Genomic DNA, 288,358 nt, shown 5'->3' with positions numbered 1-288,358 from the left:
GCCCTCTCTAGGACAGCACTGCTCACCCTAATCAAGGGAGGGGACTAGAAAAGGTGTCCCAAACATTGCCTGCCCAACAAACATCCGGTCAGCACACCGCAGCTGGCAGGTCATCCCTTTAGGAGGTCGAAATCAAAAGAAACAAAATACAACGAAACTCCTACTAGGAGCATGGAACATCAGAACACTACTTGATAGAGAGAATACCCCAAGCCCTGAGAGAAGAACAGCTCTAATCGGTAAAGAACTGGCACCATATAACATCAACATCGCAGCCTTAAGCGAAACATGCTTAACAGAAGGGGGAATCACTCAGCGAACCCACCACTGGATACACCTTCTTCTGGAAAGGTAGAGCCTCAAATGAAGACAGAATCCACGGTGTTGGCCTGGCTATCAAGACCAGTTTGCTCAAACAGCTGCCAGACTTGCCTGTGGGCATCAGCGAGAGGCTCATGAAGATCCATTTACCTCTCAGCAAAGACCCATATGCCACAATCATCAGAGCATATGCCCCAACACTGACCAGCACAGAGGAGACCATCAAGCAGTTCTACTCTGACCTGAGTGCCGTCCTGCACTCAGTGCCCACAAATGACAAGCTGATACTACTGGGAGACTTCAACGCCCGAGTTGGCCAGGACCATGAAAGATGGAAAGGAGTGCTCAGCAAACACGGCATGGGCAAAATGAATGACAACGGCCTACTGCTACTCAGCAAATGTTCAGAGTTCAAACTCACCATCACAAACACTGTGTTCAGAATAGCGAACAAATATAAAACAACGTGGATGAACCCAAGATCAAAACAGTGACATCTCATTGACATACACATTGACATACACATCATTGTACGTCGGCGAGACATCCAGGATGTACAGATCACCAGAGCCATGAGAGGAGATGAATGCTGGACAGACCACCGATTGGTTAGAGTGACTCTTCAAATGCGCATTGAGCCTCGCCATCCAAAATGTGCCCAGACAGTTCACACATTTTACAATGTGAGTCATCTTATTTGCAAACATTCCAGTCCTGCCTGGACGACAAGCTGTCTGCCAAGGGACCACTCACTGGAAGCTCTACCGAGAAGTGGAACCAGTTCAGAGACACAGTGAAGGAAACATCAAAGGCAGTCCTAGGTCCCAAACAACGCAACCAGCAGGACTGATTCGACGAGAACAACACTGCTATTGAAGACCTATTGAGCAAAACGAACAAAGCCTTTATGGAGTGGCAAAATAACCCAAACTCTGCTCCTAAAAAGGATAGATTCAAGTCTCTCCAAGCCACGGTGCAGTGTGAGATCAGGAAGATGCAAGACCAATGGTGGGGAAAAAAAGGCAAAAGAAATCCAGCGCTTTGCTGATACAAAAAACTACAAACAATTTTTCAGTGCCCTCAAGACTGTCTATGGGTCATTAAAACCCACCACCACTCCCTTGCTATCCTCTGATGGTGACACTCTCATAAAAGATAAAAAAGGCATCAGCAACAGGTGGAAAGAACACTTCAGTCAGCTTCTCAACCAACCCTCTTCAGTCGACCAAAGCGCCCTTGACCAAATCCCCCAAAACCACACCATTGAACAACTTGACGTCCCTCCTTCAATAGAGGAAGTCCAAAAAGCCATTAAACAAATGAGTGCAGGCAAGGCACCTGGTAAAGACAGGATCCCAACCAAGGTGTACAAGACCTTAAATGGAAAGGCGCTCCAGACATTCCACATAGTGCTGACCAGCATATGGGAAGAGGAAGACATGCCCCCAGAACTCAGAGATGCCTCCATAGTAGCCCTATACAAGAACAAAGGCACACAAGCAGCCTGTGACAACTACAGAGGCATCTCACTACTCTCCACTGCTGGAAAGATCCTCGCCCGTGTTATACTCAACAGACTCCTGTCATCTGTTTCAGAGCAGAACCTGCCTGAATCACAGTGTGGCTTCTGACCAGATCGCAGCACCATCGACATGGTCTTCACGGTGAGGCAAATGCAGGAAAAATGCCTTGAGCAGAACCTGAGTCTTTACATTGTCTTCATAGTCCTTACAAAGGCATTGACAAAGACACAGTGAACAGGGACTCATTATGGGTGATCCTTAGCAAGCTCGGTTGCCCAGCAAAATTCGTCAAACTGATCCAGCTCTTTCATGTCGACATGACAGGGGAAGTCCTATCTGGTGGAGAGACTTCCGATCGCTTCAACATCTCCAATGGCGTGAAATAAGACTGTCCTTGCTCCAGTACTATTCAATCTATGCTTCACCCAAGTATTACGACATGCTGTGATGGATCTAGACCTGGGCGTCTACATCAAATACCGACTGGATGGCTCACTATTCAACCTTCACCGCCTGACCGCAAAAACAAAGACAACAGAGAGACTCATCCTGGAAGCTCTCTTTGCAGATGACTGTGCTCTCATGGCCCACCAAGAAAATCATCTTCAAACCATTGTGGACAGGTTCTCCATCGCAACAAAACTGTTTGGCCTGACTATCAGCCTCAGCAAAACAGAGGTGCTGTTCCAACCTGCACCAGGGAGGCCAACGAACCAGCCGTGCATTACAATCGACAGTACGCAGCTTTCTAACGTCAACACTTTCAAGTACCTGGGCAGCACCATCGCCAACCACAGGTCCCCAGACCACGAGATTAATGCCAGGATCCAAAAGGCCAGCCAGGCACTCGGGCGGCTGCGCTGCAAAGTCCTCCAACACAGAGGTGTAAGCACTGCAATGAAGCTCAAAGTGTACAACGCAGTGGTCCTCAGCTCGCTCCTGTATGGTTGCGAGACATGGACACTGTACCGGAAGCACATGAAGCATTTGGAGCAATTCCACCAACGCTCTCTCCGGTCAATCATGAGGATCAGATGGCAGGACCGAATCACCAACCAGGAAGTCCTCGACAGAGCCAACTCCAACAGCATCGAAGTCATGGTCCTCAAAACCCAGCTACGATGGTCTGGACACGTCATCCGCATGGACCCACAGTGAATACCAAGACAGGTATTCTATGGTGAACTGTCAGCTGGACTCAGGAAACAAGGCCGGCCAAAGAAAAGATACAAGGATCAGCTAAAGTCCAACTTGAAGTGGGCTGGCATTACACCAAAGCAACTAGAACTTGCTGCCTCTGTCAGAAGCCACTGGCGAACCCACATTAACCGTGCCGTCACCACCTTTGAAGATGAACAACGTCGACGTCTTGCCGCTGTGCGTGAACGCCGACACCAGGTCAAAGCCCATAACAACTGGTGTCCTATGCCCCATGTGCCACAAACTCTGTGCCTCAGTCTTTGGACTTCAAAGCCACATGAGGGTACACTGTAGATGAAACTGCACAAAGACAATAGTCATTCTCGGTCACCGAGAGACTACTACTACTACTACTACCTTCAGTCCATTGCCTCTCTGGCCAAATGTGGGTAAATTCTTCACCATGGAAAAACAGTTGGTGATTGTACTGATTTGAGTTCTAAAGCCTTTTCCAATGCTGTTGTGATTGTAGAAATTTTTCTCTTGATTCTGTTCTCTCTTTACTCTAGATCAGTTCATACTAACCAGGATTATCTGAAATTATTTTATATTATTTCTTACCAGGCAATAATATTTTGTTATATTTACATATTATAATTTGTTCGGCCATTCCTGTATTTATAGTCATTCTCTTAGATTCTAGTTCTTATTGTTACTTTCCCCTTTTAATCCCCCTTCTAGGATCATGAAATTTATTTTTCTTCTGTTTCCTTCCCAGAATCATCTTCTCTTTTAACCCCACCCCACACTAGCCATTTCCTCTTTGATTAGATATATTTCCATACCAAATCATTTGTTCTATGTTAACCCCTCCTTTATTTCAGATAAGAGTAAGGTTCATATGATGCCAAATTCCTTTACCCTTTCTCCATGGTTCTTCTCATCCTTTTAGAAATTATTATTCTCATCATTATTAGAAATAAATTGTACCCCTTTTCTCCTTTCTAAACTAGAATGTTCTAGTGGAGCCAAGATGGTAGATAAAAGGCCTCCTAAATTCAGCTCCAAACAATGTTAAAATAATACCTCAGATCAATTTCTGGAGTGACAAAATGAACAAAAGGTTGAGATAAAACAATTTTCATTTCCAGGAAAACTTAGGAAGTTGGCAGGAAAGGTCTGTCTCAGTGGGATGGTGGTTGGACCTGGAGCTTAGTGCTGGGGCACCAGAAACAGGTCTTAGAAGCAGCTGTAGCAGGACCTTCAAGAGCTCTCAACCCACAAACAGTAAAGAAGTCAGACAACTGGTCAGAAGGAGATTACAAAGGAGGGGCCCTTTGTTGGCACTGGGTGCAAGGCCCTGTTACATTGCCCATACACAGTTCTGGATCACACTCTCAGGGCAAAGAAGAGCACTAGCACAATAGTGCTTGACCACAGGGGTAGATGGGCCCTAATCACAGTTCCAGGGTGAAGAAGAGTGATCATGATCACTCCCAGACAAGAGTACAGGCCAGGAGATCATCAACTACATCTCTCCTTAGATCATCCCTCCTTAAAAGAACTGAAAAATTGTAGATCTCCAGAACTCTCAAAATAGTAACACACACACACACACATACAAAACTTAAAACATGGGGCTGTGTCCCCTCCAACCGAGGAACAGAGACAAACTTTATCATAAAGTTATAAGTCAAGAAATAAGCTAGAAAAATAAGGAAACAATGAAGAATTTGCCCATAGGCAGTTACTATGGTAACAGAAAAGATCAAAATACAAACTCCAAAGACAATGAAGTCAAAACAGCTATATTAAAAAAAAAAAAACTTTAAATAAAAATGTGAATTGGTTACAGGCCCAAAAAATTTCCTGGAAGAGTTCAAAGAGGATTTTAAAAATTAAATAAAAGAGGTAGAGGTAAATTGGGGAAATAAATGGGAATGATGCAAGAAAGTTATGAAGTTATGAAAAGAGAGCTAATAGCTTGGTAAAGGAGGCACAAAAATACTGAAGAAAATGACACCTTAAAAAAAAGAATTGGTCAAATGGTAAAAGAGGCCAAAAAATCCACTGAAGTGAAGAACTTTTTAAAAATTTGCCAAATAATAAAAGAGATCCAAAATTCATCAAAGACCAGAAATCTTAAAAAAACAATAGAATTGGCCAAATGGAAGAACAAAAATTCACTGAAGAAAATAATTTCTTAAAAACTAACCTAGTGTATTCCTTGTACCTGCCCTTCTCCTCCCCTACTTAAAACTCTCAGAAAAGAACCAATACAAATAAGTTCTTTGTTGTTGTTGTTTTTTACTATTTAAATCCCTCAATACCTTTTGGAAAAAAATTATTTTTTCTCCTATTATTGGAATGTTAGTCTTACATCATCATATGGTTCCTTATAATTGGTGAAATAAATTTACCTCTCTAGATTTCTCTGAACTCTTGTGTTTGTATTTCAAAGTTCTTACTCTTGACCTTTTATCAAAAATGCTTGAAAGTTCTCTATTCCAATAAAAATACGTTTTATTTCTTTGTGGGGTTATATATAGCTTTTTATGGTAAACTATTCTTGGTTCTAATACTTTATTTTTTTTTCCTTTTTGAATATGGTATTCCAAAATCTCCTCTTGATTATAGTGAAAACTTCAGGTTTTGTATGAGCTTGACTATGGTCCATTAGTACTTGAACTTATTTCTGGACACTTGCAATATTTTTTTTCTTTGATGTGAGAGCTCTGGATTTGGAATGTCATTCTAGTATTTTTTCCCTTTGGAGTTTCTTTCAGAAGGTGATATATGGATTCTTTATTTGACACTGATTCTGAGCAATTATTGTTTATGATTTCTTCAAATGTAATGTGTAAGTTTTTAATATTTTTTTAAAGAAAATCCATTGATTTTTAAATTCTTTCTCGTTGACTTGTTTCCAGATCAGTTGCTTTTGTTATAACATCATATGTTTTCTTCCATTTTTAAAAAAATCTTTAGATTTTGTTGTTCTAGCTGTCTTGTGAAGTCATTAATTTCTGTTTGGTTAATTTTAGTTTTCAATTGGTCATTACGTGCATAAAGTTCGCTTGCTTTTCTAAACTACTTAGTATTTTTCCAATTCTTTCCCCTAAACCTTTTATTTTGGTAATCTCTTACTTTAAATACTTTAGGCATTATGTAGTCCTTGTGGAAAATCCATTTTTTCCCCTTTGAATCTCTACTTGCAGTTGTTAAGGAATTACATTCCCCTTTTGGGAGATGTTTAGATCTACAAATATTTTTAATACTACCTGGTGTTTTTCTGTTTTGTTTTACTCCTTTCTCCAACATTATTTTCTGAAATGGAGTATTGTGCCAAGGCCAAGCTATACCTTCTACTTCATCATTGGCTGGGATGGTCAACCCTGCTTGGTCTTTCCCTGGCTTACCTGGGTTCCCCTTCCAACTATCTCCTCTCAAAGTTAGGCCTTACTAGATCTTTGAGGTTCAGGGAATTAGATTTTTCAGGGTCCTTTCTGGCATCTCAGGACATATACCACAATCTGTTCAGCCACTCTCCAACTGAGGGACATCCCTTTAGTTTCCACAAAAGAAGAGCTATAAATATTTTTTTACAAGATAGTCCTTTCCCATTTTTTAAAATCTCTTGGGGATACAGACCCGGTAGTGGTATTATTGGATCAAAGGGTATGCATTGTTTTATAACCCTTTGAACATAATTCCAAATTACCCACAGAATGATTGAATTAGTTCACAACTCCACCAACAATGTATTAGTGTCCCAATTTGAATAATTTAGAACTTTTTTCATATATTATTGATATAATTTTCTTCATCTGAAAACTTCCTCTTCATATCATTTTGCCATTTGTCAATTGGGGAATGACTTGTATGCTTATAAATTTGACTTTGTTCTTTATATATTGAGAAATGAGACCTTTATCAGAGAAATTTGTTATAAAAAGTTTTTTTCCCAGTTTGTTGTTCGCCTTCTAATCTTGGTTGTATTGGTTTCATTTGTACAAAACCTTTTTAATTTAATATAATCAAAATCATTCATTTTACATCTTGTATTGTTCTCTATCTTTTGTTTGCTTCCTTTCTCCAAAGATCTGACAGAAAACTATTCTATGTTCCCCTAATTTACTTATAATAGCATCCTTTATATTTAAACCATATACCTATTTTGACCTTATCTTGGTATAGTGTGTGGGATGTTGATCTAAACCTAACTTTTGCCATTACTATTTTCCAATTTTCCCTGTAGTTTTTGTCAAATAGTGAGTTCTTATCCCCAAAGCTGGGATCTTTGGGTTTATCAAACACTAGATTGCTGAGGTAATTTACCCTACTCTATTCCATTGAATTCCATTCTTCTGTCTCTTAGTCAGTACTATATTGTTTTGATGATCCCTGCTTTATAGTACAATTTAAGATCTGGTACTGCTAGGCCACCATCCTTCACATTTTTTTCTTTAGTTCTCTTGATATTCTTGAACTTTTGTACTTCCAGATGAATTTTTCTATTATTTTTTCTAGTTCTATAAAATAGTTTTTTGGTAGTTTGGTAGGTATGGCACTGAATAAGTAAATTAATATGAGTAAGATTGTAATTTTTATTAATTAGCTTGTTACGAATTAGCTTATTGATTTTTGAAACAGGACTTGCAGTCTACACATGTTTCTGGCCTTCTCTGGTCATACTAGAAGGCTGGATATGCATTTGCCTAGATCTGCACTAACTTCTCTGATGGCTTTTATTTTGCCTGCGGACTTCAATGTGTGTGTGTTTGCATGTGTGTACAGTTCTGTAATTAAAGAACACACTCACTATAGCTTCTCATTGGATTTCTTGATCACTATTAGATCTGGTGTAATATTCAGGTTTTTTATGAGATGTATGGAAGCTGACGAGTCTACCTCTGTGTAGGCAGCCATCTTGGCCAGAAGTACTGAGGATCACCTTTGAAACAACTCCAGGTAGGGTTAAAAGAAGTAGGGATGGGGGATGCAGCTGGGTAGCTCAGTGGATTGAGAGCCAACCCCAGAGATGGGAGGTCCTGGGTTCAAATGTGACCTCAAACACTTCCTACCTGTGTGACCCTGGACAAGTCACTTAACTCCCATTGCCCCACCCTTACCACTCTTCTGCCTTGGAACTCATACACAGTATTGATTCCAAGATAGAAGGTAAGGGTTTTTAAAAATAATAATCAATCAATAAAAGAAGTAAGGGGGGGGGCAGCTGGGTGGCTCAGTGAATTGAAAGCCAGGCCGTCCTGGGTTCAAATGTGGCCTCAGATACTTCCCAGCTGGGTGACCCTGGGCAAGTCATGTAACTCTCATTGTCTAGCCCTTACCACTCTTCTACCTTGGAACCAATACACCCTGGTGATTCCAAGACTGACCATAAGGGTTAAAAAAAAAGAAGAAACAGAGGTTTTTTTGTTCATTTAAAAAAAATTTTTTTTTCTGAATTAGTGAACCATTACTCAGGAGAAATGAGTGAGAAGAGATAAAGTCTACTCCTTGGACATAAAGTACCTGAAAAGAGGCCATTTTTCTTTTGGCGCAGGTTACTTCATTTGCAGAAAGAGAGCCAGGAGGAGCTAGCCCACCTGTAGTGCACACACCTTGCAGAACCAACCCCTTTTCAGGTGAGCCCGTCATAGGTACGTTGGGATTCAGACTCATTCTCTGCCCTTTTCTAGCCCAGGTGAGCAGCAAGTTCCAGAGACTCTAGTCCAAAGAGCATCTCCAGACCTGCGTACGCACAGCCGAGCCACCTCCACATCTCCTGCCTCTTCTCATTCCAGGGTTTGATTTTTAATTCCGTTTCGCTTGTCTGACTTTGCCTTCATTATCCCCTGGTTGCAGTGGAGGGGTTAGTTAAAGTGTCTGGAGCGATATCATTTACAGCCTATGGTTGCTAAGCAACGGGCCCAGGTGAGCTCTTGAACTTTATAGTCAGTGCTGAAATTTACCAAGGTAGAGAGATCAGGGCCGGAACCAAAATATTCGGGCACCCAGGGCAGGAAGCCAAAACGGCACTCCCTACTATTTAGCAGTGACCCCAATAATTTGGTTCAGCTAAATATTTGGGTAATCTCACAGCCAAATTGTGAGGTAGGCAATCTTCCCCTTCATGATATCCTCCAGTGCCCACCAATGCCCAAGGCTTTTTCCCTCCTTCTTATCAAAACCTCGTTCTCAGGAAAGGATGTGATAAATGTATTCAGACTAGGGACTAGCCATCAATGACTAATAACAGTTTAAAGTCCTACCCCTCCCAGGGGAATATGCATTTTAGCAGTGGACAAGACCTTAAGCCAAAGTAATAAAAGATGAAATTTCAGCTAACTAGGGGAGGCATATTTGGGGGCAGAGGACCTTCCCTGTGCCCTTGAAATGATACCTACAAATCAGGCTGCCTCAGGCATTGCTCACACTGCCATATATTTAGCCCCATAATTCTCAAAGTCCCCTAGAAAGGAATGTTACATGGAGTCAACAGTGTGACATCATAGCTAGAAGAGCCAACATGATCTAAGCCTATGTTAAGAGAGGAATAGAATCCAGAAAGGAGGAGATGGTAGTCCTGTTGGATTCTATCCCTATTCAGAGCACATTTGGAGAAATGGGTTCAGTTCTGGGTACTGTTGTTTTTTGTTTTTGTTTTTTTTCAAACCCTTACCATCTTTGTTTTTCAATACTGTGTATTGGTTCTAAGGCAGAAGAGCAGTAAGGGCCAGACAATGAAGGTTAAGTGACTTGTCCAGGGTGGCACCACTAAGAAGTGTCTGAGGTTAGATTTGAAGCCAGGCCCTCCTGTCTCTAGGCCTGACTCTCAATCCACTGAGCCACCTAGCTACCATCCTGGACACTGTATTTTATTTTATTTTTTATTAAAAAAAACAACAACAACCCTTACCTTCCATCTTAGAATCAATACTGTGTATTGACTCCAATACAGAAGAGTTGTAAGAGTGAGGCAATGGGGGTTAAGTGACTTGTCCAGGGTCACACACACAGCTAGGCAGTATCTGAGGCTAGCTTTGAACCCAGGGTCTCCTGTCTCTGATCCTGGTTCTCAATCCACTGAACTACCTAACTGCCCCCTGGATAATGTATTTTAAAAATAAGGTCATAATGGTGAGTGGATTACAAACTACACCTTGAGATAATCAGTTAAAGGAATTAATGATGTTCAGATGGACAAAAGAAGACTTCCTGGAACTAACTGTCTTCAAATATTTAAAGAGCACTTCATATGGAAAAGGAATAAAACTGCTTCTCTGGGGCCCAAGAGAGAAGAACTAGGAGCAATGCATGAAAGATAGTAAGGCAGAGTTTAACTTGATGCAAGGAAAAGAAGGAACAGTTGAACTATCTCAAAATGGGCTGCCTGGGTAGCTCCTAGGTTCCCCGATCCTGGAGCTCTCCAAGCAGTGGTTAGCTACCCCTGGTCAAGAATGTGGGAGAGAAGATTCCTGTTCAGGTGTGGGTTACACTAGATGTAACTCAGGTGTCCTTTGCCAACTTAGATTCTGTAGTTCTCCCATTTTCTCCTCAATGGCATAGTGTGATTTAGTTCAGAAATCAACCTTCCAAGCTCTCCCAACCAGAAGAATCTATCTTTTCAATCTGTCCCTCCACAAACCTGGAGGGAACCTAACTCCTTCAGCACAGGAGTTGTGGAACCCCCAGCGAGCACTGTCAAATACCTGAGTTCAAAAGAACCTTAAAGAGTCATTCATTCCATCCCCGACACCCCCAATTAAAACCAAATTAGAGAGCTACTTTGTCTTTTTCTGGGAATTCCTCAAGGACAGAGATGCCACCCTCTTCTAGTTTTTCTTCTTTGTTGGAGGAGACAAAGAGGAAACAAAATGTTTAAATTAAAAATAAGAGATTTTCACTGGGCATGAGGGGGAACAGTCAGAGTTCAGGGTCAAGGCTTCTGAGAAAATGGAGAATTTGGACATTTGTAAGGATGATTGTTACTAGGCCCACATCACAGATGGGGAAACCAAAGTAGAGTAATCCAGTAACTTGCTCAAGGCAACACAATTAAGATCAAGGAATGAGCAGCAATGACCATAATAACGCATTTATAGATGGGGCTTAATAGCTTAACATGCTTTGTCTTCAAAACTTCACCAATTATCACAGAAATGGATTAGTCAGTAAACATTTTTTTAAAACTCTTACTTTCTATCTTAGAAATTATTCTAAGCATCAGTTCCAAGGCATAAGAGCAGTAAGAACTAGGCAATTGGGGTTTAGTAGTTACTCAGGGTCACATAGATATCAAAAAGCATTTATTAAGCACCCACTGTGTACCCAGAGCTGTACTAAATAGTAGAGATATTTAGAAGGACAAAAGTCCATTACAGAATCTCCAATTTGAATGAGTTCTCAAAGGACATATAATGAAAACTACTCTTGAATGGGAATCTCCCCTAAAATATCTCCAATAAGCAATCATGAGGCCTCTACTTGAAGAGCTGAAAAGATGGGGAAGTCTCTTCTTGTGGAGTTAGCCCATATTACTTTTGGAGAATTCAGATGATTAGGAAATTTTCATTACAAAGAGCTAAAATCTGGTCTTCTGCAATTTCTACTCAATAATCCTAATTTCTCCCCTCTTTTCTTAGGGCTATAATTATTCCCCCCGTTTTCCAGGAGAATAAACTGAAGTTCAAGACAATTATGTCTTGCCCATAGTCACACAGCTAGTAGGCATTGGGATTGTGACTCAAAATGAGGACTCAATTCTCTTTCCACTATCCCATGGAACCTCAACAAATGGAAAGAGAAGACTAAAAGAAAATGAGTCTGGATCAGAGCTCAATTCTTCAACCTTCTTCAGAGGGAGATGAGAATAGATAACCTCTCCATATTTGTAGCCTCCTTAGTGTTCAGCATGGGGTTCATAATAATAATAAAAGCAGATTTAATAAATATTGAACAAGTACATGACTATCTGAGTGTCAGCTCAATGATGAGGCAAAGGCTACAGGTTGGATGGATCCTCATGAGAAGCAATTAATTTCATTCTAGAAACCACAGCTGATCCCCTGGTTCCTAACCTACTGGGTCACAAATACACATGCAAGAAGGTAGGAATGGCTCAGTGCAACCTGTCCCCACTGCCAGAAACACAGCTCCAAGTTCATGCCTCATGTCAGTAATATCCTCCTCCTAGACAAAGAATAGCCTATTGCTAATGACTAGAGATCTGTCACGACGCAAAACTGAGTCTGAGTTATTAGCGGGTGGAGCTTTCATTTGAACTGATCTCTTTTCAAGGGACTAATTATAGATTTATTAATATTTATGGGCCTCATGTTACTGCAGATAGCTCCTGTTTGAGGGCATTAAAGAGGGCATTAAACCTTATCTCCCAACGTCCAGGATTTGGATATTTGAAGGCAACTCTAATTGGGTGACCTGTAATCAAGATAGAGCTGAAAAATGACAATGGCCCGGGTGTTGCCATACATTTAAATACTATTCACTGACTTAATGAGTATCTTTAGAATTAATAATCTTGCTAGGCCAGATTTCCTGCTTTAATAGAAGGAAATCGTATTAAATACTTTAGTAAGAGCAATTGGCTTTCTGATAAGGCAAATGGGTTTTCCTGGACTGGGCTATTTGCTTCTGTAAAAGGTTTCAAACAAACATTTTGAGTTTCCAGCATTGACACCATTGTCATCAGAGTTAGACATCACCCTGACATAGACCCTCTAGGATCCATGGCTGTTGTGGTTAAGAAGTTTGAGTTCCACACACAGTTTTGCCTTTTACCATCTTTATGATCATGGGCAAGTCATTTTAATCATTCAGTTATTAATCAGTAAACATTTCCAAAGTACCTACTTTATTCCAGGCACTGTGCTAAGTGCTGTGATACAAAAAAGGACCAAAAAAAAAAAAAAGTCCATGCATTCAAGGAGCTAACAATATCTCTGATTCTCCTTTGACAAAACTGGGTTAATAGAGCTATCAAAAGGACCAGTGTCTCAAGGTTTTGTAATCTCAGATAAGTCCTTGATTATTTCCTCTCCCTTATCATTTTCCCATATCCATTTACAAAGTCATCATTTCTACCACCACAATATCTCTCACATCTGTGTCCTCTTCACTCATGCTGCCACTTCCCTAGATAAGGCCCTCATCACCTCTTACCTGGACTATTGAAATAACCTCCTAATTGGAGGTTCTGCTTCCATTCTTTTCCTTTTCAAACCATCCTTTACTCCCATGGTATCAAACACGTAGAAATGGGATCACTAAACCACACAGGTAAGAATCTCTGCTGGTTGTATATTGACCTAGAAAACTACTTATTAACATTATCTAGGCTCTATTATGTTACTATTTACTTTGCTAAATATTTCCTAATTACATTTTAATCTATTTTCCTCTCTGTGTTAAAGTGTTATCAGTTATGTGCTGGTCTCATATGCTTCTGCTCCGGACAACTGCCAAAACAGTCTTTCTATGTCAATGATGGTGAACCTATGGCACAAGGTGTGGGCATGTAGCCACCCTCCCTCCCCACCCCATCCCCAGAATTCATTACAGAGGGGCTTGGGCAGAGCTGCGCCCCTCCCCCTCTCTACCTTGCCTGATGACATTTTTTCATATCCCCAACCCTCTGCACAGCAGCCAATGAGAGCTCACAGGGGGTAAGGTTGGAGGGAAGTAGAGCACCCTGGCCACTCCCTCCCCCTCTCTACACTCCCTGAGGACATTCCTCACTTCACCTGCCCTTCTGCCCAGCAGCCCAATAGGAGCACTTTCTCCCTCTCCTGTAAGGGGGCAGGGTGTACCCAATAATCCGTGTGGGTGATGGGCACAGCATATGGTCGAGGGGGGAGGAGAACAGCACTTGGTCTGGGCGGGTGGGAAGGGGGTGGGACCCAGCACTCCATCTCTGACCTGTGGTATAAACTTGACTTTTTCACTCTCCAACTCAAAACCCTTCAGAGGCTCCCCATTGCTACTCTGATAAACTTTACTTCATGCCTAGAAAGTACTCCATCACCATCTCTTCATCTCAGAATCATTTTCTTCTTTCATGGCTCAGCTTTTTGGTGCTGCTTCACTCACAAAGCAGCCCCCTTCAATTATAGGTCTTTTCTCCTTCCTCAATTTACTTTTATTCTGTATTCATTTGTGTACATTGTGATATAGTTCTTTTTTAAAAAATTAAATCCTTACCTTCTGTCTTGGAATTGATACTAAGTATCAGTTCCAAGGCAGAAAAACAGGAAGGGCTAGGTATTGGGTGTTAAACGACTTGCCCAAGATCATACAGCTAAGAAGAGTCTGAAACCAGATTCAAACCTAGAACCTTCCTATCTTTAGACCTGGCTCTCTATCCACTGCACCACCTACCTGCCCCATGATGTAGTTTTATACACATGTATCACTCCAAGTAATATATAAAGTTCTTGAATTCAGGAATAATTTGGGGGGCTTCATATCCCTTGTAACTTTCACCATGTCCTATACACAATAGGTGCTTAATTTTGGGGGGCGGCTCTTGAGATTTCCAATGTAGGAAGCTCCTGGTGAAAAACGTCCTTTACCAATCTAGATTCCCTCCTCTGCACCTTCTAGCCTTAAACAGTTGCTGTAGGGTACAACATCTGTCAGAGTTAAGACCTGAACGTACACCACCTTGCCTACAAGGCAGACTCTCTATCTATTTCCTTCCAGTCCCAGTAAACACCCTGTCTTCTACAGGATACCTTTGCCAATTTCTTAATTCTATAGTTTTCCCTCTGTTGATTATTTCCCATTTATCCTATATACAACTTGTTTGTACATAGTATTTATGTTGTCCCCCATTAGATTGTGAGCTCCTTAAGAATAGGACCTACCTATAACCTTTCTTTGTATCCCCAGAATTTAGCATAGTGCTTTGCACTTAGTAGGCATTTAATACATTTCTTGTTGTTTAGTCATTTTCAGTCATGTCCAATTCTTTGTGAATACATTTGGAGTTTTCTTTCCTTTTTCCTTATAACTTATTTAAAATTACTTGTAATAACAATTTTTAACATTTGTTTTCTAAATGTTGAGTTCCCAATTTTCTCCCTCCTACCTCTCCTCTTCCCTGAGATGGTAAGCAATTTGATCTAGGTTGTACATGTTTGACCATGCAAAACATATTTCCATATTGGTCATATTGTGGGAAAAGACTCATGTAAAACAAATTAAAAATGAAGAAAATATGGTGAAAAAATATATTTCAATCTACATTCAGACTCCATTAGTTCTTTCTCTGGAGCTGGATAGTATTTTTCATCATGAGTCCTTGGGAATGTCTTGGATCATATGCTGAGCAAGCCATTCATAGTTGACCATTGTACTAATTTCATTTGGGGTTTTGTTGGCAGATACTAGAGTGGTTTGCCACTTCCTTCTCCAGCTCATTTTACAGATGAGTAAACTGAGATGAACAAGGTTAAGTGACTTGCTCAGGGTCACACAGCTAGTAAGTGTCTGAGGACAGATATGCATTCAAGAAGATGATTCCAAGCCCAGCTCTCAATCCACTGTACCACCTAGCTGTCCCTACTTAATCAATGCTTATTGACCAATTGGCCTCACTAATAAATGGCCGCTGAGCTGATCTTTAAAGGAACTAATGGATATAAAGTGCTATGTAAAGTGTATAATAGTACAACTATTTTGAAATGGTAATGGCAACACTAAAATTCTACAATGTGATCCTGTGAAACCTGGTCTCTGTCCCCTAGGAGTGCATACTCTAAAAAAAATATCATTCATTTGTTCGGAGCTTTTAACTTCCCCAAAGTGCTTTCATGGGTTCTCTCAACTTATTCTCCCAACATCCTGCTGTTTACCTGAAAGGGAAACTGGCTAGAGTCTTCTGGCACAGGGAGGAACTTTTAGAAGGGAAGCTGTGACTTTATGGCTTGTCTCAACCACTCAACTAAAATGGATGTCTCCAACATTTTATTGACCTTATGCTAGGCCCAATTTTTTCCCACCCTCATTTCTTTGACTTTTCTATAGCATTTGACATTGTCTACCACCTCCATCAACTTGATAACTCTGACACCTTGGCTTCCATGATGATTACTCTCTTGGCTCTCTTCCTATCCCTCTGACTATTATTCCTCTACCTCTTCTGCTGACTCCTCATTCTGTTACCCACAACTTAAACCTGGGTACTCTCCAAAATTTGTTCTTAGCCTTCTTCTCTTTTTTTGCTATACTTTCTCCCTTTTCTCATTCACTTCCAAGATTTCAAGTGTCACCAATATAAAGATGACTCCCAAATGTATATTTTTGCTTCCAACTATGCCCAGAACTGCAGACCAGTATTTAACTGCTTCTCTTTAAGTGTCTCTTAGCTGGATGTCCAAACAGGACTTCTAACTCAATGTGTTCAAAACTGAATTCTTTATTCCCACCCTCTCCCTAGTCTGCCTGCTTTCAAACTTTTAGGTTCCTATTAATGGTACCAACATTCTCCATACTATGCAGACCCATCGTCTTAGAGACAAGAATTTGCATTTTCTGTATCTCTCATCCCTCACATGGGATTATTTCCAAATTCTGTCATTATCTATCTCAGAATCTATCTGTCATTTCTCCTTCATTCCCAACTGCCACTTTTCAGACCCTCAATGACTTCTTCCTGGACCATTCAATTAGCCTACCAACTAGTCTTGTTGCTTTGAGTCTATGTTCTCTCTTTTTTTTAAATTATGTATTTATTCAGCCCCTTACTCCCCTCCCCACATTACACAAGGCAACATCCAGCAAAATGTCTTTTGTGTTTTCATTTCTCAGTTCTTTCTCTGGAGGTTAACATTCATGTGTTATTCTTCAAATATTAAATCTGTAGCTATATATAATGTTCTCTTTGTTCTAAATGTTTTACTCTTCATTATCTCGTGTAGTTCTTCCCAAGTTTAAAAAATAATAATCTGCTCACTATTTCTTACAATGCAGTAGTATTCCAGCACAATTATATGCCACTATTTTTTTAGCCATTCCCCAATTGATGGTCATCCCTTCAAATTCCAGTTCTTTGCTACCACGAAGACAGCTGCTATAAATATTTTGGAACATGTAGGTTCTTTTCCTTTTTCCTTGATCTCCTCGCGAAATAGACCTAGAAATGGTATTGTCAGGTCTAAGTATATACACAGTTTTATAGCTCTCTGGGATTAATTCCTAATTGCACTCCAGAATGGTTAGATCAGTTCACAGTTCTATCAACTATGTATTAATGTCCCCACTTTTCTACATCTCCTCCAACATTTGTCATTTGAGACTTCATTCTCTTTAAACTCTTCAATATAGTCCCCTGATGTGTGATTATGTACTTAGGATGCTCCTTTACTCAAAAACTTTCAGTAGCTCCCAGATGCTTCCAAAATCAAGTGCCAATTCCTGGTCTTAGTATTCCTTCCATATTCTGGCTTCAGCTCACCTCTTCAGCCTTGTTTTATTATTTCCTATTACATATTCTATAATCCTATCAAATCCACAGCTACATCCTCTAACCCCCACCTAATATATTACAAAATTGAGATCCAAAGAAGGGAAATGACTTAGCCAGAATCATTAGTTAGTGACAGAGCTGGGTCTCCAGCCAGATATTCTAACTCCCAGTCCAGGTTGCTGCTTCACAATGAGCTAGCTGCATATAGAAAGTATTCAATGAATGTTTGCTGATTCAAATTAAATGTTCTTTCTATCTTTTAACTTCTATGACCTGGAACCATCTCCCTGGGAACCTCATCAGAAAGAGCTGTTGTCTGTCTGCCTGGGGCTGGGGAGTTCCTGGGTCCCTTATAATCCCAGCAAATGGTGGCATCAGTCGATTGAGTCAGACCTCCCCACCGGCAGGCCATCAGTTGGACAGTTGATTACGTTCTGTCGACAGGCGAAGCAGCATCTCTCACTATCTCCGATGAGAGCATTTGGCAGCCCAAGCTCCGGCTGTCTCCCCGTCAGACTGTACACACCATCTGAAATTAGACTGATGATGTTGTCTCCAGACAGGCAGGTGGGCAGCAGAGACAGGCAGGCTATTAAAATGAACACCTAGTGCCTGTGTGCACACCAGATATGAGACTCTGAATCACACTGGCACCACTAATGGGCATCCTGAGTTTCCTTGAGACATATATATACACATGTAGGCATGAATATATTTATATATATATATATATACATATATATATATATATGAATGCACATGCACTGTTTCAGCAACACAAACTTGATGTATATATTTCAAGAGGCAATTTGGTGCAATGGGAGGAATACATCATTAAGAGACAGGCCACCTGGGTTCAAGTTACAGATGTGCCACAAATTGCTTGCACGAAAGAGAAGAGGAATGGAAAGAGCATTTATTCAACACCTCCTATATGCCACACAATGTACTAAGCAGTGTTTATTATCTCATTTAATTCATACAGCAATATGGCAGATGGGTATGCTTGTTATCTCCATTTTACATTTGAAGAAACTGAGGCAGGAAGCAGTTAGGTAATATGCCCAGCGGATCATATAGCTAATAAGTGTCCAGGGATGCATTTGAATCAAGGTCTTCCTGACATCAGGTGCCCTCTACTGACTTCACCAGCAAGCTGCTTTGAGATGTGTGAACTAAATGATTCACCAAGTAGTTATTAAATGCCTACTATGTGAAAAGTCCATTCCTGGATGCTAGAGAAAGAAAGATAGATGTGATGTCAACCCTGTCATTGAAATTTCTTGTCTAATGGAGGGAAAGACAGAGATACAAATAACTGTGCTGAGAGGGAGTGTGAGAGAAGTACTGTACAAGAAAAATGTATAGACTGAGGGCTATAAGAAATTTTAGGAAGGATAAATTTGACCCTGAGGGGACAAGAAAGATTTAAGTCATGACTTCAACCCTCTCAGCTCTGAGATTGTAGAAGATATGAGGCTGCCACAAACTCATTGTGTAACCTTGAGTCACACTGTCTCCTCACCTGTAAGTTCAAGGGTTAGAAGAAAAGAAATTTCTGAATTTCTGAAAAAAAAATTATGAATTTGAAATTCCATGAAAATCATGAAGTGAAGTTTGCCCTCAGTACCCTTTCCCCTTGCTGGCTTTAAACACTCACCTCTATGTTTCCCACAGCTCCAAGCCTCACTCTCCCTAGCCCAATTTAGATATGGTGGCAGAATGGAGAAAGGACTAAGTCTGGACACCCCAGCTCTTTCTGCAGAAAAGCCAGGTAAAGCTGCTCTTTCCAGGGAAAGGCATCCCTCTCTAACTTTGCCTCACCACTCCTCACAGGGAAACTTCAACTCTGTTCAGGAGTAGCATGATCTTCTAGTACAGCGGTTCTCAACCTGTGGGTCATGACCCTGGTGGGGGTCGAATGACCAAAACACAGGGTTGCCTAAAGCCATTGGAAAATACATATTTCCAATGGTTTTAGCCGCTGAGAAATCGAGCTTCTTTACAGCAAGATCTCGGAAAGAACGGGGACCCTGCTGCCCGCATATTGTACTAATATTAGTTACCTATCAGCAGCCCTCCCCCTATGAGGGGCAATGGATTTACCCTGTTGCCTGGAGACCGGACTCAAACAGAGACCCAGAGAGAGCACCAGGGTGCTGGCTCCGGAGGGGTTAAGAATGAGTGTTGTAAAGCACATGAAGAAGTGTTCTACATCTCTTATAATCAGAGAGATGCAAATCAAAACAACTCTGAGGTATCACCTCACACCTAGCAGATTGGCTAACATAACAGCAAAGGAAAGTAATGAATGCTGGAGGGGATGTGGCAAAGTAGGGACATTAATTCATTGCTGGTGGAGCTGTGAACTGATCCAACCATTCTGGAGGGCAATTTGGAACTATGCCCAAAGGGCGACAAAAGAATATCTACCCTTTGACCCAGCCATAGCACTGCTGGGTCTGTACCCCAAAGAGATAATGGACACAAAGACTTGTACAAAAATATTCATAGCTGCGCTCTTTGTGGTGGCCCAAAACTGGAAAATGAGGGGATGCCCATCAATTGGGGAATGGCTGAACAAACTGTGGTATATGTTGGTGATGGAGTACTATTGCGCTAAAAGGAATAATAAAGTGGAGAAGTTCCATGGAGACTGGAACAACCTCCAGGAAGTGATGCAGAGCGAGAGGAGCAGAACCAGGAGAACATTGTACACAGAGACAAACACACTGTGGTATCATCGAACGTAATGGACTTCTCCATTAGTGGTGGTGTAATGTCCCTGAACAACTTGCAGGGACCCAGGAGAAAAAAACACCATTCATAAGCAAAGGATAAACTATGGGAGTGGAAACACCGAGAAAAAGCAACTGCCTGAATACAAAGATTGAGGGGACATGACAGAGGATAGACTCTAAATGAACACTCTAATGCAAATACTATCAACAAAGCAATGGGTTCAAATCAAGAAAACATCTAATGCCCAGTGGACTTACGCGTCGGCTATGGGGGGTTGGGGGGGGGAGGAAAAGAAAATGATCTATGTCTTTAACGAATAATGCTTGGAAATGACCAAATAAAATATATTTAAAAAAAAAAAAAAAAGAATGAGTGTTGTAGCGGATACTCCTAGAGCACATAACGAAGTCGAGTAACCCCAGCAAAGTGAAGCCTCAGCTCGAGCTGGAATGAGATGACAGGAAGAAGAAGGCAGCGTCTGCACACCCCCTCCCCAGGCAGGACTTAACCTCCCACCCCAGCACTCAGGCTGCCTCCTACTGGATTAATATTTCTCAACATATAATTAAATATTGTTTTTGTGATTAATCACTATGTTTAAATTATGTTTGATTTGCAATGAGAATACATAATGCATATCAGGTATTTACATTCCGAATCATGACTGTAGCAAAATTACAGTTTTGAAGTAGCCACCAAAATAATTTTTTGGTTTGGGGTCACCACAACATGAGGAACTGTATTGCGGGGTCATGGCATTAGAAAGGTTGAGAACCACTGTTCTAGTGGAAAGAGTGCTAAGCCTTGTGTTAGAAGAACTAGGTTCAAACCCCAGCTCTATTGCTTATTATCGGCACTATTTGTAAGCCACTGTGCCACTCTGAACTTCAGCTTCTTCATCAGAAAAATAAGGATAATAATACTTCTACTATATGTCTCACAGGATTGTGGTAAGGAAAGTATTCATAAATCTTAAAATACTAAAGAAATAAGGATTGTTGTTGTGGGGAGAGATATGAAGGTTGTCGTTGTTTGTTGCTGACAAGAAAATGGTAGTGGTACTTGTGATGACTTGTGATGTTGGTATATCCAGACCTATTCTCAGTAGATGGTTTACTGGCAAGACATCACCATCAAGCAGCCCAAACCACCTCATATTTGGATGGAATAGAAAAGGATTGAATCTAGGAGAGGGCTTAAAACCACTGAGTCAAATCTTCTCATTTTACAGATGAAGAAACTTGGGTCAGGGAAACTGACTTTGTTGTTGTTCAGTTATGTCTGATTCTTTGTGACACCATTTGGGGTTTTCCTGGCAAAGATACTGGAGTGGTTTGCCATCTCCTTTCATTTTACAGATGAGAAAATTGGGGCAACAAGGCTAAGTGACTTGTTCAAGGTCATACAGCTAGTAAATGTCTGTGTGCAGATTTGAACTCTGGATTCCAAGTCCACTGCTCTATTCAGAGCAACTGCTAGCTGCCGGGAAAGTGGCTTGCCTAAGATCATATAAGTGGTCAGTAACAGAACCTGGATTTTAATACAGATTTTCTGACTCTAAATCCAATGGTTTTTCTTCTATACTCAGAAATCAATAAGATTTAATGTAAATATCAGGTCTGCAATAGCCCTTGGTGATCATCCAAGACTCTCATTTTACAGATAAAGAAATTGAGCTTCAGTCAGGTTAAATGCCTTGCCAAGGTCACATCTTTGTCATAGAACAGGCAAGGTACTGCTGGGACTATTTTAAAGCTCTTTCTATTATAATATACTACCTCAAAGGACAAGGATTAGAGTGTTCAAAATAGATAGCTCTGACTGAGGAAGAGGAAGAAAGGTCATTGATGGCCTGTTTCGTGCCTTCTAGGCAGCTAGATGGTTCAGTGAATAGGGTGCCAGGCCTGGCGTCAGGAAGACTTTCCTTCATGAGTTCAAATCTAGCCTCAGATACTTACTAGTTGTGTCCTGGGCATGTCACTTAACTCTGTTTGCCTCAGTTTCCTAATTTATAAAATGAGCTGGAGAAGGAAATGGCAAACCACTCCAGGATCTTTGCCAAGAAAATCCCTATTGGGGTCATGGAGAGTCAGACCCAATGGAACATTCATGCCTTCTATCCCTAACTCACTAGTTCCCTGGAAACCTGCTCCCTCCTTGTAAGAGGATTCACATTCTTTTCCCCTCCCTCCATTTGTCTATAAATCATAAAGAAAAACCATCCCTGTCTCATTGAGCATACTTGCTACTATGATATGTGTCCAAATCAAAGCTGTGGGCCTGCCAGCCTGGTATGGGAGCCACTCCAGGCCATTTTGCACAATACAGTATTCTCAAAGTAATTTTCTTTAAGCACAGATCTGACTGTGTGAATCCCCTACACAACCAGCTCCAGGGCTTTCCTATGTCTCTAGGAGAAAATATAACATGCCCCAGTTTAGCTTTTTTTTTTTACAAATTTTCTTTTAATTTTTAAAAATTTTCAATGTAGAAACAATTTTTGACATTTATTTTCCGACATTTTGCAATTCAGATTCTTTCCCTCTCTACCTTCCTCCTCTCTGAGACAGAAAGTAGTCTGATATGGGTCATACCAGTGCTTTCATACAATACATATTTCGATATCCCCCATGCTATAACAGAAGACACATAGGACACATACAATAAAAGATTCATAAGGGAAATAAAGTGGACAATGGCATGCTTTGATCTGCAGTCAGCTTCCAACAGTTCTTTCTTTGGCTGTGGAAAGCATTTTTTAGCATGAGTCCCTTGGGATTATCTTGGATTCTTGCTTTGCTGATAATAGTTTAGTCCTTCCTAGTCAATCATGGTTCATACCCATCCTTTAACGTTCAACTCAGATGCCACTTCTGATGAATAATGAATTGGCGTGTTGTTTTGCACCTCTTACACACTTTTCCTGCTCTATCCTGCACTGTTGTCTCTCTGCACTGTCTTAATTCCCCTAACTGTAAGCCCTGTGAGGCCAGGGGCCAGTGCCTATCTGGGGATAGGGAACATGCATTTTAGGTCCCAGGTACCATGATAGGCACTTTACAAATATTATCTCATATGATCCTTAAGAACCTACTACATCCTGGGAGCTAGTGGCTATTATTAACCCCACTGAGGACCCCGAGGCAAAGAGAAGTTAGGTGATTCACCCAAGGTCACATACAAGGACCTAGTGTCTGAGGCTGGATTTGAACTTATCTTCCTGTCTGCAGACTTGGTGCTATATTTACTAAGGTTCTTAGTTGCTTTATCTGAATTTTGAATCTCCCTTAGAACCTGGATTAGGACTCCAATTCTTTTTTTTAAACAATATTTTATTTGATCATTTCCAAACATTATTCATTAGAGACAAAGATCATTTTCTTTTCCTCCCCCCCACCTATCCCATAGCCGACGAGCGCGATTCCACTGGGTATCACATGTGTTCTTGATTCGAACCCATTTCCATGTTGTTGGTATTTGCATTAGAGTGTTCATTTAGAGTCTCTCCTCAGTCATATCCCCTCAACCCCTGTAGTCAAACAGTTGCTTTTCCTCGGTGTTTTTACTCCCACAGTTTGTCCTCTGCTTGTGGATAGTGTTTTTTCTCCTAGATCCCTGCAGATTGTTCCGGGACATTGCATTGCCTCTAATGGAGAAATCCATTATGTTCGATTGTACTAAATACTAGTTGGTTAATATGGTTTTTGTTTCCTAGGTTGCCATGACAGGTAGAGGATTGCCCATTACTTGAGAACTTCTACCATGAGACTGGATGATTACTTGTGAGGAATGCTATGTAGAGTAGATTACTGCTGGAGCATAGTATGATACGTGTATGTGTACTACAGTTATCCATGTCTGGGTCTTTTCCTTCTCCTAGATTGAGTATGAAAAAGGCAGTGATGGTCTTCACACAGGATAGTATGTGGAAAGATGGAAGATGCCTGGAATTGGAGTTAAAGAACAAAGTTCCAGTTGCCTCAGCTTGAATTCTAGTTTTGTTACTTACTTGCTGTGTAACTTTAAACAAGACAGCTAACCTCAGTTTCCTTTTGTATAAAATAGGGGCCCTCTGGGACAATTCTGAAGGACTTATGACAAAGAATGCTCTCCGCCTCCACAAAAGAACCATTGGAGTTAGACACAAATCAAAGCATACCATCTTCTACATTGGTTTATTTATGGTTTTATGTTGGGGTTCTGGTTTTCTATTAGTGCACTCTTACAATAGTGACCAATATGGAAGTATGTTTTACATGATATTACATGTATAATCCAGTTCAAATTGCTTGCCATCTCCTAGATGAGGGAGGTAAAAAGGGAAGGGAGAGAGACAATTTGGATCTCATAATTTTGGAAAACATATGTTGAAAATTATTATTACATGTAATTGGGAAAATAAAAGATCTTTGAATTTAGAAATAAATAAATAAATGGGGTCACTGAAAGAGAAAACTTACCTTCCTCTCCCTACTGACAGAGTATGCAGAACACTGTAATTACTGTCAGACATGGTAGATATGTTTGCTGCTTTTGCTGAGATGCTTTTTTCCCAACTTTCTTTTTTATTTTTTGTTATAAGGAATGACTCCCCGACTTGGAAAAGAAAGAGATATATTTAGAAAAGAAGGTGATATAAAAATTTTGTTTTTAAGTAAGAATGTCAACACTTATATTATTGGTAGAGCCATGAATCAGTGCAATCACTTTGGGACACATTTTGGAATTATGTAAATAAAGTAACTAAAACTTTGATATTTTGACCCAGAGTTTCTATTACTGGACTTATACCCAAAAGAGGTTGTTGATGCAAACAAAATATTTATAGAAGTACCTTTTATAATAGCACAGAACTGGAAACAAAGTAGATGTCCATTGACTGGGGAATGGCTGAATATGTGGTGGCATATAAGTGTAAAGGAAAATTACTGTGCTATAAGAAATGATTAATGTGATGAATACAGAGAAGCAAGATCTACATGAACTGATGAAGAGTAAAATAAATGGGTTCAAGAAAACAGTATTATGCTCATTTCTCCTCTTTTTCTTTTTTGTCTTAGAAAAATACAATTTATTATATCCAATGGCTTTCTGGAGAGGTAGGGAAGGTATACTTGGAGAAACTGATGATAAAAAAGGTATCAACAAAAAAATTATTAATTTTTTTATTCTAAAATTGAAATGAGTCTTGAACTTCAACTCATAAGGTCTGGCTCTACCACTTATTCTACCTGTTTGATCCTGGAAAAGTCAGTTAATCTCTCTGGTCACAATTTCCTCAGCTGTCAAAATGTAGGTATTGAACTAAATAACCTTTAAAGTCCCTTCCATCTCTAGCTCTCTGACCCAAATAAGGTAGGGTTGGACTAGATGGTTCCTACAACAACTTTCTAAGCTGTATTTCTCTCTCCCTCCCCATACAATTCTTCCTCCAGTGGATATTTAATAAATATTTGACAAATGAATGGCCTTTAATGCCAAAAAATCCTGTTGAGTTAGGCAATAGGATTCACTGAGGGGGTTTTGAGCACAAGTGAAAATTGTGCTATAACTCTGCCAGCGTAGGAGTCACATCTGATAGTTTTCTTCACCACATATGGTTTAACAGCGATAGACTTCATAGCGGGCGCTCAGAAAACTTATTATTATATTAGCTCATATTTACATAACCCTTTATAGAGCACTTTCTTTAGTACAACTCTGTGGGGTAGGTAGTCCAAGTGTGATCATCCCTATTTTATAGAAGAACCCCGAGCTGAGAGGAAGTAACTTGCTCCATGTCCTATAGCTAATTGTGGCAGTACTAGGACTCAAACCAAGACTCTTCCTATTGCACTATCCTATTTTATTAATGGAGATATACCTGCTATAGAAAAAAGCCTGGCCTGAGAGTCAGGAGACCTTTCCGGTTCTGCCACTAACTTGCTAAATGACTTGGAACAAGTGACTTCTCCTTCCTAGGCTTCAAATTCCTTGCTATAAGTGACAATGGCAGACTAGATGGTTGGTCTCTCAGGCCCATTCTTGCCTTAATAGTCTAGGAATATATGACTTGTATATTGAGTGTGCCCAGATGCGAAATCCCCTATGTAAAGTCCATTATTTACCCGTTGGATGAGGGTTCAGGGTATTAATGATATCTCCTTGATGAGATAAAGATTCCTTGCTTTTTATTCCAGTTACCCCACTGGCACCACATTTAGGGTAAGTAATCCTGCCACTTCATGAATGCGGGCTCCACTTTTGCTTTTGTCCTTTAGAATAGAAACTGGAAAATAGACAAAGCACAACAGATAAAAAGGTTAGACAGAGATAATCTGATTGGGCACATATACACTCAGTTCCCCCAGGTTCTTGGGACTATGAGGTATCAAGAAACCATGGCATTAGTCATCTCAGGGATGGCAGCAGGTAGAGACAGTAACTGGGAGATAGAAGACACTCTGGACCTAACTCCCTGATTTCATCACAGGAGTTCCTGGACCAAGTGGAAGAGCTCCTAAACCAATCAAGAGCCTGAAGTAAGAGGCAGTAAAAGAACCACATTGGGGAGGAGTCAACCTTGCCCTTCAGCAGCACTGTAAACTATGTGAATTGTGTAGATTCTGAGAAGTCAGTCTAACCTCTTTTGTTCAGTTGTTCTCAGTTGTATCTAACTCTTCCTGATCCCATTTGGAGTTTTTCTTGGTAAAGATACTAGAGTAGTTTGTCATTTCCTTTCCCAGTTTATTTTATAGATGAGGAAACTGAGGCAAAAAAAGTAAGTGATTTTTCCAGGGTTATACAGCTAGCATTTGAGGTCAGATTTGAACTCAGGAAGATTAGTCTTCCTGATTCCAGGACCAAAGCTTTATCTATTGTGTGACCTAGTTGCCCAGTCTAATCTTTAAGGACCTTAACTTTCTGTGTTGATGATCCCAACCTTGGATAGTTCTATAAATCTAGGCAAATATACATACCTAAGATGTAGGGGATAGGTACTTGATTCTCAGGTTACACAGAGTTCTGTTCCTCTTAAATCCAATCCAACAGAAATTTAAGTATCTCTTATACACAATGTACTGGGGATGCAAATACAAAATGAAAAGGTCTCTTGCTCTCAAGGAGTTTACACTCTATTGGAATACAGGGGAAAGGACCTTAACATCAAAGTAGTACTGGTTTGGAAGATTGTATAGATTCCTGTGCTAAATGGGGTTCACTAGAGAAGAAAGTTGCTTGACCCTTTAAAAACTCTGAAACTGCCCTGGAGTGGGGAGAACAGAAGAAAGGGAGAGGAGAAGAGGAAGAGAGGAAGAAAAAAAGAGGGGGGGGAGGGAAGGAGGGAGAAGGGAGGGACAGGCAGGGGGAGGGAGAGAGAGAGAGAAAGAGAGAAGGAGGGGGGGAGAGAGGGAGGAAGGGAGGGATGGAGGGAGGAGAGATACCTAGAGGGGGGAGAGATGAAGAAAGGAAGGAAGGAAGGAAGGAAGGAAGGAAGGAAGGAAGGAAGGAAGGAAGGAAGGAAGGAAGGAAGGAAGGAAGGAAGGAAGGAAGGAAGGGAAAAAGAGAGAAAGGAAGGAAGGGAGAAAGGGAGAAAGGGAAAGAAAGAAAGAAAGAAAGAAAGAAAGAAAGAAAGAAAGAAAGAAAGAAAGAAAGAAAGAAAGAAAGAAAGAAAGAAAGAAAGAAAGAAAGAAAGAAAGAAAGAAAGAAAGAAAGAAAGAAAGAAAGAAAGAAAGAAAGAAAGAAAGAAAGAAAGAAAGAAAGAAAGAAAGAAAGAAAGAAAGAAAGAAAGAAAGAAAGAGAGAAAGGGAGAGAGAGAGGGAGGGAGGGAGAGAGAGAGAGAGAAACAGATAGATGGAGAGACAGGAAGAGAGAGAAAGGGAGGGGGAGGGGAGAAAAGAGAGAGGGAGGGGAAAGAATGGCAAGATTCAAAGGAGGAGAGAAAGGAGAAAGAACAGAAAAAGAAGGATAAGAAGGAGAATGAGAAAATACTTTTAAAAGGAGGAAGAAAAAGGTGACAGGAAAAAGAAGGAAGAGAAAAGAAGAAAGGAAAGACAGAGAGAAAAAAAGAAGGGGAAATAGATATGAGATGAAGGGAGAAAGCAGGAGAGAAGAATAAGAGAGGAGACAAAAGAAAGAGAAAGAAGAAAAGAAAGGAAGAGAAGACAAAAGAGGGGAAAGGAAAGAGAGAAAAGATACAAAATGAGAGAGGATGGGGGAGGGAGGAAGAGAGGGAGGGAGGTGTGCTGAGTGAAGACGGGAGAGAGAACTACAATCCCTCCTCAGCTCCCCAGTCTGCTCTTGCAGAGACTTTCATCTCTGATACAAAAGAGTAACTTCAGCTCCCACTTGAGGGGAGGTGGGGGGGGGGGGGGCGGGAGAGTGACGGGAGTGCGATGCAGTGTGGGGAGTTTAGAAGCTCAACTGAATAATGCATTTCACTTTGCAGCAGGTGTTTCATCTTTCTCTTTTTAAGTCAGGGCTGGAGGCCCTCATGGAGTCAGGGGTAGGGGCAGCAGCCGCTAATGCAGTGGGAAGGGAGGAGCTAGGAAGCGAGCAGGCACCTCCTGCTGGCAATGCCTCAGGGAGAGTCCAAGAAGATGAATTCTTGCCTTTCCCCAAGCCCCACCAGCCCCCTCTCTGTGTCCCTAGTCTGGAAACTTGAGGGAAGGGGCAAGGAGGGCAGACTGGCAATATTATGAAGTACGTGTTGCCTCACATTCCCTGCTCTGACCCATCCCCTCCCAAACGTCCAGTCTTTGTTTTCTTTCTGGCTCTCAGTTGGCCTTTAACTAAATTGCCTCCATTCCGGAGGCAGGAGCTATGGGCTCAGCTTCTGTTTTCTGACGTTTATTTCCTCTGTAACCTTAGTCAAGTCACAGCTTCCCTGGGCCTCGGTTGTCTCCTCTTTAAAATGAAGGATTGGGGTAGATGGCTCCCCAGGTCCCTTGCAACCGACTTCTAGGAGCCTATTTTCTTAATCCCAGCTGAAGTGTGAGTAGCTCCCCAAGGCCAATGACTACGATATTAATAGGCATGTAAGGCATTAGCAGGTGACAAAGTACTGATAACATTCATTCAATATACATTAATATTCAAGAGCTGAGGTGGGCCCTGGGCATAAAATGCTGGCAATCCCTGCCTTCAAGGAGCCAAAGAACTCTAGTATGGATATGACTCCCCTTTTGTACTGTTTAAAATGAGAGCGATGCATAAATGGCATTGGGGGGAGGAGGGACTTTAACAGCCTTTCTCTCTTTCTTGAAACCTTCAGGGATTCTCCTTCACCTTCTCCTACATTCTGCTAAAAGTCATCTTTCCCTCCTTCAATTTCCCTACAACATCCTCTGATCTTTCTTTTGCTCCTATCAAATTCTCCCTTGAATCATATGCAGGGTTAGGAAATCAACAGACCCATCTCTTTCTTCAGCTTCACCTCTACCCTCCCAGCAGGCACTGGTGGGCAAACCATCTCTCCTACCACTATTTAAAGGGCAGCTTCCACCCTCTCTGCACCATTGCTATCAATGCAAATAACTCAGGCTTGATGGCTATCAATTTTTTAAAATAACAACCAGCTAAATAGTATCAACACAAAATTAAACAGCAAAATCAAAACTCCAAGTCACCCAACTGGAGCACTCTACTGTGCATCCGTTCTGTGTCCTTCCTCGGGCTGCAGAATGCTCTAGTCCGACCCTCCATCAGCTCTGCATGATAACTCCCCTGTACATGCCCCGTGGCTTCTTCATAGAATAGTCACCTCATCTAGCCTCACTTCTTTACTGAAGTCTGCTCAAATTCAAAATCAAACCCATGAACCCTCAGGGGACCCTGAGCAACTTCTGCAGGGCTACAGCCACTTTCTACCTCCAAAGTTTCCAAGGCAATGACTGTTGGCATGGCAAAGATGAGTTACATTTATTTCAGTATGTCTTATTCGAAATGCCTTTTAGGAGTATTTGCATTTTTTAAATGGAAAATCTAAACAGTTTGCAAAGAAAAGTATTTATAGATCCAAAGGAATGAATTATAATAATGGAATGACAGGTTGTACTGAGGTATTTTGAGTCCCCTAAGCCTAAGAAAAAGGAAAAAAAGGAAAGAAAAATATAAAAAAAAAGAGTCTCCTAGGTCCCATCTACTAGGCAACCAACCAGTAATATGGGTTACTTCAGTATAATGTACTTTTTTAAGTGTGTACATTAGGTGGTACAGTAGATAGAGCAGTAGGCCTGGAGTCAGGAGGATTTGAGTTCAAATCTGCCCTCAGCCAGTAAGCTGTATGATGCTGGACAAACCCTTTTGCCTCAGTTTTTTCATCTATAAAATGAGCTGGAAAAGAAAATGGAGAAGAAAAAAGTCTTTGCTAAGAAAACTTCAAATGGAGTCACAAAGAATATCATGAGACTAATTGACTGAACAAAATATTAAGATGACTACCCTGGCCCCCACTATCTGAAGGTCAGGTAGGTTTCCTTTCTCCCCTTCCCAGGATCCTCTGCTACTCCTAGTGGGGTTAGGGTGTCTAGGCACTCTGCCAGTGGCTCTAGCTCCCATCAATAGTGTTCCCTCAATTGATGGAAATGGTCCCCTGCACCCTGATTCCACTTAACCATGAACAGCTGGATTAGCTTTTATAAAGAAACATTTACTTCCAATAGGGAAATCAGAGTCAGCTAGGTGGATTAGTGGATAGAACTCCAGGCCTGAAAATAGGATGTCCTGGGTTCAAATTTGACCCCAGACACTTCCTAGCTGTGTGACTCTGGGCAAGTCACTTAACCTCCGTTGCCTAGACCTTACTAGCCTTCTGCCTTGGAAGCAGTACTCAGTGTCAATTCCAAGACAAAAGGTAAGGGTTTTTAAAAAAAGGTATAATCACAAATTTACAAACTTACTCCCCTCACACATCTCCTCAGTCTCTGGGAAGGAAAAGAGGATTAGGTTCACAGCCTGACTCAGTTCCTATAGCACATATCCTAAATGTCAAGTGCAAAACCCACCTTGAGTCCCTGGTTTCTCATGGCACCAATCTGGCCTCAGACACCTCCCAGCTGTGTGACCCTGGGCAAGTCACTTAACCCCCATTGCCTAGCCCTTACCACTCTTCTGCCTTGGAGCCAATACACAGTATTGATTCTGAGATGGAAGATAAGGGTTTAAAAAAACAAAACCCAAGCCTATATTTTAGAGCAAGGGTAAAATATCACTCTGTCCCCCTCAGCTCAGTGTGATAAAAGATACAGAAGGCCTCCATGTTAGGTGATCTAGTCACATTCCAAACAAACCCCACAAGAAACAGGGTAGAACCCAGAACCTGGACCCCTGATCAGGGGCACATTTGGGGCACTGGGAGAGGAATTACAGAATTTCAGCCTAGGAAGAGCCTTTGGAAGCAAGCTGGTCCAACTCATACCTGCTTAAGATTCTCGTTAAGCAACAGCACCAACCTTCTAGGGTTGTTGTGAGGATAAAATGAGATTGTATTGGTAAACCGATTAGCACAGTGCCTGGCACATAGTAGGTACTTAATTAATAAGCATATCCTCTCCCCACCAACGTAGCTGACAAGTGGTCCTCCAGCCTTCTTTTGAAGGATAAAATAAGTTGTCCAAGACAGACTGCAGGGCTGAGGTTAGAACCCAGAGCTCTGTCCAGGGTACATTTCCTCTTACAAACTGATAGGCAGGATTTCAGAGCCTACCCAACATTCTCCTGTGAAGCAGAGAGGCAGCCAGAGCCCCAGAAAGGGCTCCCCCATGCATCTCGCTTCCTCTTATCTACATCCCACCCAAACTGCCCGTCTGGGCTGGAAATTCTTAATAATTCATCTTAGCCTCAGAGTTCTACCCCCTTCCTCCTCCCACCCCCACCCTCATAGCTTCCCCCTGATACCTAATTTGTCTGGAAAGGAGCTACTGTGGGGCCAGAGGCTAGGAGCTCAATGCCAGCCTTGGATACCAGAGCTGCAAATCATTGAGATTATTCCCATGTACTCATCACTTTCCATCAGTCTTTTAAAGCCTCCCACTACCCATTTGCACATCAGACCCCCAGAGGGGCAAACATTGCACATACATGCACACACAGGAACACACAAGCCCATCCACTGATATCCACACATGCTCTGGGATGATGGCAATATCTCTTAGTTCAATGATAGTGAACCTTTTAGAGAACAAGTGCCCAAACTACACCCTCACACAGCATGTGAACTGCCCCCTTACCCCAGACAGGGGAGGGAGGAAGTGCTCCCATTGGGCTTCTGGGCAGAGGGGCGGGTGACATGAGAAAGGTCCTCAGGTGCAGTAGAGAGGGTGCAGGGAGCAGCCCCCTCTGGCACGTGTGCCATAGGTTTGACCATACAGACTTAGCTGGTACCTACTCTGGATGAGGAGTCAGAGGAAGACAAGGCACTCACTTTGAGGACAGCTTCACTAGGGGCCCTTCCCTCTTGCATCCCCTCCCCACCATAACAATAATAGTTATCATTTATATAGGACTTTGTGGTTTACCAATCAGTATGGACAAGTTAACTCATTTGATCCTTACAACACCCTAGTGAGATGATAATACCCATTTTATAGATGAGGAAACATACTTAGAGAGGGTCAGTTGATTTATCCAAGATCACATATCTAATCAGTGGCAGAGTTAGGATTTGAACCCAGCCCTTCTGATTCCAAATGCAATGCTTTTTGAATAATAGAAACCTATTCCATTCTTGTCTTCTCTGCTTTTTCATCACATTCAACCTGCCAGAGACCCTATGAACAGCCTCCTCTCTCCCCATCTGTCTTAACAACCTTTCTCTACTGCCTCCTTGCTCTTCAGTTTCCTTCATGCCTACTTCAGGGAATCATAATTGTTAGTCCATGACTCAGCCACCATAGACCTCAGTCTTCCAACCTGTATAAAAGGAATCATGGGCTGGTCTTATAATTTAGTTTGCCTTTCTTCTCACAGGAACACCTCCCTATTCTTCCCAAGATAAGGAAATGCTGTCTGAGAAGCAGCTCGGGAGACAGTGGGGTGACCCAGTGAGAGCCAAGCCCAGAAACAAGAGGCCCTATGTGCCAATCTGGCCTCAGATGATTCCTAGCTGGGTGACCCTGGGTAAATCACTTAACCCCCATTGCCTAGCCCTTACCACTCTTCTGCCTTAAACCAATATACAATATTGATTCCAAGATGGAAGGTGAGGGTTTTAAAAAAAGAAGAAGCTTAATTGTGTTGCTGTCTCTTCTTTGTCACCTCCAGGTCATTCTCAGCAGACTCCAGTAAAGTGAATTCAAATTTAATCCAACAAGAGGGAAGAGGAGATAGTGAGAAGACAGAATTGGTTTCTATGATCCCTTTTGCCAAATGCTATCATATGGGTTCTCTTCCTCCTCTCTCTGATAAGCCCATATTCATCCAGGGATGGATGGAGATAGAGCCAAATTTGCTCTTAAGCTAACTTTATTTCTTAAGCATTGCCAAATTATTTCAGTATTTTAAACATGTAAATAAAAGAACACACAAGCTGCAAACGACTCTAGATCATAAAAAAAATTCACATTTATATAGAACTTCAAGGTACCTTCTCCCCAATAACCCTCTGAGGTACTAAGTACTAATACTGTCATACCCATTTTACAGATAGGAAAACTATAGCTTAGTGTGACTTGCCTAAGAACATGCAACCAAGTACTGAAGTCAAGATATGAAATCCATTTTTTGGTCTCCAGGGAATTTAAGGCCAGCTCTTCTGACACCAAGCTTAGAACACAGAACATGGAGTGTTAGAATTGAAAGGGACCTTAGAGGCCATCTAATCCAATGTTTCCTAACCCAAACTATGGGGAAAATCTCTATATTATGTATGGAAACCACCTTTCCTTCTCAGGCTCAGAAAATAGAATCCAGGAGGCAGGGGGAAAGAAGGAGCTAAGGATGGGGTGAGTGGGACACAGGAAGAGGAATAGGAAGACTTAAGTGTTTTAAGTTTATTGTTTGTTTGTTTTTTGTTGTTGTTGTTGAAGGACTAAACTACTCTCAGCAAAACAAGATCCCAAGAAAACCCCCAAGGGACTCATGATGAAAAATGCTATCTGCAGTCAAAGGAGGAACTGTTAGAAATTGATTGCAGATCAAACATGTCATCCTTCACTTTATTTCCTTCAGGAGTCTTTTTTATTGAATACGTGATATGTGTCTTCAGTCACGACATGGGGAATATGGAAATAGGCACTACATGACAGCACTGGTATAACCTGTAGCAGGCTATTTACTGCCTCTGCAAGGGGGCGGGGGAAAGGGGAAAGAATCTGAATTGTAGAATATCTGAAAACAATTGTCAAAAATTAGTTTTTAAGATATAAGGAACTTTAGTAGTAACGATTTTAAAGACTTGGCAAAAATTTTCCAGGAAGTAGTAGGGGAGCAGGGATCTTATTTGACAGAGAGGGAAACTGAGGCTCAGATAGGCAAGCAAAAAAAAAAAAAGAAATTTTTTTCTAAAATCCTATGAACCCCCCTGGTACATCCATGGGGATACTAAGTTTCATAAGTCAAAATCCCTGCCATCAAAGAGCTTATATATGGTTTGGGGAAGCGTAAGATACAATCAATTCTAGCTAGAATACATAATATTATAAGAGCATCAGAGAGATAACTGAAGGATAAACAAAGAAATCATCATAGATGAGAGGGTTCAAGAAAGACTTCCTAAAGGAAGTGGTGTTTGAGTTGGGTTGGAGTCCATCAGAGACATGGGACAGAGATTGTTCTAGGCAGAGGAAGAGACTGAGCAAATGCACGGAAGTGTGAGAGCAAAGTTGTTGTTTTTGTTGAATCATTTCAATTTCAGTTGCATCTGACTCTCCATGACCCCATTTGGAGTTTTCTTGGCAGATATACTGGAATGGTTTGTCATTTCCTTTTCTAGCTCATTTTACAGAGGAGGAACTAGGGTAAACAGATTACGTGACTTACCCAGGGTCACACAACTAGGAAGTATCTGAGGCCAGATTTGAACTTGGGAAGTTGAATCTTTCGGACTCCAGGTCTGGCACTCTATACACTGCTCTTGACAGAGGAGAAAGAGTTTTGCTGGAGCATAAAATGCATAGAGTTTGTAAAGGATTGCAATATTGGATAAAGCTATATAGTAGGGCCAGCTGTAAAGGGCCTGCCCAAGGTTGATATAGTGAGTTCAATGATAGGGCCAGGGCTAGACCCCAAGTTTCTTGACCTACTTCTGCCTCACCATATCCCCCACTCTTTCTGCCACAACGAAGTTACCTGCCTCTCCCTGGAAGGACTAATAATAAATAAATAAATAAAAAAAAAAAAAATCCCGAATGTTGCAGTGGGAAATCATTCTTTGGTTCCCCTCAGAACAGATGAAGCAAAGGCTCCTTTTGGGACAACACTGGGTACCTGGTGAGAAAGGAAACAGCAAAAATTGGAGAAAGGAAGAGACAACATGGTCACCCAAGACAAATAATTACAACATCACAAATTTGCCAAGCACCAGGCCTAGAAAGGGGTTGGGGATCATATTCCTCTTTTTCCTCAATCACCAACATCATGACAATTGCCCCCAATCTAGCCCTTTCCCCCTCACTTCAAATCAAAGGATTTAAAACTAGAAAGGACTATAACGATGGTCTAATTATTGTAGTTCATTGGGAAGAATGCTCCATTTGAAGTTATAGAAGCTGGGTTTAAATGATGGTTTTGCTACTTACTACCTGTGGGACCTTCAGTCAGTCACTTAACCTTTCTGTGACTCAGCTTCCTAATCTGTAAAATGAGAAAGGTGGCCTGGATGATTTCTAAAATTATAAGACTTTTAGAGCTATGACCCATGGTTAGTGGTACCCATTTTATGGTGGAGGAAGCCAAGTCCAAAACAAATTCTTGGCCAAGATCAAACAGGCAGGCCATAGAGAACTCATATTTGAACTTGTGTCTTCCAACACCTATTCAAGAGCTCTTTAATCATATGTGATAATTGATGATGATGATGATGATGATGATGATGATGATGATGATAGCTGGCAGATATTGGTTTAAGGTTTACAAAGTATTCTGATGGCATAATCTTAGGTAAGTCTTGCATCAATTCTATGTACTAGATATTAGAGGTATTATTATCCCCATTTTATGGGTGAAGAAACAGTTTCAGAGAGATCAATTGATGCGCTCCAGGTTCCCAAAGCTAGCAAGCACTCTGAGCTGATCTTGAATCCATGCTTTACTCCATCCCAAATTCAGTTCTCTTCCCATTATTGGTCCCCAAAAAGCACCTCTATATTATTTGAGATTGACTCCCTTCTCCCAGAGGTCAAGGAAGAGGTAGGGCTATGGATTTCCTATCTTGTGTTTCATAAATTCAAAACCTTCCCCACAAGGCCTAAGCTGTCATGTCAATATTTGTGTACTACCCCCCCCACCCCTTTCTATCCTAGCCTGGTTGAGTAATCGACTGCCCAAGGCTAAAGCTGCCCTATCAGCATCTCCAGTTCTCATTTCAATGACAGGAGGCTGGGCTGGCAGCTACAGTGATGTGGAGACTGTAAGAACATCAAAGGACACAGGATCTCCCAATCCAGGACATTGTGTTAGGGGAAGCAGTTTGGCACTATTTCCCAAATAGTTGGAAGAAGAGGATTTAGACCCAGGTCAAATGTTGCTTCCTCTGGGAAGGCTTCCCTGACCAGCCCAAGCCACAGTGACCTTTCTCTCCTCCAACTCTTCTAGCCCTTTTCTCTTTGTGCCTAAGCCCCAATTGGCATGACATCCACAGGGGTCATAGATCTAGAGTTGAAGAAGACTGCAAAGGTTATCTGATCCAGCTGCTTCATTTTACAGTGGAGGGAACTGAGTCTTATATTGGTAAGGTTACTTGACTAAGCTCACATAAGTAGTAAGTGGCAGAGTCAATATTGGAACCCAGGCTCTCTGACTAAAAATCCAGTACTCTCCATTGTACTCCATTGCTCCCTTATTTGGTCATTTTCCCAGTGAGTTCCCCCATAATAATATTATAGGGAAACAACATTTTTATTATTATCCTTCAAAATTCCAAAGGTTCATGATTTCATGAATAGCAGACCTCCCTCCCTAATGCAAATAGCATTATATACAACCCCTCTATATTGTAGGCAAGAGTTACTATGGTCAAAAAATCAGTTGATCATGAGAATTTTCAAGGTTTTTTTCAAGTTTTTGAGTTGTTCTTGTAGCTGACTTGTTCCTCATTCACATTTTTAAAAAACCCTTTCTTTTTGTCTTAGAACGGATACTAAGTATCTAAGATACTAAGAGTTTAAGTGTTGGTTCCAAGGCAAAAAAAAAAAACATTAAGGGCTAAGCAATTGGGATTAAATGACTTGCCCAGGGTCATACAACTAGGAAGTATCTGAGGTCAAATTTGAACTCAGGACCTCTACCCACTGAGCCACTGCACCTGCTCCTCTTCATTCAGTTTTGTCTCTAGCTCTTCCCATTTTATTAAGACATGCTAGAATTTGTACTACACTGATACAGCCTCTTAGAGTCACCTCATACCCCATGAAGCAGAAAAGTAGGACTTTAATGGAGAATTGTCATCATCATCATCATCATCATCATCATCATCATCATCATCATCATCATCATCCATTACAAACATTCTTTTCAGATGGCACATGGTTGATTGCGGCAAGCCAATGGCCACTGCAGTATTAATCAATGGAAGCCATAGTCAGTCTAAGGAATTCTGATCTCAATTCTTATACAGGTACAAAGCCCATGCATTACACTATTTTATCCTCCCAACCCTGTGAAGCAGGTAAAGTATAACCCCCATTTAACAAATGAAGCAACAAAAACCCAAGCAATACAGGCTCCTATTCCCTCTTCTCTCTCCCTTTCACTTGAAAAAAGAAGAAAGCAACCATGACACTTGTGAAAAATTGTCAACCCTTGTCTTTAAGACCACCTAGAGCTGTCCTTAATCCTTCTGGAAGTGCAAGTCAGAAAAGGTGAACAGCTTTTAAAGTGAAATGTCTGATACAAGTCACAGAACTAGTAAGTTTTAGAGCCAGAATCAGAAATTCCCAACTATATCAGGGCAGCTAGGTGGTTCAATGGATAGAAATCCAGGCTTAGATACAGGAGGGCCTGGGTTCAAATATGACCTCAGACACATCCTAGCTGTGTGACCCTGGGCAAGTCATTTAAATCCCATTGCCTAGCCCTTGTTGCTCTTTTGCCCCAAAACCAATACACAGTATTGATTCTAAAATGGAAGGCAAACTCATTGTTGATAATAAACAATCTGGGGTGTCTAAGAAGCAAAGTCCAGTTTCTAAGAATATTTCAAAAGCCTCTATTGTTGAATGTCCAATTTCTCTCATTTTGATTAATCTCAGATTTGCAGAGCAGACCATCCTGGGGTACATCCTGAGGTCCATTTTATTTTGAAATACAATATTCTATCCCCTCCTGCTCTTAAAGGTGGGTACAGAATAATCTTGTGTTTTTCAAATTTCTTTTCCATTATTTTGAAAGTCTTTCTCCTAGTCACCTGCAGAACCTATTTCTGATTGCAATAATTAAATTTAACTACTATGGAGTTTGTAGCTTTGAGGGTTTTTTGGATGAATTCTTTCAATTGGAGTTTCTTTTTCTGTTTAGAGGTTCTGAGTAGTTCTCTTGTATTATTTCTTACATGAGATGCTCAGGTATTTTGTTGTCTTGTGTTCTTCTGGGAGTTCTGTGGTCCTTAAATTGTCTATACACATCATTTCTTCATAATTAATAATTTTGTTTTCATGGTGGACATATTTTCTTTAGATATTTTTTGCCTTTCTTCTTCTAGATTGTTCTTTACTTCTGTGTACTTGTATTTCCAATCTATTATTCTCTCTTTTGTTTCTTTGGTGAGATTTGCCATGGTAGATTAGAATTTCTCTATTTTGTCTGTTATATTTTTATGTGCCGGTTATAAATTCTGTTCTCATTATTCCCATTTCTCTTTTTATTTTTTAAAGCCTTACCTTCTGTCTTAGAATCAATACTGTGTAATGGTTCCAAAGTTGAAGAGTGGTAAGGGCTAGACAATTGGGGTTAAGTGACTTGCTCAAGATCACACAGTGTCTGAGGCCAGATTTGAACCTAGTACTTCCCATAGCTAGGCCTAGTTCTCAATCCACTGAGACACCCAGCTGCCCCCATATTTCTCTTTTTAAACCACTCATGAACAGTGTGTTGGAGAGACAGAGACAGAGAGAGAGAGAGAGAAAAAGAGAGAGAGAGAGAGAGAGAGTGTGTGTGGCCTGGCCTGGCCTCTTATCCTACTCCCTCTGTTTCACAGTTCTCTGTCCTGGCACCAACAATTCAGAGAGCCACCACACTGGTATGAATTGGTTTCTGTAGTTTGGGTCTCCTAGACTCTTGGAGGAATGGGAATTAGGGTGTGGGGTTGAGCTCTATTTCAAGCCCAAATTTTCCCTTGCCCTCTGTTCCTTTACTCTCTTACAGAGATTTTTTGCAGCCCAGAATACTGCCTGCTGCAGTGGTGGCCTGCTGTTGCAGCCCCAACAATCTTCTGCAGCCTAGAGTGCTGCTATAGACATCACTGGCTGTCTGTCCAAGCCTGGCTGCTGATAGCATGGTGGGCAGTGGAGGAGGGTGTGCTAAATGAACTCAGGATACATATCAATTCATGAGATTTTTTTAAAGCTTCTTTTGGATTCTGTGTATTGTAGACCACAGAAGCAGCTAAAGTTGCTTCATCTTTAGAATTCAATTTATATTTTGGAGAGGTTTAAGAGGTTATGAGGTTAAGAGAAAATGTCTAATCCTCCATCTTGTTGGTCATGTGACCCAGAAATGGCTCTGAATTTCATGAAAAACCAGAATGTCACAGAAGTAGAAATTATTCCCTCTCCAGGGATGGGCCCACAGTAGGCTTGTCCCTTGGTAATGGCAAATATAAAGATTCCTCTGACTGGTTAATTGAGGTAGGTGCAGAAAAGGGGGCCCTGGAGGCTGAGTAAAGGTGAGAAGTATATATTTCATTTCGACAAGTCTTTATTGAATATCTCCTCTGCTGTGCTGTGGGGGATACGGAAGTGGAGAAAGCTCGGTCCTGTCTATTTGGAGAGAGAGGGTTTTTGCATCTACTAATAACTGCTATAGCTTTAGTCCTTGAAGCCTTCCATAGTCTCACAACAAGCTGTGAGGCAGGTACTATGATTTGTATTATTTCCCATTTTACAGATGAAGAAACTGAGACTAAGAGACAACATGGACAAGCTCATGGGCCCTTGGCTATTAAATATTAGAGGCTGAATTTGAACCCAAGTTTTCTCCTCTCAAAATCTTCCATATCATCTAATTACTTCATGGTGCCTCTCTATGACCATCATTGTCAAGAGAACAAACTGAAAAGAATCAGCCCCAAATGTCTGGCCCAGAACTGTCAGAGAGGACGTCAATGCAGGATGCAGTAATTAAGAGGCAGCTTCCTAGAGAAGGCAGACCTTGAAGGATGGATAGAATTCACATTAGGGGAGCAGCAGTCAAAGCCAATCTTGGAGTCAGAAGAATAGAGTTCAAGTCCCAAACCGAGTCTGCTACGAGGTGTGTGATGTTAGATGAGATAGAAAACCTCTCTGAGCCCTCACTTCTTTGTCTATAGCTCTAGAATAATGGTCTCTCTACTAACTACCTCGTGGGGTTTTTGCAGAGAAAGTGATTTATCACTGAAAAATGCTAAAGAGGTGAGTCAGTATGAGGTAATGTATATTGTGGTCCTAGGCAAGCCACTTCACCTATATTATTTCCAGCTGCTCCAGGAAAAGTAGGAGAGACGGTGGGGACTGATATCTGTACAGAGGCAATACGAAAGGCTGGGAGTGAGCACGACCTCCCCAACATAGTCTGGGAACATTCCCACGATGCCAGGAGCAGTCTTAATAAGTAGATCAGATACTTATGGGAGCAGCTACGTGGTACAGGGAATAGAATGCCAGTCTAGAGTCAGGAAGACTCACCTGAATGAATCCAAATCTGGTCTCAGACACTTACTGTGTCATCCTGGGCAAGTCACTTAACGCTGTTTGCCTCAGTTTCCTCATCTATAAAATGAGCTGAAGAAGGAAAAGGAAACAAGCTCCTGTATCCTTGCCAAGAAAACCCCAAATAGGGGCAGGAAGAGTCAGACCCAACTGAACAAGAACATACTGATGGTGATTTCGGAGGCAGATGGAGAACCCCTTCCCCCCAAAGCTAACCCCACTACCACCAGCTAAAAATCTACCATTGCAGATTCACTCCCTTAATTTTAAGTCCCCTTTGCCCCTTTCTTAAAGGTAAAGCCCCTGGAGAAGGGAGGCCTTCATCTCCATTAGCTATTTCCCTCCTTACCAGAGCTATTCTAGGGAGAAGGTTTTGACAGCAACACCAAAGAAGAGAGCTTGAGGACACACTGTACCTGAAGGGAGACATCTGATTCTCTGGGGTTGCTAAACAGTTTAACTCAGGAACCTTCCAGACCAGCCACTACACACCTGCCTAATTGTCAATGATCCCCCATTTTCGACTGAGAAAAGTTGAGGTTCCTTTGTGGGACATGCACCTTGTCTGATATTGCCTTAGCTTTCATGTCTTAGCTTTTGTTGTTCTTCTTCATGTACTTGTTGCTCCAACCATAATGGAAAAACTGTCCCTCCAACATGCCTTGTACTCTGCCACCTTTGCTGGAGCTGTTCTCTTAGCCTACAATGTCCTTCTGCTTCTTTGCCTACTAAATTCCTCCCTTACCTTTAAAGCACAATTCAAATGTTCATGAAGCTATCCTTGAACCCCTGGAAAGTAATAACCTTCTTCCTCAGCCCTCACATAGCATTTTGATTTCCATCTCTCTAATGCACTTACCATTTAATATTGTGTGTTATAGTTGTCTGTTCTTGGATCTTCTCCCTCTATGACTGTGAGCTCCAGGAACACAGGAACTGTGCTGACTCTAAATTTATATTTCTCAGGATTCCAAGCCGTGTGTGCCTTACACACAGCAAATGCTTAATGTTTAATGACTGACTGATTAAAAGTGAAGGAAGGAAGAAATAGCCCAGGCTTTCTCAACCCAACCTAGGTCAATTCAGTTCAACATTCATTACAGACACACTATTAAGTGCAATGTCTTATGATTACAAATTTGAAATTTGGGGGGTCAGACCTGGAGTAGGGAGGACTTGGATTCAAATCCAGCCTCAGACACATCCTAGTTGTGTGACCCTGGACAAGTCACTTAACCCCAATTACTTAGCCCTTGCTGCTCTTTTGTCTTAGAATTGATTCTGCCAGAAGTAAGAGGTTTTAGGAAAAGAAAAGAAAAACACCAGTCCTCAGCACCGATGGGGAAATATAACTGCCATGTCTGCCAGGAAGGTGGTGGGCCAGGGGTCAGAATGAGCAAAGCATTGTCAGATATGGCCAAAATCTGGCTCTAGTTTGCTTAGCTATACTTCTTTCTTGCAAGGTGTGTTGGGGTTCTTTGGGGAAGGGTAGAACATTTCAGAGTGATAACAATGCCAAAAACTTAAAGCATTAACAAATTCGTTTAAATACACAGTCCATTTTCTCAAGGAGCATACGACGATCCAGGGGGATAAATATGTCTTGTACCAGAGAAGTAGGATACACAATAGAATGTGACAGGTGCAAGAAGAGATTGGAGAAGGACAGAGCACTTTCAGCTGGGGAGATTAAGGAAAGCTTCATGGAAGTGGTGGCATTTGGGCTTTGAAGAAAGGATTGGAGCCAGCAGAGATGAGAGAGCCCCCTCTCCTCCATCTTCCCTGACCCTCCTTCCAATTTTGCGCCTCCTCCTAAAACACACCCATTTAGTCTCTCCCTAAAGGGCTATGTGATGGGGATTAGCAACCAAAGCTGGCATGCTGGGCAGACACGCAATCCAGGCTGGTTTTTAGCTGAAGGCAGGCTTGCTGCTGCCCACCTCAAGGCAGGGATGTCTGTGGGTAAGGTGCCAACCTCTTCTTCTAGAGAACCAGTCACCTCTCTCACCTCTATGAGAATCAGCATGTGCCCCATCCCCAAGTTCTCAGCCCTTCTTCCCTGCCCCCTCTTGTGAGTCTCAGTCCCTCGAATTCATGGAAATTGGCGAAAGGATGCTGGGAACACTGCAGGCAGCCTCCTGGTCCCCGGGAGAGCAGGTGGGGGAGGGGGGGAGAGAATCGGCTTGATTAGGTGATGAGTGGGTTTAATATATAAACACAGATTGCCGCAGGGCCACAGGAGGCAAAGGAAGCCGCCTCCTTTTTCCTCCCTTTCTTTCTTTCTCTCTCTCTCTTTTTTAAATCTTTAATGTCTCCAGCTAGCCAACAGTGGGGGAGGCGTTGTGAGTGTGCCATATTTCAAAGGGCTGTCACAGCTGGAAGGATTTTCAGAGCATTTCCCAGCCAATCTATTGTGTATAAATATATAGATGTATATATAGGTTTCATTATCCCCTTCAGGGCTCCTAGAGAATATATTCTTTTAATATGTATAATATATTTGAGCTGCTATATGCCTGGAGATGGCTGGGGGTGGGGGTGAAAGTAGATAGGGAGTTGGGGGGTTGCCAGTTCACAGTGGATATTTCAGAGTCATTTCCAGGGACAAGGATCTGGGTTTGTGGAGGGTGTTGAGGAGTAGGAAGGAGAGGTTGAATTGACTGGGCAGCCCTGGCTAGACCCATCTGGAAGGCTAGCTCCAGTTCTGGGTACCACCTTTGAGGAAAGTGGTCCCCAGAAGAAAAACTAGAGCACAAGAAACCATGCTATGTGAGGATCCAGTTGAAGGAATGAAGAATGTTTAGCCTGGAGAAGAGAAGACTAAAGAGGGACATGATAACTGCCTTCAAGTATTTGAAGGGTTGTCATGCAGAAGAAGGATTATATTTGTTTTGCTTGCCCCCACAGGGCAGAAATAGGAACAATGGGTGGAAGTTGCAGAGACTGATTTCAGCTCAGCATAAACTGCTTTCAGCTCAGGAAAAACATGCAACCAGAATTGTCCCCCAAAAGTAGAATAGGAAGCCTTAGAAGCTAGTGAACTCCCCTTCATTGAAAGCATTCAAGTGGGGGCTAAATGCTTTCATTTTTTGTTTGTTCTCTGTGTCTCTGAGGACTTTTTAAACTAAGATATTCTGGGATTCATGATCCAGTCTTGTGGTCCTCAATCCTACAACTAAGAAGGCTTCTTCATGGTTCATTATCAGGGTCAGGCCACATTGGCACAGTGGCTAGAATATTTTGCTAAGGAGGCCAATCCTATTGATTTGTCTCCCCATGGGATCAGCTTGCCATCCATCCAGGTAGCACTTGTAATTCCATGGCAATTTGGAAAATGAAGTCTGAAGGGAGGTGAAAAAATATGAATGTTTCAGTGCTAACTATTCCCCCTCCCCTCACCAAAGACCTCAACTATCAGAGGATTATTGTCATCTTATAATGTTAGAGATTTCAAGGTTACCTAATCCAGCCCCCTCACGTTACAAAGGATGAAACTGAGTTCTAGAGAAGGGAAGTGACTGGTCTGAGGTTGAACAGTGAATATGGGAACAGACTCAGGATTCACACTTAGGTCTTTTGCCTCTAGGTCCAGATCCTGTCCTGTGATACCACACTGCCATCTTTCTGTTTTAAGAGCAGCTTTATATACTATTCAGACTGGTGTAAAAAGTGAAGGAGTGAATCAGCCAAGATGAAAGAAAGATGAGAGGAATGAGTAGAGATCAAGTGGGCCACTGTGATTGGGAAGGAGAATGTGTGAGAAACTAATGGTGGGCAAGGGAAGTAATGAGGAGAGAAAAAAAAAGAGCAGGACACAGATTTCACCCTGACAATGGCTCCCTAGCTCCCTTTCTCCTGGTGATACTAGTATGGTTTGAAAGCATCAGGGTGCCATATCACCCTTCAATCGCCTTTGCCAATCTGTGACCCCCTAAATAATGTGGTATAGTGGTAATAGTACTGACAGGAGGATCATCTGTCATAGCTAAAGCTGTAAAGCACCTTAAAGAAAATATAGGAAGTAGCATGTGCCCCCACCACTGCCACCTGGGCCACCATGCCTTGGAACCTGATGGAGGCAGCTCTGGACCTTGAACCCAAGAGCCTTGGCACTAGCAATGCTTCCAGTTCTATGTCTGCAGTCGTCATCCTAGAAGGCAACCCCTGTGGAAATAGTCATAGCCTGGCAATTGCTCCTGCAAATATTATAGTTGCAGTCACTAAAGACCCAGAAAGGAAAAATTTTGGCCCTGTCCAAAGACTCAATAGCTGAAACTGATGGGATTCTATCAGTGGAAGTGAAATTTTTTTAAACCCTTGCCTTTTGTTTTAATATCAATTCTAAGACAGAAGAGCAGCAAGGGCTAAGCAGTCCAGGTTAAATGACTTTCCTGGATTCATATAGATAAAAAGTGTCTGAGGCCAGATTTGAACCGAATTCCTTTCATTTCTAAGCCTGGAACCCTGTGAACACTGTGCTACTTCACTGCCCCTTGAAAGTAAAATTCTTAAAAAAAATTTTTTTAAACTTATCTTCTCTCTTAGAATTGATACTAGGTATTAGTTCAAAGGCAGAAAGCAGTAAGGGCTAGACAATTAGGGTTAAATGACTTGCCCAGGGTCACAAAGCTAAAAAGTGTCTGAGGTCATATTTGAACCCAGGACCCCTCATCACTAGGCCTGACTCTCAAACCACTAAGCCACCTCAATGAATAGAATTTTGATAGGAAAGAAAGACTTTCTTGACAAATAAAGCAATTCAGAAGTTCAGGGTCAGGGAAGCCAGATCAGTGAATAGAGCACCAGGGCTGGAGGTGAAAGGATCTTTTTTCAAATCCAGCCTCAGACATTTCCTAGCTTGATGACCCTTTGCAAGTCACTTAACTCTGCCTAGCCCTTGTCTTTCTGTCTTAGTTACAACTCTAAGGATTAGGACAAAAAGTAAGGAGAAAGGAGGAGGAGGAGGAGATGGAGGAGGTGTAGGGTTCTAGTCCAGCTCTGTTATTAGTTGTGCCACCTTTTCAGCTATAAATCTATGTTTCTTTGATCCTTTGCCTATAGCCTTGAACTCTATCTCTACAGATTTGTTGATATTAATCCTCTGTCAGTGATGGCAAACCCATGGCATAGGTGCCAAAGATGGCACACAGAGTGCTCTCTGTGGGCACTCAGCTACCCTCCTCCTCCTTCCCACCCCCAGAGTTCATTACTAGAAAGGCAGAGGGATTCTGGCAGAGCTATTCCCCTCCTCCTCTCCACCATGCCTGAAGACATTTTTTCACATCCCCCCCTCTTCCCAGCAGCTAATGGGAGTGCACAAGGGATGAGGTGGGCAACTCCAAGGCAGCAGAACTGGAGGGGAGCAAAACATTCTGGTCACTCCTCTCCCTATCTCTATATTCACTGAGGACATTCTTCACTTCACTCACCCCTTGGCCTAGCAGGCCAATGGGAGTGCTTCCTCCCTCCCCTGTGTGGTGTAAGGAGGGGGCTGGGGATACCCAGCATGTGGAGGGGGGGAGACATGGCACTAGGTCTAAGGAGTGGGGTTGGGGCAGGGCCCAGCATTCCATCTCTAAAAAATGTGTCATCACTGCTCTATGGGACATACTCTTATTCTTCCTTCCTTCCTTTCTGTAGCAGTCCACCCCTATCTATGGGCAAGGGAAATGGTTAGTATGTACAGAGTGGCTTAGAAGAGAGCATTCTCATTCTTGAGCATGGCTGGGAAAGCCTCTGACCCTTGACCCCAGCTTCCCCCAGGTTAGGCGGGAAAACAGGTTTCTTTGTGCTCACCTGGCTAAGAGAAACCATACCTATACCTTGTTATTAACCAATGATAATCATCCCTATGTATTGTGTATATTTGCATATCAAAGAGATTAAATACAGGGCCGCAGCAAGCTCCCCCCGTCTCTTCCTCTTGGATCTCAGCTCTCACTGATGCCTGTCCTTGCTGGAGCTTGGCCTCTGGCCAAGCTCTATCTTTGATTCCTTTCCTGATCTACCTCTACCACCTGGGACCTGGCCTTCGGCCAGGCACTTTCTTTTCTCTATCATGTCTCCAACCTGTGTGGTATTAAATTTGGATCTTTGGATGGGTATAAGCCTTCTGAGTAGTCCACTGATCTGAGTTTTTGCTGTGGCTCCTTTGTAATCAATAAGGCCTGGATTTCTGACTCATTCCTGCCACCTCATATCTCTAAGTTGGCTCCGCCATCCCCCTCACGGCATCCAGAACTTCTATCCTTCCTCTATCTTCCTATGTAAACCTCAAATTTCCTTAGACTTATAAATGTTGGAAATTTCACCATTGGGATACACCTCCCTTGAGGCTTCTCACTGGCTTGGGAAGCTTCACTTTGGGAGATAGTGTGATTGGACCTGGTGTCAAGGTACCTGAGTTCAAATCTCACCTCACTTGGTAGCAATGGGATCATAAGTAAGTCACTTCATCTCAGTTGAGTATATCAGCTTCTTCCTCATAAAGTGGAGATAATTACATTTGTACTGCTAACTCACAATTTCATCGTAAGGAAAGCAATTTGCAAACTTTTAAAGCTTAATCGCTTAAGCAGATATAGAAGATGGCAGCTTAGAGACAGCAGCAGTTCAGACCTCCACAAACCCTTCCTCACCAATCAAAAACACAATGCTTTGATGGAAAACGAGGGGATGTCCATCAATTAGGGAATGGCTGAGCAAATTGTGGTATATGTTGGTGATGGAATACTATTGTGCAAAAAGTAATAATAAAGTGGAGGAATTCCATGGAGACTGGAACAACCTCCAGGAAGTGATGCAGAGCGAGAGGAGCAGAACGAGGAGAACATTGTACACAGAGACTAATACACTGTGGTGTAATCGAACATAATGGACTTCTCCATTAGTGGCGGTGTAATGTCCCTGAACAATCTGCAGGGATCTAGGAGAAAAAACACCATTCATAAGCAGAGGATAAACTGTGGGAGTAGAAACACCGAGGAAAAGCAACTGCCTGACTACAGTGGCTGAGGGGACATGACAGAGGAGAGACTCTAAACGAAACTCTAATGCAAATATTAACAACATGGCAATGGGTTCGAATCAAGAACACATGTGACACCCAGTGGAATTACGTGTTGGCTATGGGGGGTGGGGGGGAGGGAAAAGAAAATGATCTTTGTCTTTAATGAATAATGCTTGGAAATGATCAAATAAAATATTATTTTAAAAAAACACACAATGCTTTGAGGGGACTGAAAACCAAATCTAACAACAGGACATATCTAGGGAACCCTCCTCCTAGACCCAACTTAAAAGGTATTCCCCCAAAAACCTGAATTCTAGAACACATGGATTTAAGGGGAAGGATGAAGGAAGGTCCTGGGACCCCTCTCCCACTGACAGTGCTGAGCCTCCAGTGGTGTCTGGAATCTCTAGGTGGGCAAGGGCACTAGTCCAGAGGGAGTACCTTGCCAGCAAAACTGTGTCAGGCTCAGGGCATAGAACACAGGTGGTGTAGAGGCCACTTGAGGAGAAGCACAGAGCAGGCAGCTTCCCCCTTCTGGAGGTTTTGGCCTCAGGGTGCATCCAGCTTTGTGGATCAACTCTTCTGCCCTGGCTCAATCTCATCAATAGGGCAGATAAGAAGCCTTCAGAGGGCAGGGAAGTTCAAGCTCCAACAACCCTCCCCCACATATTGGTCTAAGAGCCTTGCTGACTAAGCTCCAAAGGCAAAAGCTGCAACAAATTACAGGCAACAACGTTGACAACAGGGAGGGAAGCCCAGCTCCTTTTCAGCTTCTGCTGTCAGCTGGGGAAGATCTGACTACCTCAATCAATCAGCAGAACAGAGAAGAAGCCCCTTCAGGGCAGAACAACCCTAACACACAGATACAGCACATAATGAGAGAAGCAAGAGTGCAGGCAACTACAGGGGGGAAAGAAGGGGCAAATATGAGCAAACAACAGAAAAAGAAAGAAGAAATTACAATCGACAGCTTCTATCCAGGCAATGAACAAAGAGCAAATGGAAGAGAGGAGGATCAAGAAACACCAAGCAAAAACACAGAAACTCCAGTGAATTGGACACAGACTTTGGAAGAACTCAGAATACAACTCAAAAAACAATTAAGAGAGGCTGAAAATAACTGGGAAAAGAACTTAAAAAGCAAAATAAATTATCTGGAAACAGAAAATAGTGTCTTGAAAGCCAAAATTAATCAGCTTGAAAATGAGGCAAAGGAAATGAAAGATCAGAAGGAGAAGGATGACCAAGAATCCAGGAATGAAATTCAGTCTTTAAAAACCAGAATCCAACAACTAGAAGCAAATGACTTCACAAGGCAACAGGGAACTATAAAACAAAATCAAAAGAATGAAAAAATTGAGGAAAAATTTGAAAAACCTCATTCACAAAACAGAAGATCTAGAAAACAGGTCCAGGAGAGACAACTTAAGAACCATTGGACTACTGGAAGATCATGACAAAAGAAAAGGCCTGGACATCATTATACAGGAAATTATCCAAGAAAACTGCCCCAACATTCTAGAGCAAGAGAGAAAAGTGGAGATTGAAAGAATCCACAGATCACCTCCTGTACTTAATCACCAACCGACAACATCCAGGAATGTTATAGCCAAAGTCAAGAACAACCAGACCAAGGAAAAAATATTACAAGCTGCTAAGAAGAAGTCATTCAGATACCATGGAACCACAGTTAGAATAACACAGGATCTAGCTGCATTTACACTGAAGAACCAAAAGGCATGGAATATGATATTCCAGAAAGCAAGGGAACTAAGTCTACAACCAAGAATTAACTACCCAGCAAAACTGATTATATTCTTGCAGGGGAAAATATGGTCATTTAGTAAAATGGAAGGCTTCCAAGTATTCATAAAGAAAAGAACAAACTTGAACAGAAAATTTGATGCCCAAACACAGAACTCAAGAGAATCACCAAAATTAAGAAAGGAGAAAAAACAAAAAAAAACTTTTTTAAGGGGCCCAATAAGTTAAAATAATTTGTATCCCTACAAGAAAAGAGGATATTGGCAACTCTTAAAAATTGTTATTATCACCTAGGTATCTAGAAGTATTATAGGGAACTTATAGGGAACAGTGACAAACTGTATAGGATGAAATGCCAAGATATATGTGTGTGTGATTATATATATGTATGTATAAATATATGTGTACATATATGTATATATATTTGTATGCATAAATATATATGTACATATGTATGTGTATGTATATAAAATTAGAGGTAAAAAAAGAGGTTAATACTAAGAGAAATGGGAAAAGAAACAAAATGGGATAAATTTATATGTCATAAAGCACCGCATGGCAAGAGTGGAGGAAGAACACCAATACACTGGAAGGGTAAAGAGGTTGGAGATAGGAAATACTTAATTCTTACATGCATTGAGATTGACTCAAAGAAAGAAGAACAATCAGATCCATTGGGGCAGAGAATTGATTTGCACCCTACAGAGAAGTAGAAGGGTGGGGGAAAGGGGGGGGAGGGAGCATAGTTTAAAAAGATCGCGAAGAAAATAAGAGGGGAATAAGAAGGGGGGTAGAAAGGGAAGTAAAATAAGGGTGGGAAATTAGGGGGACTGATTAAAAAGAAAACACTTGTGTAGAAGGAAATAGTGAAAAAAGAAAGGACAAGACTAGGAGTGAAAATAAAAATGTTGGGAAATATACAGCTGGTAATCATAATGTGAATGTGAATGTGAATGGAATGAACTCACACATAAAATGTAAGCAAATAGCAGAGTGGATTAGAAACCAAAATCCTACCATATGCTGTCTACAAGAAACACACATGAGGAAGGTAGACACACATAGGTAGAATAAAGGTAAGCGGATGGAGTTAAATCTATTGGGCATCAACTGAGAAAAAGAAGGCAGGAGTCTCAATCATGATATCTGAGAAAGCCAAAGTAAAAATAGATCTAGTTAAAAGAAATAGGGCAGGTAAATTACTTCCTGAAAAAAGGCAGTATATACAATGAGGAAATATCAGTACTCGACATATATGCACCAAATGACATAGCATCCACATTTTTAAAGGAGAAACTAGTGGAGCTCAAGGATGAAATAGACAGAAAAACTATACTAGTGGGAGACCTGAACCTTCCTCTATCAGAACTAGATAAATCAAACCAAAAAATAATTTAAAAAGAGGTAATAGAAGTAAATGAAATCTTAGAAAAATTAGAGTTAGTAGCTATGTGGAGAAAAAGAAATAGTGAGAAAAAGGAATACACCTTCTTTTCAGCAGTACATGGTACATTCACAAAGATTGATCATGTACTAGGGTATAAAAACATTGCAAACAAATGCAAAAGAGCAGAAATAATAAACTAAAACTTTTCAGATCACAATGCAATAAAATAATAATTAGTAAGGGTACATAGAGAGGCAAATAAAAAAGTAATTGGAAATTAAATAATACGATTCTCCAAAATTGGTAAAAGAACAACTCATAGAAAAAATTAATAATTTCATTGAATAAAATGACAATGATGAGGCATCCTTTCAAAATCAATGGGATGCAGCCAAAGCAGTACTCAGAAGTAAATTTATATCCTTGAGTTCATATATTAACAAATTAGGGAGGGCAGAGGTCAATGAATTGGGCATGCAAATTTAAAAACTAGAAAGTGAACAAATTTAAAATCCCCAGAAGAAAACTAAATTAGAGATCCTAAAAATTAAAGAAGAAATTAATAAAATTGAAAGTCAAAGAACTATTGATTTAATAAATAAGACTAGAAGCTAGTACTTTGAACAAACAAATAAAATAGACAAAGTACTGGTCAATTTAATTTAAAAAAAGGAAAGAAGAAACCAAAATTAACAGTATCAAAGATGAAAAAGGAGGCCTCACCTCTAATGAAGCGGAAATTAAGGCAATCATTAAAAACTATTATGCCCAATTATATGGCAATAAATATGGTAATCTAGGTGATACGAATGAATATTTACAAAAATATAAATTGCCTAGATTAACAGAAGAAATAGAATACCTAAATAACCCCATATCAGAAAAAGAAATTGAATAAGCCATCAAATAATTCCCTAAGAAAAAATCCCTAGGACCAGATGGCTTCACAAATGAATTCTATCAAACATTCAAAGGACAACTAATCCCAATATTATACAAACTATTTGACAGAATAAGCAAAGAAAGAATTCTACAAAATTCCATTTAGGACACAAATATGGTACTGATTCCAAAGCCAGGCAGATCAAAAACAGAGAAAGAAAACTATAGACCAATTTCCTTAATGAGCATAGATGCAAAAATCTTAAATAGAATACTAGCAAAAAGACTCCAGCAAGTGATCACGAGAGTTATTCATTATGATCAGGTGGGATTTATACCAGGAATGCAAGGATGGTTCAATATTAGAAAAACCATCCACATATGTGGAAAACCACATATGATTGACCATATCAACAAGCAAACCAATAAAAATCACATGATTATCTCAATAGATACAGAAAAATCCTTTGACAAAATACAACACCCATTCCTATTGAAAACACTAGAAAGCATAGGAATAGAAGGGCCTTTCCTAAAAATAATAAACTGTATATATCTAAAACCACCAGCAAACATCTTCTGAAATGGGGATAATCTGGAAGCCTTCCCAATAAGATCAGGAATGAAACAACGATGCCCATTATCACCTCTATTATTTAACATTGTACTACAAACACTAGCTGTAGTGATTAGAGAAGAAAAAGAAATTGGAGGTATTAAAATTGGCAATGAGAAGACCAAGCTATCACTCTTTGCAGATGATATGATGGTCTACTTAAAGAGTCCTAGAGAATCAACCAAAAAGCTAGTCGAAATAATCAACAACTTTAGCAAAGTTGCAAGATACAAAATAAACTCGCATAAATCATCAGCATTTCTATATGTCTCCATCACATCTCAGCAGCAAGAATTAGAATGAGAAATTCCATTTAAAATCACCCTAGACAAGATAAAATACTTAGGAATCTATCTGCCGAGACAAACACAGGAACTATATGAACACAACTACAAAACAGTCTCCACACAACTAAAACTACATCTAAACAATTGGAAAAACATTGATTGCTTATGGATAGGATGAGCTAACATAATAAAAATGACCATCCTACCCAAATTAATTTACTTATTTGGTGACATACCCATTGAACTACCAAAAACTTTTTTTACTGAATTAGAAAAAAACATGACAAAGTTCATTTGGAAGAACAAAATATCAAGGATATCCAGGGAAATCATGAAAAATAATGCGAAGAAAGGAGGACTTGCAGTCCCAGATCTCAAACTATATTACAAAGCAGTGGTCATCAAAACAATTTGGTACTGGCTAAGAGACAGAAAGGGGGACCAGTGGAATAGACTTGGGGTAAGAGACCTCAGCAAGACAGTCTACGATAAGCCCAAAGATCCCAGCTTTTTGGACCAAATCCACTATTTGATAAAAACTGCTGGGAAAATTGGAAGACAGTGTGGGAGAGATTAGGTTTGGATCAACATCTCACACCCTACACCAAGATAAACTCAGAATGGGTGAATGACCTGAATATAAAGAAGGAAACTATAAGCAAATTAGGTGAACACAGAATAGTATACATGTCAGATCTTTGGGAAAGGAAAGACTTTAAAACCAAGCAAGAGCTAGAAAAAAATCACAAAATGTAAAATAAATAATTTTGATTACATCAAATTAAAAAGTTTTTGTACAAACAAAACCAGTGCAACCAAAATTAGAAGGGAAGCAACCAGTTGGGAAACAATCTTCATAACAAAAAATTCTGACAAAGGTCTAATTACTCAAATTTATAAAGAGCTAAACCAATTATACAAAAATCAAGTCATTCCCCAATTGACAAATGGGCAAGGGACATTAATGGGTAATTTTCAGTTAAAGAAATCAAAACTATTAATAAGCACATGAAAAGGTGTTCTAAATCTCTTATAATCAGAGAAATGCAAATCAAAACAAATCTGAGGTATCACCTCACACCTAGCAGATTGGCTAACAAGACAGCAGAGGAAAGTAATGAATGCTGGAGGGGATGTGGCAAAGTTGGGACATTAATGCATTGCTGGTGGAGTTGTGAATTAATCCAACCATTCTGGAGGGCAATTTGGAACTTTGCCCAAAGGGTGCTAAAAGACTGTCTGCCCTTTGATCCAGCCATAGCACTGCAGGGTTTGTACCCCCAAAGAGATAATAAGGAAAAAGACATGTACAAGAATGTTCATAGGTGCACTCTTTGTGGTGGCAAAAAAATTGGAATATGAGGGGATGCCCTTCAATTGGGGAATGGATGAACAAATTGTGGTATATGTTGGTGATGGAATACTATTGTGCTCAAAGGAATAATAAAGTGGTGGAATTCCATGGGAACTGGAATGACCTCCAGGAAATGATGCAGAGCGAAAGGAGCAGAACCAAGAGAACATCAAATATAATGGACTTCTCCATTAGTGACAATGCAGTGATCCAAACAACTTGGAGTGATCTATGAGAAAAAACACTAGTCACATTCAGAGGAAAAACTGTGGGAGTAGAAACATAGAAGAAAAAACAATTGCTTCAATACATGGGTCAATGGGGATATAGTTGGGGATGTAGACTCTAAATGATCACCCCAGTGCAAACATCAACAACATGAAAATGGGTTTTGATCAAGGACACGTGTAATACCCAATGAAATTGCCCATCAGCTACAGGAAGGGGTGGGGGTAGGTGGGAGAAAGAATATGATTCTTATAACCAAGGGAAAATGTTTTAATTGACTTATTAAATCAAATTTAAAAAAATAAAGCCAGATATACCACAGGGAAAAAAATAAAGCTTAATAGCTTAAAACTAAACTTAACCTTTTGGAACACCCTGTATAAGCAGGGCTAATATTTTCATGCATAGATAAATGTTACTAAACATCATTAAATGTGATTATGAATAAATGGTATTTTAAAAGTGTATTAATTCTCATAATAGTATTTCATAATAATAAAACCACGATGACTATTACAACAACTACTACTATCTGGCTAGAATTTATATGGTGCCTTGAGGTTTACAAAGTGCTTTACAAGTGTTATTTCATCTGATCCTCACAACAACTCCAGGATGTAGATATTATTATGTGCCCATTTTGTTCATGAGAAAACTGAAGCAGATAGTTGTTGAATGATTTGCCCAGTATCACAGTGCTAATAAGTGTCTCGGCTGCACGAGCTTAACAAATCCTTATTGATTGAGGTATGTGTAGAAAGCAGTGTGGTTCAGTTGAAAGATTACTGGCTCTGGAGTGAGAGGACAACGTTTGAGTCCCACTATCTGAGGCTTACTATCCTTTGTGGCCTTGGGCAAGTCATTTAACCTTCCTGGGCCTCAGTTTCCTCATTTGTAAAATGGAGAGGATTGAACTGGAGTCAATTCTAAGGTCCCTTCCAACTGTGTTTGTAATTTTTTTCATTCTATGCCTTTCCCCCATCATAAACTTTTCATGAGAGAAATAGCTGTGAGGGCATCTCTCTTTGCATCCCCAGGGTTCGAGGCACAGTCAGGGCTTTGCCCAGAATACTTTAATATTTTAGTAGATGTAGATACTAAAGAATTTTAGCTCCTTGCAAATAGAATTTTGTTGGTTGCTGTTGTATCCCCATCAAGTGAACAGTGCCTGGCACACAGTAGGCATTTAATAAATGCTCATTGATTAATTTATATATGATCTACCCAGCATGCAATCCCCACCAGGTGCAGATCCCAATGTATCCACATTCTCCCAGAAATAGTCCCTGAGGTGATCCCTCCAGAATGTTGGAAGCCTTGCTTGGGTTATATAAATATTTTATGGATCTCAATGCAGCACTTGTGTGCTCCATTCCTCAGTTTTACAAGAAATGATCAATAAATGGATAGGAATAGGAATGGAGCCTTGACCTATGATTTCCCTGGACAGGAAATTTTCGTGGGGTGGTCTCCCTGAACCCACACCCATTGCATACTTGAGATATTACTTGGTGCCTAGCAGTTAGGTAATACCTGGCAGCTAGGTGAGGAAATTCCTTCCATCAATACAGGTTGGCAATTTCTCTGCAATTTATAGTCTTAGAAAGTTGCATAAAGACTGGAATGTTCAATGACTTTTCCCGGGTTATACAGCCACTCTGTGTCAGAGGTGGCACTTGAATTCAGGTCTTCCTTGCTTCAAATCTTGCTGTCCAAGCACAACTCTGCCAGCTACATAGGACAAGGGAAGCAGTAATACTATCTGGAATTCATATAGCCAGGGCTTTGAGGTGTGCAAAATGGTTTGCTTGGAATGTTCCATTTGAGCCTCACAACCACCAGGTGAGGTACGCGCCCCCATTGCCCACATGCAGAAGCTGAGGCTCAAAGGTACAGATGACTTGTACATGGTCACACAGCTAGAAAGAGTTTGGGCCTGGTCACTGGGTTGCTTAGTAGAAGGAAGAGAGGAAGGAGTGGTTGTGTTCTTTATTAGGAAGAAACTGACCTTAAACCTAGGTTCTCCCCACCCTGTTCCTCCCGGCAGATGGTCCTACCTGGTGAAGGACAAACATTGTTTCAGAGCTTCCAGGACACCCTGTAGCAGGCTGTCCACCCCATCTGTGGTGTAGTGGTGACCCCTGCTGGAAGAAGGCAGAAATTCCAACTACCATTTGTTCTAAACTTGCTCCACCAAGAGAGAGTTTGCACACTTGGGCGGTTGTATAAAGTCTGCTGAAATACGAAATGGACTGGTTTGATGACCTTTCCATGTAGTGGTCCCTCAGTACGTGAGGAATAGGAACTGGATCTCTGATTTCACTGACATACGGAACTTCCAGATGGGGAAACTCCCTCTACCAGTACAGGTCAGCATCTTCACTGAAACTTATGGTCTTAGAAAGTTACCTAAATCACCAAGAAGTTAAGTGATTTGTCTAGGGTCACACAGACATAAGAAAGTTGGAGCATATCCAGAATAGGTTAGTGAGACATTCTATACAAAGCTCAGTCATTGAGGATACTTTTCTTTTTCTTTTTCTTTCATTTTCTTTTTTTAAAACCCTTACTTTCTGTCCTAGTAACAATTCCAAGAAGTATTTGAGGCCTGATTTGAACCCAGGTCCTCTTGACTCCAGGCCTGGCACTTTATTCATTGTACAACCTAGCTGCCCCTGAGAGATAATCTTTTAAAAGTTCCCTGAAATGTGATAGACTTTCCTACTAAGAGTAATCTTAATAGCAAAGCAATCCAGGACAATTTTGAGGGACTTATGAAAAAGAATGCTATTCCTCTCCAGAGAAAGAAATGTTGAAGTATAAATGCAGATTATAATAGATGATTTATCACTTGACTATTTGGGCATATGACTTGGGGGTTTGGTTTTATAAGATTATTCACCTAAAATGAGTGATATGGAAATGTGTTTTAATGGATAATATATGTATAACTCAAACTGAATTGCTTGTTAATTCCAGGAGGGGGGAGGGAAGAAGGAAGAGATAACATGAATCCTATAACTTTGGAAAACTTATGTAGAAATTTGTTATTGAAATAAAAGAAAGAAATAAAAGTTCCCTGACTCCTCTATACAAAGATAGATTCACAGAGTCTCTGAGACTGTCTAATCCAGCTCATACCTGATCCAGAATTGTTTATAACAGGGATATCAAACACACCACCCATAAACCAAAGGGCCCCCAGAAACAAATTAAAATGTAATTAGGAAATAGATAACAAAATGAACAAAAATACAATATAAATAATGGTAATATGTAGTTTTCTAAATCAATATTGAAAGGAATAAATAAATAAATTTGGGGAAAAAACAAATTTGCAGGGGGAGATACAGGAGTTGGATGGATTGTAGAAGACAGAATAGCAGAGGAGACTCTTAGAATTCTGAGACAGTGTTCTGGAGTGGTTAACTGTCAGCCTGGAGAAGGAGAGTGAAGAAGCAGGAGCGAAAACACAGCTTCTGGACTTGGCTCTCCCTCTGATCCAGGTTGTAATCCTACTTTGGTTCCTGGTCATCCCTTCAAGATCCCAGCCAGCAAATTCCTTATTCTAGTCACATCTACTGAACTCATAAGAAGAGAAGATACCATCTTGACTGAGTTGATCTGCAATGTTACCTTTGCAGTGTCAACCTGCATTCTTTGGTGACTAGATCATTCCTGTCACCTGACTCCTGATCTACCATCTAGATCTGCAATCTCACCGAAGACTAATTTGAATGGGCTCAGATTAGGGCAGTTAGCCAGGAATTTGGGGACATTAGACAGAGTAGCTCCAGCTTTGTTGGAGGCTGAAGAGCCCCTTGCTGGTCAGTGGGTTCTGAGATAGATCAGAGCTATTATCCTAGGGAAATTCCTTAGCCCTCCTTTCCTTATCCAATCCTAATCATTAACTTTAATAAACCTGCTGTTGTTAAGATCAAGAAAGTCAGATTTGCATTTCTCAGAGCTCCAGGTCTGAGGATAGACATCTTGCCCTTGGGACAGGGAGAAGCAGCTACAACAACCTGCTTTACCAGGTTAAGGGTCAATATTCACTCTTTCAATATACCACTTGCAGGGATTCTTATGTAGAATTTACTGATCTTCTTTCTATATGAGTTTGACCCCATTGCTCTACAATACCCCTTCCTTGAATTGATTTGAACCTTACTTCTTTATGACCTATACCCTTTACATCTACTTCTGGTGCCATGCTTACAAGTTTATTCCTCTTCCAGTGAAAGTCCCTCAAATATGAAAACAGCATTATTTATTATACAATGATCAATTGTGAAAGACTTAGCTACTCTCAGCCTTAAGATGATCTGGGACAATTCTGAAGGACTTGAGACAAAAAATGTTATCCACCTCCAGAGAAAGAATGTAGGAATTTGATGCAGATCAAAGCATATATTGCCTTTAGCATTAGTTTATTTCTGGTTTTATTTGAGGGTTTTGGTTTTATATGAATATTCTCTTATAACAATGACCAATATGGAAGTATGCCTTGCATGGTAATATATGTATAAGAAATGCTTTTCTTCATGGGATTTTTGTGTTTATTTTTCCAATTGACCAATTTTGCTTTTTAAATTGTTATTTTCTTTTGGCATTACTATATTTTTTTCCCATTTTTCTTTGACCTGTCTTATTTGACTTTTTAATTCCTTTTTTGAGTTCTTCCAGAGTCTGTGAGACCAGTTCCTATTTTACTTTGAAGTTTTGCATGTGGTTGCTTGGGTCACTAGGGGTCATAGTCCCCTATGGATTCTGAGTTTTGCTGTTTGTCTCCACAAACATTTTCTAGGGTTAGGTGTTTCTTCTGTTGTTTGCTCATTTTCTCAGCCACCTTTTTTTTTGCCTGTAGACTGGGAGTTTTGAAAGCTGATGGAATTCTGTCTCCTCTGCTAATGGCTTGTAGGTCTCAGCACTGGAGCTGTTTTGCCCCGGGGCTTCACCACGGTGCAGGCTTGAAAGGACCAAGCTCTACCAACTTCTAGGCCTCATTGTAGGCTGATGCCAGGACCTGGGATTTCAAGGGGTGGGTCTGGGGTTTGGGGTGCTCTGTTGTTGGTGTGTAAGCAGGGTCCTAGGACCTTGAAATTGGCCTAAGCCCAGGCTCCTGGAATAGTAGGTGGGCGTGGTGGTCAATCAGCACTCCTCTGTGTGCAGTTTTGCTTCTGGTTCCACCTTTTCCCATAAAAATCATGTGAAAATCAGTTCTCTCTGCCTAGCTTTCAAGTTGTGTTCAGCAGGAGAGCCCCCTCACTCTGTCTTGCTATTGGTTTTTGGCTCCAATCATTTTGAAGAACTTTTAATAGATTGGTTTGGAAGGATTATCAAAGCGGTTTCAACTTTTGCTGCTACTAAGCTGCCATCTTGACTCTGTCCCTGATAATACATGTATAACCCAGATTAATTTGCTTACCATCTCTAAGAGGGGGGATGGAAGGAAGAAGGGAAGGAGACAGTTTTAATCTTATAATTTCAGAAAACATAGGTTGAAAATTGTTATTACATGTAATTGGGAAAACAAATTCTCTTTGAATTAAAAAGAAGAAAAAAAGAAAGAAAATAGCATTATGGATTCCCAAAGTCTTCCTTTTATAAGCTAAATATCCTGTTTTTTCATCTGATTCTTCAGGGGCATGAGCTCTCTCCAGCTTCCCCTAGATATGCTGATCGATATTCTTTTTTTTAATCAATCAATTAATTAATTTTTAAATAATATGTTTTTATGGTTCCATGATTCATGTTCTCTCCCTCCCCTCTTCCTTCCCCCTCCCAGAGTTGACAAGCAATTCCACTGGGTTTTTAATGTATTATTATTGCTCATATTGTTCATATTTGTAATAAAGTGCTGATTGATATTCTTCCTAAAATGTGGTGCTAATGACGGAATGCAATATTCCAAATGTATCATGAGCCAGGCAGATATGTTAGGCCTGTAATTTCTCTGAACCTGAGCACACATGGAGATGTTCATTCATTCAACATTCTGCAGACATTTCCCAAGATGTTCATGGGTGGACAGTCATGGGAGAAAGTCTCTGCTCTCAAGCAGCTGATAATCATGAAAATAGAAGGGACCTTAGGGTTACCTAGCCCAACATCCTCATTTTACAGATATAGAACCTGGAACCAAGCAAGAATATGTGAATTATCCAAGGGCACGTTTTGAGTTAATAGTGAGAGAGATATAAGAACCAAGTAGGACTTTTGGTTTTATGTTCTTTCCACTGAAACATATTCCCATATCTATCTGGGATCGTCAGCAGTCAAAGTGACTGACATCTCTCTCTCTCTCTCTCTCTCTCTCTCTCTCTCTCTCTCTCTCTCTCTCTCTCTCTCTCTCTCTCTCTCTCTCTCTCTCTCTCTCTCTCTCTCTCTCTCTCTCTCTCTCTCTCTCTCTCTCTCTCTCTCTCTCTCTCTCTCTCTCCCCTCTCTCTCTCTCTCTCCCCTCTCTCTCTCTCTCTCTCTCTCTCTCTCTCTCTCTCTCTCTCTCTCTCTCTCTCAAAAATCCCTTATTTCCATCTTACAATCAGTAATGTACATTGGTTCCAAGGCAGAAGAGTGGTAAGGGCTAGACAATGGGAATTAAATGACTTGCCTAGGATCACACAGCTAGGAATTGTCTTTGAACCCATAATGTCCTGTCTCTGGGCCTGGCTCTCAATCCACTGAGCCACCTAGCTGCCCCTATGTCCCCTCTTCACACACACACACACACACACACACACACACACACACACCCACACACACCCAGGCTAGTTCTTTGTCACTGAAGATTATTTTTTTAAAAAGCCATGAAAATCAAGAGTTCATTAACTCTTAGAGTATAGAGCCATATTATCCAATAGGTTCCCTGAACCTTTGCATAGTATCATAGATTTAGGGCAGAGATTATGTGTTCCAAGTCCATAATTTTGTAGACAAGGAGACTGAGGCTTATAGAGGATGTGACTTGCTACTTACTTAGGTTAAACTACTGTCTTTTGACACCTTTGACATGTTACTCCTTTGCTACATAAGCACCCATGTTCCCCTCCCTTAACTGTATACCTATGGCTCTGTCCTGGGTCCTCTTTTCTTCCAATCCTATGCCCACTTTCTTAGTGATCCCATCATCTTCCATAGGCTCAATCAGTACCTCTATGGAGATGGTTCCCAGATCTCTACATGCATCTTCAATCTTTCTCTTGAGTTTCAGTCCCACATCAGCAATTACCTCTTAGACATTTCCAACTGGGCATCCCATAAGCATCTTAACTTCAACATTACCTCTTCTTCCCCAATATCATACCTCTCCCAAATTTTCCTATTTTTCTTGATCATGAGACTATTCTTGTAGCCACTTCAGTTCATAATCATACAGTCAACCTCAATGCCTTACTCTCCTTTGACCTGCATGTCTAATCAGTTAGATATTCAGCCTACCGTTCCATCTTATTTCATCATTACTTTCCTTCATCTACTCTTGGGTTCACCAAACTGCTTGCTGTTCCTTATTCATAACATCCCACCTTCCCACTCCTTGCCAAGAGTTCATTCCTTCTTCACATCTACCTTTTAGAATTCCTATTTTTCTTCAAAAATCTATCTTAAAATCCATCCCATAACAGATCTTTCTTAATTGAGCAGTTGCTAGTGCCTTCCCTGAAAATGTCTTTGTTTTTACTTTGGATCTATTGTGAGTTTATTTACTCATGTATACATTGCTTCCTTTGATAGAATGTAAATTCCTAGAGGATAAGGGCAGTTTCCTTTTTTTTAATTTGTATCCCCTAAGGACTACCATAGTGCCTGGCAGAAGGTGCTGAATGTTTGTTAATTGATTGAGCTTGCAATCCATTTAAACTCCAAATGTTTTTGTAATTGAATTGAACTAGTTCTGGAACCCATGCTAGTACACTGGGTAAGAAGCAATGCCTATGCTTTTTCAAGACACAGGGAGGATATCTGGGGTCAATATGAATGGTATACCATACTCTAAATCCCAATCTCCATTTATTAACCTATGGGATATTTTAATAGAGTCCATTTCTTTATTTGAAATTTGAGAATAATTGCTTTCACTACTTATCTCACATGTTCCATAAACCTCAAAATGTTCTTCTCCTTATCCATTATGAGGCATTTATGATTCTTTTCTATTAAAATAGAAAATAATTATTCATTCCTATAGTACATGGTTTATAAAGCATTTTACTTTCTTACCACAACCCTTTGAAATAAGTATCTGTATAATTCCCATCTTAAAGTCACACTCTTGTGTCAGAGCTGCTATCTGAACTAAATTCTCCTGGTTTCAAGATCTGTGCTCTTCTAGAAAGACCTCCACGAACTGATAGAGGGTAAAATAAGCAGAACCAAGAGAGCATTATACACAGTTAACAGCAACATTGTGGAATGATCAACTGTGATAGACTTAGCTACTCTCAGGAATACAACAATCCAGGACAATTCTGAGGGATTTATGACAAAGGAGCAAAGACAAAGAATGCTCTCCATCTCCAGAGAAAGAACTGTTGGAATCAGAATGCAGATCAAAGCATACAATGTTTCACTTTATTTTGTTTGGGTTTTTATTTTGGGGTTTGGAGTTCATTTACAATATGCAAATGTTTTGTATGATAGTTTAAAAAGAATTTGTGCTCTTCCTATTATACCACACTGCCTTTCTCAGAACCAGGGAAATCACTTCACCTTGGAGGTCCAGGTGGTTAGTTTCAAATAAGGTAAATTGGGTAAGCTTGGAGGGAAGCCTCGACCCAGGTTTTGTTGCCAAGAGGCTTCTGAGAGTCTCAATCTGCCAATGAATGCAAGAAAAACAGAGCAACAAGGTAGCTGAGAAACAGTCTTGAGGAATGTTATATTTAGCATTTTTATTTAGGATCAAGTGTAGCCAAAGAAGGAAGCAGAAAAAGAGAACACTAAGAGAACAACATCACAGAAGAGAAGGAAGAAGAGAGTTTCAATAAATGGGAGGTTCTTCATGCTGTCTAATATAGCCAAGAAAACAGAGAAGCTAGACTTAGAAAGGACAATTGGGAAGCTGGGAGAGAGAAGTTTCAATGGGATAATGGGTCCAGAAGCAAGGTCCCTTCCTTTACTGACATATTTGTCCTACTCATATGGTAAATAAGTCAGATTCCTTTATTAGTGGACAAACACTATATTTTGCAAACTTTTTTTTTTAAGTATCATGAAAATTACGGTGATTCCTATGTTGCTATATTCAGGATCTTTTTACATGTCTTTGATATCCTTAGAGTATATGCTTAACCATGTGGTATCTTAAGTCAAAGGCTATGAAGAGTTTCATTACTTATTTTTGCTTAAATCCAAATTATTTTTCCCAATTGTTTAACCAGCTTCAGAGCTCACCACCAATGTATTTGTGGGCCTATCTCTGTGAAGCTCCTTCATCACTGGCTATTTATATCTTATCATTTTTGCAAATGTATTGGGTGTGAGGTGACACCTCTGAGTTGTTCTAATTTATATTTCTTATTAGTGATTAGGAGCCATCTTTTATATGGTGGCTGATTGTAAATTTTTTTGAAGAAGTGGTTGCTCATATCCTTTGTTTCCTTTGACTACTTTTGATAATTTTTAACATTACTTCTTGCAAAAATTTTATAACTGTCACTCCCTGTGTAGCTCTGCTTTTCCTTTTTGCCACCTGCAATTTTGGTCCTTCTTAGAACATGGTTTTCTGTTGATCAGGAGATGCTGTACGATATCAAAAGGAGGGTCATTTGTTGTTTTTTAAAGGACCCGTCATTTCTTCAGTATAATATTAGATGAGGAAATTCCATTTACATATTAAAATCTGTTCCTAGCTTTACTATGTGTTAGTATGCCAAGGAACACTAAAAGATGAAGTGACTTACCTAAGGACCCATGGAAAGAGTATTTCAGAAATTGGGTTTGAAACCAGATAATCAATCCAGATGACCCCAAAGTTGTTCATCCAATATATCAGAGATGTCAAATACCTGGCCCAAATTTCTACAACACTCCCTACTCCTGCCTGAACCAGATAAAAATGTAATTGCTAAATCTTTATCAAAGTAAATTTTAAAATATACTAGAACAAACAAACAAAAAAAAAAACACAAAAAAAAACTTGTCCTACTCACAGGTCAAAGATAGTGTCTAATTAAACTGCCATCTCCAAAAAGGCTTTCAAGACAATTGACTTGTGTTCCCTTTTGAGCCCCTATGCCAAGATTTGAAAAGGGCAAAGGTTTAATAAAAATGCTCTTTACCTAAGGCTGTCGGTTAAATAAAGGTGTTACTCTCCCATATAAATAGTTTGGGGAACCAACTTTGATAGGGGAGTGTAATTTTAACTTTTCCTACCACCAGGTGTCCCCATAATACCAACTAAAAGCAGTTTTACTCTAAATGAAGTTTCCAAACTTTGAGAAGTCAAATTTTTTAAAAAAAAAATTGTTTCCCTACTTACACTTTTCAAAAAACAACATAGATGAATAATTTAGTCTTTATTTTATTCAAATGAAGTTAAGAATTGACTTTAATATTTATAACAAAAGTCTTAAATATACAGTAAAAATAAAGTTGCTTGAGACAATGTTTCTCAAAACATAATGTCTCTGATGCTATTGCTATTCACAATTCTTTTTCACCTTTCAGTTGAATGTTGTTGTTTTTTTTTTGTAAGAACTATAGGAGAAACTCTGATTGACACAAAAAAAGATGTTATGAATGATAGTAAAATTTACATTGCTTTGTTTGATAAACCAGAGAATTCTTTATTTCCCTAGAGACAAAACTATTATATTTTTAGGTTTTTAATACTTGTTTCAATGTGCTATTACAAGTTCTTACTCAGATAACATAAGATCACTCAATGCACATGCTTCCTTTTACATCACAGCCAGGGCTACTGTCCTTCCTATTTTATAGTCAGGATTGACTGCCCTCAAGTCAAATCTGCTGCCTGCACTTCTAGCTGCCAAAAGTGGCTATGCAGCCATGGCCTCAGTAGCTCCATCATTGATCTTTAGATGGGGATGAGGATGGAGGAGCTACAGAAGTATTCTGTAAACACACTTGCATTCAGATTATCAAAGAGGACTCATTATATGCTTGAGACTAATAATGCAAAGCCAGAACAATGGGATGAAGAGAGTCACAAGCTAAAGATGTCCGTCAAACATCATTCAGAGTATGGTCCTGTGTTGCCCATGCCCATTGTATAAGAAAATTTTATGGAGAAAAAAGGTCTCAGAGTATAGTAGATACATATGGACATAAACAGTACCCTGCCAATCAAGGACAAGAACTTGAATATTTAGTGACTGGTATACATTCCTACTAGGACCTGGTGTGGCTTTGACTACAGATACTAAGATTTAAAGAATGCCCAGTGACTCCCCTACACAGTCTTTAGCTGTGGCCCAATCTCCTTCCCAATCCAGGAGGGACTAAAATAGCTAATGTAAGTGATATTAACCTACATGCTGAGCTTTCTGAACATTAGCAACCTGGGCTTGCTATGGCTATGATGGAAGCTAGTAACACCAAGAATGCTGCAATGATGGCTAAATGGTATCTACAGTGCCTAAACCACAATGGTATCCACCATGGAAACTATATAGAGTGAGCTGTAGACTTCTAGGCTGGGCCCAATGTATTGCAGTAGAACTTGGGAATCAGTGGTTTGTTACTGTGCTTTCTCCCTCCTCTTTGTGGGATGGGGGGGGGGGGGGGACATGGCAGGCAAGGCACTGAGGGGGGTGCAAGGCCCTCAGTCAGGGGGGTGGGGGAAGGGGCCTGGCACTCCATTTCTAAAAGGTTCGCCATAACTGATATATAGAAATCTCTAGGTTTTCAAAATAAGATAATTCCTTTTCTATACTCATCAAGTTGAATAAGCAGAACTTTACTTTTTTCTATTTAATTTACAGAGCAAGTATTTTTAAAATGGATAAAAATACAAAATATTATTTTGTAAATTTATTATCCATAATCTTAATTTCTCAGAATGCAGTCACTTTATCTTTCTGCATCAGAGAACAAATTCATACTTTAAAGACCTTGCATTGATTTCTTTTGACAACTCTGCCCTTCAAAATTATCCATTAAATTCATGCTTTTAAGGAAAAAATTTTTGAGTAAAACAAATTTGCTTCATATTTATTATCACTAAGAAAAAAAGGCCACTAAAAGGTATTTACCTTTCCAATTATTTCCTCATAAGAAAACTAATGTTTCAAAATAATATTTAAGTGCTCTGCTTCCATAGTGTAACTCAATTTTGCAAGCCATCTTTCTAAATGAACTGCTTTTTTCTAAAAAGGCATGAATGTCTTGGGGAAAGAATTTGGTATCGAACTTTAATTCTTATGCAAGTAGATTGAACTAAATGATTTCTGAGTCTGGGAGCACTAGAGTCCTATTTCTGTGATTTAGTGATCCTTAGACAGACATATGAATCATCATTGTGTGGAAATTTACTGTAGGCTGGAATGGGCCAAGGAAGGCTTCCTGGAGGGGAGGAGCATGGTTGGGGCACAGATAGCAAAAACATTAAAGATTGAAAACACAAGTGATCTTTAGGGGAGGTAAGTGATTCAATTTTGCTTGAACAGGTATGCGGTAGTGGAAGAGAATAATTTAAAAAGCATTTGGTTCCTCACAAGCTTGGGAGGTGGGTACTATTATTATCATCATCCTCATTTTACAAATGAGGAAACTGAGGCAGACTGCGGTTTAAGGCGCATGCCTAGGGTCACACAGCTACTGAGGTTGAATTTAAACTCAGGGCTTCGGAGCTTCACTTTCCACTCCATCCACGTGCCCCTGGCCAAGTAACTGTGCAAGTCTTCCTATCCTGTTCTTTTGCCTTCTTGCCTCTCCAGGATAACGTTATTTTCTCTAAGTCCCAGAACCATAGAATCACGTTTATGGAAAATTCACCGCGAACCATCCCATTATCCGTGGGTTACCAATTGCCCGCCTATCGCCACCACCGCCACCACCACCTCCTCCTCCCACAGCAATTTATAACGGAGCGCGGGAGAGCCGGCTTTCGAGGCCCGTAATCTATCGCCTACGCATGCGGGGCATGTTACCTTATTCCCCAGAGCTGCCCGACAGAGCGCCTGACGAAAAAGAATATGATTTCTCTAGGGTTGTGGCGCGTTACATCTTATTTTCTCCAGGGATGGCTTGGGCATGAAATGTGTTGAATTTCCCTAATTTAGGACTCCCTAGAGCAGGATTGGGCACGGAGGAGGAACGGGGCTGGGACCCTAAAGGGAAGGCGCAGAACGGAGGGAGGCTTTGGAATCAGGGTGTACGGAACTCAGGCGAACTCCTAGGACAGGCCCAGCTCGGGAGAGGGTCCTCGGCCGTAACGCTGAACAAGAGAGGGGAGGGGAGGGGAGGGGAAGGCGTTGGGGCTTCCGGTGGCGGCGGCGGCGGCGGCGGCGGCGACGCGGCCGTGGCGACGTTTGCAGGTAGCACGGCCCTGTCCTGAGCGCAGTGGAGAGGGGTGGGAGTCTTGAGGGCATCCTTTACGTGCCGCATTGGCTCTCCCCGGGTCCTTCTCCAAAGCTGTGGATCACCTGGAGGGAGGGGGGAATTAGGGGTGAAGGGAAAACCCTCTTCTGGCGCAAGCGCATAACTCTCTGGGGCGCTGTGCCTCGCTACCTACTAGCATCCCCTTCGGCGCAGGCGCGGAATGCACTTTTTCTTCCCCTGATGCTACCCCTTTCTTTTCGGGGCCGTGGGCTAAGAAATGTCAGTCGCTGTCCGGAGGGGGCAGCCAGAAGGAATGGGAGAGATCCTTGTTCCTAGCCTTCATGTGGAATATCCTCAGACTCCAGGTCTGGGTTTTCTTCACTGTCACTTGAGTCCCAGAAAGGTGGGGGACACGTAAAGAGCCTGGGGAGACTGGCTGTAACTTATTCTTAAGAGAGGGTGGTGGCATCCTCCCAGGAGTTCCTAGCCATTTTCCCTTTCTAAGCCTGTGTCTTCATATATAAAATGGGAGCAGTAACACATGCCTTGAGCTGTTCTAATGGGACATCAAATGAAAGAATGTATTTGAAAGCTTTCCGAAACCCTAAAGCTGTTAAGTTGCAATCTATTATTAGTCCATAATTATGTGTATTTGAGAAAAAAAATAGCTTCTCTTGTTCCTTATATTGTATAATCTTGGATGAGTCATTGCTCCCTCTCCCTGGGCTTTAGATTTACTTCTGTGGCTTGCTTACTAGTCTCAAAGTATTGACAGTAGTATAGAGAAGAAAGTAAGAAATGGAGCTTCCATGAAGGAGATTGTGCATGGGAAGGTGCTTTGAACACTCTGAGGTGAAATAGTAATAATAATTGTAGGATTGTAAATCTAGCCTGGAAGAGATTCCTAGAGGCCTTCTAGTCTTAAGGAGGTTATGTGTCTTTTCCAAGGTCAGATAGGTGGTAAATATCAGAGGTGGCTTTTTATATAGGGCTTTTAGGTTTGCAGAGTACTTTTCCTCTTTACTAAATGAGAGAGGGGTAGTTAAATTTTGTTATCTTCATCTTAGAGATGAGGAATTGAATCACCTTCAGTTAAAATTTTTTGGGGGTTCACAGCTAATATTGTCATAACCAGGGCCTCAAATTTAGGAGAGTTTCCGTACCTTCTCAATATATTGTAATAGTGAAACTTTAGAGCAGGAAAGAAACTTCACTTTGCAGATAAGGTAACAGGTCTAGAGGGAGTAAGTGTCCCCAGCTTATATATAGTAAGACTGTGGTTAAGTTGGGGCTAGAACCCAAGTTTCCTGACCCTTAGCCTAGTTGTCTTTTTCCTACACAATATATTGGCTCTCTCATACTGAGGCTGTTGGTCTGCCTGCCCAACACAGCAGAATTTTATTCTCATCAATTAGCCAGATATATTAGAGTACATAATTTTGTAAGAGAAGAAAGTGATTTTAATGTAGAAAACAGCATTATTTAATGGCTTTACCTTGTAAAGAGTGACAGAAAACTTTTGGGAAACAATATGTTCTGGAGTCACTGGAGAGGTGGTATATGCTATTAAGCTATGATATCAAAGGGGGAAGAGAGCCCCCTCTAATTGTGCATTAAGCAAAAAAAAAAACACTTTTGTCTCATTGCTGCCCAATATAGTGCCTGGTCCATAGTAGGCATTTAATAAATGTTTATTGATCAATTGATTATTGATTTTTTTATTGCTGCTTAGAACACAGCCATGCTTTTGTGTTTTAAAGGACATTGGTATTTTAGGCCAGAGGTGCCAATTATGGAGCCATGGAACATTCCCCAGTGTAGCCCAAACCAGAGTAAAATGTAATTGGGAAATATTTAACAAAACAGATAAAAAATACAGTAGAGCATAGATCATGTTGATGTGTAATTTTCTAAGCCAACATGTAGCCTCAGGGATCTTAATTATTGTTTAGTGACTCCCTTTATATTTGAGTTTGACAGCACTATTTAACTTATCCCAGCTTTACCTACTCCCCATCCTTGCTGAGTAACACATTGATTTCAGCTGCATCATAAAGCTTATTTTATTTTGTTTCACGATTTGTATATCTCCTTAGGAAGTTGTATAGGATAGTCAAGTTATACTGCTTTTAAAAGGAGACAGCTACAAAGTCTGGGATAAGGTATGGGCATAGAAAGAGAGACAAAAGGAACATTAAAAAAAAATACTAGACCTTTGTATTTTCTCCTAAAAATAATAAAGAATCTGGGACTTGAATCATTCTCAATCCCTGGAAACAGACCTACTTTCCATTTCTTTTATGAAATTTTCTTTTTTTATCTTTTGCAAAGGTCTATAAAGTGTTCAAGGGAACTCACTTGATGTTGCTTAACCAGTCCAACAATACATACAGCATTGTCAAAGATTGTGTCAGAAAAGGTCTTAGACATATGTCAGGGATACAGAAAATATTAGGTCTTTTATCACAGCTAATAGTCAAGACATTGGTTCCTTATTTGGAAAACTTAGCTGTGATCCTAGTGACCATGTAAAATAAATAGCAGGGGTTGACTTTTGATAGGTTTATTAGTGAACCACAGATGGGAAGTGTAACTAGCATCTGTAAAATATCTTTTAAAGATATATCTTAATTTGACTTTTTCTCTTGCATTTTTCCAGCCCAGCTTTGGAATATTTACATTCTATTTCAAATCTTTCACTTTGGGGATATCAGACACCCTGTGCTACAGGACTGTGTGACATCATAGATTAGGAATTCTCTGAAATTCAAGTGTACTTGAAGAACAAGAGAAACCCTATAGAGAGATCAGCAATAGCCTTTCTCTGGATCCTCTAGAACAGGGGTCCCCAAACTACAGCCCGTGGGCCACATGTGGCCCCCTGAGACCATTTATCTGGCCCCCACCACACTTCTGGAAGGAGCACCTCTTTCACTGGTGGTCAGTAAAAGGAGCACTGTATGTGGTGGTGCTGCAAAGTGCAGCATTGCTCATGTACAGTGCTACTTCCAGTGACAATCCTTTTTGTGGCGCCTTGTTCTGAGAGTAACTGATGGAAGACGACCACATGGTGAGTGGCATTCTGGGGGAGGAGATTCCGCACTATGTATATTGCTGCCCGGTATAGTGGTGGCGGTGAGGGGCCTGTGCAAGGTGTGACAGGCTCATCACAGCCAGTGCTGCAGCCTCCACCATCCCAGACAGCAGTATACAGATTTGTTCATTTTTTTTTTAATAGTCCAGCCCTCCAATGGTCTGAGGGACAGTGAACCCCCATGTAAAAAGTTTGGGGACCCCTGCTCTAGAAGGAAGGCAAAGAGAAATACAATGTTGCTAAACTTCTTTGTGTGAATGACTTACTATTGAAAGCCTTCTTCTCTTGTAAAGTTGCTGTCATTGGTTAGGATCATGGGTTCCTGTAGAAATGATTAGTTAGAAGATAAATGGTCAGCAAGTGACTTGTTTGAAAATAACCTAGTCCTAGCACTTTCAGAAAATTATTGCTGTTTCCTGCTCCCTCAAGCAATTCTTCTCCCAGTCCTTCCATATACCACCATCTAATATGAGAAAAAAAAATATGATATTCCATGTTAACAAGACACCTTGAATTGGTGCGAGAAGATATACTCCCTTACATGGTGTATCTTATCTTATAAATATTAGAGGCCCAATAAATATTTAGTAGGAGAAAGGGAGAGTGATTGTTAAAGTAACCATAGGATACTATATCTAATGATATTTTCAAATACTAAAAATATGACTGTTTTGTGAAATTCAGCAAAGAAGTCTCCAGGAAAGCCCTCAGGAATCTGTGCTTCACCATGGGCTGCTTAACATTTTTATCAGTAACTTGAATAAAGGCATAGACTCATCACATTTGCAGATAACACCTAGCTGGGAGTGATGCTAACACAATGGAAGACAGAGTCAGGATTCAAAAGGGTTTTCACAGACAGGGAGATCATTGAGCCAAATCTATCAAGATAGAATTCAGTAGAGATGAATATAAAATCTTACACTCAGACATGAAAAATCAACTTCAGAAGTACAAGACGAGGGGGACCATGCTCTGAAAAAAATCTGGAAATGTTAGTAGATTACAAATTCCATATGAATCTGCATTGAAGAGTGGCAGGAAAAAAAAGAAAGAAAAATGCAATTTTAGGCTGCATTGACAAATGTAACTTTCAGGAATAGGTTGATGATAATTTCACCTCATTTTATTCTGCCTTATCAAGTCTCATTTGAAGTAGTGTTCAATTCTGGGCATATTGGTAAAGATATCGATAAGCTGGAAAATAACCCAGGGGAAGGCCCCTTAGGATAGTGAAGATTTCATTAAATAGTCATACAAGTTTTAGTATGCTTCCAATTTCTTTGAGAACAGTAAAGAAACCTCAGAAGTTTTTGAACACTGATGTCTTGAATCTCCAAAGGTTGTTGGGTTTCAGAAGAGTTATGTTTTTCTTGTATGAACAATTTTTAAGACATGATAGCAGCCTGGTTCATTTAGACTTTTCCAATGTTTTAAGAGCTCCGTTTGTCTGCTTCTCACTTGCTCAGCCTCTGTTTTAAGGATCTACAAGTGTAATTGGTGAATTTAACTGTCATGAAATGTTAGGAAACCATATTTCCAGTTTACTTAGTTTATTCTTGAGGAAACTGAGGGACCAGAAGAGTTAAATTATCTGGTCAAGGTCACAGAGCTAGTAACAGAGTCAGAACTCACATACCATTATTTTGCTATGAAACAAGTAAATTCAGCAGAATTCTTTAGGGTTCATTTCTCAGTAACAAGAGAGAATATAATGAATTATATGTGACTTTTAGAAATGTTTGATGTGAAAGATTTACTAGCATTACCTGGATGGTAGTAGCCCCTATCCTATCCTTCAAGTCTTTGGGTGGGGATCTTTGTACTCAAAATAGTAGCTTCTATTATGACTAAGGGATATGAATTTGTAAAAGACAATAGCATGTCCTTTGACCCCACCTATGTCTTTGACAAGTGAACAAATGCCTAGTAAGGTATATAAATCTTAAGTCTAGGATAGAGTTCTGAGTGTTGTGGGTTATTGGTTACCTGACCAAATGAAAAGGTGAGGTCCAGAAATAGAAGGTACTGAAGGAAATATGGGAATAAATAATTGTTCTTGGTGAAATCCATTTTAGATACAGAGAAATCCAATTTCAAGAAACAGCCAAAAAATTGATCCTCTTGAAGTTATAAATACAGGTAGGGGAAGTTGGTACTTGAGATAATCAATATTCCGTGTAGTCTGCTCATTTGATTCCCTAAAAGGAAGATCATTGGGTTCATAGGATCTTAGATTTAGAGTTGAAAGGAACCAGAGAGAATACCTAGCCCAACTCCCACATTTTATAGCCTAGGCTGGGTGTTTTCAAAGTTTCATAGGTTTAGTAAGGGCCTAAACTGGATTTTAATCTAGATCTTCTGTCTCCAAGCCCAACATTCTTTCCAGTATACCATGAAGGAATTTGCTATTCAAGTTAAGAAATAGGACTAAATAACTCTGAGGAGTCTTCCAACTCTTGGAGATTCTATGACTTGTTTGTATATGGCTAGAAGGGAGGGAGGGAACCTCATTAGCTTAGAATGAAAAAAATTTTGGCTAGATAGTGGGAAGTGAGGCTTAAAACTTGGAGATAGTGATAATAGGAAAGGCATGCAAAGGCATGGAGGCAGAAATGAAAATCATTTATGTCAGTCAGTGAGCAGACCTGCTTGACTGGAATGGAGTGTGTGTACTTGCCTTCTTTACTCTCAAATCTTAAGTAAACTGACTTTGTTGGTATTGAAAATAATTATTTAGCTAGCAGCTGAAAGGACAGAGCATTTCGAGACTAGAGCAAAGGCAGAAATGTACCCCCACTCTGAAGCCAAGGCCTTCCTGTATTTTATTGGCTCTCGCTATACGTTATGATAGGAATCTGCTTTCAGGTATCCAGTTCTTTATCCCTTTGGTCGTGGTCCCCATTTAAATTGTATTGGTTGGATCTCTTTTGCATATAACTCAGAAAGTTGTACTTCTGCCCAGATCATATGGCTTTCTTTACTCCACCCTGCCGCCTGGTTGTTGGGTTTTCAGAAAGCATTGGTTTACTTTTCATTTCAGTCTGCCAATTCCATGCTGACCTTGGCACAAACATAGCTCTTGGCAAAGAAATGTTTTCTTCACTCCTGCACTACACAGATTCCCATGGTGGCTGTCACCAGCTCATGGAAGAGCACAGCATGAATTTCTATAGTGTTGACATCCAGCTGCAGGGCTCAGATATCATTTGAGCAGTCCACAGTCCTTCTTCCAGAGAAATTGTCACCTAGGTATAGAAATGGCTTATGCCAGCATCTAGAAGAACACATTTTATCACCTGAAATTTTAAAGCCATTTAGTTTTTCTAACTAGTGTCCATACTTCTGGAGCTATCATTCGTGTCCTACCTATAAAATTCGGCTCAGGTGGTAGGTTAACTTATCTTTGAATTAGAGCGTCTGGAAATTTTCCAGAGGCACTTAAGACAAACTGTATTCAGTGTCTCAAGCTCATTTGGTTCCCCAAAAGGAGAGTCAAAAGGATCGCAGGATCTGAGGTTTAGGGTATAAGTACATTATGGCAGAACACTGGTCAGTCCCAAAGGGCATTTCATACAGTAACTGAATTCCTGGAGAATTTTGCAAATCAAATCCTGTTATAAAAGCATTAAAGGAGCTCTTATTTAAAGGAAACAAATGAATTGGGTTTTCTTACACTTGCCATTCATTACTCAAAGAAAAGGCAAGATTGGACCCAAGCTCAGCATCTAATAGTAGTGGGCCTAAATTATACACTTTACTTACCTCTCAGCTACCTTATGCAAGTCTTAGTTCTCTCATTTATAAGATGAGGATGAAAATGCCCAGAGACATGAAGTACAACTTGTTCAGCATTGCCCAACTCAGACTCACATGTCGTGACTCCTCAAAATCCTTTTCTTTAGACTTTCCGAGATGCACCAAGAAGACTTCTCAGGAGGAGTCAGCGCCCTTCAGCCTTCCAGACACACACACCTGTGTATAGGGGGTTTTGTTGGTGGGGAAGGAGAGGCTGTCTCCAAGTGCAGCCAGCAGCAGAATCAACCAAGAATAATGTTCTGAAGATTCCTTATGCAAGCAGCAGCTATTCATATCATAGGACCGTAGGTTTAGAAATGAAAGGGGACCTTGTCCAACACTCTCCTCATCTTCCAGGTGAGAAACCTGAGGCTCAAGGTCACAGCAGAAGGTAGCAGAGGCAGCTCTTGTGCCACCTGACTATATTGTGGCCACCTCTTTAGCTCCCATTCTTACCTGAGCTCTAGGTGAGCCAGGGAACTGAGAGGCAGCCAGCACAATGTAAAAAAGACAGAGACATTTTATGTTACAATTCAATGGGTCCCATCCATCTCATTGTTGATAATCATTAATCTTCTATATCACTTTAAGGTTTACAAAGCACTTCCCTCATAACAAACTTATGGAAAAGTGATCTAGTAACCAGGTCTAGCTTGTGGTCTATTAACCAGGGTTGGGATTTTTATTTAGCTCCCATGTGATGCCACTTTTAGCACTCTCAACCAACTATACAAGTGGTGTCAAACTCAAAAAAAAGCAGGCCACTGTACTATATAAGGATCTCTGTGGACCATATATTGACTTAGAAAATCACAAATGAATATTATCTATATTTTATTGTAGTTTTATTTATTTTGTTAAATGTTTCCCAATTGCATTTGTCTGGTTTGGGCCACATTCAAGAGTGTTGTACCAATATGTGACACCTCTGCACTACCCAATTGCTACCTCTAAAGTTCTTCTAACGAGGATCTGGTTTAGTTCCCTTTTAAACCCTAGAGTTTGTAAAGCTTCATTGGTGTCTTGTTTGACATAGAATCAAGAAATGTTTAGGAGACACTATTCCAAAAGGCAGAGACAGATCCTTTTTTCCTTTATGTTACAAAGGGCAAGTGGAGCTGGCCAACCAATAATAAACTTTGAGTCAGTCACCAGGTGCTTCCCTATTGGCCCACTTGAATGAATCAGGTGCATGCATATGTAGTGAATCAGGTTGCCTTGGCTTGTTAAAGATCAGTTACAGTGCCTTCTGGGTGACCACACCTAGCACTTGTGTCACCATGAATTGATGGTATAAATTGCTCAAGTATTGGGGCAAGTCACAGGTCATTCTACTTTCTAGAGATATTAGGTAAAATGCAGTTTTTGCTTTTGAAAACAAAATCAATACAGTGATGTTATTGCCAGTGACTAATCACACATAGCCTTCAGTTTTTCCCTCTTATTTTTCAACCCATGTGCCCCTTCTCCTAGAAAGCTAACTCATAAGTCTTCTATATATTATAAACTCCATGACAATTGAAAAATGTCTCATTTAATCTTTAAATACCTCCTGAAGCAGAAATAGGAATATTTATATGGCAGACAATAAGTGTTTGAAGAACAATGGAAAGAAAAGGGTTTTATATTATTTTAGACTGTCATTGTGTCAAAAAGGAATACGTAAATCATTGGTGTATCCTTAACCTGGGTTACAGGAGCATAAGAAGCTGTGAGTAAGTCTTTTTGGCTTCTTATACTTGATCAGCCAAGATCTAAAGGGAACAAAAACAGATATTTGTTAGAAGATTTTAGAATGTTAAACCTTTCCTTTTCCAGCTAATTGGCTTTCCAGCTTGACTTTTGAAGAGGGGAAGACTGAAGTAGTCCCCATCAGGGATGGTGCATAGCTTCTTAGGCAGATCCCCAAAGGGGTTATGTCACTAGTTTTCTGGTTGCAGCTGTAAATTTTTTTTTTTATTCCTGCCTTCTGTCTGAGAATCAATACTAAGCATGGATTTGAAAGCATAAGGGCTATAAGGGGTAGAAGGGCATTTGGGGTTAAGTGACCTTGCCAGATTTAATCCCAGGTCTTCCCAACTCCAGGCCTGGAATTCTATCTAGTGAGCCACCTAGCTGTCCCATAAGATAATTTTCAAAGGAATTAGCCAGTATTGATAAATGTAGAATGGGATTAAAAGATTTCTAGATCCACCATAAACTCAAATAGTGGTTCCATTTGACATCTTGAAATCATGTCAACTGATAAAAAATATTTAGAAGAAAACCTTTTCTGTATGGATTTCAATGAAATTTGGTCCCTGACTTAATATAGTATGATTGATTGCATTGATTGAGATCTCTAGTTCACAGAATTATAAGTAAGTACTTTTGTTGTTTGTAAGGATGCTCTCCCCCCATAAGTATTTTGGTTTTTGTTTGTTTGTTTTTCTTTTAAGTTATATCTTCAGAATACTGGACAACTCGATGCTCCATGACACATTGGAGAAGCCGTTGAAAATTGAGTGGAAAAGAAATCAAAGAAGCAAATAGAGTTCACTTGCTGTTCAGGGCCTTGTGCCCCTCCTACCCTGCCTGCCCAGCAGAGACCATGTACTGCCTTCAGTGGTTACTGCCTGTCCTGCTCATCCCAAAGCCCCTCAATCCAGCTCTCTGGTTCAGTCATTCGATGTTCATGGGCTTCTACCTTCTGAGCTTCCTCCTGGAGCGGAAGCCATGCACAATCTGTGCCTTGGTCTTCCTGGCAGCCTTGTTCCTTATCTGTTACAGCTGTTGGGGAAACTGTTTCTTATATCACTGCACTGGCTCCCACCTCCCTGAATCAGCTCATGATCCCAGGATAGTGGGGACTTAGGATCCTCACATGCTGCTAATTGGTTGGCTTTAAAGATGAGAACCTAAGGGGAAAGGATGTTCACAATATGATTGATCGATCACAGGCTTTCTGCATGTCTGTGTAGACTAGATTAGTACATTCCTGATTGGGCATCCTTCACCTGGGACGTGTCACTTCCAGTCTTTTTACGATGTGAACAAAGGCACCACTGGTGCTTTTGGTTTGAAGCCCAGCTGTGGTCAGTGGTTGTTGCTGTTTTTCTTCTGCCTTCATTCCTACACCTCATTGACTGGATGATCACCCTTTCATCTCAGATCTTGCCAGGGGACCAGACCCAATATGGCCAGCCTCACTCTGCTGCTCCAGGGATCTCCACTATGGAGCAGCAGGATTCATGTCTTGTTCTTACCTAGGTGAACCCTGTCTGGAGTGCAACTAGTTTCCTTGTCTCCAACCTCTCAGCCTTATATTGCCCATAGGGCTAATTGAGTCATTGTCATCATACACTCATCTCATAACTGCAGAAACCCCAGCTCTTCACTGAAGCCACTGGCACTTGGGAGCTCCGGCTTCCTGCTCAATAGGCTAGAATGAAATGTGTTTTGGCATTTCAGTGCTGTCAACATTTAACTGTCCTGTTTCTTTTTCTGAAAGAAACGATGGCTCTCTTGCAATAGTTCCTGAGTATCAGAACAAGGGTATGTCTTCCTTTATAGTGCCACATTCTTCCCCAATTTCTGGAGTTTACAGGGTTCTCATTTCTTAGGGGCAGTACTGTGAGCCATTGGAGTTTTTTATCTTTTGTCCTAGTTCCTTCAAATCTGCTGATTCCCACATGACTGGGTTAGAGGAGATCTTTGCTTTCAGAGTGGTGATGAGCAATTGATGGTTTTGGTTGGGGATTATCTTGTTTTTATTAGCTTGGAAGAATGTATATTGCATATCTGAATTGGGAATTTATCACTAGCACAGATGATACCTGTACAATGGTGGAGATTGTTGAATGAAGGAAGTCCTAGAACACAACAACCTAAATGGAACAACTCAGGAGAGGTGATAAGAAGTGGCCATTTCCATTCCATATTGGGAACTTGGGCTTTATCTTCAGAGATTCCACAGTACAAAGAAATAGCCAGGAAGAAGACTTTGTTGTTTTTCTTAGTATACTTCCAGTCTGATCCACTCTCTCATCGTCCCTGGGATTGACTGAGGAGTGGGAGGTGACCTGGGCAGAGGACTGAACTTGGTGCTTGTCACCTGGGGAATTAGACCTAACAGCAACATTTTTGAAATTTAAGGGCTGCTGGTTAAAATATTGTTTTATTTTGGGTTGGCTCAATTGCACAGCTGTTTAAGATGTTTAATAAAAGCTTTATAAACTTTGGTCTGTGGACTCCAAGTGATTTGTAGAATCCTTACAGTACTGTTGATTTTTATACTTTAAATGAAGGTAGCAGAGAGCAGTCCTTTGTGGCACTAGAATGCAGCCCCAGTTGGGAAATTGCATGGAGAGGAGGTGAAGAGGGGAGGCAGAAGGACTCGCCTTACCATTGCAGATGTGAGGCCCAGCAAGAAGTGATTTATCTTAAGGTCACATTACCCAGGGTTCTGCCCATTTGTTGTTCTTTGCCACCTTCAATTGTCTTTGGTTCCAGCTGGCCTTCTTTTTCTAGGCTGGAACTTCCCTGTCCTTCAAACTTCTGAACTCAAGATGTCATATCTCGCTATGAATCCTCCCCTGGACACTGGCTCTAAGAACTTATTATACACTCTATTCCCAGGGTCTAATATGGAAAAGTAGGCGGAGAAATAATCTTTGCCTATTGAATTCCAACAACTTCCGCCAGGGGGCACCACAGGACAGGCGAGGGGAAGAGAGCCAGTTACCTTGAGTATATGTATCAGTGTAGCCCCCAGAATGGAGATGAGAGCTCAAAGCTAATAATAATAGTCACAGCCCCAGAGAGGACCTTTGAGGTCGTTGGCCTTTTTGGAGCAAGGGACTAGTCCAGCTCTCACATTTTATAGGTGAGGTTAGTGTGAGAGGGGGCATTTTAACCTAGGCCCTTTGACTAGTGTCAGTGTACTTGCCACTGTGCCAAGCTACCTCCTCTATATGAGATAAATAGGCCAGTATTATCTAGATTTTGTGAGGAAACTGGCAGGAGCAAAGAAATGAAAAGACTGTCTCGTCTTCTCACCGATGTTAAACCATTTTTACCAGTGAAGACAAGGACCCCCAAACACAGGTGTTAAGACGCATTAATTGGCTTAGTATGACTGCCTCACTGTGAACACTTTTCATGTTTTCATAGCAACAGCCACAGTATGCAGCACATGCTTAATAAAAGCCTGTAAACTGATTGAGCCCTGATTCAGGCCCCGTCTTGACTGAGGATCCATTTTGGCTTTTCCCATTGCCTGGGAAGATAAAATGGGAAATAGGAAACAGAAGAGAAGATTAAGGAGACTGAGATGTGAGGACCCAGAAGGAATAGGGAGAAGGGAATGGAAATGGGGAAGAGGAGTGGCCAGGTAGGCCTGGAGAGAGAGCTCCATAGTGACCAGGCCCCCGCAGGTGATCAGCTAGGCATTCTTTTTTGGGGGGGAGTTGGACTCACAGCTTCCCCTGAAAAATTTGGAAGGTCAAGATGATATCCAGAAACCTTTCTGGTACTGACACTGAGTCTTAAAGCCAGAGGCCAGTGAACACGTGTGGGGAAGGAACTAAGACTGCTTATGAACTCAGTAGCCATTGTCTCTTAAGTACAGTAACTGTGGATATTTTCAAGGATCTGTGATTTCATCCATGACATCATCCTTTTACCTCCCAGGACACAGGGATGTCTTCATGAGATGCTGTAGCCACTTTGGAGGTCCTTTTGAACTTAATCTGGCCAGTCTTCAGATAAAAAGCAGACCCTTCAAGGCATTTCAGCTTAGGACTTGCTCAAGCTTAGGCTGAGCTGGTATAGCCTCTTGATAACCCAGGATCAACTACTCAGCACATCGGGGCTTCAGAGAAGAATGATCTTGATAGTGGCAGCTACATATACCTATGTGTGTAAACATGCCTATAGAGGTACACCGCCTCCTCCCCACAGACACATTCTGTTGCACCAGTGAGGTCTGTTTGTGTTTAATCAGACAAAATGCAAAGTATTTACAAACCACCTTTTTGCAGTTCTCAAAACATTCTTCCCTCCCCATCCCCCACCAAGGCTGAAAGCTACACACCCAGCCAGACCGGAGTGAGGGTGAGAGACCCCAAGGCCTCTGCATAGTCATCTGGAATTTACAAAACACTTAAAAAAAAGACAGCTTCAGACTCTTGTAGCAAGGACTGAATTCTTCAAGACAAGAATGCTAAAGAGCATCCAGACAGTGACAGCAATCATTATGGTACAGCTTCATTAGGTAACAAATTGCCTTTTTATTGGCTGGAGGGGAGGGGAGGTTGAAAAATGGAAATGGGGAAACCCTCAGAACTGGCTGGGGCATCTAGGAAAGCCATTACCAATGCCCTTCCATGCAGGCAAGGGCTGGTTGGTACAAAGAATCCCAGCCACCACCTCCTGGGGGCTCCCTGGGTATGAGCCTGCATTCTCAGCTGATTGGTGCAGAGACTGGAAAGATTAACCCCAGGTGTGCAGCCCCAGGCACTGGGCAAACCTAGCACTGGGCAAGTGAACCCCAAGGTGCCCGTGGTCATTATTGCTATACTACTGAGAGGTGGAAGGGACGACTGACTGGGCATACCACTGGGGGATATGGAGTAGGAAGAAGGTAATGTACAATGTTCCCCAAAGGATTTTTTTACATGTTAAATATGGACACACAGCTACACACATGCACCCACATACACGCACACATGCCAACCCTGGCTTCCTAACCTTTTGAGGACCTCTTTCGCAAAGTTAAATTTCTGAGGAAATGTTGCTCCTTCCACCCCATTGCCATCAGCAATAACAACCTTGTTACGGTCCTAGCCTAGAAAGACAAACTTGGTGGGAAGATGGGAGATTAGGGGTTGGGGTGGGAGGTAAAGACAGGATAGGAATAAGGAAGACATAGCCAAAAGTGGCAGTGAGCCTTTAGGATCTATAAGAAATGCCAGGCCCCTTTCAGGCTTTGTTCTGACCCAGGAACACTCTAGGTCTAAATTCCCTTATCTCTAATAGTTGTTTCTGTCACTCGATTTTAGATTTCTTCAGCCAGGCCCTACCACCTTTCTCCAGCCTCATGAGCTGGAGAAACATCTAAAATTTTTAAAGGTAGCAAGTTTCTTGTCATTGGAGGTTTCCAAGCAGGGATCCCATCAGGGATAATGACAAGGGGTTGAACTGTATAACTTCTAAGGTCACTTCCAACTCTGAAACTATGAAAAAAACTGGCTGCCCCCCAAAAAAGACATCAATTCCTCCCCCAATTTCTCCATATCTTGTCATTTGGGGCTAACAGTGATCTGGTGTGCACTGCCTTGGAGGGGGCAGGGGTATAACAGGTCATCTTTGTCATCGGGTTCTCAACTTTGAAGCCAGATTTAACTTGTCAAACTCTCAGCCTCTTGTGGTGTTTCAGGGTTCTCGGGTCCCAGGTCTAACACTAATCCACTGTGTGATATAGGAAAAGTTGTTTTTGGTTTTTTTTCCCCCTTCTTCTAGGCCTCAGTTTCATCCTTTGTAAAATGAGGTCATTAGACTAGATGATCTAACTCTGACATTCAGTGGCACTGTGGTGGGTTGAAAGCCTGAAATCACCTGGTCAGAATTGGGGAAAAAAACCATTTTACTGAGTTCAGAATAAGAATAGAACCCTGATGGACTCAGACCACTGACTACTGCTGACCAGTCCCCAGCTCTGCCTTACCTCTTATAAAAACTAGGCTCTCTTGCTCTTCCCCATTTTTACCTCTTTTTCGCCCCAATTTAGAAGACTTCACCCCTGAGGATGCATATTTTTGAGATGGGAGGAGTCAAAAGCATGGAAGAGATTAAATGAGGATTCTATGCCAACCTTTACTGATGGAGCCCAGTGCTCTGTGGGCATCTCCTTTATAGTCCTGGAGATATTGCACTGGTTTAGAAGGATGGAGGATTGGGAACTATCTTTTTAAAACCTGCAGCCCCAAAGGATCAGGACCTGCTGCTATTCTGTAAGGAGGCAAAGAATGAAAACTGACAGGCTGATCCCTCCAAAATCTCCTTGGAATTCTTTAAGATATAGTCCTTTATTGGGGGGAGGGGGGCGCTACTGCAAAGGAGACTCCTGGGCCAACCTTCCCTGAAGGAATTTCAAGCATGATGTCTAGGGATAGCAAGACTTGACCCACATGGATTGGCAGGAAAGAGTATATGAGTGAAGGGTGGGAGAAGAACAAGCCCTGCAGCTCTGAAGGACCCTAGGGTTAGAGGTGATTCTTCAACTTGGAAAAGGGGATCTTTGGACAGCCCATGAGCCAGAAGCTAGGAATAAATAAATTGGGGAAAAAGACGTGGAAGAAGGGGTATTGTAAGAAGTAGGCCAAAATACTGAGCAGAAGTTTCCTAACTTCAGTCAGATGTTAAATGGGAACTCGGAGAACACATCCTCTAGGAATGTTCGCTCAATTTCAAGGGAAAGAGAGACCTCAACCTGAGGCCCCAGAAAATGTCAACAACATTATGATTTTCTAGTACAAGTCCTACAGAGTTAACTGATGAAGGAAGGAGACTAGACCAGACAGGGACTGGAAGACTGATATCTGCAACCTGCTTTGCACTGAGCCAGAGATGCACCTGTTCCCTTATCTAGGCAGACTCCAGGCCCTTTGGGCGGAGCTAGATGTGGTTCAGAAGAGCTGAGGTTATTCTCAGTTTTCAGCTATGAGTGAAAAAGGTTCTGACCTTCTTCACCCAAGAAATGCCTCAAGCTCTTTCATCCATAATAACCTGTTGCTGGACTAGCTGGTAACACCAGACAACAAGACAGGAAGGGGATCATGTTGTTTTGGAGGGAAATAGGGGGGATGAGGGGAGAGGGGCAGCTAGGGAAGGAAAGGGGGTCTTCAGTGCCCACATTGATCTTCAGTGCTGAGCTATCAGCCTGAGATCTGCTGCTCTAAGAATATGGTCCCTCCATCCTCCCAGTGAGCAGAGGGAGGCTAGGGGCTAGAACGCCCATATATACTAGGCCTAAGGCTCAGACATTCAGCCCTTCAGCTCCATCACTGGCAGCTCTAGGGCCACCACCCCACTGCAGCTCACCTCAAGGGCAAAATCATCATCACTGTTGGCAAGGAAGGGGTGACCAAGTCCCTTTAGCCAGGCAAGGGAGGAAGAAGTGGCCCATTACCCAAGCTCTGGGAAGAGCCCACCATAGCTACAGCACCATGGTCTCAGCTGGATAGGCCTCTGGCCCAGCAAGCCCTCAGGGTAATCCTGAGGAACAAGAGGGAGTCTTTGGCACCAGGGCCCCAGCCCAACTCTATAGATTCTCCCCAGGCTGATACTGGGGCTCTGTGGATGTGAAGTAGTCCTCCAGGAATGCTTGCAGGTATTCGAAAGTGGGCCGTTCTTCAGGGTCCTTTCTCCAGCACTGGCACATGAGGTCATGCAGGGATTCAGGGCATTCTGGTGGGCAGGGCATCCGGTATCCTCGCTCAACCTGGTCCAGCACCTCCCGATTCACCATCCCTATGTGTGAGGGTGAGAGGAGGAAAACTGAAGGGAGCAGGAAGGCAAGTGAGGGAAGTTCCCTTTCTTTTAGATGCTGAGTGCATTTAGAATCAGAGTTGAAATCACAGAAACTTCTAGAGCATTCTACCCTATAGTACTGCTGATGTGTGGTTATACAACCCAGTTGTGCCTTCTGGGGCCAAGCAAAATAAGTTTAATCCTCTTTCCACAGACAGAGAGACCCTTCAAATACTTGGAAGATAAAGATAATCACTAAGTCTTTCCTTCTCCATGCTAAACATTCCTAATGATCCATTCAATGAGTTTCCTCACCATCTTGACCATGAACCTGCTGATGTACCTCTTGAAATCTGGTTTCTGAGCCTAAACACAAAATTCCCTGATATGCTCTGACGCAGGACAGAGAGACCATCATCCCCCTCACCTGGGACATCAGGCTTGTCTTTGGATGCCACATTATTCTCTTGATTGCCTCAGCTCCTTTCTGCAGTACTTTCCAGGCCACAGCCCCTGACTGGAGGTACCACCAGAACTAGACTGTCCTTCAGTATCTTCTACACCATCCCAGCCTGATAGGAGTAAGAACCCACTGGTTCTCACTAGTGATGGGGCTGGTTACAGGCAGACTTCATGGATCATTCATTCTACTGTTCTGAATACAGGTCCCACCTTCTTCCTCAAACAGGGTATGTAGAGGATTGAGATGATGGTCAATAATCTCACTCTAATTGATTTTTGTCCACCTGCCACTAACCTGGTTACAACTGGGTATTAAATTAACAGTCACATTCTATTCCCTCCTTGGTGATTTTTTCCCCCTTCAGAGGACACATAGGTCTGAGAATTTACCAGTGATGCTTCATAAAGACTGCTCAAGACCAAGTACACATAGCTCCCAGCCCATTCTCAACCATCCAACTTAAACAATAATTTTTTTTCAATGTTGACCACCAGGGGATACATTTTTCAGGCCACCCATACCCATAAAGATTATTTACAAATCTATGTCAATAGAAAGAATACACACTTAAGCGAAATAATGGGTTCCTTGAAGTATATATTTTGTTCTTCTCAAAATGACATCTTTGGGAGGGGCGGGGAAAAGGGGTATTATACCAAATCTAGGTGGAACCCACACTTTTTCCCAGTTTGGTACATAAAAGTCACTGAGCAGTTTCTTCCTGACCCTACCCTGTTTCTTCCTGGTACCTGAAATTCCACAACTTGTTCTTCACTCATTCCTTTAGGTTCCCTTCATTTAAGGCCATGGTGGCAAACCTATGGCATGCAGAGACCTCTTTGTGGGCATGTGTCGCCTACCAGAATTCATTACTAGAAAGGCAGAGGGACTCAGGCGGAGCTGCTCCCTTCCCACTTTCTACCATGCCTCCCCATCCCTCTGCATTTCCCTCCCCTGAGCAGGAGCACCAGGACCACTCCCTTCCCTTTCTCCCATCCCTGGGTCAGGTAAGGTTGGGGGGGGGGAGGGGGTGGTGGAGCACGCAGTGTCCAAAAAGTTTGCCATCATTGGCTTAAAGCATTAACCCTTATAAAAATGCAGATTCCCTCATGAGAGATCACATGCCAACTTGTTCTTATTCATGACTTTTCCAAGTTAACAAGAATACCAAGAACAGTTTTTGACTAGGGGAAATTATGTGACCAGAAAAACCAGGTCAGCCAAGAGCATGGATACTGAAGATAAATTCTACCCATTGCATGTTTGGTTGCATGCTAGACTTGAAGGTGCCAACTGGTACAGTCCCTTTTGATAGTCCTGCTCATAACCTCCCAGGGCCTTGTACTCTATTCTGTATTTACCTGGGTATGGCACTCGGCCCTTGGTCGTTAGCTCAGTTAGCAGGATTCCAAAGGACCACACGTCAGACTTGATGGTGAACCGGCCATATAGGGCAGCTTCTGGAGCTGTCCACTTGATGGGAAATTTGGCACCTAAAGGGAAAAAGGAGTGTAAGGGATGAAGGAAAAGCTGCTCTGTCCCTAAGGGGACCAAGAATGGGGACCTCATGGCTACATACTCTCACAGTGGAAAGGAGCATCAAATGGCATCTAGTTCAACTTTCCTCACAGTGTGGTCCTAAGCATTCCTTGTCTTTTCACTCCCACTCACCCCAGGTATCTAAAAAGGTATTAAATCTTGTCATTTCTCCACAATATCTCTTGCAAAGGTCTCCTCTACACCCATAGCAACCATTGAACTGGGGTTCAATCCTTCATCATCTATCATTAGAACTATGGCAACAGCCTTCTAATTTCTGCCTCCAAGCTTCATCTTCCACCCAATTGCTAGAGATTCTTCTAAAGTACAAATTTAACTATGTCAACCTCTTCATTGGTTTCCTATCACCACCAGGATCAAGTACAAAAATCCTTTGACATTCAAAGTTCTTTGCAACTTGGCTCCTTCCTACCTCTCCAGTCTTCTTGCAAACTAATCCTCCTCTTACACTCTGGGTTCAATTCTCCTGACCTACTAGATGGTAATTCCTGCCTTTGTTTTAGGCTGTTCCCCATTCCTGGAATGCTTTCCCTCATGCCTTTTTTGTCTTGAAATTCTGGCTTCCTTCAAGACTTAAACACTAACTTTATAGGAGGCCTTTACTGCTCTAGGCCCCAGCCCTGTTGATGGGATTTTCCCTTGTAAGATTATCTTGTGCCTATACTTTGTATGTATCTTATATATAATTATGTCTCCCTCTACTAGAATGTGATGGCTCATTGAGAGCTGAGTTGTTCTGCCTTTGTGTTTACATTCCCAGTGTACATAGTAGGTGCTTAACAAAATGCTTGTTGGTTAGTTATTCTATTGTATAGCAAAATGGCAAACAGGGAGTTCCCAAGTCCAGCTCTTCCCCTTAGATCATCACTAGTTTCACCCCAGAGAAAGCCTTTTCAGATCCATTATCTCCTTCAGCCTTCCCAATACCTGTTACCCTGGTCAGTAGGTATGAGCAATTGTTTCTATTCCTGTTTCACAGATGAGATGATGTGACTGGCATGAAGATACATGGTGAGTTAGGGAATTGATTAGTGAGGCAGGAAACTAAAACTGGGAAGGGCCTTAAAGATCATCTAGTCCAACTCTCCCATTTTCTGAAGAAGGAACCAGGTCCAAAGAAGTGAGCTAAATTACCCTCAGCCAAAAAAAAAGAAAGAAAGAAATTACCCTCAGCCATACAGCTAGTAAGTGGCAGCCATGATGTTCAGACCAAGGTCTCTGACTCCAAACCTACAGGGCTACATTGCTAACTTGCTTCCCAATTGGCGCATTTGTCACAGCTGCCATAACCCTTCCATTCCAGGACCCCCAGTCCACCTCTGCTAATCCATATCTCTTTGCTTCTCTTCCTTCAAAGTCAGGTCAAATCTCACCTCCAAGATACCATCATTGTCTACCACTTCAGTTGAATTTGGTATCCTCTTAGGAAACTGGATAGGTATTATTCCCATTTTATAAAGGAGGAGACTGAATGGGCAAGTGATACATTCAAGATCACACATTGAATCAGTGGTGGAATTGAAGCAGCCCCTAGGTCAACTGACTCCAGCACTTTCTGCCCCACCAGTCTGCCAACTCCTTCCCTGTGGGCTCTGCCCTACCTTGTCTGGCAGTGTATTCGTTGTCCTCAATAAGCCGGGCCAGCCCAAAGTCTGCCACCTTGCACACCAGATTCTCTCCCACCAGGATGTTGGCAGCCCGGAGGTCGCGATGGACATAGTTCATTCTTTCCACATAGGCCATGCCAGATGCAATCTGTAAGTAAAATCCATGTCACTGAGAGAGCCCTGACCAGGAGGAGGCTACCCCCTCTCAGTTTCTCACTCAAGTCACTGAGCTCATTGACAAATCTAGATGGAAACACGTTTTGAAGTTTAAAACAAACAACTTGGGTCGTTGTTGGCTGATCCAGCAGAGGGAGAGGGCTAAGAGTGGCCAAAGGCAGCCAACCAGGGAGGAGTCAGGTATAGTATGTGTTCCTTTCCCTACTTAGAGGATTTTGAGGTGGAAGAGCCCTTACTGATCCCTATTTCCCAGAGGAGGGAATCTGTAAAGCAACAGGAGATGCCATGACTACATAAGGCCCTTTGAAATTCTCAAATCTAAACCAAGGATGGCAGAACCTGAGCTTCAGAGAATGGAGGCAGCTTGGCCAAAGTCACATACAAGTCAGTGGCAGAAGGAGGGCTCAACCTTAGGGCTCCTGGGCCGAGACTGCTGCCCTCTTCTTCATCAACCACCTCATAAATGTGTGCCCTCTCTCTAAATTACACGTTCCCTTTGAATGGGTACCAAGTCTGCTATAACATCCTCCTATAATATAGACCTTGTTAGCTGATTACTACTCAGTACCTAATACATACTTATTGATGAATTAGTTGAATCAATGGTAATTATGATGTTAGTCCACATTTTGATAGCACTTTAAGGCTTAGCTAGCACTCTTTAAGGAGGTGTGCAGGTATTATTATGCTCATTTTGCAGATGTGAATACTGAAGCCAAGAGAGATCACCCAGTTGGGAAAGAGCAAAGCCAGGACTGAAAGGCAGGTCTTTGATACTTCACCGTGTCTCAACCAATCAACATATTACTTTTCTTCAATGAGCCAACCCAGTGATCACAGTTGAGCTCAGAAATTTAAAAGACACAGATCAAAGGAATGCTGTGAGCAAGAAATCCTACAAGTTTACATAGCAGGAGGAGGAGTGGTGGGCTGGAATGACCTGAGGGAAGGAGGGAACCTGAGCTAAACCTTCAATGTGAAGTAGGATTTGGGAGGACTCTGGACTCCTTCTTGAGCTCACCTGAGCCGCCATGTCCACCAGCTGGGGTAGCCGAAGATACTTGCCCATGTCACCTTTAAGGAAGTCCAGCAAGCTTCCTGTGGAAGGAAGACGCAGAGTTCTAATTGCAGAGGGAAGGTGTCCCAGCCTTGACCACAGAAGTTGGGGCAACAGGACAAAGGGTAATTTTCAAGATGTCACTCTCATGGCTCCTCAGTGGAAAATGGGAGGATCTTGCTTTTCACATCCCATATTTCCCAGAATTTAGAAATGAAGGTACCTCAGAGATCATCTAACTCTCTCCTGTTGCTGATGAGGAAACTAAGGTCCCTGAACTAGTAAAAGGCAGCACTAGAATTTGAATCTAGGTGGAGCATAAAAGGGCACTGAACATCAGAAGGCAGAAGACCCAGATTTGATTCCCGAATTAGCTATTTACTATCTACATGACCTTGGGTAAGTCACTTCTTCAGTCATGAAGCCACAGTTTCCTCCTTTATCAAAAGAGATGGCTGGATCTCTAAGATCCCTTTAGGCCTTATGTCCCATGACCACAAGACAGGGAGTATGAGAATCACATGAATGTCCTGAAGTGCTCATTATTTTAAAGGGATTCTGGGGGAACTTGAGTCATGGGTGGGATAATCATCATCATCATCATCATCATCATCATCATCATAGCCACCTCAGGTTCACAATTTGGAGAATGTCAGGACATTCAGATGTGGGACCAGGGTTAGCACATAAGGTTGCTCTGGGCCAGGTCCAAGCAGGTTCTCAAGGTGTTTTGTTGATGAGCGTTTGTTCAGTTGGCAGCCCAACCAAACATTCCTATTTAGAGCAGCAAATAAAAACAGACCATTCCAGCTCTTGGTTCACTATTTGTTCTAAATGGTGAATCCTTTAAACAAGGTAAGATGTCCCCAAAATAATCTGCTTTGTAAATGTCATATTCAGTTGCCCAACCTAGAACTTGCTTTTATTCCCTTCTAAAATCATAGGATTTAGGGGACAGGTGGGTGGCTCAGTGGATTGAGAAAACGGGCCTAGAGATGGGAGGTCCTGGATTCAAATTTGACCTCAAGATACTTCCCAGCTGTGTGACCCTGGGCAAGTCACTTAACCCCCATTGCCTAGCCCTTGCTGCTCTTCTGCCTTGGAACTAATACACAGTAGTGATTCTAAGGTGGAAGGTAAGGGTTTAAAAAATAAAATAAAATTATAGGATTTAGAACCAAGAGGAAATTCAATTTCCAGTTTACAAATGAGAAAACTGAAGCCAGAAATAGATCAAAAAGTCTTGGACTAAAAGCTGGAAGGAACTTAGAGGCCATCTAGTTCAAACTTCTCATTTTATAGAGGAGGAAACTGAGGAAAGGTCTTGCCTGACATCACCAGCCAAATGAAGTATCAGGGTCAGGATGTACCCAGGACTTTGGTCCCCAGATCCCCAGCACTTTTCACTCTGACGTTCTGCCTCTCTTTTCATTGCTCCATTCATTCCCCTCTCTGCCTGCCCCAGCTCTGATAGACTCAACCTAACTGACCCAGGGTCCACCCTCTGCCCTCCAGCTCCCTCTCCCACCTGTGGCTCACCCTTGTTCATGTATTCTGTAACAATATAGATGGGCTCCTCAGACACCACAGCATACAACTGTACTAGTTTCTCATGCCGAAGTTTCTTCATGACCTGTGCTTCTTGCAAGAAGGCTTCCGGGGACATAGTGCCAGGCTTCAGGGTCTTTATTGCCACCCTGGTAGTGCCATTCCAGGTTCCTGAGGAATAAGAAGTGGTGGGCTCAAGGAAAGGTGCCCACCAGAGGGTGCCCATCCTGATCGCTTCAGAAAAGGACATCTGAGAGATATTGAAACGGTGGAATCAACAAGACTTAGCAACTGATAACAGTGAAGTGAAGGAGAGGGAATATGAGAGGTCAAGATTGTCTCTTAGCTTTCAAAGCCAGATGACTGAAAGAATAGTGGGATTCTCAACAGAAATAGGGAAATTTAGGAGGTGTGAGTTTAGGGGAAAAGACAAAAGTTTTGGTTTGGACATGTTGAGTCTGAGAAGTCTATGGTACATCCATCTAGATGGTTGTGTCCAACAGGTAATGGGAGATGCAAGCCTGGGGCATATGGAAGTGATATAGCCTGGACACAAAATCACAGAAAAGATAGAGTCTACCGGAGTGAGAGCCATCGATTCCCTTCTTCTAGTCTTCAGACTTCAGCATCATCACTCCCTCTCTTTTCCTCCTCTCTGGTCATGGAGGAGTAAGTAACCCTCTAATGGGGGGACCCCCACATCCTATTCCCTCCAGTCTCCTGCAGCAGTCACCTTTCTCTCTCGGACCTCTTCACTCTCCTCTGCCTCCTTTCTAGCTGTCCACAGACATGCTCAGGTTTTCAATTCCTTTAAAAAATGACCTCTGACTCATCTATCCCATACAAATACTATTCCATCTTTCCCCCCCATCACTGCTGAACACATGAGAAAAATTGTCTGACACTTTCCCAACTCTTTGCAGCCTGGCTTGCACTTTGTAGCCATCACTGACCTCCAAATCCAGTGGCCTTTTTTTCAATATCTTCTCGGTTCTTTCTGCAACTCTTGAACCTGTCAGGCTGCTGCACACACCCCCCCCACCCCTGCCCCTGCCCCTAAGCCCAGCTCTTACTGAATACTTTCTTGTCTTGGGTTCTAGAGCCACAGTGCTCTCATTTCTTCCCCTTCTCTGACTGCTTCTTCTTGGTCTCCTTTGCTCCTCCTTCCCCATCTTCTTCTTCACCTGCTAATACTGGTTTTCCTCGAGAGTCTTTCCCCTCTTCTCTCCTGAAATCTCCTTTATCATCTCATTCAATGTTGTATGGTCAGCTATCAAAACTTCTAGGCAGATTCTCCAAGTCATCAGCCCTGACCTTTCTTCTGCATTCCAGACATTCGTCTCTAACTGGATAGCCCATGGGCATATCAAAGGGAACAAGTACAAAGCTGAGCATGTTAGCTGGTATAGGCCTCGGTCACTACCCATGTGGACTTCTGAAATAACATTTTTCTGCTCACACACTGTCGGCCAATTCTCTTATAGACTCCCAGGTAAAGTTCTGACTGCTCTGAGCGAGTGAAAGATGAAATGGTCAAGGAAACAAGAAGTTGGAGCTTCCAGGACTATTGATTTTATCAAGCAATGCTTGCCAACCAGGCCCCTTCCTCAACTTAGGGATGGACTGTGAATATGAGCACAGGATGGAGCCTGGGGCAGGGCAGATAGATTTTTATATATTAAAAATAATCAAATACGGTCAATTAATTAAAAGGAAAAATACATTAGGTAATCTTATGTTTAATTGGAGGAAAGATTAGGGACTTTCCAAACTGGGAGGGGGAGAGTGAATAGATATTATTTCTTGAATAGGAAAAAGAGGGGTCTCATTTCCCCCAAGTATCTGTGAACAAATAAAGGAACATGGGAATAATAATAGATTGAGCACTATGGGAACTCATATAAGACACGTGGGTTGCTTGAGATGTACAGTTATGAGAAACTCTTTTCATCAATCTTAGGATCTGTCTAGGTTTCTTAGGTCCTTAGTTAGGGATCACTAAGCAACAGATAGAAGTGGTCCAGCTTCCCAGCCACACAGGGCTAGGTTAAAACAATTAAATGAAATTTTCTCCCAATTCCCACAACTGAATAGTTTTCTCACAACACAGAAGTTGGACTAAACCCATACTGAATATAGAGAATTGAATTCGCTTCAGAATTAAGTCACAAGATGGAGTCAGTGTGCTTCACTCATTGCCCATAATTAACCACTTTCTGTTCTAATCTCATTTCTCTCAATTTCCTCACTGCTATCAAGGACCTTCACAAATTTCATATCAGTTTACCTTTACGTAATTATTTCATATTCATCTCCTCTGAAAGTCAACTTAATCGGACTATCAGGGACTAAAAAGGAAGGAGGAGAAGAAGAGAAGACAAGGAGGGAGAGGAGAAAGGAAAGAGGGAGCTCTCACCCATCCACACTTCTCCAAAGCAGCCCTGACCCAGTTTCACTTCCAGCCGCAGGGACTCCCGGGGGATCTCCCAGGCATCCTTAGCCAGGCCCTGGGTCTGTGGCTTGGACGTGGGGCAGACATTGGTGAGTCTGTGGCACAAGCCATCAGCATGTTCTGGAGGTGGAGAGGGAAGAAAGGGAAGGAAGATGGGTCAGACAACTGATAAGAAAGAAAGAGAGCCGCACATGGCATCCTATTCCTTAGCTTTTTCAAGATTTTGACTGAGCAACATTTATTTGCCCTGGGGCCCTTTCTTCTTGCACCTCTTGCTAGGCACATGCATACATACACACACACATACACGCGCACACACATACACACCCCAGATACGAAGCACACACAGCCCATGCACAAGAACACATGTAGTCATGCTTCCACATAGACACACATATGCAGATTTATAAGTATGCAAAAACCATAGATGAAAAAACACCACCACCTAGATGTATCTGCAGACACAACCCATGCAGACAGACACTGACAAAGCAAAAGACAAACACGGGTCTGCCTGAAGAGATGTAAACGTTTGGTTAGATGACACATCCTCCAGGATCTCCAGGCAGACATGCAGAAAGGTGCACACGCCAAATGCACAAAGATGCTCACAGGCACATACATAAATCTACCCAAAAAGGATATAAGTGTACCCAGCACGCAGGCCCAGACATGACAACATACACACATAGGCAGATGGCCAAGAAACCAGCAGCCACACAGAGGCTCATGGCTCCTCCCCTAAGCCGCAGCAGCCTTCCTAGGGACGAGTCGAGCCAGCTGACCCCTGGGGATGCCGGTGTCTCTGCAATGCAGAGGAGGTTTTTCTGGCTTCCCTGCCCACCCCTGACTCACCCACAGCTCAGTCCCCACCAAGGAGCACCCACTTCTCCCTCCTGCCAAGATAGTCCCCCCTTCCATCTCTCCTCTCTCCCCTCTCTGTCTCTGTCTGTCTGTCTGTCTGTTTCTCTCTCACACACACTCTCACACACACTCACACTCACACACACACACACACACACACACACACACCCCATCTGTGTCATTACCAGGCCCAAGGGAGCAGAGCAGGGGCATCCCCTCTCCCCTGTGTCCCTACCCCTGGGACAGCTGACCAGCTCACAAGAAACGTACTGGAGTAATAGGCCACCAGCTGCTGCAGGCTGTTAAACTGTGTGCGGGAGGTGATATAAAAGCCTCCACTGTCCAGCTTTCGGATCTTATAATGTTTCACGTTGAGGCCCTTGGCATTGTCGAAGTCAGAGACAGAAAGGCAGTAGGCACCTACAAAGAGAACCGGGAGAAAGCAGGTCACCGATGCCAGGCCTCTGCCAAGGAGCCTGGGGCCCTTCTCCACTCAGGACCCTGTTCCTCACTCACCTGGGAGTCTCAGCTGGAGAAGTGGGCCCCAGGCAGGAGTCTTGAAAGGAACCCTGCCCTTTCCCAGAAGCAGGGCATGAGCCTGAGGGCAAGACCAGCTAGATGGGTGCCATCCAGGCGCCATGGAGGAAGGACACTAGCAGTCTGCCTGCGGCACTGTTCTGACGGCATGGAGCCACAGCTTGGAATCAAGAGAACCCCAGGGAGGGAAGAAGTGAAGGATGCAGAAAAATCTTCATCCTTGGCCCTCACTCCAGTCCAGGCTTAACCACCTCTCTATCGGGCAGCTAGGATTTTGATAAACAGAGCCTCTGAGTGCAGCAGTCACAGGGCCAGGAAACAGAAGAACCGGATTCTAGTCCCAGTTCTGTACCTAACTAACTCACTGTGTCACTCCCCTCCCGGAGCCTCAGCTTCCTCCTCTGTCCAATGGGGATAATAATCACTTCATACCACACTGAAAGTGTAAATACCAAGTCATTTTGAAAAGAGAGACCTAATAATCAAGTGTAATGGACTTCTCTACTAACAGCAGTGCAATGATCTGGGACAACACTCAGGGACTGTGAGAAAGAACTGTGGGAGCAGAAAAGCAGAAGAAAACACAACTGATCACATGGTTCAACGGAGAAATGATTGGGGATGTTGACTTTATTTTTTTTTTAAACCCTTACCTTCCATCTTGGAATCAATACTGTGTATTGGTTCCAAGGCAAAAGAGTGTTAAGGGCTAGGCAATGGGGGCTAAGTGACTTGCCCAGGGTCACACAGCTGGGAAGTGTCTGAGGCCAGATTTGAACCCAGGACCTCCCATATCTGGGCCTGGCTCTCAATCCACTGAGCTACCCAGCTGCCCCCAGGGATGTTGAATTTAAATGATCATTCTATTGCAGCTATTAATAATATGTAAATAGGTTTTGAACAAGGATATATGTAAAACCTACTGGAATTACTCATGGGCTCTGGGAGGGCGAAGGGAGGAGGTGAGGGAAAGAACATGAATCATGTCACCATTAGGAAATATTCTAAATGAATTAATTTTTAAAAGTCTAAAAAAGAAAGAAAGAAGAGAGGCCTAGGCCTCCTCCATTTCTTTAAGGAAGTGGGGGAAGCGTGGATGTGGAATACTACATTATCCTATCAGACTTTTTTGATATGTTGGTCAGTTTTGTGGATTTTTAAAAAATTCTTTATCATAAGTGATGACTCCAGTAAAGGATGGGGGAGGGGGCAGGAGGGACGTAATGGGAAATGTAGGTGATAGTAAAGCAAAAGCTAGCAATACAATTTATTTTTTAAAAAAATAAGTGATCTCTGTTCCCTGTTATCAACAGTGCACTGCAATGTCCGAGGGCAGTGCAGTGATGCCCAAACGGAGACTCGGGCTCTAGCACCAGCTGTAGCTATAACAGAATGGCCCTATAACTACAGGCAAGTGCCCACCTCTCCGGGCCTAGCTCGTTCATCAGTAAATGGGGATTATGATATTTATGCTACCCACTCAGAGGGGCAAGAAGGTGGTAAGGAAAGTGCTTTAGCAAAATAAGAGCTATTCGTATTACCATTGCTCCAGGCAAGGCAAAGGACTGGCGAGCGTGCTCCTGCTCCCTCCCATCCCCTGGGTGAGTGGCAAGGGGGCCTCGAGGTCTACCTGAACACAACGAGTGCCCATCCCTAGTCGTGGCTCAGGGCTACATGCCACCGGCCCAATGGCCCGGGCACTTTTACCTGAGGCCAGCAGCAGTGACTCCGCTCCTCCCTCCCCCCGGGGCCCCTGGGGAGCGGAGGCAGCCCTGGCCCCATCTCTGGAGGAGGCAGCAGCTTTTCCAGGTCAGGAGCTCAAGTGACCTGAATACATCATGGCCACAAACCCTCGGGGTGGGCTGGGGTAAAGGAAGGGAAAATCAAACCCCCAGTGGAGCCGCTGATTCCCAGCCACCGGCACATAACAAGCAAAGCATGAAGCTGAGGATCGTGGGGGGAGGAGGCTGATCCCGAGAATACCGTCTCCTCCAGTGGGCCCAGGCCACGCTTGGGCACCTGCTACCTACAAAATTCCAGACCGTCTAACAAAAGAGAGCCTCTCACAGCTGGGAGAATCCTTAAAGCACAGAACTTCACACCTGGGAAAGGCCTCAGAAATGATCTAGCCGTAAACTCTGGGACTTGGGCAGTCACTGAGCAAGTTAGTAGCGGAACTGGGACCCCCACGAGCTGTACATACTCCTTTCTTTCTTTCTTTCTTTTTTTTTAAACCCTTACCTTCTGTCTTGGAATTAATACTGTCTATTGGTTCTAAGGCAGAAGAGTGGTAGGGGCTAGGCAATGGGGGTCAAGTGACTTGCCCAGGGTCACACCGCTGGGAAGTGTCTGAGGCCAGATTTGAACCCAGGACCTCCCGTCTCTAGGCCTGGCTCTCAATCCACTGAGTCACCCAACTGCACCCCCATACTCTGTTCTTTCTGTCTCTACGGAGGCCCTGTGCCAGAGACTATGCAGAAAAGGGAGGCCTGAGTCCTCGGTTGTCACGGGTTACCCAGCTATTCCCAGCTCCCTGACCCACTTTCCACGGAGCTCTTGGGGAAGAGGATAGAGCCAGGGCCAGGCCTCGGCTCCCCCTGTGAAGCCTGGTTCTCTGCTGATTGGCTGAGTGAGACAATAAGGAGCCAGGCACCCTCCAAAGGGCATATTTCTGAAATAGAGGAGGGAGCAGGGGAGAAGGTAAGGAGCAGAAGTGATTTGCTGCAGCCCAGGTGAGGAGATAAAAGAGATGCAGGCACCACAAAAAAATGGAGATAGAGGATGATGATGAAGTAATTACCAGGCCCTCCATAAAAGGGCATTAGGGGTTCCATGGGGAATTTGGGCCAATGGGGGCTCAGAGATGCAGAGCTGATTAACATGCACAGACTGTTTCTCATGACTGGAATGCCCTTCCTCCTCATCTCTGCCCCTCTGAGTCCTTATTTTATATGAAGGGCCCCCTTCCCTTTAAAGCCTTGCCTGGTCATCCTAACTCTTTCCCTTCTCAAATGACTTTGCATTTACTAGGCTATGTGCAATCTGTAGCCTAGTGGTGAGATATAAGTTCCCTGAGGGCAGGGACTGCTTATTTTTGTCTTTGTATATACTCAGTGCCTGGCACAGTGTTCTGAACCCATCCATCAGTATGCATTTTTTAAGCACTTACTATGTGCCAGACACTGTGCTAAATCATAGGGATACAAAAAGAGGCAAAAGACAGTCCCTGCCCTCAAGCAGCTTACAAGCCAGTGAGACAGACAACATGAATATACAAAGGAAACAATATACAGACAGAACTGGTAGGAAATGATTAGCAGAGAGAAGGCACTAGAATTAAAAGGGGTTGGGGAAACCTTCCTAGAGAAGGTGGGATTTTAATTGGGAGTTGAAGGAAATCAGAGAGGTCAGTAGTTAGAGTGGAAGAGGGATAAGCATTGTGGGCATGGGAGACAGTCAGAGAAAATGCCCAGAGGTGAGAAATGGAGTGTCTTAATTGTGGAAGAACCTTTAGAAGGCCAGTGTCATTGGATCAAAGAGTATGCATCAAGGAGTAAAGACTGGAAGGGTAGGAGGGGGGGCAAGCTAATGAAGGGCTTTGAATGCCAAACTGAACATATTTTAATTTGCTCCTAGAAGCTATGGGAGCCACGAGTTTATTCAGTAGGTGACATTGACCTGCCACTGAACACAACAGGTACTTAATATATCTTTGCTAAGTTGAAATGAATTGATGAATAATGATTCTTCATCATATTACTTTCCATTTAGAGTCCTAGGATTCAGAGCTGGAAGGAACCTTCTAGTTGGTGAATGTGATTGCTGAGCCATCATCAATAATATTTATCTTATATGTGTGTGTTTTTAAGTTTATTAATACATTTTGCTTTCACATTATATTTTCAGACTACCCTTGCCCTCGAAGAGATCACGTGTGGCAAAGTAAAACTAAAAATACAGTGAGCTCATCTGAAAATATATGTGACATTCCACATCTGTAGCCACCTCCAACTCTTTCTTGTTTTTTTTTAATGAACAGAAATCTTTTTTTCTTCTCTCCTCTCACCTCATTGGAAAAGAAGAAAGAAAAAAATTCCTTGTAAGAAATATGCAAATGAAGCAAAACAAATTCCCTCAATGGCTATGTTCAAATATATGTATAATTTGTGTGTGTGGCAGTGATATTTCAATATGGTGGAGAAATGGAAGAAGTACTGCTGGACTGGAGAAGGGCTAATGTACTGATTAAAAAAAAAAAAGCCAGAATGCTGAGGCCTGAAAACCACTGGCTTCCAACTTGACTTCATTCCTGGTTTGACTTCATTCCAAATTGACTTCATTCCAAAGTTCTATAATTGATTATTAAAGTGATGGGGTAAGGAATATCTAGAAAAGGAAACTGATCACAGAGAAAGCAGTATGGCTTTATTAAGAACAAATCAGGTGAATGCAATGAATTCAGAGAAGCATGGAAAGATTTACATGAACAGAGTAGTGAAAACAATATACACAATGACAACATCAATGTAAATGGAAAGAACAACTACACACATACAAATCAACAATGAACATAGAAAAATGATAAAGACAAGTGTGACTCCAAAGAATAGATGTGAGAAGATTCTCCCACTTCACCCTTTTGCAGAGGTGGAAGGTCTTCAAATATTATACACTGCACATATTTTAATAATTAGTTAATTATGCTATTTCTTTCTCTTTTTCTTTTTCCCCCCTTTAAAAAGTGCTACTTTCTATATAGAATGGCTCTTGGGAAGGGAAAATGGCAGAAATTGTAGTGATATAAAAAACAAAAGACATCAATAAAACATTTTTAAAAATAAGAATAATTATGTCAATCTGACTTCATTTCTTTTTTTCTTTTTCTTGGACAGGGTTATTAAAATGGTAGAAAAGGAAACTGATGTAGGTACAGTTTACCTAGACTTTTGCAAATTATATGATAAAAGATTTCATGCTAATGTGATGAAAAAGGAGAGGTGTAGGCTAACTTTTAGTCAAACCAGACTAAAAAAAATAATTGGGAAATATTTAATAAAATAAATAAGAATATAATAAAACTCAAGTAATGTTTGTGTTTATCTAAGACAATAAACCCCGCAGGGATTAATTTCTATTTGCTTTTGACAGCACTGGCCTAGATGATAATACAATTAAATTAATTCAGTACTGAGGGAAGAGTAAGGGTCAATGATTCAATGTTGACTTGGAAGGAGATCTCCAGTGGAATGTCACTGGGATCTGTTTGATGCAGTGCTCAAACATTTTTATCAGTGACTTGAATAGAAGCAAAAATGGCATGCTTATCCTATGCACATATGTCAGAAGTCTGGGACATATAACTAAAATACTGGATAATGGAGTCGAGATCTAAAAAAGATTCTCACTGGGTAAGAGGAAGGGTTGGCAGCCAGCTATAACCTGACCTAAGGATCAAATCTAGCCTGCTGAGTATTTTTGTCAGGCCCTTGGGCTAAGAATTCTGACATTTTAAAATAAATATAATAGAAATAAAATAAAATAAAATAAAATACTATATTTTAAAATGTTAAAAAAAAAGGTTCTTAGCTCAAAGTCCCCACCAAAACATAAAGAGGCCTTTGGGCTGTGATCTGTTGACCCCTGGTCAAGAGCATTTGGCTGAATCTACTAAGATGAAATTTAAGGAGGATAAATATGAAGTCTTACACTTTAAAACTATCTTCATAAGGACAGTATTAGGACAGGAGAGCTGAAAAAGGCCTCAAGGTTAGGAGACCTGCAAGCTCCATGTAAGTCAACAGAGTGTGTGTAGAATGACCACTAAGAAAAGAAAGTGCACCACTGGATCTCATGTTAAGAAGCATTAGGAATAAGGAGATGGGGCAGCTGGGCAGCTCAGTGGATTGAGAGCCAGGTCTAGAGATGGGAAGTCCTGGGTTCAAATCTGGCCTCTTCCTAGCTGTGTGACCCTGGGCAAGTCACTTCACCCTCATTGCCCAGCCCTGACCACTCTTCTTCCTTGGAATCAATACACAGTAGTGATTTTAAGGTGGAAGATAAGGGGTTAAAAAAAAAAAGGAATAATGCAACAAGCTTCTACTCTGCCCTGAAAGATGACAGTGTATACTTCTGTGTCAGAAGAAGGCTGAAAAGCTGGAAAGCATCCATAGGACAGCCACCAGGATAGTGAAGGGTCTTGAGTCCATGCTCTATGAGGAGTTGGAGGTGTTTAGTCTAGAGAACACTCGAACCCATTTCAGTCCTTGAAGGGCCATTATATGGAAGAGGATTAGATGACTTCTCTGTAGGCCCAGAAAGCCAAACCAGAAGAAACAAGGGTAGGAATCACAAAGAAACAAAAGTCAGCTTGATATCACCAGACATTCTGCTATCTAATAGAAGAATGGGGGTTCCTCCACTCAGAGGTCTTTAAGCAGAGGTTGGATGTTTCAGGGAAGATTCCTTTGGCAAAGAGGCTGGACTGGTTGGCCATTAGAGTCCCTTCCCAACTCTATATTTCTGCCCTTTAATGTATGGCCCTGAGGAGTAAGTAGGGCAAATAGTATCTCCATTTTACAGACAAATAGATCTGAAGCCCAGTGAGGTCCAGAATGGTCCTAGGAGGCTAGAACCTAACCCCAAGGACCTTGGGAGTTAATGGCGCCTCTACACTGACTTGGTGGTGCTTAATTAGGTACAAGTTGTCTCTAGAGACTCCACCCTAAGCTGCGCTCCCTCTCTAGAAATGGGCTCTGGGCCCTGGACCTTTACTCAGTCCCCTTTTAGTTGGAGGATCCCAGGATAGGGGTGGAAGGAATGGATACCTTTGGTGGTCTCACTTTCCCGAACCAGAAACGTGCCTCGGGGATTCTCCGAATTAAGCAGCAGCCGCTCAGACTCTCGACGGGTGATCTTGCCAAAGTACCATCTTAATTTGGGGAGGAGGGAGATGGGAGAGAAGGGAAAGAGAGACCACTGATTTTTACTGATTTTTAGAAACCAAGTTTAATTTTAAAAAGGAAAAAAAAAGAAAGAGCCAATCGTGTATCAGCCCTTTCCAGCCTCACTGAAAGGATGCTGGGAGGTAGAGGTGGTGTGGCTAAAGCTGGGGGACAACCCCACCCACCCCCATTTTAAACATGGAGGAAGTGAGGTTCAGATGGTTTTACCCAGGCCCTTTGGGCAATAACCAGCAGACCTGGGATCCAAGCGCATGCCCTCTGACTCTATCTCACACTGCCCTCCGGGAAAGGCCTGTAAGGCCAGTGGGCTCCTTTTCCCAAGGAGCTGGTAGAAGGGCAGTGAGTGGATGACTAATAGTTCCCATTTCTATAGTGATTTCTGCTTTCCCAAAAGCTTTGCATGCCTCAGCCCAGTGAGACGGTCAGGATTATCTCTTAGGAGGCCACAGCGACCAGGCTGGAATGGGGAAGCTTTCCCCAGTGAGATGGGGAAGGCGCGGAAGGGGCGGCAGGGCAGCGACTTACTCCTCAGCCTGGATGGAATCCGATGGGGCTACGTAGTTGCTGGGGATGTAGCCAGTCTGTCCGGTGGTGAGTGAGTGGGCCAGCCACCAGTCTCCCTCTCTGAAGTAAGGGAAGGAAAGGAGAAGAGCCGTCAGTGAGGAGGTCCAGGGAGCTCGCAGAGCAACGCTGAACTCTCGGGCCCACGGTGCAGCCCTCCAGCCAACAGGAGCGTAGAACGTCGCAACCGGAAGGGAGCTCCGAGATCATTTAAGTCAACCCTTTGCTCCCCATTTTGCAGAGGGAAAAATAGCAGGCGAGAGAGAAAAGGTACTTGCCTAAGGTCACACAGCTCTTGGGAAGCCCCTAAAGCAGCCGCTCCAAGGAGGAGCTGGGTCTAGGGCCCTCCTGCAAGCGAGAGGGTGGCCAAAGGAACGGCGTGGTCCAGCCTGGGCCGTGGCCCTCGCGCTTCAGGAGAAGCCAGGCGCCTCTTGCTTTGCTCCGTCTGAAAGTGCCTCCAAATGGAAGGCTCTAGAGGCCGGGGGTCCAGGAAAGAGAAGGCAGGACGGGACTATTATAGAGGAAGGCACAGCCACTGCCAGGCTGCGGGAAGCTGGGGCCTGGGATGAGGGGCCACCAGCAGGGGATGCAGCAAAGACCCTGCTCCTAGACCTCCGGTTTGCTATCGCGTCAGTTCAGTCGTGTGTGACTCTTGGCGGTCCCATCCGGGCCTTGCTGGGCCACTAAAGCCTGGATTGTGGTTTGCCATTTCCTTCTCCAGCTCATTTGACAGAGGCGGACCTGAGGCCAACAGGGCAAAGGGGCTTGCCCAGGGCCACACAGCAGGTCCGGTCCGGGGCAGATTGGAACTCTTCCAGGAGTCTTCCCGACTCTACAGCGCCAGCTAGCGGCCGGAGGAGAGCGGGCAGGGACCCTGGGATCCAGGTCCTCCGCCTCCAGAGGGAGAAACAAGCAGGAAAAGAGGAAGGGGCTGCCTGATCTCTAGTCCTCCTGAGGGCGCTGCCTGCCTAGCCTAGCCACAAGGGCTGCCCCCAGGGGAGGCACAGACCTCTCAGGGGCATCTGTGCCCGCGTCCCAAGGGATGGGAGAGGAGAACCAGGAAGGTGGGAAATGGAGGTCTGAGAGCCTCAGCTTGGACACCTCATGACTGCGATGATGGTACATAATAGCTTGCCTTTCCAGTGTCCTAAAGGCTTGCAAAATGCTCTCCCTGGCGCCTCCCTGAGGCCTGGATAGTTGTTGCTATTATCATACAGAGAAGGAAAGGGAAGCTCCCTGAGCTCCAGTGGCTTTCCACCGTCATGCTGCTCTGAAGTGTCTGAGGCAGGATTTGAACCCAGGCCTTCCTGACTCCCTGCCCAGCGCTGTATCCGCTCTACCCCCACGCCCCGGGGAGGAAAGGGATCCTGAAAACAAGAGGATGCCGTGATCCAGGCTTTCCACCCCTCTGCTTTGTCCTGTACCGCCTCAAAGACTATGACTCACCACCGCAGACCTGCCCGGCTCTGCCCGCAGGAGTCTCACCCCTTGGGCACAGGCCTCTCCCCCATCGGTGAAGGGCCAGCCGCCGCCAAAGAGGGTTCACTGTGCAGGTTGCTAGTTTACCCGGCCAATCCAGCCTCTGCCCTTTACCCAGCGCTCTCCAGGGTGGGAGGAGGATGATGCCGTGGCCCGGCTGTTGCCCCAGCCCCGGCCCTGGCCCAGGCCCAGCCCAGCCCCAGCCAGGAGCCCTGGAAGGTGGTTCCCCAGGATGGGGGTGAGAAGGAGAGGAGAGAAATACCTTTGGAGCCATCTGAATGTGAACCAGGTCTGGCTGGAGCACAGGGAATCCCGATAGACAACAGGGGAGCAGGAGGAAGGAAAAAAGGAAGAACAGAAAAAGAAAAGAAGCAAATGATGATGATGGGATAGCAAAGGGGGGCAGAAGGAGAAACAGCCCAAAGCTTCATCGCCTGCCAGAGGCCAGCGCACAGCAGAGGTAACCAAAAGAAGCACAGGCAGCCCACAGACAGGGAAGGAGAGAACAGCAGAAAGGCCCAGGACACGGATGCTCAAGCTTGCTTTAAGGGAGCTGGGAAACCAGCTGGAGGGACAGTTGGAATCAGGGACTAGATAAAGAAATCATGACATCTGTGTGACCCTGGGCAAGTCACTTAACCCTGACCCCTACTGCCCTAGAAACAATATACAGTATTGATTCTAAGACAGGAGGGAAGGGTTTAAAAAAAAGAAAGAAGAAAAAAAGAAAGAATGTGGAGTCACTTCTCTCTCTCCTTCTCAAGGAGGTCCTCTCGGGGCTCTGGGATTTGGACTACATGGCTTCTGAGGTCTTTTCTAGCTTTGAGCCTCTCAAGGCCCTCTCAGGCCCAGAATTCTATGCTCCCAGAGCCCTTTTAACCCTACAATTTTCATGAAATTACGAGTACAGAGTTTGATAGTGTAAAAGGTATTTTCATATCTCTTTGACCTTCACAACTCCTCTCTGGGGTAAGGAAAGTCAAAAGGGAAACCGAGACCCAGAAAAGGGAAATGACTTGTCCAAGGCCAAAAAAACCAAGTAATATTGAAATTGAAATTCAGGTCTCCCAGGTCCTAATCTAGTGCTCCTATGCCACAAATGTTGTGAACATCTCGTGTCCCAAGGGTATCTGAAGTAGGATTTTGCTCCAGTGACAGATATCTATACATATATATATATATATATATATATATATTTATATTTATATATATATACACACATACACAAATACATATATGTATATTTATGCATATACATACACGTGTGAGCACACATGCGCATGCATGTACATATACACGTGGACACGTACAAATATGAAAATGCATGAGTGTATGCATGAGTTCTGTCACGAAATTCCTATGAAATAGAAATGGAGGCCATGTGACCATTCCCATTTTTATATGGGAAACATGAGGCCTAGAGATGAGAGGAGGAGAGAGGCTCAAGTCAACAAATATTTATTAAGCACCTTCTATGTACCTGGGCACGGGGCTAGATGCTGGGAACACAAAGACGACAAAACACTGCCTGATCTCAAGGAGTTTACGTCTTGCTAGGAATAAACAAACACATATGCAGATGGCAAAGCTTAGAACATGAAGGACCGATGCTCTCACCAGCCCAGTGGTCTCAAACCAAGGCAAACTGAGCCAAGGGAAGAGCATAAATGCTAGGAAGCAGATCTGTCTGGCTCGGCCCCTCCCAAACGGAGCGATGGTCAAGAGTCTGGTCTGAGCCAGTCTCTGGCACTGGGCCTCCAGCTTGGAATTTAAGGCCTACCCTTGCTTGGCCCCCAATGAGTCAGCCCCTAAGCATTTTTAGAATACCAAGGTTGGGGGGTGGGGAGGGAGGGAGGGAATGAGTGTATCAGGCTGATGGGGGACGGATGGGGTGGAGGTCACAAAGGGGAAGCATACCTACATTCAGACTCACCAATCCGGTATGATTTAGGAGTTGTCCTACCAGGCCTGGGCAAGGAAATATATCCAGGTGTGAGGTTTTTGTGCTCACTGAGCCCAGGCCTGGGAAATCCTAATAGAGGAAGTTGGCTTTGCCCAAGGCCAGGCTGTTCTGTGTCTGAAGTCTGAGGCTACAGAATGTTAAGACATTTTTCAACATGTACACCCACCAAAGGGATGTTGTCCTCTTCCACGCTGCCCCCTCAGGAGGCTGAACACTTATCTCAGTAAGTTACTCCCTGCTCCCAATTGGTTTCTTCTTTGGGAATGGTGTTTGGAGCCAGGTGGAGGACTGAAGGGTGCAGAACTTGGAATGAGAGGGTTTGAACTTTGGTTCCAATCCCACTCAGCTGTGTAAGCTTTGGCAAATCCTTCAGCCTCACTGAGTCTCTGTTTTCTCAAATCTGTGCAATAAGAGGGTTGGACTAGATGATAGGGAAGGTTTCTTCTAGTATGATAATCTTATAATCAGGCACACAAAACCAGTCTCTATTTTATAGTCCTACTTTGTTTGGGACAACAAATGGCATGATCTGATGAAAGAAGCCAAAGCATTCATCACACTTAGCTGTTTACATATATAAAAATCTACCATCAGAAGGTAAAGGCCCACTACCATGGAAGTAGTGTAGTCGGGTAGAAAGATCCCTGGGCTGGCAGTCAAAAGACCCGTTTCTAACTCTGGTTCTGCTACTAATTTATGGGGTTCTCTTGGGGGTGAACCACTGCCCATCTAGGGGCTTAATGTAAACGTAAAGGAGCTAGAGAATCAATAATCCAGCAGCTGACCTATTCTATTCCAATAAATATAGTAAAAGCAATTCCCAAATAGCAGCTCAAACAGATTTTAATCTAGAAATTCTTATCTTTTTTGTGTGTGTGTGCCATAGGCCCTCTTCTGAGCAGTCTGGTAAACCCTATGGTCTATTTCTCAGAATAATATTTATTAAATAATTAAAGAAAATGCTAACTTTTATTTAGAGGTTGGTGGATATAAAAGTGCAATTTTTTTTCCCCCTTCAAGGACTCCAGGTGAAGAACCCATTATCTAATCAATAACTGTTTACTAGAACAAATGGGAGTCCGATAGGGCTTCTATTTTGTAGGAAATTTATTTGATTCTGAGGTTCCTGGGCTCAAAGGTCAGAAGCCCTAGCTTGGTGGCTGATTTCCAATCAAAGGAATACCAAGTATTCCTCTCTAGGCTTCACTTGTCCTATCCAAAATGGTAGCATCCTAGAGGAGTATTCCTAGGATTCCTAGGAGCTGCTCAGAGAAAAACAAACTAACAACACAAGGGGTGCTCTTCAGCTGATCCAGAGCCAACCCAAGCCTGCTATTTGTACTAAATGTAGGATCTTACAGGCTGTACCTACACCGGGGTAGGAAACATCTATTTTAATCCATCAAGTCTGGCAGATTTAATGCCCATGGTCAACCCATGTTAGCCATTCCCACTTCATAGTATAATATCACTGATGTTGAAGTCACAGGACCTTTCCAGTCTGATTAGCACTGGTCTAACTCAGGCTGTACCCCTAACCCTGACCAGTAATTTCATCCACATAGCTAAGTGGTCACAAAGTAGTAGTGGGTAAGAGTATGGCTCACTCTTACTATGAGGCCAAATGAAGGAGTAGATCTTCCTCGTGGTGGGTCAGAAGCAACACCTCCAGTTACATACAGTCCAAACCATTAATAGACGAATCATTGTACCCTGTAAAGCCAACAATCAGATGGTATGACTCATGCTTGCCAACAAATCATTAGAATTGGACATCAGGACTGATGAATCTAATGAGTAACTCAGAGGGGGAAGGGGGGAAGGCTGTCAGGCCAGCAGTGAATGTGTGCCGAGCTGGGCCTTACAGGACTTCCATAAGGGGTTCACAAGAATGGGGAAACCCCAAAGAGCTTATTCCTGGCCTCATGACTCAAAGTCTAGAAATTGAGAGAAATTGTGTCTGCTAGTGATCCAGGAAGAAGAAGAAGGCTATGCAAATAGTCCCCGACTCCAGCTGCCAGATACTGTGACTACAGGAACAAGGAAGAGAAGGGAGACTTTGTCAGTGAAGAGAATTAAGGTCTAGAGTGCAGGGGTTAGAGGATCCCAGAACACTGAGACACAAATGCTTAAAGCAAAGCAAGGCCCAACCAGGTATCACAAGGCCATGAAGACATACTTTTTAGTCCCCTCAAGCACAATGGAGAATCCCAACTCCTGGAGACCTAGCCTTGCCTCAGTCATAGCCAGGCTAGATAACCCCAAAGGGAATCAGGAAGAGGAGCCCCCATCTCTAGCACAAACTGTAGCCTGATCTCAAGTCTTGGCAGGCCAGGGCAAAATGATCTCAAGACTTAGCCTCTTCTTGGCCAGAGCCCTGAGCTAAGGTGGTAAGACAGGAATGATGCCCTGGGGCATCAAAATTAAGAAGGAGCAAAAAGTTAATATATGCATTCCTTCTGCAGGGTAAAAACCACCTTAATTACTAATTCCTCCTACCCAACTTAATTTGTCTTAATTACTTCTCATATGTTATTTTTATATTATGAATTACAAAGTTGATGTGAGGGTGTGTCTTATGTTATTTGCCTTGAACACTCAAATGACTAATGATAGCTCTAATGTTTGCCCAGAGAAGGGCTCAGGGCCTGAATGAAGAACTTTTTGAGAAAGGATTCTGTAAAGGACAATTCTCGACCTAAAGTAATTAATGCAAATTCCATGAATGTTGGCCTTTCAGGCACTGGGACTTGTGGGTGGGGGAAATATTGGAGGCTGGGAAAGCTTCCTAGTACCACCCAGGTGACAGCCTATCCTACGTGCCCGTGGAGCTGGTAACCTATAAATCTGATATCCTGTTCTGTCTCTCAGTCTTCTTGATGGTTACCTGTACCTTTTATTCCTCCAACAGTTCCATTTTCTTTGCCACTGAAGAAAGGAGGATTTGGATTTTATACTATAGGTTCCTATGTCTCACCTGTATAACCAACTGTACTGTTTACTAATCAGGGCTAAGTGTGTCCTGGAGACTTGGGATCTGTAAGACTGAAGGCCCAGCTCAACATCTGGGTCATGGACATTCCCATCTAGAGATTCAGGGCCTTTCAAACAATGGGAAATTTTCCTTGTATGAAATCACTTCCTTTTCCAATAGCAACCTGGGGCTGCAAAACTTTTGGTGATAGCTGTAAGAAAGGCAGAGAAGGGATGAAGGGAATGAAAAAGAGGCAGGGATTGAGAGATGAGGAAAGAATAGAGGCAGCTTTGAAACTTTGGCTAACAGTGCTATAACCAAAGTTGGGAATCACAGAAAGCAAGAGTGGGAAAAGCGACAAGCTCGACACCATCCTGTGATTTCCAAGAAGCCTGTCTGCTATGATCAGCTCCAGCTTCTGTGAGGATGGATTCTTGGTGTAAAGAATAGCCCTGGGTTTGAGGTCACATAGGAGGAGACAAAGGCAAGGGAATGTTGGGGGGGGTAAGGGTGGATAGTGGCTACGCTGTAGTTCCCTTGGGAAATTCAACCATAAAACTGATGGAGGATAGGGCCAGGAGGAATTGAGGGCTGAGGTGCCATTAGAATCACAGAACCTCAGAAGGTTTCTCATCTAACTTGTAACTAAGCCAAAATCCTCCTTAGAACATCCCCAATTACCAGTTTTCTAGTTTCTGCCCAAAGACCTCCCTCCAGTTATGAGGAATTCACTACTTCTCAAAGTAGGTCATTATACTTTGGGGGGTTTATGATGGTTCAGAATGTTGTCCTTCTAATGAAGAAAATCCACCTCTCTGAATCTTCCTCATGTTACTAGCCCAAGCAGGACAAGTGGATTCAACCCTCTTCCACAAGGGCCTTTCAAATACTAGAAAACAGCTGTCCTAGACTCAGTCTGCTCTTCTCTAGGATAAGGATCTCTGATTCCTTCAACTGATCCCCATACATACATGCTGTCCAGTCTCCTTGTTGTCCCATGTCCCAGCGTGTCTATACCACAGCAAGTCAATGTCATTCCTAGAGAGAACCCATCACAGAACTCCAGGGAATGCCCCTGGGCCTACCTTAGTCAGAGTCTATCACCTTCCTTATTCTGGTGTGTGTGTATATGTTTTTTAATATATAGTTACTTTTCTTTTAAAATGCAGCCTCAGCATCTTGGCCACACTGCTGCTAGCTACAATCCCCCCAAACCCAATTTCTTTAGATTACCAATGATGGTCCTCCAAAACCTCACCCCAAACTACCTCCCTAGCCTCATCGGCCCCTAACTTATCTACAAAACCTTCTATCTAGTCAGGTCCATGTCCTCAATGCCCTTTGAACATTTCTTATGAACTCTCATCTTTATGTCCTTAGTACTACTGTTTCTCTAGGTTTCAAATAGCTCCACAAAACCGTGGAATCCTGACCACCTTTAAATTCCAGAAGAAATCCTACCTTCTGCAGAGAAGCTTCATCTGACCTCCCTGGCCTAGCATGATCTCTCCCTCTTCCAAATTGGCTCTGTCATTCACTCAGCAATTAGCATAGGCTGCCTGTTGCCATGAGTTAATTTTTCTAGTGTGGGTATGAGCCCCTTGTCTTCAAGAATATTATAAGCCCCTTGGAGATAAGGACTATGCCTTATTCATCTTGGGATCTATAGAGCCTTGCATATAGTAGGTGCTAAATAAATGTTTGATAAGGAATGGATGGATGGCTGCATGGATGAATGGATGCATGGATGTCACTAGACTTCCATCACAGCTAGGCCCTGGGTAGCACCTAGGGGCAGAACCAAAAGGTGGAATGAAGATCATAGACCAAGCCACTGGCAAGATCTAGAATGTACAGATTAAAGAGCTAGGATAGGTTTATTCGGGAAACATGGCAGACTTAGCTCCATTGGTACTCCCTCACCCAGGGCTGGCTGACACATATGAGAATGCATGCAAACAGCTTGAATGACAGAGGAAGAGAGGAGGAAAGGAGGAAAAAGGAAGAAGAGAAAGAATGAGAAGATAAAAAGGCAGCTGGGCAAGCCCAAGCGAAACAAATAGGAGAGGTTGTTGCCCTGGGTAAAGGAATGCCAGACCTGGATGAAGCAAGGAATAAGCACATGCAAACACAAAAGCAGTTGGACTCCAGCAGGGCCCGCTCCCAAAGCAGCAAATGCCATAGCAGAAGCACCAATTGCCTCCCCCACAGGCCAGCTGGCCACCCACAACGGAGATGAGAAAAGAGCAAGGTACACACCTGACATCCACTTTTCTCCTAAGCGCAAGCATGTAGCAAAGGAGAGGAGAGAGGGAGAGAGAGACAGAAAGGGCTTGAGATCAGCATTGTGGAGGGTTAGAAGCTGTTGGGAAGCAAAGGGGTCACTTATAGCAGAAACGAAGGCTCCCAGGAAACAAGGTCCCTCGAGTCTGCCCATCTAAGGATTCTAAGTTCTGCTCCCTTCTGCCTCCCGCCCCAGGTCCCTTTCACCAGGGTCAGGGCCTGGACTTCCTTGTGGACCCTTTGGCACCAAGTCCTCCCCACTCTGGGCTGAGACATTTGGGGCCCCCATCCTTGGTGGGAGGAAAAGTTTATAGTCAGGGCACAAAGCAGGTTCAGGGTTCTGCCGACAGATGCTGCTCGGCTTCAGACTCTTGTCATTGAGTGCCAGAGGCTTCCTGTTGGCCTGATCCAGCTCCTAGCAGGGAGTAAATTTAGCCAGAGCAAGCACAGCTCCAAAGCTCCTTTTTTGGGTCAGGAGGCAGTTGGGAAGTAGAAAGGAACTGTGTAAAAGATGGTCAGAGGGGAACCTTCCACTGCCCCGGGGTCCCTGCGTTTCTTCCATGGCCCTCTGTGGTTCCTAGATCTACTCCCTATCCAGCTGCAGCTCAGTTCTGCCTGACCTTTTTGCCAGAAGCTGTAGCCATTCCTTTCAGACCAAGGCAGAGATGTTAGATCGCTGACACCCACACTTCCCGTCCAGCCCTACATTCTCTGGGATCCTTTATCAGCTACGTCTCCTAGTTAGGGCATATGGAAGCCAAGTCCAGAGCACCTCAGGGCTACGACCAACCCCTAGGCCTTCCTTTATAAGCCATGCACAATCCACGACCAAAATTTCTGATGCTCTGAAATCCCAACCTAGACAAAAAAGTCACCCCCATGTAATAATCAGGTCTAGGGCCCCAGGGGAAAAGGAAACAACAGCTAAGCTTGTCTGCATTGGGGGTTACTGACATCTGAGATGCTGAGGGGACCCTGGACACCACCTCCCACCTCCCAAGGAGATTCAGAAGAGTTGAGGGGAGCAAGAGGAGACACTCACGTGTTGTTGACTATCTGCAGGCGTTCTCCCTTCTTGAAGGACAGATCTGTCTCAGTGCGGGACTCATAGTCATATAGGGCCACGAAAGTCGTCACCCCACCTGCAGAGGAGACAAGAGAGGATGTCAGGGGCTGCAAGCCAAGTGGATGCAGTCACCTCATGTCAGTCTGGGGTCTTCAGGGACTGTCTCTTCAGGCAGTACCAGCTAAGAACCACTTCCTGGTCCAGGTGAAACTAAAGCTAGTTCTAGCCTCAATATGGCACAGAAGGAGAATGCTCAAAAGAGACTGAGACAACCTTTCAAAGACTAAACAAGGGGAATAAGGACAAGGATAGAAATTCTTTTGAGAAGAGTTTCCATTTTCATACAACCTTAAAGTATGCAAAATGCTTTCCTTAAAATGCTTCCTCTATGAGGCAGATAGAACAAATGCTGTTTTATGTTTTTCAGAAGAAGAAACTGAGACATCACTAAAAATAGCACAAATGAAGACTACAAAGTGATGGAAATCAGTCAGAACAATATATGTATATGGAAAAAATGCTAACAGCAACTAATCTTAAAAAAAGAAGAAAGGAATAAAAAGGGGACATAAAGAAAAAGGAAATGATGGCTTATTATTTCACTATTTTTTTATGGTTCAGGCCTCTGGTTTCATTGGCAAGGAGAGCTTACAGTGAGAAAACTCCTTTTACCAGGGCGGATCAATACTTGCTCTGCACCTGAGTCTTGGAAAGGGACAGAAAAGCCCTGGGGGCAGTGTTGTTGTGGCTCTAGTGGAGGTGCTAGTGGTGATGGTTCAGTCATGTTCGGTCAAGTCCTACTCTTCATGACCCCATTTGGGATTCTCTTGGCAAAGATACTGGAGTGGTTTTCCATTTCCTTCTCCAGCTCATTTTTCAAAGGAGGAAACTGAATCAAATGGGGTTAAGTAATTTGTCCAGGGTCACACAGCTAGAAAGCATCTGACTCTTTCTGAATCCTTTTGAGGATTTTCTTAGCAGAGATCCTGGAGTGGTTCCTAACTCTGAGGCCAGTTTTCTATACACTGTTCCAGAGTTCCTTTCTAAAAATTATTTGAAACCTTCCTTCTAAATTTTTTAAAAGAACAACAAAAACAAATGAGCTGAACCTTAAGAGAAATAAACTGATTTGCCCAGGTTCTCACAGTTACTAAGTAAGCATTAGAGCTGGGACTCAAACCCTAATGTCTGCCTTTGACATCCATCTTTCCACTATACCACATGGATCCTCCAGTAATTTTAAAAGCAATATGGAGTACTGCAATATGCTCTTCACTTGGAGACAGGAGACCTGGGTTTAAAATTCCAGCTTTCATATGTATAAGCTGCTTCAGTCATGATTTTGCCTAAAACTAGCCTTAGGATGAAGTAGTGGCAAGAAGGCCAAGAGCCAGTGTGGCTGAGGGAATCTAGGAGCTGTCATCCCTTCCTCCTTCTCTGCTCTTACCACTGCATTGCTGCAGCCCCAGTGGGGCAGGGTATCAAAAAAGGACAAAAAACCTTCCAAAGGGTCTGAGGGGCAGGAAGGGTCACAGACCTATAACTTATAGCTCCCTCCCTTGATCCTAACGCTGACCTTAGGCAAAATTATAACTAAGGCAGCAAAGGGACCCTAATAGGAAACTTTCTCACCTTGTTGCCTTCTATCTTTCCCTCCCCATTCCCCAGGAACATATTCCCTATATCACACCCTAATGTCTCTTCTCAACTATTCCCCTTTTTGGGGACAGCTGCATTTAAATAGGGGAGTCAAGGAAGAAACATTCGAAATCCAAAAAAAGACATTTCTAATGGCAGAATTTCAGGCCTATTACAGTTATGGAGACATTTGAGGACAGAAGATTCTTCCCAGTTCCTCTCATTCAATCACAGGATTTAGAACACAGCCAGATGGCACAGTGGATAGAGCACTAGACCTTGAGTCAGAAAGACCTTAGTACAAATCTGGCCTCAGATACTTCCCAGTTCTGTGACCCTGTATAAGTTGCTTTACTTCTTTTTGCCTCAGTTCCCTCATCTGCAATCTGGAGATAATAATAGCCATGAGAGTGAAATTAGATATTTATGAAGCACTTAAAGTGATATGTGAGTGTTAGTTATTATTATTATCATCATTGTTAGATATAGTGCCATCAGGGACCCTAGAGATCATCAAGCCCCTCCCCTTCATGAAGGAAAAACTGATGCCCTCAGAAGGCATATGACTTGTTCAGGTCATGCAGAAGCAGGACCAAGTCTCCATTGTAGGTCCCCAGGCTTGAAATACTCTCAAATCATTCTGCTTCCATATAAAGCATATTTCATATAAAACCAGTTCCCACTCACTATTTCCTCTCAGCTTGGACAAGGTTCTTCTTGGTCCCTTTTCTGGAACTGAATAGGTAGGAGAAACTCCCAGGGAAAACGGCGAGTCCATGACCAAATTTGGGGTGAGTGAACTCCAGTGTTCCAAATCCCAAGGGCAACCAAGACCAAAATCCCCCAAATCTAAGGCTCTCCTCTTACCTGCCAGAGGCCCTGAGCGCTGTGGAGAGGTGACTGTGTCTGATGTGTTGAAGCCTCCAAAGAGCTTTGGCTCAGGTGCTGTGGTCCCAAAGGGTGGGTTGGGAGTACGGTGGGTATCAGGTGCAGATGCCTTGTTGGGAGTCTGAGAAATAGAGAAACCACTGTGGAGCACACTCTCAGTGGGTTCCAGGCTTCGACGTCTCTGACTGGGGTCTTTGGGTTTGCTTTTGCTACTCCCCATGGTCCAAACTGCAGAGGAAAGGAAGAGGCCAATGAATAAATGAATGAATACATCTTAGCATTACAAGTTAAATAGACAGTTTCAGAGCTATAAGGGACTCTGGAACTCACAACAAAGAATGTCAGAGCTGGGAAAGACTTCAGAACCTAGAATATAATGTCAGAGATGGAAAAAAAACCATGGAAGATGGAATTTCAAAGTCAGAAGTGCCCTTAGGACATAGAACTTGAAAGCTAGGAGGGACCTTAGAGATCATCTGATCCAACTCCTTTGCTTTAAAGAAAACAGGTTCAAAGTAGACAAAGGTCTTGTCCATGGTCAAATAGGCAAGCAGTTTGAAGTTATGATTTGAACCCACATCCCCTGATTCCTAGTTCTTCCCACTCTATTAAACAATAGCTTGGAGGCAGGAACTTACACCTGCCTCTAAATTCTCAAGCTTGCCCCATACCCTAGGGAGAAGTTTATTGTTTAATGTCCTAAATTCTACTTTCTATGAGTCAAGGATCTCTATATGCAAATGCCAACACCATCAGATGCCCATGTCCCAGTATGCCACAGCTGGGACAACTTGAAGTTAATTGAGAATCTCTATTTATGACTTATAAAAGGAAAAGTATAATTTCAGAAATTATACCCTGGGAAAAAGAGGGGGAAAGTTTACCAGGAGAGAGGGAAGGTCTACCCAACTAGCAAAACAAAAAACAAACAAAAAAACCTATTAATAAAATGGGCATCCATCAAATGGAAAGAAGTGAAACACATTATGTAAATATAATGGGAATATTACTGTGCTGTAAGAAACCATGAAAATCAAGAATTAGAGAAACATGGGAAGAACTATGTGAAGTGATGCAGTGAAGAAAGCAGAACCAAAAGTACATTTTAGATAATGCTTACAACAATGTAAATTAGAACACTAAAAAGAAGCCAAATTTTGATGAATGATTATATTGAACAATCATGGTTCTAGTGCTAAAGAAGCACACCCTCTGCTCTGTAAAAAGGCAAGGGCTATAGATGTGGAATATGATTGCTGTGTTGATTGGCTTAGCTTATGCTTTTCTGTTTCAATTTTAAGGAAGGAGTTCAGTAGGGAAGGAGGGAAGGTAAATGAAGATGAGTACGATCTAAAAAAATAAAAAAAACAACAATTTAAACAACTTTTTAAAAAACTATCTCTACCACAGACTAGGTCACTTCCTTTCAAGCTTACATGACTAATAAAAAAAACCCTGGGCCAAGTGTTTAACCCTGTCAAAATTCTGCAGGCTCACATGGCAGCTCACATAGCCTTGTCCTCAAACACAATTCTTCACTCCACTCTGGATTTACCAAAATATTGCCCAATCTCCCTCACCTAGGGGTTTGGGTTTAGTTCTAGCTAGGTTTTCTGGACGGAGTCCATTTGTTCCATAGCCTCCTGGACATTTAACCAATCAAGAAACCACCTATCTTTAGGTTACATGATGCCATGCTTTTGGGGGACAAAGGGGAACGAAGTTGTTACTACAAATATTTATACCTCCAGTGTGTCTGAACTGTGTTAAATGCTGGGAGAAAAAGCTTTTAGATTAGCCACAGCCCAGACCTGAAGCAGCTTTTATTCTAATAAGAGGATAAAACACAAACACAAATAACTAGGATACAAACACTACCTGATACGGGCATTAAAGAATTGTAAAACAAGAAATAACCATGTGACCTCTGAGGGAGAACATTGTACTAGAACAGGGGGATTGGGGGGGCGGGGATGAGCTTTTTTTTTTTTTTTAAACCCTGACCTTCTGCCTTAGAATCTATATTAAGTGCTGATTCTAGGCAGAAGAGCAGTCAGGGATAGGCAATTGGGTTAAGTGACTTGCCTAGGGCCACAGAGCTAGGAAGCATCTTAGGCCAAATTTGAACCCAATTCCTTCTGCCAAAATGGGCTTTTGAAGATAAGGAATAATTCAGCAGGCAGAGAAGGAAGGACCTAGCAGGCATTGGAAAGGGATGGCTGGTGGCTGGGAAAGCATCCACTCTGGTTACAGAATAAGGGACCTGAGGAGACTAATATAAGATAAAGCAGGAAAGTGTGGCGGTGCCAAATTGTGAAGGGCCTTCAGTCCCAGGTAAAGAAGTTTGAACCTGAGAAAATCGTTGCTGATTCTCCTGTCCCATTCACAGTGTACTGGAAGAAATGCTGGACTTGGGAGTCGGGAAGGTCCTTGTCCCACCTGTGATGCTTCCCTACTGTGTGGCCCTGGGCAATTTACGGAGCCTTTCAGGGCACCAAACAACTCTCTAAGCCCGTATATTTCAGGCGAGTTGCTGACCTGAAATGATGATGGGAGTTTTCACACCAGGGCTGCATAGATGAACTCATAGATCCAGACCCAAAAATAAAGTTTAAAAATGACAATTATTATTCTTCCCCAATCAGTCATGGCCCCTCTTGCTCAACTAAAAGAAAGAATATTTTTAACTACTCAGTAACACAGTTTTTCTGTCCCTTCAAGGCTGTGGGGTACCAGGCTCCCTTGTGGCTTTGTTCTTGTCCATCCAGTACTACTGATATCCTGCTTTCCAACTGCGTCCCTCTGAAGCCTTCCCTGTCCTTTACTCTCCAGTTATTTTTGTCTCTCTGGGCTCTGACCAGCAGCTTACCTTGCTTTGAGAGCCAGTATCCAGCTGATCTAAAACAACCTCAGCTCTATTTCAGAAGTGGCAAGGCCCAATAAAAGGAAGGCTAGATTTGGATGGAGTCAAAGGGCTGGGCTAGAGACATACTTTTATTATTCACAGCATATGAGAGCTTGAGCAAATAATTTTCTGTCTCTGGGCCTTAGTATCCCCTATCTAGAAAATTAAGTTTAATCTTAAAATTCTCTTCCAGTAATTTTTTGCCATTAAAATAATTTTCAATTAACAATCATTTAACATTTTTTTCCTCTTCTCTCCTCCCTCCACCATATTGAAAAAAAAAATGAAAATCCTCATAACAAATAAGCAAAGTCAAGCAAACAAAAAAAAATCTCCCACTGGCTATGAATGGAAATGTCTGTCCCATTCTGGATCTTGAATCCATCACTGTTTTCAGAGGTGGGGAACAGTTTCATCATCTGATATCTGGGGTCATGGTTGGTTACTGCAGGGATCAAACTCAAATAAAAGGGCAGTTCGGTGGCTCAATGGATAGAGAGAGCCAAGTCTAGAGACAGGAGATCCTGAGTTCAAATCTGGATTCAGACATTTGCTAGCTGGGTGCCGTAGAGGCTAGTCACTTAACCCCAACTGCCTTTATTGCTCTTCTGCCTTGGAACAGATTCTGAGTATTGATTCTAATTCAGAAGGTAAGGATTGGTTTTTTTTTTTAATATCAAAAGAAAACGGGTACCACTAAATCATACAAAAATCCCTGTGGGCCATCTATGAACATGAAAAACATATTAATGTGTTTTACTGCTGTTTTCATTTATTTTGTTATCTATTTCCCAATGACACTTTGGCCTGGTTTCCAGGAGCTTTATGTAACAGCTTCTGCATGCCGATACCGCCAAGCTATAGTACTGGCCAGAGTTCAGAGGTGTTTGTCTTTTCAGTGTTGTCATTACCAAATAAATTGTTCTCCTGGTTCTACTTCACTCTATATCTGTTGTCTTCTCAATTCTATGAACCTGGCTCAGCTCCGTGAACCTGCTGGGTCTCGGACCCTGGTATGACGCTTACAGACAACTCACCCAGATAGACGGGGCGCAGGACAACGGGCTTGTGTCCTCAGCCCTGCCTTGTGATATAAGAAGAATAATGTATAAGAGTTTAATGTATTTGATGCTTTAAGATTTCTACATCCTACTGACAACTTTATGGGGTGGGGGATAATTGTATATATGACTAGCTCCACTTTACAGAGGAAGAAACAAAGGCCTAGAGAGAGAAAAAGTGAGTGGCTGGGGTGCACTGTCCCTCCTTTCCCTCTGGTTCACTCCTAAGTGCTGCCTGGGAGGGCTCCTAGGCCTACACCCCTGGGATGTCCCAGCTTCCCTATCTCTGAGCTGGAGAAAGGACTCTCCCCGCACACAGACTGAGGCAACATCTTCTTCTTCTTTTTTTTTTTAAATTAAAGCAATTTTATGAGGAGTTAATTTGCTCAATTATATGTACACAAATTGAACAATGTAAGTGAAATAGAATACCTACAAAAATATAAACTGCTTAGACTATATCTAAATAAGCCTATTTTAGAAAAAGAAATTGAACCACCTATAATGAACTCCCTAAGAAAAAAGCATCAGGATCAGATGGATTCGTGAGGCAACGTCTTCTAAGGACTTTGAGTTCCCTGACAGGAAGGACTCGGCACTCGACCGACTGCTTTTCTATATATTCCTATAAGGAAACCAACGGGGTAAGGGGTCAGTGGTGGAGGGAGCCTCCAGGGGGAGCGGAAGAGGACACAATCCCAGAATCTCAGTCAGAGCTAGAAGGGCCCCTTGGCAGAGTCCCTGCCTGTCCCATGTCCCTGCTGAGTGGTCATCCGGCTTCCTGGCAGGGAGCTCAGTCTCAAGGGGGCCCATTCCACTTTAAGAAATCTCCAATTATGAGCAAGATGGTCCTTGGGAAGAGTTTAAATCTACCTCTCTGAAGCTTCCCCTCACGCTCCTGGCTCAGGCAGAATGAGGCGAACCCCGCTTCCCCATGACAGTCCCTCAAACTCTTCAAGCCACATCCCACACCTTATCTTCCCCAGGCAACACATCCCCGGTTCCTTCGATGGATCGCCGCCTCATCCATCGTCCCGGGTAAAAGAAAACACACTCAAAGAGGAATGAGCCTACCTCAGTTCTGGTCCTGGCTGGCCCTCTCAATTGCTTTAGGGACTATATGATCATTTAGCCTGAGTCTCAGTTTCTTCACCTGTAAAATGGGGGTGTTCCCGGGCCTCCCCGACTCCCAGACCTGTTAGGAGGCTCACCTGGGAGAATGATGGCAAAGAACTCCGTAAACTATTGTGTACTCTCCAGAGGTGAGAGATCTTACTGTTGTTTCACCGTCTGATGCTGTGCAGTGTGGAGGGTACAAATCTGAGGATTGATGTCAGTCATTAGCAGCCACTTTGGACAGTGTTAGATTACTAGAGGGACTGGGGACAGAGAGGAGGCTGAAAACAGGAGACAGATTGCAAAGTTCAAATATCTGAATGACTGGCATGAGAAAGAAGTATTGTTGACTCATTCTGCCTGACCCTGGAGGGCAGAGCCAGGACCAAAGCTGAAGGAGAGGTGAATAAGGGAAGACAAAATCTCAGTTTGGTGTGGGGGAAAACTTCCTAACAATGACTGCTAACTAAAGGAGCCTGAGCTGACTCAAGAGGTGATGAGCTCCCTGGTTCCAGAAGTGTTCAAGAAGAGGCTGGATGGGTAGCGGATTGAGAGTCAGGCCTAGAGATGGGAGGTTCTAGGTTCAAATCTGGCCTCAGACACTTCCCAGCTGTGTGACCCTGGGCAAGTCACTTGACCCCCATTGCCTAGCCCTTACTGCTCTTCTGCCTTGGAACAAATACCCAGTATCGATTCCAAGATGGAAGGTAAGAGTTTAAAAAAGAAGAAGAAGAAGAAAGAGGCTGGATGACCATTTGTTAAAGGTTTTATAGCACAGATTCCTGTTTTAGGTCAGAATTGGGTTAGAGGCCTTGTCCAGAGCCCTCCAGCTCTGGCAGTCTGTGATTCCAGGGCAGAAAGAGATTATATATAACTCAGAGCCATCGAATTGGTTCTGAGTTCCAGAACATTGGAATTGTCCCCAAAATTCTTTCTCCAAATAGGAGAAAGCCTTGAGAAAACATACTTGAGGTTTAGAGTAGAAAGGAGCTACAGCAGTAAGAATCTCAGACACTGCTGAAGAGAAGAAACTATGGGAAATCATTCTCCAGGCCCATTCTGCAGGTTCTCACTTGTTTCCTGAAACTCCCCCAAAACATCAAGTGCCCATTAGCTCTTGGCAACCCAGTTCTCAGAGGAGCCAGGTGCAGAGCCTCCAATAGATGAGAGGAAACCCACTCAGCTGCCTCCTTTCCTGACTCCCAATCTCCCAGGTGCTGCCCAAGCAAGTCTACGAATCCTCCACATTCAATGACCTGAATCAGAACTCTGGGCTCCAAATTGTGGGTCTGACCCCCACCCTACTTTCCCATCCTATTAGCTCAGCTTTGCAAAAGGAGCCATCTTTCACTTATCTATAGTCTCTGAAAGTAGGCCTTATAGGATTCAAAGGATTATAAATTTTAAATTGCAAGGTACCTTTGATGTCACCTCTATCAGGCCTCACATTTTACAGATTAGGAAACTGAGGCCCAGAGAGGGAATCACAAGGGAATGAAGTGGCAGAGAAAGGGCTTAAACATGGGTCCTTTGGATTCAGGGAAACAGTGCACAAAACAAGACTTTGGTGAACCCCAAATCATTAAGTATATGGAATGCCACAGAAGCATGCTGAGTTGGGTCATCAAGCATTTATTAAGCACCTACAAAACCCTGGAGATACAGAGGAAAGCAAGAGCCAGTTCCTACTCTTGGGAAGCCTAAAATCTAATGGGGGAGGCAAAAGACAAGTACCTAAGGGATAATCATGGAGAGAAAGCTCTAGCATTAAAGACGATGAAAGCTTCTTGAAGAAAGTGAAATTTTAGCTGAGAGATGAAGGAATTCAAGAGGTAAAAATGGGGAGAGGGAACCTCCCAGGCACAGCAGACGGCCAGTAAAAATGCAGGAGATGGAGTGTCCCGTGTAAAGGAACAGCAAGGAGGCCAGTGGCACTGGATCCCAAAGCGTGGGAGGAGACAGGGAGTGAGGTCTAAGGGGCCTGGAGATGTAGAAAGGGGCCAGGTTATGGAGGTTTTGAGTGCCAAAGGATTTTATATTTGATCCTGACGGTCATAGGGAGCCACTGAGTTTACTGGGGGGAGGGGGTATGAAAGGATGACACAGTCAGGCTTGGGCTTTAGGAAAATCAGTTTAACAGTTCAGGATGGACTAGAGTGGGGAGATATTTCAGAAAGGGTGACCAGTCGGCATAGTTGAGCAAATACGAGTTTCACATTGTCCTGGGGAAGCAATAACATAGCAAAAAGGGGGAAAAATAGACCTTGATTGGGCTTAGAATTACCTAAATTATAGACTCATCTCTTTGGTGGTTCACCATACGACTTATTCTCCTCTTAATAGCAATCCCCTTCTCTGTAGAATAAAGGGATTAGACTACAGAGTCACTAAGTGCTCTAACAGTACATAGCCTCACTCTGTGTTCCATGTACTTAAAATTTTTTTTTTTATTGTAAACCCTTACCTCCATCTTGGAATCAATACTGTGTATTGGCTCCAAGGCAGAAGAGTGGTAAGGGCTAGGCAATGGGGGTCAAGTGATTTGCCCAGGGTCACACAGCTGGGAAGTGTCTGAGGCCAGATTTGAACCTAGAACCTCCCGTCTCTAGGCCTGACTCTCAATACACTGAGCTATGAATCACTGGAGATGAATTCCATGTTCTAAGTCTCTTCTAGCTCTGTCATTCCATTTTCTTTATTCTAAGTTCCTTTTCATCTTAGACTTTCTAGGTCCTAAAATTCCTTCTAAACAAAGTCAGTTCTGACATTGTCTCATTCTCAGAAGGATCCCTGAGGCCAAAGATCCTGAGTCAGACCCACCTCACCCACCATCTGTTGCCTGTGACAGATGAGTTGGTTCCTCAGGAAGTACATTTGAGCAGGGGCATGTATCACACCGTATAAGGTGGCAGAGAGAAATGGAGGCTACAGCAGGAGCCCTTAGAAGACCACAGTTCAGCGTCAGTCGTGATGCCAGGCAAAGCCCTGAAAGTAGTCTTAGTGGATGAAATGTTGTGAAAATCCCAGTTTGACCTTCTACACACACACACACACACACACACACACACACACACATACACACAGCCCTTGACATCCCAAGAGATACATCTCGACAGCCAATCACTGGATAACATCCAACATCCAACATCCAACATGGCAGAGAAAAGTAGGTAACCAATGGCCTAAGGTCAGAGACCTAGAGGTTGGTTCCTTCCCTCATTCCTCTCCTATCAAACCAGGGGAACAAGCTTCTCCACCTCCCGTAGAACCAGGCCTCCAAACATACCCTAAATTTTGTTCCCCTTTCCTAACTGTTTCCTCTTTTCTTAGATGAGGAACAGCAACCTCATGAGGAAGTACCAGGGCAGTTGTGCCCATTTAATAGATTAAGAAACGGTGAGAGAGGGGAAGTGACTGGCTGTCAGAACCAAAACTCAAACCCAGGGCTCCTCGTCCCTAGCCCAATACTCTTTCCACTATGCTACTGTGACTTCAACATGAGAAATGCACAAAACTGGGAAAGGGTGGGAATTATAGATTATGTGGAATGATGTGAAATCATGCCAAGGTCAGACTATAGAGAGCCTTGAATGCCAGACTGAGTTCAAGCTTTGGTCTTTAAACAATGGAGATACACACAGAGTTTTTGAACGAGGGAGTGCAGTGATCCAAGTTGGGCTTTGGAAAGATTCATCTGTAGGATGGATTGGTGTGGGGAACTGGGAGGAGGAAGGCAGGAGAGAGACCATAGGCAGGAATGATAGGGTGGAAAGAAGTGACCTAGGTGTCAGGAGTTTTAGGCCTGACTCTGACTCTAAATAGCTAGGTCAGGGAGCAGTTGGGTGGCTCGGTGGATTGAGAGTCAGACCCAGGGATGGGAGGTCCTGGGTTCAAATCTAGCCTCAGACACTTCCTAGCTGTGTGACCCTGGGCAAGTCACTTAACTCCTATTGACTAGCCCTTACCACTCTTCTGCTCAGAACCATACACAGTAATGATTCTAAGACAGAAAGTAAGGGCTTAAAAAACAAACAAATAGATAGATAGCTGGGTCACTATAGTCAAGTTATTTTCCTTCCCTGGGTCTCAGTTTCCCCATCTGTAAAATGAGGAGGTTGGACCATATGTTCTCTAAGATTCCTTCTAGCCCTAAAAAATAAGACTCTCTGACACTATTACCCACTCCATCCCACTGCAAAAAACAAACAAACAAACAAAAAAAAACTTGAGTTGGACAGAAAGTAATGAGGGCCTGAGAGCAAGGGGGGATGACCGAGAGGCCGAAAGCAGTGGATGGATCCAGAAGTCATTAGAAAGGAAAAGTTGTCAGGATTTGGCCCCTGCTTTTGTCCTGGCAACAATGGCTTAGCTGGGAAATCTGACTAGCACAGGGAATGTTAAACAATATAGAATAGAAGGTATACCAGACGGCAGAAGCTGTTATCCAAAGAAGTCGGGGCCTCGAGGTCCTCCGAAAGGGTTCGCTGGATCACAGGATAGAGAGCTGGAAAATCCCCGAGAGAATCTCCTCATCCAGCCTCTTCATGTGATTCAATCTAGAGTTCTTTTACCTCCAGATTCCAATAGGCCAACTTATCGGGGAAGGTTTCCTAGTGGTCCCTGAAGGATTTAAGTAGGTGATGAGCGAAGATGTTTCCAGTGAGGGCAAAACAGAGTGAGCAAAGATCCAGAGGAAGTAACAGGCAGGCTGAGTGAGGGGCTTGGAGACCACTTTGATGAGCATAAGTGGGAGTATTTAAGGGGCAGCGAAGGATAAGGCTGAGGCTGAAGGTTAGACACTCTGGAAAGCTTTGTGTGGCAGACGAAGTCTGGACTCTATCCTGTAGACCATGGGGAGTCATAGATAGTTTCTGAGCAGGAGGAAAGATAGCATGAAAATGGAATTTTCCTTAAACTATGATCTCAGTTTCTACCTCACCCCAGGAGAGGGCTTCTTCCTTCTGGCTCCTACCCTTTGAAGATGTCTGTCCAAAAGCCACGTTTCCCATTCATCTGTTTCACTCAGCCTGCGCCCTTCTGTACCTCTACTCTCCCATCTGGAAAACCAGACTGCTCCCCGTCCCTGGAGCACTCGTGCCTACCCACAAGCATCCTCTCTCTCAACTTCTATTCAGTACATGGGGAGCATTAACCTCCATCATCCCGGTGTACTGTGATTCACTGGGGCAATCACATCAGAAGGGCTCTTCCGTGGCTTTTACAAAGAACAGCGTGGTCCAATTGACATGCTACGGCGGCAAATCTAAACTTGACATCGAAAAACCTGGGTTCAAATCTTGATTCAGACAGTTATGTGATCGAGGGCAAATCTCTCCATTTCCGTTTCAAACCCCAGTCCCTGCTCTGCTTCGCCACATGGTTGGGGTGGAAGGTGCTCTAAGTCATAAAGGATTATATAAATATGAAGTGTGAAATACTATTTATTTCAAGGCTCTGTATTTTTCTGGCATGAATGCTCTTCCCCAACAGAGATCCCACCTCCTTTAACTTAGCAGGTGGCCCCCAAGAGCTGTTGAGGTCAAGAGACATTCCCCAACTGTAGCCACCCTCATTCTGAGGCTCTCCAAGCTTTAGCTAGACTAATCCTCAGGAAGTACAAACGCCTCAACAGCCTGAAAAGATCTAGAGTTCTCCTGGAATCACATTTGAAAGCCCAGAGTCAACTGCAATTAGGATATTATAATGAGACTATTAAAATTATTAATGCCATGATAGCTAACTTTATTGTTTAGCCTGTGATTTCATTAGTTTTGGAGACTTCCAGAGAGGAAACATTGTCTATCAATGGAGAACAGCAACGTAAGACTAATAGCAAACTGCCCAAAGTCACAAAGTGAACATTAGCTATCAAACCAGGGCTCCTTACTCCAATTCCAGTATTCTTTCCATTATACTACCTAGAGCGTGGGGCCTGAAGTCAGGAAGATCTGAGTTAAAATCTGGCCTCAAACTCTTACTAGCTATGTCACCCTGGGCAAGTTGCTTAGGCCTGTTTGCCTCAGTTTCCTCATCTGTAAAATGAACTGAAGAAGGAAATGGCAAACCACTCCAGTATCTTTGTCAAGAAAATCCCAAATAGAGTTATGAAGAGTCAAACACAACCAAAAACAACTGAACGACAACAAATTCTGCCCTCAATAGGAGCAAATACACAAAAATAGGCAAAGGCAGGAATTGGAGAACAGAAGTGTCAAATTCACAGCTCACAGGCCAATTGTGGCCCACAGTATTCCTGGGTGTAGACTGAACCAGATGTAGATTAAAATGTATTTAGGAAGTATTTAATAAAATAAAAATAAATAAAATAAAATAAAATTACAAGAAACATAGATAATGTTAAAATGTGACTTTCTGAGTCAATATATACCCACAGAGATTTTGAAGTCTGGTCTAGCCCTTTCTTCTTTCCCACCCACCTCCTTTCTCTCTCTCTCTCTCTCTCTCTCTCTCTCTCTCTCTCTCTCTCTCTCTCTCTCTCTCTCTCTCTCTCTCTCTCTCTCTCTCTCTCTCTCTCTCTGTCTGTCTCTCTCTCTTCCTCTCTCCCTCTCTCTCTGTCTCTCTCTCTCTCTGTCTGTCTCTCTCTCTTCCTCTCTCCCTCTCTTTCTGTTTCTCCCTCTCTCCATCTATCTCTCTCCCTCCTCCTCTCTCACTTTCTCTCTCTGTCTCTCCCTCTCCCTTTTCCTCTCTCACTTTCTCTCTCTGTCTCTCTCCCTCCCCCCCCTCTGTCTCTCGTTCTCTCTCTCTCTCTCACTTTCTCTCTGTGTCTATCTCTCTCACATACATACACACACACAGGCACACACATTTCTATGACTTTGACCCACTAGTGTAGAATATATGAAGGTTAGTCAGAAGCAGGATTAGAACATTGGCCTTCTAGATTCTGCGTCCACCTTTTTATTCATTACCCAAAGCAGTCATGATGATAAACAATATTACAGAGGGACAGAAAATTCTAGGTTCTTTTTCTGGCTCTTCCAGTAAAGGCCTCAGTTTTCCTGTTTTGACTCCAGAATTCAGAGGGCCTTCAATTCTAGGCCAAGTGGCTTCCTTCTATCTTCTCTTAAAGGAACAACCGAGGGGCTCTGGTACAAGGAGGGGAGGTGGAGTAACATAACTACAATGGTGTTTCTAATAGTAGTTAGACATTAGTGAGGTAGAGTCTAGAGTCACAGAACTGGAAGGGATGCCACAGGCCATACAGTCTAACTCCTACCCCAAAAGTAATCCCCACTTTAACATGTCTGTGAAATGGTCTACCATATTCAGCCAGAAGACGACCAGAGAGGGGAAGCCCATTTGATACCCTCCTGTGCTGCCCACTTTAAGACAGCTTGAATTATTAGCAATTATTTCCTGACTTCAAGCCTAAATTTTCCTCTTGGCAATTCCTTCCCATTGTTCCTGGTTCTGTCCTCCCAGACCAGATGGAACAAGTCTAATCCCTCATCCACATGAGAGTCAGCATGCCATTCACTTCCCCTCCTCTCCCTACCCCCTCAGCTTTTGCTTTTCCGGACTAAACACCGTCCTTTCAGTTCCTTCAAAGGATCTTAATAACATGGCACCTTCACCATCTTGATTGCCCTCCTCTGGGCCCTCTCCAGTTTATCACTGTCATTTCTAAACTGTCTCCTAGAACAGAAACAAGAGTCCAGATGTGTTCTGACCAGGCACAGCAGCACCATCACTTCCCTATTCCTGGAAGCTCTACCTTTCAGTATGACCCAACAGCTAAGTATCCTTTATGATACTGTTGACTGCTGAGTTGGTGGGCCACCAGAACCTCCAGATCTTTTTCAAACTTTCATCTAACCATTCATCTCCTATACTGTATTTGTAACATTGATTAAAAACAAAAAACCTTCAACTTAAAAAAACTGAATGGTTGTCCTGTGAATAAGAGATTATATTTGTTCTGCCTGGCCCCATAGGGCAAGAATAGGAGTAATGAGTGAAAATGAATCCCCACTGAATTTCTCCTTATTAGATTCGGTTTAATGGTCTGGCCTGTCATGATCTTTTTAGATCCTAATTGTGTTACTCAGTTATTCCTTCCAGCTTTGTGTCACCTGCAGAGGTGAGAGGATATCGCCTATGACTTAATACAAATCAATAATCAGGGAGGAAAAAAATAGTTGAGAACTCAGAACAGACTTCCCTGTGCTTAGAGCTGACACTGAACCATTACAACTACTCTGAAATCTACTCATTCATACAGTTCTAAATCCATCTAACTAATAGCTAGGTACCCCAGCAGATAAAACTCTGGACCTGGAGTTAGGAAGGCCCAAGTTCAGATCCTACCAACAACAACCAAATAACTAGTTTTATGATTTGACTTCTGTCTATCTCAATTTCCTCATCTATAAAATGGGTATAATAATAGCACCTACCTCCCAGAGTTATTGTGAGAGACAAAAATGAAATAGTATTTCTAAAATGTTTTGTATACTTTAAAGTGCTTTATATAAACAGTAGCTTATTACTTTTATTATCTAATTGAATTTTCACCTAGTTCAAACCTTTCCACATCTTTTAAAGAATATCATGAAATGCTTATCAAACATTATGTTAAAAATCTAGGTAAATATATCTATAGCACTTCACTCATGGGCCAGTTTACTTACCCTGTCAGAAAAGGAAGTAAGGTTCATCTCTTCATGATCTGTTCTGGATGAAAGCCATTCTGGCTCTGTGTAATCACTGCTTCCTTTTCTGGATGCTCACTAACCATCCCTTCAGTAATCTATTCTAAAATTTCCCCAAGAAGTCAAGCTCAATGACCTCTTTTTTTGTATTCTATTCTGTTCTTTAAAAAAAATCCTGGAAGAATGTATAGTTAATGGGGAGCCATTAGAAAAGAAGAAAGGTTTAGTTCTGCAGTCAAAGGTCAATAAGAAATAGGAAAGTGCTAACCCACTCTTGCTAAGGTCTTCTTGCTCCATCTATTCTCAGTATCTTTCAAGATTCTTTGGCTACTTGTAGGTAATAGACTTTGCTATTAAAAGCAATGCAATGATCCAGGACAATTCTGAGAGACTTATGAGAATGAATGCTCTCGACTTCCGGTTAAGATGGCGGCTTAGAGAAAGCTAAAGCTCAGATCTCCGGAAAACCCTTCCCGACCGATCTCAAACTATAAGCTCCTAAGGCGCCGAAATTCAAAACGATCAACAGCACAGACCCTGGGAACCCTCCTCCTGGACCTGGACCCGGTTCAAAAGGTACGGCTCCCCTTAAAAGCCAGAACCCGAGATCCCTCGGACCTCAGGGGTAGGAGCGCAGAGTCCAAGGCTCCCGGAAGCCGCAGCCCGGCCAGGCTCAGAGAGCAGAGTCCTCCGAACCACAACCCTCAGGGCCTTCTACCGGAGTCCGGGTGAAAGTTACTGCCTGGGGCTTCCGCTGCAGAGAGCTGGTCGAAACAACAGCAACCCTCAGGGCGGGCAAAACAGCCTCACCGGCTGGATCCTGCTATCCAAGTCTCAGTGAAAGTCCTTGCCCTCGAGCTTGGGCTAGCTGCAGCCCATCCCCCCGCAGGCCGAGGAAACAGCCTCACGGCCAGCTATTCTGAAGGCAACTTCTGGAAAGCGAGCGGGGGGGGGGGGGGGGGGGGGGGGGGGGGGGGGGGGGGGGAGTGTGGCCTCGTGGTCCGACCCTTCCATTCCAGTTCCAGTGAGGCATATTCAGTTTAACCCAGGGAAAGCTCATAGAAGGGACAATCTGCCCCGGACTAAAGCCTCTGATCACCAGACAGAGATAAGAAAAGCTAATCCTCCACATTCAGAGATGGCAGCAAACTCCACAGAAGCACAGAAGCCCCAAAATACCAAGAAAAATAAGAAGAAAGGGGCGACTTTGGACACATTCTATGGAGCCAAAATACAAAATACAGAGCAGATAGAAGAAGATATACAAGAAAATTCTCCAAAATCTTCCAAAGGAAATAGAAACTCTCCACAAACCCATGAAGAATTTGAATCAGAAATGACCAAAAAGATGGAAGCCCTCTGGGAGGAAAAGTGGGAAATAATGCAAAAGAAATTCACGCATCTACAAAACCAGTTTGACCAAACTGTAAAAGAAAACCAGGCTTTAAAGCAAGAACTAATAAAGCAAAGCCAAAACACCAAGAAATTAGAAGAGAACATAAAATATCTCACCGACAAGGTGATAGATCTGGAAAATAGAGGGAGAAGAGAAAATTTAAGAATAATTGGACTCCCAGAAAAGCCAGAAATAAACACCAAACTGGACATGGTGATACAAGATATAATCAAAGAAAATTGCCCAGAGATTCTAGAACAAGGGGGCAATACAGCCACTGACAGAGCTCACAGAACACCTTCTACACTAAACCCCCAAAAGACAACTCCCAGGAATGTAATTGCCAAATTCCAAAGCTATCAAACAAAAGAAAAAATCCTACAGGAAGCCAGAAAAAGACAATTTAGATATAAAGGAGAATGAATGCTCTCCATAGCTAGAGAAAGAACCGTTGGAGTAGAAATGCAGAAGAAAACATGATTTATCACTTGTGTATATGGGCATATGACTTAGGGTTTTGGTTTTAAAAGATGACTATTACCAAAATGAATTATATGGAAATAGGATTTGAGGGATTATACATGGATAACCCAGTGGAATTGCTTGTCAACTCCAGGAGTGGAGAGAGAAGAGGGGAGGGAGAGAACATGAATCATGTAACCATGGGAAAAAAATGTTTTAATTAAAAAAAAGATTCTTGGGCTATTTGTAACAGACAAATGATTACCACCAGAAAGTTTCAAAAAGAAGAGAGGAAGCAACTAACCAAGCAGTCAAGTTTCAACTCTCCTGCTTCTCCTCCTTCCCATACCTCCCCTGTATCCTTTTATTAAAGATCTAGAGGGAGATATGGAAGAAAAAATGAATAATGCAATCCCTTTATAGAACATTCCTAGACATTGTCACATATAATATTTGATAATAATTCTGTGAGGAAATCAGTATAGGAAGTAATACCCTCATTCTAGAAAAGAAGGAAACGGAGGGGCAGAGAGATAACATCATTTTGCTGAGTCAATGTCACATCTCTAGTGGGAAGCAGTTAGGCTTAATCTCTAAGCTCCTTCTTCCTACAACTACATCACACTGCCCCTCATGGCCAATGGGAAGTCTCTATCTACTCTTTAAAGTTCCTGCCACCACCACCCCACCAAGACAGAAACTGAGCTCAGTTTCACTTGGTGCTGAATCATGATGAGACATTCCTTTCCACCTCACTCAAGATAGTCTCAATTTCACATGATTTCCTCTGATTCCCAAGGGGCCCCTGACAGGAGGGGAAATTCTAGGGGCCTGAGATAAAAACAGTATGCTACAGACAGACTGACAAGGGAATTAATGAGAGAGTTGTGGTGAGAGAAGGAAAAGGAGGAGAGGTTCTGTGAAGGAAGCAAGCCGCCTGTATGTCCTTGCCATATTGCACTCTAAAACGTTTCCAATGGTCTAACTATGGCTTTCTCTCTCTCTCCCCCTTCCTAGATTAATCAATTGGCTTATCTCTCTCTTCACTTTGCCCTATCATTTCTAATATGAATTTAGTACTTGCTTGGTCCTCTATACTTTCCTACCCCTGGACATCTGACTATTCTAATCTTTTCCAGGTTTTGAGGTCTAACTCTTTCACAAAGCCTAACCTGTTCCCCATAGTTGGGAGCAATTATTTCCCACTAAGACTTCACATAACATTTGGTTTGCTCCTCTCTAAAAGGATTCTGTACAGTTTTGTATTTTACTTTTTTGAAGTTGCCTTGTGGTCCCCTCTTCTAGATGGCAAACTTCATGAGAGTGAGATTACGATTCTATTCCTCTTTGCTTGCCATAGTACCTACACCACAGGGCATTGTACAAAACATGCACTAAATAAATGTTTATAAAAGCCACCAGTATACTTTAATACCTGTTAAAATGATATAGGTAAGAGGGGAAGAGAGGGACAGAGAGGCAGGGAGAGAGAAAGAGAGATGAGGAGGTAGAGAAAGAAGACAGGAGAGGGGGAGGAGGAAGGGGAGAGACAACAAGAGTGAGAGAGCGCAAGTGAGTGAGAGAGCAACAGGGACAGGGAGACATATAAGAGACAGGCTTTGTCCTCAGGAATCCCAGGGCCTAATTAGGAAGCTAAGACTTACACACAGGAAACAAGAGCAGTCTTATTTCAATGCAACAGGCATTTTATTGTACTCCTCACTAATCAAACTGGCCTGTTAGCTATGGGATGGAAAAGGTGACTTTCCATTCTCCTATCATAAAGCCTAGGTACAAGTTGGTCCCCCAAATCTAAAATGAACTTCTTTCTCAGCTCTGCTTCATGGAATCCTTAACATCCTTCAAAGCATAAATACACGCTACTTCCTATATAGGGACCTTCCTGAATCCCCCCAACCTCTCAATTACTAGTACATTCTTCCTCCTAAATTGCTTTCTTTATATTTTGTATTTACTAACTTGTTTACATGTTGTATTCCTCCAACACCAGCAGCAGTAGGAGACCTTGAAGGCAGGAACTATTTCATTTTTTGGCTTCAAATTCTCAGCACTTAGCAAAATACCCATTCTTTAATAAATGTTTGAATTGAATGGCATACTACAGGAAGGAATGGACAGAGCACCAGATAGCTCTGCCAACAAATCACTAAAACCTCTCTGGGCCTTAGGTTCCTCATCCACAAAATGGAGGCATTGAACTGCATGATCTCTAAGGTCCTTTTGAGCTCTAAACGCATGACACTAACATATATTTCAAGGATCTCTGATTTTGTCAAGGAAAATACCCCCATCATGTCTTAGCACATTCAATGTTTCATGAGTAGCTGTTGACAAAAAAAAAAAGCCATCACTTTGTGGTCCATCTGATAATGACCTTCCTTAGATTGGTCCTAACTAAGAACACATGGATGTTTAGTAACCAAGGCCATACAAGAAGCCTCTCTGCCTTGGCAAAACTTGACAGAGTTTGGACTGCATTAGCATAGGCTACAAGAGCCCTGGGTCAAGATAAGCAACATAAGACTTTATCAGGAAATAAGAGCATTAGGCTTGCATTCAAATCCTACCTCAATACTCACTAGTTGTGAGAATCAGCAAATAATTTAACTTTTCTGAGCCTCAGTTTCTTCTTTTGTAAAATGGGAATAATAATGGTACCCATCTTATTGGGCTTCTATGAAGATCAACTGAAATGATGCATGCACAGCACAATATAAATATCAGCCTCTTTTTAAAAAAGAATGATCGGGTTATCTCTTATCTTATAAGGCATCAAGGGAGGATGATAGGGAGAAAAAGATAGCAAAACCATGTTAGTGATGGCAAACCTTTTAGAGATGGAGTTCCAGGTCCTGACCCCCCAGTCTAAGTGCTGTGCCAACCCCCCTACCAGAGACTAAGTGCCATGTCATGCCCTCCTTCTCCACTTCAATTACCCCAGATTGAGAAGGGAGGAAACACTCCTCCTATTGGGCTGCTGGACAGAAATGTAATGGGAGAAATTCATCAGGCAGGAAGAGGGGGAAGGAAGCAGGTCCACCTGAGTCCCTCTGCCTTTCTAGTAATGACCGGGGGGGGGGGGTGTCTGCCCACAGAGAACACTCTGTGTGCCTTCTTTGGCACCTGTGCCACAGGTTCAACATCATTACCATATGAGATACCTTGTTAACAAAGGCTTTAGGAGATTTCTAGTAGCTGAGAAGGTAACATTGTGGCTGTCTTGGGTACTAGTTTTTTGTTTCTTTTTTCTCAGTGAGAAAAGGCTTTGTAAACTGTGAAGCACTAGACTGGCATAAGGAAAAGAGAAGTGATTTGGGAGATAGACTTAGCACTGGACCTGAAGCCAAGAAGACTTGAGTTCAACTCTAATGCAAATACTAACAACATGGAAATGGGTTCGAATCAAGAACACATGTGATACCCAGTGGAATCACGCATCGGCTATGGGAGAGGTGGGGGGGGGAGGAAAAGAAAATTATCTTTGTCTCTAATGAATAATTCTTGGAAATGATCAAATAAAATATTGTCTAAAAAAAAAAATAAAATAAAAAAAGAAGATTTGAGTTCAGATCCCACCCTAGGTTCTCATTAGCTGTGTGACTGGGAGCAAGTCACTTCATATGTCTAATTTTCAGGTTTACTTCCAGTTCAAATGTTCTACATTCTAGCTTGTATATGTCTGCTTAGGTCCATTCCTGCTTTGATATTCTTTGTTCTCTGTTTTAAGATCCATTCCAGCTGTAAAATTCTATGTTCTGGGTTTGAGGGTTCCTTCCATTTATGATATTCTATATTCTTTACAAGTCAAGGTTGGACTTTTAATATGCCTGAACTTTTCATCCACATCAGGTAACAGAAGACAGGATTGCTGTGGATTAATGGTTATGGGGAGCTTTGTTTAATGAATACTTATCGATCAATTTAACAAAACAAATTCACTCAATGTTTTTAATGCCATACTGTGTAAGATCATCTTTCTATAGATAGCACTTTATTCCATTTGATGAAATTACCTGACTGAGGTTGCCTGGGTGGGGAATATTATTCTATATTGTGGTGTCAGACAATGAGGTCCTAAGTGTCTTGATTTGTTCTGGCTTAACAGCAAACAGTGCCAAAGGGGGAAACAGAATCCAGCCCTCTCCTCTCTCAGTTCAGTGCCCTTTTCACTACACCATGATGCTGGTTCATTTGAGGACACCTTACCATTAATGTAGAGTAGGAATGGCCAACTTGGCCTGCATTACACCAAATAAAACAACAATATTAAGACCATCAAGTCCAAATCTCTCATTAGAGTTGGGAAAACTGTGACCCAGAAAGAAATTATTTGCTCCAAACAACCCAGGGAATGAAGGGTAATGTCTATTCTTCCTTACTCCACAATTAATTTCCAACCATGGGGAAGTTAGGTGGCTCAGTGAGGGATGGGCCAGGGTTCAAATCTAGCCTCAGACACCTTCTGGCTATGTAACCTTGGGCAAGTCACTTAACAAGCCCCAATGTTCTTCTGCCTTGGAACTAACACCTGGTATTGATCCAAAGACAAACAGTAAAATTGTTGTTTTTTAATAAAAAATAAAAATTTACAGCCACAACCCTAAAACCAAAAGCATACTCTCCCTTAAGGGACCCAGTCTGAGGAACTGTGCATCACCTCAGATTGGGACTACCTCAATTTTCCCCTTTTCAAAAGGCAAGGTGAAAAGCAGATTAGCAGAAGAGGGAAGGAAAGGGTTAACATTGCACCATCTGCACATAAGCCAGAGGGAAGCCATGACAGCAGAAAGAAATGGATAACTACCCCCTCCCAACCCCCTCTCAACCCTGCAAGCAACCTCCTTCCAATAAAGCACAAAGAGGTCACTGGCTATTCACCCACCCACCAAAGGAATCCACATTGATAAAAGGGGCACAGCAGAGGCCCCCAGAAGAAAGACGTATTAATGAGCCAAGAATGTACATCCACCAAAAGGAGAAAAGTGTAGAGAAAAGCTTGGGTGGGCTTGAATTCTGTCCTGTCTACTAATCCAAGCTAAAGATTTACCTCTCTCCTCCCTGAGGCACCATTTCCCCCATCCCCATCTCTACTTGCCTAAAACAGTAACCATCACCTGGTAATAACAATGTCGTCAGGTATTTTTGTGGCACTTTCATATGCTTTCACAGGCTTGGTTCCCCCAACCCTCTCTATTTTTTTTTTTTTTTGTTCTAAGGACTGACTGGGAGGAGAAGGGGATTTACAGGGAAATGTCAGTGCAGTAGAACAAAATTTATTGATCATGTTTTAAAAATTATTTTTGCAGAGCAGCCTAGCAGGAGTGGGCACTCCTAGGAGCCAAGGGACTTGGCTGTTACTAATCTGTGACCTCCCAAAGAGCAGGAGCTTAGCTAGGCTTTGTCTCTCTTCCAGGTGTTTAATAATGCTTAAAGGCTGTAAAACAGCCTATAAAGGTGAGCTGTGGTTATTACCTTCTGATCCAGACTTTCTTTAGGTGGTTTTGTAATCAGGAGACCTGGAGGGAATAAAGAAGATTTATAGTTGTTAGGGACCTTAGAATTGATCTGGTCCAACCTCCTCACTTACATATTGGGAAACTGAGGCCAAGAGAAGGTAAATCCAAAGTCACATAGGAAGTAAGTGGAAAATTGAAATTGGAACAAACTCTTCTAAATCCAGATCCAGTGTTCTTTCCACTCTTCCACCCACATTAGGCAACAAACTGTGTGTCTTGGTTTTAATATTTATTAACCAATCCTGGGACAAGTCATTTTACTACTGGGGCCCAATAATGGTATTTAGAGGCTATGGATTTGAATCTTGGCCCTGCCACTAACTAGCTGTGTGAAATTTGACAAGTCACTTAATCTCTGTGGACCTCAGTTTCCTGTTTTGTGAAATGATCTTTAGACTCATCTTGCTTAAAATTCTGTAGTCTTGTGATTCTATTCCCCTGTTTCCACAAGGGGTATCTTGCTGTAAGGAAGGGGCTTTTGAAACTTAAGCATGAGACCTCTGTAATGAGAGGGTGTGGGGGAATGTGAGTGTAAGTGAGAGAGGAACTTGAGTTCCTACTCCTCATTCTCTCACATCCCCACTATGCAGAAGAGGGAGGAGCTTGCTGGTTACAGAGACAGGAATGTGGGAGCTGGGCCCAACTTTCCAAGGCCTGGTCAGTAAGGGGATAACCTAAATTAACAAGCATGGACTTCATTCTTTCCATTTGGACTCCTTCATTACAGGCCCCAGAGAAGAGAGCACTTATTTTTAAAGTCAAGAACCTCTATTCTGTTGTTTCCTAGATGTATGAACTTGGACAAGTCACTTTTGGGCCTCAGTTTTCTCATCTATAAAATAAATGGTTGAAATCAAATTTCATTCCTGTTCTAGATGTTTGAACCATAATAAGCAAAATTCAATGCATTTCTGGAGCCCTTTAAAAGATTTGCACAGAACATTTCTCACCCTACTCCTTAGAGGCAGGTATTATCATCCCTATTTTAGAAGTTAGGAAACTGAGTTTCAGAGAAGTTAAATGATTAACCTTAGGTCACACTGCTAATCAGTATTAGACTCAAAGTCTAGTAAGTGCCTTTTACCCTCTATTGTTCTCTAAGGAAAACTTTTTAATAGGAAAAACATTTAAAATTTTTTAATTAAAAATTGTTATATCTAATTTTAATTTCAAAAACATTTTTATTGGAAAAACATTAAGTGAAAAAAAAAACTGAGGGTCAGGAGACAGGTAGGAGGGAGAGAGAGACCTTGGGATTTAGCTGTCTTTGATCAATACTCTGATCAATCAGTTCCTGTTCTGTGCTCTGCACTATGTAAAATAAAGAATCCCCAAATCTGAGTTCAAACTTACAAAATCTAGTCCAACCCTTTAATTTTATAGATGGGGAAATAATTAATTAACAAGTATTTAATAGCTGACTGCTATATTCCAGAAACCATGCTAGGCACTGAGGATACAGAGAAAAAGCAAAAAAAAATAGTTCCTGTAGTGGCAGCTGGGTCGCTCAGTGGATTGAGAGTCAGGCCTAGAGATGGGAGGTCCTGGGTTCAAATCTGGCCTCAGACACTTCCTAACTGTGTGATCCTGGGCAAGTCACTTAATCCCCATTACCTAGCCCTTACCACTCTTCTGCCTTGGAGCCAATACACAGCATTGATTCCAAGATGGAAGGTGAGGGTTTTAAAAAAAAAAAACCAGTTCCTGCCCTCAAGGGTCTTACCTTCTAATTGGGAAATAACCCACTCATAAAGAAATATTCCTAAAATATATAGATGGACAGTCATCTTAGGAGGGAAGGGTCTAGGGGCTAGAAGTAGCACCAGAAAGTGTCTCTTCCAGAAAGAAGGTAGTGGTTTAGCTGAGTCTTGAAGGAAGCCAAGGATTCTAAAAATAGATGGGAGGAGGGAGAGCATTCCAGAAGTATATTCCAACATAGCAGGGCTGAGTATAGAGCAGAATCCAGATCTCCTATCCTTTCGTTGAGGATAGCAGAGACTGACAGCTGAGATTAGGATTCCTGTGCCCTGACTCCTAGCCAGTGCTCTCTCTATGGAGCCACGCTGGCAGCCTCCCAGGAGTACACCGCATGGCTTGCTGCCAAGGAGCTTACAGTCTACTTGGAGAAACTAGACTAATAAGCTTAAAACAAAAGACACACCATGGTTTGCTGGGTATCCCCTTGGGACCGATTGGAAGAGCTGCTAAAGGCCACTCAGAAACTGACCAAATTCAAGAATCCAAGTGTTCCATTTGTGCTCCATGACTCAAACGTCCACTGTACTAAGGTTATGACATCCCAGCCACAACAGCAGCCTTAGAAGCCCACTTCCCAGGACCTCATGTCCTGAGGGCATACAGGGGAAAAGGATTCCCACATCCCTCAAAGGGCACCGTCGGACAAATGGGAGTAGCATCTGCAGCCCCAGCAAACAGCTGTCTCCATAAGCCCAGGAGCTCTGAGAGTATGGCTGGCCTCAAAAGGGTGGTGGGTTCCAGCCTATAAACTGGGTAACTATCAGCATCCCGGGTGATCCTCTTTAGCAGCAGATGCTGCCCTAGGATCGAAAAGCTGGAGAGAACCCTCATTTGATGAGGTCTCAGATCCTAAAGGTATTAAATCAGAGTAGGCTCATCCCTCAAGTATAGTAATGGACCGCGAGGTCTTCTGTACAGATGAGAAAACTGAGGCTGAGGGAGGTCAATGATCTGATCATTGATTGCCTATGTAAGTGGCAGGTAGGATGTGAATCCATGTCCATGATCCTTTCTAGTAGACCAGGCTGCCTCTTCCAGTGAGCTGAAGCCCTTCTTGGAGGCTGTTTGTTGCCTGTTCTCCTACCTTTGTCCTTTTCTCAGGATTCTGGTTTGAAACTGTGGCTTCTGAAATGCTCTCCCTTCTAATCCCCACATCCTAGAATCGCTAATTCCTTTCAGAGCTCATCTCAGGTGCCACATTCTTCATGAGGACTTTCCTGATCCCACTCTTCCCCCAGAACCAGATGATTCCTTTGTATTATTACATATACTTTCCATATGCAGCTATTGTTAGTACCTCTCCCACCTTTGTGTTTATCTTTTATTTTTTTAAACCCTTACCTTCCACTTTAGAATCAATACTATGTATTATTTCCAAAGCAGAAGAGTGGTAACGGCTAGGCAATGGGGGTTAAGTAACTCACCCAGGACCTCACAGCTAGGAAGTGTCTGAGGCCAGATCTGAACCCAGGACCTCCCATCTCTAGGTCTGGCTCTCAGTGGCCTCACTGAGCCACCCAGGTGCTTTTTTTGTATTTACTTTTACATTTTGTATTTACTTTTACATAGTTTGTAAATACTTATATGGGGCCATGTTGTTTTCTGCAATAGAACATCAGCTGCTTGAAGGCAGGGGCTATTGCTTTCTTTGATCTAAAAGGCATTTCCCAGACATGTGCTAATCCACTGATAGACACTACCATTTGCTTTTGTTCCTCTGGTGGTACAGAGAAGTCCATCTCTTCTCTTACCACTCCCAAGCCCTGTAATAAAAGACTCCCCAGCCATTAGGTTCTGTCCCAAGTAGGGAACAAGTAGATATGACTCAGGGAGGGGATGGGGGACAGAAATCCACAACACCATCATTTTAGCATAAAGGGAAGCATGTACTACTGAGAAAACAGCTGGCCTCCAGCTAAACTGCTCCCTCCATTCAAGTCAGTAAGAAAAATATGGGACAGATGTCACCAACGGTCTTAGTGACATCAGATTGAAGGACTAATATCCTAAGACATTTGCTCTTCTGCATTGTTTTAAACCCGTACCTTCTGACTTAAAATCAACACCATGTATTTGTTCCAAGGAAGAAGAGCAGTAAAGACTAGGCAATGATTTGCCCAGCTAGGAAGGGTCTGAGGGCAGATTTGAACCCAAGTCCTCTTGACTTCAGGCCTAGCACTGACTAGTGCTACCTAGATGTGTCCTCTTGTGAAATTTTCAAAATACTTTCTAAACCATTTACTCATCTGCTCAAGGAGCCTCCCAACAGTACTGTGGGGGAGCTAAACACAGGTTATCCCTGATTGGCAGGAGGAAAATTAGTCCAAGCAAGAAATGAAGTGCCCAGGGTCACACAGTGAGTTAGTACTCAGCCTGAGATTAGAACATGGGTTTCTCTAATTCCCTGGAGCATTGTTCTTCCCACTGAAATATCATATTACCCTTTTCTCTGTTATAGGTAATAATTCCTTTGACACTAATCTTTGGTCCTTTTTGTTGTTGGTGGCCTGTCTGCCCCAAGAAGGCTCCAAGGTCCTTGATACCAGAGAAGCAGTGTGGCATTCTGTGCAGGCAGCCAGGCCTGGAGACAGGACAGGATGACTTGGGTTTAAGCACAAAGGCTGTGGAACTCTGGGAAGGCCCCTTAATTTTTCAGGCAACTCTCTCCAGCTATAAATCGAAGGACAGTCGTTGAGCTACATTGGCGAAGGAACGGAGTTTCCTCATCAGAGAGCTCCTGACACGACCAAAGCATAGGTGTGGACAAAAAAATAAATCCTCACCTCACCCTTCTTGATCCAAGTGATTGTGAGCGAGCTTTGCACACAGCCATGGGCTGCCTGACAGCCTAGACAAGGATCTCATCTCTCCATTGTCCTGACTGAAATGACTTTATATGGTTGAAAAATTCTCTTACCTGGCTCAGTCCCTGACCCACAGGGCTGGGGGTAAGGGGAGGCCCAGATGTTCTCAGCTGAAAATCAGAGAGGGATGAAGAGAAGGTTAGCCAAGAGCTGTTCTCCGTGGCCGCAGGGGAGGGGCCCAGAGAGTTCACAGACACAATGAAATTTGATTGTGAAAACATCTCCCACATGTACCAAATTTTACCATTTCCCATTTCCAAAGTATGTGCATATCAGTTATCTCACAGGATCATTCCCAAAGTCCAGAGAGGCAGAGGGCAGAGACCATGATCTCCCCTCTGCAAGTAAGGAGGCTGAGGCTCAGGGAAGCTTTCATCATAGCATTTTAGCACTGCAGGGGAGTGACCCCGCAATACAGTTCCTCATGTGGCCATGACCCCAAACCAAAAAATTATTTTGGTGGCTACTTCAAACTATAATTTTGCTACATGATGATTCTGAATGTAAATACCTGATATGCATTGTGTATTCTCATGGCTACAAATTGAGAGGTTGAGAACCGCTGATCTAGGCCAAAATCCTGGTTTTAACCACTATTTTTTACTTATGGCATCCCTGATGTCTGCCACCTTTAAACCTGCCCCTTCACACACAAGACCTGAAGCCTTCAGAGCAACTGAGGTTGCAAAGGGCAGGGGAGAGGTGGCAGATTAAGTTTCACACCCTCATTATGAAGTCGGGGAAGTAGTCCCTGAGAGAGGAAGCGATCTCTTATCTAGAGCTGGTAAGGACTGGAGCCAACATCTAGTCCAACTCTCTCACTTTAGAGATAAAAAACCAAAGACGGGGGCAGCTGGGGAGTTCAGTGGACTGAGAGCCAGACCTAGAGACAGGAGGTCCTAGTTCATATCTGGCCTCAGATACTAGCTGTGTGACCCTGGGCAAGTCACTTAACCCCTACTGCCTTGCCCTTCCCACTCTTCTGCTTTGGAACCAATACATAGTATTGCTTCTAAGACAGAATATAAGGGTTTAAAAAAAATCAAAGACCAGTAAGGTCCAAGTGATTTATCCAAGGTCAAACAGATAGTAAAACTGCAGAAACAGAATTTGAACCCAGGTGCTCTGGCACTTGAGCTAGTACTCATTGCACTTTTCCTGATGCTAAGTCCTGGCATAAGCGTAGGTTTGTGAATTGTCTGAAAACTGAGTTCTAGTTCTGGCCACTCCTCACTTACTCTGCTGGGCAGGATTGAAGAGTCCCATCTCTACTCCCTATGTTTTATGGTTCTCCATGTTTGCTGCAGACAAGAGTCATTTCCTAGAGATCCTGCAATGAGGTGGAGCTGTTATAAACATTCATCTGTCCTGGCAGAGTTGACTGGGAAAAACATAAGATGACAGGATTTAGAACTAGATGGGCCCTTAGAAATCATTTTATCCAAGCCCCTCATTTGACAGAAGAGCAAACTGGGACCTAGAGAGGTGGGACCTTGAAAATAATTTATAACTCTTACAGTGACATACAATTGCAGGCTCTTACAGAGACTTGTTGGCCAAGGTCACCTGGAGGAGTAGAGCCCAAGATCTAAATCTATATCCTGATTCCATACCCAGGTGTTATTCCCACCACTGTATAATCATTCTGGGAGCAGAGGAGTAAAAAGAAAAGAAGTTAAGGCCAGAAGACGGGGAAAGCCAGTTTAGAAGGTGAATAGAGGCTGGGAGAACACAGTCATCGAGGTTTAGCAGACTCTCCAGAGCAGGGTCCCCAAACTTTTTACAAAGGGGCCAGTTCACTGTCCCTCAGACCATTGGAGGGCCAGACTATAAAAAAAACTATAAACCAATCTGTATACCACTGTCTGGGATAGCGGAGGCTGCAGCGCTGGCTGTGATGGGCTTGTCACACCTTGCACAGGCCCGTCACTGCCACCACTATAGCGGGCAGCAGTATACACAGTGCAGAATCCCCTCCCCCAGATTGCTGCTCACCATGCTGACATCTTCCATTGTGCAGCCACATAATCCTTTGCATGGCGCCTCGTTCTCATTCAGTTACTCTCAGAACGAGGCACCATGCAAAGGATTATGTCACCGGAAGTAGTAATGTGCGTGAGCGATGCTGCACTTTGTGACACTGCCACATACAGTGCTTCTCTCACTGACCACCAATGAAAGAGGTGCCCCTTCCAGAAGTGTGGTGAGGGCCAGATAAATGGTCTCAGGGGGCCTCATGTGGCCCACAGGCTGTAGTTTGGGGACCCCTGCTCCAGAGGACAATCTACATGAATTTGAGGGTGAAACCTAAAAAATACAGGAGGAGGAAAGGACGTCTTCAATGACAGATCACAAGAACTGGGTTTTAGCTTAGACTCAGGAAATAAACGCAAAAGGAAGAGAAGTCAGTCCTTGAAAGAGAGTTAAAGCAAGAGAAAGATCTAGGTGGAAAGGGCTAAGCTCAGAGGACAAGTCAGAGAGAATCTATAACTGAGGAATTCCCTTAAGCAACATTTCTGGATTCAGCTTGGCTCTGTAACTAAGCTGTGTGCCTGCAATTTCCCCAACTGGACACATTCCCTGTAATTTCTCACCCTGGAGTAAAATTAGTTAGTCCAGAGTCAGGATGTAGCAGTGGTCCAACATGGGTCCCCCTTTAAGCCTGCAATTGTAGCAGTAGAACAAATAGCCACTGGATCACAGAATTAGAGTTGAACAGGAAATGAGAGAGCAACTAGTCTATAGATTCCTTTCATTTATTTACAAATGAAGTAACTGAGGTCCAAAGGGGTTAAATGACTGAGAGCAGAGTCATAGATAGAGCTGGGAGTTTCCTATTGGAGTCTCGTTGGTGTCTTATTGTACAGATCAAATGCATAACTGCAGTTTCCCCTCATTCTCTTAAAACTTCTATAATACTTGCCCCCTCCTCCCACCCTCATATTTCATCACAATGTGGCTTTTAGCTTTAAAGAAAATCCCGGCATGTTCCTCTTTCATAGTGAAAAGATGACTTTTTTTTTAAATTGTTCTAAGTCTAGGTTTGCTCAAACTTGACCCCCTTGTCATTCACTCCTTCAAACCTCAGACACTTGGAGATACAATTACAAATCTCTATCTTTCCCAACTGGGCCTCACCCTCAACTAGTCAGCTGAGTCACTGTTCCCATGGTAATACTTGGGCAGATGGGGAAGGGGCCCAGTCTCTCCTGTGCTCCATGGATGGAATTTCCCTTTGGAGGATTTCTATGAATATAACATAACCCAAAACAAGCAAATAAAACCCCACAACAATATAAAAACATATTGAATGGGATTCATAATTTTTTTTTAAAAGGTCTAATAAGCAGGCCATTTTGCAAAGGGAAGAGCTAGCAAATTCCTACCAAAGGGGACCCAGGCCACCTGTATGGTCAGAGATCAGCATCTCAGGCAGCCTCATCTAGGTCAGGGACCTGCTATATATTTTGGACTTACTTATCTGGTACAGGTTAAATCCCTTAAGTAGAATGTAATAATCCCTTTGAAGTCAGGGACTGCCTTTGTAACTCCATCACCTAGCTTATAATTTAGTACCTGGTATGTAGTAGGCACTCAAAAAATGCTTGTGCAGGGGGCAGCTAGGTGGCTAAGTGGACAGAATGCCAGGCCTAAAGTCAGGAGGGGCTGGGTTGAAATCTGGCCCCAAACATTTTCTAGCTGTGTGACCCTAGGCAAGTCATTTAACCCTGTTTGCCTCTGTCTTGGAGCTGTCACTAAGACAAAAAGTAAAAAAATAATTTTTTTTAACATTTTTTAAATGCTTGTCCAGTGAAAAGGAAGGAAGCATGGTTGGGTGGAAAGAGCTCTAGGTGTGGATTAGAGGAACTAGCTTCAATGTAGATTGAACCCACAATCCTGCCTCAGATGTTTACTGCCTGTATGACCCTAAGTAAGTCACTTTACTTTTCCTATGTGGGGGGAGGGAGGGAACCAGTTTGCACAACTATAAAATGAGGGGGAGGGGAAGCCTCTGACTACATGGCTTCTGAGAAATCCCTTCCAGCTCTACATCTACATCAGATCCTCTGAATGAATGCACATGGCCTCTGACTAACTAGGGGCTTCCAACAAGCATTTACCAAGCATTTATGTATCTCTCAAGCACTGGAAATATAGAGAAAGGCATAAACATGGTCCGAGCTCTCAGAAAGCCCAAATTCTAATGAGGGAGATAAACTCAAACAACTTTGTACTTATAAGATCTCTACAGTATGAAAGGGAGATAATCTCAGAGGGAAGGCACTTGTAGATGGGGAGGAAGAGGAGGGCTGAAGTAGCAGAAATGTGCATTAGCCTCACTGTACAAACAAAAAAATTATTTACTGAAAGGCCACTGTGCACATGGCTCTGTGGTGACTCGAGGGAGATGTGGACAAGAAATTCAATGAAATAAACAGTATTTAAGCACCTACAGTGGACAAGGTCCAGTGTTCAGCTCTGGGGACACAAAGATTGATAAGATATAGTCAAGCCCTTCTCTCAAGGAGTTCATATTATGAACACCTAAATACCTATCATCAAGGACAAGTGTGGTTAAGTGCAAAAAAAAAAAGGCCCTCAAAGAGTTTTTAGCACAGCTAAGAAGGTAGGAGTCACATACAGAAACTGAGAGATACCCACAGATGACTGTCTTTCTTATCCACTGCCCCACTCCTCCCATTTCCAAAACCACTCTCCCATCAGAGGACTTTCCTCCTCTTGCCTGGACTACAACAGTTTCCTTTTGGGGTGGGAGGAAGGGAGAAATTTTAGGTGACATACAAACAAGGTAGAGCAATAAAAAAATTTTTTTAAGTCTCCATTCCTTTATAGTCTCTCCACTCCCATCAAATTTGTTATTCAAATCATCTTCCTAAAGTCCTTCTCTGACCATTTCCCTCATAAAATCTCAGAGGTGGAAAAAGTCCTAGAGTTAGGCCAGTCCAGATCTTCTGGAAGGAGGAATCATCTCTGTGGCTCAAAAAATTCCAGTGATTCCCTACTACCTACTACAACTTGTCTCAAAAACTCCCTTCAGGAAAAATGTATTTATTAAGCTACTGAACAAATTCTTCCACTTGATCAATGTTTATTAAAGATTATTTTTGGAAACTGAGGGAAATAAATATGGTTGGTTATGCAAAAATAGAAAGTAACATATCCAGCATAAAAAAGAAATAGATCAGGAGAAAATGTTGGTGATAAATATATTAAATAGATACTTAATACCCAGTTATGCATGTTCCTCCAGTGTTTAAATCATCAGATAGTATCAGGAGACAAGATAGAAAAATGGATTTGTTAATAATCACTTAAATGCTGGAGAGGATGTGGCAAAGTATGCTGGAGGGGATGTGGCAAAGTAGGGACACTAATTCATTGCTGGTGAGGTTGTGAACTGATCCAACCATTCTGGAGGGCAATTTGGAACTATGCCCAAAGGGCAGTAAAATACTGTCTGCCCTTAGATCCAGCCATAGCACTGCTGGGTTTGTACCCCAAAGAGATAATAAGGAAAAAGACATGTACAAGAATATTCATAGCCGCGCTCTTTGTGGTGGCCAAAAATTGGAAAACGAGGGATGCCCATCAATTGGGGAATGGCTGAACAAATTGTGGTATATGTTGGTGATGGAATACTATTGTGCTCAAAGGAATAATAAAGTGGAGGAATTCCATGGAGACTGGAACAACCTCCAGGAAGTTATGCAGAGCTAAAGGAGCAGAACCAGGAAAACATTGTACACAGACTGATACACTGTGATACAATCGAACGTAATGGACTTCTCCATTAGTGGCAGTGTAATGTCCCTGAACAATCTGCAGGGATCTAGGAGAAAAAAAAAACAACAAACACTATCCACAAGCAGAGGACAAACTCTGGGAGTAAAAACACCGAGGAAAAGCAACTGCTTGACTACAGGGGTGGAGGGGATATGACTGAGGAGAGACTCTAAATGAACACTCCAATGCAAATACCAACAACATGGAAATGGGTTCGAATCAAGAACATATGTGATACCCAGTGGAATCTCGCATTGGCTATGGGATGGGGGGGGGGGGGGGAGAGAAAATGATCTTTGTATCCAATGAATAATGCTCAGAAATGACCAAATAAAATGTCAATTAAAAAAAATAATCACTTAAAAAAGTGCCAAATTTTCCATTAATCTGAGAAAACAACACTGAAGTAGCAACAATGATGATAATGGCCAACATTTGTAGAGTACTTACTATGTTCCAAGGATCGTGCTAAGCACTTTACAATTATTATTTCATTTGATCCTCTTAACAACCCTGGGAGGTAAGTGCTAGTATTATCCCCATTTACATATGAGGAAACTGAGGCAAGAAGAGGTTAAGTGATTTGCCAAAGGTCATACAACTATTAAAATATTTGAGGCCAGATTTGAACTCAGGCCTTCTTGACTCTCAGCCACCTAATTACCCCTAAGTACTAACTTGTTATTTATTGAAAAAAATTATTGAATTATTGAAAAAAAATTTTTTCATATTATTGAAAAAAAAGATAAATAAAACAATAAAATACAAGGTGGCAAAGCTATAGGGGAATAGTCACATTATTAGGCCATTGGCAGAACCATTATACAATAAGAATTACAAAACAAATCACATCCTCTGACCCAGAAATCACACAACTAGGACTGCCTATGACCTAACAAAATACTGAAAAAGGAAAAAAAGAGCTACTGGTAGAAAAATATTCACACTAGTATTAGTTACAACAGAAAATTGAAAAAAAAAAAAAACCCAACATGGAAACATCCTGCATGTTAAACTGAATAGCTACAGAATGCCTTATCTGATTTACTTTTCTGTTTGCATTTGGAGAGAACCAGTCTGGGCATAGTGGCTACAGAGTGTGTACAGAGCCATGGAGCCAAGAAGAATTAAGTTTGAGTCCCACTTCTTGACATGCTGACTATATGACCCTGGGTAAGTCACTTAACTTCCAAGGACTCTAGGCAAGAAAGAAGGTGTTGATGTACATTGGCAGAGTGAATTCCTTCATCCATTAGTTAACTATATCAATAAAACCACAGGCCCAGACCCTATCCTCACATCTTGGAACACTTCTTCATTCTCTCTCCACTCCCCTTAAAACATAAGTTCTTTGTAGGTAGAGGATTGTTTCATTTTTTTCTCTCAGGATCTCCAGTACCTAGGACACAGTGCCCTACCTTAATAGAATCCTAGATCTTGAACCTGTGTCCTCAATATGTAAATGGGGATTAAAAAAGGGACCTTATCAGTCATCTAGTTCAGTTTTACAGATGAGGAAACAGATGTCCAGAGAGGATAAGTGAATTAGGTGGAAAAAACACAGAACGAGAATTCAAACCTAGGTTTTCTGACTCTAATTTACACTATACCACATTAACCAAGAAGCTAAGTGGCACAGTGAATAGAAGTGCCCAGGCTCATCTTCCTGAATTCAAATCTGGCCTCACATACTTACCAGCTATGTGACCCTGGGCAGTCAATTAACCTGTTTATCTCAATTATAAAATGAGGATAATAATAGAGCCTACTTCCCATGGTTGTTGTGAGGGTCAAATGAAAGAATAATTGATAAGCTATTAGCCCAGTGCTTGGCACATAGCAAATGCTACTGAAATGTTGGCTATCATCTTCATCATCATCATCATCATCATCACTAATATAGTTTAACTATTGAATTAAAATTTAAGGGTATTGACATGACTATTTGCCAAGAGCCATCAAAGACCACACTGTTTGACATGGTCCACGTGCAAAGCAGCCCCTAGGAAGGATGGAAACACCCACTGAAACCCCCCTAAGTGACATTCATTATTAAAATCCTCTTATTATTGGAATTGCCATGATTATTATTTTTACTTAGTCCCAGGAAAAATAGAGATGAGAGCAACATGCTTGCAGGGTTAATATAGATGTCCCACTCTGTCCCCCCAGGATATTACCAGGAGAGCCCACTTACAAAGTTAAACCTAAGGATTCTTATATACCCACTTAGATAGGACCTCTTTTCTAGGCATAAAAACTTCTGGCAAATCTGTGCTCTGAATTCCCTAAACTATATCTGGGTCATGTTGATTCTACCCACTGATCCTGCCCTTAGCATCAATGTTTCATTGACTATCTCCCTAGGCTTCCTGTCTGTTGTTAGGTTCCATGGGAACATGTATGTTGAGAATGAAACTGTGTGCCAAGTAGATGTGTGATCATGAAGGTATAAAATAAAGCCAGGCCTCAGCCAAAGTGGAGCAGTTTATCCTGTGAAACCTGTGCTGTGGGTTGAATGCAAAAGCTGTGTCTCCCATCCATCATTTCGCTGACACTGTCCCACCTCCAAGATCCTATCCCCTGTGGAAGGCTGGCCCAACACACAGCAACTATTCTTTTGCAATAAAAGGGGGGGGAGCAAAGACAGAATGCAAAAGAAATCTGGGAAAGCAATAGGATGAAATGCTAAGTGATGAAAAACAGAATCAGAACAATAGCCCCCTAACAATATCCACAGAAAAAAAAGAAAAAAAATTTTTGAAGTCCATGGAGAAATAAAATTGGGAGGTGATCCAGAGCAAACAAGTTTGGGGCTTTTTTTTTTATCATTTTTGTCAAAAGATTAGCTTTTCTTTTATGAAAATATAATTAGTTCCATTTTTTATGGTTTTACACAGAATTGTATTCTTTGTTTATTTGTAACTTTGAAAATATAAAATGGCCTCCTTCAAAGTCTCCCATCATCTTGGCTTAATCCATCTTTCCAACCAAATCTTTCTATTTACCAGTCTCTTCACTGACCCTCAAAGATGAAATGATCTTTCATGCTTATTCACCTCCTCTTTACATTACAAGATGGTCATCCCTTCTCACAGCATCTACAAGCTGGCACTACCCATCTACCCTAGATGACTTTTTTCACCCGATTCCTCTCTGGCCTGCTACTTACTACCTATATGGCTGCCAGAAAGTTATTTCCCTCCCCTAGACTTTAATTTCATTATCTATAAAATGAAAGATTAGACTAGATGCTTTCTAAGTTCCTTTCTAGCTTTATATCCTAAATCCTATAAACTCCCTGCCATCCATCACCCATTTATTCCCCATCACTATCCTTGCTTCTAACATTTCTACTCTTGGAATCCCACCATTGTCACACCAATCTCCAACTAGACACAACTTGAATTCCACCTCTTCCAGAAGCTTTCCCAACCTCTTTCAGTCTGAAGTGACATTTCTTTCCTAAGATCTTGATCAGCACTTTGTACTTCTCTCACATCTTCATTATATTTTACTTTGTATGACATTTATTTCTTTGTATAAGAGTTCCATTCCACCAATAGCCCCAATTAGACTGTTAAGTGCTTGGAAGAGGTGGGGAGCAGACAGGAGAAAAGTGAATGAATTCCTAGACCACAACTCTTCTCACTGCATCCCAACTAGACTTAAGCTTGAGGACAAGGACCATGTCCTAGACTTTTCTATATCCCTACAACACAGAACACAGAGTTGACCCCAGAGGAGACACCTAGTACACATAGGTTGACTGACTGTACTATGTACACACATTCATGGGTTCTCTCATCTGATTCAAGTTATATTTCCCACTATTTCCTGCTCTTCCTATTAATAAATTGGTGGCCCTATTTTTAGCAGGGTTTGATTGGGATGATAAACTACCCTTGACTGACAGTCAAGTAATTGTCTGTAATTCCTTCCCAGGTAGTCCTAGATGGAAGTGATTTACCTAGCAGAAAGTCCTGACAGTCAAGTAATTTGTCTGTAATTCCTTTCCAGGTAGTCCTAGATGGAAGTGATTTACCCAGCAGAAAGTCCTCCTTCCCAACCCTCACTATTCCAAAGAAGCAGCCAGAGCTGGTTCTACAAGACTCTCCTTTCTCCATTAAGGATGCACAACAGAGTTCATGACATGGCATAAAGTGGCAGTGTGAAGTAGTTGAAAGAGCCTGAGCTACAGAATCGTCCTTCCTCAGTTCTAGTCCTGGCTTTGCCACCAATTCACACTATGTGACTATGGGGAAATCCCACACCTGCTCAGCACCCCTTCACAACCTACTCCTGCCTTATTTTCTACATGTATTATAGGATCACAGAATGATTTAGAGTTGGAAGGGCCTTTAGAGATCATCCTGACCAACTCCCTCAATTTATGCTCAAATACTTCAAATGAAGTAAAATTTAAATAGATCAGTACATAAACCAATGAGTGAATGTTATAAATGGAGCTGTAATTTCATCCACTTTAATGTTCCCTGTAATAATAGCGCTCATAGCCTATCCCTGCTAGTCAGTAAATCAATTAGTCAGTCAATCAATAGCAACATGTTGTCTACCCCATTAAAAAGTGAGTTCCTTAAGAGCAGGGATTGTCTTTATTTTCTGTTTGTATCCCCAGCGCACAGCACACTGCATGGTTATTCACTCATTAATTAATTAAGGCCTAAAATGTGCCAGGCACTGGATTAAAGATTAGGAACAGAAAGAAAAGCAAAAAAAAATAGAACCTGCATTGGAAGAAATTCAGTCAAATGCCTTGTCTATCTTGTGTGACAATTATCATATGTGTAGCAATTAACATACTGAGGGGACCCATCCTAAACTTCATAACTGAAGCCTAGAGAAATAAAGTTGATTTGACTAGCAGAGGCAAACAAGATTCAAACTTATATCCTATGAGTCCACTCTTTCCACTTTACCATCCAGGTGGAGTTAATGATGCCTGCCCTTATTAGAGTTTAATTTCACATATCCTCCTGCTTCTGGCACATTTTGGGAAGTAGTCTTGTTCTATGGGGTGTCAGAGAATTGAACTTCAATTACTGAGCTGGAAGCAGACTTTGGTCCAACATAAGGAAGCTTCCTAACAGAATTGTCCAATAATAGAACAGTCAGCCTCATAGTTGGCAGGGCATTTGTCCTATAGTCAAGGAAGATTCCTCTACCTGAATTCATATCTGGCCTCAGATACTTACTAGCTGTGTGACCCTGTAAAAGTCACTCGATCCTGTTTGCCTCAGTTTCCTTTTCCATAAAATGAGCTGGATAAGGAAATCAGTGTCTTTGCCAGGAAAACCCCAAATGAGGGAGTCTGACACAACTGAAATGACTAAACAACTGCCTCATAAGAAAGTGAATTTCCCCATTATTAGAGTTGTTTCCCACAGGGTCTGTAAGATTACCTTGTCAGTGAGGCAGCTGAAAATATTCTTGTACTGAGTGGGAGGTTAATAAAATAATCTCTCCTTCTAGGTAAGAGATAATGATTCATCTACTATCCTTACCAAAGGACCCTGGAATTCAGAGATAGAAAATCTTAGAAATAACTGTTGTTTTGTTTTTCAGTTGTGTCTGACTCTTGGTGACCCCTTTTGGGGGTTTTCTCTTTTTTTAAGTTCATTCATTTAATTAATTAATTTAGAATATTGTTCCATGGTTACATGAATCATGTTCTTTCCCTCACCTCTTTCCACCCCCCTCCTGTAGCCAACACCCAATTCCATTAGGTTTTACATCTGTCATTGATCAAGACCTAGTTCCATATTACTGATATTTGCATTTGGGTGATCATTTAGAATCTACATCCCCAATCATATCCCTATCAACTCATGTTATCAAGCAGTTGTTTTTCTTCTTTGTTTCTATTTCCACAGTTCTTTCTCTGGGTGTGGATAGCATTCCTTCTCATAAGTCCCTCAGCATTGTCCTGGATCATTGCATTGCTGCTAGTAGGGAAGTCCACTACATTTGATTGTGCCACAGTGTATCAGCCTCTGTTTATAAGGTTCTGCTCTTTTCACTCTGCATCAATTCCCAGAGGTCGTTCCAGTTCACATGGAATTCCTCCAGTTCATTATTTCTTTGAGCACAATAGTATTCCATCACCAACAGATACCACAATTTGTTCAGCCATTCTTCAATTGAAGGGCATCCCCTCATTTTCCAATTTTTTACCAGCACAAAAAGCACAGCTATGAATATTCTTGTATGAGTCTTTTTCCTTATTATCTCTTTGAGGTATAAACCCAGCAGTGGTATGGCTGGATCAAAGGGCAAACAGTCGTTTAATGCCTTTTGGGCTTAGTTCCAAATTGCCTTCCAGAATGGTAGGAGCTCTACCAGCAGTGCATTAATGTCCCTTTTGGGGTTTTCTTGTCAGAGATACTGGAGTGGTTTGACATTGCCTTCTCCAACTCATTTAATAAATGAGGAAGCTGAGGTAAACATGATTAAGTGGCTTGTACAGAGTCACACAACTAATAAGTATCTGAGGCTAGACTTGAACTCAGAAAAATGAGTTTTCCTCACTGCAGACCCAGTACTCTATCTACCTAGCTGCTCAGAAATCTCTCTAACTCTGCCACTTACTAGCTGACCTAGGACAATCCTGTGGGCCTCAGTTCCCTGATCCATAAAATAAGGGGGTTGGGCTAAATGACTTCTTAGGTCTCATCCAACTCTAAATCTATGATGCTTTCAGAAAAATAAATAAATCTAGTATGCTATAATCCAGTCTGTCTTTCATTTTATAAATGAAGAAAATAAGACCCTGAAAAACTAAGCAATTTCCCACCAAGATTACATTAGTAATAATTAACTACACCAAAATTCAAACCCAGGACCAATTCTTCCAAATCTATCCCTTTATCCTATATCACCCCCTGGAGATGGAGGGAGAAGAGTGAGAGTGGAGAAGATGCTTTAGAGTAGCAAGTACCTTCTTAGAAGGGGCAAGAGCCAATGTCAATAAAAGGAAAGGTTTCCCCATTCTCTCCTACCTGCCCAACCCAGGCCAGAAGTGGATAAGTCAGTGATCCCAGACCCAAGCAGAGGGGAACAGGTCAAAACCCCTACCCTACTACAGAACACAGAGTACTACAGTTTCCTACCACTTGGACAGCCTAACTTCTCTTTCTACATTTGTCCTTCCTTCCCCAAGGATATGTTGAAAATGGGCAATTTCACCCATCCTCCCCACTCCCACCCATACGTCAGAAAGGTACCAAAGAACCAAGACTCTTCTTCTCTCCTCTCCAGCAGAAACAAAAAGTAGTGAGGTGGAGATAACAGACAGATTTGGTTAGAACGTGTAGCCTGAAGCAATATAAAAATCTCTGAGAAGCAACTACTTATACCAACTTCCTTCTCCCTGACAAAAGACTCCAAGAAAGCAGTCAGGTCAAGGGGCAGGAGTGAACATTAGATATGAAGCTGTAAGACAGCTGTAAGACAAGCAAGGGTTCAACTCCCATCTTGGACTGAAACTAAAGTGATTGTTGGGTATCATGAACAGCTCCTTTCCCTTCTCTGGGCCTTAGTTTCCTTCTATGTAAAATGAGAGAATTGGAATTGCATTTTTTTATTGCTTGCTTTCTTAATGGGACAGGAAAGAGCAAGAGAGAGAGAGAGAATTTTGAACTCAAAAAATTGTTTAATAATTGTTTTAAAATAAATTAATAAATTAAATGATTTTTAAAAATAAATTGCATCTATTTTATATGTACTTCTATATTTACATGTGGTCTCTATTAGAATGAAAGCTTGAGGGAAGATTGCTTTTGTATTCCCAAGACTTATAGATAAATGCCTAATAACTGAATGCTTATTGATTGATCTATTGACTAATAATCACTATGATAATCACATTGCAATATTATGCAACTTATATTTCTGCCTGGCCCTCACAAACTACTCAGCAATAGGAAAATCCAAGAGGTGGGGGAGAGATAGGGAGGCTGCCATTCTTTTCCCAGTTTCTCCCACTTTGGCAATTTTGCTATAATCATTGATTTATCCTTTTCTTTCTACCTCTGTATCTAAACTGTCAGAAAATCAGTCAAAGAATGAAACTGGCAGAGCTCTGAGAAACTAGCTCAACTCGCTCCTTTTTGGAGCCAAGAAATTCTCTCCCTACATACTATATTACCACAAATGTAGAAATGGTTTTGTATAGGCCTCTGGTTATTCATATGGAAAATGAGAGAGAGGACTAAAATTCCTTGCTGCTCTAGATTCTAGATATATGACCCTACAACCCTCCGCCACAGGGTGCAAGAAAAGTGCAGTTCTAATCTTGGATTTACCACTAGCTCTTAGCTCCCTTCTCTGTTCCTCAGATAAAATGAAAGGGTTGGACTAGCTCTCAAAGGACCCATCCAGCTCTAAATATCTATTTCTATCATTACTGTCACAACAAACTGGTCTGCCACCCATTTTTCCCCACGCTGATTCATCAAGGAAACCATGTCACAATAATCTTACTAATGTACTACTCTAATCACATCACTTTATTAAAAAAACAACAACATTAAATGGCCCCTTATTGTTTTTAGGATAAAATCCAAATTCTTTAGCCTGGTAGTCAAAGCTCCCATGTTCTTCCCCCAAAATACCTTTCCAATCCAATAGATAAAAATCTTATCTCTAACTATCTAAATTTCATATACTTTATATTCCAGACAAATGTGAATTCTTAATGTTCCCCCAAATCTACATTGTGCTTTCCTACCTCCACACATTGCCTCAAGCTGTTACCTGGAATGTCTTCCCACTAATGGACAATCAATGAAATCCTACCTATCCTTCAAAGACTAGTTCAAAGGTTGGTTCTTGCTTTCTAAAACTCATCGAAACAGATTTGATCTCTCCCTATTCTGAGTTGAACAATAGTTTGTCAGTTCTTATGCACTTCACATATTCATTTATCCCTGGTGTTATAATTATCTGTGACATGTCTTATTCTACTACTGGACTTACTGTAAGCTAGCATTTAAGGTCACACATAAATGATTTCTTAAAAATTAAATAAACAAATGAACAAGACAGTTAATCTAGTGGAAAGCACACTGGATTTGGAATAAGGAGGTCCAAATTCAAATCCCAACTCCACTATGTACTTCCCTATGAACAAGTCACTTAACTTTTCTGGGTGCAGAAGAAACAGGATAGACTATCTATCTTATCTATCCATATCATCTATATCATGTATATATCTCTACATATGTCTATATATGTGTGTATACAGCTAAATATATGGAGATAGATAGTTTGGAGACCAAAAGTCTGGGTACATATGAAGCTTGGATTTGGTATGTACCCAAATATGTAGCCTACAATAGCAATCAATAAAATAACATAGAATGCATTTATAGGATTTATACCTGGAAGGATCTTAAAGATCATGTAGTCTACTTCACACATAGACAGATTTCAGGGGGGGAAAATATATACCTGGGTGGGGAGAAAAAAGTACTGGTCATATCTCGGTCTTTTCCAAGCTGTAGTTCCCTCCCACACACACAGTACTCATTCATTCTCTCTCTCTCTCTCTCTCTCTCTCTCTCTCTCTCTCTCTCTCTCTCTCTCTCTCTCTCTCTCTCTCTCTCTCTCTCTCCAGCTCCCCCCCCAAGAAACATAGAACAGAACCCTAGACTGTGAAGCTTCTCCCTAACTAAAAAAGCTTAGAATATAAGCTTCTTGAGGACAGGAATTGTTTTATTTCTTTCTACTTATATTTGTTTCCCTAGGACTTAGCCCAGAGACTGGCACACTATAAACACTTAATAAGTTCTTAATAAATACCTGGAGTTTTAGTTTTTCTCTGGAATTCTATTGCATCATTTTATACATTTAAAAACATGATTCTGAGAAGAAATCAAAAAGAGTTCCATAATACACACAAAAAAAGTTAAGAACCTTTGACCTAATCAGTATCCAGGATAATTCCAAACCACTACCATATTTTATAGAAGAAACTCAAACCCAAAGGGATTAAGTGATTTGCCCATAGTCATAGAGCCGAAGTAGAGAAGCCATGAGGAGATAAAAGAAAGAAGAAAAGTTTCCATATGTGTAAAAATATTTACAGCAGCTCTTTTTGTGATTGCAAATAATTGGAAACAAAGAGATGCCAGATCAATTGGGAAATAGTTGAACAAGTTATGATATATGAAAATGTGGAATACTATTGTGCCATAAGAAATGATAAGGAGGATGATCAAGGAAAAATCTGGGAAGATTTATATGAACTGATGCAGAGTGAAGTGAGGAGAAATAGGACAACATACACAATTCTAATCAATACAATGATCCACTATATTGCCAAAGGACTAATGATGAAATGTGCTATTTGACTCCAGAGAGATAATTGATGGACTCAGAATGTAAACCAGTGTATTTTCTTCCTTTAAAAATATGGCTAATACTGGAATCTTTTACATGATGACAAATATTTGTAATATTTTTTTCTTATTAGGGAAAAGGGTAGAGATAGGGAGAGAATGGGGGGGGGGGGTTAATCTCTGTGCTTTAAAAAAAATGAATGAACAGAATGAACTGGGAAAAGGAGAAAAGTATGGAAACCAGAATTCAAATCCAGCTCCTTTTACTACAAAGCATAAACAATGTGCAAAGTACTATGAAATGAAGGGGAAATCTTTTGAAGGGGAGAGAAGGAAGCAAGGAAGAAATACAAGCAAAGTGACTTTAATCAAACTTTCCCTCTCCCTGCTTCAGTATCTTCTTTAGTAAATTGAGAGAATTGGATTAGATGATCCCTAAAGTCTCTTCCAGTTCTGTTGATGTATGATCTTAAGTCCTTCCATTTGGAGCATTCAAAGTTCTCTTTTCTAAGCATCTTTTCTTCCAGTTCCAATATTCTCTGAGTAGGTTTGGAAAGAAGCAAAAGGAACAAGTCTAACAGAAAAAGAGATAGAAGCCTCTGCCCTTTCCTTCCCCAAGCACACACCTTCCCCCTCCCATGGTTTAAGAAGATGAGTTTCTACTTCATGAAATGATCTTTCCAGTTGCCTGACAGTCTGTCCCCCTGTAGCTTTCAGGTCTGATTGGTGCGGATTAACTGCAAACTACACTGAAGCTAGTGTCAAGAAACCTAGATTGAATTCCCAGCTCTGCTACTGAGTGGTTGGCCACATGACCTTGGACCAAATTCTTCTCTTGGAGCTCAGTCTCCACATCTGCAAAATAAGGTGGATTGGATATGGCTCACAGGATCTATAATCCCATCACTATCCAAAGGACTACTAGGTGGTATAGGGAATATAGCACCAAGCCTGGAGTCAGGAAGACTCATCTTCCTGAGTTCAAATCTAGCCATGGACAAGTTTAGCTATGTGATCCTGGGCAAGTCACTTAACCCTGCCTACCTTAGTTTCCTCATCTGTAAAATGAGATGGAGAATGAAATAACAAATTATTCCAGTATCTTTACTAAGAAAATCTCAAATGGGTTTAGGAAGAATCAGACTAACTGAAAAACAACTCAACAACCATTGCAAAATTGTTAGGAGAGAGCCACCTCAATTCAATTTAACAAATAACAATTTAACAATTTAACAAAATTTTTAAAAAATTGTTTACAGGGCACTGTACTGGGAGCTAAGAATGAAAAGATGATAATTGCATAGTTCCTGTCATCAAAAATATAATACAAGGTAGAGTGGGATGACAGAAAAAGAGAAATACAAAGTATAGGAAGGCAGTACGACATAATGGAAGGAGATCTGGATCTAGAATAAGTCAGTTAGCTAATAAGTATTTTACTAAACATTAACTATATGCTGATCACTGTGTTAAGTGAAGCTAAGAAAAGCAAACAACAGTTCCCAAACTCAAGAAGCGAACAGAGAAGCCAACATGCATTTAACTGCATACAGACAAGCTATATACAAAATAAATTGGATAAAATCTCAGAGAGAAGACATAAGATTCAGGGGAAATGGGAAAGGCTCCTTGTAGAAGGTAGGAATTTAGCTGAGCCTTGAAGGAAGCCAGGAAAGCAACAATGAAGAAGAGAGTCCTAGGCTAAGTGGATAGACAAGGGCCAGCAAGGTTGCCCAGTGGATAGAGAGCCAGGCTTGAAAATAGGAGATCCTAGGTTCAAATATGACCTAAGAGAGGACCTAGCTGTGTGACTCTGGGCAAGTCACTTAACCCCAATTGCATAACCGTTATCATTTTCTGCCTTGGAACTGATACTTAGTATCTATTCTAAGACTGAAGGTAAGAGTTTTATTTAGTTTTTTAATACAGTCTGAAGATAAAAGTGATCCAAAGAACTGCAAACATACTCGGTGTCAAAGTATGTTGAGAGGGGAGGGCAAAGTATAAGAAAAGTATGAAGGACTGATTTTGGGGATTTTTAAAAGGATTTTTATTTGATCCTGGAGGTAATGGGGAATCAATTGAATTGGGGAAGAGAACTGGGATGACATGGTCAGTCTTACACTTTAAAAAGATGGATTTGAAAGAAGGACACCAACCAAAAGGTAGTCCAGGTATGAGGCAGGGTGGTGGCAGGGTAACAAGGAGGGAAGGAATGTAAACAGATATTTTGATGGTAGAAATGAAAGGAATTGGCAACAGACTGCTTAGAGATTGGTGATTCCTTCATAATAGGGAAGTTAGGAAGAGGGAAGGTTTGGAGAGAAAAATCATTCCAGTTTGGCCATGTTGAATTAAAGATGTCTACAAGACATCCAATTTGAGATACCCAACAGGCAATTAGAGATGTGACCCTGGACATTAGGAGAGAGGTGGAAAAATCAGTCGGAGAATCATCTGCATATGAATAATTAGATAATGATGATAATTGATATTTAGAGGCCTGAGTTCACACCCCACCATTCCCATGACCTGTGGGAACTAGGACAAATCCTTTAACTTCCCTAGACCTCAGTCTACTCATGTGAAAAGTGAGGGGCTGGTACTACATGGCCTCTGAGGTCTCTTTCAGTTCCAGAGTTATAATCCTATGATATTATGAAAACTGCAGAAAAATGTGATCACTGCAAATCAGGAACAATCTAGAAAGGCTGCCCAGAGGAGGTGTCACCTGATCTGGGTATAAAAGAAAGATTTCAACAGGAGATGAACAGGGAATAACATTCCACCTCTCAATTCAGTTCCATTCCCAGCCCCAACCCTGCCCCACTCTCCCACAGAGGCTTTCCAAAGTGAGCTGAGACTGAAACTGAAGGACAGACCCTCTTAGGGCCTCAAAGAAACAAAGGCTCCCTTGAAAGTCCCCTCAGAGATTCCCTAAAGAGAGCCCAACCTGAAGGATCTTGGGGCCTCAAGGAGACAAAGGCTCGCTTGAAAGTTCCCCTCATCCTTCCCTCCCCCACCAAATAAAGAATTTGTTGCACTCAGAGGTCTCAAGGCTAAACCTTGCTATCTATGGGGCTCCACAAAGGATGGGAGAGTAGATTGGTTGGGGGAAGGGAGGGAAAGCTTTACATGCTTGGGGGTGGGGAAGACAGGGCAATGATGGTAACAGATTAATTAGGGCAGACAGAAAGGCCAGGAAAGCCTGGGACACTGTGTCCTCCACCAATACCCAGGGCAAGAAGACATTCCCCACAGGGGCACATATGATAATCATAAGTGCTTGTGTTTATATGGCGTTTTGTTTCACACACATTCTCTCCCTGAAAGAGAATCTTCACCATATCTGGCAGGTTAAGAGCACTGGGACTTAGCAGTAAGAACCTGAGACTTGGAGTCAAAGAATGTGGGTTCAAACCTCAGCTCTGCAACTAAGTGACCATGGAGAAGTCATTGAACCTCTTGGGGCTTTAGTTTTCTATCCATAAAGTAAGGGAGTTAGACAAGATGATCACTAAGTTATTTTTACTTCTTGTGTTTAAGAACATTGAATTTGGAGTGAGAAGAACTGGAATAGGGTCCTGGTTGGCTAGCTACCAACTATGAAACCACTGGCTACTCACTAGTTCTGTGATCATAGGTTAATCCCTTTCTCTCTGGGTCTCAGTTACTCACATGCAAAATGAGGATAATAATGGGGGAAAGGAGGAGGGAGGGGAAGAGAGAGAAAGAGAGAGAGGGAAGGAGGGAGGGAGGGAGAGAAAGAGAGAGGGAGGGAGAAGAAAAGAGAGAGTGAGAAAAAAAGAGTGAGAGGAGGGAGGGAAGGAGAGAGGGAGAGAGAGAGGGAGGGAGAGGGAGATTTATAGAGCTCTTGCTCTTCTGTAAATAGTGGTAGACACAGGGATGATTAGATGGTTATTGCTATTTCCTCCTAAGAGTAGGTTTTGTTATAGGGAGGGAAGAGGGAGAAGTGGAGCAGGCCTGGAGGGACAAGTTACAAGTAGGGGAAAGTGGCAGGCATTGAAGACAAACAGCAAATTTGTCATACTGTGCTGAAATTGGAGCAGGCCTGTCCACTGTCCCCCTCTCAGGATTGAGGGGGAGGCCTTCCCAACAGATAGTTTAATTAGTGAACCTGAGTCTGAGGCAAGGCAGGATTACTTAGATTAGTCTTAAATTTCCCCCACAGAAGGAAGGAAAGGAAAGGAAAGAAAGGGAACAGAAAGATTTTAAGATGTTGATGGAGAACAGGGCAGACTATAGAAGATGGGCTCCTAGTAGGTCCAAAGTCCTAGAGATTTCCCTTGAAGGGAAGGTAGAAGAAGGTTGTCTGGAGGGGAGAAGGGCACTGGGAAGTGGGGTGAGAACAAGCCTGGATAGCAAGTGGTCCAACCTGTGTCCTCTTCCAGAAAGACGAAGGGAAGTGGGTGTTGGGGGGTGGGAAGGGAGGGGAGAAATCATTAGTTTTCTGTTCCCAGAATAAAATGGCATAGGGAGTTCTCTCCAGGGAACAGTACAGTACCCAGTGTGCAGAAGACAGGCTGGTGAGCAAGTGTTCTCCCAGCACTGCCATCTCCCCTTGCAGAGAGCGCACTCAGAATTGGGCACTCCAATTGAGAGCACTTGAGAATCCTTGAGGTTCTTTTCAGCTCACCCAGTGACAGGCATAGGGACAAGGAAGGGAAGAGGGATTTGAACCCAGAAGACCAAATCCTATTCCCTTTCTGCAGTTTTGGGCTGCTCACTTAACTTCACTGAGTGCCACTGCCTATATAACAAAAGAGCTGATATCTCTAAGGTCCCTTCCAATTCGAAATCCTAGGATCATTTCAGACTCTAAGGTCCTACAACTCACCCATGCTGAACAACCAGTGAGGTAATTTACTGTTACCCTCCTCAGGGTGTGTATAAAAGGACTAGTATTAGTCAATTCAATTCAATAAATAGCTATTAAAGGGGCAGTTACATAGCTTAGTGGATAGAGTTCTAGGTCTAGAGATCTGGAGGTCCTGGGTTCAATTTTGACCTCAGATATTCCTCAGCTATGTGACCCTAGACAAGCCACTTAACACCCATTGCCTAACCTTTACCACTTTTCTGCCTTAGAACCAATATTAAGTATCAATTCTAAGAAAGAACGTAAAGGAGTCTGGGGTTTGTTTTTAATAAAATTAACAGCTTTTAAGCATTTATTATGTACCGGTCACTGTGCTAGGTACATAGCTCACGAAGGGAAATATTTTTTTTTAAACCCTCATCCGTCCGTCTTTAAAATACTGTGTATTGGTTCCAAGGCAGAAGAGCGTTAAGGGCTAGACAATGGGAATTCAATGACTTGCCCAGGGTCACACAGCTAGGAAGTGTCTGAGGCCAAATTTGGATCCAGGACCTCCCATCTTTGAGCCTGGTTCTCAATCCACTGAGCAACCCAGCTGCCCTCATTTGGTTTGTTTGGGTTTTTTTAAGTGCCTGCCATGAAGGAGCTAACATTCTACTCAAGAGAAAGATTGTGTACACGTCAGGCAGGACAAAATGTATACAAGGTACTTTGGGGAGATTGGGGGATGAGAGGGAAGCACTAACAACTGAGAAAGACAGTGGCAGGACATGGCACCTGACCTGGGCCTTATCCTGCTAAGGATTCCAAGACCAGGAAATGAGGAGGAAGGACACTGAAGGGAGAAATGGGATACCGTGGAGGCTTAACAACAAGTTGGTAGTTTGACTTGAATTTAGATTTGTGAGGGAGAGAAACCTGGAAAGACCAGAAATATAAGTAGAAGTCAGGCTCAGAGAGGCTTTAAATACCAACCAGAGGAGTTTGCATTTTATAACTAGAGGCAACTGGGAGCCACTGCAACTTGCTGAGCAGAGGGATGATATGGTCAGCCCTGAGCTTAAGAAAGTCACTTTGGCAGGTTATATAGAAAAATAAATTAAAAAGGGAAGAGAGTGAAGACAGGGAGACCAATTAAGAAATTACTGATAGACCCAGTAGAATTGCACATTGGCTATGGGAAGGGTGAGGGGAAGGGAGGGAGGGAAAGAATGTGATTCTTGTAACCAAGGAATAATGTTCTAAATGGACTAAATAAAATTTTAAAAAATATAATAATTGAAAATTAGCAAAATTATAGTTAAAAAGTTCTAAATCACTAAAAAAAAAAAGAAACTATTGACAGGAAGAGTTAGTTGGCTGAGTGATTTTTTTGAGAGACTGACCTAAAGACTAGAAGTCTTGGGTTCAAATCTGACCTCAGATACTTCCTAGCTATATGACCTTGGGCAAGTCACTTAAGCACCATCGCCAAGCCCTTCTACCTTGGAACCGATATATAGTATTAGTTCTATGATGGAAGGTAAAGATTAAAAAAAAAAAAGCTATTGAATCAGTCAAGAAATAGGGGCTTAAGGGAGTGGCCTTGACAAGGAAGAAAAAGGGATGGGGATGAGATGAGGTGTGTATATAATGGCCAGCTTATTGAATATAGGAATGGGGGAGGTGGGAGAAGTATGCCAGGAAAGAGAAGGAAGAGCCATAGAGGATGCCAAGGCTGCAAACTTCAGTGTGACTGGCTGAGGCCTGGCTCTGGCCCATACTCGTTTTATGACTGAGAGCAAGTTATTTTCCCCCCTGTCATGGTCTCCTCTTATATAAAATAGAATAATAATACTTGTACTTCCTACTTCACAGTATTATTGTGAGAAAAGTGCTTTTAAAACTTTAAAACACTGAAGAAACAAATGTGCATTACCATTGTTACTGATGGTAAAATGTCATGCATCTGTGAACAGGTGGGGGAGGCATTTGAGTGGGCAGGGGGGAGGAAAGAACCTTTTCTGAGATGACCCAACACCAAATAGTGACATCCGCTTGCTCTTAAAGCCAGACACGAGAAGAGAACACATCATGGGCTTTAGAGCTGGATGGCACTGCAGAGATGATCTAGTCCAAACTCCTTATTTTGTAGAAAAAGGAAATTGGGTCCCAGGAAGGCTAAGTGACACAGCTAGGAAGGAGAAAAACTTCATACAGTTATTGCTACTAGACTTCCCCCATAGCACTCCCCACCCCAAAAAAGAAAAAGAAATGTTTGTGTCTGAATACCAAAGCTAAGGCAATCTTTAGCAGATAGTCCAGGAAAACAGAAGTCTGAATTTGGCTTTCTGCATGTGTAGTGACTGTGTTGCCTCAAACCAGTTTAGCAAATGTGATTCTGTCCCCCACCAAATGTCCTGTTAGGGCAGGCCTTACTCTTCTAATGTTGATACTTTGACTTCCAGAAAAAGACCAAGAACCATCTGCCCAGATGCCAGCCACCCCGGTTGAGACAGGGAGCAAACTGTCCTCTTTCTCACTGGCAGTAATAGGAGAGGACTTCCAGAATGAATCTGGAAGGGTTTAGGAAGCTGAAATGGAAAACAGGACTACTGTAGACAGAAAGCCCAATTGGAATTACTGCTGAGATCGGGATGGAGAGTGGGCAGATGGCATATAATCTCTTAAAATGTTCACAAGATTCGTCCATGATATAACAGAAAAAGTGCTGGACTGAGATATGGAAGACCCGGGTTCTAGTCCTAGCTCTACCACTAATGGACTGTTTTCTTCCCTTCTCTGGGCCTCAGTTTACCTATATGTCAAATTAAGAAGCTGAACTAGATGGAAGCTATGGTTCTTACCAGTTCCAACATTCTCAGATGCTCCCTTCCACCTCTAACATTCTACACCCTATGGGTCTAAAGCAGTGGTTCTCAACCTTTCTAATGCCGTGACCCCGCAATACAGTTCCTCATGTTGCCGTGACCCCAAACCAAAACATTATTTTGGTGGCTACTTCAAAACTGTAATTTTGCTACAGTTATGATTTGGAATGTAAATACCTGATATGCATTATGTATTCTCATTGCTACAAATTGAGAGGTTGAGAACTGCTGGTCTAAAGTATCTTCCAGGTCTGACATTCTGTATTCCAAGGTTCCTTCCACCTCTAGCATTCTGTGTCCCATGATTTAAGGTCATATTGTCGAACCTATGACACATGTGCCAAAGAGAGTTGCTCCCTTCCCCCTCTCCGCATGTGCCTGAAGGTATTTCTCTCATCACTCACCCCTCTGCCCAGCAGCCAAATGAGAGCATTTCCTCCTTCCCCTGCTTGGGTTAAGGAGGTGTCTCACATGCAGCATGAGGGTTGCAGTTTGGGCAGTCTCTAAAAGGTTCACCATCATTGGTCTAAGGTATTTCCCAGCTCTGACTTTCGGTGACCTAAAGTTACTTCTACCCCCATCATTCTATATTATGTTCTGTTGTAAGGCACTTCACCTCTCTCTATAAATTCACTAAAAAAAAAAAAGTCAGTTTGGAAAAATCATATCTACTCATATGGTAATATATAGGGAAACCACTGAGGAGGAGGGAGACATTCTAATTTCTTTTCCACAAAATGAAATGCTGGACCAAACCACTCCCAGCATTTTGGGTTCTTGGCCATTTTTAGGAACAAGGGTAGGCCTGGAACTTGGGTGGTCAGTTCACTCACCTGAAGCCTTAGGAGAGTATGCTAAGAAATAAAGAGAAAATGGCACCTCCAGGTATAAACGCCACATGTGGCAATTACATACCAGGCAACCTGTCATTTGGATCCACGGGCATTTCCCAGACCGTGAGCAAGCCTTACTTCATCATCTTCCTAACAGGTTCTTGCCTAGACTTGCTGTCTCACCTCTACACACTTCCCTACTATACCTCAGCTGTCAGAAATTCAAGGGCCATCAATCTATCCTAGAGCTGGAGTCAGGGAGAGCGGAGACACTCCATACCCTGACCCCACCCACCATGTTTCTCCACCTGACCTGTACATGACACTCCCTGGGTTTCCAGATTCCCTCCCAAACTGAATGACTCAGCCCATTAAGGCCAAGTATGCAGGGCATGCTGGGGCACTGCTTAGGGATTCCAGGTAGAAAAGAATGAACCTGAAGCCCTTGAAGAGGAGGGGAAGCCCTTGGGACGGGCACCCCTTCCTTGCTAGGTGTTCATAAACTCTTAGAATCTCAGTTGGAGGGGAAAACTTCATAGTGAAATCCAGAACAATTTCGGTCTAAAGAAAGAATTTACTTTCTCAAAAGTGATCGGTCAGCTTCTGTTTGAACATGTTTGGTGATAGGGAGCTCACTTCTTATGAAGCAGGTCATGTTTTTTTCAGACAGCTCGGTTAGAAAACTTTTTCTTTATGAGCTCAAATCTGCCTCCTCATAACATTTCTGTTTCATCCTAATTCTGCCTTCAGGGACCAAGCTGAACAAATGTCTCTCTTACATAACAAGAAAGAAGCATGACAGAGTGGATGGAAGGTTGGTTTTTAAGCCAGGAAGAACTGAATTCAAGTCCCACCCAACGCATCTTGACAATGTGAACATAGGCAAGTCCCTTAACCTCTCTGGGCTGTAAGCAATTCTCTAAGAATTTTCTGAGAAGGAGCTGGCCTGCACTTTTGTTGAGAAGATTCATTTTTGCATCTGGGAGTTCCCTTTGTCAATGCAAACACAGGTCCAATCCCTAAACCTATCTTCACAAAACAGACTTTCAGATATTTGAAGAGCTACCTGAGTCTCAGGCTAAATATTTAATTTAGTGGAACAAGCATGCATCTTAAAGTACCTTCTCTGTAAAAGGCTCTGTGCTGGCACTAGGGAAGCAAAGATTGGACACAGCCCATGATTTCATAGCACTTACAACTAAATAAATAGCCCTAATTCCTTCAAATGTTCCTCATGTGGTTTGTCTTCGAGTCCTTTGGAAACTCCAATACTGTACACAACTCACTAGGGGTGGTTTAACCAAGCAGAGAACTGTGGGACTCTCACCTCCCTTTTGGACATTAAGTTTCTATTACTGCATTCTAAGTCCTTAAGAGTTGTTGAGGAAGGAGCAAAGGGAGAGGGGTACGGTTTGGGTCCCCTGTTGATGACACATAGTTAAGAGGGATCTAGATGCAAAAAAAAAAGTATATAAAGTGCTAAACCTGACCTAAAGTCAGGAAGAGCTGAGTCCACAACCAGCGGACACTCAACACTTGCTAGCTGTATGACCTGAGGCAAGCCATTTAACCTATATCTGCCTCAGTTTCCTCAACTAGAACATTGGGAAAATAATAGCACTTACTTGTCATTCTGATTTCATAAAAGCATGGCATTAAGGAAAACAAAGTTACTAGGGACAATTCCACAGGGAAAATGCTACAAAGGAGCAACTGACCAGCCCCATGACAGGAGTTTCAAGATTCTTATATTGAATTAACAATGTGAGATTGTTATATTGAATTAACAATGTAGTAGTAGTAATAACAATAATAATAGTGATGATATCTACCATTTCTCCCAGTGCTTTAAGGTTTTCAAAGAACTTTCCTCATCATACCTTGTGAGATACAAAGAATAAATAGAATTATCCCCATTTTATGGAGGAGAAAACAGAATCTCAGACTGGAAAAGTGACTTGCCAAGGTCACCTACCAAGTAAAGTGATAGAGCTGGGTTCTCAAATCAGATCTTTCCTGATGTTAAGGTAAATGCTCTCCCCACCCTGCCAGACTGTCTGCTTTTGTGAAGGATGCTGATAAGGACAAACTCATCCAGGCTTTCTCTGTGCTCTCTGGTAGTAGCATGTGTTTTATTTTCATCTTTTCTCCCCAAAGGGACTCTAGTCTCCTTAAAAATCTGACAACTCTCGCCCCAAAGACACTACGCACTCCTTGCCTCTTCATCTTTGTTCATGCTGTCCTTTGTATATAGACTATCCTCTCCCCAACCCCTTCTTCGGTTGAAATTCCTTTTATTCTTTAACATCAGACTAAAAGCCACCTTCTCCATGAAGTCTTTCTTGATCCCCTTGGTCAGTCAGTGAGTCAGTCAAAAAACATTTATTAAGGGGGCAGCTGGGTAGCTCAGTAGATTGAGAGTCAGGCCTAGAGACAGATGGGAGGTCCTAGGTTCAAATCTGGCCTCAGACACCTCCTAGCTGTGTGACCCTGGGCAAGTCACTTGACCCCCATTGCCTAGCCCTTACCACTCTTCTGCTTTGGAACCAATACACAGTATTGATTCCAAGATGGAAGGTAAGGGTTTAAAAAAGTTAATTAATTTAAAAAACATTTATTAAGCACCTACTATGTACTAAGGCTCAGTAATGGCTTTTGTGTACCCTCTAAATACATTGATCATGTATTTTTGTATATTACAGTTATCTCTATTTGCATTTCATTCCCCTACTAGATCATAAACTTCATAAGGAGAGGAGGGGTCTCTGGACAGCTTCCCCTGTCTAATCAAACATTGAGCTGGTCAGCTAGGAGGTACTTGGGACATGGAGCCTGAATTTAGCTAAATAAGGTTCCCTTTTGAGAGCTGGCCATAGAAGCTCACCTGTTCAATCCCAGGCCACATCCACCCTGAACTCTGCATCACTCACATTAGAACAGGATTCAAGGAGGTGGTGATATGGGAATGACATCATCGCGCATCAGGCAGTGCAGAGGAGGCATTGAAGTAGTCGCAGGAACACAACGCAAGGAGCCAGTGAAGAGAAGGTGAAGGAAGAGGACAGGGAGGCTGACTCACTAGCACTACCACTCACATCTGCATCCTAGGCTAGCCCCACCTCCCTCTGGAAGTCCTCCTTGACCACCCGGACCCCAGTGATCTCTTGTTCCTGACTCTCCAAACCTCTTCTTGTGGGTACCATTGGCTGGATCCTCTATGAAGAACTTATGGTACAGGAACCACAGGTGACTGCAGAGACGGATGGTTGGTCTCAAGCTTCTTGGCAGAGATGCTGGCCTACAAAGCGTGATATTTAAGGTTCATACCTCAGCCCCTTCCTAGCTCTCCCATCTTCTTCCATAAGGTTCCCCTTCATTCACCCTACACTCCAACTAGATTGGTCTTCGTGCTGACTCCAGTCTATGTGTCTTTGTCCTGGCTGTCTCCCATGCCTGGAATGTTCTGTCTCTTCACTTTTGCCTTTCAGAATTCCAGGCTTTCTTCAAGATTCAGCTCAATCACCATCTTGTTCAGGAGGTCTTTTCTGGTCCCCTCATCTATTAGAGGCATTGAGTCTGGAGTCCGGAAGACTTGAGTTCAAATCTGAACTTATTAGCTGTGTGACCCTGAACAAGCCACCTAAATTCTGTCTGCTTCTGTCACCTCATCTGTAAACTGGGGATAATTGCAACCTACCTCACAGGTTGTTGTGAGGATCAAATGAGATAACACTAGTAAAGTGCTTAGCACATTCTTGAGACATAGTAGGTGCTTAATAAATGTTTGTTCCTCCTCCTTGAAGGCTACTTCCCATCTCCTCTATGCATATCTTAAATGTATTTGTGGTATCACCTATAAGAAGGTAGGGACTCTTTAGATGTTTCTTTGTATCCCCAAAGCTTGGCTATTTCGAATGTCTCACTGTACTAAGTAATCACTTCCTAAACATTTGTGGATTGTCTGAATAAGTGAAATTATGGATGCATTTTCAGACATGATCAGTGTGATCAATAAAATAAGAGGTCCTTTCTAGATTCAGAGTTATATTATGACCCCATGATTGGCTTTGCTTGACTGTACCTATTTGTTACAAGGGAAGGTCCTATCAAGGAGGTTGAGGGGGGTCATAGGACCTCATGTGGCTGGCTGACTGACTACTGAAAAGAAAAGAGGAATAATAAAACATTTAAAGAAGGATATGAAATAGGGATTTGTGGGAAGACATGAACAAGGAATAGCACAGAATGGAAAGGCATGAATGGATTGTGATCTGCACTACTGGAGGGAAAACCAACATTTATGAGACAATGGAACCACCCAAGAAGAGAAGTGTGGCATACTGCCTTGTGAAAGCTTGCATATCATCTTTGCCTAAAGGCCCTCTGCATATTCAGTTAGGAGAAGAGCAGACAGACCCTGATTGGGCTCAGCCCAGCCACTACATCAACCATATTTCAACCAGTATTCCAACTCTGCCAGGAATCTTTCTTTGAATATCCCAATCTCCCAGGAGATCTCTGCCATAATAAGTAACATGGCATAGTGGGAATAACCCTAGATGTGAAGTCAGAAAAACCTGGGTTTGAATCTCAACTCTGCTATTTGCTAGCTATGTTACTTTGGGTAAGTCATCTTAACCTCAATTTCAAATCAAGGGTTGGACTAGATAATGTCTACAGTCCCTCTCAGCTCGAAATCTTGCAATTTTATGACCAAAAGTAAGTCTGGCAAGACTAAATGAGATAATGTCTATAAAGCATTTCATAGATCATAGGGTCCACACAAATGAACTACTATCATTATAACAAGGATTTCTTGAATGAGGTGGGCTTTCAGAAAGGCTCACAAGACCACAGTAGACAGGGCTAAATCTTCAAAACAGCCTGGAGACTATTGGGTCTACTGGGGATCCTGTCAGGAGATTGATCAGATCTAGTTAAACTCAGGTGAGGGAAGGCAATGGGTATTAGAGGCATCACAGCATAGGAGATAGTGTTGGACTTCAGGCCAGAAAAACTCATGTTTGAATCCTGCCTCAGACTGTTAAGACCATTAGAATAATAGAACTAAGGCTAGAATGCACCTGAGTAGACCCACTAGTCCAATCCTTTAATTTTATAGATGAGGTAAATGAAACCCAGGGACTTTAAATAACTTGCCCATAAGGGTAGTAAATGTCAGAGGCAAGATTTGAACACAGGTCTTACTTCAGAGCCCATGCTCTTTCTACTAAGGCATGATGCTTTACTAGTTGTTTACAAGTGCAAGTTATTATTACTGATAGTGGCAGTGGGGAGACAGTCAGTTATGCTGATCTTCCTGACCCAGAGGCCCCTCTGTCCAGCTGGACTTTATCCTTTTCTCCTCTTCTTTTCCTGAACTCACCCATCCCAAAATAGAGGAAGTGCCAGCACAAAAGAAAGCCAACAGAGGTCAGACCTCAGTAGATTCACTTCTCCTCTTAAGGCCCCAGGCAATTAAGTTTCATTTCACTAGCTAAGTATTGGACAAACACCTGGACCCATGAATAGAATAGGGTGCCAGACTTAAAAGAATGAATTCAGGAACAGGGAAACCCAAGTCCCCCATCTACTCCAGAAATGCTTTTCACAAAGGACCAAACTCTCATTCCACAATTAAAGACGCTTCCTGGATCAGAAAATGTTAGGGCAGAAAGATAAAGACCTTAGACATCAACATGCATTTTGACTCCTCAGTTATACAGAGAAGGAATCTGAAACCCTTCTAGAGAAAGGAAGTTAGTGGCTTGCCCTAAGTCCCCTAGTTCAGAAGAAGCTCTAATCAGATGCAAGTCTTCTGACTTCAAACCCAGTGTTATTAGTCCCAACCATGAACTACTCAAGAGACCTGATCTAAGCCCCAAATTTCTCACTCACTCCCTGTATGACCTGGATCAAGGCCCATTCCCTTTCTGCACTTAAGATTTCAGCTTGGATGTTCTATGATCTATTATTCTTCAGGCTGGGGCATGCTCAAACCCAGGCAATGGAGGGGAGGTCAAGGGAAGGAGGAGGAGGAGGAGGTACTAATGTAGCAGCTGGGCTGGGGGAATTCAGAGTCTGTCAGCCTGAGGCACTCCCTATACTCAGCTTCACCTCCTGCCTACATACAAGCTGACTGGCCATCCTTAGGCAAGACAACAGGCCCCCAAAGGCTGGAAGGCACTGAATATATCAATTAACCAGGACACAGAATCTTGTCACGGAAACCAGTGTCCTCTGTCTCCTAGGCTCCAGCCCACTCAAAACTTTGGTCTTGTCCTTGACTCCCTTTCTCCCCCTCAACTCCTACATCCAATCTGGCACCAAGTCCTTCAAAATTTCCCTTTAGAATGTCACTGGCATTTGCCCTATAGCCACCTTCCTAGGCTTTCATTATTTTATGCCTAACCTACTGAACAAGCCTCCTTACCTTCTGATCCATCTCTCATGTGCTGCCAAATTAATCTCCCTCCAGTCAAGCTCTGACCATCTTACTAGCCTGCTCATAAATCTTCAGTAGCTATCTATAATAACCTACAGAATAAAAGTTCACACTTCTCATCTTTGAGACACTCCACAGTCTGGAAACAGAATATCTATTCAACCCTATCTCCTCTATACAAAGGAGATGAAATAAAAGAAAAACATGGAGTGATGGAAAACATATCTTGACTCTACCACTTACTAGCTATGTAACCTTTCAAAATCATATCTAGGATCACAAGATTTAGGTTTAAAAAGATCCTTGGAAATTATCTAGTCCAAACCAACCCCCATGGACCTGGGGTCCATAAAACATTTATTTCAGAGGATGTTTGAACTTGTATTGGAAAAAAAGTGACATCATTGTTTTCACAAACTTCCAAGTAAAATTTGATTATGAATATAAGCAATAAACCAGTATTCTGAGGAGCCCCTAGGCTTTATCAGTCTGACAGAAAGATACATGAAAACAAAAAAAGTTAAGAATTCCATAATCTAGTTTAACCCTCTCATTTTATACCTGGGGAAAACAAAGCCCAGAAAAAGTTCAATGGCTTGTTCAAAATCACTCACAAAGTTTACTTCTCCAAGTCTCAGTTTCCCCATCTGGTTAAGTGGGGGTGTTTAAACTTGCATGACCTTCCTCACCAAGCTATGGTTGAGAACAAAGAAGATTATGCACATGATGCACTTTTTAACTACAAGACACTATATAGATACAAGCTAGTATTATTTTTACATGTGTCCTAGGTCTCAGAAAAAAAAAACGGTCTACTCACACTGTCCCTCTAATACACCTAGCACTTTCCTGACTCCCTACTTTGCTCAAGACTGTTAAAATTAGTTTTGTTAGAGCTGCAGGAGGGGAAGGAGAGAAAGAGAAACAGAGAGAGGGACAGAGATTAAAAGACAGAGAGAGGGGGAGAGTAGAAAACCTGTATATTAGCAAAAGAAATAATAAAATAACTAGATGAGGAAATTAAAACTTGGAGACTTTGTGAGTGATTTTGAACAAATCACTAGACTTTGTCTGAGCTTTGTTTTCCCAGTATAAAATGAGAGGGTTAGACTAGATTGTAGAATTCTTAACATTTTTGGTTTCATGTACCTTTTTGTCAGTCTGGTGAAGCCTAAAGGCCCTCATATGCTTTACTCCCTAGGAACATTTTAGGTCCTCTTACATGCTATAGTTACATTTTTAGGCCAATAGATTGCAATTTGGTAAAATAACAGTGAAAAAATACAGTTATTTCTTTAAAAGTACTTAATGTAAAAAAAATGTACTTATTATTACTTCCAGCGATTATGCTAGAAGAATCTAGCTAGCACATAGCTTTAGAGAAAAATTACCCATCATTAGGGAGTCTAATTGTTAGTAATTTGCCACATTCTTTCCTCCATCCATTAGTTTATATTTACTTCATATGTATTTGTTTTAATTCTTTCTATGTACATGTTTCTCCCCAACAAAACTTGAATTCCTCAAGGGAAAGAACCATTTTCATGTTTTGTCTCTGTAAACCTGGTGCCTGGCACATGGTAAGCACTTAAATGCTTATTGAACTGGAGACAACCTCTCCAAACTCCATGCTGCAAACATCCACTGAAGCATTCATCACTAATCCCAACTTCTGCAAAGCCTTTTTTTTCTGGTCACCTCAAGGATCATTTATATCATTCATCTGGTCCTGGGCATAGACTGCATCACATTGTTAAGAGGTCCTCACAGCCCTATGACAAATCTATGCAACCACATTCTTCTAAGTTCCTCTCCAGCAGGGATCATACTCTATACTTTATTTATCTCTGTAGCTCATGTAGACAGTAGGTGCTTAAGAAATACTGATTGGTTGACTGGCAGACTGATATTCACATGTTAGATCAGAACCCATTAAGCCCTTGACTTCCTTTCCCAGATCTGCAGATACCAGAAACTTGACTCCAGTCCCATTCAGAAACAAACCAGAAGCTACAGCCAAAAGAGGAGATCCAAGCCTACCCCAGATGGGAAGGTTGAACTAACTCAGACTATCAGAGTTGGAAAGACAATTAGAGGCAACTGAGCCAATTTTTTTTAGTTTAAACAAGAACTTGAGGCCCAAGATGGGGAGGGTCTTACCCAAAGTCACCAAGAGCTGGTTCTACTACTTACCAGCTGTGCGACAGTAAGCAAGTCATTTCATATCTCTGAAGCTCCTCATCTGTAAAATAAGGATAACAAGACTTATACTATTTATCATACATGGAAGTGAAGAATTCACTTTATAAATCATTAATTAGATATACTTCTCTCTCCCTCTTCCTTCTCTCCTTCTCTCTTTCTCTCTCTCACACACATACATACATATATGTGTGTGTATATATATATATGAAAAGAATATACCCCAAAATACATATGGGCCTGGGCTCAAATACCACCTCTGATTCTACTTGTGTGACTTTGGGGAGTCACCTCTCTTTGCCTTCCTCAGAAACTTCATCTGCAAAATTTCAGAGGGAGAATTGATCTAGATGGTCTCCAAAGTTCATTCTAATTCCAATGCTAAGATTCTACAACACTATGATTTTATTATATGTGCGTGTTATCCAATTTCAAATGTTAATTAAATTTAAATATATCAATATGTGAATTATTAGTAAGAGAGAAAGCATGGAAGAGTAGAAAGAGCATTTTCTTTAAATGAAAATGTTATATTTGGAGACTTAGGACCAAATCCTACTTACAAGTCATAGGGCCATGAGCAAAGAACTGAAGTTCTCTCAGCCTAGGCTTTTTCACCCTAAAATGGAGCTGATAATATTCATATTCCATCCTATGTGGTAGCTGGGAGTGGAAGAAGATGGTTTGTATAGCTTAAATTGCTATAAAAATGTGAGCTATGAATGATTGCAAATTACTAATACACATAACTACCGCAAAAATAAGCACAACTAGAACTCAATCATACTAACCAACTCCTAGGTCTACAATATTTCCCTTATACTGAATTGCCTCCCACTCCCCTTGCCCCTGGTTCTGGGAAAATTGCTTCCTCTGAGGAAGGAGAAAAGAAGAAGGGGTAGCCAGGGGGTCTGCAGCCTCAGGATCCAATTTAGAAGTCTTGGGGTGGGAACTCAACTAAGAGCTTTCTTCCTGAGCACAATAGGGCTTTCTTTTCTTCCCCTGGTTTACAGCCCAGAGAAGAAAAGCTGCAGGGAAAGGGGGGCCAGGCTCTCCTACCCACTTAGATCTGAGCCAGAACTGGAATTCAAAGCAAGGGTCAGGCACCTACAACCCTAGTTCAAGAACTCCCCTCTTGAGGCCATGGGACCTACAATTCCAACTCTGTAGAATCTCTGAAACATCAGAACCCATCTCAGCTTTCCCCTGGGAACACTCCCAGAGCATCCCAAGTCCTCTTCTGTCTTTCCCTCTCTCTCTTTTCCTACCCCTACCTCCACAACAGAGGCTGCCATTTCATACTCCAAAGCCTTCCCAAGGGGCCTAAAATAGTCAATGTTAGCAGCCAGGATGGGCCAAAAGAGAAACTACTGGATGAGGCCAAGAGATCAGAGTTCTACTGTTAACTAGCTATGGAACCTTAGGCAAGTTACTTTTGCTTTATGGACCTCAGGTTGGATTTCATGGTCTCTCAGGTTCCTTCCAGTACAGTTCCAGATATGTTATGTTTCAAAAAATAAATATTTGTTGATTAACTGGTTTATAGTCCAAGGTGCCTCCTGTTTCTGAAAGACTGTATTTTATATTCTAAGGACTATCCCTTCTCACCCTGAGTGTCATTCTAGCCATAACATCCCATATTCTGTGTTCTAAGACCCTATCCAGTTCTGTCATTCTAGGTTCTAAGGTTCTTCCTTGCTCTAATGGTCTATGTTATAAATATATGCTCTAATGGTCTGTGTTATATATATATATATATATATATATTTACTATGTATTTATTTTTCTTTTATTATTTTTATTATATATTATTTATTATATATAATATTTATTTAATTTATATTTAAACCCTTACTTTCTGACTTAGAATTGATACTAAGAAACAGTTCCAAGGTTAGGCAATTGGGGTTAAGTGACTTGCCCAGGGTCATACACCTAGGAAATGTCTAAGGTCAAATTTGAACCCAGTACCCCCTCATTCTCCAGATATCATTCTCTATCCACTGAGCCACTTAGCTGCCCTTCTATGTTACATTTTCAAAGGTCTGATCCTTTCTAGGTCTGTTCCAAGGTTTCTTCCAGGTCTGTCATTCTAAGTTCTATGATCTAAATTTCCTTCTAGCTCTTACATTCTACATTCCAAGTCCTAAGGTCCTGTCTAGCTTGAATTTGTCAGGGCCTCCTCAAGTCTGACATTCTCTGATCTATATATTAACCAGAGACATTAAGCAAACCACAAATCAAATGCCAAAATGTACCACATTAGCTTGCAGAACCCCAAAATGAACCCAAGTAACAATATTTTTACTGAACCACAATCCCAACCAACATTATTGTTTGTTTTGGGTTTTTCAAATACCCAAGGAGCCAGTTCCAACTGGTAACCAAACCTACATATTTTCTAAAATGAGTGTAAGAGAATACAACAGGAGCATCAAAACATTCTCCAAATAGAACTAGCATTTCATGTTGTTATTGTGCCCAGGAAAGCACCTGTCACAGACTAGGAGGGAGGAGGTGTACCTACTTCCTACAGGCCTAAGGAATGAGGCTCTGCATCAACATAGCCCAGAACCCAGAATCTTGAGGAGAAAAGTGGCAGGGACTAGGGTCAAAGTCAAAGCTACTTGCCTGCTTTTTTTACCAGGTCCAATACCAGTCCTCCCTCTACCCCTAGACATCAAGTTGGCCATAACACAATACAATGAACCTTTACTAAAAACATGATCAATGTTCTTAAAGAGTTCAAAGTTTAGTTAGGGATAAGACCCAGAGATAACTATAATATTCAATATTATATGATAAATGTACTGTAAAACCCAATACTGCCAGGCATGGTGGCACAGGTCTCATCCCTGCTTACTGAGGACACTGTGGCTGATGGATCTCTTGAAATTGGAAGTTCTGAACTATAGAGGAGCTACTCAATTGGGTGTCCTCAGTCTGGAACCAATATGATAAACCTGAGAAAGAGGAGGGCCATCAGGCTGCGTAAGGTGAGGTGAACCAGCACAGGGCAGAAAAAGATGGGGCAGGTTAAAACTTCCATGCTGATCATTTTAGGGATCAGGCCCTGACTGGCTGATGCACTTCCAGTTTGGGCAAAGTAAGGAGACTAGAATAAAAAAAAAAAAACAGATACAAAATCTATGTGAGATCTTAAGGGAGAACTTGTTGCTAGCTGGGAATGGATGTTGGAGGGACTGGGGGAAAAAAAACATGAGATCCCCAAAGTGACCCAAACCTCCCCAAACTTTTGAGGGTACTCTCCTTAGTAGTAGGATCTAAACCATGCCTATCATGGTATCTCCAGAGCTGAGCCAAATACTTGTACATATTTGTTTTGTAAATGTTAACTGAGTTCAAATGAAATCTGGAGGAGAAGGAATGAGATACTCTGGTTGGGATAAGCAGGCCAGGAACATCTGGTGATACCTAGAAGCCTAGCCTGGCTTCTGAGGAAGCCTTCCTGCCCTTCTGGTCCAGACACTCCCTCACCTAGGCAATCTCTCAGCAATCAAGGGCAAAGTCTAATTATACCGAGCAAGTTGTATTAGCCTTGGATCACATTGTAAAAAGAGTTCATTTAGGGTCCCTATTCCCTAGAGTCTCCTCTCAATTCCCCCATCAAAGTCTGAATAATAAGATTTTACCACCTGGTTGGCCCCCTCCCTAGCCAGGGACATCAGCATTCTCCCTCCATTCCATCACTGCCCTGCCCCCTTCTGAGCTGGCATACCTTGCTTCCCACCACCTTCCTCCCTCCCTGCAAAGGCAGGCTAAGAAGCACAGAACAGGCAGTGTGAGCAACATAGCCTCATAGGAGTTGAGTTGAAAGGATCTTTAGGGAATCATCTATTCCAGGAATTCTCAAATTTTTTGTTGCTGTTGAGGATCCCGTTGGCAGCTTAGTGAAGTCTATGAGCCCCTTCTCAGAATAACATTCTAAAAGGTTAAAATAAAATATAATGATGTAATGGAAATAAATTACTCTGAATACAGTTTTATCAAAATATTTTTAACCAACAATTACATAGATCCCAGATTTTTAAAATCCTGATTTTATCCAACATCGTTATTTTAACAGAGAAGGAAAGTGAGGCCCTAGAGAGAAGGAATAACTTGTCCAGAATAACAAAGGTGACAGAGTCAGGATTCAAAACCAGGTCATTGGAATCCCAATCGAGAGCTCTTCCCATTATACCAATCCAGTTGATGTAGTCCTTACTTATTTATTCTTACATGTAGGATTCTCTCTTAGCCTGGGGATTATTCAAATGGTCAGAAGAACAAGTACTTATAGAGGGGGAAACCACAAACTAAAAGCAATTTATGTGCTCATCCAGAAAGAGGATCATAGAATCCCCTAGGAAATCTCCTGATTTAGTCCCATCATTGTACAGAAAAAGAAGCAGAAGAAAGTGACTTGTCCAAAGTTTCCCAGTAAGGTAGCAGCAGCATAACGAGAACTAGAATGAATATCTCTTGACTCCCAGGCTCAAATACTCTCAACTACATGATGCTACCACTCTGGTGGCCCTAGAGAAGATCTTCACAGGATTATAGATTTAGAGCAGGGAGAAAACTTAAGAGACAATGTAATCACCTCCTACCCCAAGTTCTTGCCACTAGACTAGCCCTTGACTAGCTTTGAGCAAATTGCTCCCCCCCTCCCCCCGGGCTTCACTTTTGCTGACTGTTAAAATGAGAATAGTAATACTTTTGCAACTTATACAATTTACCTAACAGAAGGCAATACTGGAACAAGTCATACAATGGCTCTAGACCTCAGTTTTACTATCTGTAAAATGAAAAGATTGAACCAAATAAATCATAAAGTCTCTTCTAACTCTAAATCAATGATCCTATGATGCAGTTCTTATGGTTACATAAACATCTTTCCTCTACATGGTGCCTACTTGTAAGATCCTAGATCTGGAGCCAGATAGGACCTCTGAGACCATTTAGTGGAAGCCCTTCATTTTACAGTTGAGGAAACTGAAACCCAAACTGTTTCCTCCTCTCTACAGTGAGGGTATCACTAATCATGAGATGTTTCCTTCAAGCTCTAACATCCTCTGGTTCTTTGATCTTCCTATATTCCATACTGACCTCCCCTACATACACACAATCCAATCACCTCTTTGTTTTGTAATATTTATTGGGAAAAGATAGAGAGGATATGAAGCACAGGGGGATAACAGAAGGTTTGTAGCAGGGTATGGAGGAGTTGAGGAGAGTGAGGGAACTATCAGTCTTGTTTTATTTCCACAGTTTCAAGAAGCTCAAGAGATTTATGTCTAATGAGAAGAGTGAGAAGGAAAGAAGTCAGAGAGGTTAGATTGGAATTAATGAAACCTCCTCCACCTGGGCTGGACTGAGCCTTATTAAGCCATTTCCAGCTTTCTAGAGGTCCATTGGGGCCTGTCTCACCAGGCCCTCCCTGGGGCAAGGCAGGATTTATATTGTTCCAGCTGCAGATACTTCAGCTCTAAGCGATATAAGAACCCAGGTCCCCATTTTCAGTGAGGGAACCTTGGAAACAGAGAATTTGTGGTCCCTTTAAAGTACTGCCAAGTAAGAGAAAGGGAAGTAGGATGGTCTGTATGCCACCAAAATGGGTCAGAATAGTCATCATCACCATACCTTCCCTGAGGGAAGCACTTAAAATCAACAAAGCACCTTTTACGACACTGATGTACTGCATTTGCCTATCATTTCTGTGGGAGAAATCAGGGGGTAGGATGGATTGCCTAAGCTGTTTCAGTGGGAAGGTTTAGGCAGTGGGATCCATTCATAGCCTTTGAAACAAGTTCACAGAAAGGCAGCAGGATGTTTCAGTCCCTCCAGAAAAAGAAAGAGGGAAGAAGGCAAAAAGGGAGGAAAAGGGGTAGTAAGAAAGTCATTGGATCTCAGGAAGCCTGTATTCTATTTCAGATTCTGTTGCTAAGTCAATGAGTGACACTGTTCAAGTTACTTCCCTTCATTGGGCATCAGTGTTCTCCTTTATAAAACAAGAGGGTTAGACTCATTTATTGCTAAGATCTCCTCAAGCTCTAATATCCTATGGTCTACAGGTCTTCCCAGCTTTGGCATTATGTGCTCAAAGATTACTTCCAGATTTAAATCTATGATCCCAAGATTCTGTATTCAGTGGCCCAACTTTTGAAACTGCCTTCTTAGCATTCTAAGTGTCCAGAGTTCCTATAGTTTCCAGGACCTTAACATACTGGTTCTATCTCCCCCCAATTAGAATTAAAACTTGGGTCCTTGAACTCAAAAATTTAGTAAGTCAAATGGGAATATGGGGGAATTTCAGAAATTCCATCCCAACATTAAAGAACCTCATCTACCAATACCTAGTTAGATAGAATAGTACAGTGGGAGGTGTTCTGAAATCACAGGGCCAGGATTCAAATCCTGCCTCTGATATTACCTATGTGAATCATTTAAATTCTTCATCCTCTATTTCTTCATTTATAAAATAAGGATGACATCTAAAATTCCTTACAACTCTAAGCATATGATCTTCATAAGCCATCAGTATGTCTGAGCTTAAATACTGCCAACTAATTTACTGTGGCAGGCAAATGAGCAAGGTAGACCCTGGTGATAAGGCCTGGAACATGAGTCCCATCTCTCAACTATAGGGAAAGAGGATCAATAAATGAACCTCTTTCCCTTTGGATCAAATCTTGGCATGACCTTGGGCAAAGCACAACCTCCCCAATCCTCAATTTCTCTAAGGTCCCTTGCTTCCTATTGGGCCTCCCAGGGAATTAGGGGTGTATAATTGTGTGTCTATGAGAGATAGAGAAAAAGAGAGAGAGAGAGAGAGAGACAGAGACAGAGACAGAGACAGAGACAGAGACAGACAGAGACAGAGAGAGACAGAGAGAGACAGAGAGAGACAGAGAGAGACAGAGAGACAGAGAGACAGAGAGAGACAGAGAGACAGAGAGACAGAGAGAGACAGAGAGACAGAGAGACAGAGAGAGACAGAGACAGAGAGAGACAGAGAGCTGATGATGAACAGTTAGCTGGTCCATCTTTACAATAGGAATACACAAAAAAAAATACAAATTCTAATCCTGGCCCTGATCCATATGCCTGGGAGGCTGGGGAACAGGTGTTTTCTTGTCTCAAAGAGTCTTCTACGGCATTTCCAGGCTAGTAACCTATAAGCTAATTAATGCCTTCCATGAAAATGATGTTATCAATTAGATTTCCATCTCTGGTGGCAGAAAGATATGGTAGTTAGGAACATAAAGTGAGATGAGGTGGGTTTGAGTCCCATATCTACAATAATAAGCACTATGACTTGATATTCTCATTTTCCTTTCCTGAACTTCCCTCATCTGTAAAAAGAGTGATTGATCTGGGGAAGCTGGGTATCTCAATGAATTGAGAGCTAGGTCTAGAAATGGAAGGTCCTGAGTTCAAATTTGACCTCAGACACTTCCTAACTTTGTGACCCTGGGCAAGTCACTAACTCCCATTGCCTAGCCCTTACTACTCTTCTGCCTTGGAACCAATACACAGTATTCCAAGAGAGAGAAAGAGGAAAAATGAAAGCTGAGAGATTAAGTGACTTGTACTTGTGGTCACACAGTACATGTGTGGGGTGGAATTTGAATTCTGGTCTTCCTGACTCCAAGTCCAATATTCTCTTCACTGTGCCAACTCTTCCTGACATCTAGTCTGTGGGGGCCCAAAAAAACAAGTTTAAGTAAGAATCAAATGAGATCAAATACAGAAATCTCCTTGTAACAAGAAAATTGACATAAATGTGTTATTATTTTGACTATAAACATTGTATTTGTCATTATTTAATGGGGAATTTAACCTGTTGACCCCTCAATCTAAAACAAGATAGCTTCTGAATAGGCAAGTCTTGAATCTCACATACTCAACATCCACAAAATGGATTTGAGAATAATGGGCTAAAGAGAATAACTAGGTTTATTGATTGTGGAACACCATGATAGAACTCAGAGGAGTTAAAGGGCTTGCCTAGGTACTTAGTTAATTAAAGAGTAGAGATGAGCTTGGATTCAAGGATCCCTTCCACCAAATCCAGTGTTCTGTTCACTCTATCATATATGCCAATATATAAAGCCAAGTGGCCTAAATATATGATGTGATCATTAGGACAGCACAATTCAACTCAGCTCTCTGCTACAAAGAAATGGACAAAGATAGTCCATGAGGCATGGGCCTGATTAAACTCCTTGTGAGAGTAGCCAGGCTCATAGAGCTGATGATTTATATTTCTCAGCACAAGAGGATGATGGTATTTCCAAGAGCAGATTTAAACAGACATCAATATATTAGGATACTCTAAGACCGTAAACTTCATACCAACTTGCCAGACTAAGATGCTTACCTTTCATCTAAATTATAATATAAGAAGAAAATGGATGTTGCATGAAATGAGATCCAAGTGGCTTATTCTCCCTGCTAGGAATGTCAAGTCACAGCCTCTGACCCCTAGCCTTACCTGTTCAAATTCCATCCATCTTTAAATGCCTAATCAAGTCTCACATCCTCCAAGATGCCTCCTCCTGATGGGCTAACTCACTGTGACTCCTCCCTTCTCTGAGCTCTTCCAGATCCATCGATCTGTATCACACGACCCAGCCCTTGATGATAAACTCTCTCATATTATTTTCATGTTCTTTGAAGCACACTGATTCCATCTCCCCACTGACATGGCAAGATTTTCCAGGGCAGGCATCATGTCCTCAGCTTCTCTTATAACCTACACAGCACAAAGCCAGGTACAATAGGCACTTAAGAGAGGCTTTTGTTGAATGAGCCCCTGGGGCTTCATACTGAATCAAATATAGTGCCTGGGTCCAAGAGCCAGGATTGGGTGATGAGGGGATTGGTCAGATCAACTAAAGATAGGGGTATGCTTCAGCTCTGACACCTAGTGATGCTGATTTGGCAAGATTTAAAAAGAACTGTGTCAAATCAGTGACCCCCTGGCATTCTTTCTTGTCAGGAATATGAAGATAACTGTGGGCAACAACTCGTACAAACAGCAGGGGCCAGTGGGTGGGAGTACATGATGGAAGCATCAGGCCAACACCCACTGAAAACCCTCCTGCCTGCCATCTTTGGTCTTTAAGCCATCAGTTGCCAACCCCTGAGTGTGCAACACCATATACAGTGTGGGAATGCCCTGCCCCAGCCAAGAAGTGAGAACTGAAGCCAAAGCATCTAGCTCTGCTTATGACTGGCCCTGATCCATCTGATAGCAGGAGGACAGCAACAAGCCAAAGGGAAGACTTCAGCTATCAGAAGCTTTAAAACCTCTATGATATATAGCAGGAACCAAAATCCACAATCACTGAAGAGCCTGGACAATGCCCTAATGAAAGAGAATTCAAATGGAGCTAGCCAGTGAAGTTTTAGAGAACAAAAACTAGACTCACTAAGCTACAAAAGTAAACAACTAGGGATACATTATATTTAGGCACCAATTCAGAAGGCAATACTTCTAGATGCTGGTCATGTCACCAGGGGATTTCCATTCCAACAACAGATTTTTATAATGCAGTAAGCTAATACAGCCCATACTGTGATAATGAGTTAAAGACCAAATTATAGAGTCACAGAATGTCATGAGCTAGAAGGGACCACAGAACACAGAATATCAGAACTGGAAGCAAACTTGGAATGGAATCTGAAGAGACTTCAGAAATTTAGAGCTGTAAGGGACTTTAGAATATGATATGTTGAAGCTAAAGGGGGACCTTCGAACACAGAAAATTAAAACTGGAAGGGCCCAAAGTCAATCTCCTCATTTTACACAAAAGAAAACTGAGATCCAGAGAAGGGAAATAACTTCTCCAAGGTCACATAGGGTCAGTAGCAGAGCAGGGATAACAATCCAAGTCTCACCTGTCCAGGGCTCTTTCCAAATACTGGAGAAGGCTTCCTAAGAGAATGAGGCCTTGAGCTGGGTTGGGTAAATGGCGATGAAGGTTAGGCAGGACTGGAATATTTATATAGCATTTTAAAACTGGCAAAGCACTTTACATACATTAGGATTATTTCACTTGACACTCTCAACAGCTCTATGATATAGGTAATGTAGATATTATCCTATTTTACATATGAGGAACATCTGAACCCAGGTCTTTTTGGAATGCAAAGTGTTCTTTCCAATACACAAGGTTGTTGTGCCAATGACTGGAGCTGAAGTCTCCAGCTTCCTGAGCTATAATGATGTAACAACAATTTACATTTACATAGCACATTTATTTCAAAGCGATGTCACAGCACAGAAAGCAGAAGCAAAAGAACACTATATACAAATATTGCAACTATGTAAATGAAGCTAGTTCTGAATAGCAACAATGCCATGATGTTCCCAAGCTCAAAAGGAGTTAGGAAACAATGTGGCCTGGAGCATGTAGGCTACGGATTTTCAAAATCTGGCTTGGAATCTAGACTCAGCTCCTAGTCACCTGTGTAATCTCACTGAGTCACTTAACTCCTTTAAGCCTCAGTTTCTCATCTGCAAAATGAGGAAGGGGTGGGTGGTGGACTAGATGACATCTAAGGCCTCTTCCTGCTCAAAAATTTATGAAATGAAATTACATAAGAGAACTTAAATTCAAAGCCTACCTCTGTTATTTAATACCTTCATAAAAGTCATAAAAAAAAGGGTTTAAGTAAACCCTTATGTGGGGTATAGAGGGTGCTCCAGTAAGACTAGCACCTCTGTTGTAAGGGCTTGCCCCCTGGTGTGAAAACTTACCAAGTCCTTTTCCAACTGCTCATCCACCTTTGGTGTCCACTTCTTGCTCAACTCTAACTTGTGACTTCAAAAAGCTGGAGCCTATGCAGCAGGTACACCCCAGTAAAACCACCACAGCAGATGGGCTAAACCAGATTGAGGATAACCAGCAAGCCTCAAAGCTGTCAGTGAGTTAGAGGGGGTTATCTATGCCATGAGCATGACATTTCCCCCAGAAGAATGGGTGAATGAGAACAGTTTGTAGCTGAAAAATAGCTGAGGCAGGCACTGTGGAGCCCTTAGAGCTTGGTCAGACATTGAAGATGCCTAAATCATCCACTGAATCCCAGGTCATCACCAATCATCCTGACTTTTGTCTTGCCACTGGATTTCAATGACTCTGGAAGAGAAAGTGAGGCTGATGACTTTGTGCAACTCTGCCTCACTTAAATCCAATTCACCTATGAGTCAAGACATTACCTTATGATGTCAGACAATATCAGTCTTGTTTTCCTTATCTGTATAATAAGGTGGTTGGACTAAATCAGAGATTCTTAGCCTGGGGTTCATAAACTTAAGAAAAAATTTGATAATTATATTTCAACATAATTTTGGTTTCTTTTGTAATTCTACATACTTCACTTACTGTACTTAAAAAAAATAAACCTTAAACCCTTACCTTCTGTCTTAGAACTGATACTAAGTATCTGTTCCAAGGAAGAAGAGCAGTAAGGGCTAGGTAATTAATCTTAAGTGACTTGCTCAAGGTCACACAGCTAGGACATATCTGAGGCCAAATTCAAACCCAGGACCTCTCTCCTCTAGGCCTAACTTTCTACCCAATGGGCTACTCAGAAGCCCCTATTTAATGTATATTTAAACATTATCACAAGAAGGGGTCCCTAGTGTCATTAGACTGTCAAAGTGGCCCAGGATACCAAAAGGGTTAAGAACCTTTGGCCTTCCAGCTCTAAATCCATGATCCTATGATGATGCTGGTAAAAATCTATAAATCACAGAAAGAAGAGCTTCTTTTAACAAAGAGAAAAGTATTCAAGCATGAGGTTGTATTATCTATTGCAATCATTCTTTTACATTGTTTTATGTTAGTTTTTGATATTATACATTGTAGAATACTTAATTGGGAGTTTTTATAATGTGTTGGAAAAATTTATCAATAAAGCTTTTTTATTTAAGTGCCATATGTTCAATATTTCACTGTATCTTTATAGTATCCTTCAGTGGGTGGATGGGGACAAAAATCATCAAATTTATATTTTAAAGATGAGAAAAAGATGAGGGGTTAAGAAAAGTGAGTTAGCAGTAGACACTGCTAGGAGATAAGATTCTTTCCACTGACTGTTTGTGGTCAGTTGTTAAACAAATCCTTTTCATTTAAGTAGGTTCCCTAACTAATAAGTAGAGTTAATGATTGTTATTCTTTGTAAGATGAAAATGACATCACTACGTTGGGATCAATGAACAGCATGTCCAACTGTGACTGATCAGACCAAGCTCGGAAGTCTCTACCATAGGTCAGGTTTAAATTAGTTTTGTTATGTGTGTGTGTATATATATATATGTGTGTGTGTATATGTATATATATACATATATATATGCATTATATGTTCAGTGCTACAGAGAAGAGCTTTCACTAAATCAGAAGGAATATCATTTAACTATTCCAGATTACAAAGGTTTGGGTATATTTTGAGAAATCTGGAGAATAAATAATTCACCAAGCTACTATTTTTCCTTGGAGGCTTTTCCTTCTTCATTTGTTTCCACAGACTGAGCAGTATATTGTTAAACACTCACTGTTAAAGAGAAATCAAGAGACCATTTGTATGGGGCCCAAATATACTAAGATTGACTAGATGAGTTGATTAGTGGCAGAGTTCATATAACAGAGATCCTTCTCTCCACTCCCACCTTCCCTGACCCCTATCCCCAGGTATTACTGTTTGTTAACAATGAAGGAAGAGAGGCTCCCAGAATACCAACCACCTTGTCTAACAAAAAAACCCTATGGTCCTCCAAAGACCAGGAATGACTTAAAGACAAATGATGACTCTCAGACCAGCATTTTTTTTTTCTGTTATGTCATGCTAGGAGTGGGTACATCTCAGGACCTTTATATTCCAAGTAGAAGATTTTTGTTTTCTTGTAATTATTACACTGGCCCCAAGACTAGAATTTGGAACTAAATGAGAGGACATTAACACAAGTGTCTTTGCAATACCTCCCTTTCCTCTTAAAACATCTGAGTTGAGCCATCAATTTTGCTAAGAAAATCACTTCTTTTGAGGTCTGTTTTCTCCTCAATAAAATAAAAGGTTAGACTAGGCTATATCCAGGATCCCGTCCACCTTTAGCACTCTACATTCTAAGGTTCCTTGTAACTTTGACATTCTATTTCAATAGAATTAACTGAACAAATATTTATTAAGCACCTATCATTGGTAGGTAGGTAGGGCAGCGGATAGATAGAGCACCAGGCCTGGAGTCAGGAAGGTTTATCTTCCTGAATTCAAATCCAGCCTCAGATACATACTAGTCAGAGACTCTAGGAAAATCACTTATAACCCTATTTGCCTCAGTTTCCTCATATGTCAAATGAGCTTGAAGAGGAAATGGCAAACTACTCCAGTATCTTTGCCAAGAAAATCCCAAATGGAGTCATGAAAAATCAGATATGACTAACTGACTACACAATAACAGAATGGGTTAAGTTCTAAAGTTCCTCATTGCTCTGACATCTTTTATTCAATGTATATGTTTGAAGTTTCCTTTAAGCTCTGATATTCTGGGATCCTATCCTCTTAAAGGGGTTAGGTTAATCATTATATTTATAATCTAGTTTACTCTCTCAATTTGCTAAGTAAACTTTTTTTTTTTTAAGATAAAGCAAAGGAAAGCTCCTGCCCCATCTCTGACTCCTCCCCAATTGGTAGAGTCTAAATTGATGAAATTTTCCTCTACCAGGAACATTAAGCCCACATGGTAAGACAGGCCCTACATCAAGGAAGTTAAAAAGAAGATGTAGCCTATAAGAGTTCAGACTGACAAACCAGGACAATAAACCAGTACAGACAATGACCAACATGTAGAAGGAAATACTGCCCAGGCCAAGAATCAGACAGCCCTCTGTCCTGGGGCCCCAACACACCATCCTGGCTGGGAGAAGCAAACTTTCCAATGGGGGGGGGGTAGAGGGTGGGGGGAAAGTCCAAAAAGTCAGATGTAATGTGGGGAAGTGATGTCATGTGGGAAATTGTACTCAAAGATAAAGGAACAAGTGATTTTACAGACAGTGCAGGAAACAATGTAGCTTTAGTTAGCCGGCAAATTTCCCCCAAATGGTGCCAAAAAGCAGCAATTTTTAGAAGTGGCCTTTTTAAAAGAGCTCTATAGAGCAGCACAGGAAGAGAGGGACTCAATTTAGTACTTCTCTCCAAAGGGCCTTTAGGAAGCTGTCCTGCCCCTCCATGGTTTATTACTGCCTGAATTCACTGCCCAAGCAAGCCAGAACTGCCCTTTTGGAACAAGAAAACCTAGAGTCTTAGAATGTTAGAAATGGAAGGATTCTAAGAATAAAGAAGATAAAATATCAGAACTAGAAGTGAGTTTATAGAATAGACAGTATTAAAGCTGGAAAGAACCGAAGAATGTAGAATATTAACATCAAAAGAAACCTTAAAACAAAGGATGTCAAACTGGAAAAGAATTTAGAGCCTAGAATGCTAAAGCTGAAAGAGATCTTGGAAAACAGAATGTTAGAGCTGGGGAGGAACCTTGAAATATACAATGTCAAGAATTGAAAGGAATCTTAGAACAAAGGATATAAAAATTTGAACCATCTTAGAATAGGATTTTAAGGCTAGAAGGGCAAGGTGGGCAGTAGAGCTACCAGAATCCAGGTCTCCCAAATTCTACCATTGCTCTTTCCATCTTATTGTCCATGTCAATCCCTTCTTAAAAAGGAGTTTTCAATGCAGTTTAGAGTAGTCAAAGAAAGGTGAAGGGGATGCTGCTGGAGAAGGAGTTGGAGATAGACCCAGTGTCAGACAAAGCTTATGAGTCAGGAAGAAGCTCAGCAGTCCACTGCAACAAGAGACCATGGAAATTACGTGGAACTTGGGAGGGGAGGAGGCAGGGGAGAAAATCTCAAGATCACAAATAAAAATGTTGCAAAAAATGAATTTCAGGTCAAACCATACACAAAGCACAAATTATTTTATTCCCTCTGCATACTTGGTTGGGTATATGATCTCTTTTCTTCCTTCTTTCTTTTTTTAATCCTTACCTTGAGTCACAAGAGTGGTAAGGGCTAGACAATGGGGGTTAAGTGACTTGCTCAGGGTCACATAGCCAGGAAGTGTCTGAGGTCAGATTTATCCAGGACTTCCCTTCTCTGGGCCTGGCTACCTTGCTGCCCTGTGGGTATGATTTCTAACCTGCTCAAATGTCTCACTTGTCAGAGCCAAGCAAACGTAGGCATTGAAGCTGGGAAAGCCTTGCATGCAGTAATGAGCCCAAGCATCCTTTCCCATGAAATAATAACATTTTAAAAGGCAGGATAGCAAAATATTTGGTATCATTCTTGGAGAGAAACTAAGGCATAGGAAATAAGAAATCCAGACTGGAAAGCAATATGGTATGATAGAAAGATCATTGGGCTCAGAAATCTCAATTGATTTGATTTAATTCTGTTGAACAAGCATTTTTTAAAGTATTTACACCATGCTATGCCTTGAAGGTACAAAGGTGCAATCTACCAGAGCCAACAGAGAGACTTTGGCTGGTTAAAATGTCCTAATATCGGCAGTATATAAAGAACTGGCCTCAGAGCCAGCAAAGTCTGGGTTGGAGTACCACCTATAGCTGTGGCATGTCATTTAACCTTTTTGTGAATCTAGACAGCTTGATATAAAGTACCAAGCAGGTGCTGATTAGCATTAGACCAATCCCTTACACAGAAATCCTTCTACATAGCTCTGATATCTACCCCCCAGCCCACCCAAATGTTCAAGTCACTTTACACCTGTGTCAGAGTTGTGACTAAACACTCATTGACTAATCAAGTCACCTCCCCTTTCTAAACTTGCTTCCTCATCTATAAAATGGAGATAATATGATCAATTAGACCTACTTAGAAAAGTTGTCATGAAGAAAGCAGTCAGTGAACTTAAAGTTCTAGAGAAATTTGAACCTTTCTTATCATCATCACTGTCACCAGAGAATCACAGATCAGTCACAGACAACTAGGTAACATGGATAGGGAAAGGGGATAGAGGCTGGATCTGTGATCTCTTTAGTATGAGAAACTCCTAGGTGAAGCAACTTGCTCTACCAGTTGTAGTTGGTGCCTTCTCTGTAACTTGGATTCTTAAAGAATTACAGGGACACATGATTCCATTCAATCCAGCAAACATGCAATAAGTGCCTGCTACTAGAAAAACAATCATGGAAGAGACACTCTAGAGACACCTGCACTGCAGCACTATAAGGGTCCAGCTTGGGGTGGGGGGGAAATGGGGTTCTTCAAGGAGCTTCGTGGCTGCTTGAGAAAAATTCAACAAAGGCTGAAACAGTTAAATAAAAAGGCAAAGCAGTGCATACGAAGTTGCTAGAGGGAGGGGTCAGTGAGTGCTAGAGACATTCATAGAAGGGCACAGAGATCCTGTGTGGATCAGGAAGACCTTTCAGAGGATGTGGATTATTAGGTGGGCTTTGAAGATTTGTTATACTTTGGAGAGTCAGAGAAAGGGGGGAGGGCATTGGAGATGGGGGAATAGCATGAGTCAGACACACTGTGCTCTGCACATACTAGGCACCTGAGTAACATTTCCAGCCTCTATCTGAATCATCACTGTGAGGAAAGCAGTTTTTAAATCTAAAAACTCAATTTCAACGTTAGTCATCATTTTGATTCCTATTAGTGTTCTCTTTCCTCATCCTACCCTTTCCCCTTTCTGTGTTGTTGAAGGCAGTTCCCTCTGCCCATCAAAAACTCCCTCCATCCCACCACACCCCACTTCAGCTATAATATCTGTCTTCAAGGCTCAGGTCAGGTGTACCTTCCCCATGAATCCTTCTTTGATGCTGCCCACCCCCAACTCCTAATGGAAGTCATTTCTCCCTCCCAAATTCCTATTTCTACTTACAAACTTATAGGATATCAAAACTGGAAGGAATCTTAAAGCTTATCGAGGGCAACTATCTCATTTTATAGATAAGGAAATTAAAACCTAGAAAAAAAAAACAGTAATGATTTGTTCAATACCACACATGGGGGGGGGGGAGCAGAGACACAAGACTTGAATCCAGGTTCTTCTGACTCCAACTCCAGTGGTCTTTCCACTATACCAAACTGACTTTTTTTTTTAACCTTTACTTTATATCTTAGTAACAACTTTAAGATAGAAGGGGCAAGGGCTAGGCAAATATGGTTAAATGACTTGCCCAGGGTCACATAGATAAGAAGTGTCTGAGACCAGATATGAAGCCAGGACCTCCCAGCCCCAGGCCTGATGTGCTATCCACTGTACCACCTGGCTGCCTCCACACTACACTAACTCTTAACACATTCTGCTTTGCATTACAGTTCTTTGTGACCAAGTTTTACCTCCTCTCCTCACCCACCCTCCATTCAAGTATCAGTTCCTTGGGGGTAAAGCATCTCTGATACTTTTTGTCATGATACTAAACACAGCAAAGTCCTGGAATATAGCCAGTAGGGAAGGTGCTAAACCTGGCATCATTGGAGATCCAAACTAGGGCCTATCTTTTATCAGCTCTGCAAGTTGTTTGTCCTCTCTGAGCTTCAGATTCATCATCATCATCATCATCGTCTTTATATAGCACTTCAAGCTTTGCAAAGAGCACTATACATATATGTTTATATACACATATATACATGCTATGTGTATATCTCATTTTATCTGTAAAAATCTTATCTATAAAATCATAATAATAATTTTAGCACTACCTATTTGACAGGGTTATTGCAAGGCAAGTATTATGGAAATGAGTCATTATTATCACATAATAAGCACTTAATAATAACTGATATACAAAGAATATCAAAGTTTGCCAAATGTGTTATGACCATTTCTTTTTTAAAACTCACAACTACCTTGTGACAAAGGCACTAAATGCATTACTACTCCCATTATAGGTTTGGAAACAAAGGCTCAAAGGTTAAATGATTGAGCAGCAGCCCCAAATGTCAGAGAAAAAACTGGAACCTAGTTTAGTGTACAGCAACAAGACCTCTCCAGATAACACTAATTTGTCCAAGAAGCAAATGGTACAGTTGAGATTCAAACCCAGGGCTTAAGCCAAATTCAGTATTTTTTACGCTATAACATGATGCCAGCCAGCCCTAGGAGGATGGACACATATTTGGTATGGGAGCAGAGAAAAAGAGTCAAGATGTGAGAGGGAGCAGCTAGGTAGCTTAATGGATAGGGTGCCAGGCCCAGAGATGGGAAGTCCTGGGTTATAATCTGGTCTCATATACTTCCTAGCTATATGACCTGGGAAAGTCATTTAGCCCCATTTTTCTAGCCCATACTGCTCTTCTTCCTTGGAACCAACATTTGGTATCAATTTTAAGATAAAAGATAAGGTTTTTTTTTAAAGATATGGATACAAATCTCACCCACTACACTTACCAGGTGTTCAGTTGTGAGGAAGAAATTTGACCTTTTTAAACCTCTGTCTCTGCATTTGCAAAAAAGAGGCTACTAATGATACTTCCCTCATAGGGTTGTTGGGATGATCAAATAAGATGTTTGAAACTCAAAATAAATATCTACCTAAAAATGGGGAAGTAGATAAAAAGCTGGCCTTAGAATCAAGAAGACTTGGGTTGAAATCCAGTCTTTGCTAGAAACAAGGTATTTATGACCATGGGGAAGTCATTAACCTCTTAGAGCCATAAACAACTCTACGATATTATGTACAATATTACAGAGGAACTGCTGATCTGTACTGGGGAAGTTCCCAGCTCCTGACCCCTCCTTCAAAAGAGTTAGATATATAGATAGACAGATAGATATGAACACATATATGTATATAAAAATACATGTATACACATATGTTTTGAGATGTAAGTCTGCACACACGTGTATGGTTTTTTAAAATGTCCTCAGTGCTCAGAAAGATACAAAATGATCTAGAGATGTGGTATGGCATGATAGATTTGAGGAAATGAGCCACAGATTCTAGTCACAGGTTTATCCCTAGCTAGGCAAGTCACTTTCATTCTCTGGGTTTCGTCTGTAAAAAGGGGATAAAAAACCTTGTCAGGATTATTGTAAGGATCAAGTGAGAGATGACAAATGTAAAAGCTTTTAAAAAAGCATAAAGTGCTGTACAAATATATGGGTCAAGTTACCCCTTCTTCAAAGGGAAAACAGCTAAGAAAGCAAAGGGGGATTGGCAATGGGCAAGAGCCCCAGTGGGTCTGGCAGAAGAAGCTGCTGGCACCCCGAATATTTTCAGTTCCCAAGAAGGGCTATTTGAAGAGCTGCCAATGACCTTTACCCACTGTCTGGATCACTGTGTCTCAGGCAACTTGACCTCTGGTTGAAACTCAGACCACAGGATCCACAAAACCAGCCACCCAGCCATTATAGGATTTTAGACTCAGAAAAGGCCTTAGAAATCATCTAAATTCAACTGCTTTTGTTTTACAGATGAACATCCTGGGACCTAGAGTGGTGGAATGACTGCCCACAGGTAACAAAAGTAGGTTGCAAATCCAGATTCTATGGATTCCAGGTCTAGCACCAGTACCATGACACCACCCTCCCTTCCATTCTTTCTATACATCATTAGTTAAGAAAGCCTCTTATGGGAACTTCAGAGGCAAGTATGTAATCAAGAACTGCCAGGCTACCAAGCTCAACTGAGGGGGGCTTTCAAACCCCATCTTCCAGTTATCTTTTCATCCAACTAGGGCTGGCTGAATCCCCCACATATTCCCTGCTCTTATCTTCCCTCCCTTTAATTAGTCTATCAAAAAAAAAAGCAGTGTTATACTGGGGATAGAGAACAGGTTTCCAAGCAAAGGAGACTTGGATTAGAGTCCTGTCCCTAACACATTCTGCCAGTGTAACCCCAAGTAAATCCCTTTACTTCCCATTATTCATTAAGTTTCAGAGAAAATGCCTACCTGCACTGTGAAACAGTGAATTCCCTATAACACTGAAATTACATTACTATAACCTAGTCTAGTTTACTTAAGTGTACCTCAAATAGCCTGGAGGGAATCAAAGACAACCCATTCCACCACTACCAAGTCAAAAGAACTATGATCCCAGATTCAAATGGAATATTTATTGTTCCTAAGAATAAGGATTGACCTAGATCCTAAGATTCAGAGCTAGAAGAGCTCTTGAAGGGGCAGGAAGGAAGCAGAAAATAGGTATTACATAGTGCCTACTATGTACCAGGCACTATGCTAAGCATTTTTCCAAATATTATCTCATTTGACCTTAATGACAACCCAATGGGGGTAAGTGCTAATATTATCCCCATTTTGCAGCTGAGGAAACTGGGGTACACAGAGGTTAAGTGACTTGCCCTGAAAGTGTTCAAGGATGAATTTTAACTCAGGTCTTCCAGATTCCAAGTTCTTAAAAGCATTTTTAATCCAATCCATTATTGTAAAGAGTTAGAGACCCATAGTTTCAATGACTTGCCCAAGATCAAAGAAATTAGTATATAGCAAATACGGGATTCAGATCCAAATTCTCTGATGGCAAACCCAGTGTTCTTTCCACTACAACACAAGTTATGTATTATTTTTTTTTAAAACTTTCTTCATTACAGCCCTCAGAGGTCCCTAGTTCAATTGTTTCTAATTTCCATTTTACAAATGAGGAAACTAAGTCATAAAATGTTAAGAGACTTGCCCACTGGGCAGAGAGATGAATTGACTTGCCCACAGTAAAGGGTGGAGTCAGGATTCAAAACTAGGGTTTTTGGCTCCAAGTTTAGTGTTCACTCTACTATACCATTCAACCCAACAATTATACCTACACCAGAATGCACATGTTGTCTTAATTTGCCACACATTCAATTGCCTATCTATCTCATCTCACCTCCACCAACCCCATCGAACAGATTGTTGACTTAACTCCCTACAAAAAAATAAATAAATAAATAAACCCTCATCTGACAGTCCTGAACAGCAGAGGTCCGACATGCAAACCAGTGGACCCAAACTTTTCCTCAAATTGGAAAGTCAGCCTTGAGCTCTGAGATCTAGGATCGGGCCTGTTTCCCTTAACAGTGTTTATAAACACATTTAAAATGGACGAAACTCAAGGGAGAGAACTTTGGCTGGGAATGCTCAATTCTGGGTACTGAGCAGATCGAAGATTCCCGTGAATTCCACTTAACAGACCAAGTTCAAGCCCAAGACAAAAAACAAAACAAAATGGGGGAGGGTAACAAAGAGGGTGGCCTGATCAAACTCCTAAGAAAGACCAATTCCATGAGACAGGGAAAGAAGATTCACGAACGGAACCCAACTGTGCTTAGCTATATCGCTTAAAAAACAAAGACCTTCTGAAAGGAATATTGAAAGCATGGATGTAGGGGAGAGACAGATCAGAAGACGCCAGTGCACCAGGGATATTAATATTTCATATTTTGCCCTAGATATGACTGAGGGTTTTTTCTCCCTGCCTGGTTTTCCCAAATGATTTGAATAAATGAACTATAGAAAGTCTTCAATTATCCTGCTCAGTCCTCACATTCCCTAGTTAACCCCATATCCACATCCCAACAAAAGGGCTCCTCCATAGAAGCCGGTCAGTCACTTCTCTCCGATGCTTAGGAGCTCCCTCACTCCACTGAAAAGGCAAACACGACCGGATTCCTCTAAAACCATAAATACCTCAACGGCCCGACATTCCTGAGTCAAGCCGGGCCACAGCTTTGGCCACAAGGGCTCTCGGGAGGGCTGCGGGGCCCTGTTAGATGCCCAAGAGCCCCAGACTCCGATCTACGCGTCCGTTCCCTAGGTTTGGAAAGGTCCAGTCGAGGAAGGGACGGTGGGAAGTGTCTCCCGGTTCTCCGCGGCGGGTGGGAAACAAAGCCTGGGTCAGCTTCCCCTCGGTCAGATCAGGGAAAAGGTTAGGGCTACGCCCCCCCATACATACATACATATATACACATACACACACACACACCACGACAACGCCCCCTCCCCCAAAAACACACATCCTAGGACAACGCCCCCCCCCTACACACACTTACTAGGACAACGCCCCCCCCCCAACACATACGCGCGCACGCACACACACCGACTAGTCTCGGCATTCCCCCTCCGCCTTCACCTTCGTCTCCCCCTCCCCCTCCATACCCCATACAGCGCGGCTAGGGTGAGAGAGACAAGAAGGAGGGGAAGGGAATCTCTTACCTTCTCTCCCCAAGAAAGACAGTGGACTTCTTCCTCTTCCTCCTCCTCCTCGCCCCCAATCCTCCAGCGACACCCAGACAGATTGGCTCCGGTGGGGAAAATGAATTATCGGTCGGAGAGAGGAGGAAAGGCGGCCGAGGGAGGGAAAAAGGGAGGAGAGGGAGAAAGGGAGGGGAAGAAGAGGGAGGGAGGGAAGGAGGAGGAAAAGGAGAAAGAAGGAATGAAGGGAAGGGAAAGAGGAGGAAGAATAATGAAGGAAGTTCTAGGGGCTCCTGGAAGAGAGGAGGTGGGCGGAGAAGGGGTAGTTGGGGTTAAAGGTAGGGATCCGGCCTATGGGAGTGAGGGATAGGGATTGGGGTGCTGGAAGTGAAAGAATAGGGATTGGGGCTCTGAGGGTGAGGGGCGGGGATCAAAGCTCCGGAGGGAGCAGCGTAGAACGAAGGATGGAGGGGTTCGGGTGGGGAGTGGAGCTCGGGAAGCCGTGCCAGAAATGGGGGAGTGGGGGAGGTAAGGAGCAAAGAGAGAGAATTAAAGAGAGAGGAGTGAGGATTGGGGTCCGAAGGACAAGGGTCTCTGTGGTGGACGCAGTAATCCGCCCGCCCCTTAGCAGTAAGGCTGGGGCGAAAGGCTATGATCGCTGAGCGCCGTACAAGCTTGGCCGAGTAGGCTGCTCCGTCCTCCTCGGGGGCGGATTCAGGTCGAGAGTCGGACAGCCCTGCCCCAGCAGGGAAGAGAAGGGGAGAGAAAGCCGGCAGGCGCCCCCACCCCCACCCCTAGTTAGAGGGAAAAGGATGAGGAAATATCGAAATGGAGCCAAAGGGAGATCAAAGCCAGCCTGCCCTGAGACTAGAAACCCGGTTTCCCCTGTCCTGGTTTGAAGAGTGTCTCACTTGCCCCCTTTGCCGCCGCCTTCTCCACCTCCTCCTTCCCTTCCCCTCCCCTTTCTCTCCTCCCTAGAGGGGGGAAAAAGAAAAAACCTCTAGCTGAATATGGCAGCAAAACCGGAAACAGCTTGAGGAAGAAATCCCCCTCCCTTCTTCTCATTCTCCCTCCTCCTATTCCCCAGCCCTCCCCGCTCCCCCATTCTCCATCCCCCACCCTGACACGGCCTGAAAGGAGCTCTGAGCTGGGAGCTGAAGAAGTATACCCCCTTCTCCCTGCGGGCGGGGCTGCTGGCGCATCTGGGGGAACAGCTGGGTGTCTTATCTGCTCCCGACTCCCACAAACCACAGGCCATAGCTCCTGCGAATTCTGGCACCTTACCGCACAGCCACCCCCGCCCCCCTCCCCAGCCTTTAGATACGTACTCAATTAACTGTGAACCACCCCCAGCCCTGGATAGGGAGGAAGCTCTGTCTGTTGGTCGTGGAATCTAGTTTCTCCATGACAGGGAAAATAGCCCCATAACCATCCAGCTCCTCATTACTAGTTTCACGCCTTCAACAACAAGCCCTGTCTCGCTTTATGTCATAGATAAGGGACCCTTGAACTGATTATATGTCTATTTTATGTAGGGGGAAAAACCCTATTCTAGTATTAAATAGTATTCTAAATATTAATAATCCTTTATGCTTATTTATACAGCACTTTTGTATCCAGTTTAACATTTGATCCCGTGAAGGGGTTAGAACATATTATCCTCATTTTACAAAGGGAATAGACTCTCAGAGAAGTAAAATGCCTTGCCCTAAGGAAGCTTTTTAATCTTTTTTTTTCCTGGACTTGCTTTGGCTGTCTGGTGAAACCTCTGAATCTCTTCTCAAAATAATTGTGTTAATGTATGAAATAAAATGCTCAGGAATACTAATAGCTAGAAAGTGCTTTACCATTTTTCATCTCATGTGATTCTTATAACCACCCTTCTAGGAAGGTGCTATTATTATCCCCATTTTATAATAGTTGGGGAATCTGAGGCAGAAACTAGCCCAGGGTTTTAAGAGCTAGGAAATGTCTGGAACTCAACTTAGAACTCAGGTCTTCCTGAGTCCAGGCCCAGAGAGCATTCTATCTATTGTCAATAGCCAGATTACAAAGGAAATCAACTGTTGAAACAGTTATCAAAATATTTTTTAAAAACAAGGCCATAAACCTCAGATTAAGATTCCCTGCCGAAGGTTTCACAAGAAGTTAACTAGTCCCAGCTGTTACCATTCCACCACAACAAAGAGCTCAGGTAAGGAAGGAGAATGATTGAATCCTTTTTGGAGGGAAGACCACTTCCCTCTCCAGGAAAAAATCATCATCTATAACTAACTGCTTTGCATTCTCACTGACTGCAAGAAAAGTCAAGCATAATGGAAGAGCTAGAGGGCCTCCCTCCAAATTCTGGACTTTCTAAGAAGGGCAATCGGACTTCTTTTCATTAATTCATTAAACAAGCATTTCTTTCTTTCTGTCTTTTTAATCCTTACCTACTGTCTTAGAATCAATATTGTGTATTGGTTCCAAGGCAGAAGAGCTATAATGGCCAGACAATGGGGGTTCTGTGAATTCTGGAATCCCCAAGTTTGCCTGTTTCCCTTGAAATCTTGACTTTAAGGGAAGTCCCAAAGTGACTGAATAATGGATTTCCTAGAGCCTATTAAGTGTCCTGAATAGGAATGACAGAAATGCTCAAATGCTCAATCACCCTTTTAGACTTAGAAGTTTCCCAAGAAGACCAACACCTGTGCAGGAACCATCCTTTTTGTATCCATTGTAGTAGACATTCCCTAATACCCCAGCCTCTGACTATAGCCTCTTTCCCAAGCCTACTTACAACCTGTCAGTGTATGTTTGCTGTGCTTAATTCCCCAAAAGGTATATGAGATTCCTATGATCTATTATTCTTTGGAGAATCATCTAGCATGTTGATTCTCTCAGAGACTCTGTCCCCAGAGGCCCCAGGGTTCAACTCTGTGTGGTATTAAGCACTTAGTTCTGTGTGGCAGCTGAATATTAATGGACCTGTCTCTTTCCTGATTAAAGATTTGGTTTTGCTGACAACTTTAATGGTTCTGTGTTTTTCCAGGCTGACAAGGGTTAAGTGATTTGCCCAGGGTCACATCAACAAACATTTCTTATATTCCTACTAGGAGCTATATCAGCTCAGAAAAGGACAGAATGAAGATCAGACTGGTCTTAACCTCTGGATCTATTAACTATGTGCCATCCAGTACCTGGCTCCTCTTATTCTATCCCCATCCCTACCTCTTTTCTTAGTCATGGAATTACTCTGCTTGGTCCCAAGTACAAAGAGCCATGGGAAATTTCATCCTGGGAAGGGTAGCTAAAGTATGTGTCTGGGGGATGGGAATCAGAATGGAAACTCGGAATTAAAAAGAGGCAGAGAAGAATTTTTATTTTATTTTATTTTTTAGAAAATTTTATTTAGTCAATTTAGAACATTATTCCTTGGTTACAAGAATCATATTCTTTCCCTCCCTCCACTCCCCCCCCCACCCCTTCCCATAGCTGATACACAATTCCATTGGGTTTTACATGTGTCCTTGTTCAAAATCTGTTTCCATGTTGTTGATGTTTGCATTAAGATGTTCATTTAGAGTCTATATCCCCAATCATATCCCCCTCAACACATATGATCAAGCAGATATTTTTCTTCTGTATTTCTACTCCCACAGTTTTTCCTCTGAATGTGGATAGTGTTCTTTCTCATAAATCCCCCCAAATTGTTCTGGATCATTGCATTGCTATTAGAAGAGAAGTCCATTATGTTCGATTGTACCACAGTGTATCCATCTCTGTGTATAATGTTCTCCTGGTTCTGCTCCTTTCACTGCATCAATTCTTGGAGGTCTTTCCAGCCCCCATGGAATTCCTCCAGTTTGTTATTCCTTTGAACACAATAGTATTCCATCATCAATAGATACCATAATTTCTTCAGCCATTCCCCAATTAGAGGACATCCCTTCATTTTCCAATTTTTTGCCACCGCAAAGAATATGAATATTCTTGTACAAGTCTTTTTCCTTCTTATCTCTTTGGGGTACAAACCCAGCTGTAGTGTGGCTGGATCAAAGGGCAGACAGTCTTTTAGTGCCCTTGGAGCATAGTTCCAAATTGCCCCCCAGAATGGTTGGATCAATTCACAACTCCACCAGCAATGCATTAATGTACCCACTTTGCCACATCCCCTCCAGCATTCATTACTTTCCATTGCTGTCATATTAGCCAATCTGCTAGGTGTGAGGTGATACCTCAGAGTTGTTTTGATTTGCATCTTCAGGAAAGAATTTTTTTAAAGAAAGGAGGGGCAACTAGGTAGCACAATTGATAGAGTACCAGGCCTGGAGATAGGAGGTCCTGTGTTCAAATTTGACCTCATATACTTACTAGTTCTATGACCTTGGGCAAGTCACATAGCCCCAGTTGCCTAGCCCTTGCTGCTCTTCTCTCTTAGAACTCATACTAAGACAAAAGGTAAGGGTTTAAGAAAAAAATTAAGGAATGAAAATTTAGCCACAGAATTAAATTTTAACTCCTCATAATGGAATTCAGAGTCCAGTATGATCTGCCTCTCTGTAAACTAACTGAAAGAAGGACAAGTTAAAATCTTGTATTATTCTTGAGATTTTGTGATCCTGTGTGATGTAGCAGTAAGAGCTATGGACTTAGAATTGGAAAAGGGCATATAAGTGTAGGTCCTGAGAAAATCACTTTACCTCTATCTTTTCCTTGTCTTCTTGGTGCAATGATTTGAGTGTTTGTAAAGTCAAGAAGATGGAAATCAAATCCTGCCTCACATACTTACAGAGCTGTGTGATCCTGCATAAGTCACTTTACCTCTGTCTGCTTCAGTTTCTTCATCTGTAAAATAGGAATAATTAAAGCACTTACCTCACAGGGTTCTTGGGAGAATCAAATGAAATAATATTTGTAAAGCACTTTGCAAACCTTTAAAGTATACAAATGCTAGCTTTTATTACTGTTATTATTATTATTATTATTTATAAAATAGAGTAAAATAATCATTACACTACTTTTCCTGGGGTTATTGTGAGGAAAAAGCCTTTACAAAAGTTATCAAAGTGTGAGTTGCTATTTTATTTCTATATCCCTTTATCTTCTAACATAGGGACTTAGTCAATACTTAATAAGTATTTATTGAATGGAGGAGTGAATAATTCTATATATTGATTTCCATTAACACATACAAATTAATAATAAAACATAGATTTTTTTCATTCTCTCCTGCTTCCAGATGGGTAGAGCTGACCCTGGGCTCTGGAAAACAATGTCAGTAGAAGACAGACTGTTAAGGCTGGGGTTTGAGTTTGGGCCCCAAAACAAACTAATGTGCTAACTATCTAAGACTCCAGTTAACAAAGTATCTTACAACATATCAATGATTCTTTAATACAATATAAAGAGTTGGATGTAAGATCATTGATAAAAACTAATTTGTTACCATTTATGAACAATAAATGCCTTACACATAACAATGTTTATATAAACCAGTTAGTCAGGTCCCAACCTACCCAACTGAAATCCCAGGTATGATCATGTCATCCCCCTCAAAAAGTGGCACTCCTGTCTGTAGGACAAAATATAAACTCCTCTGGTTGACCCTTAAAGCCTTTCACAATCTAATGACTATCCCTTGCAGGCTTATTATACAATTCTCCCCTTCATGCACTCTCCATTCTCTCCAAACTGGCCTTCTTACCATATAACACCACTTCCAGTCTCCAAACCTTTGCAATGTCAATTACTACCTATGAGTCTTCATCTCTGCCTTTTAAAAACCCAGCTCCTTAAAAGTCTGATTCAAGCACAACCATCTACCTAAGCCTCTTTCCTTCTCTCTTCTTCCCCTTCCCAATCAAATTACTTTGTATTTACCTTGTAGATATTCTAATCGAACTTGTCTGGGTAGACTTTGTTTCCTTCAGTAAAATGTATGTTCCTTAAAGGTAACTGCTGCCTTATTTTTGTCCTCATGCCAATCACCTTGAATGGTACCTGCTGCACAGGAGGCACTTAATAAATGCTTTTTTTTTTTTTAAATTAAAACCCTTACCTTCCGTCTTGGAGCGAAGAAGAGTGGTAAGGGATAGGCAATGGGGGTCAAGTGACTTGCCCAGGGTCACACAGCTGGGAAGTGTCTGAGGTCAGATTTGAACCCAGGACCTCCCATCTCTAGGCCCGGCTCTCAATCCACTGAGATACCCAGCTGCCCCCTTAATATTATTGGTAAACTGATTACCTCCCTCTGTTGCACTTCACTTGCCCTGAACTCTAGCCAAATCTGCCTAGTTGATGTTTTCCTGACCATACATATCCCATAATCCTCTCACTATAAGCTTTTGCTCACACTATTTTCTTTACCTGGATGGTTTTGCCTCCTTATGTCTACCCATTTAATTCTGCCCATCCAACTGTAAGGGAAGCACTAGATAAGTCCTTGAGGTGACCCTTGATCCTAATGTTGAAACAAAATTGATGGTCCTTTTCATCATTTACAAACTTCTATTGAGGTAACAGAACCATTGATTAAGTTCCAGCCTTAAGAGTTATCTCACTCAAATCTTTCAGTTTCAATGGCTTGCCTAAGGTAAGGAGAAGTAAATGTCAGTGAGAGTTGATCCCAGATCTGGCTTTAAATCTAGTACTCTTTCCAAAGTTCCTCCTTGCTTCTCCAATGTCCAGCTTTATATTTCAAGGTAAATCTGACTAAACAAAAAAAATTTAAGTATACTAATATTTTACTGATTTGCTAAACCCCAGACCAACTACTGATATTATACCTTTCTGCCCATCCCCCCTTTTCTCCCAAATGAGTTTTTTCTTCTTGTTGTCATTATTCAGTCATCTCAGTGATGCCTAAAACTTTGCAACCCCATTTTGGGATTTTCTGTACAAAGATACTGGAGTGATTTGCCATTTTTTCCTCCAGCTCATTTGATAGATGAGGAAACTGAGGCAAACAAGTTAAGTGGCTTGCCTGGGATAACATAGCTAGTGAGTATCCAAGGCTAGATTTAAACTCAGGTCTTCCTGACCCCAGACCCAGTGCTCTATCCACTTTGCCATCTGGTTGCCCCCAATGAACTTAGAATTCTGTGTTGTTTTGTTTTTCAACCTAGATCATTTTTACAACAACTCTTTGAGTTAGGTAATTCTTGAACTGTTATACTCATTTTACAGATAATTGGATCAAATACTTGAAGCTGAAAGGGACCTTAGAGTATATGCCTACTTCATTTTGAAGTTAAGAAACTCAAATATCAGAGAAGGTACATGATTTATCCAAGGTCATGTTGGTAATACATCACAGATCCTGGATTTCAATATTAACTCATTATATATATCAGCATTATCCACAATGATGATGATGACAATGATGATAGTGAGCATATGTATGGTGTGTTAATGTTTACAAAGTCTTTACAAATATATCATCTGATCTTGACAATAACTCTGTGAGGCAGATATGATTATTATCCCCACTTTGCAGATGAGAAAAAAAGAGGTTTAAGGAATTCAGGTAGCCTGCCCTTTGGCCATACAACTAATAAGTGCTAAAGGTAGAATTCCAGCCTAGTTCTCCAGACTCAACACCAGATGCTTTCCCTTATGGCACACTGCCACACTAGATATCTAGCATGAATCAACTTAAACTGAAACAGAATCAGTGTTTTCTATACTTTTGAATTATAACCTGAATTTTAAAAAAGCACTAAATGGAGTCACAATGACTAAAATGGAAAAGGAGATATTCTTTCATTTGAACAGCATCCAAACTGATGTTTCCTTGAGATTGCAAATGATATGTGTGAGTCTACCATGTGGTTTGGTGCTTAGAGAATATTATCTCTACCTTCAAGGAGCTCATAATGCATCTGAGAAGATGGGACACATCCAAGAAACAACTAAAGGATCACCCCAAACAGAAAACACCATCATTAAGGTTATCTATAAAGACTCCTTCAGCTTTAGATCAAGGATCCTACAAGTTTTTCAGAGAGCCAAGAATAACCTTAACCTTGTAAGAGCAAGGAGCTCTCTGAAGGGAGAATCCTATATGAGCAGGGAAGGTGACATCAGATGGAATTAAACATTCTACTCAACTGTCAGAACTAGTAAAACATTTAATAACTGGCTCCCACTTAAGTTAAATCTTCACCATTAACATTTCTCCATCACTTTTTTTTAGTCTAGACCCATGTTGGCGAACCTATGGCATGTGTACCAGAGTGCCAAAGGGATCTGTTCCCTTCCCTCTCTCCAAGTGAACATGAGGACATTTCTCACATGACCAGTCTCTCTGCCCAGCAGCCCAATGGGAGCATTTCCTAAGGTATGGGAGCTCACAGGTGGCATGAGGATTGCAGTTTGGGCACTTGGTCTCTAAGATCTCTAAAAGGTTCACTATGACTGGTCTAGATAATCAACAAAACAATAAAGCAAGTTCTAATTTATAACATTTGCTGATTTCCAAGGTGTAAATGTTAACAGTACAAATTTAATGATCTGCTCTAGTAAGCTAGCACAAGCTGGTTCTGGCACAAACCTATAAGCTACCTTCATCAGTAGAACTCCTACTATCCATACTCTCCTGGAATAATTCCAATAGATAGCAAACCCTCATACTTTTTCTTTTCCCCATGACTACCAAATATCACATATCTCTCTAATCCCTGCTTTCCAGTCTCTCCTCATCTACCTCAACCCTGTACCTGCAATGCCTCATTCCAAATATGCCTGCCTCTTCAGTTGTTGTGCACAAACTTCCCTTCATATCAGACCTCTTCCTCTCATAGACCTTTCCCCTTCTGGCTCTCCTGTCCCAATGAATGATACTACATCCAAAGCCTTTGTTTCTAGTACCAGTAGTTCTTTCTGTGAAACAATCTCACTGGTCCTGGAGGAGGAGGGAGAATATTTCTAGCTTCCCAACAATACTTCCAGATTTTTCCTCTACCACTAATATTCAGCAACTTCTATGAGGTTCATCCTATATAGATTTATCACCCAATCCAGAACCTAGTTGCTGTTATCTACTGATCCCTAGGACATTCTTCCTCCTTTCTCTCTCTCTCTCTCTGTCTCTGTCTCTCTCTCTCTCTCTCTGTCTCTCTCTGTCTCTGTCTCTGTCTGTCTCTCTCTTTCTCTCTGTCTCTCTCTCTGTCTCTCTCTCTGTCTCTCTCTCTGTCTCTGTCTCTCTGTCTCTCTCTCTGTCTGTCTGTCTGTCTGTCTGTCTGTCTCTCTCTCTCTCTCTCTCTCTCTCTCTCTCTCTCTCTTATCTCTTCTTCCCACTTTCTTCCTCCTCACAGAAAAGAAGAGGGGAAAATCCATGCAACAAATATACAGTTAAACAAAACAAATTTCCGCATTAACCATCTGCTAAAATAGAAGTCTCAATATGCATATATAGTCCATCATCTCTCTAGTAGAAGATGGGCAATGTGCTAAATCATTAGTCCTGTGGAATCATGTTGATTAGAGTTCTTAATTCATTAAGAATTGTTTGGTTTTACAATTTTTTAATAATATAAATTGTACCCCTGGATCTGCTTATTTCACATCAGTCCATGCTGAGATGTGACACACATCCAAGAAAGAGGTTCAAAGAAAGAGAAAAAGGACCCATACATACAAAAATATTTATAGCAGTATTTTTTTTGGCATGGCAAAGAATGGGATTGTAAGGGAATACTGAGCATTTGGAGAATGGTAGAACAAATCATGGGATATTAATGTACTGGAATGCTACCAGGCTATAAGAAATTATTAAGGGGGCAGTTCTTTTTTTAAATTTTATTTAATTAATTAATTTAGAATATTTTTCTATGGTTACAAGATTCATGTTCTTTCCCTGCCCTCCTCCCACTCCCCTCCCATAGCCAACAAGCAATTCTTCTGGCTTTTACATGTGACATTGATCAAGACCCATTTCCTTACTATGGATATTTTGTACTAGGGTGATAATTTAGAGTCTACATCCCCAATCATATCCTCATCTACCCTTGTGATCAAGCAGTTGTTTTTCTTCTGTTTCTACTCCCACAGTTCTTCCTCTGAATATGGATAGTGTTCATTCTTATAAGTCCCTCAGAATTGTCCTGGATAATTACATTGCTGCTAGTACAGAAGTCCATTACATTCAATTGTACCACAGTGTATCAGTCTCTGTGTACAATGTTCTCCTGGTTCTGCTCCTCTCACTCTGCATCAATTCCTGGAGGTCATTCCAGTTCACATGGAATTCCTCCAGTTTGCTATTCCTTTGACCACAAGGGTATTCCATCACCAATAGATACCATAATTTGTTCAGCCATTCCCCAATTGAAGGGCATCAAGGGGGCAGTTCTGAAGAAACTTGAGAATATGAACCGATGCAAATTGAAATGAGCAGAACCTGAATTCTTTTTGTTGTTGTTATTGTTGGCTTGTAGCTTTTTTTCTTGACATAGAAAGTCTGGACTTGGGCCATGAAGTTTTAATCTTGAGGTTTTTGTTTTGTTTTGTTTTTTCAGGAAATAGCCAGTGTATTCTTTCTATTTTTACTTGCCTTTGGGTTCTTAGAGATCTGGACAGCTTTCTTTCATGATTTCATGAAACATAATTTCTAGGCTCATAGCTTTCAAGTGGTCCAAGAATTCTTAAGTTCAATGGTCTCAAATTTCATGTTTCTTGGTATATTTTTCAGGTCAATTATTTTTTAAATAAGATAACTGAGTTTTTTTCATTTTTTCCATTTTATTTTAATATTTCATGTTACTTCATTGAGTATCAGGAGGTGAGAAACAGTAAAAAATCCAGGATGACACCTAGATAATTAAGTTCTGTTTGATTCTTTCTAATTTCAGGAATCCTGTTATTTGGATGAAGTTCTGTACTCTTTTGTGCTAAGCCTTTAAATCTCTATAAGACTCACCTTTATAGCTCTCATTTCCCAATTATTTTCTCTATTTTTCCATTTCATTTATAGCATCAATTTTAACTAATTTTAATAAGTCAATAATTATTTTTAAGTATGTTATGATTAAAATTCTCTGGAGCCTGCATTTTAATTTATAATTATTTATTAAATAATAAAAAGTGGACCAGAGAAAGAAAAGACCTCAAGGCATGTGTGACCAGACCTTCACTTAGCAACCCACCTCCTAGAGCCAGGTAGAGAAGCTTACCCCCACTTCCTACCACTGCTCTTTGTAGGGGGGAGGGGAAAGCACAAGAGATAAAGGTCTTCTAAACCTTTATTCCAGAAGTCAAAACTTCAGAATGGCTGCAGAGTACATATACAACCTTACTTTCTCTATCCCACTATCATAATTAAGACTTGTATAAAGATAAACAACAGGCTTTGTCTGCATTCTTATTCAACTGAGGGTGGGGGGAAGCAAAATTATAACTTCAATCTTAAGATTAAATCTTTCTCCCTTTAGAGGTTGCCTACTGTTAAAATTCCCACAAGTACCAGCTATGGGGAATATAAATAAGACAGTCCCTGCCCTCTAGAAGCTTACAAAATTTAATGGGGGGGAGAGAAAATGCAAACAAATATATACAAAACAAGTTAGGTATAGGGCACAAAAGAGGGAAAGAACTAGAATTTAGATGGAAAGTGGGATTTTAGTTAAGACCTAAAGGAAGCCAGGGAGGTCAATAGCTGGAACAGAGGAAGGAAAGTATTCCAGGCATGGAAGACAGCCAGAGAAAATATTCAGGGCCAAGAGATGGAGTGTCTTGTTCATGGAAGAGCCAAGGGATCAGTATGGCTAGATTGAAGGTATGTATGTATTGGAAAGCAAAATGTAAGAAGACTAACCAGGTAGAAGGGGGTAAGGTTATGAAGGGCTTTGAATGACAAAGAACATTTTGTATCCTCAAAGCAAGAAGAAGCCATTGGAGTTGGGAGTTGAGGAAGAAGGCGACATGATCTCCATTTTCAGAAAATCACTTTGGATGTTGATGGAGGGTGGATTTGAGTGGGAAAAAAACTAAAAGCAGGGGGACTCACAAGAAGGCAACTGAAGTAATTACAAATATAAAGTGATAAGGGCCTGCACTAGTGTGGTGGCAGTATCAGAGGAAAGAAGGGAGTGTATTCAAGAAATATTGCAAAGGTAAAATTCATAGACCTTAGTAACAGATGGGATGTGAGGAGGAGAGAAACAGTTTAGAATCCAAGAAAACTCCTAGTTTGTGAGCTGGAGGGATAACAGAAGGAGTAGTCTGTTGGAGGAGACAGAATGGAATGAAAACACTTGAACAAGTAGAAGGGTTAGCCTGGGTAATTTTGTAGCTCTAATTAGTTCTAGGATTTTAATTGACCTTGAGGACAAGCTGTGGTTTTCTTGGAAACCTGAAAAATATAGCAATGGTTTTACTCACAATTTTTCCTCTACATACTATTGTGAGACCTTATTCTTAGTGTTAAATAATATCAAAACCAACAAAAGAAACAGATTGACAGATGAAGTTAGTAGCACTTGCTTAGGCTTGAAATGTACAAAATATCAACCTTCAATTGAAGATTTAGCCAATGAAATTCAGCAACAAAAAAGTCACTAATAGGCAGATTAGTTAAAGAATTTCCCCCCTCACTTATCTTAGTTCACGGCACCCCACACAAGTTAAATAATATCAAGACTAACAAAAGAAACTGACTGACAGATGAACAAAGAAGTCACAAAGCAGGTAAGTTAAATAATTAGTTTTTGGTTTATTAAATACAGTTATATAATTATACAGTTTTGTCATTTAAACTATAAATATCACAAAATTATGATTTATTTTCTCGAAGTGACATACCACCTGAGTTATGTTCAGTTTTTTGGCAAATTTTGACACACCAAGCTCAAAAGGTTGTCCATCACTGTTCTAAGACAACCCTATTCCACCCTCAAAACCCCATTACCTATTGCTTACCATCTCCAAGGGACAGAAAGGAAGGGGGGGGGGGGGGAGAGATAATTTGAATCTTATCATTTCAGAAAACCTAGGTTGAAAGTTGTTACTACATATAATTGGGAAAATAAAATATTTTTGAATTGAAAAAACACAAAAGTCCATGATCAGCTTTGAGTGACCCATCACTGCAGGCTCTGAGCACTGAATTCCCATTCTCAGCCCCTCTGAGAGACCCGCTGTGGGGAGAAGGAGTAGGGTTGAGTCCCAGATCAGCTCTGGATTTCCCTAAACTATTGGCCTACTTCCAGATTCTAAGTGCTAAGTCTATGTTAATTTTTTTAAGTTTATTTATTTATTTGTTACCAATTACATATTATAACAAATTTCCACACAAGTTTTCTTCAGTTATATGATAGAACTTATCTCCTACCCTTTTTTCCCCCTCCTAGTACTGGCAGGCAATTTGCTCTGGGTTATATATATAAAACATATTTCCCATATTGTTCATTTTTGTAAATGAGCAATCTTATGAAACCAAAACCTGAAAACATGAACCCATATAAATAACTGAAAAACCTTTTGCTTTCATCTGCATTCTGATTCCCAATAGTTCTTTCTCCAGAGGTAGATAGCATTCTTTTATATAAGTCCCTAAGAATTGTGCCAGATCATTGTATTGCCAATAATATCACAAGATAATCCCACAATATTGCTGTTATTCCCAAAAGAGCTGAAAAGACTTTCATGAACTGATGCAGAGTGAAATAAGCAGGATCAAGAAAACACTGTATACAATAACAGCACAATAGCATTCCATTAGTATTATAACCATGAAAATGTGGTTTGCCAAGACTGTGAATTGCAAAAACTGTAAAGGTTTCAGCCAAATTGTAAAGATAATTTTTAGTGTCTTTAAAATCTAAAATTAAGTGGTCACCATGGAAAAATTCCCAAATATGAAAAATACCCATCAGTTGGGTTTTATGGAGATTTTAATAAATATAAATGAAGGAATTAAGGGAAGGAGAGAGAGAGAGAGAGAGAGAGAGAGAGAGAGAGAGAGAGAGAGAGAGAGAGAGAGAGAGAGAGAGAGAGAGAGAGAGAGAGAGAGAGAGAGAGAGAATAGTAGAAAGGGCCTAGGCCAAAGGGCCTAAGGGAGAGTGTCAGTCTTTATCACTTACCACAAGATCATCTTCAAGCAAGCTCCAAACCTCCAAACACCAACTCCAACTAACTTCCAATCCAAAAACTCTTGAATTACCTGAACTGCATTCTCCTTTTAAAGAAATTTTCTCTTATGTCACCTCCCCTAAATTTTCACATCTACCAATCATAGTAGACACTTTTCCCCAGGACTGCCCACTCTTAGTTCTCATCTTCTTTTGTTCTCACCTTCTCTGGTTAGATAAAATCCTCTGAGTACTTCACACCTCTTTTGTTAAGCTTGCCTTTTGTAAGTTGCTTGACCTTTTAGGTACTAATTTAACCTTTATAAGTACTTAGCATCCTTTTGTATTAGATCTAAAATAAGACATAGCTTAAGGTTCTAGCTTTACTATAAGTATGAGTTAGGGACTTTTCATTGTTCAGTCAGGAGTTTGCAACTTTATCTTCTCCTAAGGCACTGTCTGAGTAGGGTGGAGTAATTTTTAAAATTTCTCAATACATTCCTGATCAAGTACCTCCATTTTTAACAATGGGGAATAACTAGACCAAATCTTCTAAGGTACAGTCTGAGTAGTTTTAAGATTCACAGTATTATATACCAATTTGTTCAGCCATTCCCCAATTGATGGGGAATTTCCATTTTATTTCCATTTCCATTAATTTCCAATTCTTTACTACCACATAAAGGGCAGCTATAAATATTTCTGCACAAGTAGGTCCTTTCACCCTTTTTTAATCTGTCTGGGACACAAATCTAGTAGTGGTATTACTGGATCAAGAGGTATGCATTATTCTATAGCCCGTTGGGGATTATTCCAAATTGTCCTCCAGAATGGATGGATCAGTTCACAGCTTCACTAGCAATGCATTAGTGTCCTACTTTTGCCACATCCACTTCAACATTTATAATTTTCCTTTACTGTCATATTGGCCAATCTGATAAGTGTGAGGTGGTATCTCAGAGTTGTTTTAATTTGTATTTCTCTAAATCAAGAAGAATTTAAAACATTTTTATATCATTGTTGATAGCTTTGATTTCATCATTTGGAAACTGCCTATACATATCCTTTTACCATTTGTCAGTTTCAGAATGACTTATATTCTTATACATTTGATTTAATACTTTGTATGTTTGAGAAATAAGACCTTTACCAGAGAAATTTGTTATAAAAATGTTTTCTCAGTTTCTTGTTTCCCTTCTAACATTGTTTGCATTGGTTGTGTTTGTACAAAATCTCTTAAATAAAATAAAATAAAAATTGTTCATTTTACATACTTTTGACCTTATTCTTTTTTTTAATTTGGTCAATTTCAAACATTATTTCTTGGTTACAAAAATCATATTCTATTCTTCCCTCTCCTCCCCCTGCCCTTCCCATAGCCAATTCCAGTCGGTATTATATCATCTGACCGTCATCAGAACCTATTTCGATGTGGTTGATGTTTGCACTAGGATGTTCATTTAAGGTCTATATCCCCAATCATATCTCCCTCGAATGACATAATCAATCATTTGTTTTTCTTTGGAGTTTCTATTCCCACAGTTTTTCCTCTGAATGTGGATAGTGTTCTTTCTCATGGATCCCTCCGGGTTGTTCAGGATCACTGCATTGCCACTAATGGAGAAGTACACTACATTCAATTGTACCACACTGTATCAATCTCTGTGTACAATGTTCACTTTGTTCTGCTTCTTTTGCTCTGCATCACTTCCTGGAGGTTGTTCCAGTTCCCATGGAATTCCTTCAGTTTATTATTTCTTTGAGCACAATAGTATTCCATCACCAACATATAACAAAATTTGTTCAGCCATACCCCAATTGAAGGGCATCCCCTCATTTTCCAATTTTTGGCCACCACAAAGAGCGCAGCTATGAATATTCTTGTACATGTCTTTTTCCTTATTATCTCTTTGGGGTACAAACCCAGCAGTGCTATGGCTAGATCAAAGGGCAGACAGTTTTTTAGTGCCCTTTGGACATGGTTCCAAACTGCCCTCCAGAATGGCTGGATCATTTCACAACTCCACCAGCAATGCATTAATGTCCCAACTTTGCCACATCCCCTCCAGTATTCATTACTTTCTGTTGCTGTCATGTAAGCCAATCTGCTAGGAGTGAGGTGATACCTCAGAGCTGTTTTGATTTGCATCTCTCTGATTATAAGAGATTTAGAACACTTTTTCATGTGTTTATTAATGGTTTTGATTTTTTTTTATCTGAAAATTGCCTATTCATGTCCCTTGCCCATTTATCAATTGGGGAATGGCTTGATTTTTTGTACAATTGATTTAGCTCTTTGTAGATTTGAGTAATTAGACCTTTGTCAGAACTTTGTTGTTATGAAGATTGTTTCCCAATTTGTTACTTCCCTTCTAATTTTGGTTGCATTGATTTTGTTTCTACAAAAACTTTTTAATTTGATGCAATCAAAATTATTTATTTTATATTTTATGATTTTTTCTAGCTCTTGCCTGGTTTTAAAATCTTTCCTTTCCCAAAGGTCTGATATGTATATTATTCTGTGTTCACCTAATTTACTTATTATAGTTTCCTTCTTTATGTACAAGTCATTCACCCATTCTGAGTTGAGTTTATCTTGGTGTAGGGTGTGAGATGTTGATCCAAACCTAATCTCTACTACACTGTCTTCCAATTTTCCCAGCAGTTTTTATCAAATAGTGGATTTGGGGCCCCAAAGCTGGGATCTTTAGACTTTCTTGCTGAGGTCCCTTACCCCAAGTCTATTCCACTGATCCTCCTTTCTCTTAGCCAGTACCATATTGTTTTGATGGCCTCTGCTTTATAGTATAGTTTGAGATCTGGGACTGCAAGGCCACCTTCCTTCACATTTTTTTTTTCATTATTTCCCTGGATATCCTGGATCTTTTGTTCTTCCAAATGAACTTTGTTATGTTTTTTTTCTAATTTAGTAAAAAAGTTTTTTGGTAGTTCGATGAGTATGGCACTAGATAAGTAAATAAGTTTGGGTAGGATTGTGTAACAGTTAAAATTTAGGGAAACTGAGGCAGGTAGAAATTAGTTTCTCTCTGCAAGGAGTATTATATTTTTAGAAGTTTATTGAAGATTAAGGATTAAAGAAAATACAGGATTAGAAAGCACGTGTCTAGGCCCAGGGGCCCAGACAACCTCACCTACATTATGAAAAGAGCCACGTCTGCTTGCAAGCGGAAACAGGAAAGACCACAAAAGCCTTTCCAATCAGGTTAAATACCCCTTCTCAAACTCGGCCCAGGTGAGAATTCAGTGAGATTACAAAGCATTTTGGGGAAGTGGAGCAAGGATTTCTGGGGATTGAAGTCCTGGATTCAAGTCCATTTTTACAATTGTCATTTTTATTATGTTACCTCAGCCTACCCATGAGCAGTTAATGTTTTTCCAATTGTTTAGATCTAGTTTTAATTGTGTGAAGAGTGTTTTGTAGTTGTGTTTATATAGTTCCTGTGTTTGTCTTGGCAGATAGATTTCTATGTATTTTATATTGTCTAGGGTGATTTTAAATGGAATTTCTCTCTCTAATTCTTGCTGCTGAGATGGGTTCGAGATATATAGAAATGCTGATGACTTATGTGGTTTTATTTTGTATCCTGCAACTTTGCTAAAGTTGTTGATTATTTTGACTAGCTTTTTGGTTGATTCTCTAGGATTCTTTAAGTAGACCATCATATCATCCACAAAGAGTGATGGCTTAGTCTCCTCCTTGCCTATTTTAATATTTTCAATTTCTTTTTCTTCTCTAATCACTATAGCTAGTGTTTCTAGTACAATGTCAAATAATAGTGGTGATAATGGGCATCCTTGTTTCACTCCTATTCTTATTGGGAATACGTCTAGTTTATCCCCATTGCAGATGATGTTGGTTGATGGTTTGAGATAAATGATGTTTCTCATTTTTAGGAATGGCCCTGTTATTCCTATATTTTCTAGTGTTTTCAATAGGAATGAGTGTTATAGTTTGTCAAAGGCTTTTTCTGCAATTGAGATAACCATGTAATTTTGTTGGTTTGCCTGTTGATATGGTCAATTATGTGGATGGTTTTCCTAATATTGAACCATCCTTGCATTCCTGGTATAAATCCCACCTGATCATAGTGAATAACCCTCGTGATGACTTGCTGGAGTCTTTTTGCTAGTATTCTATTTAAGATTTTTGCATCTATGTTCATTAAGGAGATTGGTCTATAGTTTTCTTTCTCTGTTTTTGACCTGCCTAGCTTTGGAATCAGTACCATATTTGTGTCATAAAAGGAATTTGCTAGAACTCCCTCTTTGCTTATTATGTCAAATAGTTTGTATAGTATTGAGATTAGTTATTCTTTGAATGTTTGATAGAATTCACTTGTGAATCCATCAAGTCCTAGGGATTTTTTCTTAGGGAGTTCTTTGATGGCCTGTTGCATTTCTTTTCCTGATATGGGATTATTTAAGAATTCTATTTCTTCTTCTGTTAATCTAGGAAATTTATATTTTTGTAAATATTCATCCATATTACCTAGATTGGCATATTTATTACCATATAATTGGGCAAAATAGTTTTTAATGATTGCCTTAATTTCCTCTTCATTGGAGGTGAGGTCTCACTTTTCATCTATAATACTGTTAATTTGGTTTTCTTCTTTATTTTATTAGATTGACCAGTACTTTGTCTATTTTGTCTATTTGTTTTTTCAAGATAACAGCTTCTAGTCTTATTAGTTCAGTAGTTCTTTCACTTCTAATTTTATTAATTTCTCCCATAATTTTTAGGATCTCTAATTTAATTTTCTCCTGGGGGTTTTTAATTTGTTTGCTTTCAAGTTTTTTGATTTGCATGTCCAATCCATTGATCTCTGCCCTCCCTAATTTGTTAATATATGAACTCAAGGATATAAATTTTCCCCTGAGTACTGCTTTGGCTGCATCCCATAGATTTTGAAAGGATGTCTCATCATTGTCATTTTCTTCAATGAAATTATTAATTGTTTCTTTGATTTGTTCTTTAATGGATTTTGGAGAATCATATTAATTTCCAATTAATTTTTGATTTGGCTCTCCATGTACCCTTACAGATCATGATTTTTATTGTGTTATGACCTGCATTTATTATTTCTGCTTTTCTGCATTTGTATGCCATGTTTTTATGCCCTAGTACATGGTCAATTTTTGTGAATGTACCATGTGCTGCTGAAAAGAATGTGTTTTCCTTTTTGTCCCTATTTATTTTTCTCCATATGTCTATTAACTCTAATTTTTCTAAGATTTGATTCACATCTTTTACCTCTTTCTTATTTATATTTTTATTTGATTTATCTAAATTTGATAGTGGTAGGTTCAGGTCTCCCACCAATATGGTTTTACTGTCTATTTCCTCCTTCAATTCCACTAGTTTCTCCTTTAGCAATCTGGATGCTATACCATTTGGTGCATACATGTTGATTAGTGATATTTCCTTGTCTGTACTCCCTTTTAACAGAATATATTTACCTTCCCTATCCCTTTTGATCAGGTCTATTTTTGCTCTGGCTTTGTCAGATATCATGATTGCAACTCCTGCCTTCTTCCTATCAGTTGAGGCCCAAAAGGTCTTACTCCAACCTTTAATTCTAACCTTGTGAGTGTCTACCCGCCTCAGGTGTGTTTCTTGAAGACAACATATGGTAGGATTTTGGATTCTAATCCTCTCTCCTATTTGTTTTTGGTTTATGGGTGAGTTCATCCCATTCACGTTCAAAGTTATGATTGTCACTTATGTATTACCCAGCATTTTGATATCCTCTCCTAATTCTGTCCTTTCTTCTTTTGCTATATCCTTTTAAACCAGTGGTTTGCTTTTAATCAATCCGCCTAATCCCCTCCCTTAATATGCTTCCCTTCTGGCCCCTCCCTTTTTAGAGGGGATCTGTTAAGTTCCCTCCCCCCTTTCTTTCCCTCCCTTTTTGTACTCCCTCCTCCCTACCTCCTTAGTTTTCCCTTCTCACTTTCCCTGTATGATAAGGTAGAAATCAAGACCCCAATGGATCTAGATGCTCTTCCCTCTCAGAACTGATTTCACTGAGAGTAAGGTTTAAGTATTACCTATTAGCACTCCCTTCCTCTCCTTCTTATAAGAGTATTCTTCCCCTCCCCTTCCCATGCGTATCTTTGTGTGATAAAGATTATCCTATTTATTTTATTTCTTCAAGTATCTCCTGGTACCATCTTCGATTTCCCCCCTCTCTTTTTCTTTTTTTGCATATCATCTTTATAGCACTTTTTACCCCAGTCTCTTCCTGTGAATGATTCTTCTAATTACAATAATAGTGAATATAATTTTTGAGAGTTACAAATAACATTTCCCCATGTATTAATATAAATAAATAATTTGATCTTATTGTAGCCCTTAAGGAAGAAAGTTTGAATAAAAAATTTCCCCCCTTTTTCCTCTCTTTCTTATTTATCTTTTCATGTTTCTCTTGATCTTTGTGTTTGTATATCAAACTTTCCACTTAGTTCTGGTCTTTTCTTTAGAAATGCTTGGAAATCTTCTTTTTTGTTGAATGCCCATATGTTCCCCTTGGAAGTATATAATTAGTTTTAATGGATAGGTGATCTTTGGTTGAAGATCCAATTCTCTTGCCTTTCTGAATATCATATTTCAAGCCTTGCAGTCCTTTAATGTGAAAGCTGCCAGGTTTTGTGTGATCCTGATTGGTGCTTCTTGGTGTCTGAATTGTCTCTTTTTGGCTCCTTGTAGAATTTTTCTCCTTAGCTTGAAAGATCTTGAATTTGGCAATTACATTCCTGGGAGTTGTCTTTTGAGGATTTGGTGTAGAGGGTGTTCTATGAACTGTTTCAATGTCTATTTGGCCCCTTGTTCAAGAACATCAGGACTGTTTTCTTAGATGATTTCTTGTAGTATGATGTCAATATTTCTGTTTATTTCTGGCTTTTCAGGTAGACCAGTGATTCTCAAATTGTCTCTCCTTGCTCTGTTTTCCTGATCAGTCATCTTCTCAGTGAGATATTTTATGTTTTCTCCTATTTTGTCAGTCTCTTGACTTTGTTTTATTAATTCTTGTTGTTTTGCAAGATCATTGTATTCCAATTGCTTGATTCTGGATTTTAAAGATTGGTTTTCCTTTTCAGTTTGATCTATCCTGCTTTTCACGGCTTCCAGCTATTTCTCCAATTGGGAGTTCTTGTCCTTTAAACTGTTATTTTCTCTTTTAACTGTTTCCTACTTTTCTTGCCAGAAGGCTTCCATCTTTTTGATAAGCTCCAGTTTAAATTCTTCAAGAGCTTGTGGACAATTTCCATTTTGGGGGGGAAGGTTTTGGTGCATTTCTTTCAATTTTCTCTTCTATTTCCTCTGTAGCCTGTGTTTTTCCTCTGTAAAAATTTTCCAGGGTCAAACCTTTCTTCTTGTTTTTCTTGGAGGGAGGTTCTTGTTCTGTAGCACTTAAAATTAGTTTCTCTGATAAAAGTATTATATTTTTATGAGGTTTATTAAAGATTATTAGAATTTAAAAATAAGAAAATACAAAATAAGAAAGCACGGGCCTTGGCACAACCACTTACTCTACATCTTGCCTGCTAGGTAGAGAGCCGCATGTGCTTGGAAATGGAAGCAGGGACAGAGGTAGGCGGCACAGTCAGTTTAAATATCCATTTTGTTCTCAGCCCAGGTGGGTATCTCAGATGGGATTTGGGGGAATTCTGGGAACTGCAAAGGACTTCTGGGAATTGAAGACTGGGGTTCAAATCTCTATTTTTACAGTTCCTGGGCACAACTTGCCATCACTATGGAGATTTTTCCTTCCCTTTTTAGTCAGAAATCTGAGTGAAAGACTGATGCACTGTGGTACAACCGAACATAATGGAATTCTCCATTAGTGTCAATGCAATGTCCCTGAACAATCTGCAGAGATCTAGGAGAAAAAACACTATCCACAAGCAGAGGACACACTGTGGGAGTAAAAACACTGAGGAAAAGCAACTGCTTGACTACAGGGGAAAGGGGACATATCTGAGGAGAGACTCTAAATGAACACTCTAATGCAAATACCAACAACATGGAAATGGGTTCGAATCAAGACTACAAGAAATCTGAGTGAGATGGGCATGTTCTCTGTGTATGGAGTTAAGGAGAAAGGATTTTACCTGAGGCAAGCTCTCAAATCTCTGCAGCTTCTGCTGTTTGTTGTCCTTCTCTGTGCTATATTTCCACGAGCACCCACAGTGTTCACTCTTCAGCCTGCTGGGGTTTCAGGTCTAGCTACTCTCAGGGGTAGGTCTTTGGTAGTCTTAGTCAGCTCCCAAGGACCTAGAGGTGCCCCACACTCACTCTAGAGGTGTCCCTCATTCGCTCACTGATTCTGGCATCCACTGGTTCTGACTATGGCTTGGTAGGTGGGCTGGGGGAGGGTAGATCAGCTCACATTTTGGTGGGAGCTTTTTCACCCCCTTATAGTGTGGAAAAGCCAAATCCCACGTACCTTCAATACTGCGCCCTACTGTAGAATCCCTTCATTCTTATGAATTTGGTTTTTTTGTTCTTTTGAAGTAGTCTATATCAGTGGGTACTAAGGAGAGGAAGAGTCCTGCATCTAGACTCCTGCCATGTTTACCAGGAAATCTTTGACCTTATTCTTGGTATAGGGTGTGAGATGTTGATCAATACCTAATTTTTGTCATACTGTTTTCTAATTTTCCCAACAGTTTTTGTCAAATAGTGAGTTCTTATCTCAAAAGCTGAGATATTTGGATTTATGAAACACAGATTGCTGAGGTCATTTACCCCTACTCTATTCCACTGATCCACTCTTCTACTTCTTTTTTTTTTTAAACATTATTTTATTTGGTCATTTCCAAACATTGTTCACTGGAAACAAAGATCATTTTCTTTTCCTCCCCCCCTCCCACCACCTTTACCTCTCCCATAGCCAACGCAAGATTCCACTGGTTATCACATGTGTTCCTGTTTCTAATCCATTTCCATGTTGTTGGTATTTGCATTAGAGTGTTCATTTAGAGTCTCTCCTCAGTCCTATCACCTCCACTCCTGTAGTCAGGCAGTTGCTTTTGCTCAGTGTTTTTACTCCCACAGTTTATCCTCTGCTTGTGGATAGTATTTTTTGAATCCCTGCAGATTGTTCAGGGACATTGCATTGACACTAATGGAGAAGTCCATTACCTTCTATTGTACCACAGTGTATCAGTCTCTGCGTATAATGTTTTCTCGGTTCTGCTCCTTTCGCTCTGCATCACTTCTTGGAGGTCATTCCAGTATCTATGGAATTCCTCCACTTTATTATTCCTTTTAGCACAATAGTATTCCATCACCAACATATAACACAATTTGTTCAGCTATTCCCCAATTGAAGGGCATCCCCTCGTTTTCCAATTTTGGGCCACAACAAAGAGTGAAGCTATGAATATTCTTGTACAAGTCTTTTTCCTTATTATCTCTTTGGGGTACAAACCCAGCAGTGCTATAGCTGGATCAAGGGGCAGACAGTCTTTTATCACCCTTTGGGCATAGTTCCAAATTGCCCTCCAGAATGGTTGGATCAATTCACAACTCCACCAGCAATGAATTAGTGTCTCTACTTTGCCACATCCCCTCCAGCATTCATTACGTTCCATAGCTGTTATGTTAGCCAATCTGCTAGGTGTGAGGTGATACCTCAGAGGTGTTTTGATTTGCATCTCTCTGATTATAAGAGATGTAGAGCACTTTTTCATGTGCTTATTAATAGTTTTGATTTCTTTGGCTGAGAACTGCCTGTTCATGTCCCTTGCCCATTTATCAATTGGAGAATGGCTTGATTTTTTGTACAATTGATTTAGTTCTTTGTAAATTTGAGTAATTAAACCTTTGTCAGAGGTTTTTATGAAGATTGTTTCCCAATTTGTTGCTTCCCTTCTGATTTTAGTTACATTGGTTTTGTTTGTACAAAAACTTTTTAATTTGATGTATTCCAGATTATTTATTTTGCATTTTGTAACTCTTTCTAAGTCTTGCTTGGTTTTGAAGTCTTTCCGTTCCCAAAGGTCTGACATGTATACTATTCTATGTTCACCTAATTTTCTTATAGTTTCCTTCTTTATGTTCAAGTCATTCACCCATTTTGAATTTATCTTGGTGTAGGGTGTGAGGTGTTGATCTAAACCTAATCTTTCCCACACTGTCCTCCAATTTTCCCAGCAGTTTTTATGAAATAGTGGATTTTTGTCCCAAAAGCTGGGATCTTTGGGTTTGTCATATACTGCCTTGCTGAGGTCACTTATCCCGAATCTATTCCACTGATCCTCCTTTCTGTCTCTTAGCCAGTACCAGATTGTTTTGGTGACTGCTACTTTATAATATAGTCTGAGATCTGGGACTGCAAGGCCCCCTTCATTTGTATTTTTTTTTTCATTATTTCCCTGGATATCCTTGATCTTTTGTTCTTCCAAATGAACTTTCTTATGGTTTTTTCTAATTCAGTAAAAAAATTTTTTGGTAGTTCAATGGGTATGGCACTAAATAGATAGATGAGTTTGGGTAGGATGGTCATTTTTATTATATTGGCTCGTCCTACCCATGAGCAGTTAATATTTTTCCAATTGTTCAAGTCTAGTTTTACTTGTGTGGAGAGTGTTTTGTAGTTGTGTTCATATAGTTCCTGTGTTTGTCTCGGGAAACAGATTCCTAAGTATTTTATTTTGTCTAAGGTAATTTTGAATGGGATTTCTCTTTCTAGTTCTTGCTGCTGAGCTGTGTTGGAATTATATAGAAATGCTGATGACTTATGTGGGTTTATTTTGCATCCTGCAACTTTGCTAAAGTTGTTGATTATTTCAATTAGCTTTTTGGTTGAATCTCTAGGATTCTTTAAGTAGACCATCATGTCATCTGCAAAGAGCGATAATTTGGTCTCCTCCTTGCCTATTTTAATGCCTTCAATTTCTTTTTCTTCTCTAATTGCTACTGCTAGTGTTTCTAATACAATGTCAAATACTAGAGGTGATAATGGGCATCCTTGTTTCACTCCTGATCTTAATGGGAATGGATTTAGTTTATCCCCATTGCAGATGATATTAGTTGATGGTTTTAGATATATACTGTTTATTATTTTTAGGAATGGCCCTTCTATTCCTATGCTTTCCAGTGTTTTTAATAGGAATGGGTGTTGTATTTTATCAAAGGCTTTTTCTGCACCTATTGAAATAATCATGTGATTTTTGTTGGTTTGCTTGTTGATGTGGTCAATTATGTGGATGGTTTTCTTAATATTGAACAGCCCTGCATCCCTGGTATGAATCCTACTTGATCATGGTGAATGATTCTTCTGATCACTTGCTGAAGTCTTTTTGCTAGTATCCTATTTAAGATTTTTGCATCTATATTCATTAGGGAGATTGGTCTATAATTTCCTTTTTCTGTTTTTGGCCTGCCTGGCTTTGGAATTAGTACCATGTTTGTGTCATAAAAGGAATTTGGTAGAACTCCCTCTTTGCTTATTATGTCAAATAGTTTGTATAGTACTGGAGTTAGCTGTTATTTGAATGTTTGATAGAATTCACTGGTGAATCCATCAGGCCCTGGGGATTTTTTCTTAGGGAGTTCTTTGATGGCCTGTTGGATTTCTTTTTCTGATATGGGATTATTTAAGAAATCTATTTCTTCTTCTGTTAGTCTAGGCAATTTATATTTTTGTAAATATTTATCCATATCACCTAGGTTGGTATATTTATTGCCATATAGTTGGGCAAAGTAGTTTTTAATGATTGCCTTAATTTCCTCTTCATTGGAGGTGAGGTACACCTTTTCATCCTTGATGCTGTTAATTTGCCTTTCTTCTTTCCTTTTTTAATTAGATTGACCAGTACTTTGTCTATTTTTTCTGTTTTTTCAAAGTACCAGCTTCTAGTCTTGTTTATTAGCTCAATAGTTCTATCACTTTCAATTTTATTAATTTCTCCCTTAATTTTTAGGATCTCTAGTTTGGTTTTCTTCTGGGGGTTTTTAATTTGTTCGTTCTCAAGTTTTTTGATTTGCATTTCCAATTCCTTGATCTCTGTCCTCCCTAATTTGTTAATATATGCACTCAGGGATATGAATTTTCCTCCAAATACTTCCTTGGCTGCATCCCATAAGGTTTGAAAAGATGTCTCGCCATTGTCATTTTCCTCAATGAAATTATTAATTGTTTCTATGATTTCTTCTCTAACTATCTGATTTTGGAGTATCATGTTATTTAATTTCCAATTAATTTTTTATTTGGCTCTCCATGTACCCTTACCGATCAATATTTTTATTGCCTTGTGATCTGTAAAGGCTGCATTTATTATTTCTGCTTTTCTGCATTTGAGTGCCATGTTTCTGTGACCTAGTGTATGATCTATTTTTGTGAATGTGCCATATGGTGCTGAAAAGAAGGTCTATTCCTTTTTGTCCCTATTTATTTTTCTCCATATGTCTATTAACTCTAATTTTTCTAAGATTTCATTCACCTCTTTTACCTCTTTCTTGTTTATTTTTTGGTTTGATTTATCTAAATTTGATAGTGGTTGGTTCAAGTCTCCCACCAATATGGTTTTACTGTCTATTTCCTCCTTCAATTCCACTAGTTTCTCCTTTAGCAATCTGGATGCTATACCATTTGGTGCATACATGTTGATTAGTGATATTTCCTTGTCTGTACTCCCTTTTAACAGAATATATTTACCTTCCCTATCCCTTTTGATCAGGTCTATTTTTGCTTTGGCTTTGTCAGATATCATGATTGCAACTCCTGCCTTCTTTCTATCAGTTGAGACCCAAAAGGTCTTATTCCAACCTTTAATTCCAACCTTGTGAGTATTGACCCGCCTCATATGTGTTTCTTGAAGACAACAAATGGTAGGGTTTGGGTTATAATCCAATCTGCTATTTGTCTATGTTTTATGGGTGAGTTCATCCCATTCACGGTCAAAATTATGATTGTCACTTGTGGATTTGCTGGCATTTTGATATCTTCCCCTAATTCTGACGTTTCTTCTTTAGCTATATCCTTTTGAACCAGTGATTTACTTTGGGTCAGTTCCCCTAGTCCCCTCCCTTGACATGCTTCCCTTTCTAGCCCCTCCCTTTTTATGCTCCCTTCCCCTCCCCCCCTCTCTTCCCTCCCTTTTTATACTCCCTCCTCTCTCCCCCTCCTTAATTTCCCTTTCTTTCTTGCCCTGTTGGATAAGATAGAATTCAGGATCCCACTGGATCTAGATGTTCTTCCCTCTCAGATTTGATTTCACTGAGAGTAAGGTTTAAGTAATTCCACTTCACGCTCTCTTCCTCTCCTTCTCATATGAGAGTTCTTCCCCTCCCCTTCCCATGTGTATCTTTATATAGGAAAGATTATTCTATTAAGTCCCCCCCATTTCTTGAAGTAAATCTTAGTATTATCGATGGTTCCCCTCCTCCCTTTTCCTTTCTTTGCCCCCACTTTCACCAAATCTTCTTAATGCCCCAATCTTTCCCTATGCATGTTTCTTCTAACTACTCTTATGATACATACAATTTTTGAGAGTTACACAAAACATTTTCCCCACATATTAATATATATAGTTTGATGTAAATGTAGTCCTTATAGAAGAGAGTTTGACTTAAAGAAAAAGATAAGATTTATCTCCTTTTCCCTTTCTTTCATATTTACCTTTTCATGTTTCTCTTGCTTTCTGTGCTTGGATATCAAATTTTCCACTAAGTTCTGGTCTTTTCTTAGCAAATGCTTGGAAGTCTTCTATTTTGTTAAATGCCCATACTTTCCCCTGGAAGTATATAGTCAGTTTTGCTGAGTAGTTGATTCTTGGTTGGAGACCCAGCTCTTCTGCCTTTCTAAATATCGTGTTCCATGCTTTGCGATCTCTTAGTATGTTAGCCGCTAAGTCATGTGTGATCCTTATGGGAGCCCCCCTATATCTGAAGCTCTTCTTCTTGGCTTCTTGTAGGATTTTCTCCTTTTCTTGGAAGCTCTTGAATTTGGCAATTACATTCCTGGGGGTTGTCTTTTGGGGATTTAGTATAGAGGGTGTTCTATGAACCCTTTCTATTTCTACTTTGCCCCCTTGCTCCAGAACGTGTGGGCAATTTTCTTCTATAATCTCCTGTAGAATAACATCGATGTTATTGTTTATCTCTGGTTTTTCTGGGAGACTGATAATTTGGAGGTTGTCTCTTCTTCCTCTGTTTTCCAAGTCTGTGACCTTTTCAGTGAGATATTTTATGTTTTCTTCTAATTCATTAATTTTTTGGCTTTGCTTTATTGATTCTTTCTGTTTTATGATCTCACTTTCTTCGAGTTGCTTAATTCTGGTTGTTTAGGGACTGGTTTTGATTTTCAGCTTTGTCTGCCCTTCTATTGGATGCTTCCAGCTCTTTCTCCAATTGAGCAGTCTTATCTATCAGACTGCTGATCTCTTTCTCCCATTTTTCTTTTTGGAAGGTTTCCATCTTTTGGGTAAGCTCCAGTTTGAGATCTTCCAGAGCTTATATATAGTTTCCATTTTGGGAGGCATGTTCTGATTTTTTTTGGATTTCATCCTCATTCTCTTCTTTTCCTTGGGTACTCCCACCATAAAAGTTTTCAATAGCCACCTTTTTCCCTTTCTTCCTGGAGGCTTGATTTTGGGCCATGTGAGCCATCCCTTTGGTGGTTTTGTTCCCCTTTCCTTTTTGGTCTGGGGTCTGGGTGATATGGACAAGTTTTCTCTGAATTTAGTTTGCCTCAGACTAGTTCTTCCCAGCCTCCGAGGTTTCTGAGAGCGCGGGGCCCCTGATCACAGCTCAACTGCCCAGGTTATCAGCTCCACCCAGATAATCAGCGAGTGGTCCACCCCTGGTGTTTAGCTCCGCCCAGATGCTCAGCGCAACCGCCCGGAGTACAGCTCCACGGGCCCCCTGTGATCAGCGCAGGATTCTCCCGTGAAACTGCCCTGAGACGTTGTTTCCTGGCAGTCCCCAGATCCCAAGGACCCTGGAGTGCCCCCCCCAGACAGAGACGTTCCCCACTCACTCACTGTCCCAGTGAGAGCTCCGGTAGCTCACTCTGGTTTGGTGGGGGAGGTGGGGGGGGAGGGCGGCTCAGTTCACATTTCTGTGCAAGCTTTTCCTCCTTATTATAGTGTGGAAATGTTCAAACCCCATGTACCTTCGCCTCTGTGGGGTACTGGGGAGTCCTTCTGTTCCTCCAAAGGTGCTTTTTATGCTCCTTTGATGTAGTATATTTTGTTCGGTGCCGGGGAGAGGAAGCATGTGGTGTCTAGATTGCAGCCATGTTTTCCACTCTTCTATTTCTTAAACAGTACTAGATAGTTTTGATGATTACTGCTTTTATAAGTCTATGTTCTTGACCCATCTGGGAGACCCTAAGTTGCTGAGCTACTGTTATTGACCAGAGTCAAGGTGAGGATAAGTTCTGGGTGTTCCTTCACTACTAACCTAGCTCTGGGATCCCTAGCCACTCCTGTTTCACAATTCTTACCCTGGTCCTCTGCCGATAGGTCAAATTTGTGATTTTGGACTAGAAAGATGATCCGTTATACTTTGTTGAATGTCATATTACTACTCAGTTCTTGGATTATTGTTCAAGTAGCTATATAGAGAGCTAAATTCTATCTGTTTCCTTCTGCTCTTTCATCTTTGCTTGATTTTCTAGCTATTGTTTGTCCTTCATTTTCAAAGAGAACCACTGACCTCATGGGCTGGCTGCCTCAAGTTCTCTAGCTAAATCACTTTGAGAAAGACATTGCCTCCTCTTTGTCCTCGATGTCTTCTACAAAACCCAGAATTGTACCCTTTGAGGTCTAACAGTCCATAATTATTTAGAAAAATCTTAATATCTAGAGTGGCAATTTTTACTATGTAGCAAGAATAATATTTTTGAAATCTTAAATAGAACACAGGGGATAAAGATTATCAGAATTTATTATTTTCTCAACAATAGGAGAGGTCATTTGGTCTATGTATGGAGAGATAAATACAGGATCAAATTTTGTAGACTTTAGTTCATGCCCCAAGTGAATTCTCATCTTGGCTGGTCTTTTTTCAATAAATACGTGGTTCACAATATCTTATCTCTAGTTCAACTACTGCCCACATAATAAATATGTATATAGGGGTGTATGGGGTGCTCAAGGAGGAGTAATATCTTTGGTATGGAGGGCTTGTCATGCCCTCCTAGGGCAGCTCTCCAGCCTCTGACCTTCACCTGACACCCAGCTCTCACTTGTGGCTCCTAGTAGCTGCTAGCATGAGGCAGTGGCCACACCCCGGGCAACGGCTTCAACAGGCCAGCCAAACCTTGTGAGGGTAGCCATCGGGTCATAGACCCCTGGTGAACCAGGGCTTTGCTAACCCAGCATGTGAAGACTGCTTTGGCTGAACAGGCAGAAGAAACCATTAAGAAGGTTCAACGGCTGAGAGGGCGATGCAGCAAGGCACTGTGGAGTGCCTAGGGCGTGTTGGAGCACAAAAGACAACACGGACATCCAATGCAGCTGAGGAAGACTCCAGGCGTAACGACCTTTCATGCCTTTGGACCCAGGCTTCCAATGCCGAGAGAGTGGGACTGTCTCTGTGCATCGACTTTTCCACTTAAATCTTCATGCACAAGTGTCTTTGTGCACAAAAACACACAAAGACAATAGTCATCCTCGGTTACTGAGAGACTACTACTATGTGTGTGTGTGTGTGTGTGTGTGTGTGTGTGTGTGTGTAAATTGATATTCCCTCAAATACTTTAACCTCTCACTACTTCAATCTCAACTCCCATGTTCTTTTCTTCATAGAGGTGATTAGATTATACTCAGGACCTTGCCATCACTCACAAGTACTCTACCTCCATGATTAAAGAACTCTGAAATGCCTTCATTAAATTCACCACAATCTTCTATTATTCTATCCATCCCTGTGCCTTACTCTTCCCAAACCTATTCTTTGTTCTTACTGTGACTTGAATCTCTCTACCCCTCAGTTCTGGGGTAGGCTATCTCCATGTAGACATGACTACTCTCTTCCTGCTTCCTAATCTCATTGTCTTAGTGAACTTAGTTGTCCAGTTGTTCCAGTCATGTCTGATTTTTTGTGATCCTCCTGGGGTTTTCTTGATACTGGTGTGGCTTGCCATTTCTTTCTCCAGCTCATTTTACATATAAGGAAACTGAGACAAGACAGGGTTAAGTGACTTGGCCATGGTCACCCAGCTAGTATCTGAGATCAAATTTTAACTCAGGTCTTCCTAATTCTAGGTCTAGTGCTCTATCCATTGTGCAACCTAGATGCCCATTAGTGAACTAGTACAACCCTATACTATCCTCTGCCCTCTAATTACTCAATCTCCTGTCATAATGCACTCATGCCTTGTCAAACATCAACAATGAATTGTGCCCACCATCTTCATCTTCCACTCCTACTCATATTGATAGACATGCAATTAGAGGAAGTCATACAACTGTGTTGACTGGGTATGTTAAAATTTTGTCATCTGATCTCTCAATTAGGGCTTTAGAGCTGCATGGTAGTCCTTTTATACCTTAACTGCCAGGAACTGGAAGATATGAACAAGAGTCCTGGGAGTGGCAGTACCCTCCAGTCTATCCTTCAAGGAGATTATCTGGAAAAGCAACTATAGTGGGGGGGTGGGCGGGGCTAACAATCTCACATAGATGGCCAACCACCTGCCCATAGATAGGGCAAAACAAGCCAATCTGAAGCAACAAAATACATTGAAAGAAAGAGACAGGAGACAATATCTACCAGGTTAAGTCAAAACACCAGTCCTCTACCGTGGCCACCATCTACCCTCAGACTTCAATAAAGATAGCCTAGAATCCTGAGTCAAAGAGCTTTGGGAATAGCAATCCTTTCAGGCCAGTGTCCTGAGCTATTAATCTAAGAAGCAACACCTAAGGCACTGATAGTGAACCTTTTAGAGACCAAGTGCTGTGTCCTGCCCCACCCCCAAACTAAATGCTGCCCCCTCCCTTATCTTAGACAGGGGAGGGAAGAAGTGTTCCCATTGGGCTGCTGGGCAGAGGGATGGGTGAAATGAGAAATGTTCTCAGGCAAGGTTGAGGGGGAAAGGAAGCTCCACCTGAATCCCTCTGCCTTTCTAGTAAGTAACTCTGGCAGGCGATGGTGCCTATGCCCTCTTTGGCATATGTGCTATAGATTCACCATCACAGTTCTAGGGAGATGCAGTCTGGCAAATATTCCTGAAGGTACTAGGGCTACTGAACACCTGGAAAAGAAAGTTCTTGCCACCAAAGTCTTTGGCACCATGAAATGGCTTAACATCAGAAATTGATATGATTTTATTAATGGAAATGACATTGAAGAAGAGTCACTGCCACTGCTTTGCATCTATACCCAAAGAATCATTAAAGAACCTTTCCCTCTGACTGGCAAGTGAAACCTTCTATATCTGTTGTTTCTCCCACTGGAAAGTGAGTTCCTTAAAAACAGGGACTATCTACTAGTGTTTCTATTTCTATTTCTAGGGAGCACAGTCCTTTGCAAACACTTTAAGCACTTCAAAAACTGCCTCCTTTCCTTTCTTCCTTCTGTCATTTAATCCTCTGTCTCATTCTCCAAAACAAGCTGATCCTAATTTTCTAACACACACACACACACACACACACACACACACACATATGCATACATACACACATAATCCATGACATTCACCAGTAGTTTTCTCTTTGCTCTTCCTCCTCAGCTCCCAATCCCTTGATATCATCCCCTACCATATCCTTCTTTGCTCCAGTCTCTGATAGAGTTGAAACTTTACCTCAACAGTCAATCTCTCTACATTTTTCCTTTATTCCTTCCTTTCCCATCTTCTCTAATAGACTGCTCCCACTATATCTACCTCTCTCTAATATTCAATATCTTACTATTAAATATTTCCTTTCCTATTACTTTCAAATATGTTCATCTTCCCATCCTCAAAATTCCCTCACCTTATTTTATTATCCCTGCTAACTATAATCCTATATCTCTTCTCCTTTTTCCTATCAAATTCCTTGAAAAGGTCATCCATAATTGGAGCTCTTACTTCTCTCCTCTTACATATCCTTCCACTTGTTTTCAGTCTCTTTGTGATTCATAATCCATGTTATGACCCTTAAGACCCTATTAAAGGCACTCTTCTCTTTTCTTTGTACACTCTCTTACATGGTTTCTCCTTAGCTCTGATGGGTACAATTATCACTTCTAGGCTGCTACTTGCCAGATTTAAAGCCCTAGTCTCTCTGGAGCCCCAGTCCCACACCACCAACTGCTTATTGGACATTTTGTACAGGATACCCCTTAGGCATCTCAAACTCAACATGTCCAAAAGAGAATTCATTATACTTGGAAAAAAAAAGTCTTCTGCTTTACCAAATCTCCTATTTCTGTTGATGGAGTCACCTAGTAACCAAGGAGATAGAGTGCTGCCCTTGGGGTCAAGAAGACCCGAGTTTAAATCCTGCCTCAAACATTTAAAAGCTATGTGACCATGGGAAAGCCACTCACCTTCTCTCAATCTCAGATTCTTTATCTGTAAAATGGGGATGATAATAACAATATACACATCACAAGGTTGTTGTGAGAATCAAATGAGATATGTATGTAAAGCACTTTGGAAATCTTGAATGCTAATTATTATTATTATTATAGTCTCATAGGTTCCTAATTGCAATGTTTTCCTTGACTTCTCATCTACATAGTCAATCAGTTGCCAAATCTTAACTGTTTCTATCTCTAAAATATTTCTTCTATGTGTTCCTTTTCCATTGCTCACACAGCCACCATCCTCTTTCAGGCTCTCATCATCTCAAACCCAGGTTATTACAATAGCTTTCCATCTAGCCTCATTAGCTCAAGTCTCCCTCCACTCCAATCAATCTGCAAACAGACACCAACAAGATTTTCCTAAAGGCCAGCAATGATCATGTCAGCCCCTTCCTCAGTAAACTCTAGTGGCTCTCCATCACTTTGAGGATAGAACATAAACCCCTCTAATGTGTAAATAAATATCTTGGTCTCTTCTTACCTTGTCAATCTAAAATTAGGAGGAGGGGAGGGAATAAAGCAAGGCAAATATATATTAAGTGATTTGCCTAGATAGTAAGTATCTGGAGCTGGATCTGGACTCTGGTCATCCAGAATCCAGACCCAGCACTCTAATCACTGAGCAACCTCAGATCATTACACAATCCGCTTCTCCACACATTCTTGAATATAGCCAAATTGGTCTACATGTTGTCCTTGAAATAGGACACATCACCTCCTATCTCCATGCCTTTCCACTAGTTATACCCCCAAAATGACAGCAATGACCCACTATTGGGTCTGTACCCCAAAGAGATCAAAGAAAAAAGGAAAAGGATCTATAACGTACAAAAATATTTATAGCAGCTCTTTTTGTGGTAGCAAAGAATTGGAGACTGAGGGAATGTCCATCCATTGGGGAATGGCTAAACAAGCTGTGGTAATAAAATGTGATTAAATACTATCATACTTAAAAAATGAGGACCAAAAGGGCAGTGAGGTGGCTCAGTGGATAGAGTACAAGGCCTAGATACAGGAAGTCCCAAGTTCAAATATGACCTCAAATACTTTCTAGTTGTATGACCCTGGGAAAGTCATTTAACTCCCACTGCCTAACCTTTATCCCTCTTCTGCCTTGGAACTGACACTTAGTATCAATTCTAACACATAAGGTAAAGTTTGAAAAAAAGGAAGAAGAAAAGAGGAGCAAGATGCTTTCAGAAAAACCTGGAAAAACTTATATGAACTGATAGAGTGAAGTGAACAGAATCAGGAGAACACTATACACAATAACAGCAATATTCTATGATGATCAACTGTGACTGACTTAGCTATTCTCAATAATGCAATGATCCAAGATAATCCCAAAGGGCTTATGAAGGAAAATGCTACCCACCCCCAGAGAAAGAATTGATGGACTCTGAATGCAGATTGAAGCATACTTTCTTAGTTTATTATTCTTGGTTGTTTTTTTGGTCTGGGGTAGTTAGGTGACACAATGGATAAAGGTGCCAGGCTGAAGTCAGGAAGACTCATCTTCCCAAGTTCAAATCTTGACTCAAATTTATAAGCTGTATCACCCTGGGTAAGTCACAGGCTTAAGTCTGTTCTCCTTTAGTTTCTAAAGAGCTAGAGAAGAAAATGGCAAACCAAGCCAAGAAAACTCCAAATGGGATCACAAAGGGTTGGATATTGAGGCTTCCCGAACCTGGGAGAAGCCACAAGGTAGGAAGATAGAAAAAGGATAGAAGAGTTGTATACCGCAAAGGGCGTGAAAGAGCCAAGTTATAGATATGAGATGGCAGAAATGAGTCAGAAACCAGGCCTTATTAATTATAATGGAGCCACAGCAGAACCCCGATCAGTCTGGACCTCTTTCCGAAAGGCTAATCCTGTCCAGTGATCCAAATTCAATACCACACAGGACGGAGACATGATAGAGAAAAGAAAGTGCCTGGCCAAAGGCCAGGTCCCAGGTGAGAGAGATAGAGAAGGAAAGGAATTAAAGGACAGCAAGGACAGGCATCAGTGAGAGCTGAGATCCAAGAGAGGGGCGGAGATTGCTGTGGCTGCTTTTAATGTCTTTGATATGCAAATATATATGATACATAGGATTGATTATCATTGGTTAACGACAAGATATAGGTGTGGTTTCTCTTAGCCAGGTGAACACAAAGAAACCTGTTTTCCCGCTTAACCTGGGGGAAGCTGGGGTCAAGGGTCAGAGACTTTCATAGACATGCGCAAGACTGAGAATGCACTCTTCTAAGCCACTCTGTATATACTAACTGTTTCCCTTGCCCATAGCTAGGGGTGGACTGCTACAGATATAATTGAAATGACAAAATAAGTTTTAAAATTTAGTTTTCATTTTATTTTGCAACATGGTATTAGGATTAAAATAGATTTGGTTGATTTTGGGAGATAATGGTTAATGACAGAGTCAAGATCCTGTCTGAAGAAACTTGGAGGCCTAGTTGGAATCTGGAGACAGAACTCCTGATGAGGGGTTCTGAGAATTCAGGGGGAGCTTGAAGTTGGTTGGTTTCTACCTGTCAAGGGCTCTCTGGGAGTTCACCTTTGTTCAGGGAGGTTGGTTGGTTCCTGATCTCTGGAGTAACTCTGGAAAACTAGGAAAACCATACTAGCAGTTAAGAGTGGAAGCAGGTTGGAGTTTGGGAGTTAAGTTGGTGAAGAAGACCAGAAAAGAAGAAAGAAAAGCTGTTATCATCTGTGTGGTTCAAGAGTGGCAGCAGGCTTTTTAGGCCTGCCAGGCCCAGAAACTTGACTAGGCCCAGAAAGAACTGAAGTGAGCTGATATACTCAAAAGAGACGGTTACTTAAGATATACAAAGGATTATAACTCGCATAGAGGATTTAGCACAGATTTTTTGGTTTTAGTGGTAGATTTTTTTTTTGTTTTAAATTTTATAATATTTTATTTGATCATTTCCATGCATTATTCATTAAAGACAAAGATCATTTTCTTTTCCTCCCCCCCACCCCCCGTAGCCGACGCGTGATTCCACTGGGTATCACATGTGTTCTTGATTCGAACCCATTGTCATGTTGTTAATATTTGCATTAGAGTTTCGTTTAGAGTCTCTCCTCTGTCATGTCCCCTCAACCGCTGTAGTCAGGCAGTTGCTTTTCCTCGGTGTTTCTACTCCCACAGTTTGTCCTCTGCTTATGAATAGTGTTTTTTCTCCTAGATCCCTGCAGATTGTTCAGGGACATTACACCACCACTAATGGAGAAGTCCATTATGTTCGATTATACCACAGTGTATTAGTCTCTGTGTACAATGTTCTCCTGGTTCTGCTCCTCTCGCTCTGCATCTTAGTGGTAGATTTAAGGAGATCAGTGGAGACCTGGACCCCAGGCAGAAAAAACCCTGTGAGGGGTCTTAGTTTTGGGAGTGGGATAAGGTAGCCCCTTTAGAGTTAAGGATCCTATCCTCTACAGTTTTATCTATCCATAATTTCCCTAAACCTTTTAAACTTTATTAAATAAAGGTTTTGTTTTTCTTAAAACCTGTCTCAAAGGTGGCAGCTGGGTAGCTCAGTGGCTTGAGAGCCAGACCTAGAGACGGGAGGTCCTAGGTTCAAATCTGGCCTCAGACACTTCCCAGCTGTGTGACCCTGGGCAAGTCATTTAACCCCCATTGCCTAGCCCTAACCACTCTTCTGCCTTGGAGCCAATACATAGTATTGATTCCAACACAGAAGGTAAGGGTTTAATTAAAAAAAAAAAAAAAAAAAACAAAAACAAAAAAAACTATCTCAAAATTGTTCACTTGGTTATCCTCGCGTAGGCCCAAAACCAGTTACATTGAGTCTCAGCTCAACTGTCAGCCTGCAATCCTTTTACCAACAACAACAGAAACTATAAAGAAGATACAGTATCTCTTCTTACAAACCAATCTATTCCCAACAGTTTATGGCAAGCCAGCTAGGAGATTTTTATAACACAGACTTCCCAACAATGGCTAAAACAAAAATGTTTTGCATGAGTGCACATGTATAATCTACATCAAATTGTTTGCCTTTTTAATGAGAAAAAGGAAAGAATATGGAACTCAAATTTTTTAAAAAATGTTAAAATTTTTATTTTCATATAATTGAGAAAAAGTAAAATATAACTTAGATGTAAAAAAAAAAAGATATCTCAAGACTTAACCTTCAACATGAAGCCTTTCCTGATTCCTCTGGATATTAGCAAAAATCATCCTGTATTCAATTTGTATAATATGCATGTGTGACTTGAGGGCTGGGACTATCTTTATAATACCAGGGCTTAGCATATTTCCCAGTACAAAGTAAACATTTAATAAGTGTTGATTGGGTGATTGAAAGTGACTAGGGAGCCACTATATATTCTGGCTCAGGGAAGTCATATTCATTTCTATGTACATTTCTATGTACATATATTATTATATATGTAATATATATTTATTTATACATACTTTTATTAGAGATTGACCACGTGCAGGACCCCAGACTGTCCAGGATGAAAGACAAGACACAGCTACAAAGACAAATTGCATTTATGTGAGTTCGTGTCCTGCCTCATGAACTCTTGGCTTGAAGTTGATATGGGGTTCATAGTTTGAATAGCACAAAGTATAGGCCCAGTGGTAGAAGAACCATAACAGAATAAACCCCAAATTCTGGGAATGAATATGAACTACTCCCACACAACAAATGGCTGTAAATGTTAAAACTTCCTCCTTCTGTCCCTATTTGAAGAGTTACCTCCATGTGGGTGGAACTCTATGAAGCATCTACCAAAGCACTATTTGTTATTGAAGCAGATCTACTGGACTGGAGTTAGAAGTGATCATGAATGTTTTGTCTTCTTAGCTCTTCCAGGCAAAACATAGGCTGTAGGATCATAGATCACAAGCAGGAAGAGACCCTAAAGCACATCTTGACCAATCCCATAATTTTTCAGATGAGGAACTGAAGCCAAGAGACAATGACTTTCCCAGGATCACATAACTAATAAGTTCCTGAAAAATGATATTAATTTAGGTCTTCCCAATGGCAAGTATAGCACACTATCCACTATACAATACTGCCTTCCCAGGAACAAACATTATAACATACTCTTCTTCTTCTGCCTAAACATTTTCAGTAATGTGATTATTCCCCAAATATAGAGTCAAGAATTGAGCTAAAGAAACATAAAACTTTAAATTAGGATAAAGAGACTCTTTCTAAAAGTTAGAAATTTTCCTAACTGGGGGCTCTGAGCTATCATAGTTATACTAATAACTTTTCATCTGATGCAAACTCCATAAAACTTGAAAGTAAAGGTCCATGAGATCCTGGGCCATTATATTGTCCTAAGTTAAAAAGGAATTTATCTATTAAAGGGGTATGGCTAATTAACTGTCCAGCTACTAGTGAGAAAGGAAAGATGGCAAGGTAAAAAAAGGGCTCAGTACCTTACAGAGTGCCATCCATTCATATGATTAAACTCCTATATTGTAATAAAATATGATTATGGAAGTATACTCCTCAGACTTCCTACTGGAACTGCTATTGCTACAAGACTTCCAGTAGCTCTTTCACCTTCTCTAAGCATTGGTTATTTTACCTCTAACACAGAAATTATACTGGCCAGTAGAGAGTCAGTATGATATAGTAGAAACAACCCTGTGCTTTTAGTCAGAAGACCTAGGTTCAAATGTTTATGATCAGAAGACTTCAGTTCAAGTTCCAGTTCTGATACTAATTATGTAAACCTGGAGAAGTCACCTTATCTCTCTATAAGCTTCAGTTTCCTCATCTGCAAAGTAAGAGAAATTGTAACACTAGTACTATCTATTTTAATAGAGTTGAGAAAAAGTAATCAAGTGAGACAGTGAGTAGAAATTCCTTTGTAAAGTTCAAAGCACAATATAATGACAGCTATTATTGTTATTGTCTATTTTTTATTACTTATCAACATATATACTCTCCTCTAATCATGAAGAATTTATTGATCTTAATCTATGTGAAAAATATTTGGAGTAGTACTCTCTGTAATAACAAAAAACTGGAAATAATGTGTCCAACTGCATGAAAGACTGCTCCAAATCATAAATAATATGAGAAATGCTAATTAAAATAACACTGAGGTTTCATCTTATACCTAGCAAACTGGGGAAAGTGGCAAAAGATGAGACAAGTCCATGTTGTTAAGGTTGCAGAAAAATATACTGGTAGATCTGGCCATTCTGGAAAGCAATTTGGAATACTGCTTTTAAAATAACTAAAATATTTAAATCCTTTAACCCAGAGATCTCATTATTAGGCATATGGGCTCCAAAAAGGTCTAAAAAGGTTTCCTTAAACATCAAAATATTCAAAGTAACACTTCTTTGTGACAGAAGAGAACTTGGAGGGGGGGGGGAAGAGTAGAAATCCATCAATTGCTGGGGTGGAGTGGAGATAGGGTATAACTAGATGGGCTCAGTGGATTGAGAGCCAGGCCTGGAGATGGGAGGTCCTGGGTTCAAATTTGACCTCTGATACCTCCTATTTGTATAACCCTGGAAAAATCACTTAACCTCAATTGCCTAGCCCTTTCCACTCTTCTGCCTTAGAACCAATGTACAGTACTTATTTTAAAGCAGAAGGTAAGGGTTTTTAAAATTAGCATATTCTATTATAGGAATATAATGGAATATTACTGTGATCTAAGGAATTATATCTATGGAAAATTCAGAAGTTCAAAGGAAGATTTATATGAACTGATATAGAGTATATACACAATGACTTTTTAAATAAAAATGGGGGGAAAGACAACATTCATCACTTGGTGTAATTATATTAACCAACTTGGTAACAAAGAAGAGATGAGAAAATGTACTTTTCTCTCTTCTTTACAGAGATGAAGGTCTGTGGATGTAGAACACTATATATATATATATATATACATACATACATACATACACACACACACACACACACACACACACACACATATATATATATATATATATATATATATATATATATAGAGAGAGAGAGAGAGAGAGAGAGAGAGAGAGAGAGAGAGAGAGAGAGAGAGAGACTCGGATATATCAGTTTAATTTATCTGAACTGCTTTCTTTTCCTTTTTTTCCCCCTTTGTTATTCAAGGCACTCTGTCTCCATCTCTGTACTTTGACATTGGCTGTCCCGTTCCTAGAATGGTTTTTCTCCTTACCTCTATCTCTCAGAATCCCTAATTTTCTTCTAGTTTCAGTTTAGGAACTCCCTTTTTGTTGTTGTTAAACTTTATATGTTTTCAATTATACTTAGAAATAATTTTGACAATTGTTTTCTGATACTTTTGTGATTCAGATTCTCTCCCTCCTTCCCTCTTTCCACCTCCCTTTGGCAGTAAATAGTCTGATATAGGTTATACCAGTGTTTTCATGCAACATATATTTCCATATTTCCCATTCCCTGACAGAAGATGGATATCACACATACAATAAAAAAAAGTATGAAGGAAATAAAATGAAAGACAACAGTGTTTTGACCTGAAATTAGATTCCTTCATTTAGAGAAAGTGGATAGCATTTTTTATCTTGAGTCCCTTGGGGTTGTCTTGGTACCTTATTTTGCTGATAATAATTTAGTCCTTCACAGGTGATCATCACACAATAGTTCTATTACTTGTCCTCCTAGTTCCACTCACTTCACTTTGCATCAGTTCATGTAAGTTCAGGTTTTTCTGAATTCATCCTGTTCCTCTTTTCTTACAGTAGATATTACATACAATCTTAATATTAGTAATTATTAATAAGTATTAATAATAGTAATATTACATTACAATCTTATACTACCACTTGTTCAGCCATTCCCCAAGTGATGGACAACCCCTTAGTTTCCAACTCTTTGCCACTACAAACACAGCTGCTAAAATATTTTGGTACAAGTAGTTCCTTTTCCCTTATCTCTAATCTCTTTGGGGATTTAGATTTAGTAGTGATATTGCTAAGTCAAAAGGTATGCAAGGCTTTCTGGTCCTTTAGTCATGGTTACATACTGCTCTACAGAATGGTGTATCAGTTCACAATTCCACCAACAGTGTATTAGTATCCCAATTATCCCACATCCCCACCAACATTTATCAAATTCCTTTTTGGTCATATTAATCAATCCGATAGGTATAAGGTGGTATCTTAGAGTTGTTTTAATTTGCATTTCTCTAATCGATAGTGATTTGGAGCATTTTTTCATATGAATATAGATAATTTTAAATTCTTCATCTGAGAACTGCCTGCTTATATCCTTTGAGTATTTATCAATCTTTGACTATTTATTACTCATGGGATTCTTTGTATTCTTATATATTTGAGAAATGAGGGCTTTGTCAGAGACACTTGCTATAAAATATTTTTCCCCCAATTTGTTGTATCCTTTCTAATCATGGCTGCATTGGTTTTGTTTGTGCAAAATAATCCATTTCATTTTTCATTATGTTATCTATGTCTTGTTTGGTCATAAATTCTTCTCTTGTCCATAAGTATGACACCTAAACTTTTCTGTCTTCCTCCAATTTGTTTATGGTATCACCTTTTATTTCTAGATCAAGTATTCATTTTGCTTTTATCTTGGTTTATAGTATGAGATGTTGGTCTGTGCCTAGTTTCCACCATATTGTTTTCTAGTTTTTCCAGCACCTTTTGTCAAATAATGAGTTCTTCCCTCAAGAGTTTGGAATCTTTGGCTTTGTCAAATACTAGTTATTATGATCACTGTCATGTGTTGATTCAAGAACTACCTTCTAGTGAAGCTCTTCAAGATTCTTCCAGTTGCTAGTGCATCTTCACTAAGTATTAATCAGTATATATACACATGTATATAACATAATATACATGTGTATTTATATGTTTAATATTGTTGTTATATTATATTATACATTATACATATAATATATAATATAATTAAATATGAACATATTTTGACCTCTATTTCCCTAACAAGACAATAAGCTCTTTCAGGACAAGAACTATTTTCACTTTCGTCTTTGTATCACCAGTGGCTATCACAGATCTTGGAACACAGTAGGAATTTAACAAATTCTTGTTGATTTATTAATTTATTAGAAGGAATGGCTTGGGGAAAGCAAGGGAGAGGGATGTTTTTGGAAATTAAGATGAAGGAAAAAACACAATAGGTATCTTTTTTTTTAAAATAACCCTTACTGATACTAATACACTGTTGGTGGAACTGTGAACTGATACAACCATTCTGAAGAGCAAGCAAAATGGAAGCAGGCTCAAAGGGCCACAAAATTATGCATACCCTTTGACACAGCAATACCACTACTAGGTCTGTATCCCAAAGAGATCAGAGATAAGGGAAAAGGACCTACTTGTACCAAAATATTTAAATCAGCTCTTTTTGCAATGACAAAGAAACAAGTTGTGGTATATAGTAATAAAGGAATATTATTGTACCATGAGAAACAATGAATATAATGAGTTTGGTAGAACCAGGAGAACAATGTATACAGTAACAGAAATATTATGCAATGATCAACTGTGAAGGACTAAACCATTATCAGCAAAGCCAGCTTCCTCTACAATTTGCTTCATGAGATTTCTATTGTATGTGTGATGGGTCTTTTATCATGACATGAGCAATATAGAAATATATATATATTATATGAAAGTACAGATATTAACCAATATTGGACTATTCACCACCTTGAAGGAGAGTGGAAGGATCGGGAGGGAGAAAATCTGAATTTTAAAACATTTTAAAATGCCTAAAAATGTTTCTATATGTAACTGAAATTTTTAAAAATAAAATAGTCCTTATCTTCTGCCTTAGAATGGATACTAAGTGTCTATTTTAAAGTAAGTATCTATTTGAGAATTTAGTACCTATTAGAATAGATAGGTAATAGATAAAATAGTATCTATTTTAGAATTTTAGAATTTAGAAGCTAAGTATCTATTTTAGAATTGATACTAAGTATCTGTTCTAAGGAGCAGTAAGGGCTAGGCTACTGGGGTTAAGTGATGTGCCCTGGATACTGTAGGAAATATTTGAGGACAAATTTGAACCCAAGTTCTCCCAACTCCAGATCTGGTGCTCTATCCGCTGTGCTACTTATTTGAAACAAAAAAAAAAAGGAAAAAAATGTGAGGGATAAAATATTATAAGGCTTTCTCATAAGTGTTTTTTTAAATAACAATTGCATATGCAACAACTGTACAGTTGACTGAACAAAGTAACATATAGATGTGATGGAAAATAAATGTGCTTCTGGGAGTATTTGCATTCTCACTTCACAGGAAAGTGGTAAGAAAAGCTCTTTATAAACCTTAAAGTGATATAGAAATGGAACTTATCGTTATGATTTTTAATGTCCAAAACCTAAATAAGGGTTTATAGGGGTAGTTAGATGCCTCAGGGGATACTTCTTAGTTGTGTGGCCCTGCCTAGCCCTAACCACTCTTCTGCCTTAGAACTGATCTTAGTATCAATTCTAAAATAGAGCATAAGTAGAACAAAAGAAAATAGAACAAAAAGGGTTTTTTTTAATGAGTTAATGAACCAAGATCTGGCTATGTCACTCCACTCAAAACTCTTATTTTGCATCTCTCTAATGTACTTAATTTTGATCTTTGATACTTCTTCAATGGATCTGTGATGTGACTACTCCAAAGATGAAGACTGCAACCCAACCATGCCCTCAGTATGGGGTCCATATAATATACTAGGGACTTTCCCTCAAGTTCTCCTGACAGGACATAGGATTATAAGACACACTCCTTCAGGGAATGTCTTTAATTATTTTTAAATTTTGATATTTTTAATGAACAAAAAGTTATGTTCTGACCTTCCTATATTCCCTCCATGCACAAAAAACAAAACAACAAAAACAACAACAAAAGGGTTGTTCTGTGAACAGTGAATTAGGCCCCTAAGCTATGGCTTCTTTGATCTCTGGTTCATGCTAACACAGATTCCTCTTCATATAGCTGTTAGCCAGCAATTTAATTGTTTTGGCTGACCCTGGGCAGGAAGCCAAGAGACTGAATTCCCTGTTTCCCATCCTGCAGACACCCCCTACCCTATCTTCCAGGCCCCAGCTGTCAAATGCCTCCATCCTTTCTATGAAATGTAGCTGACCACAAGAATTAGAGAAAGCCAAAAGGAAGTAGGGCAAGAAGAGGTTCTCTTAACTCAAAATGGATGCTGCCCATGAGACTTGCTTTACAACCTTGGGTGGATCTAATATATCAGATCCTCTTCTTTAAACCTGAAATAATACACTGACCTCAAATGGAGGATGTGGTAGGCTAATTAGTATCTATCTGCATAGAGCATGGGGAATATGGAACTAAAGGGTGTAGTGAAAAGAACCTAGGATACCTGGGTTCTAGCAGTGGCTCTGCCACAAACTCAGTGACCTCAGGCAAGTGTTTAATCCTTTCTAGGCTTTGGTTTCCTCCTCTAGAATGAGAGTCTTACAGTAGATGACTGCTCACATTTCTCTAGAGCTTTCAACTTTCTAAGTGCTTTTCACATCCATTCATTAGATTCTATAAGCCTACCTCATGATACAGAGGTGAAAATGAAATAACCCTTGCCCTCATTCGACTAGAAGGTAGGGAGGGAAGCACAACATGCCCACAGATAGATAAGTATAAAAATATATAATTTCGAGGAGCCTGAGAGTGAGGACTAATAATTGGGGCCATCAGAATAAGATGCATGTAGGTGCTTGCACTTTAGCTGAGCTTTGAAGGGAGCTGGGGATCCTAAGGTGTAGAGGCAAGAAGGAAAAGGATTCCAAGTATAGGGAACAGACAGCCTGCCTCAAAGCAGGGATATAGAAGATGGAAGGTCATATCCAGGGAACAATACGGTCAAATCGGCTGTGTGAATGGGGAATAATGTGAAATTGGTCTGGGAAAAAAGCCAGAACCAGAATGGTTTTAAATGCCATACAGAAGAATGTATACTTCATCCTAGAAGCAACAGTGAAATATCTTGATCAAGACAGAGAATGATCATACCTGTGCTTTAGAAAAAATCAATGTGGTGGCTGTGAGGAGAATAAATTGGAGGGAGGGAGACCAATGAGGAGGCTATCGCAAAAAGCTAGGTGACTAAGTGGATAGAAAGTTAGGCCTGGAGATGGGAGGTCCTGGGTTCAAATGTGAACTCAGACACTTCCTGACTGTGTGATCCTGGGCAAGTCACTGAACCCTAATTGTATAGATTTCTCTTTTGCCTTGGAACTGATACTTAATGTGGCTTCTAAGACAAAAAGTCAGGGTTAAAAAAAAAAAAAGATTATTGCAATAGTCTAGGCTTAAAGAGATAAAATTTCACACTAGAGTGGTAGCAACATGGCTGGAAAGAAAGAGGTGGATAAGGGAAAAGGACCTACTTGTACTAAACTATTTTTTTGTTGTTGTGGCAAAGAATTGGAAATTAGAGGGATGTCCATCAATTGGGGAATGGCTGAACAAATTTTGGCATATGGTGGTGATAAAATACTATTGTGGTATAAGGAGTGATGGATAGGATGATTTCAGAAAGAGCTGGAAAAACCTATGTGAACTGATGCACAGTGAAATAAGTAGGACCAGGAAAATATTGTACATGGTAACAGCAATACTGATCCAGGTCAGTTCTGAGGCACTTATGACAAAGAATGCTATCTACCTCCAGAGAAAGAACTGTTGGAGTTAGAATGCTGATTAGAGCATACAATTTTTCAACTGTTTATTTGGGTTTACATTTTGGAGGTTTGGTTTTATAAGATTACTCTCTTACAAAAATGAACAATATGGAAATAAAAAAAATTTAAAGGGGGGATAGATGTGAGAGAGGTTGTAGAAATATCATCTATATGACTTGGCAACTGACTGGATATGGGGGATGGAGGAGAATGAAGAAACAAGCATGACTGTATCTATTTTATAGCCCACAATCACACAGAATGTAAGCTCAGATCTCCTAACTCCAAGTTCAGTACCTTTTCCTTATTATCCTTGCCTAATCAGAAAAAGAGGCATTAGCTCTCCCGCAAATGATTCTAAATGTATTCCCTAACATTACTCATGTGGCCTTCAGAAGTGCTCTCACAAGTTTGAAGCATACTGTGGGTTAACATTTATTCAAAATTACGGCTCATGAGTCCTCATTGATATTATCAGTCATCCAAAGAATATACTAGTCTAAAATAAAAGATGTTTACTGAAATAGCACAAAAAAGGAAAAGAAAACATCATCCTATGCAAAGATGAGATACATTTTCAGATAGATGTCCACACTGCCAGGAGGAAAGGCAGAGAACACATGTAGTCAGGAATATATATGAGGGGACATACTTTAGGAAGCGATATGAACACGGCACATGTTTGAAAGGCACTCATGTCAATAAGGGGTGCAGTGATGGCCAAAGCAACTCATGCCTCAAATGCTGTCAAGCTCCCAGTATTTTTGTTGATGTTATTTCATTGTTCTCTGCTGCTTTGTGTTGTATATTACATTGTCTCTTCAGAATCATCATGTCTCTATTGCTATCTATTGTGTATCATGTAATATCTGCCAAGTATCTTTACTGTCCTCTTAGTTGCTAAGCTGTTCTTTGCTACCATCTGCTGGGCTTCAGTTCTTTGGGATCATCTGTTGGGCTCTCGGCTCTCATCTATTAAGGTACAGTGGCTAGAAAACCTCTCCTTTAAAACAGCCTGAAGTACATGGCCTCTGAAGCTATCACTACCCCTTCTGAGGTAGCCAGACAAAAAGCCAGCAGGATGCTTCTAGGTCAAGATTAGGTTAATTCTTTTAATTGCTTTTCCCCTACCATATTGGAAGATTTATAGCCCTTGATCCCAGACATTTAATTTCACATTCAATTCCGAAATGGTATCTGTGTTCCCAAAATTTATTTTGGGCAACTACACACACACACACACACACACACACACACACACACACACACACACACACACACCTTCTTACATTCTAATTCTTCCTACTGGCCTTCACTGAGAAAAATATGAAATTATGTCCAAATGGTGTATAAAACTGTGCATATTCTTTTACTCAGAAATACTATACAGGTCCTGTATGCCAAAGAGATAAAAGAAAAAGGGCTCCTATGTACAAAAATATTTACAGCAGCTCCTTTTGTGGTGGGAAAGAATTAGAAACTGAGGAGATGTCCATCAATTGGGGAACGTGAATGTTATAGTATATGGTTGTCATAGAATAGTATTGCCCTATAAGAAACAAAAACAGGAAAGGGCATTTAGGTGACTCAATAGATTGAGAGCCAGGCCTAATGACAGGAGGTCCTGGGTTCAAATCTGGCCTCAGACATTTCCTTTCTGTGGGACCCTGGGCAAGTCACTTAATCCCCATTGCCTAGCCCTTATTACTCTTCTGCCTTGGAACCAATATACAGTATTGATTCCAAGATTGAAGGTAAGGGTTTGTTGTTGTGTTTTTTACTTAAAAAAGAAATAATGAAAAGGGTATTTTCAGAAAAAACTAGGGATACCTATATGAACAAATTGCAAAGTGAAATGAACAGAATCTGAAGGACAATCTACACAATAATAATATTATAATGAATATGAATTGTGAAATAGTTGGTTACTCAGATCAGTACAATGATCCACCACAATACCAAAGGACTCATGCCATTCTCATCTCAAGATGGAGAGCTGATAGATTCAGAGTGCAGACTGAAGCATATTTTTTCTCATTTCATTATTTTTGTCATTTTTTAGAACATGTCTAATATGGAAATGTTTTGCATGAATGTATATGCATAATGGGCATCACATTTATTGCTTTTTTTAATGGGTAAAAAAGGTTTGAGGAGAGGGAAAGAATGTGTTACTGAAAATAAAAATTAAATTTTAATTAAAATTTTTTTTAAATCACAGATAATTTAATGTCATATTACAATTGAAAATATATCAGATGTCAAAGATGATTGCATGTTTCCATGTTGAAGACCACTATATAGTTTAATATTTTTATTCAAGGTAAGCAACAAGTCATTATATTAGTATATCTTTAAAAACACAATTTAACTTTAATTATATTTTGACTATATTTTAAGTATATGATCTGATTATTTAATGAGTTAATTAAGCACATATAATTTTGATAACTTTTTTTAGTACAACTGATTTCCTTTGAAAACCAATGTATTTTGTTATTTATGAAAAAATATCATTCTGAAAAATGATCCATTGGCTTAAGTAGGCTGCCAAAGGCATCCACAAAGTTTAAGAACTTGTGCTCTACATTATCTCACTTGGTGATATCCTTACTTCTGTGTAATTGGAATCTGAACCCCAGAACTACAATTCCCAGCACCTCACTCTCCTCATGTTATGTGCTGACTTAGGCAGGATATAAATTTTGTGTAGCCCTGCCTCTCACTCTCTCTTCCTGTGATCTGGTTTGGTGGTGATGTGAGGTGAGAGCAAGGAGAGTTTTTGCTCACGTGACCTTAATTTTGTTAGATAATTAGGTGGTTTTTTTTTACTTCTATTTCCTTTTTATTCCCTCTACTTCAAGTGATTGTTAATACACTTTATAAAATATAATTCTTAGAGTACTGGATATTAATTTAAATCTTATACCTCCCATGGGTTTAGTTATCATCTCTATGCAGATGATTTAACAGATCTATATATCTAGCTCTTCTGAGTCTACATCCTAACTCACTTGCCCTTTGGATATTCTAATCTTGATACGTAGTAGAGCCTCCCTTTCCACAGTATGTTTTTCATGATCTCTGGTCTACCAATGAAGCACTGTGGCTCTGCCAGTGATATCAGTCTGCCCCCTCCAAGGGAGATCTCTTATGCTTTTCCTTTCCCTTTTTTTAAGGTTCTATGTGTGTGTATGTGGGAAGTGTTATGGCCAAGGAGGGCCAAGCTGAAGGAAAGGAACAAGTAAAGCGTGCACATATATATATAGGGTCAGCAGATATTCTCTTTTATCTGTAACTTCAGCCATCTGTAGCAGGTCTTGGAATGTAAATCTCATTGCCCCCCCCCCCATCCTCTGACTCATTTTTTTCTTCCATTTAGTAAACTAACTACTTCCTTCCGGCCCATAAACATGGCATATCACTATCATTCTCAAATCAATAAATGGCATAAAACATCAAGAAATAGTAGAACACAAACAAAAGATTGAAAAAAAAGATGAAAATGTAACATATATCACATCAAAAACAATTGACTTGGTAAAGAGAATAAAGATTTAAGAGGTCAATGATTTAAGATTTATTGTATTCCTTGAAAAACATTGCTTTCTTTTTAAAAAAGTTCTGGGCACCATATTTCAAGAAATCATATATGAAAATTGCAGACCTATTAGAGCCACAGGATAAAGTTAAGATAGGAAGAACCCACTAGTGATCTCCTGAAAGAACCACATCCCCCAAAGAAAAGTACCAGGAATATCATAGCTAAAATATAGAACTCTCTAGTATTTTATTTAATACTGGAGGCATCCAGAAAGAAGCAGTTCAAATACTGAAGGACCACAGTCAGGATCACATAAGAACTAGGAATTACTATGAAAAGCAAGAGACCTTGGAATATAATATTCCAAAAGGAAATAGATATAGGTTTAACACTAAAAATAACATGCTGTAATACTGAATACATTCTATAGGGGGAAAATGGAATGGAATAGAGGACTTTTAAGTATTTATAATCTCTCATTGAGTAATTTCTAAGTAGTGAGTAGGCACTCTGAAATGCAAACAAATGAGTCCAGAGAAACCTAGAAAGATAAATTTATTTGATCAATTATGGTAAATTGTATGATGATGTAATGCTAAAGTCTAATGGAAAGAATAGTGGGCACCTTCAGAACTTAATATTCAGAAGGTACTGAAGAAAAATGGCTCCTGGGGGTTGGACTGTGTGCTGTTTTAAGGAGAAAGACAAGGAAGATGAGAGTAATACACGAGTTTAGAAATGATGAAGAAAGGGGATGAAACTTTGTCATAGTTGGGATGTGTAAGATCATTTGAATATGAAGGAAGCAGTGAGAGTAGATATCAGAAGAACCTCACTCAAACAGGAATTGAATACAAACATACACAAACATATATCCCCATATTCCTTCATACAAAGTTTGTTGTCAAAATACATCAAACCAAACTGAAAAATAATTAGGGATTGGGAGAGAGTGAATGAGGGTGGGAAAAGGTAACAACAGAGTAGGAGCAATCACAACAAAAGAACTTGATCCTGAAGAGAGGAATGAAAGGAGAAAAAAATGAAAAATACTAGAATCTAAGAGTCCTCTAAGAGATTGCCTCTAAGACAACTGAGGAATAGTTGGAAAAATTGTGGCTTATGAATATAATGAAATATCATTGCACCATAAGATATAACATTTTATTTTTCTTATTTTTTTAAATCCTTATCTTCCATCTTTGATTCAATATTATGTATTAGTTCCAAGGCAGAAGGGCAATAAGGTCTAGACAGTGAAGGTTAAATGACTTGCCCAAGGTGACACAGTTGGGAAAACATGTTTTTTTAACAGAAAGTGGTATGAAATGGAGATTCACGATTTCATACAGTCATCTTTTTTTATGTTTTAAGAATATTTTTTTTATTTTAAAAGAAATTTAAATTTAAGAAGAAAAAAAGAAAACATCTCTCAGAAAGAAAAAAAACCCCTTTGATTCCAAAAAAAACCACAGTGTTTGGCAGCAAGGGCAATTAACGTTAGCCCTAATGGCCATCTGTACAATGTCTTTAATTACAATAGGATTTTTAAGGCATGAATAGATATATTATAATCTCTCATAGATTTTTACAGTTCTTCTTCCTTAAAACTACTCCTAAACTGTAATTTTACTCTGCTCTCTTTAACCAAAGGTTGTAGTTGCCAATCTATTAAAATCTAATTTTAAAATATGTCAAAAAACAAAGTCCAAGTAGGGGCCTACTCTTCTATCCAAGTGTGTGGGAATAATAAGAGCCTGACCCTAATGAAATGTCAAATTCAGAAATTTAAGCCAGAAATATGAACAAATAGAAAACAATAAAAATATAGAAATCTTTAGATACCCTTGTTAAGGGTAAAATTAGGGTTGTTGACTGAATATATTATTTTAGTGGTCACCAGGAATTTAAATTCAATCCCAATAAGATACTCAAGTCAGTTTGGGACTTTTATGGTGGTTTAATTACAATAGAAGGAAGAAATTAAGAAAAAGAGAGAGAGGAAAGAGAATTGGACTGCTCCGGCCTGGTCTGAGCCAGGCAGGAGTTCAGAGGCCTCTGCCAAGGGCCCTTCTCAGAAGATTAATTCTAGATTGGCTTCTAGTCACGAGGCCTCCTCCAAGATAAGGGGTCTCCTTTCAGGAGATAAAAGAAAAGAGCAATCAGCCTTGGTTTACTTACCAAGGTCGCTCAGGGAAGACACCTCCCCTAAGCCACGCTACAAAGCTTCTCCCAGTAACCTTACTGCCAAGCCGCAAACACCAAAACCCACCAGAGCTACAAGCATGTCAAAACATCACACAGAGTTCCCCATACTGCCAATAGAGACCAATGTCGCTGAGCGAGCCCAACGTCTCCAAGAGTGAGAGTAGAGAGAGGAAGTGAAACAAAATATATAGACAGTTCTTTACATCACTTCCTGTGTCTCACATGTACCAATGGTAGCATAAGCTTGGCTTAGGACAGCCCAGGGAGTCTGTCAGTTGTTTCTGATTTGTCACTTGTTAGCATATGTCACTCATAGGCCATCCTCCTCATAGTTAATCCTTAAGTGGGGGTGTATACATTCCTGGCTGTTAGAATTCGAAAGACTAAGCAGGGTGGAGTAAATCTAAAATTCACACAGTGAGGTCCAGGATATAATAAAAAAGGTATATTTTGTCCACAAAGGCTCTAAATGTGACCATCAACAAAAGGAAGAAAAAAACAAAACAATTAGTTTAGTAATCAATTTTAAAATTTAAACATACCTTTTTAAAAATTGGAAAAAATTCAATGAAAAAACTAAATAAACATTAATTTTGAAAGTCAAAGACAAGATTAACAAAATTGAAGGCAAAAAAATTAACTAGTGAATAAAATTAGATGCTTCTTTAAAAAATTAATGTCATAGTTTAAATTAGCTAACTTGATTTTTTTAATTAGTAAAATCAAATTGTCAGTATCAAAACTTCTAAAAAGGAAAATTCACAATAAAGGTGAAATGAAGGAAATTATAAACATTGCTATGCCATTTATAGGCCAACAGGATAGAAAACATATGCAATAGTAGAATACTTATAAAAATGCAATATACCTAGATTGATAAAACAAAAATAGATATTTTAAATAACACAAGTTCAGCAAAATATAAATGAATTTTCAAAGAAAAACTAGAACTAGATTGCTTTTAAATTGAATTTTATCAAATATTCAAAAACAATTTCAATATTATATAAACAATTGGCAAAAACAGGAAAAGAAGAAATCTTACCAAAATTATTCTATGATACAAATATAGTCCTGAGACCTAAACTGGGGAGAGGAAAAGAAGAAAAAGTAAATTACAGACTCGTATGACTAATAAATAATGATGAAAAATACTAAATTAAATATGAGCACAGAGGCTACAACATTTTAAAGACTTCACCATAGTAATACATTGTTGATGAAACTGAAATGGTACAATGATTTTAGAAGCAGTTTGGCATTTTGCAAATAAATTAACTTAAATATCCAAACCTCTTGAACCAAAGACTCTATTACTAGGTTTATACCCCAGGAAAGCTATTGATAAAAAGAAAGTCCTGAAAGAAAAGAGATCCATTTTGGTCCTCTCTAGTCTCTGAAACCATTTCAGATCTTTCTGTTCTCTATGACCTGTGGATGACAACTTAGTCTGTAATTTCTTACATGAATTGGTTAGATATAAAGTACATTATAAAATGGATTCATACATTTAAAATTATCATAGTAACTTACTTATTATTAACATGATAGCATACATATTTAAAATTACTATAATAATACACACACTTGAAATTATAACACAGGCACTACCCTAGTACTACATTCTTAATCTGGTTTCATACACAGATTCCTGTCTGGGACTTACTTCTTACTATAAATCACAGTTACATTTTTCTTATAGTTCTAAAAATCACACTCCAAGCATTGATTAAGCTATTAATTGTTGATTTTCTAATTATAGTTTCCCCCTTTGACCTTTCCTCAAATTAATGAGGATTGAGTCAATCACAGACACTAAGTACAATACAGATTTCTATAGAAGGCATTCCTCTATAGAGGATGTAAAACCAGAATGGGCATTCCCCCACAAAAAATTAGCTATGATCTAATTGTCAAATCTAATGGCCTCTCCTTAATCCTTCTTGACCTTGCTGCATCATTTTATACTATTGAGAATGTTCTTTCATGACAATTTTTCCTCTGTAGTCTTTTGTGACACTCCTCTCCCTTGGTTCTTCTCCTGTATGATGGAAAGCCTTGCTCTTCTTTGGGTCCCCTTCTCTTTTCTCCTATATACTATCTTACTTGATCACATCAACTATTCAGAGTTGAATTATCATCTCTATGCAGATGATTACCAGTCTCTCTTCTGAGTTCCAGTCTTGTATCACCAACAAAACTTAAGACATTTTGAAATTAATGTCCATTAGGTGTCTCAAACTTATCATGTTCAAAATAGAACACATAACTTTTTCCCTAATACTGTCCCCTCTTCTGACCCTGCCTATTTCTGTCAAGGATACCAACATCTTCCCAGTCATCCAGAATCACAACTTCCTCATTATCTTCAATTCCTCATTCTTACTCACTTCAATCTGTTGGCAAATCTTATCATTTCTTCCCTCCCAACATTTCTAATAATACAAGTCCCCTTCTCTCTACTCATGTAACCATCACCATGGCTCAAGTCCTTATTGCCTCTTACATAAACTATTGCTATAGCCTTCTAATATTCTCCCTGACTTATCTCTCCTCACTCCAATCCATCCTCAACTTATTTTCCAAAGTGGTTTTCCTAAAGCGCAGGTCTGACCATGTCACCCTTTTCTTCAATTCAGTGGCACCCTGTACCTTCCATAATCAAATACAAAGTTCTCTGTTTGTCATTTAAAGCTTTTTACAACAAGGCCTCTTCCTGCCTTTCTAGACTTCTGATACTTTACCGTCTTTGCATACTCCATGATCAAGCTGCAAATAGCCTATCTGCTGTTGTGTGACTTTGGGTGAGTCACATATTCTACCTGGGACCCAGGCTCCTCATCTGTAAAAGGTGTTGGATTTAATGGCCTCAAAGATCTCCTCAAATTCTAAATCAAAGCTTTAATAATTCAGAGAGAGAATATTCCATCTTCCACTCTTCCTGCCTTTACTTTAGCTTTCCCCCACTTCTGGCATACTCTACCTCCTCATTTCTGTCTCTTAGCTTTCCCTGGTTTCATTCACAATTCAGCTCAGATGTGGAAAAATGGAGATGCTAATGCATTATTGGTGGAACTGTGAACTAATCCTATCATTTTGGAGAGCAATTTAGAATTATGCCTGGAGAGTAAACCATTACACCCAGAATGGCCAACCATTGGGTATCTTTCTTGGGGTACTCAGTACAAAAGGAAAATAATCTATTTATTCTAAAAATTTTATAGTAGCTCTCTTTGTGGTGGCGAAGAACTAAAAATTGACAGGATGCCCATCAGCTGGAGAATGGCTGAACAAGTTGTGGTACATAATTGTGATGGACTACTTACTACAGTAGTACCTACAGTACTACAGTAAGAAATGAGCAGTTTAATTAAAAAAAATTTAAAAAGACCTACATGAAGTTATAAAAAGTGAAATGAGTAGAACTAAGAGATTATAAAAAGCTACAGCATTCATGTTTGAAGAATAACTTCTGAACGTCCACCTCCAGAGAGTAGAAATAAGACCTAGTTTTATAAATGTGTGTATCTTTTTGTTAAATGATGCATTATCTACAGTAGGAAGGGAAAGGAGAGAGGAAGATACCTGGGAATTTTAAGGTAACCAACAAATAAATAATTGCAAAAAGAGATAGAGAGATTCAGCTCAAATCTCACCTAAAGGAGTCCTTTTCAAATCCCTTCAGTAACTTCCCTCCATCTTTTCTGAATATTTCTGGTACTTACCTATTTATTTTCATTCTATCTCTGTTATAACAATTTGAACTCTTTGAAAACTCTGGTTATCCTTTTCTTTGTATCTGGAGCACTTAACACAATTCCTGACACATACTAAGTAATAAATAAATGCTTATTAGCTGTCTGATAAAAAGCACTCAGTATAAACTTTCTAGATATTGTTGACTTGGAAAAAACACAGAACTAACAAATAATAAGAAAAACCACTCTTTAATCAAGGAAAAGAGGTTCAATGTAATAGTAGGCTTCCACACGGAGCTGCTTGCTAGCACCCACACAGATCCCAAGGATTAAACTCTGGATGCTCTGGACACTGACCCCTGGGAGAGTCAACCTCACTAGATTGACAACTCCAAGTAATAAAAGAATTTGGGGGAACTATATACCATTTTGGAAACAAAGGGATTAGGAAATATGATTGATTAACATTACAATGGTTACAAGTAAAGGGGAGTGTTCAAATTATTCAAAACAGAATACAATCAAACTTGGGAAAAGAATCATAGCTGGAGGCTAGGGTGTAAGGAAAGGGGCTGCTTACAATGGATACTAAAAGGGTGGTCCCTACCCAGGTGTGGGTCTTCTTGGGAAAGGGCCACTGATACAACAGGGTCTATTATTCAGTTTATAACTGCTAGCTTGAGATTCCCTTCAGGGTGGGTTTTCATAGGAACAGGGCGGCAAGTACAAACTTTGGGGTCTCCAAATTACAATCTAGTCCTAAAATTTGGGGTTCATCAGATCTTACTAGGCTATGTGGGTCTTAAAATTAATATTTAATAATTATTATATTTTTAAAGTTTTATTAATGATAACTAAAGTAAAGGAAGTACCTTAATTCAGCCTGGTCACAAATCAAAAAGAGAATGTAGGAGGAGTTACAATCCACTAAAATACCATCATATAAAATGTGAGGAAAAGGGAAAAGGATTCTAGGTAATACAGAAAGGAACTTTGGATAATGTAGTTTTAGGGGTTCAAGAATTTCTAACTATACATTCCCCCTCCCTGTGATTCTGCAGGGGAGACCAGTTTCCCCAAAATCATCATGAAAACATAACTAACTTATAAATTGCAATAATTTGTGGATAAAAGGAAAAAAGAACAAAACTCAATTTGAGGGCAGTCCCCTTTGGCATAAGAATATACTTTTTTTTTTTTTTAAAGGCATTTCAACCCTCCATAGTTCAATTCACATCCCAAAGTTCACTCTGGATCTTCTGGTTCATTATGTAGTCTTTGAAAGCATCTTCCTAGCACCTTCTGGGAAGTAGTAAATTTCTTATCCTAAAATTGCTCAAATTTAAATCAAAGGTCATACAATAGCATAGACCCTTCTGGGGTGAATAACAATACATTCCCCCTTGAGGAGGATATAGGGATACACATAGGAATCAGACAGGGATACCATGGTTAAGGTATGAGGTATATGAATCAATTTGCAAAAGAAAATCCAAAATATCAAAAAAATTCCAAACAAAAAATAAAAAATAACTTGTGGCTAAAATATAAAATATCCAAGTCTTATATCTAAAAAATCTAAGTAAAGGAAAAAACAAACCTATAACAGGTCTTTGAATCAGGGCTCAACTAAAATGATTTAAGCAATTATGCACTTACCCAATTAGTAGCCAGGACTACAGAAAGTTTGCCACACTATGAAAGACAGAAAAAAGCACTAGATTTTAGTGTGATAGGGAAGTGTCATTCTCTGGTCTGATTTTACCTTTACTCTCAGAGATAGGAGGAGCCAGGATGATAGCCAAAGTTCTATATTTGTCTGGGAGTATTTTACAAGGAGTACAGTACAAGGCATTCTGTGTCTTAATATGTCAAACTCCACAACCTTAAGTCTCACACTAGTTTCAAGTCCTTTAGTCCTTTGGCTTGGAATTTCATCAATCCTACCTGGATTGGTTTGGTACTTCTTTTTTTTTTTTGACCTAGTGCTCCTTGGCACTGTGTAATGGTGTGTATGGGGTGCTCAGGGAGGGGTAGTATCTCTGATATGGAGGGCTTGTCGTGCCCTCCTAGGGCAGCTCTCCAGCCTCTGACCCCCACCTGACACCCAGCTCTCACTTGTGGCTCCCAGTAGCTGCTAGCATGCAGAAGCGGCCACACCCCGGGCAACGGCTTCGACAGGCTGGCCAAACCTTGTGAGGGTAGCCATCGGGTCGGCGACCCCTGGTGAACCAGGGCTTTGCTCACCCAGCATGTGAAGACTGCTTCGGCTGAACAGGCGGAAGAAACCAATAAGAAGGATCAACGGCTGAGATGGTGACGCAGCAAAGCACTGTGGAGTGCTTAGGGTATGTTGGAGCACAAAGGACAACACGGCCATCCGATGCAGCTGAGGAAGTCTCCAGACATAACAATTTTTCATGCCACTGGACCCAGGCTTCCAACCCCAAGAGAGTGGGACTGTCTCTGTGCATCAGCTTTTCCACTTAAATCTCTTTCATGCACAAGTATCTTTGTGCACACTCATCTATCCTAACCCCATCCACCCTCTTCAAGACCTGCGGCAATGGGGGAGTGGCAACGCAACAGGTGGAGGTGACCACTGGCAGTTGTAGTCACAATCCTGCATGTAGGCGGCCCACTGACCAGTGGTCGCTCGGCCCTGTGGGCAGCAGGGACGTTCAGCAGCATCCTGGGTGACTGAGCAGCCCTCTCTAGGACAGCACTGCTCACCCTAATCAAGGGAGGGGACTAGAAAAGATGTCCCAAACATTGCCTGCCCTACAAACACCCAGTCAGCATACCGCAGCTGGCGGGTCATCCTTTTAAGGGGTCGAAATCAAAGAAAAAATACAAAGAAACTCCTACTAGGAGCATGGAACATCAGGACATTACTTGACAGAGAGAATACCCCAAGACCTGAGAGAAGAACAGCTCTAATCGGTAAAGAACTGGCGCGATATAACATGGACATCGCAGCCTTAAGTGAAACACGCTTACCAGAAGAGGGATCGCTCAGTGAACCCACCACTGGATACACCTTCTTCTGGAAAGGTAGAACCTCAAATGAAGACAGAATCCACGGTGTTGGCCTGGCCATCAATACCAGTTTGCTCAAACAGCTTCCAGACTTGCCTGTGGGCATCAGCGAGAGGCTCATGAAGATCCATTTGCCTCTCAGCAAAGACCGGTATGCCACAATCATCAGCGCATATGCCACAATCATCAGCGCATATGCCCCAACACTGACCAGCACAGAGACCATCAAGCAGTTCTACTCTGACCTGAGTGCCATCTTGCACTCAGTGCCCACAAATGACAAGCTGATACTACTGGGAGACTTCAACGCCCGCGTTGGACAGGACCATGAAAGATGGAAAGGAGTGCTCGGCAAACACGGCGTGGGCAAAATGAACAACAATGGCCTACTGCTACTCAGCAAATGCTCAGAGTTCGAACTCACCATCATGAACACTGTGTTCAGAATGGCGAACAAATATAAAACAACGTGGATGCATCCAAAATCAAAACAGTGGCATCTCATTAACTACATCATTGTACACCGGTGAGACATCCAGGATGTAAAGATCACCAGAGCCATGAGAGGAGCTGAATGCTGGACAGACCATCGATTGGTTAGAGCAACTCTTCAAATGTGCATTGCGCCTCGCCATCCAAAACGGGTCCAGACAGTTCGCGCATTTTACAACGTGAGTCATCTTAGAGATCCATCTTATTTGCAAACATTCCAGTCCTGCCTGGATGACAAGCTGTCTGCCAAGGGACCACTCACTGGAAGCTCAACCAAGAAATGGAACCAGTTCAGAGACGCAGTGAAGGAAACATCAAGGCAGTCCTAGGCCCAAAACAAAGCAACCACCAGGACTGGTTCGACGAGAACAACACTGCTATTGAAGACCTATTGAGCAAAAAGAACAAAGTCTTTATGGAGTGGCAAAATAACCCAAACTCTGCTCCTAAAAAGGACAGATTCAAGTCTCTCCAAGCCACGGCGCAGCGTGAGATCAGGAAGATGCAAGACCTATGGTGGGAAAAAAAGGCAGAAGAAATCCAGCGGTTTGCTGATACTAAAAACTACAAACAATTTTTCAGTGCCCTCAAGACTGTCTATGGGCCATCAAAACCCACCACCACTCCCTTGCTATCCTCTTATGGGGACACTCTCATAAAATATAAAAAAGGCATCAGCAACAGGTGGAAAGAATACTTCAGTCAGCTTCTCAACCGACCCTCTTCAGTCGACCAAAGCGCCCTTGACCAGATCCCCCAAAACTGCACCATTGAACAACTTGATGTCCTTCCTTCAATAGAGGAAGTCCAAAAAGCCATTAAACAAATGAGTGCAGGCAAGGCACCCGGTAAAGACGGGATCCCAACCGAGGTGTACAAGGCCTTAAATGGAAAGGCGCTCCAGGCATTCCACATAGTGCTGACCAGCATATGGGAAGAGGAAGACATGCCCCCAGAACTCAGAGATGCCTCCATCATAGCCCTATACAAGAACAAAGGCGCATGAGCAGCCTGTGACAACTACAGAGGCATCTCACTACTCTCCACTGCTGGAAAGATCCTTGCCCGTGTTATACTCAACAGACTCCTGTCATCTGTTTCAGAGCAGAACCTGCCTGAATCACAATGTGGCTTCCAACCAGATCGCAGCACCATCGACATGGTCTTCACAGTGAGGCAAATGCAGGAAAAAATGCCTTGAGCAGAACCTGAGTCTCTACATTGTCTTCATAGACCTGACAAAGGCGTTCGACACAGTGAACAGGGACGCATTGTGGGTGATCCTCAGCAAGCTCGGTTGCCTAGCAAAATTCGTCAAACTGATCCAACTCTTTCATGTCGACATGACAGGGGAAGACCTATCTAGTGGAGAGACTTCCGATCGCTTCAACATCTCCAATGGTGTGAAACAAGGCTGTGTCCTCCCTCCAGTACTATTCAACCTACTTTTCACCCAAGTATTACGACATGCCGTGATGGATCTAGACCTGGGCATCTACATCAAATACCGGCTGGATGGCTCACTATTCGACTGCAAAAACAAAGACAACAGAGAGACTCATCCTGGAAGCTCTCTTCACAGATGACTGTGCTCTCATGGCCCACCAAGAAAATCATCTCCAAACCATTGTGGACAGGTTCTCCACCGCAACAAAACTGTTTGGCCTGACTATCAGCCTCAGCAAAACAGAGGTGCTGTTTCAACCTGCACCAGGGAGGCCAACTAACCAGCCATGCATTACAATCAACGGCACGCAGCTTTCTAACGTCAACACTTTCAAGTACCTGGGCAGCACCATCACCAACGATGGGTCCCCAGACCACGAGATTAATGCCAGGATCCAAAAGGCCAGCCAGGCACTTGGGCAGCTATGCTGCAAAGTCCTCCAACACAGAGGTGTAAGCACTACAACGAAGCTCAAAGTATACAACGCAGTGGTCCTCAGCTCGCTTCTGTATGGTTGTGAGTGATGGACACTGTACCGAAAGCACATGAAACAGCTGGAGCAATTCCACCAATGCTCCCTCCGGTCAATCATGAGGATCCGATGGCAGGACCGAATCACCAATCAGGAAGTCCTCGACAGAGCCAACTCCACCAGCATCAAAGTAATGGTCCTCAAAACCCAGCTACGATGGTCTGGACACGTCATCCGCATGGACCCACAGCGAATACCAAGACAGGTATTCTATGGTGAATTGTCAGCTGGACTCAGGAAACAAGGTCGACCAAAGAAAAGATTCAAGGATCAGCTAAAGTCAAACTTGAAGTGGGCTGGCATTACACCAAAGCAACTAGAACTCACTGCCTCTGACAGAAGCAGCTGGCGAACCCACATTAACCATGCCGCCACCACCTTTGAAGATGAGCGACGTCAACATCTTGCCACTGCGCGTGAACGCTGACACCAGGCCACAACCGCACCTCCCGTAACAACTAGAGACCCATGCCCCATGTGCCACAAACTCTGCACCTCAGCCTTTGGATTCCAAAGCTACATGAGGGTACACCGTAGATGAAACTGCACAAAGACAATAGTCATACTCGATCACCGAGAGACTACCACTACTACTAATGGTTCTTTTGTTATTCCCTTCTTCTGGAATCAGACATAATCATTAAGCAAAGTCCCATAATTTCTAAATAATCAATGACATAATTTTTATAGTCTAAAGCTATTTGGGCATGCATTGACATTAGAGCAAATATATTTTAAATTTATTACTGTAAAAACAAAAAAGTTAAAGAAAAATCTCAATACTGTTCACATGTGCTTCAAATACAAAAAAAGGAGAGAAAAAATTAAACTGAAATATTATATTGCACATGCAAGGAAAAACAATAATAAAAAAGTTTTAAAATTCAAAAATATATAGTTTACAATCAGTGACACACTGTGTCACCCAAGAAGAGGTAGAATACAAAGGTTCCTCACTAAAAAATGAGATCTATTTCCTTTTTAAGTTGTCCATGAACCACTGTGTTAGTACAAATGATTTTCAGAATGAAACAGTAACACAGTAAATAATGCACATTCAAAGAAGTATCAAAGTCCCCAAAATTCACAATAGCCCAGTTAATGATTATAGCAAACAAACCCACTATCATATTTTACATGAGTTGCTATGTGACATTTTTTAAAAAACCTGTAAACTGATGGATATTTGTCACAATTTTTACAGACGTAGCAAATCTTTCAACATTGGCAAAATATTTTTAAACAAAGTAAAGCTTAATTGGGTCTAGAACATCACCAAGAAATCAAGATTGTTTTGGTGGAAATAAATTAAATTGAAGACTAAGTTATTATGCATGCATAGAAGCTCTTTTTTACTTCCTGCTTTATATAAACTCTTAGTGGGCACATCTATTTGGTTCTCTACCTTTAATACAACATTCTTTATGATATAAAAAATATCATCCACTCAGAAACCACTAGCTACCTAAAATTATTTCTGGGAGGTGGATTCAATATGTCAGCTTAGAGGCAGCAAAAATTCAGACCTCCTCAAACCCTTCCTCATCAATCAAAACCACAATGCTTCGAGGGGACTGAAAACCAAATCTAACAAAAGGACAGAGCTAGGGAACCCTCTTGCTGGACTGAACTTAAAGAGTATGCCCCCAAAAAAGCCTGAATTCTAGAATACGTGGGTTTAAGGAGAAGGAAGATCCAAGGACCCCTCCCCCATCTACAGTGTTGAGCCTCCAACAGTGGCTAAAATCTCTGGGTGGGCAAGGGCACTAGTCCAGAGCAAGTATCTTGCTGACACAGCTATGCCAGCTGATGGTGTTGAACATAAGCGACAGAGAGGCTCCTAAAGGAGAAGTTCAGAGCAAGAAGCCTATTTCACAGCCAAGACACTGCATCTCCCCCACCCCACCTTCTTGAGGATTTGGCCTCAGGGCAATTCAGCTCTGCAGATTAACTCCACCTGGGTTCAATTTCATCAATAGGGCAGATAAGAAGCCTTCAGAGGGCAGGGAACCTAAAGTTCTAACACCCCTTCCCCCTTAGATTGCACTGAGAGCCTTGCTGAATAAGCTCCAAGGGAGAAAGCTCCAAACACTACAGGCTACAACTTGATATCAGGGTGGGAATTCGAGCTCCTTTTCAATTGTTGCTGCCATCTGAGGAAGTTCTGACCTTAGGGCTCATTAATACCATCAGCATAACCCAATCATTCAGCAGAACAGAGAAGTTCCTTCAGTACAGAACAGATCCAAACACACAGATCCAGCACATAATGAGAGGAACAAGACTACAAGCAACCACAGGGAGAAAAGAAGGGGGAGAAATGAGTAAACAACAGAAAAAGGGAAAAGAAATTACAATCCACAGCTCTATCCAGGCAATGAACAAAGAGCAAATGAAACAGAGGAAAACCAAGGAACACCAAGCAAAAACTCCAGTGAATTAGACACAAGTTTTGGAAGAACTCAAAATACAATTCAAAAAACAATTAAGAGAGGATGCAGACAACTGGGAAAAGAATTTAAAAAGCAAAAGAAGTCATCTGGAAACAGAAAATAGTGTCTTGAACATCAAAATTAACCAATTTGAAAATGAGGCAAAGAAGATGAAAGATGAGTCAAAGAATATGAAAGATGACCTACAAAGAAAATCAGATCAGAAGGAGAAGGATGAACAAAAAGCCAGGGATGAAATTCAGTTCTTAAAAACTAGAATCCAATAACTAGAAGCAAATGACTTCATAAGGCAGCAGGAAGATATAAACCAAAATCAAAAGAATTAAAATTTTGAGGAATATATGAAACACCTCATCCACAAAATAGAAGACCTAGAAATGAGGTCCCAGAGAGAAAACTTAAGAATTACTGGATTACCAGAAAATCATTACAAAAGAAAAAAGCTTTAACATCATTCTACAGAAAATTCTCCAAGAAAACTGTCCCAACATTTTAGAGCAAGAGGGAAAAGTGGAGATTGAAAGAATCCACAGATCACCTCCTGTACTTAATCCTCAATTGACAACACCCAGGAATGTGATAGCCAAAGTCAAGAACTACCAGATCAAGGAAAAAATATTACAGGCTGCTAAGAAGATGACATTCAGATACCATGGAAGTACAGTTAGGATAACACCGGATCTGGCTGCATCTACAATGAAGGATCAAAAGGCATGGAATATGATATTACAGAAAGCAAGGAAACTAGGTCTACAACCAAGAATCAACTACCCAGCTAAACTGATTATACTCTTGCAGGGGAGAGTATGGTTGTTTAATAAAATAGAAGACTTCCAAGCATTCATAAAGAAAAGACCAGACTTGAACATAAAATGTGATGCCCAAACACAGAACTCAAAAGAATCACCAAAAGGTAATTAAGAAATGGGGGGGGGGGGGGAAGAGACTTTTTTAAAGGGACCCAATAAGTTGAAATAATTTGTATCCCTATAAGAGAAAAGGATATTGGAAACTCTTAAAAATTGCTATTATCACCTGGGTAGCTAGAAGAAGCATACTTAGATAGAACAGTGACAAATTGTATAGGATAAAATGCCAAGGTACATACATATATATATATATATATATATATATATATATATGTTAGAGGTAACAAAAAAAGGTTAATACTAAGAGAAATGGGGAAAGAGACAAAGTGGGGTAAATTTATATGTCATAATGAAGAGCATTGTGGGAGTGAGGGAGAACACCAATACCCTGGAAGGGTGAAGAGATTGGAGAGAGGAAATACTTAATGCTTACATGCAGTGAAATTGACTGAAAGAGGTAAGATCAATCAGATTCATTGGGGCAGAGCATTGATTCATGCCATATAGAGAAGTAGAAGAGTAACAAATGGGATTGGTGAGGAGGGAAGTAATACAAGGGAGGGAGAGTGTGGAGGTTAGAACAAAAAGACCCTAAAGAAAAATAAGAGGGGAATAAGAAGGGAGAGAGGGAAAGGGAAGCAAAATATGGGTGGGAAATAGGAGACTGATTAAAAACAAAACACTGGTGTAGAAGGAAATAGTGAAATCAAAATGTTGGGAAATACAGAGCTGGTAATCATAACTCTGAATATGAATGGAATTAACTCATCCATAAAACACAAGCAAATAGCAGAGTGGATTAGAAACCAAAATTCTACCATATGTTGTCTACAAGGAACACACATGAGGAAGGTAGACACACACCGGGTAAAGATAAGAAGATCGGGCAAAATCTATTGGGCATCAACTGAGAAAAAGAAGGCAGGAGTCGCAATGATGGTATCTGACAAAGCCAAAGTAAAAATACATCTAGTTTAAAAAGATAGGAAAGGTAATTACATCCTGATAAAAGGCCTTACAGATAATGAGGAAATGTTAGTACTCAACATGTATGCACCAAATGGTATAGAATCCAAATTTCTAAAGGAGAAACTAGAAACTAGTGGAGCTCAAGGATGAAATAGATAGAAAAACTATACTAGTGGGAGATCTGAACCTTCCTCTATCAGATCTAGATAAATCAAACCAAAAAATAAATAAGAAAGAGGTAAAAAAAGGGAATGAAATCTTAGAAAAATTAGAGTTAGTAGATATGTGGAGAAAATAAATAGGGACAAAAAGGAATACACCTTCTTCTCAGCAGCACAGGGCACATTGACAAAGACTGACCATGTACTAGGGCATAAAAACATTGCAAACAAGTTCAAAAGAGCAGCAAAAATAGATGCAACCTTTTCAGATCATAATGCAATAAAAATAATAATTAGTAAGGGTACATGGAGAGGCAAATTAAAAATTAATTGGAAATTAAATAATAGGATTCTCCAGAATCAGATAAAGAGCAAATTATAGAAACAATTAATAATTTCATTGAAGAAAATGACAATGAGGAGACATCCTTTCAAAATCTATGGGATGCAGCCAAAGCAGTACTCAGGGGAAAATTTATATCCTTGAGTTCATATATTAACAAATTAAGGAGGGCAGAGGTCAATGAATTGGGCATGCAAATTAAAAAAAAAAATAGAAAGTGAACAAATTAAAAATTCTCAGTTGAAAACTAAATTAGAGATCATAAAAATTAAAGGGGAAATTAATAAAATGAAAAGTAAAAGAACTATTGAATTAATAAATAAGACTAGAAGCTGGTACTTTGAAAAAAAACAAATAAATTAGACAAAGTATTGGTTAATCTAATTTTACAAAGGAAAGCAGAAAACCAAATTAACAGTATCAAAGATGAAAAGTCAGACCTCACCTCTAATGAAGAGGAAATTAAGTTAATCATTAAAAACTATTATGCCCAATTATATGGCAATAAATATGGCAATCTAGGTGATATGGATGAATATTTATAAGAATATAAATTGCCTAGATTAACAAAAGAAGGAATACAATACTTAAATAATTCCAGAAATAAGAAAAAGAAATTGAAAAAGCCATCAAAGAACTCCCTAAGAAAAAATCCCCAGGACCAGATAGATGCACGAATGAAATCTGTCAAATTTTCAAAGAACAATTAATCCCAATACTCTACAAACTATTTGACAGTATAAGCAAAGAGGGAGTTCTAGCAAATTCTTTTTGTGACACAAATATGGTACTGATTCCAAAGCCAGGCAGGTCAAAAACAGAGAAAGAAAACTATAGACCAATCTCCCTAATGAACATGGATACAAAAATCTTAAATAGAATACTAGCAAAAAGACTCCAGCAAGTCATCACGAGGGTTATTCACTATGATCAGGTGGGATTTATACCAGGAATGCAAGGATGGTTCAATATTAGGAAAAACATTCACATAATTGACCATATCAACAGGCAAACCAACAAAAATCACATGATTATCTTAATTGATACAGGAAAAGCTTTTGACAAAATACAACACTCATTCCTATTGAAAACACTAGAAAGTATAGGAATAGAAGGGCCATTCCTAAAAATAATAAACAGTATATATCTAAAAGTATCAGCAAACATCATCTGCAATGGGGATCAACTAGAAGCCTTCCCAATAAGATCAGGAGTGAAACAAGGATGCCTATTATCACTGCTATTATTTAACATTGTACTAGAAACACTAGCAGAAGCAATTAGAGAAGAAAAAGAAAATGAAGGTATTAAAATAGGCAATGAGGAGACCAAGCTATCACTCTTTGCAGATGATATGATGGTCTACTTAAAGAATCCTAGAGAATGAACTAAAAAGCTAGTGGAAATAATCAACAACTTTAGCAAAGTTGCAGGATACAAAATAAACCCACATAAGTCATCAGCATTTCTATATATTTCCAACTCATCTCAGCAGCAAGAATTAGAAAGAGAAATTCCATTTACAATCACCTAGAAAACATAAATTACTTAGGAATCTATTTGCCAAGACAAACACAAGAACTATATGAACCCTACAAAACACTTTTTACATGATTAAGTCTAGATCTAAATTGGAAAAGCATTAATTACTCATGGGAAGGATATAATAAAAATGACAATCCTACCCAAACTAATTCACTTATTTAGTGCCAAACCCATCAAACTACCAAAAATCTCTTTTTACTGAATCAGAAGAAGCTATAACAAAATTCATTTTGAAGAACAAAAGATCAAGGATATCAGGGGAAATAATGAAAAAAATGTGAAGGAAGGTAGCCTACCAGTACCAGACCTCAAACTACATAAAGCAGTGATCATCAAAACAATTTGGTACTGGCTAAGAGACAGAAAGGAGGATCAATGGAATAGACTTGGGGTAAGTGACCTCAAGACAATCTTTGACAAACCCAAAGATCCCAGCTTTTTGGACAAAAAAAACCACCATTTCACAAAAACTGCTGGGAAAATTGGAAGACAGTATGGAAGAGATTAGGTTTGGATCAACATCTCACACCCTACATCAAGATAAACTCAGAATGGGTGAATGACTTAAATATAAAGAAGGAAACTATAAGTAAATTAGGTGAACACAGAATAGTATACTTGTCAGATCTTTGGGAAAGGAAAGATTTTAAGACCAAGCAAGAGTTAGAAAAAATTACAAAATGTAAAATAAATAATTTTGATTACATTAAATTAAAAAACTTTTGTACAAACAAAACCAATGTAACCAAAATTCCAAGGGAAGTTAATAAATTAGGAACAATTCTTTGTAACAAAAAACTCTGACAAAGGTCTAATTATTCAAATATATAAGGAGCTAAATCAATTGTACAAAACATCAAGCCATTCCCCAATTGATAAATGGGCAAGGGACATGAATAGGCAATTTTCAGTTAAAGAAATCAAAACTATTAATAAGCATATGAAAAAGTGTTCTAATTCTCTAATGGTCAGAGAAATGTAAATCAAAACAACTCTGAGGTACCACCTCACCTAGTTGATTGGCTAGCATGTCAGCAAAGGAAAGTAATGAATGTTGGAGGGGATGTAACAAAATTGGGACATTAATGCATTGCTGGTGGAGTTGTGAATTGATCCAACCATTCTGGAGGGCAATTTGGAACTATGTCCAAAGAGCTCTAAAAGACTGTCTGCCCTTTGATCCAGCCATAGCACTGCTGGGTTTATAACCCAAAGAAATAATAAGGAAAAAGACATGTACAAGAATATTCAAAGCTGCTCTCTTTGTGGTGGCAAAAAATTGGAAAATATGGGGATGCCCTCTGATTGGGGAATGGCTGAACAAACTGTGGTATATGTTGGTGATGGAATTCTATTGTACACAAAGGAATAATTAACTGGAGGAATTCCATGTGAACTGGAACAACCTCCAGGAATTGATACAGAGTGAAAGGAACAGAACCAGAAGAACATTATATACAGAGACTGATACACTGTGGTACAACTGAATGTAATGGACTTCTCTATTAGTAGCAATGCAGTGATCTAGAACAATTCAGAGTGATCTATGAGAAAGAGCACTATCCACATTCAGAGGAAAAACTGTGGGAGTAGAAACCCAGAAGAAAAACATCTGCTTGATCACATGGGCCAAAGGGGATATGATTATGGATGTAGACTCTTCTGATCAAGGACACATGTACAACCCAGTGGAATTGCACATCAGCTATGGGAAGGGGGGACAGGAGGGGAGGGAAAGAACATGATTCTTGTAAACAAGGGAAAATATTCTAAATTGGCTAATTAAATATAATTTTCAAAAAAAAAATTCTGAAGTCCCCTTAAAATCACAATGAAATCCTTCTCTTATTAAATTCTCTAAAGGTTGTATACAAGTTGTAACCAGTTTTGATGAAGTCCATAATAATCATAATCTATGTGACAATTAACAAAGGCAACATGTGATCTTTGATGAATCTAGTGACAAGGGTTTGGGCAAGATGTTCATGGACTTATACAATGTTATTTTGTTCTTCAGCAAAGGTGAAGGTACAAATTGAAGATCAATATAGGCAAAACATAGTAGATTAAAATGATTCAGTATAACAGAAAGATATTGATTAGATTTATACATATAAACTTAAAAAAATTTAAACCTTAAAACAATCAGTAAATATAATAATATAAGCAAATGGCAAGGTACAGGCAGGCAGTGCAGTCAAAATCCTTTTCACCAATTCAATAGAATTGTTCTATATTGTAGGAGGAGAATAAACTCAAAATAGCTAGCAAGCAATAAACTTCCAGATCTCATTTAAAGTTCCCTTCCCCTACCCCAGTATTTATAACCCATTCTCATTTCTTTTGTCAGAGCTCTGAAGTCATAGTGAGGGAGAATTCTGCACTGAACATAATATGGAGAAATCTCAAATTAGATGTATTGTCATGGTTGGGCAGGCACAAATCTCCCCTCTGAATCTCAGGATTATTCAAGCTAAATGCAAGGACCATTGTTCCCAGGAACAGTAGTAAGAAAAGACACTCCAAAACTTTGAGCTGCTTGAGATAGGTAATGCACTGCTCTTTCATAGTCAGCCATGCTTTGTAGCAAGTTTACTCCTTAAATAAAATAAAAATAAATAAAAAATAAATAAAAGTTAAACAAAAGGAGACCCTGACTGAATGTAAAGAGTCTTTTTATTTTTAGGTTTTTTTGCTAAAGGGTTTTTAAGAGATATTCTTCTGTGCTCTCTTCCCTAAGGGCAAAACTGTGAGGGACAACAATAGCATATTTGCATATGAAGGAATGAAGTTTTGATTTGGTGTTTTGAGTCAAGAGAGAGAAGGAAAAAACAGGTTTATTTCCCAAAACTGACTTTAAATTCACTGATTTGGACTCCTTTTGAAAAACCTTTAATAACAGCCTTCTAAATTGGGAGTCCAGGGACAGGTTTAAAAAAAAAATCTCCTTGAAAATTAGAAGGGGTGGATTCTCTTTTCTATATGCTGAAAAAATGGCTAGGGCAGGCTGGAAAACCTATGTGGAATGTGTGGGGGGGGGGTGCCAAAAGGATTGGGCATATCTCACCCTCTTGCAGAGACTGGAATCAGAGATAGCAGTGGGAGGCAGCAGCAGAACATCACAATGGAAGGGTAGGCATAGGGGTACCAGGAGCAGCGGGTGGAATCAGCAGTGGCCATAATGCTGCAAAAGCAGGTGGGCAGGCAGGAGCGCAGGCTTGAAAGAATATATTCTATCTTAAAAATATTTGAGAATCCTATTTCTTTGTGGTAACCCAAAATGTGGGTTTTTAATTAATATTCAACAACTAAGCATTATATTTTAAAAGTTTTATTAATAATAACTAAAGTAAAGGGAGTATCTTAACTCAGCCCAGTCATGAGTCAAAAAGGGAACATGGGAGGAGTTATAGCCTACTTAAATACCATTACACAAAACAGGAGGGCATAGGAAAAGGGAAAAGGATTCTAGGTAATACAGAAAGGAACTGTGGGTAATGTAATTTTAGGAGTTAAAGAATTTCTAACTATACAGCTTCAAGTTTGGGGTTTCTAGATTCCATATTGACCACATAAACTCTCCATCTCTCCCAGTCCCAGACTGACTGCTTTACTCCTGAATAAATGGAAAGTTGTTTCTGCTGTTTGTGCGGCTTCAGGTACACTGTTAGCTATTATGTCATATGTTCCACTTTTGGCTGGCCCAAAGTGGTCCAGGTACTCCACACCCCTGACCATAGCCCTGTAGCAGCTTTTCTAATATTGGCACAAAATTCATAGGAGGAACTTCACACAGGTGTCCTTGGTGCTCTTATCTCTATACAACTGGCTATCCAGCATCCATAAACACTTGATTAAGATGGCCTCAGGCTGCTGTACCTTCAATGTGCAAAGAATGTCAAAAGCAGGTCCCCTGGGATTCTCTAATAATTACCTGTGTTTCTCTGCATCATCTCCTGCCACTCTAGCCATCATGTCTGCAGCATGTTCCAGACTTCCTCTCCAGATAATTATTTTGTCCCCTTGAGAATACTTTTTTTGTCTGTTTCAGCTTCTCCCAGGTTGCACTGTTTGCCTGATTATGCCAAGGCCAGTATTACCATCAGATTATAGTTGCTGGGTGGCACACTGGGTCACTGGTTGCTAGAGAGCTTGTAGTCAATATTAAGGCTTTCCTCTGATTCAACAACTCAGGGTTGGTGTTGGAATTGAAGGAAGAGTTAATAACTAATTACCAAATTCTCTCTTCAGCAGTTATCTCTTTGTGCATTAGGGAATGCCTCTCCTCTACCCCCTCCCCCACCCCCTCATTCCACCCACCTTGAACAATAGAACAAAGAATCTTCCTTAATCTTAAATTTTGCCTGGTACTTTGCATCCTACCCCAAAGAAAGCAAGATGTAAAACCTTTGGTTATGCTCTTCTTCCTCCTTATTAACAATAACTAATATTTATATAGAACTTTAAGATTTACAAAGCACTCTTAATATTCTCTTTGGATTCTCACATTAACACTATGATTCCCATATTTTCCTTTTAAGGAGTAGTCCCAGGGCAGCCCTCTCCCTTTCCATCTGGCTGGGATACTGAGTGGATGGAGGGTGGAGAGCTAGAACTCCTCCCAAATCCTCTATTTAAGTGGGGCCCAAGGTTGCCTTCTTTTAACTTCCCCTCCTGCTCCTGGACTTCATCACCTTCTCCTCCCCGCTAACCTCTCCCTTTCAGATTTCTTTCCTGTCTCATCTTCTCCATTTATCCTGTCTCATCTTCTCCATTTAGAGTATGAACTCCTTAAAGACAGGGGCTGTCTTTTGTCTCTCTTTGTATCTCTAGCACTTAGCACTGAACCTGGAACACATTAAGGGCTTGACAAATCTTTATAGGCTAACTGTGAGAAAGGTATTATTATCTCCTTTTCATAAATAGTGAAGTTGAGGTGGAGATAATCTAGATGAGTTGCTCAGGGTCAGATAAGCTAATAAGCTTTAGAGGCAGTCTTACTAACTCAGTCTTGAACTCAGTCTTACTAAGATCAATACTATTCACTTAGCTATATGAATACTCTTCAATCATTTAATCAATCCACAATCATTTTTTTTCAATCAACAGGCATTTATTAAGCAATGACTACCTGTGAGGCACTCTTTTAGGTACTAGAGATACAAAGACAAAAGGGAACATTCCTTACCCTCATGGAATTTATAGTTTTCATTCAATGGTTATTTCTAGTCCTTCAAGTAACCATAGTGTCTATTCACTCCAGGAAAGAAATTTGTGCGAATGAGCAATATTTTCAGAGCCCAAACATCATGAGAAGGGGAATTATAAGAGCTTCTCTCAGTTATGCTTACGACATCTGTAAAGTTACAGTTTCATAGTTCTACTAATTGTGGATACAGACAATATAATATCCCCACAAATTTTGAGGTCTCTCTCCAAAATTCACTTGGACACCACTGCCTTCCTAAAGCACATTTCATTGTGTTCTAAGATGCCAAATATCTCAGACATATTAAAAAATATATTTTAAGTGGGAAAAACATGAGTTTCTTAAGCAAAACATTTTTCTTCAGTCAAAAGTTCACCATCCATTAGTAAATATTTATTTATAACCATGGATCTTGCTTCAAGGTTGACAAAAACATCTGATATAATTTAGTTGTAAATCCTAGTCTAATAGTTCTGTAAGAAGGCAGCTGCTGAAAAGCAAAGTTTAGTCAGTGTTTAAAATAATGTGTATCTTTTGGTGTACCTAAAAGAGAAACATCTTTGTGGAGAGAAATGGACTTAGACCAGGACACTCTCAACAAAATTTGGCTCTTGGAGAAGAGAAAATATATGTCATAGCCTCCAATGGCATCCAAGCTGTAAGCAATAACAAGAAACATCTCAAAGTTTCTTGAAATCCTTTTCAAAAACAGCTAATGTATTCCATAATCATTCTTTTCTTTAAAGCTGGCAAATGGGGCTAAAAGTGAATCATCCTGCTTTTCAGGGGATGGCTTTGCTCCAAGAGTTGACAGAAGTTAAAAGAGGGGAATGATAAATGTTCCCTTGAATGTCCTGAGATGGGAGTGTTTGTAGAATTCTAATGTCAGAACTGGAAAGACCTTTATATCATACAATGTCAGAACTAAAAGGAACCAAAGGACAGTTAGTTAATCAACAAGTATTTAAGTATATACTATGTTCCAGAAACTATAGTAAAAGGCGAGGCTAGAAAAGGAGGGCAAAGACCAATACCTTCTCTCAAGAAGGGTACATTTTAATGAGAGAGAAATATGAAATTAAATAGGGACATACAACAGAGAGTATAGCACTGAGGTTGCAAGCCTAGGTGACTAGATGGATGGTAGGGCCCTTAACAGAAATAGGAAAATTCAGAAGACAAGAGTGTTTGAAAGAAAAGCTGATGAATTCTGCTGTGAACATGTTGAGTTTGAGATACCTAATGGACATCAATTTCAAGGTTTCAAATGGTTGGTCATCCAGGGCTGAAATCAGAAGAGAGTCTACAGTTGTATATCTGAGTAAAAAAATATAAATTACCAAAGTAAAAACTATATTTCATAAAAACTGCTAGGAAAACTTTGAAAAGCAGTTTGGCAAAAATCAGACTTAGAGAAACATCTTACATCACCTTCTACAATACAGTCTAAATAGATAAATGGGGGGCAGTTGGGTAGCTCAGTGGATTGAGAGCTAGACCTAGAGATGGGAGGTCCTAGGTTCAAATCTGGCCTCAGATACTTCCCCAGCTGTGTGACCCTGGGCAAGCCACTTGACCCCCATTGCCTAGCCCTTACCGCTCTTCTGCCTTGTGTTAGATTTAATTGTGGTTCAACTCTAAATATTTATATAGGTGTTTGCCAGGGATTTAATTTCTAAATCCCAAAATTAATTACTAAATTAAATGGAATTTATGGTAGTTTATTTACAATAGAGGGAAGATATTAAGGAAGAGAGAAAAGGGGAGGGAGAGAAGGGGGGGTGAGAGAGAAAGAGAGAGAGAGAGAGAGAGAGAGAGAGAGAGAGCGAGCTCTGGATGAGGTCTCCTGCAAGAGCTCCTCCAGGGTCAAGTTCCTCTTCCAGTCTCTCCTTAAGTGTCTATCCTCCAGTACAACTCCAAGTCAGAGTTCTTCCATCTAACTTGAATCTCAAATATCTCTCTTCTTCTGGCCGCTGTTCCTCTTATTAAAGATCTTTTTCTCTTGTGTCACCTTCCCTAAATTTCACATCTACCAGTCACAGCAGATGCTCCTCTCCAGGACTACACACTCTTTAGTTCATTCCTTCTTTGGTTAGATTATACCTTTTTTTGGTTACTTAACACCTTTTTTAGTTAGTTAACACCTTTTTGTAGTTAAAATGGATAGATATACTTGAAGTACTGAGTTACCACCTTTTTGTAGATTAAAATCTAAAAATAGACTGGATTACAATTCAATCTTCCCAATAAAGGAAGAGCTAAGTACCTTCATTGTTACAATCAGGGGAGAGCTAAATCCAATCTTCACACTTGGAACCAATACAGAGTATTAATTCCAAGACGGAAGGTAGGGTTTAATAAAAATAAACAAATAAATAAATAGATAAATGACCTTAATATTAAAGATCATAAAGATAAAGATCATTTTTTAAACTTTAGAAAAAATAGATCATATACCTTTCATAGCTACAGGTAAAAAAGTATTCTTTACCAAAGAGAGAGGCAATTACAAAAGATAAAATAAAAAAACTTTGATTACTAGAAACCAAAAAGCTTCTGCAGAGACATTAATCCATGTTAGTTGGGGGAAAAAATCTTTGTATCAAACGTCTTTGATAAGGGTTTGATATCCAAAATGTAAAAAATTAATATATAAAACTAACATATTTCCTCAACAGATAAATGATCGAAGAATATAAATAGTTCTCAAAAGAAAAACTGTAAAATATTTACAACCACAAGAAAAAATGCTCCAAATAAGAGAAATGCACATCAAAACAATGCTGAGATTTCACTTCATACTCCGCAAATTGGCAAAAATAATCCCAAAAAGGAAGGCAGCTATGTGGCTCAGTGGATAGAGAACCAAACCTATAAATCTGGCTTCAGATACTTCCAAGCTGTGCAGCAAGTCATTTAATTCCATTTGCCTAGCCTTTGCTCTTCTGTCTTAGAGTTGTTACTAAAACAAAAATAAGTGTTTAAAAAAAAGGCACACCTCTTCCCCCCTCAAATGGCAACACTGAATGCTGGAGGTGTTGTGGAAAGACAGAAATACTAATGCATTGTTGGTAGAACTATGAAATAGTATAATCATTTTGGAAAGCAATTTGGAATGTTGCAAAAAAACCCTAGTAACTAAAATATCCATTCCCTTTGAAACAGAGGTTCCATTATTGGGCTTATACCCCAAGGAAGCCATTGATAAGAAAAAAAGTCTCCATATAATCCAAGATACTTATAGCAACTCTTTTTGTGATAGGTAAGAACTGAAAACAAAGTTGATGCCCATTGTTTGGAAAATGGTAAACAAACTGTGGTATGTGAATGTGATAGAATATTACTGTATATGATGTATACATAGAAGCATGGAAAGATCTATATGAATTGAAGCAAAGTAAAATAAGCAGATCCAAGAAAACAATATATGTAGTAACTCTAATAATGGAAATGCAAAGAACAATAACATGCCAAAAAAGGAATATAGTAAATAACCATAAAAACCAAGTAGGACTTTAATGAAGAGAAATAAGAAGACATCAAGGCAGGAGGATCACAATACATATTGCACAATGTTTTGGACTTTTTCAACATATTGATCAGCTGTACTGATTTTGTTTTCCTTTCTCAGCTACAAAAAATACAATTTATCATTTGGGATGGCTCTCTGAGAAGGGAAATGGGAAGGATACATGGGAAACTATGGTGATATAAGAAACAGAAAATATCAATAAAAATGTTTGGGTTTGTTTTTTTTAAAGAAAGAACCATGCTAGCAGAGATCATCAAGGAAGCACTGAATGCTCAGACTACAGGATGGGCCCACAGAAGTTGGATTTGGAAACTCTCTAGATGCTGAGGTAAAAGAAGGATCATTTGAGGAAAAATCTCACTGAGAGTCTGCATGGTCACATTGCAAGATTGGGATATAAAAAGGACTTAAGGAAAAAATATACAATATACCTAAATGACTTTTGCCCTAAAGTAGTGTCAGAAAATTGTTCTCTGAAATAGAAGAACTCAAGAATGGATAATGAAAAAAAAATGTTAAGTGCCTACTACGTGTAAAGCATAGGAATCACCTGAATTTATTAGTCAATATCATCATCAAAGGAGTCCTATTATCCACATGCCTCATATCTCATCCATAATGGGGTTATGAAAGAAGGAAGAAAAGGATGTGAGTCAGGCTTTGAATAAGAGAAGGAATATGGCTCAGTGCAGTGCTATAAGTTGAAGATGCCTGGATGTTATTGCCATTGTTTTTCAGCACTGAGCCTCACACGAAATGTGTGAGAATTCTAAATTTTGTGGTCACTGATTCAAAAATATTATAGCCCAAGTCAAAATGACTTTTAGTAGCTTTTATTTACAAAAGGGTGGAAAGAGTGAAAGTAGAGGAACACAAAAAGAGGGTAGAGAGGATATCTAGCCTATCAGGGCTTATTAAACCTTGACTCAAGGATCCGGTGTTCCACCCACAAGGTCTCCTCTAAGAAGAGAAGGCCTCTCCAGAAGTCAAGAAAGAAAGGCCAGCTACTCACTCATCCAAGAAACAGTCCAAGAGCCAAGGTCCCAAGTCAAAGCCGAGGTCCAAGTCCAGAGTTACCTCCAAAGAGGCAAATCACCAGCCAAAGCTCCAAGCTAAAGATTCAAGCCAAAGACAACTCGAAGATTCAAGTTGAAGACAACCTCTGAAGACAACCTCCCAAAGACTATCTCCAGAAGACTATCTCCAGAAGACTGCCTCCAGAAACCAGCCCAGTCAAAGAAGTTCACGGCTTTTGTAGTGACTTGTGTCCCTTCCCCTCTTTCACAGGGGCCAATCACAGCTTACAAATTGCCTAGCACTGCCCAGGGTTCACACCTCTCATTCTCTGAAGGTGTAAACTCTTACCAAAAGGATTCACAAGTTCCTAACTGAGTTTCTGAGAGTGTGAACTCTTAAGTAAGTGACTTGTGAATTCTCTTGTTTGTTGGCTAAGGAAGCATTAAGCTGGGGTGTTTTCAGCTTGGTTGATTGATTTAAAAGTTGCTGATGCTAGAAAAAGAAAGTCTGATTCACACTTCACAATCAGAAAAGCATAACAGAGAAAGACAAGGAAAATATGGCCTCTAGTAGAATTCCACCAATTTAGATTTGTGAGCCTCCTTCCATTTCTCAATGGCTTATGGGGAAAAAAAGTGACATTAGTTCCTTGGGAATATTGGTGTATCTAGAATATATATTATCTTATCATATTTGGGAAAAACACTGGAGATCATGATGAAAGAATATTGAAGGTATTCAATGAAAAGCCACTGGCACAAAGCTATCAATCATCAAGTGCCAGTTCTTCAAAGGCTCTGTCAAGTATGAGTATCACATTTTGTTGGGGAGTGAATACCAACCCCAAGAAGACAAAAACATTCATTGTCTGGGGACATTAAAAGATTCTTACTATCCCATTCAAAAATTGGGAATCCTTGGCTTAGAAGTGGACTGTCACTAAGTTTCAAAACTATGTGCATAGCAATTAAGTCTAAGTATGGACTGATAACAATTTACTGACATATTCTGGCAAGTGCTAAGCTAGATGTCATCAGTCAAAAGATATTTAGTAGTGCTGGCCAACTATGAGTTCAGTAAAATGAGCCAGAGGGTGCTTTGGGAGGAATGTCCTCAAGATTGACTTTGATCTATAAGCCCAGAGCCTATTATGCTGGGTTTGGAACTACACATATAACATGCCTAGGAATGGTGTCACAGACTTTACTTTGTGCCAGTTAGAGTTGCCAAGATCACCTATTGATCTGTTCTTTGAAGTTTCAGAAGATGGAGAAGTAGTAGAAGCCTATAATCAATATATTTTGACAAGCAACAATTAAAAACTCTTTTATTTGACATTTAAAGTCTTTTACAACCCATCCCTATTCCACTTTTTACTTTACTCCCCTCCACCTGGCCAAAATGGCCTGTTCACTACTCTTCTCACATCATGCTATATCTTCTATCTCTTTGACATTGCAATAATTGTCACAATTGCCTGAAATACATTCTTTCCACACTATAGCTTCTTAGAACACTTGGTTGCTACTAAAACTCAATACAAGCACTACCTTCCACCTAAGGTCTTTCCTGATCTCCCTTAGAAACTATATCCAAACTCACCAGGTAATCTTTGAACCATTTTGTTGTGAAGATGGGATTAACTCTCCCCTGCCTACTTTTAAATTTAATCAACCAAAAATGAAGACACCCTTACTTAACTCCTAAGTGGGGGAGGTCTTATAACCCACTTGTTAAAGTGGGTGATAAATCATAAACAACTGACTGCCCTCCTGGGAAGTCCTAAGCAAATTTAAAGACTACAATTGGTCCTCATAAAGTGGAGGAAGGGACAGGAATTGATGCAAAGAAGGATCTTTAAAAGTGGCTACAACTTCCTATGACAAGGTCTTTGAACTCTTTGGAGGCTGGTGGAGGACCTTCTTCATCGTGGACCTGGGACTCTAGTATTTGGTAAGATTGCTCTGGGATCTCCTCCCTTTGGATTTTGGATTGGTAAGTGAAAAAAAGCTGGCCTTCCTTTCCTGACTTCCAGAGAGATTTAATACCAGATAGGTCTCCCTCTCGGAGAAAGCCGAATGGGTGAAACCCTTGCTTAATTTACCTCTGGGCCTTCAGGCTGGGGCTTTCAGGAGCCCTGCTGGAATAGAGCCAAGCGCTGGAGCAAATATTTAGCTTGTTAAATTATATAATTTCTCTGCCCTCTTTCACATTCCTCTTCTTTCACTTGTTCCCTCTATTTTGTAAATAAAACTGATAAAAAGTAATTTTGACTTGAAATATATTAATTTAGGCAACCACATTCTCTTATATTTAGTCCAACCTTAATTTTAACCCCTACATTTCATGTGTAGCATTCCTTTCTGGGCTATTTCTCCAACTTGTCACTTTCTGAGGGAGACTACTATAGCAGGTTCTATGTGTTCTCAGAGTCCACACTGCTAATACTATAGGTTATGAGTCCCAATTGGTGTGCTTACATTTAATAGTCAGCCAAGAGACACAATTAACTCAAAACAAAGCATTTACTAAGATAGCATAAGAACAAGTTCTCATCTATCTCAGTTGCCTTCTGCCCTCTCCCACAAATACACAGTGTTAGCAAGAAGAGTTGATATATATAGTAAGTACACTTATGGTGAGGAATACACAGAAGGAACACATGTGTCAAAGCTATCTCTATCTCCAGCACTCCAGAGTCCTAATTTTATCTTTCTTTCTTGGTTTATTCATTCTGCTACCCACTCCTGCCTGGCCCCTTACAATTTCTCCGCTGGGCAGATCACCCAACTAGGTCCTTTAGGCTTCTTCTCTCCACAACTTAACTGACAAATGTCAAGACCATATTTCTTGAATCTGTAGCAAGTTCTTTTCTCAGTGGCCAGGGGTCCTGCTCTTACCGATTATTTCTATTTTCTCTGCCCCCTAATGGTTATGGTATATCCTTGAGAATAGGTAGCTCTAATGCAAATAGTTCCATGGCCAATGAGGGGATAGAAGACCCTCTAGAAAAGGTACCAAGAAAAGAACAAAAGGAGATTCCCTTTTAGTAGCTAGGTTTGGCCTGTATTGTTGAATCTCCTTTAGACTTATCAGGGGTGCATCTCTTTAGTTCTCTTGACTCACTTGTTTCAAAAACTGGCAAAATAGTTTTGTAAAGGGCATTTAGCTATGGCTGATCTTCAGTCAGTCAATGCCAAATCGGCCTTTTAATTCCATCATAGAAGAGTTTCACACTTTAAAAAATGTGGGAAAATGGCAGCACTTTTTTTTTAACCTGACAGAATTGGAATTACAGAGGAAAGTAGCAGAGCTAAGATTTGAACCCAATTTTCTGATTCCAGATCTATATATCAGTCAGCACTGATGACGTCCTATGTGTCAGACACTGTGCTAAGCAATAGGAATACAAAGACAAAAGTCAAATAGTTCCTTCATTCAAGGAGCTTAGTGGGTGAGACAATGTGTACATTTATAAATACATAGAAAACATATACAAAACAACCACAAGGTAGATTTGAAAGAAATCGCCCTCGCATCTGGGGAGATCAGTGCTCTTTTTCCCGTTCCACCAGTGTTGGGGGATATTGTAGAAGGGATTCAGGTCTCAGATAAGGTTTGACCTAGAAGACTCCCTATAAAAGAGCAGAGCCTATAAAAATAAAGATTTCTTCTACTCTAAGAGCCAAAGAAACGGCAAACTACTGGGCAAATACTAGTTTGCTAAGCATGTCCACAGAGAATTAGAGAAGTCATATTAAAAAGCTGATTCTTAAGCGCACAATTAGATATAAATAGGTTGAGATTTGGAAGAAATCAAGCTGTAAAGGTAAATTTTAGCAAATAATGAAAAACATGACTCTAGGCACTTATTTCTTTAGGTTATGGATATTCATTGCTTTTAAATGCATCAGGCTCAGGGAAGATGATGGAACCTTGAAGTTTCTCTTCAAAATCTACTTATTTCTTTTCCAGGCATTTCTAGGTGTTTTCCCCTTATAACCATTTTAATCTTATTTTCTCTTAGTTGAGCCTTGAAAAGGATCTGATAAACTCATTCACATTAAGATAAAATTGATTACCCTCTTTAATGTGTTACCTTTCCAGGAACATTTACCAGCTACCTGGAAGTCCAAAAAATTCACCTCCAGGAAACTATTTCCTGGCAGTGGGGGAAAATTTGGAAGAAGCAGAGCACCTCCCTACCCCCTAGTCACTAAATATAACCTTGACATGGGTGACAAGGTTCAGCCCAAAAAACAGCAGGCAGTTGGCAGTCATCCAGGGGTTGAACTGAAGAGTAGTAAAAAGGCATCTTCTCTCCCATTCTATCCCCTTCTTCATTAGTAATAGGACCCAGACCTGTGGTTTAATTGTTACAGGGGACACCCTCTACCAAAGTAGGTCAGCAATTTATCTTTTCTGCAATTTATCATCTTGCCCAGGGTTACATAGCCACTATGTCAAAGGCAAGACTCTACCACCGTTTTCATGCCCCCTGAGGTCAGCTCACTTTCTCCTATACCATGCTATGTCTTGCTTTCTCCACTAAAGCCCCAATTCACAGCTGCAAGACAGTGTTTTAGATAAAGTATTGCCCTCTTTCAGATGACACCTTAAAAAATAGAAATGAGTGTCCCCAAGGTTACAGCCATTTACATTTTTTTAATACCAGCAATTTCAATAAAGGATTTTCCTCCTTGACAAATGGGTAGCAATGGAAGAGCCCCTGGTATTTATAAGAAGAGTTATAGGGAGATAGAACTGAAGGCAAACTTCAACCATTTTATAATTTTATCCAGGTTTTTCCCCAATGCTGGCAATTTTGCAGAAAAGGAGTATTGCTCTTTTTAATACTATCATTATCTTAATTTCTCTTCCTTGGCTTCTTCCCCTACCTACTGAGAAGCCAAGTAATATGATGCTACATGTGAAGTTATACAAATTTCCACATCAGCCATGTTGAGAGAGGGGAAAAAAGCAAGAAAAATTAAGTGAAAAAAATATGCTTCAATTTCCACTCAGAGTTAATCAGTTCTCTCTCTGGAGATGGACAACATTTTTCATGATCATTGCATTGATCAAAGTAGCAAAGTCTTTTATAGTTGATTTTATTTGCTGTATTGCTGTTCTTATGAATGTTCTCCTAGTTCTGTTCACTTCATTTTGCATCAGTTCTTATGTCTTCCCAGGTGCTTATAAAACCATTCCCTTCATTTCTTATAACATAAGTCTTCTATCTCAACTACATACTGCAACTTGTTTAGCCTTTCCCCAATTGATGGCCATCCTTTCAATTTTCAATTATTTGTTACTACAAAAAAGGCTGCTAGAAATATTTTTGTATGGAGGAGTCCTGTGGATAGCCAAGAAAACTAAATCAGCTCTATAGTTGCTAGTTCCTCTATCTTGCTCCTGACTCTGTATTGGAGTCCCCTTCTGCAACCTTCCTTTCTACTGAAATAGCAAGGCTAAAATATTGTAGTCCTATAGCAATGATGGTGAACCTTTTAAAGATGGAGTGCCAGGTCCTGCCCCCACCCCAGACCTAGTGCTGTGCCCCTCCACCCACCAAGTGCTGGGTGCACCCTACCCCTCCTTACACCAAACAAGGGAGAAAGTGCTCCCATTGGGCTGTTAGGCAGAGGGGCGAATGATGTGAAAAAATGTCATCAGGAACAATTGAGAGGGGGAACAGCTCATAGGTTCATCATTTCTGGTCTATAGGGTAGGATTACAAGAGCTAGCTATCCTGAGGAATCTTTCCTGTTATTAGCCCCAACAATAGGTTCTGTCCAATCAAGAGATACATCCCCTATTCCTACCCTAAAATCTACCAGCAATGGCCCTATCTATTTCAGAGGTACCCCATACTCCATTCACCTCCTGCCTAAAATGAAACCTACATAAGCTTTTGTCCTTTTGTTCCTTAAAGGACTCTGCCTGTGAGGTTGGGCCTCCCACATAAACCCTTGTGGGCTCCTAAATTTCTGGTTCTGCTTCTGGTTTGTTTTGGCACCAATAATTTTACCCATAGTTCTTTTTCTTTAATCTCTTTGGTGCACAGATCTAGTAGGGGTATTGCTTGATCAAAGCATATGCACAGATTTATAGCCCTTTGGGCACAATTTCTCATTGTTCTCCAGAATGGATAGCCTAATTCATACTTCTACCACTGAGCATTAAGGCCTTAATTCTCCCACATCCCCTCTTGTATATTTATTATTTCCTTTTTTTGTCATTTTAGCCAATCTGATGGTTGTGAGATGGTATCTCAGAGTTGTTTCAATTTGTTATTTCTCTAATGATTAGTGATTTAAAGCATTTTTATATGACTATTGATAGTTTTGATTTCTTCTGAAAACTTCATATTCTTTGACCATTTATCATTTGGGGAATGGCTCCTACTTTTAAGGCAGTATTGTTCTTTATTAACATTTTCCCCTTATGTAATAACTTAACTTTAAAATATAGGTGTCAAGAGCAAATCAAAAAGCTACAGATGCTAGAATCAAAGTTATGGGGAAAAGAGTACATAATTATTGAGCCATTAGACCTGGGATCTAACCACAGTCTTACTCATTAAATATGTGGCTTTGGGCAAAGACTTTCTGAACTTATTCTCTGATGAATGGAATAAGAGACAGTATAGCAAAATGGGCAGAAGTTTGGCCTTAAGAGACAGCAAGACCAAGTTTTTTTGTTCCAATGCTAATACATATCTATTGTCAATCAGTTGATAAACATTCATTAAACACTGGGGTTACAAAAAAGGGTAACCCTGGACAAGCCAACTAATCTATCAGCGTCCTAAGGTGACTCTCTAAAACTGCAAATTAGAGGGACAAATAATCTAGATTGCCCTTTCCACCAAGAGTAGCATTTTTTACTCTACTGCTAATCTGTATTTTGAAAACTGTAAATCTCTACAAATTTCGACACCTATTATTAAGCACCCACTGGGCACAAAGACTCAAGATAGGTGCTGAGGATACATCATGAGATTTTCCTTCTAAGGCAAAAGAATGTTAGTGCAATGGAAATCTCTTTATGCTCGAGTAGGACAAGAATCAGAGGTCAAGGAGGTTCTTAATGATCTCCCCCTCCCCTGCACTTCCACAGGGTTTATTATCTTGTATCAAACATCTGATAGTTCAAATAGCCTTCCTCTACATCAATTTTTCTAAGGTCTCATGTGTTAAAGAGTTTTCTCTTTTGTGCTTACTAGCCTGTAAACTTATGCAGGTAAGGATCATGTTTTAATGAAAATTTACATATTCCCAGTGCTCTGCTTAAAAGGAGGTATTTAATACATGTTTGTTAAATAAGTGGGTTGCTTTGCTTGTATATTTCTGATCTTGGCATTTAAAACCCATCACAATGGCTTCTTCAGGACTGAATTCACAAATTTACAAGCCCCTCACTAACTTCACAACTTGATTCACTAAACTCCAACCAAATTGGCCTATTTGTTGTTCCTGAATAAGGCATCCCATTTTTTACATCCACTAGTAAACACTTACAAATGCCTGTTGCTTGCCTACTGTTCTTGAGACTATCCCCAGTATCTAATGCCTGGCATATCTAACAGCTAAATCTGTCTACTGAGTCTCAGAGACATCAGGGCTGTCATATTGTATTGCAGTGTCATCAGTCTTACCCTAATATTCTTATATCATCACTCCTTATCCAAATTCATTGGATTTAGAGTTGGAAGGAATATGAGGCTAGAGGTAAAGTGACTTGCCCAAGGTCACAGGTAGTGTGACCACAAGCCACATTTCATCTTTTGGCTTCAGATCCAATACTCTTTCCATTACACCATGATAACCATCCTTCCCCGTTCCCCTTTCCCCCCAGGAATTCCCACTATCATACACCAGCAGACAACAGAAGAGGTTGATCATGCACTATGGTTTATTAATCTTCTCTCATGGCCATCCCCCAATCTTTTCTCCTTCAGCAAGGGCTAAAAGATTTGGGGGGCAGGGAGAAGAAGAGGTTCGGGAGATGCACTAAAAATAGGTCAGGGAAGTAGCAGCAGGGAACAAAATGCATACATACCCTAAAACATTATAGAAGTTGAGACCAAGGCCAATTTCTACATGGAAAACATATTCACTTAGTAAAATCCTTTCTACTCCTAAGGGAAAATAAGAGGAAATGCTGAAAAATGCTTCATTAGGAAAAGGAGAAAAATGATTAATATTTTTGGTACAGAATTTAAAACCATTTTCACCATGGATAAAGTTGCCTATCCTCCAGGCAACCTCTCAGACTCAACTTCCTAAAGTTCTCTCATTCCTAAGATTGTGGTTGACATCATTCTTACAAAGAGAGGCCCTAACACTTTTTTAAAGTAAAGGCAAAAGCTGATTAGGAAGGAAGCCTTGTCCAGATCTTGAAGTGGTAGTGTACATACATGTTATAATAAAAATTAGTTAAAATGATTAAATAGTAAGAAACAACTCGGTTATTTTAACATGATGTTTAAACCAAGAACTCCAATATAGATGGTCTTTGTTTATATAATGTGCTCATTATTCTGTTGTCATTTTTCCTAAAATCAAATGTCACTGTAGTGCCTGTAATTCATTTTCCTTTCTGAAGGGGTTGTGCTTCAGAAGCCATGACTGAACAAGATTTGAAGAGAGGGCTTTAGAGAAAGTAACTTGGCCACCTATGGCCTAAAAAATGTTCATGCTTATATGGCCCTCTGTGATTAAAAGGCACCCATGCTCCACTAAAGTTACTAGTCACTGAAGGACTAGGTCAAAAGTTTCAGAGAGGTGGATTTTGGTTCAATGTTAGGAAAATCTTCCTACAGTTAGTGAGCTATCCCAAAGTGGAATAGACTGCCTCAAGAGGTAGGACTTCCCCATCCCTGGAGGTCTTCAAGCAGAGGCAGCAGATTCACTCATCACGGAGGCTGTTGAAAGAATTCCTATTCAGAAAAGAGAATAGATTATATGACCCTGAAGTCTCTTCCATCTCAGATTCTGCAAGGAAGATGATGCCAAACAAATGTTTTTATGAAGATTTGATTTTCCTGAAATCCATCTGTCTTTATGAATACTTGATTCTGAAGAAAGAAGTAGAGTAGGTCATACCCATGTCACGTTTGGCAAATTCTATTCTATCTCTTCTTCTTGGTTTCCTTCTTGGACTTTTTGCTTTGAGAAGGAGCAGGTCCTTTTGGCTTCTTGGTCACCTCAAACTTTCTTGGTTCAAAATGTCCCCCTTCCTTCAATGGAGAGAAGAGAAAAAAATAGGATTTTACTGATCAATTAAGTTTGGAATTTGTGCAATTAAGCCAATCTAAGGGAGGTTAACTTGAAGCAGTAGGTATGCAGAATTCAAGCAGAGAACAGAATGGTTTCCAGGACTTGTGCAGTGTATTTGTGAATAGTCTGTCAGTCTGTTACCATAGCAAGTGTTTTTGTTTAATTGTTTTTGTTCAATCTAGAAAAGGAAAGAGAAAACTTTTCCCCAAAATAACTATGATATAAAGATAAATGACAAAAAAAAATGCTTTTAAAAATAGAAAATTTTAATAATGTTTGAAATTCCTAATGTGCAAATTAGAATTTTTGCAGCTTTTAATTATGGATGAGGTAAAAGCATGGACATACTACCCTAGTTATCTGGGGCCTTTGTTGTCCCAATCCTCCTATTCCTTCTTGACCCTTCTTTCCCTAGCCCCACAACATAAAGAAATTGCCATATGGCTAAAGATTCCTTTATAATGTATATAAATGATATCATATTGACTGTCTTCTCAGTGGATAGGGGAAGAAACTTGGAGAGAGGGAATTTGGAACTTAAATTTTTTTTTTTTAAGTTAACGATAAATAGGGTTTTGGGGTTTTTTTATATTCTTTTAAGGGGCAGCTAGGGAGCACAGTGACCAGACCTAGAGTCAGAAAGATCTGGATTCAAATCTGACCTCAGACACTTCCTAGCCGAGCAAGTTTAACCCCAATTGCCTAAACCTTACTGCTCTTCTTTCTTAGAATACTAAGCCATAAAGTAAGAATTTTTTAAAAAAAATTACTTTGTAGCTAAATCCTAGACTTGGAAACACCTCAGAGGACACCAACCTTCTGAGTTGCAGAATAGGGAAACTAAGATCTGCTTACAGTGATTGACCTAAGGTAGTAAGACCAGAACTTAGGAATCCTGAGGTTTAATCTTTTTCCCACTACATTTCTGCTACTTGTTTCCTGTCTCACCAGTCACGTCCAACCACTGTCCAAACAGGTTCTCTGAACTGGAGCTATGGATTTCTATTGCCATGTGGTAACTGACCACAAGAGAGGCAGAGAAAAGAAGCAGACTATGCATGTGTCCTACTATATAGATTTGGTTCCTGAAACTTTGCAAAAGTGGTTCCACAACAATAGTCCTTCAGATTGAAAAATGTTTATGGAGGCAATCTACCAAAAATGTACAGACTACCCTGCTTTCCTGAAAAAAATAATGAAAAAGCTATTTATAATGCATGCTGGCTCTATAGTTGACTTTTTTTTTAAACCCTTACCTGTCATCTTAGAATCAATACTGTGTACTGATTCCAAGGCAAAAGAGTGATAAGGGCTAGGCAATGGGGGTCAAGTGACTTGCCCACGGTCACGCAGCTAGAAAGTGTCTGGGGCCACAGTTGAACCTAGGACCTCCTGTCTTTCTGCCTGGCTTTCAATCCACTGAGCCACCCAGTTGTCTCCAACAGTTGATTTCTGAATAGAGAAGTTGAGTTCAAGTGTTTCTAAAACTTGAAAATTATAGCTTTGGGTTTCTTTTTAACTATTTTTTTTATACCCATACCTTCTATCTTAGAAATGATACTATGTATCATTTCTAAAGCAGAAGAGCAGTAAGGGCTGGGCAATTGGGATTAAGTGATTTGCCAGCATCACAGAGCTAGAATGTGTCTAAAGTAAAATCTGAACCTAAAACATCTCAATTCCAGGCCTGGCATTCATTGTTATCTAGCAGCCCTAAAATTAAAGCCTTGTGCCCTGCTAGAACTTATCTGTACCTGCATGGCCTTTTAAAAATAAGACCTGATTCACTTTCTAAATGCTATAATTTATGCAGGAAGAACATGCAGAAATGTGCCAGCATTCTCATGGGAATGAAGCAACCGGGTCTGTTATTCCAGAGGAAGAACTTGTAACCTTAGGTAAACCACTGCTGCCTTCTAATACTCAAAATTAGATGACTTGACGAAGCTAAGAGCTTCTTTGTGACCGGAGCCAGAATTTTCTGGAATTCCATGCAGATCGACACAGGTACTATCACTTTCTTGACCATGGGATAGTCATTCTTGTTTATCATCTTGTAAATTAACTATCTTGTTTTTGACTTTTCAGCAGGGAACAAATGTATGCCTATGCACATAAACATGCCCACATATTAAGGACAAAAAGGAGCATAAGTATCTTAATTCCAATTCTGATAGCTCCTACATAATCTATGCCCAAATTCCACTTGCTCTCAGTTTATACTTCAACCTCTAAAGTCACTAGTCATGAGAAACAATTCTAGATCCTACACACAATTTTCCAAATACCACTGACCCTAGAAACATTCTCATAATTTCTGTGATGCCCTGTAATTTTGAGGGTCCATTACTCTGAAGGATTCACTTGAGCAGCAGCTATTTCTATTCAGATATCTCACCAAAAGGTGTCATTCTTCTCTTAAATTTTAGAGAAATTTTCCTGCAAGGAATGAATATATAGCAATAGTAACAACAAACTCTAAGAACCTATTATGCACATTAAGATGTTCCTACCCTGGGGTCCATGGATCCAAATGGGGACTGAGGATAGAAGGGGTCCATAAACTTGGATGAAAAAAATATTTTTTTCATTAATTTTTAAATGAAATTTAGCATTTCCTTCAATTATTTAAAAATATTATCCTGTGGAGCCCAAGGACTTCATCAGCCTACCAAAGGGTCCAAAATCCAAAAAAGTTAAGAACTCTTGTACTACTTGTTGTGAAGGATACAAAAAGGTATGGGATACGGTGCCCCTTTTCCTCAAGAAACTTACAGTTTAATTGGAGAGGTAAGATATAAAAAACTAAGTAACAATTCTAAATCATGGCAGAAAAACTATCAGAGATAGAGCGTGAATAGCTATATAGACAATAACTGCTATAGGATCAAGAGAAAAAAAGATCACTTTAGGCTGACATGATCAAGGAAGTTTCAGTGATCTTGAAGGACAGGTACTAGAACTTATCTCCAACCTTCCCTACCATTAATTTCTTTTTAAAAAATGTTTTAATTTTAGTTCCAAATTCTCTTCTTCCCACTGCCCCTTTCCTTACCCATTAAGTAACAAAAACAAAATAGCTACAAATATGTAGTCAAGAAAAACAAATTCCTGTATTAGTACATGTGCGTGCATGTGTGCAGGTATGTGCGCAGGCTTCATTGTTCACTGAGTCTAACATTTCTTCATATGTTTCATCAAAAGTCCTTTGAAACTGTGGTTGATTCCACCATGTTGATCACAATTAATAAATCGTTTTAGTATCTAGTTCTTTGCCACAACAAAAAGAGCTGCTATAAATGTTTTTGTACAAACAGGTCCTTTTCAATTTCTAAAAAATCTCTTTGGGATATAGACTAAGTAGCGGTATTACTGGATCAGAGGGTATGCATTCTTTTGTAGCCCTTTGGGCTTAATTCCAAATTGCCCTCCAGAAGGGCGGATCAGTTCGCAACTCCACCAGCAATGTATTGGTGTCCCAATTTTGTCACATCTCCTCCAATACTTATCACTTTTCTGTCATATTGGCCAATCTGATAGGTGTGAGGTGGTACATTAGAGTTGTTTTAATTTGCATTTCTCTAATCAAGAGGTATTTAGGACATTTTTTTATCTTATTCAATATAATATACAAGATATAGTCTGATGCTCTCTATCAACTGCTTGTTCTTGGAAGCTATCCCCCCCTCAATGAAGTACAAGAATACATTAGGTTTAGGTTTTTTAGCTGGTATATTTGACTGATATTGAACTTACAATCCATGAAAGCTCCTAGATCTTATGCAGACAAAGTATTGGCTAGTCATACTCTCTACTCATGAAGTTGATTTTTTTTTAATGCAAGTGCAATATTCTACATTTGTTCCTATTAACTTTTATCTTTTAAAATTTGGCCAAATGTTCTAGCTTGTGAAAATCTTTTTCTATTCTGACATTCAACATGTAATTTATACCTCCCAAGCTGTTAACCCTTTCTTCTCATCTCTTCCTCACTCTCTTAGTTTTCTTTTCTCTGCCTACCAAACAAGAATATTAATCACTGTGCTCCCTTGGAGCTCTCATGAGAATTCAATCCATTAATAAGAACAATAAAAATAATGGCATTGTGCCTTACATGAACAGACACTTAGTAAACTTTACTGAATGAATTATTTTTAGCATTCAATAATATATAGTATTTGTGAAAACAAAGCAGGATGAGATCTGATATATTATGGCTGCCCCCAGGCATGATCATCAAATATCTACTTCTTTTTCCCAAATATGTCATGTATATACAGGGAAATGAAAAATTATGCCAACAATCTCTTCAGTTTCTACAAAGTTCTTTCTAATAATAACTGAGGTACACATTATACAAATATTATCAATCCTCATTTTACAAATATGAATATTTGAGGCTCACAGAGGTGAAGAGACCTAAGGTATTACATGGCTAGTAAGTGGTGGAACTCAGGACTCTTTCCACTACTACAACAAGCCTTTTATAACAACAAACATAGTAACAAACTAGGAGATTCATGAATTATTCATATTCATGGTCAACATCCATGATAATTCTATAGAAGGCATCTGAAAGATATGCTAACTACCATCCTTGAGGAGCTGATAAAAAAAAAACTTACCCCATCATGAGACTTTGAAACTGGGAATATTATGGCCAATACACAGATAAGCTGGAAGATAGCTCCCAAAAATAGTCCATAACGAAGAAGATTCTCTAGGAAAGTAGGCTCTGGGACCTCAGGGGGAGAGAAGTTCAGCTCAGCAGCCATGCTTAAAGCAGTTCTTAGTCTTCTTTTGTATCACTCACAAAGTGAGAATTCCTAAAGAAAAACAAGTTTCAACAATGACATTTCCTGCTAAAAGGAAAAAAGTGTTACTACCTCCCTAAGGCATTTAGATAACAAATGAACATGACTGTGAATGCCTCTGGAACAACTCAGTACTTTATGCTTTGGCTTAACAACTTTGCAGTGTTTTTTACAACAGTGTGTGCGAGTGAAAGGTGAAAAAACAGATTTTTTTTAAAAAAACAAGCACACCATTCATTCACTCAGTTTGTTTTATGAAAAGCATTGAATAGGTTCTAGGAGAGAAAAAATGACAATTAAGATGTGGTCCTGCCCTTATGGAGCTTAACAATCTAAGTACAAAGAATAAAACTTACACAGATGTGAAATATTACTTGATGGAGTACTCACAGCAAAGATGTCATGGATGCTTTTAGGTATTAAAATAGGATCACATGATAACAGATATTATAGAAGAATTGAGGGGAATTCAATTCTTCCTCACTTCCTATACACAATCAGTTATACAGATAACACCAAGGTTTCAAGCCTAGATAATTGTGTGAAAGTGGTATCATTGACAAGAATAGGGAAGTCAAAAAGAGGAATTAGTTCTGGGAGATAGATAATTAGATTCAGCTTTAGACATGTTGAATTTGAGAAATTGCCGAGATATTTCAGCAGATACGTGCATGAGAAAGTTGGAAAGGAGAGATTGGAACTGGTATTAGAAAAGTCTTTTTGTAGTTTTAAGCTAACAAGCTTAGGACTTTTTGGGACACTGTATATTTAAGAGTCATCTATAGAGGTGATAATATAACAATTTATACTTTCAAACCAAAGCACTTCCTTTATATCAACTGTTTGGGGTAACTTCAAATATTATCTCCATTTTCAA

The 288,358-nt window shown here is 40.8% G+C and overlaps 3 protein-coding genes and 1 non-coding gene across 14 annotated transcripts in view; 1 reads left to right on the top strand and 3 right to left on the bottom strand.

Moving 5' to 3' along the window:
• The first annotated feature begins 68,182 nt into the window (after positions 1-68,182).
• BLCAP (BLCAP apoptosis inducing factor) lies at positions 68,183-79,394 on the top strand. The gene is made up of 3 exons (XM_007474360.3): positions 68,183-68,278; positions 75,282-75,531; positions 77,613-79,394. Exon 3 carries the CDS (start codon positions 77,765-77,767, stop codon positions 78,026-78,028), a length of 264 nt encoding a protein of 87 aa, XP_007474422.1. The 5' UTR covers positions 68,183-68,278; positions 75,282-75,531; positions 77,613-77,764; the 3' UTR covers positions 78,029-79,394.
• Positions 79,395-81,133: 1,739 nt separating this feature from the next.
• SRC (SRC proto-oncogene, non-receptor tyrosine kinase) lies at positions 81,134-197,115 on the bottom strand. 10 transcript variants are annotated; one of them, XM_056811924.1, is made up of 18 exons: positions 196,081-197,108; positions 184,662-185,040; positions 173,882-173,930; positions 140,588-140,644; positions 135,869-135,912; positions 114,743-114,991; positions 112,214-112,313; positions 111,148-111,165; positions 104,214-104,246; positions 102,437-102,535; positions 101,774-101,877; positions 94,683-94,832; positions 93,513-93,668; positions 91,088-91,267; positions 89,513-89,589; positions 88,309-88,462; positions 86,509-86,640; positions 81,134-84,684 (listed from the first exon to the last, which is right to left on the bottom strand). In XM_056811924.1, exons 6-18 carry the CDS (start codon positions 114,981-114,983, stop codon positions 84,476-84,478), a joined length of 1,653 nt encoding a protein of 550 aa, XP_056667902.1. In that variant the 5' UTR covers positions 114,984-114,991; positions 135,869-135,912; positions 140,588-140,644; positions 173,882-173,930; positions 184,662-185,040; positions 196,081-197,108; the 3' UTR covers positions 81,134-84,475. The 10 variants fall into 10 exon arrangements, with proteins under 10 accessions (XP_056667902.1, XP_007474417.2, XP_056667904.1 ...); XM_007474355.3 differs by lacking the exons at positions 104,214-104,246; positions 184,662-185,040 and adding an exon at positions 155,741-155,810 and having other exon boundaries at positions 114,743-114,884; positions 196,081-197,115; XM_056811926.1 differs by lacking the exon at positions 140,588-140,644.
• MIR7254 (microRNA mir-7254) lies at positions 168,141-168,201 on the bottom strand. The gene has a single exon (NR_127439.1). It is a non-coding gene; the product is annotated as a microRNA mir-7254 (primary transcript).
• An 84,167-nt stretch (positions 197,116-281,282) lies between the features above and the next one.
• Positions 281,283-288,358, bottom strand: part of MANBAL (mannosidase beta like) — a 10,912-nt gene continuing 3,836 nt past the window's right edge. For both annotated transcript variants that reach the window (XM_007474349.2, XM_001371979.4), the window contains exons 2-3: positions 287,293-287,493; positions 281,283-282,627 (exon numbers count right to left, since the gene is read on the bottom strand). In XM_007474349.2, the coding sequence (XP_007474411.1) occupies positions 282,520-282,627; positions 287,293-287,442 (258 nt within the window). In that variant the 5' untranslated portion in view covers positions 287,443-287,493 and the 3' untranslated portion in view covers positions 281,283-282,519. The remainder of the gene's footprint in view (positions 282,628-287,292; positions 287,494-288,358) is intronic.

The sequence above is a fragment of the Monodelphis domestica genome, chromosome 1, assembly GCF_027887165.1.
Source record: "Monodelphis domestica isolate mMonDom1 chromosome 1, mMonDom1.pri, whole genome shotgun sequence".
Taxonomy (NCBI): Eukaryota; Metazoa; Chordata; class Mammalia; order Didelphimorphia; family Didelphidae; genus Monodelphis; species Monodelphis domestica.
The sequence above is the reverse complement of the archived record's forward strand: the minus strand, read 5'-3'. Positions and strand labels throughout refer to the sequence as shown.

Bases quoted from the DNA above. Each gene is read 5' to 3' on its own strand.
- SRC (XM_007474355.3), bottom strand. From the start codon at position 155,780: ATGTGTGAAGTAGACTACATGATCTTTAAGATCCTTCCAG. The intron at 135,913-140,587 runs GTAAGAGAATTT...TATTCCCTCCAG, and splicing joins TGGGTCAGGGACTGAGCCAG to GTCTCCTGATTACAAAACCA. The intron at 101,878-102,436 runs GTAAGTCGCTGC...CCCCAAATTAAG, and splicing joins GATTCCATCCAGGCTGAGGA to ATGGTACTTTGGCAAGATCA.
- BLCAP (XM_007474360.3), top strand. From the start codon at position 77,765: ATGTACTGCCTTCAGTGGTTACTGCCTGTCCTGCTCATCCCAAAGCCC.